The following is a 248,465-nucleotide window of genomic DNA, read 5'->3' as shown; positions in this document are numbered from 1 at the left end:
TGATAAACCGATTTAGCGAAAAACAAAACCATTATTCTTTGGTGTGGATGTACGTGACAAAACCCACAACCCAAACCCGTTTCTTGGAACTGTTTGACAATCTTGACAAGCCACAGACACCACAGGCTTTATCTGCACATTTGAGCATTGATGTTCTCACAGTCACAGTTATGAAACTCCAGCTCATTAAAGGTCACATTGACAACATTTGTATGCAATCATTTTTAAAAACTAATATAGCTACAGAGCTTGTAGAAAGGTGCAGAATAAAAGGACACCTATCTCTTTTCCTTAAAAATGTTATTATGATTGTCAATTCATTATTTTAAAATGTTTGTTGGGTCCAAAATGAATGCCTTTTTTTTAATCTCTTTTTCAGGGGGCAGATGAGAGGGCAGAGGGAATGCAAATCTAATGGCGGGCCAAATTTGACCCACAGGTCCCACTTTGGGCATCCTCTACTTAAGATGTTTAGAGGATATTTAATTAGTTCAGTTGAATTTACTTTGGTCATTGTTGTATGTATATACATACAAAAAATATATATTTACTGAAGACATGTAGGCTGAAGCTTTGGTTTATGTTACCTGTCCTTTTTACTTATCATATAAGCAGCTCATATTTTAGTAGGCCAGGCTTCACTAGAAAAACTCCAGCCTTGACCCAATTCTCCCAGTAAAAATGGTATTTTGGATGAATACTATTGCTTGAAGGGGCACTGTGTAGCATTCCCATTGTTTGAGACTTGCTGTCTTTCTTTGTTTTTGGCTGATTTTCCAAAATCCCTCAAGACTAATTGCAGGGGATTCAGATCACCTGTGTACATGGTGGGGAGACTGACTCCTGATTGAGGAGTGGAGGCAGCTTGGGGCTTTTCCCTCCCTGTTAGTCATGGTGTGACGACGCCCTTTTTGTGAAGGCTTAAAAAAAGGTGGGGAATGGCACACAGGGGGCTTTCACCCTCATTCTGCCACAACTGTGTAATTTTTGAGAGGAATTTTTAAAATTTTAATATTTACAACATTAATGAGGGAATAATACAAACTCAGACATATTTATGTTTTTCCAAAACTGAATAAACAAGCTGTTCTCAGAGGAAAATAAGGTCCCCAGAACCTTTTTGAAGCTAGAAAGGTGGCAGGGTCCGCCACATATAAACAGAGTGAAACAATGTGAAATTGTGTCGTCCTTTAAGGTCAGTTTGTTTATTCAGTCATGAAACAAAGAGTTTGTTTATTTAGTTTGTTTAGGCATAAAAAACATCTTGATGATTTAAATTTATTTCCCAAAACTATCCAGTGCACCTTTTTTAACAGGGCCCATTTAAGCAACCTATGGACTGCTAAACATAGACCACTGGCTTAGTCACAGACAGTGATGTGCTGCTCACATTAGCACACCCTCACACCCACTCATGCATGCATTGTTGAAACGTTTTATAGATACAGAGGATTTGCCAGTTTTATTTTACTGCATGTTGTTGTGTTGATCTTCCATATCCACATCTGGATACCATCAAGTTTAACGTCAAACACAGAATATACTGTATTGTCTCAGCTGTTACTGTCACTTTGGTTAGTACTTCAGGATTTCCACCAGAGAGAGCCAGAGTTCTCAACAAGTCTTTAAAAAATGCTTGACATTTTGACCATCAGAGGGTGCTGCTTCACCATCAGTGGAAATTTTAATGTGAAGTCACAAATTGAGCTGTCTGATGAATCTTCCTACCAGCATCTGCCCTCCGTGGCCCAATAAAGTCCCTCATTTTGAGCAAAACAGTAAACATGTGATCCCACTACTAATACATGGCTTGGCGCGCCTATAACCTGAAGGTTAGAGGGACAGTGATATATGAAAAGGAGCCATCCTTCTGTGGACTGTACTCTATAATTGTTATAATTCCCAAAATTAAGAGCAGGCGTGGGTTTAACATGGAAGTGTGCAGCAAAAAGATGCACAATAGCTAATGCAGTACAACATCCACAAGAAGGCAACCAGTAACCTAATGTCTGATTTTATGGTGCAATTACATGATTTGTGGGTTAACTGCTTAAAATCTGAATTTATGACGAACTGCAACAACACACTTGAGAACCTTCCTGGTTTAGGGATGAAACACTAAACCTCACAGCCCGATCAATGTGATTCTCCTGGCTGCTGCCACTGAGTCTGGTGCTGAGGCTGGAGGAGTGCAGGACATGACGGGACAAATCACTGCATCTGCATAGTTTTGTTTTCTACCTTATCAGTGGTCATTGTTTAAATGTAAATGTTAGTAAGGTTAAGAATGATTGGTTGTAGTACTTCACTCTGACTCTCTTTTGACGTCTTCTACTAATGTGAGCAGCCTCCGTGTTGGCATAGAAGGCCTGTAGAGGTTAAGTGATGAAAACTATATATGGATAAGTTCCTGTGGCTGCTCTGTAGACACAGAAATATCACAAAAGTTCAAGAACAAAGGTGCTGATTGTCATTTAGACTCCTGACTTTGGCCTACAGAAACAAAATTTCACTGTTACTCTTCCACAGTGTGTCAAAATAAACATTAAATAAGAGCTTGTTTTAGCCAGAATTTGAGTCAAAGATTGTTCCCTTACAGTCTCAGTTGGAGTGGATAAAACAACCTTAAGTTTTCCAGTATCGAGTTCTTTCTCCCACAGCAGACCTCGACAGATGAAACTGACATTTGCTCATCTTGCTAATTGTCTGCAGGTTTTAATCCACTATTTCAAACCTCCTTACAGGAAATAGAGAGCATTTGACATTGCACAAGAAAAATGTTGCTTTTAAGGAAGAACATCCACCTGTTAATCTTTTAAGTTAAAAAAAAGTGAGGAGCTGAAATAATATCACCATGCATGCAGTGACAAAACACAGAGTCTGTCTGGTTTCACTGGCATGAAGAATTACTTCACACAGCGGGGCTTGAGGGGCAGGGTGGATAGGCTTTGGCACAGTTAAACCTTTGCATGAAGCGGCACTGACTTTGGTCTTTTCCAGTCACTTACGGCCAAAGACAACCTCATGATGTTGACTGGGACGTTAGCCAACATGTAGCTGGTCTGCCTCAGCTAGCCAGACTATATAGGAGATGGTCTGTGCCCCTTCAGGCTGCCACCACCTTTTCACTGATCTTCTTCTTAGATTTTGTACATTCTCATCTTTAGCTTGCTTAAATGCATTTGGATTATATTCCTGGTTTTTGACAGTTGCAACCTTTTTATACTGCCATGTGAGCAAAAACATACCCACACATTGTTCACATTACTGTGTCTAGCTAGCATTATTCATGTAATGTCTTAGTGACACACAGAAGCAACATTGATAAATTGTTAAGTATCACAATCAGAAGCTGAAGCCACATTAAAGCAGCTACAAGGAACTTTCATTTAGTGTTGATTCTGGCAACCCCAGTGGACAAAAGTGGTACGGGCACCACAAACTCCTTTTATGAAGATCTTGATCCGGCTGGTGCATACACTCAGTGAGTGAAAGAAAGACAGAAGGAGAAAACAAAGCTGTTTATGGAATGCATAGCGATGATGTCATGCATTTGTGGCTATGTAAGATTAAATACTGTAATGTGACAATGGTGAAATGAAGTAAACTTCGCATTAGTACCATACCACCAGACTACAGATCAGCATCTTTCCTCAGGCTGTGAGAACACTCAGTTCATCCTCATCAGCACTTATTTTCTTCCACTTAGAAAAATTAGTACAGATCATACTAACAGTACAACAAAAGTTTTAAAGAATTGCAGCTACGTGTTATTCTGGCCTCTACTTAAAGGAGACCTAATATGCTTCTCCATTTTTTTTCCCTTTCCTTCAGTGTGTTAAATATTTTCTTCTGCATGTAAAAGGTGTTGAAAGCTAAAAAGGTCAAGGTCTGCACCAACAGGAGCTCCTCTCTCCTACAGAAAACACTGCTCCTGGAATGCCTCATCAGTAGTCTCGCCTTTAATTCCCTGAATTTGTGACATCACACTACGTCATGGTGTCACACAAATGCATAGTTCATGCCAGGCACCTAGTTTGGCTCATAAGAATTGATTTAGCACAGCTGCTCTGTTGTGTTTTTGTTAATGATGCTGGGTCAGGCATGTGTGAGCGGACCAATCGGAGCAGACTGGGTATACGGAAGGGGGGGGTGCCTTAAAGAGACAGGAGCTACAACAGAGCGTTTCACACAGAGGCCCTTGTTTCCAGGCTTTATACTGAGCTAAGCTAACTGTCTGTTGTCTCTAGCTTCACTATTTGCTGTGAAGACATGAGAGTGGTATTGACCTAACTCTAGGCAAGAAAGCTGGAACCACATTTTGAGCTGGAGCCATAAAACTGAAAAGAAAAATCTCCAGCTATGTAACTATTTAAAAATGTAGTCTAATGTTGTACGATCCTGGTTGTACAATAACCAGCTAAACTAAATTGATCTTGAATCCTGAAACTGTAACTATAATGTTCATGTCTGTCCTTCCCTAACTTTGAACCCAACAAGTAATTCCTATTTTCTTCCTACATCTTGCTCATAAAATATGGTATCCTGTTTATCCACCAATATTAGATTACACTTACTTTCCTTGCTTTTCTCATCCCTTCTGATTCACACAATCATCCCTGCGTCCATCTCTTCACCTTGTCCCCTGGTGTCTGGCACGACTGCAGGCATCCAGAGAATGCCTGACATGGGGTTTGGCCGGTCGGCACCACATACCTGCGGCGTGGCATGGCAGGGCTTTAGGGGAACTGTGGCGCATGTGCCACTCAGCAGCCCTGTCTAATGTCCAGTAAGTGGCTTCAGACATGAACACTAATCCACTCAGTGATGAGAAGGCATCAGTCTGATGGCTCTGCTGCAGGCTGCCAAGACTGTCCAAGCACAAACTCAGGTTCAGACAGAGCACAATGGGGACAAACTCCAGGCTTCAAAGAGAATCATTGCAACTTTAATGAAATTGTATTTCCTTTGCAGGTATTTGACTGTGATGAATCAATTTGTTCACGCTTTTCCTCTCTCTTATGAAATATTTATTTCAGAAGGAGACACAGGACAGTGAAGTCTGTCTTTGCTCTCACGAAAGAGAAGACATAAAAAGACAGAATGTGAATAACATAGCTTTAAAAGCCCCTCATCTAGTATGCAAACCTCTTTGATCCTGATATTCCTCTTTCATTCTCCCTAAAGTAGCTTCTAAGTTATTAAAAAAACAAACATTTTCACTTGATTCATGACTGCCTCATTTAGTAGAAGTCGAGAATTTTTTTCAATAACTGATTGCACATTTTCTTCTACAGCATGACATATTTGGTATCTCTGGAAAAACACAGTTGAATTTTGACAGAGAGGAAAACTTTGCATGAATTTGACCATTTGTAGAGAAGTAAGCAAACTAGAAATGAACGGACTGACCGTGTTACTGGGAGTGTGACAGCATGTGTGTTTGTATTAAGCTCTTTACTTTTCCTCTTGTTTGTCTGAAACACTAATAAAGCTCCAAGATAAGTGCACATTCTCAGCTCGAATTGAAACAATTTCCACTTGCCGAGACGAACGCGTATCTATTCATGCTGACTCCGTTTCTATTTTAATGACTTTTGTCAATTATGCCGCCTCCAAAATTCAGCTTGCCTTCTGTTTGAACCATCCCAGTCCACAGGATATAATGTTAGCAGGTAACATTTCTGCAAACCACAAATACATCCAAGGTTGACATCTGCAGCATACGTGGCTTTTGTCGCATCAAAAGCGGGTGTTTTTTTAAGCAGACCTGCAAATATTTCCAGCATTTTTGTGGCAACATCCATGATCGTGGCGAGCAAAACAGGTATTCTAAGCCAAACCATGATGTTTTCCTAACCCTAACCAAGTGCTTTTTTGGGCCTAAACCTAGGCAGAGAATAAACACAGCGTTGTGAAGAGAGAGAAATAGAAAATTCATCCGAAACAGATACAAAGTCGCAACATAAAGAAATGTTCATTTTTAATTTGTCAGTGGTTTTGCAGAAACACACTGGGCTAACATTTATTCTGCCGTTTGGGTTGTCTGAACACAATTTAAAAAATAAAATTCAAATTCTCTCACATAAAGACAAAGTTATCATCCTAAAAAATGTGCCGAATCACTCAAATGCAGTGTTAAGAGGGTTTCCACAATTTAGATCGATGTTCATGTGTGAAAATTTAGAGCTACAACAAGTTTTTCTGCAAAGGAGAACTACAAACTATCATTTTATTACCGAAACGAGAATTAAAGCTTCTGTATTCTCATGAATTTGGTCATATACATAGTGCATACCTGGTAACCATACACACACACACACACGCACACATGCTCGCAAACGCACATACACACTCATCCGTCGTCCACTCTTTAGTCCATCTATTCAGCATTATAACTTGGGCTGTTTTTGTAACAAAACAAGGCCTAATCCTAAATTCAGGGAACTGTGAATGTGCCTCAACAAATGGCAGACAAATGAGAAGGATTAGCGAGGGCCTGTGAAAGAGTGAAAGGTTTGCCATTGATCTACGGTGGTCCTGTTCTCTTTCAGGGCCACTCGGTTTGAAAACCCCACTGAGTAAGAGCATACAGGGCCACTCCAGAGCCCCCTAGGCCACCGAGAGACACACAACAGCCACAATTAGTCTCAGGAGCTGTAATGGCAATTCAATAAGCGCTTTAAAATTGTGCCTTAGTCCGTCTGCCACCCCCCAACCCCTCCCATCCCTCCCATTTTCGTCTACATACATAAGATTGGTATTATGAGTGGCGAAGGGCTCTTTTTTCTTTCCCACCCACCACAGTTCTTTTCAGTCAGTGTGAGAGAAAATGACCACACAGGGTTTCAAAGGTTCCAGAGGCTGTGGTTTGTTGTCGCTGAAGCAGCATGACTTGTGCCCCTGTAGATTTTGGCTAAGGCCCTCAAAATGGGCTTCTATTATTACTTTTTTCGGTCACTCAGCTGCAAATTAATTTCGAGGCAGTCAAAGTAACCTTCTCTATAAACACTATTTTTAATGGGTCAGGCAGAATACCTTCATACTAGTAATGTTTTCATGGGTGTGCTGCTGTGATGTCTGAAGTCTGCAGACATTTGCATCAAGTTCAGATTGTGAAGAGGCCTGTGCAGAAACTGCTGTGCAGCCCACCAGGTGCTATCTGACGGACACTTGAGCAACAACATCACTGCATGACTCACTCTCTCAGTCCTCTGCTTACACTGATGGGATCAAACAGCCCAAACACCTGTGCTCCTGACATCAACACATCATGGCAGCGGAGGAGCCGAGGATGTCTTCTGGATGGCTGTCATTTCCATTCTCCGGAGCGCTCTTTGGGACATTCCTCGTTGATTTTGCACAGTGTTTAGGTTTTTCCTTTTTGCTTCATGATCAAAGGCCAAAGCTTTTGATCAGGGCTTCCAAAGGATCCCTCTCGTTTTGCTGGCGAGCGCACTGACAGGACAGTGGTGGAGCAATGATAATTACAGTTCCCATTTGGTGTCCCTGGAACTGGCACCAACAGCCAGTCGCACCCTCAGGCCAAGAAGAAAGGAGAGATTCTTGGACGGTTAAAAGAGGAGAGCAGAGAGGTAGAGGAGAAAAGATGGAAGAGACACTGACAAAGAGGCGGGTCCATCGAGAGAACGGGCAGAAAATGGGATTACTTTGTGTCGTGCATGTTTTAGTGTGTCTGCGCCAGCTGACGGTTGGATAACGATCATATGTTCAGGGACACCTGTAAAAATGGAATGTGTTGTAGTATTTTCCTACAACCCCAACCCCCCAAAAAGTTGGGACGCTGTGTAAAAACGCACTGTGCTTACCAACAACGGTTTTAGTTCCTGAGCCCATGTAGTTATACCCTTTATTCATGACACTATCACCTGTTACCAATTCATCTGTTAGTAAGTTTTACATCGTTTTGTCCCTTAAGTATGCTAAGTACGTTGCTATCAGTAGCCGGCTAATTTAGCTTAACATGTAATGACTGAAAACACGAAAAAACTGGTAGCTTGCTAGCCGGTATAAAAAGGTTTAAATACAGTTTAGTTTTTGTATGGTATTTTGGTATCTGTAAAACAAACAACATACACTTTAAGCCAGCTGACTGAGTTGGCTAGCTAAGCTAACATGAAAAGACTGGACATACGGGGAAACTGCCTGTGAAAAAAAAAAGGAAACAAATAGCCTACAATTCAGTATGGGTGTGTTATTTTGGTATCTGTAAAACAAATGTTTAAATTAGTGAACTTAAGAGGAGTTGGTAGGCTGGTTTTGTAACCCTTGGACAGAGCCAGGGTAGCTGTTCCCTCCTGTTTCCAGTCTTTGAGCTAAGCTAAGTTATCCGGCAGCTGATGATAGCTTAATTTTCAGTGTACAGACATGAAAGTGATATCAAGCATCTCAGCCAACTCTGGGTAAAAAGTCAAATAAGCGTATCTCCAAAAATGCTAATCTTGTCCTTTAAAAGACTATATTTCACAGTTTAAATTCAACAGTGACAGGAGAACAGGTGCTTATAGTATTTACTTTTCAAAATCGAACAATCTTCCAAGGGTGCAGAGCTGAGGACAAAGACATTTGCATGGCAACAGTACTGCCAGACCCCCCATACTGATATTTGTGTGCCGCACCCAGACCTTTGGAGCTGAACTACAGTGTGACTTCACGCCATTCTGACCAGACATGTACCCCGTCACAGTAATCTCACATTATGACAGGCTGAAAGGTTGGCCTTTATTCACCCCAAACAGCCACTATTCATCCCCGACTCTCCTTTCTGTTTCACTGAAAAGACCGAGTGGCCTCCTGTGCCACTGGAGGGCTCGTCTGTGTGTAAATGACCTTGATGCTCGGTCGCATAGTTCATAACCGCAGACCTTTCATCAGACACGGGGAGGTCCTCCACATCAACGCCTCTCCTGCTGTGAGTTTTGTCATGATTATGATGAGGAGGGGGGATTATGTAGGAGAGCTCTGATGGAGATGTTACCAGCACTTAACAATCAGTGCCACGCACAAGACAAGATTAAAATACCATTTGTGCACTTGATGATTTAAATAAAAAGGCTTGCTTGCCTGAGGGATTGAGCCATGATTCAAGATTTATCCACATTTTTTTATTGAAGTTTACCAAACTCAGCATGGACCAAGGCACTCAAATGATTTTACTTTGCTGAAATGAAACTAAAGAATGTTTGTTCTGAGACTTTGGCCTTATATACAAACTACTATTAGCTTTTTTTATGATAAGTGGATCACAAATATACCTATATCCAGTAGTAATACCATACAAAATGAGCTGAATATGGACTTGAGCATGATTACTTTTTTCCCTTCTTTTTTTAACAGTATGACTACGAGCCAACACAAAAAGTCAACAATAACAATAAACACCAACTTCAAACAGTTAAAGAGTACAAAATGTTTTAAATATATTAAATGTTCTATTAGCAACAGCCTTGAGAAAATGTTAGCAAGACTTGACAGAGAGGCAGTATGCAATAACCATTTACTACTGTGTACAAAATTAATGAATTTTCTGCTAGTGACATCTGTACCTACGGCTGCTATAATGCATTAAATGACTCAAAACGTATAATATCATTCCAAGACTGAACGAAGGACCAAGAATCAGAGACTAGATGAGACACAATGTGTTTTTCTGTTTTGTTTTTTTTTTGTTTGTTTTCGTTTGTTTGTTACTGATTTCTAATCTAGTAGCTGTGGGTTGTTGAATGGGGAAAGCAGTGTGACAGAGGCATGCACAAACATACAAAGGTCATCTCAGAAAATCCAGCATGTCATCCCAGTAGTTAGCTTAGTTTCTGTTGTGTTCTTATATGTAGACATACACACAGATCAGTTCATCTATCAATGTGTGTGAGTCAGTAGAGATCTTCATCTCATCTGTACAGTTCGGGTGCAGATCAGTGTCTCTTATCCAGTAGTGTCAGTACAGTATATCCCAAGTAACAATCAAGAGGTTGTATTTTTCACAGGGCCATAGCCAGGGCTTTAGAAATACAGAGGTCCCAAGTCCAATTTCCTCCAATTTTTCTGTTCTGTTATTTTCTGTTGACTCTTCAGTTATATTAAGCTCACCACTGTACTTTACATAAATTATATTTTGGTTGAAAAATACTAATTTTTGTACTCATTTATTTATTTTTGTTGGCCCAGATTTAGCCTGACGTAAGATTCAAATTTCATTGCCTGCACCACAACCTCAGATCACAGAGGGAGTCACCACAGGCAACAGGGCTCACCAGAGATTGACTGAACACAATCTCCAAGACTGACGGACTGCCAGTTTGAAGACCAAGGATAAAGTACAGAGGTGATTTACAGCAGCTCTGACCATAGAGAGCCGAAGTCACGCCCCTTCCAACGGACCAACAAGGGACCTAATTTTGCGTTTTTTTTGCGGTTTAACACAAAACTAGATGACAAACAGCAACTTTATTGACTTGAAAATTATAATTTAAATCGACAAACATCACGTGTAGTTCGTGGCACAATTCAATTGTCTCTCTCCATTTTCCGCCAGAAGGGTCGTGACTTTGGTGGTCTATTACTATGACTCCAGACAGCAGACGACACAGCGCGCGGGGATAGGACAGGCATGAACCAGCGAAAGAGAGAGTCAACCCTCAGTAGCGTGTGTGTAGAGCTTGAATATTTTCAAATTTTACACAATGAATTGAGGGTTTATTTCAACTAAAGCACAGCTGGTTGTGGATTTCGTTTTTGTTGAGTTCGAATGTGATGTGTTTATCGATTAGTTATTAGTCGTCTTAGGAGGCAAGAAGAGAAAAACTTGAATTCAGACAGTGTCCGGTTGTATTTTTCTGTTAAGTAAGACAAATAGGTGTAAAGACATCTCCGTTTTTGATATTACGAGTCTTTTTGGTAACAAATTAGACTAAGTAACGAACTTGCCCCTTATGACGAGACAGGACGGGCTGGGGCTAGGTGGTTAGCATGCTAACTTCAGTAGCCATCTCTGCAACACAGCAGTTCCTGTTGATAATGCTATTCCTGGCCATATATTGCACATTATCTAAATTACTGGAATCAGCCTATGAATAGGGTATATGTAAGTTTTTAGAAAATGAATCTGACTCCCTCCAAAGCCCACAAAAGTTAAGCTGTTGAAGGCATGACCGCAGTGTCCCAGTAGCTATGGCCCTGATTTGTAGGTATTTCAAAGTTGCTTCTTTTCTAATAGTGATACTTCCATTTATCACAGATTAGATAAATATCATTTTGCTGTACCAGATACTTCTGTTCTATCTGACTGAGCATCTTAAATAGGCTTAAATAAACAACCCACTGAGCCACATTTTGATGTCACCAAGCTTTGTAGTCTCTCAAAGTCACCCAAACACTTTACATGCAGTTCAGACAAATGCCTGGAAATAGTATAATTCTACTGTATTGGACTGTATTACTGAACATTATTAGAAAATGGAGAAAATAACTTAAAAGTACATATTATACTAACTCTACAAATGTTATAAACCTCAACAAATGTACATTTATGTGACAGGAGGATGGAATAACAAAAATAAAGATCGCCGTCACGGCTCAACACTAGTGTGAGGAGGCGGGTGAGCCAGCCGGTTGACGGTCAGAGTTCAGACTTGGGCAGCTAGGACGGGAGCATGGGCAGGAAGTGAGTAGACGGGTGCCTCCGTCGAGCCTTGTGACCTCGCCGTGGTTTGCCCCGCCCGTTCAGGGAAACAAACATCTGCCTGCCGCCGTGCTTCCAGCGGAGGGAGGCATACGTGTTGTAGCCGTTCTCCTCAATACGCTCCTTGAACTTGCAGCTTGGATTGTACTTCACCTGTGATCAGAGGGAGGAGGGAAGAGAGGTTAAGGAGGTTGTACAGTTGAGTGTTTGGCTAACAGCTGACTGCTATTCCTGCTGTGCTATACTAGGCAAACTTCCAAGTGCACAAAGGTTAATGTCTGTTGTTGCAGTAAAAGATTTTCCAGGTGTTTGAACTTGAGTTTTACATTACAAAGTATGAAGCTGGTTTGTCTTTTTAAGGCCACAAGGGAAGTTTTAGTTAAGAATTACAACGTCGGTTCACCAACTGACCTTTTTTTTTTTTTTTTTTTTAACTTATTCCTAACCCTGGTGGTGTCTAGCCATGCAGTTAGTTTTGGAGTTTTCAGCTGTCCACCTCTGAGACTTCATTCCCGTTTACCCAACAGAGTTCAAGTCAGAGGAATTTCATTTGTGCTGCTAAAAAAAGTATTGGACAATTAAAATTAAAACCCCTGAAGCAACATTTCTTTCCGGAAACAATGTTCTGGTTACTCGCAATAATCTAGAAGGCCTCGCAGTTAAGTTTTCATTGGGTCCAATCTCTTGAAACTGATCACAAGGAGGTCTGTGAAATATCTTGAGTGACTGGGACATTGTAACTGGAAAGAGTTGTTGAGGTTTTGCAGGGTTCTACAAGTATCAGACACTTTTAAAACTAAAGCTTTTGAGACCTTTAAAAGATAAGTTTTAACCAAATTTAAGACAGATTAATGGACAAATCTTCTTATTCTTATTTAAGCATTCCAGGTGAGTACAAGGGTATAAACGGATATGAGGAATAAACGCCCAGAGTCAGATCAGTTTCTGCTCTCTGATCCAGAGCCGTTTACCAACGTGAGGAGAGCTCAGAAATTACTTTTTAACTTTCAGAATTAAAGGAGGATTTTTGTTCACTCCTGTTTATCAACCTGACTGCAGCAGAGGTGACCTCCATTGTTGGGTGTTTATGTTCTGTAATGTCGACTTTGTACTACATGAACGACATTACAGAGAGGAGAGGGGGAAAAGAGAGCAAACCGGAGTCTCTGTTGAGTGCTGGATTGAGTGAGTGTTGACCTGAATTTTAAAAACACAGACGCACACCCTCGGTGTGTGCCGTTGTTTGCTATTTTAATTAATTAATCTGGCTGTTGGGGGGCGAATAAACACTCAAAAAAGTCATGTGAATAAACACGCCACCAAACTCACTTGGCTGGTGTTGAATACCTGTTGGATTTTGATTGTAATTTCAATCAAAATCATTTTATCTGTCTTCTAATCCAGTTTTTAATTCAATTTGTCTACAGGTATGCTGATCTGTGAAGTTAATCCAACAGTCAGCCACTTTTCCATGGGTGGTTACCACTTCTTATCAGTTCGTCAAAGAGTCTTGAAAGATATTGTAGTGACAAGAGGTTCTGCTGCATTCCCTTTTTCTGATCTTTATCTTGCGCCCATAATGAGGGCCTGTCTGTGATAAAATCAGGATAGTATGAGTCTGGCGTGATTCACCTGCCTTTTTGTTATTTTGGGCAGTGTCAGATTTTAGAAAGGCCTGGGTCTTCTGGTATGTTTATGCCGTGTTTACTGCTTGTTGAAGGCACTTGTCTTATCACTGATGCTGACTGATTGCTTGTCCCTGATTTCTCCTTTTCCGAGATGTAAATACATGAGCTAGACACCACACACTTAGGTCTGATGTGTGGCTGATTTTAACAAAGAGATGTGATTACTTTTGAAAGCTTGCTGTGTGAAACAACAATTGGCAGATGGCATGCAGGACTTTTAAAAGAGCCCAGCTGGCTCTTTGTCGATGCTGGTTGGGTTTCTTTTTGACAGTGGAGCAAGCCACCTCAAGCTGCAGGTATCATCAACCACGGCACAGGTGTACAGCCATGATTGATTGTGACACTTTGACCTTTTCTGGACTTTCCAGAAGAAGATTCCAGACATTTCCCTTCACTTCAGCAGAATCTAACATGTTTGAGTAGGCACTCATTTGGGACCCCTATACATGTATACCTCCCCTACCCTCACCACCCGCCTCCCCTTCCCAGCCCTCCCATCTTGACCTCCAGGAACAATGTTGCCAGGTTGTATACGCACCGATCCAAAGAGCGTGCCTTTCTTGGACATGGCTAAGTACAGCCCGGTGCTGACAGATTTGATGGCAACAACTCCCACACTGACAGATCGGATTTCCATCAGGCCTGGAAAATAAAAGAGGGAACAAGAGTCTGGGTTAGAAACATCTAGCTTTGGGAGTTTCCCCATCAAAAGCTGCTCTATCATTAGCGATTAGGATACCAGACAGCCATATGCTCTGGGGAGAGAGAGCCCAAGACAAGAGAAAAAACACACACACATACACAGGACACACACAATGGCCTGAGAGAGCTCCTTTTGTGAGAAGACCAGTTGAGCTCAGAGCATTAAGAACAGGTTAATGTCTGGGAATTTGTTTTTATTAAAGCTTAACTGAACAACTATGTACTCCAGTCTTGGATCACACATCCTCAACTACATATGATCTGAACACACTCACAGTGTCTGAGCCTGCACAGTCCCCATTCACCCATTCAAGCCTCCTGACTCCAGATGTGGCACTACATCCTGATGATGCCCAGTGTTGTTTACTGAGGGGCATTAAACCCGTGTCTGCTGGCCACTTACGCAGCCTCTCCAACTCACTTCACCTCATGAAAAAGCTGGCAAGCTTGTGGGCTAATTGTTTCCTCTGGGCACTGATTGCAAACAAGTCCCATGTGGCTCACTCTTGATCTGGTTTTTGTCTGCATACAAAAATAAAGGCACACACCCATTGTCATGGCTACGACAGGGAGATGTTTTGGAGATGACCTGAGGGCTTACCGCAGGGTGCTGAATAGCAGTTAATTGCTTCAGATGAAGCTCTCTTTTGGATGACATTTTTCTGGCTTTCAAGGCCCACTTACACCGTCAAAAGCACCCTGATGTGGTCTGCTATCTGATCAGAGCACGAAATCTTCTTTTTACACCCCTGAAAACCAAGTCTGTGCAGGAGAAAACATTTAATGTTGTTGCTCAAAGACTAGGCACTGCTGGATATTTGTGAAAAAAAGATTGTTGCCTTTGGACACATGCTGTAAACATAGCACCAGATCAAGGTGCTGAGGGACAGGGTGACCCAAAGCTGGTAGGAAATGAAGTAGTCGTAAAAGCAGCAGTGGGCCACTGGCCACCCAACTGACCAACCCCCAGCTGCTTCGGTACAACCGCAAGTCTTGTACAGGGCAGTGAGCGAGTTCCTGAGCAGTCTCGCTGTTTAAACCCATCCAGCAATGAAAAATAAATGCTCACACCAGGGGTTTCGCAGGTGCTACTCCCCCTGCATTGCAACATTTTCTGCCTATTTATTTGTGCAAATCCAGATTTTGTTTGGAAAGAACAGTAAAGCTGAATTTGGCTAGACTTAATGTGTTTTTGGATTAAATAATGAGTTACATATTTGTTTTAGACCTGGCTTTAAAGGACAGGGTTCACATTTATTTAAGTCTGTTTTAATAAACAACAAGACTTCCAAATTTAACAACAACATACGTATGTTGTCCAAAAGTGTAATGTACTTATGTGACAACGCTAAGATTTAGTCATAGGTTTAGGCACAAAAATTACTTGGTTAGGTTTAGGGAAAGATTGTGGTTTGGATTAAAATGACTAATAAAATTATGGGAGTGCCCTCGTCATGGTAATGATAATAAACACTTATTTACAAGTTTCAGGAACAATTGAATATTGATTTGCTCACCCATTCATTCGTCACTCCATAACTCCTACAGCCGGGTTTTGTCACTTGGGCGTACATAGATTTTATTTTGGGGGACTTTTTGAAGTGAGCAATGCTGTCATTCTCCTGAGGAAGACGGTCTCTAAGTTGCCAATAGGTGCATTTAAGAGTTTCTGGTTTGGTGTAATCCTACCTCCCATCCATACTGTCCATCAAAACATGTCAAGAGATGCGGGGACAAAAACCAGAGGCTCTTTTTATATTTCCTCAGACAATATTTCCTTGTTGAACTAATGGATGGACAATAAGAAATAGAGAATTATGCTCTTAAAGACTGTACATTTAGTAGATGCCCTCTTGATTTGACTAACTCAAACTGCTGAAGCCTCATATTAGTTCAGCTCAATTTAAAGGAGACCTATTACGTTTTTTTCATTTTTCGGTTTATGTCGGTTCTTGTGCATGTGAAAGATCTTGAAAGTTAAAGATGTCAAAGTCAGCACCAACAGAAGCTCGTCTCTCCTACAGAAAACAATGCTCCTGAAACACCTCGTCAGTAGTCCACCTTTATTTCCATGACATCACACTTCATCACCATGTCACACATTTGTATAATTTATGCCTAGCGGCTAGTTTGGAACGTAAGTATTAATTTAGCACAGCTGCTCTGTTGTTGTTAGCGGTGCTGGGTCAGGTGTGTGTGAACTGACCAATCCGAGGAGACTGGGTATTCATGAGTGGGGGGGCCTTAAAGAGACAGGAGCTTAAACAGAGCGTTTCAGACAGAGGGGGAATACAGAGCTGCAGCACTGGACAGTATGAGAAAACTGGTGTGTTTTTTGGGCACTAAAGCATGTAAACCTATTCTGGTAGTAACCAGAAATTAAATTATGAACCTGAAAATGAGCATAATATGTCTCCTTTAAGACTGCAGTTTTATACTGAAAGAGGACTCTGGGAGTTGTTCCTCATCACTTACACTGTAAAAACAAAAGGATGTCTTTACAGCCTGTGTGGACAGGAGCAATAAAAATAAGAACCAAGTACTGTTTCACTGTATATTTTAAATGTTGTGCCACCTTTTTTTTCCCGTGTCTAATATTCTACAGATGACACCATCATAATACATAATCTCACTTTCTGACGCAACTAACTCTTCTCTACTAGACAGCTGCTAATGCCATCAGACTACTGTTGCTGTTTTCAAAGAGCACATCTGAAGGGCTCTTACACTTGAAAACACACATCTGTTGCCCCCATCACTCCAAACACGCAACTATCTCAAACTTTTTTCTTTTTTTTTTCGAGCTCTGAACACCACTAGTCGTGCTTACCAAGTGAGGTCATCTAGTTTAGGCACGGACACAAAGAAGTACAAAGAGTAAAACGGAGGAAAGAAAAAAGACGAGGAAGGTAAACAAACACAAACTCCTGTTGAGTGTCTTTCTTCTCTGACAGGGCCGCGTAAATGCAGCCCTCTCTCCGCCCGACACAGCTGCAGGGAAGGAGGGAATGCCCCAGTCGAGTCCATCCAGGTACCGGCCCAGCTGCACCCCCATCATTCCTGCACAGCCTCTGATCCTCCAAGGAAACATTAACACTTTGATGGCAGCCTCCTCTTTACGAGCTGTGTTTACAAACACCGGGTGTGCTATGGTGGCACCTGGAGCGTGCAAGGGACTCATAAGCAATTAGCTGAGGCCCGGCTGGTGATTGGAGCACTGCAAGGATTTATGGGGGATTAGTCCAGGCCAATGAAAACCGCTGGTGCCTGAAAGTGGTGCCAGCAGTAATAGCCATTATTTGCTGTTTTGAGTTCAAGGCACAGTAGGTGTGTTGGAAGGATGTTTGTCACATCTAGGACGTGAACAGTAAAATCTCAGGTTTTAAAAGGTAGAAATAAAAAAAATAGAAAACCTAGTAGTAGAAAACAGACTTCAATAAATCAAAGTGCAATGTTACAGTTGTTATAGCACTTCCATTTAAAACATTTTGGAGTAAAGATTTGAGGAGTCCACTGGTTAAAAGTTCATTTTAGCAGTCCCTTTTAGCGAAATGCGTGTCTACAGCACATTAAATATCGTCCTTTCCCTCTTGTCATTTCATTCATACATGCCGGTGTAGCAGCCAGCAGACACAAAAGATCCGAGGACATGAAATGGGGATTTCACGTTGTCTCGAGGAATCACTCTGGCTCTGGACGCTTGACCACACATCTATAAAGACCAGTTAGATCCATATAACTCACAGTCCCCCCTTTGAAAAGTCACTCCATTGTGTTCAAAGCCCGAGGAATCAGAGTGAGGTATTTCAGGCTATTAGAGGGTTTTTCTAACTGCTGAAATCCAAAGGTCACATTACTGGAAGGAAGGCTGTATGCTGAGTTTAGCCTCCGGACTTGTTTTAGTTTTCTAGAAGTATACAATTTTGACTTTTAAAAAAAAGGCATTTTCAAAAGGTTTGCTGAGATTTGATTGATCTTGATCTTTTTTATTATTATTTTTTGCTTTTTTTTGCTGCAAACAACTTAAATTTAAGTTGGAAAGACAGGTCACATTGCTGAATATATTAAGCATTTTGAAGTTCACTGTCCTCTCTTTAATAAACCCTGTTATTTTAACACACGGTCTGGTGTAAATAAAGACATTTTATCTACACAAGATAAAGTTGTTCTACATTTTTTGCGAATCATTTTCATTCAAGAAATGTTTCAAATCTTTTGAACAATATCCCAGTTAGAAAGACGAGAGCGAAATAATGGAGACAAATTAGCTCTTTGTTCCTGAGTTGCTTTGGAAACTGAAGGTCACTCCTGCTCCGCGTTCTGCTGAGCAAGTATCAACTGATGGCCCTATTGAGCTCATGAAAAAGGTACTTTTGGCTTCCCACTTGCAATTGGCAAGATCTCTTAACCTTTGACATGATTTGGCTGGGACTGTCAATAAGCTCAAGCTGCCATTACAAGCAAATCCTGCACTATACGTGTCTAGTCAACTGTGGACTTGCCATTTATTTCTCCTCTATGGGATTTTTAAAAGCATAGAAAAAGTCTTTTACCCAGTCTTTTTTTTTTTTTTTTTACTCTTTCTTTTCTTTCCGTCCCCCATTTTTTGGACGTTAGCCCATCGTCAGATCATTCAAGCCTTTTCTGACTTTGAAAAAAAAAAGGCAGAAAGGAAAGAGAGAGACACTCTCACGGGGTTCCCTTTTGTCAGACTCATGGTATGGGGGAGGAGGAGGGAGCGAGTACAGGCTGAAGGTGCTGGTTATAAGATGGGAGCTGCAGCGGTGGGGGCAAGCGCTTCCAATGGCTGCTGCTGCCCCCCCTCCCCTCCACCCAATAAGTCTTTGTTACTCACCTGAGAGGTGAAGAGCTAGACAAGATCTTATTAATGACCGAAGGTTTTGAATGGGGCTCTACAAAGTGTGGCAAAATGGTTCCTTTCATCACAAATTTCAAGCAGAAAAGAGTGAAAGACTGTGCAAAGACAGAGTGAGAAAAAGAGATTTTCCTGCCTCTTTCCTCCTGTCTTCTTTTTGTTCCTTTTCCCAGGTCTTTAATTTCTTGGGTTGCCCCCTTGAGCAGCCCTCCATGGCTCAGTGCTCGACCAGAGCAGAGCCTGGGAATCTTGGAGTTCCCGCTGTGCTCCTGCTCTTGATTGACATACCTTTTCAATTATTTCACAGTTTGCTTGCTTTTTAAACGAAGAGGGCCCTGTTGTTTTTTTCCTTCTGCCCTCCTTTTCAAAACACAAGCTTTTCATGTCGGGTCTGGGCTGCCGGGCCTAATGGCTGTGACCAGCACCTTTGATCTGCCATGACCCCCTTGAAGGGTCTGGTACTGGGCGAAGCAGCCGCCTGTGTGTATCAGCACAGACAAAGGCTGCATCACTCACTATTGCTTTAAACACCTTGAGAGATTACCATGAGAACAGGCGCTCCAGTGGAGGCTATCACAGGTGGTGTCATATGGAAACTTGGACATTAACCCTTGAATGTACAGTAAAACACCAACTAATGATTAGCAAGGACTTGTGGAGACCGACGCATTTGTTCGCTTGATAGAGAAGAAAATGTATAACCTGCGCTGAATTTATGTTTTCACAAGTATAGCAGGTATATTCTAAGTATAGTATAGTTAGTATATCCTAGTATATTTACACAAAAAGCATTTAAATCCTCAGACAAACAAAGAAAATGGAAGTTACTCTCACAAAATGCCTTTGTGGATGATGATGTTTGTACATTTATATGCAGTGGGCACAAGCTGACCTGTCACTCACTTGATATGCTTTCAAACACAGATTACAGCTGAATGAACCAGTCAGCGTGCAGCTTTGAGTGCTGCTTGCATTGATGCAGAATTTTCAAAAATGTTCCCCGTCACTGTCCCTCAACTGCAAACCTCCATCGCAGCTGTCCCTCGTCTTTCTTTCCTAGTCCCTATAAAGACCTCAGCCGCTTCAAACAAAGTACATCTCAGATCGTCTAACAGAGAGTTTTGAAGACCGAGTGCCAAAACCCATGAGGATTTGTGATTGGTCTCATAATGGTGTTTAACATTTAATTCCTTGCGCACAATGTCCTTGAGGTTTGACAAAGTTGATCCATTTGATTTAAAAAAATAACGCGAGCGTGTTATGTCAAGTTCACGGGCTGCACATATGGTTTTCAAGTACAGCCATTTTCCAACGAGCGCACTTTGAAAACACCAGATGTAACCCCTTTCCACTGTTGGAATTTTTTTTTTTTTTTCCAAAACAGACAATGTAACTATCTCACCCAAGATCCACAACAATTGCCCAGGTGTGTAGGGGTGTCAAAGTCGTAGGGTTTGACAATAGCAGTTAAATTGAAAAACCCCTTTAAAGGAGCTTTTGAGGGTATAAATCTTAAAAATATGCGTTTTTTGTGTACAGGAAAGGCTGGGCTTTTGCAAATCATTTGTCAATATATCACACTGCACAGCTGTCAGCATTTACCAGCATTTATATAGAGATCACAATCATATAATAAGTAAAATGAGGACAAATGGAATTAACTGTTTTTCTATTGTGCAGGTGTTTTACTACCTCCATCACTTCTTAACTGTAACACCAATACTGCCGACAAGCGGAGACTGTTCACAAGTGTCCCCACTGTTATCCCCATAACTGAAATTCATTGTGCCAGGACTACAATGACATGCAAACTAAACAGAGTTCTTGGAAAGAGATTGCGGTGGCAGTGAGATGCAGTCAGCGGGAGGCTATGATAGCAGGGATTTCCCCACTTAAACAAACTAGTTCACTTACAGCACGTGTTGCAAGACAGAGAAGTCAGATTCATAACAAATGTTTGATTTCGCGTGAATCACATCTATAAAAAAAAAAAGTTGTCATGTGCACAGGGCCCTTTAATTTAATAGTCCATAAAGCATAATCACAGCATTGATTTAGGGCAGAGGCCATTGTTCACGCCCTGACAACATGATGTTGGGCCACAAAAAAACTGTGATTATGGCCCTCAGCATGTGGTGACCGTGGGGACAAATCAGCTACAAGTGGTGTGTCAGCACAAAAATCCCTGCTTCTGTGTCAGGACCTCAGAGGGCACATGGGGGCAGAATGATCAGTGATCCGCCCTCACATGCTCTGCTTGAAAGATATACTATGTAGAACTGTTACAATGAGTTTAAAGTGGGACTCATTTGGCGAAATATCAACACAACCAGCCCAGCCTTTCTGTGGGAAACCAATGCATCCAATTACCATGCATAAAACATGTCGTAGTATAAAGAGTGACAAAGTCCAAGAAGGGTGGAGGTTGAGGTTGATGGATGGGTCAAATAAACACAGGGCTTTCACCCAGGAGACCGTTGTCAGGTCATCTGCGTTTGCTGTCTGTGTTATGAAAGCTCACTTTTTGTTACTTCCACCTGCCCGCTTGGAGTCATGCATCTGGGTCCCTCTTGCAAACCTTGACAGAAAAAGCCACACACTTCATATCGATTGGTTGCTGACAGATGAAGGAATGTCAGGTCAGGAGGCTCATATACCCGGATCCTGACAGTTATCAATAAATATTGTGGAAAATAAATAACAGTAACAGTGGGCCAGTGATGATCTCATTTCAGTGAGTGGTTCATATGAAAGCCGATCTCCAATTTGCTGTGAAATATGACTGCAGAGACGGGAAGATAATTCACAGGGACTGCAGTGTGCTGGACTGTGGAGTTCGCAGTTCGAAAATTCCTGTGTATTCCACCACCTCACAAGGAGCATATAAAATAGCTTTAAGCAGCCCTGTAATGTTGTTGTGAAGGTAAACTCAATCAGTTGAATACTCATTTAATGGTGTGAGTGGGATTTAAAAGCAAAAATTAGAGCATTCAATACGTTTTCAGACGGTATTTGAGTGGTGGTTTTGCACCTTTAGCTACATGTCTCTTTTTCAGTGATCAGTCTGATTGGTCACACACACACACACACACACACACACACACACACACACACGTTAGATTAGCTGAAACCAGAGGATGGATGCACAGCGCATATACAAAGACACACCGAACTAAGTGAAAGGCAAGAGTAAACATGGTCTCTTGATGAACCATGACTCCTGTGGATTCTCCTGGTAAAGTATACTCTACCAACCAAACTTTTGACCTCTGGATCAAATCCATCACCTGCACACAGCCCTTGATTAGCACATGGTGGGAGGTCACTATGGGTTTAGAAAGGGGTTGTCGGTAAAAACAGTGTATATCCTGATACGCAGTCTGATACAATTCGTCATGCTGACTGATAATAACTGGTTGTAACTTGGCTGGTTTAGAAAATATAGTTCTTTAAGGAAGTAAAATATTTAAATTCCTCTTTTCTTCTCCAGTGGAATAACATTGGGTACACCCCAGCCCAAAGACAAACCACAGATACTTTTACATTTCTACATGCCATAGACTACATACCATATTGACATTTCTACATACGGGGAAGATGGCGAAGTTAAGCGAGCAGGCTGCCTAGTCAGTGTCAGTAGGTCAAGCCTGTATTTCAACATTTGTAATTGTGAAACCACTGGATATTTTTAAGGAGACATTGGGGCAATTTTTAGCCATGTTTGTTGCAGCCAAAGCAGGTATTTTAAGCCTAAACATGATCTTTTTCTAACCCTAACCAAGTGGCTTTCTTTCCTAAACTTCTTTCCTGGCTTTTGTTCCTAAATGATGTTGCACAGCGTTGTTGCAACATAATATGAAAATTGAACCCAAAGACAAGGGCCACCCCTACAAATTTTTCATAGGGGTCACCAGAAGGAGTCAATCTTGGGGAGGCCACTACCCCCACCTTTATTGATTTACTGTAAATAAATAGTACCTTACGTTAAGTATGTACTCATTCCTGAGAAGCATATTATGCATATGCAACTCATCTCATCAGTGAAGCGCAGCTAATAGGTTACTCTTATTTCAGAGCAACAAACTATATCAAAACGCTTACGGCACACCAACATTGTGTCAAATACTTGGCCACACCCCAATGAGCGACTGATGCCAGAGCAGGTGCTGTACATCTGCTTTTAAAGGCAGAAGTACCTGCTTTGATGTGACTGATTGGAGTGCCACAATGATTTTCTGCTGTCTATCTTTGGAAATGGTGTCTTTTTAAAATGTACACATGTCAAGGATATTACTAAAGTCAGTTTATAAGCAGTTGCACATTTTTTATGACCTTCTCACATTGCAGGTTTTGTCTTGAATTTAAATGTACCAACACATTGTCATGACCATTATCTGTGGTTGTTGCATGTGCGACAAAAGCAAAATTCTTATACCAGAACCTAGAAAAATGATGGGCTTTTTTCAGAAGCCTTGTCCGGTTTCTGTTCAGCTTTAGGGAGGTTTTGGGTCAATTTTAAACATGTTAGTTGAGGTTGAGGTCAGCTTCTTCATGCTCTTCATTCTGAGGTTTACTCCACCGAAGGTTGGACTTAACGATTTTGGTCAAAGTTGAGGGTTTGCTCAGGATTTCCCTTTCATTAATGTAAAAACACCCTCGTTGAGTCACTGTCCATAATGTTTCATACACACGGTGATGACATGATGACATTTATTTTTGTTTGAATAAGTGTGATCAGGCTCAAAATACATATGATGCAATGCCCTTACTGGTTTAATGGACCGACCAGTTCTGGACAGCAATAATAAAAATTTACAGTCTCTTTAACAGGAGCTGTGACTGCCGCTCTGAGAGCTCCACTGTTCCAGCAGCCGAGGGGTTTATACTTTGGTGTGTGTGCTTTTTTGAGAGCGGCCCTCTGTTGCAAAGCGGAGCAGCTGTTGATCTACATGCAGCAAACTACAAACTGTACCTGTCTTTCTCGCCTTCCTCCTGTCTTCCATCTGCCAGCCTGCTTTTCACTGCCCGTCTGTCCCTCACTTCTCCCCTGTCGTACCTCTTTGGTCTCTGTCTCAGTCTGCCTGGGTCACCCCTCCTCTCCCTCCCTAAAGCGGCCTGTCTGCGCCGGGTCTCCGGACATGCATCATACCTATTAACTCTCACAGGAATGGGATAATTTATTCATGCCATACCGACAGCTATGAGATATGTCTGCTCCGAGCCGAGCCGGGCTGGACTGATCGCGCACAAAAACACACAAAGTGCCTGCAGTTCTCCGGTTTTTGTCACTTTATTCTTACTTTTGCAATAGAAACAAGATTTTTAAAGGAAAAATCTCCAAGATAGACAGTAATGAAATTAACTGAACAGCCCTCACTCTGATCTTCCGCCACATGTTATTCAAAGCCGCACATTCAGGCCAACATGCCAAGTTACTTGGCCCTGAGATCTGATTCTGTTCCTCAAATGAGCTCAGACTCTCTGGGAGTCTGAACAGTGTTTCTCTTGCCTAATTTAGCTCTGAATTCCTGGACAGTTAGGAGTCCTTCAACTCGTGTTTGTTCTGATCAAAGACAATTCAAAAAGTACATAATTAAAGTAGCAGCAAAGGAAATAAGGAACAGGACTATTCTTGTACCCCCTTTTCTCTTTTTTACACACTTGAATGTTCACAGATCTAAACATGCTGTCACTCTCTAAATCACTCTGTACACACAATGTGCAATGTCCCCTATACCTTGGTCTGCGTGTGTGTGTATTTCACTTGCTGCATGCGGTCCACCAAAAAAAAACAAGAACGATGGATAAAAAAGACAGAAAGAAAGGAGAGAAAAGACAGGCAGAGGGCTGGTCCTCCCTGCCCACATATCACTTGCTGTTCCCACATTCCATTAAAATCTCTGGGGGGACGAGAGCAAAAGATGAGACTGATAACATTATTTTTCTCCTGTCCTTTTAATCTCAGTCCATATTCAAAGGACAGTGATGTTATTAGTATTAGTATTATTACAATTTTTATCACGCCACTGGGCTTCTTGCAAGAATTGCTCATACGAACAGCTTTCTTTTTAACCGGCATGTGCAACCAATTTTGCAAAGTCCATTGCATTCACCAGTTTTATATATAGAAGTTTTATGCCTCCGTAATAACACCCGACAGTGAACAGTAACATAACCTGTCTTGCTGTCTCTTGTCCATCTCCATTTTCGTCCCCTTGACTGAAATCATTGGCTGCTTTGCTTTTGCAAGACGATTTAAGCGTCTAACTTCACGTCAAACCGTTCCCTCGTTATTCCTGCTCTCCATGCAGCTCTGCAGCACTGGGGGATATCAATCTCTATTATTCAATAAGGAAATGTCATCCATGAAGAACTACCTGAGCACAAATTTGAAAAGGAATCTGGAAACAATTTGAAGTGCACTCTCTCAAAGTTGTGTGCAGGCCGGTGTTTGGCCTGTTCCCCCCTGCGTGCCAGACTGAGCCACTGAGGGAGGTGTAAAGCAGAGACAATCTCCCTCTCTACAAGACCGAGCCTGTGAACAAGCCACATGGTGGTGATCTGCTGAAAACTGACTCCCGCACTCCCTCGGCCCCGGCCGCAAGGGGTGACATTCTCTCACACACAATTCAGAGGCTGGTCCTCTTTCAGGACTCGCACTCGGCCCTTTTACCCCCACCCTTTCATACGGTGCTGCTGGGAGAAGTACTCCAGGGATTAGCCCAGCCAGGTCTTTCAAAGGCCATTAGAGCAAATTACAGGTATCCTGTTACCAGTGCGCTGGGACAGGCCAGGTGAGGGGCGCAGAGGCCAGGCGGGAGAGCAGGGGTCAGCTTGGGACAAAAAGACAAGGCCACCCTGGGCCCCACTCTATCGGAGTGTCTCCCTGGCTCCACAAACTGGTAGGCCCGCATCTATGAATGGCTCATTTGATGGGACCTCAGAGACATTGTCTCACCACCGTAACTTTAGCCTTTTTATTTCTTAGTGCCCCCCACCCACCCCCACAACTCACTCTCCCCTCCCTGGTTTTCTTGTCTTTCGATTGATGTGGGCATGACTGTGCCCAGATAAATGATCACACCAAACAACTGTAAAACATGAGCAGAATTCGATAAAATATAACAGGACTCTCTGTCGTATCGACCGTGATATTGAGAGTATGACTTCCTCTCAGTCATGTCCTCGCTACGCTGTCAGTATGCGCCGCACAAAAAGTGCTGCCTCGGGCTACAGCTTTAATTTGAATTACATTAACCATTTCTACTTCAAACCTAAATTTAAATTGTAATGGCGACCACACAAGCATTAATGTGCATTCTGTCAATGTATCAGTGTGCTGCAGGCATCATGGGACTGATGCTGTCGATAACGTTGTGGAGATGGCCACAGGGAGTTCCGCATCCTGCTATTTTCTAGTACTACTCACACACACACACAAATATGCCAGCACACACAGTTACACACACACACACACACACATGCCTCTTGGCCACTTGTGCCGGCCACACTCACACAAACACACATGCACATGCCTCACCCAATCCCAACCGGTGGATGACAATCTAGTGGAGGAGTTGCGGAAGTGTTTCATTAGCCAATTACCGCTGCTAGATAAAGCCAGCGTTCCCACAGTCCGCGAGGCCGGGGGTCAAATGTGACCAATTACCCTCCATCCCCTCACAGGACACATTAGTCTGTCTGATTTATCCCCAGACAGACTGACCCAATACTCCAGGATCACCGTCCACATCTGGATATGTCTGTGTGTGTGTGTGTGTGTGTGTGTGTGTGTGTGTGTGTTTGTGTAGAGGCAGTTGTGCTCAGAAGTGATTCCAACTGGCACTAAATGTTAGTACAAAGAGAAGAGTTTAGTGAAAAACAATCACAAAGCTCACAGAGAATATCAGTTTGACAGGTCAAAGGTTGTAGTCGCAGAGGAATCTCTTCTACCACACACACACTCCCCATCAACCGGTGATTAGTGCACCTGAACGTCCTGTCAGCATGCGCTCCGTGGTAGTTATTCCACTGAACAGTAACTTCCTTGGACATGCTAAGCTGTGATTGTACATAATGGAACATCAATCAGTTCATTAGGGACCTCCAGGATGCGGAATCAAAGGGCCAAGACCCTCCGCTGATCAAACCCCAAATTTACAAGCAAGAAAAAGTAACACTAGAGGACGACCTGAGGGAGTGGGCGAGCGGTGGGGTGGATGGCTGGATGGATAGCAGAGGTGAACAAGGTTAACGAAGCCCACGGTGCGCTCGTCTGTGGTACTGAGGGGCCGCAATCTTACCGACCAGGAGGCCTCTTCTTTAATCAAGGAGGGCAGACGGCCTCCAAATCATGCATCACATCCGTAACAAGCGAAGAGCAGGCTATCAAAGGCTTCACAGATAGTTACGAACAGATCTGCCCGCCGAGAGCTTTGTGACTCACGGCTTCTGCAGTTTCCTGAACTTTGGTACCCTGGGAGGAGCAGGCGGGATGGTGAGATCCACATTAGACTGAGGTCATTCCCCTGTGCCACTTAATTGCAGTAAGCTGGTGTGTTGCATCTGTGGCTGGTTTGGATGGCTGTCCAGACCAGACTCAGCCACCCTGAGTGGAAACACAATCAGGAGAAAACAAAGGCCCTGTTTACAGTTTCCTAACTTCTTCTACCCTGGGCTGTCAGTACTTAACTCTTCATGTAGTTACTGAAGAACATCCCCGTCTGGTCCAAACCAGCATTCCCAGCATTTCTTGATCAGAGAAGAATAAGTTGCCTAAGCTATTAGAGCCCCTTGTAGGTGGCAAGCATGTGAGTGTGGGTAGCTGGCAATGTACTTCAAAGAAAAGAAAATACGGTGTGTTTGCACATTTTTAGCTTCGACTGCGCAGGCTGGCTGACTGACTCATGTTGTGTTCATGTCATGCAAAAGTTACAGTAATTACGATTACTACTGTAAATAGCATTCACGACAACGTCCAAGTCCAACACTGGGAAATTTGGGGATTTTTTGATCAATAATTTTTCTGAAAGCAGCAATATTTATATTGGTGCTTAATAATTCAGAGGAGCCAAAAAAAACAGACAAACATCGACGCCTCACATTTCCTACTATCGGCTGTTAAAGGTATTTGAAGGTCAGACTGATAACATTTTTACTTTGTAGAATTATTATTTCCAAAAAATGACTTGTCAGAGTTTATGGAAAGTTACAGAATAAAAGTATCCTTCAAAACATTATTACGATTGTGAATGAATAATTGAAGTTGTTGGGTCCAAAATGAGAGTCTTGTAGGAATTGTGATTGCGCAAAAGTGCCCTTTAGGATGCCCCTATGGTAGATAAAACATGATCAAGTGCCCTTCCAGCGGAAAAAATGTGTTGAAGTTAATTTTAAATATATCATGACTTTCTGCATGTTGGTGCCCCCATCATGCATGAGATGTTCTTTCATTTGTTTTGCCCCTGCCCCTCAAACATCCTGAGTCTGCCACTGCTAGAGATTAAAATTCAGCATATCTTGCCCTCAGCTGCTTCGATGTTGACCATTATTTTTAATCTATCTCTTATGAGTCCCCCAACCTTATGCTTAACTGCACCCTTAACTCTTACATGACCAACACAGTGATCATGTCTTTAGCTGCGACTGATGTGCTGATTGTCAGTTTACTCGAAACTTGTATTAATAACTGAGAAATTACGTTTTTGTTTGTTTTTTTGCATGTAGTTCTGTATTAAGCCACAGTCTAACGAACCAAGTTAGTTTGGAGAATACTGCCAACTCCAAGTGTGTGCATGTGTGGCTCAGGTGTGCATCGAGGTTCCAGTCAGTGAGCTCCTGGACACAGAATATTCTCTCTGGCCTGAGCCTGCCCCATATTTACATTATTAAAATGAGACGGGGCATACGGGGAGGTGACAGAGGGCACAAGAGTGAAATCAGGGCCCTGTCAGAGCTGTCACTTGCTCCACTGGCCAAAGGGCCCTGACCCCAATCCTATCCACTGCAGGGGAGGAGAGGGGGAAATGGAGACAGCAGCGAGATAGATGGTGATAGGTAGAAAGGGGTAGACAGATAGATAGATAGAAGAAAAAGAAACAAGAGGATGATAGTGAAAGATATGTGTATATACAGTAGGTGAGGAGAAATGGGTACGGAGGGAGAGGATTTATGTAAAAGCAGCATTATCTTTGCAAAGATGTGGTTAAAACATGGTGTTTTACATAGACATTTGCATATTATCTGAACAGTTATGAATGAATGCAGGTGTAAGCAGCAGAAAATTGCTGACCACAATGCAAACTTGTCCCAAGTCATTCATAAAAAATTTTACTTGGCAAGACAAAATTTGTTAAGCAAAGAAGAAGCTACGGTCAGGACAACGATCACAGGCGTGGTCTGATGTCCGGTGAGGACTTTACTGTCCAGCTCTAACTGTATCTCTACAATGCTTCGTGCCACCCGCTGTGTTCTAATGAGGAGCATGGCCTTCCAGACGGGAAAAACACCCATGTGCACACAAGCTTGCACATGTCAGCGTGCGTTCAGACACACACACACATGCGTGTGTCTGAATTGAGTGCGAGGTAAGGTCTGGTTCATATTAGCCATTAGGGAAAGGAAACGCACATCTTTTTCAGTTTAGGGTCCACTTCATGCTCCTGCAATAGCACAAGTATAAACACAGGCGCATGCATCCTAAATGTACACACACATTCAAAGAGCCCTGACACGATACTCACATCCTGCTTGTGTTCGTTTAGAGAAATGGCCTCAGAGATAAAAAGCAGGTATGGGTGGATGTGTGTTATGGAGTTCAGAGAAGACGCTGTATGGTCTCAACCTGTTGGTATGCACAGACCTGCACCAGAGTTGCTGTTTTTAGCCGTCCGCATTTGCATTAATTATCCTACTTTCAGGAAATGCATTTGCAACACGGATATTCAGTCCAGACAGCGACTTCTCTGTTTCAGTCTTCAAAGCACGACAGCTTCAGCGCAGAGGTTGTTCATCTAATGGAACAAAATCTGACAAATTATTTGTTTGCTTTTATAAAATTGTCATCTAAATCCAAGACAAATCAAAATATCACGTGTTAAATCTTTTTTTTTTTCTGTTCAAGTTTTAAAATTTGAGATTTGACCATGTTCCCACCCAGCTGTCAGTCCGTGTGGTCTCAAATTCTGTGTTGTGACCCACGTACATGGTGAGCTGTACCCTGTGGACAACAACTGAAATGCACTCAAGTCTCACATTGGGGGTTTTAAGATTTAAATGAAAAAAATAAAAAATGCTGTATGATGATGATTAACACTTTGAACAGTGAATGATTAGCACTTAACTATATTCTGCTTTCAAATGTATGAAATGCAATCACAGCCATATTCATGCTCTTATATTGTCCGGTAATTATTTTTTGTCCCAGTAGCAGCACAGCTTCAGGGGTGGCAGCATTTTTCGATCAGTTCACCTCTTTGTTCCAGAAATATTTCCAAAACTAACATTATGTAAAGTTTGATTTAAGACTAAGAAATGCATGGTCTCCAGCAGATAAACCCTACTGACTTTGGTGATCCCCTCACTTTTCCAGTGTTTTGTTTTGATACGCATGGTGCCCAGAGGATAAATCTACTGATTTTGCTGATTTTTTTACTTTTCATTTAGCGTGACTAGAAGCTCAAAGTTCCCACTTATTCTGTGAAATATCTCAACATCTACTAGATTGACTGGTGTGAAATTTTTGGTACAGACATTCATGGTCCCCAGAGGACACATCCAACTGACTTTGATGATCACTTCACTTGTCTTTTGGTGAAATGTCTTGAAAGCTATTTGATAAATTATCATGAAATTTTGTATAGATGTTCATTGTACCCTGGGGATAAATCTACTGACCTTACTGTGCCACAATAAGCTCAAAGTTTTCATTTATTCTGTCAAGTATCTCAACATCTACAAGACGGACTGGAGAAAAAATGACTTGCTCCCCTGAGGATAAATCTCCATGATTTTATGGTAATCCCATGACCTTTCCCCAAGCACCACCTGTTCACATTCAAAAACTTAGTTTTCTTTATAATATTAGTAGTAGTATTATATGGCTGTAGACTCTTAGTCTCTCTAACTGCTCTTCAAAACCTTTAAACACACAGAGAAACATGATGTAATAATAAAGAAATATTATATCATCACAGGCGCTCTGGTGCAAAATATCTAATGTGCTGCACAGAGCAGTTAATTATTGAATATCTGTCATTAACAGATATGAATCTCAGACTGATGCAGCAGCATGTCTCCACAAAGGTGTCATGAGTAAATAGATTTCCAGTCTATTACACATATCCAGGAGCAGTTAACTAGATTTTTATGACGTGATTGCCTGACAGCGAGTCAATATTTAGCCACACTGATTGATGGGCAGGTTCTGGTTGCTCTGTTTTATGTGTGTGAGTTGAGAGAGAGATTAAAGTCTGTTCAAAAGTCCACGGAGTTCCAGCGTGCTCTTTTGGCTCTTATAGCCTCGCAGGAAAATAAAAGGGTGGGGAGCCCCAGATTTACCTGAATGTCACCTAGGAGAAAGACTGATTTTACGGCCTCTTATTACTTCCTTTATGATCTGGACCGGATCCGACAGGGAGGGATATGTGTCTTTGGGGCAACAGGTGCATTACATTCCAGCTATTATTGCTTCCTAGTCCCGGGCTCCTTGTGATTTTACGTTAAATCTGAACACCTTTAAACTCCCGTACCATTAGCCAGTCAGCCGTAGCTGTATTTAGGGATGCCAAGTTGTTTCTTTTTTCCTCTCTACAGCAAGGGGTTCTCTTTCAGCTTCTTTATTCCTGGGCCAGTGGTTAAACGCCTTCCAAGACATGATGTCTGGCTCTGTTCGAGCAGGGAGGTGAGAGGCTTTATTGGAAGGGTCAAAACAAAACCATTAATCTGTCTTGGTCTATCTAAGGCTGAGGCAAGACCTGTCTCCCCTGACTCAATGGGCTGATTACGTCAGTGCGTGTGTGTGTGTGTGTTTGTGTGTGTGTGTGTGTGTGTGTGTGTGTGTGTGTGTGCTTGCAGGGTCTGAGACGTGAGTGGCAGCTGCTCCTTGGTGAGAATTTCCTTTGGCGAGTGATTTCAAACATGTGGTGCTGCATGAGTAAGACTAGCTGGCCGACTGTTCCCAACTGATCTAATTAATACTCATTTTACACCTTTCACAAAAAAAAGCACACACAGTAAGAACACTGCTAATGTGTTCTCATTGAGGGAAAGGGCAAAATCTTCAGCCCCGTTTTAAAACCTTACTGCTTGGCTGTGACCATGTTAATATTGCATTGCCTTGCTGTAATTAATTGTGGCTCATTACAATGCTGTATAAAACACCTAAATCATGGAGGCAGTAGTTTTTGGATGGCCACTGATAGTCTGCTCACGGGAAAAAAGAGGCAAATATAAAGATTATTTTTCCTGGCCGAAAGAATGTTGAAAGAGTCAAACCTCAATCTTGCTCTATTACACTCTTTAATCATTTTCTGGTGTTTACACTATTTTCGTCCCTCAAGTATCTAGAAGTTGATATGCCGAACCTTGTATTCATTGTCAGAAGCTTTTCAGAACATCAGTGCAAACATCTTTTATCAACGGCTTTAAGATCCAAGTAGCCGGTTACTGGCACTGTGAAGTCTTCTCCTTTGTGTTCCCTTCACACCCACAGGATGTTCAGAGCTGTGGGATGCTATAACTGAATTGGCTGCTGGAGCCAAAGTCAGACTCTATAAACCTGCTGATGAACCCAGTAAATCCCAGAGAGGAGCCGCCGCCAGACTGCTAAAGGTTGTTAGCTACTAATTGCTACATTTCTCGGGCCCATTCATGATATCAAACCCTGGTGGCAGAAACCAGGGATGCTCGGCTAATTAGGGTGACACTGACACTCTTGTCCTGCAACGTTCCCAGGACAGTGATAGTGTGTGTCTGTGTCTGCGTTTGAGAGAGAGAACTAACGTGCATCCGTGTGCCAGAGATGTTTTATTTAGCCTTCGGCCTCTTAACATCAGGAACAGCTGGCAACGGGTCGGTTTTCATTTGTCTCCCACAGGCTGAGGCCATGCACTGTCCTTATTGGGGGCGGTGGGGGGATAATAAATGCATGATTCGTGGGATTTTACCCTCCTGTTGGCATCCAAAATGTCCACGAATCCCTTCTCAGTTGAGACGACCCAGAGGAAACCTTACATAATGCCTAATGAGCAACGGGAAACGCTCCAGCACTCCTCTAGCCTTTAATTTCCACCTCAATACTGAGCAGAGCACGCCCCAGCCCTTCTCCTAGCCTCATTAACATGAGTATTCTCCCGATTCAAAACACCAAAGACTTCCTTCGGCCAGGTGCTTCCCTCTTAGCCCCTCCAACCACGGTGCGGTTGATCCAGTCACACGTCCCCACATGAGCCCTACCAGAGTTAATGGTGAGTCATGGTGAGGATGGCCAGGACAGAATGAACTTCCTAACACCTTTTAAAATGGCAGACAGCAGAGTACAGACATTTTGTAATGTCTGTCGCTTTGGCATGTGTATGCCATTGTCCCTACATTGCAGTCTAGATAACACTTGAGCTGGTGTTTTTGAGCGGGAATTTGTTCATTTAAAATAATAAAATCCTCGTGGAAACATTTAGCTCCTCTATAGCACTTTTTACACATGTATTTTTAGGGCTCTGGTTAAAATAATGTCTTCTGAAGTGTATTCTGGTTTAATATATCAGAATGGTGAGTACTTAACAAGAGCTTGAGAGTGGTTTACTGTATGACTAACTGTTCATGAGTGGTACTTAAATATACTTCCTGTGAGATTGAGATGAGATTTTAGTAAACATTCACAGCTAATATATGAGGCATTTAAAATGAAGAGTAGAAGAAGTACAACTGAACATGGTAGACAACACAGCTGACCTGACACTTCAACAAAATGCTTTTAAATTTCACATTTCAGGCTAACTGACCTTATAACGCCAGTGAGTGAGGTCAGCACGATCTGATGAGAATACTATACCTCTGAAACATGCACATGTCTCCAAGCATTCAAAAATAAATGAAGCAAAATGAAATAATAAGAAATAACTGCAGGCTCTGCAAATGTTTTCTTAGCAACTGGCTTACATGTTTCTAAAGTCTTACCTGGCAAAGGCATTTAATGGTGCAACCAAATCTAGTTTAAAATTCTCTAGTTGTTGCTGAGAACCTGTCTCATAACTCAGTGGTGGATTTATTAATAACTGGCGTAACCAAATTGTGGTATTTACATTGATAAATTATTTAAATAAAAGACCAATACATCTGTTATTTAACATAACATAACATAACATAATTTTTGGCCATGAAGGGGCAGAGAACACTAGTAGTGAGCACAATATTGGCTAATTAAAAATCAGATGTCTGACAAAACCCGACATTGGGTTGACATCAACCTCAAACATTGGATGTAAATTTTGGTTTGTTATGGACATTTGGTGTGACGGCAAAACCCAATGGCTTGACATCAATCTCCGACGTTGGATAAACGTGGAATTAGTTACTTAACACCTTGTTGTAAAACCAACAAAAAGTCACTGTCTAATGATGTTACAATTTAACGTTTGACGTTTAACAGATCCTTGGATTTGGTCACACAGCATCACAACCTAGATTCAACCAAATATGAATGTCTAACAATTTTGTCGGCTAGCTGGTTAGCATTCATTTGAGATTGTGTTTGGGGTCATTATATTAATGTTCTGTTCACTGTGTTCACTAGCTAGATGCTAACTTGTTGTCTGTCTGTTGTCTGGTGCTAAGCAGGTACAGTGAACAATGGGTTTTTTGGAGCTTTTTCACTGAAAGTGGCTACATCGTGCGACTGGAACAATGCTAACCAGAACAGCAAATTTGTCAGACGCCCAAACAATGAGCTGAAACTTGATGAAGCTCCATAAAGCCGAGGAGAGCTGCAGATTCAGCAGATAATTCTCTGTAAATTACATGTTTATAACCTGAATTTCACATCAGGAGATGGAGGGAATGGAGATGGAGTTGCAGTTTGAGATGGCACATTTACACATTTGTAAGTGTGAAACCACTAGATATCTTTTTTCGGAAACCTTGTGACAATTGTGTTTTGACAGGAAGTCGGAACATCATTTCCTAACCCTAACCGAGTGGTTTTTATGCCTAAACCTAACCAGACCATAAATGCAGCGCTGTCACAAGATAAAATGGAAAATTAAACCTAACGAAACGTAAAGTTGCAACATTAAGAAATGTAAGGTTTCAACATATCCATGGCCTGCAGAAATGTACATTGCCAACATTTACTCTGGCAATTGGGTTGTGCTGAGTTTAATATTTTCATCACGGCGATGCTGTCTAACCGGTCAAATCTTTCAGCTAGATTTAGTCATCTGTCTGCAGCACACGTCCTGTCTTTTCCCATTTTCAAATTCAAGTCAGTCTCTCCTTGGCGAGTGACACTTTCCCCTGTCTAAAACAAGTTTGAATAATTTCAACAACATATTTCAGTAGGGTGGAAGATTTTCTTCCCATGGGTCCCATCCAAGTCAAATACACTCATGAACTAGGAAAACTCTCACATCAAACAGCAAGATGTTGCACACCAAGGGAAATTTGGTAAACACAACACGCCCTGGCTGTGAGAGCCGCACGGCTGCAGAGGCAGAACGGCCGTAGTGACTTCTGCGATTATTGCGCCGCGGTGAGGTGACCTTATTTCCTAAGGGTGAACGGGCTGTCACTACCTGGAGGCTGCACAAACGTTTGATGCCTTCAGCCACACACACCCAAAATGTAACAGTCCATCCTTTAAAATGGGATGAAAAAATTAAACATAACATTAAAGAAGTACACGCAGTGCGGTATGCCAAAAAAAACACCTCTAAGAATTTCTAAGACAAAACGGAAAGAGGGGAATAAATCGAAAACTCACAATTAAAGCTGTAAAATTTTAATTAGCCCTGATGTATTGATTGAGTTTGACTTGAGTGACTGTACACGCAGAGAAGTTTCTTTCCTGTACTCTACTCTCTACTTAGTTTTATGATTTGCTGTTGCAATTGATCATGAAATGGTTGCTGGGTGTGCCCGCACAGCTGTTGTGCTGTCTAATTAGCAGGCTATGACCGATGACCTAGGACAGGATATGATGCGTACCTGCCTCTGGAGCTTTTGTAAACACTTGGGTGTGTTTTTCCCCTCGATCCTTCACTGCTTTGCCATAGGTCAAAAGAAAAACATGTCGAGGCCCTCCCATTCGGCCCCTCAAAGCACTGTACTTTGTCTCTTCTTGTGGCTATTTCAACAAGTTATTTTTAGTAAGCTCAATGATCAAGTGGTCGGTGGATCTATATTTAGAGCGTGTGCTTTCACGAGCTGTAGCCGAGTCGCTTATCTTGTCCGATTGCTATCTCTCTCGTTTAACTAACAAATGCGGTAAAGTCGCTGTCAGCTTAAAGCATGCTTTATTCTGATAACAAAGCAGATACCTGAAACTTTACTGTTTGTGTGTGTTTGAGTGTGTGTGTTTGTGTGTATTTCCGCATGTGTGCTCACAGGACAGGACATTTTTCTCAGGACGCTTTGGAGATGGAACTGATACACACTCAGCCTGTCCTGTCTGTGACTGGGTGAAAGTTTTGAATTTCATCACTCGCAATCCTTCCATCAATAACATCTGGTGAGGCGGTGACTTCTCTACAGTCTTTTTGCTTTTCATACAGCTAGCTAATTCCTCACAAACTGAAACTCAAGGGAGATAAACAAAAGTGCAGTCAGTTATCATGGCTGTTTTGTAATTTTTCTCTATCTCCCTTCCTTCAACCTTGTCCAGTCCTTCTACCTCTTCCCTCAGCTGTTCCATGCCCCTGCTCCACTGGGATTGATACAATATTTTCCAACCTCAATTAGCAGAGAGCCTGTTGACTAATTCCAACTGTTTTTGCACCTGAGAGGGAGCTGGGAGCCTGGGCTGGAAAAACTGAGTGGGGTGGAGGTGAGGGACGGGGGCCTGGGTGTAGCAGGCAGAGCTGTCGGGGCAATGTAGCTGTGTCGACAAGAGTGTAAGGGCAACACAGAGGACAGAGGAGGGGTCGGCCAGACTGCTGGGCAAAAGTTGCGTGCAGGCTCAGGACAGCCCTGAGCTCAGTTAGTGTGGGCTAAGTTGGGCAGGGAAGCGTTATATCTTGCAGAAAGCAATGGAATAATACACATAATATTAGAATTTGAGCACATATTTTATCAAGTTTGACAACAGATGGAAAAAGATGTTTCGAAATGTGTCCTCCTTCCTGTGTGAGACCCCAGTGTCTTTGTCACTGCCCTTGTCATTAAATATGTATGACTTCCTGCTTGTCCTGCCACCCTGATCTATAGCATGGCTACTGTAGCAGTATGAAGATAATGTGAGAGTCAGATGAAAGCCTCCTTGTGTGATGGCAGTAACGGTAGCCCACACAAAAACAGAGCGAGACCTCAAACCAGCCTTAAACCAGATCTGCCCCATTGTGAGGCGCAACCACAGACTGACCACAAGGTGACCACCGGTTTGGCACTGTGCTCAGTTCGGGGTGCAGGTACACACCCTCCCCTCGCTCTGTGTGAGCGCAGAAAGAATCGTTCTTTCCACCAAAGGAAATGAGAGGATGATGGCTCAAGTGTATGAGGACATTACTTTTGAGGGGGACTGCACTTTTTCATAGAGAGGTACTGCAACCGCTGAAGCATTAATGACATGGCTATGGCAAGAAAAAGCATGGATTTCACAATCCACAGGCACAGGCTCTCTGAACACTAATTCAAACTCCTTCACGTTGCCAACTTGCTACCAGTCTTCCAGCATGAACTCTGAAGTGTCAAATTCGAGCAAAGTTTGGGAGTAATATTTTATTGTGGTAGCTGACATATATTACCCCTAATATGAGAGAATAATGTCCCAACTTTGGGTCAAAATTTAACACAGTAATAACTCATTTCTACCAGTGTGGGTGGTTTTAAAAGATTCTGCCAGGTGACTAATCCCGACAGGTTAACAAATGTCATCCAGTCTGCAGCTTGGAGCTCAGTGAAACAGTGGCAACAGACAGACTGGCCTGTTAGCTGGATGCAGCAGCTGCTCCTGCCCCCAGTAGCTGTGTGGAAAAACTCTGACTCACCCACTTGTGTAAAAAGGCATTAACGACCAAAAACATAAATATTACCGTCGAAGGCATAAACGTCTCTAAGGGCTATCCAGTCAGCCAGTGACTAATGGAGAAGGAGGTCAGATCATGACCAGAGTCGGCTCATCTGACCTGGTCAAGCATCTGAAAGACACCCATTGATAGATACACTGAGGAGGCACGGCTGCTCTATGAACCACCTCTTCTCAGGTGTCCCTGAACCACTTTCCAACAGAATCTGGATCTATCTGGAACACATGCTCAATACAGCAATCACTTTACACTTTGGGGAGTGTTGTCCGGTCTGAGCAGGTGCTAAGAGGCAGAAGGAGAGCTACAATCCTAGAAGACTCTACAGAGAGATTTACAGCTGTGAGCACGATTGCCAAAATATGATGAACAGCAAATGGGTCCATAAAAAAAGTTCAAATACCAATGCAGGTTGCATGAGGCCAAAACACAGCTTTAAATCTGACTGTAACTGCAGTCTTATTACTGAAGACTAATCAAACTGTTTGTGTTTGTTGGAGGAATGTGTTTCTGTGTACACCTGCTACTTATAACTGATGCACTCTCATCACAGTTTTGACAAGTTAATCCCTGAAACCGAAGCTTTAAGCCCAGTTTGCATCACCAACTGATGCTCAACGTCTCTCCTCAAGTCAGCTTTGTTGTGCCGGCCGTCCCATGAGGAGCCTAATTCCACACTAGGGTATTCCCTTCTTACCTAGCAACGCGTCTCTCATGCTCTAAACACAACATAAATAGCTCAGCAGTGAATGAATCATAGGATATCCCTATGAACCGCTATAAAAGTGAACAGATAAGAAAGTCCAGCAACCAACACACATTTGAATCTAGGTGCACTCTGGCCGTGCCAGCTACTTACTGTCTGCATAGTTTTTCCGCCGAGTCCCGTCCACCTTGCCTGTTTTGTCAATGCAGAGGAAAAACTTGTTGGCAGAGTAAAGTCGCCGCAGTCGGACGTCGCCCTCTAGGTGATTGTAACTGCGAGTGTGCCTTTCCAACGTCCATGAACAGTTGATGCCACTCGCCAGCACCTGAAGGGGTTCATGCCCTACCCCAGGAGGACAGGCCCCTGTGGCAGTGCCAGCGGTGACCAGGAGCAGGGTGAAGCATGCCAGGCAAAGGGAGGCTGCACTGGGCAGGGGGAGAGGTCGCCCAGCGGAGGTTACGACAGTGGAGGTGCCGAGGGCAGGTTCAGGACAGAGATGAGCTACGGACGGCGTCCATCTGCACATGGTGGGTCAGACTCCCAAGGTGCACCTTGTGCAAGCTGTAGGCATGCTGATGATTGGAGGATGTCCCAGTGGAGGGATGACAAGAGGGTGGGGGTCCTGAAGTGAGAAGGGAGGGAAATGGCACTCACAGCAGATCCTCTGGATGTGACAGGCAGCCAATCTCCACTTTGGGCTGACAGCAGGCCTTCCTACTGCAACAAGCTTGTCAAAGTTTCTCCAGTTGTCATCTTCAGTCTTGCTCCCGATTGTGTTCGCCCGATCCTTTCATGAAGTGATGAAGTCTTATGAATCCACCTTTAAAAGTTCATCTTTAGTGCCGCTCCTTGTTTCTCTGTTTGTCCTCCTCCTTGGACTGAGGTCTTCTGTCCCCGTACCACAGATAAAGTCCTGGGATGGATGAGGATGCGCATGTGTGTGTGTGTGAGTGAGTGTCAGAGTGCCTTTCTGTGTGTGTATGGATATATGTGTGTTTGTGTGTGAGTGTGTGTGTCTGTCTGTGTGCACCTTGTGATGCTCTACCCTTTCCAGCTGAATAGGAACAAGGTGCCTGTCTGAGCTGCTGACCCGTGGCTGAGAGGGAGTTGAATGAGGGTTGGTTACTGACTCTGTGCAAGTGTGTGTGTCTGTGTGTGTGTGAGAGTGTGTGATACTGAGAGAGGAAAAGAGAAAGAGAGAGGGAGTGAGCAAGTGAGTGAGTATGGGAGGGAGAGAGCCGGTGTGTGTTTGCGACAGAGAGAGAGAGAGAGAGAGAGAAAGAGAGAGAGGGAGAGAGAGAGAGTGACTGAGTGTGTCTGTATGTGTCAGAGTGAGCGGCAGTCAGCGAGTGTGTGTCAGCTAGCACGGGGCAGTGAAGCAGTAAGTGAACGGCCTCATGCTCTGCTGTGTGCAGTCAGTCAGTCAGTCAGTCAGTCAGTCAGTCCTCTCTTCTGTGGAGGCACCGGCTGAGTTGTCCTGCATTTTATCCTGGGCAGGGCCAGCAGCATCTAGGGGGTTGAAAGGAGAAGGGTGGGGGGGGTGGGGCCACCGCACTCATTCATAACCATTTCAAACAAATGAGGAAGCCCGCATCAAGCACCGTCCCCTTTCTGTTCTCTCCCGGAAAAAAAAGTTTATTCTGTGAGAAACAAGTCATTTGCTTTTCACCTGAGGATTTTATTATCCTCTTCCTTCTTTTCCGTCACAGACACCTGGAAAGACTTACATCCCCTTCCTATCCCATGACCTCTGCTGTCTCCCCCTTGATGTGAACGGTGAAGCATTTTGTAACACGGTCAAATCAGCTCCATTACTGTCCAGTGAACCAGCTAGGAGACCGTTTTTTGACACCTTCACTCTCTTTTCTTCTCCCTGGCCACATGGGGCAAATTAAGGGAGCCTTTCCGATTTTTTTTTTTTTTTTACGGCTGCTGGTTTGAATCATCAAGCAGTCACAAACACAGAGCAGGTTGCGGGAGTGTCGGCAGAGTTAGTCCAGATGAAGTCTGAGGGACTTTCTGATCACCTGTGTTAATATTTCAATGAAACACCCTCTCTGATCTTTGCTGTTTAATTTGGGAGGGCAGGACGGAAATGAAGAACACCTTTTTTGTGACTTCCCACACTCTTGTCTGATTTTTACAACCTGTGTAATGAACCTGATTAGGGCAAGGCATGAAAACTCAGTCATCCCATTCCAGTACTGGCTCTTAATGTTGAGCATTAGCTAATATTCTATTTCAACAATATGAAGAAGAAGAACAAAAAAGCATTTTATACCAGACTACAATTAAGAGGAACCTTTTGACATTTTGGGAAATATGCTTTTGTGCTTTCTTACCTCCAGCTCAATGAAAAGATTGATACCACTATTGTACTTGTATAGTACTTAGTCTAGTTTAGGATTAAAGGGGCTCTATGTAACATTTTACATGTGTTAATAACTTATTTTTTTATTTTTTATTATTTGTTTAATGCTGCTGCTAAGGATTCGGGTCAGAATTTACACGACAGCTTGTAGTTATTTTATGCATGTTCTCGAGTGCCTTGCCTCAGTGTCTCAACAGAGAGAGACAGTAGCTAACGTAAGTTTAGAAATGGAGTCTTTGAGACATGATACAGGGAGCAAAAGCTCATCTGTCTCTGTACAAAGGTTATAAAAGACCAGCAGAAACTACAGACTACAGAAATTTACCAGTCCTGGCCAAGACATACTCTGCACAAAAAATAGAGCCGGGAGCGGGGGGTAATATTCTGAGAAAAATCTCAGTTGGAAATTTATGAGAAAACAGCTTGAGTTTATTAAGTGATGCATTTGAAGAAAAAAAAAGGTATTTTGTTTGTTTTTGTCAAGGAACCACATTGCAGCACTTTTTAATGTTGGATCAGAGTCACCATATTATCGTAAGCATCTCTTCAAAGAAATTGCCCGTAACCAGCAATATCATTGCATCTGTCCATTTTGTTGTAGCTCCTGATGCACATAAGCGATCACCTCATCCAAATCATTATCAATATGTTGTTTTCCTCTGAATAAGCCCAATTCTCATGCTTATAATATGGTGAGAGAATTTGAGTTTTTTTCTTGCAAATTCATGACTTTATAATTTCAGAGAATATCCGGCTGACTCCTGTCCCACTTAGTCAGCTTCCACAGCGTTTAATCATTTCTGGGAGGCGATAGAGCTTCAAGAAGCAGACAGCAAGGACTCGCCTACGTGATGGAAGGATACTTTCACGTTGTTAAGTTTTCCAAAAACTGGGAAAGCAATGCAAATTGAGGCCAAGTCATTCTGGTCTCAATGAAAACAAGAGAAGCCTTTATCTTTTCTGGCCAACAATAGTTCATGTCATCTTAAGAATACATCAGCAACAAACCTTTCTGTCCTTTTCCAAATCTTTTTAATGCTACCACAGAAATAAGGTGGATGCAGACCTGGCTGACGTTGGTGATCTGACATTAGCTAACCTATGACATTAAATTGATCGAGGTTCATCCTACCAAGCTTTGTCAGCTGTTATTGGAGCACATAGCGAATATGGGTGGGACTTGGAATGGGTCAATTCAGAGGTTTTTCCACCAGAAATTCCCGCCTTCCTTGGCTTAGTCTTTTCCTCTTTTTTTTTTTTAACCTAAAAAGTCTCTAAAACGCCTTCATATTGTACAGATTAAAAAAAAACAAGATATAAAATGTTACATAGTGAGCTTTAGGTGAGCTGGTCGGCACATTTTGTTATCTTTTGGACAGAGCTGGGTTTACTGGTTCCCCTCATTTCCAGTCTTTCTGCTAAGCTAAGCTAACTACTTGTTGTCTCAAGCTACATAAACACCGAACACAGTGGTATCTATTTAAATCTAAAGCTTTTATCTTTTGGTCACAACTCAGCACAGGCGCTGTTAAGGACAGCCGTGGACTTGATGAAAAGAGAGAGAAATAGAGAGGGAAGATGCAAAGGTTCTCAAGTGGATGTGTTCAGTTAGCGGTGACAATTACCTCCTTTTTTAAAAAGTCCCTTTTTCAATTACGAGTACCACCCCGAGGCCACGCTTGTCCGACGCTGGACGTGTGATTGAGGAAAATGTGCTCAGAGAGGGTGACAGTCACTTCACACTCTGTAGCTTGTTAACTGCCCCCAGAGACTTGCTGTCCCCCTAGCCCCTATTTAAACCTTACCATCATAAAAAAAAGCCCTGCGAGAAAGAGACCAGTCACCTCTTTCACTCAACTCCCTGCTCCAGCCCCCAACTCCCCCAAGCCATTCCTGTCTACCTGCCGCTATGTTCTGGTCCTTGGTGCCCACCAGGCTCCTCATCAAAGCTACTTTCAGCACAGATATATGTGGGCCCTTCGTAAAAATCACAGTGTTTCACCCTCAATTAAACCACGCTGTTGTCTGTTAACTTCCACTGGCTTTACCCACTTTCCGGCTTGAAAGTCAAATCTTTTCTGCAGCGGTTACTTTTTATTCACCACCTGGATGAGCTTTCCAACATTACTGGAACTGGTGGAAGTCAGAGCGAGAAACAAAGACGAGCAAGAGAGCACGGCAAATGTGTTTTTTGTTAGTGTGAAGATGTTTCCCTTCAAAAAAAACCCATGTCGATAGTTTTCAGGACATCTGAGTGTTTGCAGGCTTGGCTCAGTAAGTGAATTAGTATTCTCTCTCTGTTAGCACTGAAATAGAAAATAATATTTCCTTAAAAAGTTATATATGTCATTCGGATTATGGCTGCCTTTGCTTTATGATGGACAAAAGTGTAAAACGCTTTCCATAAAAATTATGAAATTCAAACACAAAAATTTAAATTCCATCCATCGATCATCTTTATCCACTTATTTCATGCAGGGTCGTAGGGAGCTGGAGCCAATCCAAGCTGACACTGGGCGAGAAGCGGGGTACGCCGTGGAAAAGGTCACCAGTTTACATAGGGCTGAGTCTCCATTCCAGATTGTCAAATACCAACTATCTAGCTTAATGGCTCGGGTCTGACGCCAACCCACAGCATCAGTAATTGACAGCCTGGGAATGAAACTCAACAACCAGTTATCTTTCCCCAGAATCACTTTAAAAGGTACATAGGCTCACGGTAAACATACACGCATACACATTACAATGTGCTGCTTCCTTCCCTGTCCTGATTGAGGCAGATTCAGACGATGCTTCCAGCTAATAGTCCCAACAGACTCCATACTGTACGTCAAATACAATAAATCTAAATCACGTCAGTCTGCTCACTTTGCTAAGGTTTTGGGGGACAAAAAAAAAATTACACACAGATTTGTGCACACTATTATTCCAATTACAAAACATACCATGAGTATAAGATCCATTAGACGTTTAGAAATGTTGTTATTTTATCATGACTCAAGTTTAAAGCAGTAACATCATGGAAGACCTTCTTTACAGTACAACACAGAGCCTTGCGTTATAAAAAAAAACAAAAAACGATGGATAAAATTTAAATGACATACTTATCTATTGACTACTGTACAGTATGTGGGGGGAAAAAAGAACATAACAACCACCAGGAAATTCCAGTTGTCCTTCCTTTGCTAAAATTCCCCGTAATTAAAATCATACAATCATTCTATGTGCTGCATAACCTCTCAAAAATCAGAGAGCCCCCTGAGGTCAACAGCAAAGCTCGGGCCTCATGTGAGTGTCAGATGTGGCAGCAGATTGCTTTGTGGTGTCTTGGAAGCAAATGTTTGGGCTCTGAGCTCAGTGCCAGAGCAGACACAGGAGCAATGTATTTCTTTGTTACATGTCTTAATGTGCAATCTCTCACTGTATTACATTGTGCATCTTTGTCGGTTGAATACTACAGGAATCTACACGATTTCAAGGTCGTAACACAGGATTTCATAAATGCTTGCAGCTCTAGCTAGCTCTGTGAGGCTATAATAAGACAGAGTCGTGCTCTGAGCTAAATGCTGACATGGCTTAGTTTTTAGCCTGCTAAAATTAGCTAATTAGCACTGGACACAAATTACAGCTGAGGCTGGGAATGCCATTAGTTTTGCAGGTAACCAAAGTATAAGACAAATTAGAAAATTGACATGATGATGGTGCTCAAAAGAACAGTTAAGTACATTATCACAATTCATCCTAAGGGGAACATGAGTGTCTGTACCACATCACAGCAATCCATCCAGTCGTTGTCAAGATATTTTACTCAAAAGCCCCATGACCAACAAAGTCACTAGAATTTATCGTCATGGGACCATGACTGTAAAAAAATATCATCTCAATCCATCTAACAGGCCCCAGCTGTTGAGATATTTCTGTCTGGACCAAGCGGTGACATCTGGGCAGAAAAATGAAGCCAATGAGGAAGTGCCAAAAGCTGTAGTTCCTCAAATGGCCACTTGAGGCTGGCTCCAAAAACGAGTAAATCCCCCATATTAAAATGCCCAACTACAGCCAGGTACAAAAAACTGTACGGGGGGTGAATCTTTATATAATTCACTTGTTTAAATTATGTTAATGCTTAAAGTTATGCATTGTACAGGGCGTGGCTGCTTTGAGTGACAGCTAGCTGCTAACTGTCTAGCTACCTGTTAGCAACCTGGGTTCATTTGACAGCCTCAGCTCCACCTCTTTGCCCATTTTTGTATTAGCCAGGAGTTTAGTCAAGTCAGGATATGCCAAGATGGCGCTGGCCGCAACAACCACAGAAACCTATGGCGTTATTTTATACAGTCTATTTTCTGAACTAGTGATATCAGACCGACACTGCCATCCCTACAGCCATGCTTGCTGCCATTTAGGATGTTAGTACCTGTAACTACCACAACATGCCTGATGCATGTCAACCACAGATGTATTTTGGTATTGAGTTGAGCTGAGCTGAGTCGAGCCGTGCAGTGTGGGTGTGCCCTGAGCTGAGAACACCACTCTTTGAGCCAGGCACCCAAGGAGGATGTTCTCAAGTGGAGGAACCTAATCTTTCCCAGCAGGAATCCAAGCGGCTCTGTAAGTGTATGAATAGAGATAATATCTCTATAATGAGGCCTGTTTTGTACCATCAAAGTCTTCAAAAGGGTCTGAAACCCGACCTCCCTCCTAGCACTGACAATCCCTCAGTAATAGCTCCCTATTATTAATTGTTTTGCTGGCCTGCTAAGCCCTTGTCTCCCTCTTTCTCTCTCTTGCTCTTGTAGTTGTGTTTTAGCAGCTCACCCATGACCTGCTGCTTTTAAGTGCACTGACATTCTGCCAGTTTGCAACTCAGTGGTAGGAAGGTGTTTGTTTTCCTTTTTTCACATGTAAGTGTTTCCAGATACACAGCAATCTACTTTCTCTTTATTGTAGAAGCTAAGCTGCAGGGAGTTACATCATTCACAGAGGGAAATTATCTCACACATATTATTCACGGTCAGTAAATTCTTATAATTTCAGCGATTAGGCAATTTCTCCTTTCAGCATGTCCAACACTCCCTGTGTTGTTGGGTCGGACCCAACACAGGTGTGCTTCATATCTTCGAGCTGTCTGCCGTGGTTGGCTGACGAACATCCGGACGTGGTTAAAGGAACTGACCTGACCACCCCGACTAAACCCCACTGAGGACGCGGCCCTTTGCATATCCTGCTTCGTGACCATTGTCTATTGTCAGCGGCATTATGATAAGTGGGTCGTCTATCTGATGCTGTGAAGAGTTCTGAGAGATCCAGCCTCCCAGTTCTTCTCAGGACAACAAGCGGAGATCCAACCAACTGATAGGGTTGGATGAAAAAAATGTGGCTTGTCAGGAGTGATTAAACATCTGATGTGTATCAGAAGCACACGACAGAGGACACGTCCAGAAAAGGATTGGGCTGGTGAGGATAGAAGAAGCACTTTAAAAATCTCTGCTGACTTGGCATTTCTTCACTCTCCTAATTGATGCAGTAGCTCTGTGTGAATGTTGAGGTTGACCTAACATTATTAAAGTCTGAAGTACACATCATTCTTTCAAATGATTCTTTTACGACGCACTTGTAAATAGCAGCATGACACATCTTAGGACATTTTATCTGACTCACTAATTCAATCCATCTTAAAATGCTCGTGTGGGGAAAACCAATAAGAGCCGACTGAGTCACAGCAGTCCAGTAAACCTGTGCATAAGCCTGAAGGATCATTTTGATGTCTGTCTCTCTGTAATGGACAGTAATGGACATAAAGTGTGTGATGTGATGACTAATATTTCATAATAAATGATGGTATCAGTCCTCTGGAAGTCTAGAGCTGACTGTAAAAAAAGTACTAATGTGCTGCATGTCTAAGCTAAACAAATGTTTAATAAAGTTTTCTAAATAGGACTCCTCAGATGTCACATATGTGGAGCCTCACCGTGAAGTTCTTTAAGAAACACTTTTTCTACACGGTGACAGGTCACTAATTCCATGTAAGTGGCGCAGACACACACACAAGAGACTCACACGCATGCACAAACACATGCCAAAGGCATTTACCAACACAAGCATCTCACAGAGAAGTATCTCCATCAAAAACAGCCCTCTCTCCATCTGTTAAACAAATAGGGAGCCCCTACAAAGGTGTGCAAAAGAATCCACATGATCAAAGTGTATGAGAATGGCAGCCTTGTCCTGGCCTGGCCATTATCAGGCCCCATGAATGCCTGTCTTCTCCTCTTTTGTCGGTCGAGGCATTGACAGTCACTCACCCGGCAATGACTGTCACACCAGCGCAAAGAGCCAGCCGCCGACAGGGGCCAACCACATCAAACGAGGCTGTCAAGGGGCCCTGCTCGTGAACCGTGGCAACAAACACCTCCTGATCCTCACCTACAGCTCAGCAGCAGACACCCACCGCTGTGCTCTCAGCCACTGCCTCCACTGAGAAAAGATGTACTGCCTGGACCTCATTTCCCTCGCTGCAGCCCCCCTTCTCTCTTTCTCTCCTTCCCTCTGTCAAGTAGTGCTTGTGTTAACCTCCAGCCTGCCGAGACACAAAGGGCTGCTAAAGTGTTTAAGAATGCTTTATGGATGCATGACAAGGGGAGGCTGACACTGCTGGGGGTCAGAAAGTATACAGGATGTGAATGAGATACATTCAGTTTTTACTTTCAATTTGGAGCTGAGTCACACTTGATTTACCCTGTATGAGGTTTGAACTTCTAAAGTTGACTGGAAGAAGAAGACAATAATTTTCAATGGGCTGTGACAAGTGCTTTGGTCAAGTCAGCGTGAGTGCAGGTTGCATGTGTGCACTACCAGCTTCAGATTACATTAATGGCAGTAAACCTCATATGCAGTGTTGTTCCTCAATTGATGATAAGTTTATGTTAAGAACCACAATAACTGTTTAAAAGTAGGTCCTGTACAAGTCCTGAGAGAATATTCAGGTAGAATTTTGTTGTGTTTCTGTGCTTACAAAGTAGCTTGAAACATTGTGAATTTCATTTGACATTAATTGTAATATTTCTTGCGAAGGACTTATGCAGCTTTTCCAGCTGCATATTCATGATTTATGACTGCACAAGAAACCCTAGTGCAGGGAGTCAACGTGAGTGCTGGACTATCAAGTTTCCACTTATTTTCTTGTTCGTATAACCAGTACACAAGAGTGTGATCATAACCCTTTTGAACTAAGCTATATACCAAGCCAATGATTTTAAAGTAGCATGACAAATATATTTGACATCTGAGGGATGTAAAATAACATAAATGTGACTTTAAATGTCAAAATATGATCCAAAACGTGTTGCTCGTGTAAATGTAGGACACTCGTTTTCACCTTGGTCTCCTGTTTGACCTCTCCTCCTGCTTTGATCGACTGTGATGAGACTGCCACCTGTAGGCAGGCAACATAATTCACTATTTATTTCAAACTACTGTGAGTTATATGAACATTTTAGCCACTTAACAGACAGACAGGGAAAGCAAACCTTTATTTAAAATGATAAAAATAACTTTTTAGAAATGTATTTAAAAGACATCCTCAATGTGATTGTTGAATGTATACGAACCTAACTGTAACAGATGGAAACTTTGTATGACCTGAGCCTTACTTCTGACTAGCTTGTTTAATTTTAAAATGTACATTTCAGATGCTTTTGTCCAAAGCGACATACACTGATGGTGGTGGCTGCCATGCAAGGTGCCGACAAGCACGTCAGGAGCAATTGGGGGTTCAGTATCTTGCCCAAGGACACTTTGACATGCAGACCAGGAGAATCGAACCAGCGACCTTCCGATAAAAAGACGCTGGCTCTACCCCTGAGTCACAGCAGCCTCATAATTATTTTCAGTGTGCACATCATCAGTTACATTAAAATTCAACTGTCCAATTTGTAATGTTTCAATGACCATACAAAATCATGCACCATGTAAAACAGTTAAACAGTTTTATTGTCAAGCTTAATTACTTGAAATTCATGAAAAAAATAAAATTACCATACAGAAACACAACATCTAATGTTTTATCTTAACTGATTTTTTTAAACTAAATTAGTGTTCCTTTTTTTTTTATCACTTTTATCCCTCTAAACTTGTTTTACCTCGTTTATTTGTTCTTTTTTCAGTGTAAAGCACTCTGAGCTGCATGTTTTCTGTATTAAAAATGCTATACAATAAAGATTATTATTACCATTATTGTCATTATTAATATTAATATTTTTATACACAGCATGTTTCAGTGTAGGCCTGTGTGAACATCTCAGTTTTAAACGTATTGACAGTTGAACATGTAAATCCAAAACCATGGGCCTTATAGAAAGTGCAGTGCAGGAGAGTCTACTTGGCTTTGCAAGCTCCTCAGCTGACCCTGATATGGGTTATACTGCATAATGACATACCTCAATAAGCAGTTATATAAATTATTAGCCACATCGAAAGCTTATCCCAGCTGAACTGCGTAAATATATATGACTGTCACGTGGAAAACGCTAAATATTAATAAGCACAAATATTAGCACATTTCCGCAACACGCGCTCGATTTATCTGCGATCCTCTAGCCACGCCTTGACCTGCGACGACCGCTCCTCCGCGACTAGCTTGGTCTTATTTAAGATGGCGGCCTGCTGCTGAGAAGTAACGCGGTTATTACATGTCAACATGTCACTTCTCAGAGTTTGTGCCTTTGCCAAATGTCTGACCCGTCGCAGTTTGTTGGAGAAGTGCGCTGTTCGCGTGTCTTTTGCGGACTGCGGGCAGCTGTGTGTGTCGAGAGGAAACGGCGCAGTCAGACGAATATCAGGTGAGTCGAAGGAGTCTTGTCTCACATTGGCATCACAACCTGTACAGTGACTGTATGATGGACAAACTAGCCCAGTTTCGTCCAGGACTTTTGTGTTTCGTGCCAAAGAGCTCACACGTGAAGTTAACACCGAATGAATATAATGTCGGACGAGGGTTAGCATGTACGGTTTGGTAAAAACGATGTTGGTGAGTGTAGCTCGCGGATGTTTTGTCAGTGGTCAACAGTTTGACCGCTAGCTTCAGTATTGTCTTTTTTAAGTTCAGTTTGTTTATTGAAATGACCTCACATCATATAACTGTCACTTATATTGCTAGGGACTCTGTGTGAAAACCTTCTGGGCCCCAATGATTCCCAACTTTCAACTTTCTAGTAACCACTTCATTAAGAGTACACTAAATTAACTGTGTGGTGGGTGAAGCTCAGGTAATGGAGCCGGTGTTAAACCAATTTCTGTGAACCATCAGATTATTTGACCCAAATATTAGACTACATGCCAACAGTGGGGCCCCTAACCCTTAGCCACTAACCATTAAATCCTATTCAGGTTACAGAATCTGATGGTCAGCCAAGAGGTTGGTAGTTTGATCCCCAGCTCCCTCTCGTCCTTCACCGGGCCACTGAAACCTGCATGTGGAAGAAAAAAAGAGCGTAACGTTACAAGTAATCGCTTTGGAAGAGGAGGGACATTTATACAGGATGTTATTCTACTGTAGGAGTGGGAATCACAGAGTAACTCACAATTCATACTTCTCATGGTGATGTTGTCCACGATATCGATATTATCACAACGCAGCAGTTCTGCGATCGTCAATACATCGCAAGACAATCGTCTAACAATACATTATAACATCTGTCTAACTGAAGAATGCAAAATTAGGGGTTGACTGATATGTTTTTTCAGGGCCGTCACCGATATCCATTATTAGTAATCAAGGAGACCAATTATACATAAATATATGATATACAATTGCAGAGAATAACCACTGCAATAGTGTGACTACAACTGTACTTAAGGTTCCCTGCATTGCTGTGTCGGTGTCACAGAATTTGCCATATCGATATTTTGTCCCAGCCATAGTCTGCAATGTTTATTATAACCTCTAATGGTATACAACTGCTTTTTCAGAGACACCCTTGCATCTTCAAAGAAGAAATGTTTCGTTTGTACTCCCAAAGAAAGAAGACGGAAAGAAGCGTGTACTGGAACAGTCTCAGTTGTTGGACGGTATGTTATTGAAGACGGCAGCTTGTCAAACTGCTACATTTCAGATATTTTTTCCCTATACTAAACCAAAAGTCGTGGTTTTCGTATAACTTTTATTTCTTATTAAATACTGGTATATCAGTTTTCTGATTGGTTCTCTTCTCCATATGCTGCCATTCCAAACTTCATTTGTTTACTGTTTTGTCCAAGACTCCTGATGGTGGCTGGTGCTGGAGCCTCATGTCACAGTGATTGGAGGAAAATTATACAGTATACCTGACTTTCTCAGGCGTTTGCATTTCTTTATTGGTTCCTACAGTAATAAGTATCCACGACTTTTGTGCTACCAGCCTGTGATATATGAATACTTGCTCTACCTAATCAGCTGCTGTAGCCTGTAGTTCGTTGTGTATTTCAGTGTTTTACTCTGCAAAAGCCTAACCAGTAACCCAGATGCCTTTTCTATTTCTCCCTGTCAGTGCTTGAGGCCAGGATCGTCCAACTTCAATCTGACGTTGTTGTAGATGTCCAACATGCAAAGGTGCAATTTGTTAAGGCCCACTCCTCCAGAAAGGTTCAGGTTTTCTCTGATAAGGATCCCAAAAGCGCACAAACAGTCAGTCCTAAATCAGGAAAGACTGTTGCTAAAGGAGCCTCTGAACCCAAGCCAAGCCGCTGGATGAAAAAATTAACTGAGGAGAAGAAGAAGCTGAAGAAATGGCAGAAGAATGTTAATGAGAAACCTACAGCCAAATCTAAAGGTAGCAAAGGCAGCTCATTGCTTCCTGGTACAGAATATAAAACTATATCTACCACAGCTAAAACGACTGTGAATAAAGACTTGAATAAGAAGAAAAGAGATCGCACAACATCGTCTGATGAGATTCATGCTGAAGTTTCTGCAAAGGCTACCTCTACTGCTGCAGCAGGGACAGCAAAAGGAAACCAAAAGCACTCTAAAAATCAGGTTAGCCGTGGAGAGCGAGCTGAGGTGGGGAAGCTTCAGAAAAGCCTTGATCAGACAGTAAGCCAGTGGACGTCTTTAAGTAATCCAGAGCGCCTGCAGGAGGACAATGGAGAAATTGAATATGGGGAAATCCAGCAAAACATGCGCTCTTATCTGGAGGCATGTGTGTTTGCTGGGGACATTGAGAAGGCACACCGTTTCCTACTCAGCCAGCACAGACTGAAACGTCGTAGATACCTGAACACAGACATCTACAACATCTTGATTAGGGTGTGGGCCAAGAAGGTGAGTTCAACACTTTTGATTTACAATGAGCCTATGTGGGTGGCTTTCTAGACAAAATAAGAAAATGTATTTGTGTGTCCCAGGATATATATTTAAAAAGGTTGGACTAATGAAAAAAAAAAAAAGAGAGATTGAAAACTAGCTCTTTTTTGGCTACAGCTCTTTTATGCATGGTCTTTGTTAACCAATTTGTTAACCAGTCAAAAGACAAATACAGGCTGAAAGGTCGCCCGTGACTCGTGAATGAGAGAATGTGTGAGGGTTTGTATAATAAATACTTGCACATTTATTACACAATAGACCACATCACTTAAATTAAGTTTTTGCGCAGAAATTTTGTTGAGTTTAATTGTCACTTGTTCTCTTGGTGCCAATAAACATTCTAGAGTAACCACTGGTATAAAGTGTAAGTGGAATCAAAGTTTAATGGTTCTTCCATGTCTGTCTTTCTCTTTTTATAGGGAGCATTAAATCAGATTGGCCGTGTGTTCATTATGTTAGAAGATGCTGGTCTGAAGCCAAATCTGGGATCCTACTGTTATGCCCTGGAGGGTATGGGCCGCAATCCCAACTGCACCCCAAAGACCGTCACAAGGTGTGTATGCGCTCGGGGTGGGAATCTCTAATCGCCTCACCGGGTTGATTCTCATTCAGATAGATAAGATATGATTATAAATGATCAATGCATCTTGATGGGATAAAAATTATTTTATTTCTATACATGATTGACTTCTGTCTTACTGTGTTACGACTTGCTACTTTTAAAAAATAGTGAATTTGTGATGATACAAAAAATTAAACAGATAACTTTACTTCCATTATCTCTGCTCATGTTCCGCCATCCCCAACCAAATAAATAATCAAAAAGTAGCCTAGCTTAGAATGTTTCACCATCAAATTGGTTTAGCTGTAAAGATATACAGTGTGGTCGAACAAAATAGTTTCAGGTGATCATAATGTTGAGAGCTGAGTTTCAAATTGTTTTGGACTTCTACATTTTCTGTATTTAGACAGTCTTTCTAGAGAAACACATGATCTAAGAATCTATTTCTCCCCACTCCGAGGATACGCTCACACACACCCATGAATAAGACACATGAAGGGTTAGGTTTGTGATAACATTTGACAAGTTGGCACATTTGTTCAATATCACCTCATATTTAACTAAATTTCTAACACTGTAAGGACTGTCACAGATTTAAGTTTTAAGGAGGACAGTGGCAATACAGAGGACCTACCAGCAGGGGTCATGTAATGCTCATAGTTTACACTTTTGCACATCCTTTCTGAGTTCTAGCATATACTAGTGCTTATTTATGATCATAGCTGTGATTGTCAGTATTTATGGCTGTTTTATCAAGAAATAGTGAAGCACGTGAAGTGTGTCTCATATTTTGAAAGCATCTACTGCATTTCTGTCTCGTTGTGTTTTATTATTATCAAGCAGTTTTTTTGCAATTGCATTCAGCAGTGATTTAGTTACTGCCAGAGCTGACAATTACCAGTGAAAATTGTGTAAAAAGCATCAGTATCCTGGTTACAACTTTGATACCATATAATCCTAATATTTAGACAATCTCTCTCTCTCTCTGTATCAAGTATACAGTAGTATAGGATAACAATTCAGTATAATATATTGCATGACATGTTATACAGTCTGCACACTGAGGCTCAAGATGCAACAGGTATTTCAGCTCAACAGTGTCACAGTGCATGGGACCTGGTTGTATTGTAAAATCATGATGCTTCTGCTCTGGATAGCCATGATGCTCAATCTTTGATAACCCCTAATGAGTATAGAAAAGACAGTAATGTATGCTCTCTCCCCATATTACTATTTTAACTTAAAATGTAAGAGTTGTTTATATTCTTTGCCATTGCCACATCTTGTTCATTGTTGTTTTTATCGTTGATTTAGCTGAGTGCACTGTTGGTCTGCTGCTGATTTGACCACTTTGTTAAAAGAGATTTAAGGAGGATTAAGGAGCAGCATTACCTCAAGAGTCCCTATTACGGCCTCTGTAGTAAATCTGTGACTTAAATCAACTATGGTTGTTCTGATTTTCCTTTTTTGTTTCTTGAGCTTTGAGTTTTGGATTTTATTTTCTTTTTATCTTGTTTTCTTTAATAGTTTTTGCTTGTTTTATGGTCTGTGGTTCTATTTTAATGATAATCCGGTTTACTTTTGTTGCTGCAAGAATATTCCATTGGGATGTTTACGGTTTCTCTTTCCTGTCCTGGCTGCGTCGTGATCGGTTCAGTTGTTGTTAAGGCATACTTTGAGTTCAATAGTTAGGTGTTCTCCTGTATTGAGTAGTTCCTAATCTCTTATACTTTGCACTTCAGTTGCAGTTCCTTCTCCTCATTGTTAATATTGTTTCCTTAGCAACTAAGCATCTAACAGTTGTTTCCTAATTTTTTTTTGTCAATTGCAGAGGTTTCTGTAATGATTGTTATAGCTTTCTATGAGACTTCATAAAATGGTATTTGGTTGTGGCAGCATGCTGGCAGTGTTAATGAGGTTTTTGCTTCGACTAATCAAATTGTTACAAGACAGCAAACTCTGCTGAAGAGTATTGTAGTGTATTGTATTTATTTTTGCTCAGACAACCAACAAGTTGTTGCAACTCTTTCTGCAACCTTAAAGGTCAGTAGCCCAGTTGTGTCTCTGCAGTAACTAGGTCACCCTGACAAATGACTTTTAGTGTTATTAATTGAGTTGTTGTGACACTGACTGTGTATAAGCCCCACACTTAGATTTATTACATGACATTTAGCACATCAGTATACACCTACTGGGCACAGCTCACAGCTTCAGTGGAAGACTACATGTGTCACAGCGTGTGAGCCTATTTGATGGCTGCCAATACAATCAGCTGGCCTGCTGCCCAGGCAGTGGCAGGGCTCATATTGAATTTTCTTCTTTCTTTTTTTTTCTGAGGGGCCTAACATAAGTCAGGAGTTATTTTAGCAGGAAAAACTACAGGGCGCTGTGGGTGTCTGTTTCATTCAGCCTAATGCATGTTGATATATAGACCCCTTTGACCATGCATTTCATAAGACGCAAGCCGTGACCCAGTTCAGGAGTTGTCCCCTTTGCAGTCTGCATGTTATTAATATATCATAACATGCAGACAGGACTCTCTTTCTCCAAAAGCTCTTCTGATAGCAGGTGGAAAGTATGTTTTGTTTTTTAAATCCGACTTTGGAGGACACAAGTGGTGTATCCTTTGTGGCCCTTGATATACTTAAAATCCCTTGCACGCTGGCCACGTGCTAAGTGGTGTGTTCAGACATCAACTCCAAATGAAGTCCATTAATAATTTGTGACTCTGTTGTATTTATCAGGTTTTTGTGTTTAGGCGTTATATAAGTCACTGACATGAACTGGACTGATGAAAAAAACAGCTTAAGGTATAAGTAAAGTAAATTGCACTTAGAAAGCTGGGCATGTTCAACAGCAAATAAGCTGTTGGAGATAAATGGAAGGTAAATTAATCTGTTTACTTGAGCCTAGCTGGCTTATGAACTTATCAGCCAGCCTCAACGTATCACCACACATATTGGTATTGATTAAAGCAGCTACAAAGAACTTTTATTTATGTTGATTCTGGCGTCCCCTGTGGACAAAAGTGGTGTGATCACCACCGCCTCGAGATGATGATCTGGCTAGCATGTGCTTTTTGTTTTGAAAGAAAGAAGCAATGTACTCTTGACACACCATGTCTGTTTGACATAAGAACACCTCTTTTGGAAATGGAGTGCAGGTTCAACCCACAGCCTTCAGTCTTCCAAAGGTCTGACCTTCATGGGCTACCTCCTTCAAAGAAAGTACAGTGTGTAGTTTCTAATCACACCATGCAAAATAGCCCACTTCCTCAACATGATTTTGCAGTGAAATGATGAAATCTTAATTCCCCCTCTTGTCTCTGCTGGCTTGATTAGTTGTTTGAGAGCCATCATCAGCCTCAGTCACGTCGAGTGATGTTGCACAAACCACACACACGCACACATACGTACTTTCCTCCTGTACCCTGGGGACATCGCCCTATGTGGCATGGTCCAATAGCAGGACAGGTGGCACGGCAGTAGGGAAGGCGGTAGGTGTCTGGTTGGTCCATCGATCACTGAAAGCCGATGCTTTTATGACATTGTTCTGCAGCGGTGCACTTGTGCTCAGTCTCTAGCCAAGCAGCCTGTCTTTTTCTCATACCCTCCTCACTAGCATGATTTCATCTGTCACTTAATTTGTTTGTTGTCTGCCTGTCCTTTTCTGTACTGTGTCGTCTCTCCCTTTATCATTGCCCGATAGCTGTTCACTCCTAGTATCACTCTTCCCTCTGAATTCTCCCCCTTGCAGCATCCTTGCCCTCAGTGTAGGGTGCAGTCTGTTCCCTTCTCCTCTGTCACTCTCTCTCTCTCACACACACATACACACACTTATTCCTTTAAGTTTTCCCTTTTGTAAGTGCTGTGTCCTCCAGAGCTCTTTGCTCCCTTGGGTGCAGCAGAGCAGTCACCAGGCTGATTATGCTCTATCTTTCAACCTCTCTGCTCTCTTTGTTCCTTTGGACCACACTGCCAGCACCCAGGCTAATCCTCTCTTTGTTCAAGGCTCTCTCATTTACTCAGACTAAAATTGCACATTGCATCACAAGAGACTCCGAGCCATAAGTGAAAATGCTAAAAGATTTGACCTCTTTGGTTTGCTTTAGAAATAGTTCCAAACATCCACTTTATAACTTTAAACTGGATACATTTGACAGAATATTATAATACATGTTCTTTTCTGTATTAAGTCGCTCATGTGCAGAAGTCTGCTCACTTCTGATTAGATTAAGTCGGTGAAAGTTGCTGAGCCAAAGTTTCCTCCAGGTGGTAATTAGCGCTCCAGTGTTAGTCATAATTGTCTTGAGGGAAAGGTGTGCAGGGTGAAGCAGAGCTCTCTCATCCTCTGTGGTTGATGGCAAATGGGTTTTCCTCACTGATGCCCCTCGGCTGAGTCATGTAGTTCTGAAGTTAACCTCTAGGGAGCAGTCCAACCAAACATGGTCCTCAGTCTTTGTTAGGCAGAGGCTTTAGTACCTATACTTCTCAGTGTGCCAAGTGTGCATGGCACTAACAAGGTTTTACCCCTGTAGACATGCTACATCTGTAATTACATATATAAAAATACTGCATAGTGTACACTCACTGTAGGTCATACAAATGGATACACACGTTACTTGGATCATCCAGTTATGTCAATATGCAATGGAGAAGTGTGAACTAGACAGCTTGTTATTAAGTCTTTCGTGCTTTGTTGCCAGACAGTATAATTATGTAATCTGTAGCACCCAAACTTTTTGTCTGTGCTTCATGTTAATGTTGGGCTTCCAAAAAAATTATTGCATATGCCCCAGACTAAATCAATATACAGCTTAGTAACACTTTTTATACCAAAAATTCATGATTAATTTACACAAATATTCATCAGCTTGCCCCTGAATCCCACTCATGGCGGAGGATTAAAGATACACCAGGCTGAAAATATTAATTCACAGGGCTTCTTTGGTACCATATATCAAATCGAGTTATGGAATAATCTTGTTATTACGCCTCTCATTTGTATTCCAGGGACTGATTGCACATTGGCATTATCTGCATTCTGCAGTCCACTCATGGCGACTGTGTTCTCTCTAGGAGATCTCTAGGAGATTGTGTCTAAATAAACATTTCACTGGTGTCGTCAGTGCCCATCTGGCTCTGGATCAAACTCATACTTTGAGTCTGACAGAAAAGACACAATGCAAATACTTCAATTGATATTCTGCAACTGTCAATAAGGGAAGGCGAGAGATAGACAATGATCCTACAGACAGGGGAGTTCTTTTTTTTTAAGCTGAATTAATCAGAAGCCCAGCAAGTTATATGATTATCTTGCTCCAAATCCCTCATCAACAGGCAGGTCAGAAGGTTGAACCCTGAACCTCGTGATCAGGCTCCATAGTCGGCTCCATTTTAATAACCGTAATCTCCCTCGTAAATGAAAATCTACTTCTTGTGTCATCCAGTGGGTTGGTTTTCTGGTTAGCTTCCCGAGCACTAAATCTGAACCAACACTGAGTTAACCAAACCTGTAAAGGATAGGGTTAGGACTAGGGTTAGGGTACATTACTGTAATTACTTGCAGCAGGGATAAATGTAGGTTATGTTTTCTTAATCTGTTAGTATATACCGTATATGTGTTCTAGTCTCTTGTGGACAAAATAAGAAAAGAAGATTACATTTGGGGGTACCCCAGCACAGGTTTAAGAGGATAGGGCTGCAACTAACAAATTAATTTCTTTATCGATTAATCTGCTGATTATTTTCATGATTATTAAATTAACCATTTGGTCTATAAGATGACAAAACATGTGAAAAATGCTTTTCACAGTTTCCCAGAGCCCGAAGTGATGTCTTCAAATTGCTTGTTCTGCTCAACCAATAGTCCAAAACTCAACCACGTCATTTACTATCATAAATGACAGAGAAAAGCAGCAAAACTTTACATTTCAGAAGCTGGAACAGAAATGTTGGATGTTTTTGCTTGGAAAAACAACTGAAATGATTAATCGATTATCAAAACCATTGGGAATTAATTTTCTTTCTATCAATTAATTAACTTATCGTTGCAGCTGTATTAGTGAATTATATGTTTTTATTGTTGTTATATTCCAGCTTTGTTAGCCACAGGTACAACACACCGTGGGGATAAGAGTACTTCCAATTTGGCTGCTAAACAGTATTTGTATGCTATTGTGTGGGAAACATGTAACCAGAAAAAGGCAAGCAATAAATAAATGAACAATCAAAGAAAAAACAGCTTTTCTGTCCATCACGATATCAAGCTAGAGGGTATATTTTTCAGACTTTTTAAAATATTTGGCCTTTTTGTGGCTGTCATTGATAGGATAGCTAAGGGGTTTGACAGGAGATGGGGGAGAGAGGGGGTTGACATGCAGCAAAGGGCCACAGGTCAGATTTGAACCATCACTCTTCACAACTGAGCTACTGGGGTGCCCCTTTTATGACTTTATGAAACTTTTGCTATTGTTTATTCAAACATTCACATAAATGTTGTTTTGTGAGAAGCATAAAGCATTTCCTCATACAGCCTTTGTTGTAGAATGATAAATAAATGAACCTTGCACCTTATATGTCCATGCGGATCCTCTGTAGTTGGGATAGGAGGTGAAGTCCTACAACTATACTGTACTCCTGCATTCTTGGTGTTCACTTTTGTTCCTGTGTGAAGTGAATTGCAGAGAATTTAATAATGTGTAATGTGTTAATCACTCTTAGTACATGTGTGTCTGACAGCTTAACAACCTGCTCTGTTTACTGCTGCTATAAAACTCCCTATTGATAATGCTTCAGGAAATTCGTACTCTTTGAGCTCATATGAGTCATTGAGTAAAGACTGGACAGCATGTTTCTATTCCAAATCCAATTACTCAGATTTGAAAGCCAGGGGGAGAGTTTTGAAGAACATCCCAAGGTCCCCACAATTATAACATGGCTAAAATCTGCTTACGGGCCAATGAAAAAACTGGTACATCAACTGTTTGTCTCTGTACATCCAGGTGCCTGAACCAGATGGAGGAGGATGGCCTGTCTGTGGATGATGTGTTCAGTCAGTGTTCATTCCGGGAAGATGAGAGAGACATGGTGCTGAAAGCCATGCACATTGTCGAGCCCGACTACCAGCCGAGCCTCAACACGACCACTGAGGAGTGCTCCTTACCGCTGGTTCAAGACTTCTACTTGCAGGTATTACAGGCTAGCTTTGAACTTCACCACACACTGTATGTCAAGAATGGAAAGTTTATTGTAAGTTTTTAGTTATTAGCAGTTATTAGTAATTTTATTGAAATCATATCAATAGAATGGCATCGATTCTATTGATTGAATTGCATCATCATAATGCAATAATGTCAACCACAGTTTTTGACCATTTAACTCTTCATGAAGACTTACACTTTGATTGTTGCTCAGTGATGCCCTCTACACAGGTACATAGGTATTTTTGTAAACAGGTTTTGATAAAATAAAAAAAATCTGCCCAGATGAGGTTTTGAGCGTGAATTGTTGTCGAAAAAATGAAAACTCCAAGATGCTCAACGCGGTCGGGACAAGCAACGGCATAAAACAACAATAACACAAATTGGAGCTGCCTTTCCAACATACATGACCTGCTGGCGGTCCAATCACACACACTGGCTAACAATAAGATAAAGTAGACCAATAATATGTCTCTCACATGAAGACTTACATGAATATGGTGACAGGATTGAGGTCACAAATGGTGTAGAAAAGGGTTTTATATGAAAGAGTGATAATGTATCGCTGGATAGAGTTATTCTTTGAAGACTGAGTCTTGTGTATGTTTTGAGACTCAAAGCACTAGAGAGCTGCGAAAGCTGTCAAAAGGCTCCAGCGTGACTACGAAAGATTTGATTGTCACCCCTTCACAGCCAGACAGGCACTGGCCTATTTATAGTGAGCCAACTCTGCTTTCTAATGGGTCCTCTGCTTTCCTTGCCTCTCCTCTCACCTCTCCTCCCTTCCTTTTTCCCACCTCCTGATTCTCACATGATTCATTAACAGCTTTTGGTTCAATTGCAGTACCATATTCACTTTGATCTTCATCTGAGTGACATATTGTTGGTCTATCTTATTGTTGGCCTTTGTGTGTGATGGTAACAATCAGCAGGTCATGTATTTTTATTTTAAGAGTGTATTTGAAAATATGCCACTTATTGAAATGTGAAGCAGGTCAAATGTGACTGCTCCATTACTGTTGCGTTTGATTGCATTTATAATGTTGACTGACCAATCGGTTGGTTATCTGACTGTGACTGTGGCTGTGACTTCTTTGCAGGTTGATTTAATGACAGAAAGGCTGTCCAAATAACTGGTCCACCAGATAACAGGAGCAGACTGTGTGGTCTCTAGAGGATTTTGAATCAGTGTTAGCAGCAGACACACAATCTAATTAGAATATTGTTTGTCAGTGTGAGATGGAATTTTGATTAAGTTGATGCTCGTACAAAATGCGCTTTGATCTAGTTTCAACTTGTCATCAGAGATTTTATGGTATTCTATAATCTGATTATTAATTTTGTCTGGAAACTGGCCTGTATGTGTGTCCCTTTAATCAAAACTTTTAATTTTGTTTCCTCTCAATAATGAAAGAAGTTTGTATGCTCTGCAGTCTTCTGGTCAAATCTTGTTAACCCATCTTGTGAATCCATTGTGGGCTGTATACAGTGGGGACAAGAAGGAAAAACTTTTTTTGAGGCTTGGAAATTTTAATACATTCAATTAAAATTACACAACAGTCCTTTCTTTCCAACTTTTACCTTTCTTTGTACAACCAAAGCTGCAAGTTTGTGTTTTCCAAACTACACTGCTAGCTCATTTTTCACCAGCTATCTATTGATTCACCCTGGTCTACTGATAATGAGGTGTATGCTTCTTTGCTCTTACATTGCTCTAAAGTTCTTATATTGTACAAGAGCTGTCTGCTGAGCAATTTATGCGCCACAGTACTGTAAGATTTGCTCTGGCTGCTGTCCATGCTACACTTCTCTGACGCCTGATTTACAGGCCGTCTTGTCAGCTGTGTATGAGCTACTAAATCTTCTTACTGCTGTGCAACATTCATTTATGCCTACAACCTTTCTATGATATGCACAGATAATATGCTGTGCTCTGGTCGCTATTTCTTTGAATAGTTATTTACTTTTAAACCATGAAATGTATTTCTCTTAGCAAGAAATGTGGCAATGTCTGACAAGTCTGTTGCTTAGCTGGCCACATATATGAGGGTCTGTCAGCATTGTGCGGGGTTGATTTACTAAGACCAAACACATTCACTCTGTGATTCAGTTCAGGCTATTACTGATCAATACTGTACTACTTTTAATAGAGCACTTTGTGTGCTGGATTTATTTTCCATCATGCCACAGGTTACTGCATCTAAGGGTTTTATACTCATCAGCATTTGTAAGTACAAGTAATGTAACCACCAATCATTTGACTCCAAACATCACCAACCAACTGCTAATTTCATATTCAGTTGTATCCTGAATAATGAAGTCTTTGTTGGCTTTCTAGCCGTACTGAGCCAAAGCTTGTGAGATTTAAACTCTGTTTAACACATTCTTGGCAGCAGACTGAGATGGTTTTATGACTTGGTCTTTACTCACTGGCCTGAAAAAGATTGCTTTACTTATTTCCCTGAAATGATCCTCTCAAGCAAAGACTATCCTCAGGTGTACTAGCAACCTTCAGCAATCAAATTAGAGATGTTCTGCTACCATTTTTTTCCATCCTGTTACAGATTCTGATACCTGAACTTGTCATATCGGCTGATACAGAGTACCGCACCAATACCAGTGCGTTAAAAGATACATGTATTATTTTTTAGCAGCTGTATACCACTAACCATGTATGGATGTGATAGGAATGTTGTCATTGTTGTGTGTTCTTGTTCAGGTTAAACTCTTTGTAAAACATGAACAAATACATACAATCTCTTTGACAGTCAGTCATAACTGAAAAAAAACACAAATAACAACAAATACAACTTTGCTGAGATGCTTGAAGTTACAAAAGTCGCTTGCTAATTATATATATTGGTTACTTGTTCAGTTAAAAATCTATTGGGTTGCATACAGGTGTATGGGACGCTGCTCTGAAATGGCAGGATCCCATTTCTGGGCTAATATATAACATGGTATCACATCGGTCTGGAGACCTGATGAAGCATTTCAGACTTGATTTGAGGCATTTCCGACTGATACTGATTTAGGGTTGGTCCAATTCTGATACCAAATGGTTCTGTTTTGGTGGGTAGAGGGGGTTAAAATTAAGGCCAGGTTCTGTTAATTTTTCTGTCTGGAGGAGTTAATCACATGGTATTAAAGTCCCTTAATGTAATCCAGTAGGAAGAAGTCATTATCTTTCTGTTTTCTGTTTGTCTTGGTCCCTGTTGTGTATTTGTGTTTTAGAGGGCAGACCACCATTACCCCAAATTGGACTTCAGTCAGAAGGACCTTCAGGAGCGTTTCAAACGTCAGCTCAGCATTGAAGAGGCCTGCACCATCACCATCGACTCTGTGGAGTCTACCAAGCCCATCACTAAAAACATGGCCAGAATGGTAAACAAACCCACCTGTTGCCTGTCTTTGTCTTCATCGCATTTGCAATATGCTAGGTTGCTAATACTGAAAATCTGCAAATACTTTCAAAAATGTGTTTTCATGATGGAGTAAAATGTTGTTTAGTATTCAGTCTTAAAGATTTGTATCGATCTTAAAATCCTGAAACATACCAGAGGTACAACATATGGCCTTTTTACACATCAATATATTATTGTCAGATTAATTTTGAACATTTTTTTATAGTGCTCTGTAATTTTGTCCCTCTAAGATGCAAAAAATCCTGCTGATTTCCTGCAAAATCAAACATGCTGACTCACAGTATGATATGCATAATGTAGAGGGTGCATATTATCTTGGCAGTACTGTTATTTGTTTCAAGTAATTCAACGAATATAGCATAATTTACATGGTTATGATGTATTGACATTTAAAATCTCTTTCTATCGAAGGGTACTCACTTTCCCCTATGAGGAAAGTTTCTCTGATATAAACTTTGAAATGATATGCATTTAGGCCTGACAGGTTAGAGGAAGATACATCATATTCCTGTGGTGTGCCTTCTTTCCAACTCTGGCATTTACAGTCCAGCCTAGCTCGTCTGCCTCTGCAGATGGGCTACGTGGGAAGCGAGCAGGCGAGAGTCCCTGGTGGTCAGGAAGCATTTACAGACAGGCAGGGCAGAATAATAATGTATTGTAATGTAGCCCTCTGGAGAGAACGCAGAGTCACCTCTCCATCCTCAATCCAGACGGTGTCTGCGCTTCAGTCAGACTCGGTAAAACTCTTCCAACTGAGGAGAGAACACTTATACACGTAGTCGTGCACAGAACATACTGTAAGTATAACCGCAAAACTTCCAGCGAACATGTATATACATTCACAGATTCTCATTTTCCATTATACAGTTAATCATAGAATCATAATCAATATATTAATCATAATCAATAGATTAACATATGTACCACAATGTGATAGCACAGAACAGTGTTGTTTTAAATGGCTGACAAATTTTAAATTGAAAAAGGAAGGCAATCAATACGACCGAAAGATACCCGGATCCATTTGTCGTGAAAGAGGATTTTGGTCAGTGAAGGTAATTGCGATTTTATATATATACTGACCAAAAGATAAGGTGTGTGCTTGTAAAATAATGAATAACTTTTATCACATTATCACACATAACTGTTCTTTATTGAAACTTAATTGCTTTAACAGGGTTAGATGCGACTAACACCAAATGCAAATGTTAATGGCCTCAGTAAAGGGAAATGCCAGTGTTTAGCCACACTGTTTTTTTTTTGTTTTTTTTTAATTTTGAAAAAAACTAGGCTAGCTGTTTCCCCTTGTTTTCATTCTTTCTGCTAAGCTAAGCTAACCACCCACTGGCTCTAGCTTCAGATAAGAGTGGTATCAGTCATCTCGTCTAACTCTCGGCAAGAAAGTGCACAGTATTTCCCCAAAATGTCAAACTAGTCTATTAACTTCAATCTACTGCAATATGAGTTATGATTTATCATTGATAAATTGTACATGTCCAGCTACAGACATTTATAATGAGCCAAAACAGGGAAGTTGAATAGGTTTTCCTTCCCATTTTAGTCTTAGATGAAGAAGTCTGTCGCTCAGTTGTGTTCTTCTCAGAAGGATCGTCTGTTTTTCCCCCATCACTGGAGCCAAACAAGCCTAACCATCAAATGTAATGCACGCTCATGTTGCACAAGATCTTGTGTCCACTGAGAGGTGTACCCATCTACTGCTTCACAGTTTATAATGGCTTTCTATCTGGTTCATGCAGTATGTGATACACATGGGTTTCTTCAGATTTGTTTGTTTTATTTGACACGTTCTTTAAGGGTTTCCTGCTGGCAATCACTGTCATGAGATGGATGACCTCCACTTGTGTTGTCCTTTCAGAGAAAGCTGCTGGCGGATCAGCAGGCACAGTGGCAGAAGATCCTCCTCCAGGCCCTGAGGGAGAACAAGATGATCCTGGCTAACACCAACACCAGGCACTACATGATTAACCTTCATCCCTATCTCTGTCTGCTGGAGGATAAAGAGTATGTTGAGATCATGATACAGGTAATACAAAGCACCGAACCCAGCCTACCACTCAATGAAATGCCAAAGTCTCGACTTTAACAAAGACTTATCAGTGTTTGAGTCAGAGAGATTTAATTACCAGAGGCTTCACCTTACTACAAAATTACAAAAAAGATGTGTAGTGATGTCACTATGCCACTTTTTTTCTCGACACTGCTGCTGTGCAATAAGACCCAACCAATCCTGAAACCACAAAACACAAATCAAGTGGCTGACAGAGTGACAACAGCTGCAGCAGCATCAGGCTTTATCTTTGGCAGCAAAGGAGAAGATGCTTTGATCAGATACCTTTTCTTCTAACACAGACAAACACACGGGATGTAATGTTAAATCTGAAACGACCGTTTTCACTTTGATTTCCCCTCTGACTGAAGGATTTCTTTTTCATAAAACTAAATCAGATCTGCCAAAAGATATTCTTTATGTTACAGAATTCTCCTAAATGTTCTCTCCTGTATGACCTTTTGAAACCTGTCCTACTTTTGTCCAGAGTATTGCCAACATGTCTCCCAGTGGAGAGTCTCTGAAGGTTATGGCCAGAGACCTGGGGAACAGGGTCTTCACCAGGTACTGTGTGCGGCAGAAGCACCAAAACCAGATTCTGGAAAAGTTGGGCAGCATTTACAACGCTTACACAGAGCTGCTGGCCAAAGACACCAAGGTAGAGAAATCATTATGCTTCAGATGTCTTCCCATATATGTGCTTCTTATGTGTATCATTTCTGCAAAAGACAATGTCTCTCCTGTTTTACTGCACAAGATATGCTTTTATTTATTTTGCATGCACTATGCTGCAACAAAATACGCCATGATTTGTGTGTACCTTATATATAATCAAAGAAATTTAAATTAATGTAAAACCTATAACATATTTGTATTTAGTTGTCAGTCTTGATAAAGAACTCAGATTGCTTAATGCTAGGGCTGAGCAATAACTCAATGTTATATCGCCATTGTGATATGAGACTAAATATTTTCGTTTTAATTGGGATATGTCGTTGTCTTTACCTAGTTTTAAAGTCTGCATTACAGAAAAGAGATGTAATTTTCTGAACTTACCAGGCTGTCCTACTTGTTCTGATAGTTGATTACTAATGATTATGTATCAAAAATCTCATTGTGTTAATATTTTCTGAAAGGTACCAGTTGTTATCTTTACAATGGTGTTGCAATATCGACAGTATATCGAGGTATTTGGTAAAAATTATTCTGATTTTGATTTTGTTGCATGGTCTTCACATATTTAAAGTGATTTTGATTTAAAAATATTGAGATATATAATGTGTTTTGCAATATAGCCCAAAAAAAATTGCACATTTATTGTATGACCATATCACCCAGCCCTACTTAATGCCATTATAATTAAGAAAATATAATTTAATGTACTACACTGCACAGCTGACACTGCTAGCAAGGGTGCAACCTGAAGGACATGTTGAAACATAATGCATGGCTCCCAATTGGAGTCACGACACTAATGTATGTTGTTGAATGGTTAATTTTTCAAAGAAGCTGAAGCAGTGAAGTCTTTGAGATAAATTAGTTAACTAAGATGAGAGACAAATAATTACATTTTAATAGATGCAGAAATGTGACAGGTATGGAATAAATGACAGCCTGTCCTCAATGGGATTTCTTAGCCAGTATTACTGACTCGATGTTCCACTGTTGTTTTGATGGTTCTGGTACACTGAGGGAAAACGCTCATGTCATCAAAACTATAATAAGCAAGAGCTCATTATTCTGCAGTAGCAAGTTATGCTAGAAGTTAGTTAAGGTGGTTGTTTCATGCAACTTATTTAACATGCAGCCTTTGTAGTTAAAATCACGCCTATTATCATTGTTTTTTTTGTTGTTGTTATGACCAAATCCAACTTCTTAATTACTTGTCTTGGGTTTCTCACTTTATACATTTACATTACAAACCTAAAGACCATAGATGTCACCTGAGGTCAATCTTATTTATATGGACTATTATTACAGTGCATCCTCAATGAAGAAAAATATGCTTTTAAGTATCTATCATATTTCTTGAAACATGAAAGCTTTTTTTTTTTTTTTTGATGAGATCACAAAAAAAGGGCCTGTTTGAAAAATTATTTTAGGTCTAAACATCAAAACTGAGATCTAGGGACCTCCCGCATATGTTGACATGCCTCCCAAACACTGCAGCTTACTGTGATCAGTGTTGACTTGCAGTTTTGATGTGTTTTGCAAAATATTATTATAATCATACTCCATCCTTACTAAATGAAAACAACCCACTTCTAATCTTCTCCGTCTAGGAGTTTGCTGTCCTTCCCAGAGAGTACTGGTGTCAGCTTGAGAAGGAGCAGAGTTCAGGACCCACGCTGGAGGGAGGAGAGACCCATTGGCTATACTCAGTAACCCTGGAGCTAGGCACTTACATGGTGGATTTGATGGTCAAGAGCCTCAAAATTAATGGCAACATCCTGAACCCGGTTTATGACAAGAAGCTCATCCCCATCCTTTATCACATGTACACTTTCCGCAGCACACGGCAGGTACGTCTTTTCAAGTGCTCACTTGGTCTATTCCACTGGGATATCAAAGGGGGCTGGCTACAATTAGGAGTTGTTTGGGATTATGCTAAAGTGCTCTTGCCAAATAGACAGAGCTTTGATAACCTGGTAACAGGATTCCTGAGCATTAACCCAGACCAAAAAAAGATCCTTTTAGCTGAGATTTATGTGGACAAAATGGTCAAGGATTATACGTAAAGGGGTTTCCTGGAAACTAGTATTAAGTATTAAAGTATAAAAGTATTAAAAATAAAACGCATTGATGAGCTGTTCATCAAGTGGAACCCCCTTCAGTCAAATCAAATAATTATCTCCATTTTGGCTTTTTGAGAATTACACACAATTAGTCCGAATTATAGTTTTTAAGTAGTTGTAAAGTCGACACTTTCACAAATAAGGGAAGAACCACGGTGGAGCAAAGATGAAGGAAATACCTGGAAACACTTGACCTTCACTTTCAACAAGAAGACTGTCACTCTAAAGCCTATTACCTTGTACACTTGTGCAGTCGCCTAGCCAGTGTGAAGCTCCACAGAGTGTGAATTATAAAACCATTTCTCCCTTGTGTGACTTGGCAGGGGGGGAACAGTTGAGTAAGATGAATAGGTTCCAGGCTAATCCCTTTTTTAGTGTCCCCTTAATTGGCTCGCTGATTTACTGCCACAGGACCCTGCAGGAGGGTGAGCCGACCGTGTCAGGGAAGAGATGCGGACAGGGAGAGAGAATTGTGAACTTTTTGGACTTGATGAACTTTGACAGTAGGGAACATTGTTGCACAAATTTGTCCTGGTTTGTATATATATATATATATATGTGTGTGTGCGTCTCTTACTACTATCTCTTTTCTCTTATTCCCCCCCTTTCTTTGAGCCCATCAGGGGAGCCTCCTTATGATTTTACAGCACAGCATGACAGTCTGACTCATGCAAGCAAGGCTGAAGTGTTTTATTTTTCTGTCAGCTTACTGTAGGTCTTTACGTCCAGTCCTGCGTGATGTAACCATGAATCAGAACTAGGACACAGTAACTCCCTTCACTCAGAAGCCATGACCTGCGATAAACTCTACCCCTTGTGTGCTATCCTGACTCCTGACTAGGGTTTTAATTAACTGAATAAACAATAGTTCCACCAGATCATCTGCAATGTTGAAGCTCTAGTCATGTAAGCAACATTTTAGTGATTACCCTTAATAAAATCAAATTGGAGCGGGGAGGTTTATTGAGCTACAGTCTTTTGTGGATGTCAGTTATCTAATATTTACTCATGACAAATGGACAAATGATATCACTGGCAAGTTATGTCTAGCCTGGTCATTTGAGTTTGTATGGAGGATAGTCATTGTTCTTTGTTATATTTTAAACTGCTACCAAACATATGTCCCTGTCTTTCGTTTCTGCGTAGTTGAAACATTTGCCTCAGCAAAATTTCTTTCGTCTTCTCATTTAAGAGTTCTGTTTATGACTGGATTTCTTATGTTTCACCCTTCAGATCGGCTTCATCAAGCCCCACCCCATACTGACTCAGATGCAGCAGGAGGCCATGGAGGCCAAGCTTACCTTTGACTCCTATGTGATGCCGATGCTGTGCCCTCCTGTGCCCTGGTTGTCCTTAAAGTTCGGAGCCTACCTGCTGACACCTACCAAGCTGATGCGCACAGGAGAAGGGGCCACACAACATGACACTTTGTTGGAGAAATGCCAAACTATCTATCCAGTCCTAGACTCTCTCAACCAGCTGGGCAACTGTGCCTGGAAGATCAACAAACCCTTGTTGGATTTTATTATCTCCATCTTTAATGATTGTGGTTGTGATAAGTTAGACATCCCTCCTCCTCTGTCAGAGGCCCCCAAAATGCCACACTTTAACCCCCAAGATCCCACTTTAACTTCTTCTGAGAAAGCCCACTTAAAGAGGGAGGCAGTTACTGCCAGAAGGAAATACAGCGAGATGCACAGCCTGCGTATGAGCGCTCTATATAAACTCTCCATCGCCAACCACATGCGGGATGAGATCTTCTGGTTCCCTCACAGCATGGACTTCCGAGGACGTACCTACCCCTGTCCTCCGTACTTTAATCACCTGGGAAGTGATGTCACACGGGCGATCCTTGTGTTTGCAGAGGGGAAGCCCCTGGGTCCGAAGGGCCTGGACTGGCTGAAGATCCACTTAGTCAATTTGACAGGGCTGAAGAAAAGGGAATCACTACAGGGACGCCTGGAATACGCCAACACTATCATGGAGGACATCCTCGACTCGGCTGACAACCCTCTCGATGTGAGTTTGTCTTTACTGCTCTCTCCTGTTCATTGATCGCTCAGTCCAACCCCACATTCAAAGCACTTCTTGTATGAACTACTTAGTTTTGAAGTATATGCAATTACATTTTGCACGAATACAAAGAAAGCTGCTATTTTCAATTTCTGAAGTATGCAGATTATGGCGTTACCCCTGTCTCTCTTACTGGAGGAACGGTCACTATAAATACTGACAAAATCTAAAGGGGATATGAATATCTGTCAAAACAAAAAGTGAAAATGCTTTTGAGGCAGTGTTTATGTACGCTGGATAATGTATCATGCAATTGTGTTTGTCTTTCTCAGGGTAAGAAGTGGTGGATGAATGCAGATGATCCCTGGCAGGCTCTGGCCTGCTGCATGGAGATAGCAAATGCTGTGAGATCTCCTGATCCAACACAATTCATCTCTCATTTTCCCGTTCACCAGGTACCATCAAATACTTGAAAGACTTCTTAGAATGTCAGGTTCCATCTCCTCCCAATGTGTTCTGTAATAAGACATTCAGCGGCAAAGTAAACAAGTAAAGGTAAATTTATCATTCTTCACTTGATTAAAACAGATTATCTTAAGGAATTTAGTCATTAGGCCAATGATAATCCCACTTTATAGCCTCCTAAAAATAACATGTGCCATTTAGTTATGTTTTATAGTGCTGGTACAGAGGGCACATCAAAGTTAACAGGGCGAGACCTCCCTCAGCCATCTGGGGCCATTTTATGTTATATGCCATAAACCTGTAGCCCTAATCTTACCAACCAGACTGCAGCTACAGCTATCCTCTACTGAGATCTAACATATAAGATCCGACCCTTTCTTATACAAACCAAAGCGCTAAATAAATCTAAAATCGTGTCAGTGTTGGGTGTGTAATTACGCTACTATGTAGCCCACTAACTGTGCAGCTTTATGTCAGGAATTCAGTGATTTAAATGTTTAAGCATAATCCATCATAATAAATTATAATTTGTTAGAGTAAAGCAGCGCTGTCTGCTCCTCAGGCCTGTGTTAATAACCTTTTTCTGATGTAACTTTTATTTGGCACTTGAGAAAATGTTGCTCATTATGTTACTCTAAGGAATGCACATTTTATATAATGCCTTTGAATGAGTTGTCATGGCAGATTCTATCAAGGCAACACTAAAAATGCAAAGTAACACAAGTGGCTGTAATTTTCCTGACTCCAGGCTTTAAGCATTTTTTTTAAAATCAGTGTAATCAATATGTTTAAATGTATTTAGCACCTCCTCCTCGCAGATGTTTTGAAAGGACAATAGCTGCAAGGTTTTCACTGAGTGCAGCTTAGAACTTGAATAATTGAATGAACGGATGCTACACGGACCCTTTTGGCTAAAGCTGTCGCATTTACTTCACAGTGATTTTAATTAATGAGTACCCTTTCTGATCAAATAAATAAAGGAAAGAATCTGAATAGCCAAAAGGAGTCAATTTGTGTGAGAGATTTTTAACTGCAGTTACGTAACTTCAGAAGCACACTGAAGGCCCGCTGCTCTCCTACACAACACTGATGTAACAGTAACAGTTCAAACATAAGGGTCATGTAGGCAGAGTAGAGACACATTAGGGTTATAGGCCACATTGCGACGGAAATTGAATGAAGAAGACAAATTCCCCAGTTGGCTGGAACGTCACCGACTTCACTGCAATATTTATATAGAGCTCTTTCATTTTGCCTTGTGAGCTGAATATGGGGATGTTGCTGGTACATTGCTAATTTCCTCTCTGGTGCCAAGTCCAGTCCAGATGTTGCTTTGAATGATGCAGTTAATTCAAGATGCTCATAGATGGTTTGATAGTCTAACATCTAGTGCAAAATTCACTTTGTGGCTTCGGGCTGTGGGACATAGCAATATGTTGTCATGTACTAAAGGCAAATGAACAAACCTCTTCTCTCATCTATTAAACAGATGCTCATGAGTTTCCTATTGCCCTCCCTCTCCTGTTTCTAGTTTTTCTCCTCAATTTCTTTGTTGTTCTTTCACTTACACTTTCTTCTAATCACCTGTTCCTTGTCTTGTTCACCCTAAAGGCCGAAACACACTAAAAGTGATAACTGATGTGCCTTACATGATGCATATGTAGTACTCATGTTCTTCTATAGTGACACGTAAGAGTTCAGTTGCACACAAAGACCCCCAGCATTCACAGTCACACACACACTCACAACCCAACAACAAAGGATTTGCTCCAGCTCTCACATTATGTGGCTCTGACTGTCTCCTCTTCCCCTGCCTCCTCAAAGTCACAACAGAAAATTATTACATTTGCCTCAGCATTTATGCAACTGAGACAAGCATTCAGAATAGCTCCAATTTGGTCATTACTGATTAGAGATTTCAGGGCAGTGTGTCCTGTAGCGATGGCGGAGTAGTGTGCAGCACTGAAGAGGGCTCAGCTGTGTTCTCTCAGATTTACGTTACCATTTTATTCCTGTTAGCGCTCTTCAAACTGCAGCTGCACAAACCGTTTTGGTCGCTGGGTTCTCATTTGACGCTCCACGATTGAAAAAAGGTCAGAGTAGGGGCAACAAGGCAGTTTGCCTCACCTCATCATGCTTTTGGTGCATGTTCAGCCATTTAAAACAACAGGTGTACTTCAAAACACCCGTCAGATGCCTTTAGCCTTCCTCCCTGTCCTACCCTCGCCCACCCTGTGCCGATCTATGTGATTCTTTCTCTGTTTTCTCCTTTACATCATTGCTTTAATCTTTTCTCTCTTTCTCTCCACCTCTCCTCCAGGACGGCTCCTGTAATGGTCTCCAGCACTACGCTGCTCTAGGCAGGGATGTTATTGGGGCCACATCAGTCAACCTCATGCCCTGTGAGGTGCCCCAGGACGTGTACAGCGGAGTAGCACAGCAGGTCAGAACTACTGGGGTGTTTTTGGTTCGCATTATTTTCTTCCTTTCCTTGAACTGCATGGCTAAATTGGAGTTTATTCAAGTTGCAAGTCACGTTACATTTCCTCAGCTGTTAATATTCAGATGATTCACTATATCCCACAGTGAGTGACAGACAAAGCACTGAGAATATATTTCAAGTCTCCCACTTTAGGTCTTGCATTTAAAAGTGCTTAGTTTTTTCATGCCTCGCATCAAAGTGAGAGGAAACTGCCTCACATATCCGATGACTCAAAGGACAAGTGTGAATAAAATGCTATCGAAGGCTGCAGCTTGCTGTGAACCTGCATATTTTTAAACAGAAACCATTTGAAGCTAATCAGGGTTTACTGACATTTCAATACAGGAGGATTCAGAGAGTGCTGAGGAATGAAAGTCTGACGCAGGCCGAGTTGTTCCGAGGGCAGTGACTGTAACTGCACAATATATTGTTGATTTGATACTGTAGATTATAGCAGGCTTGTCAGCTACCTGGATGAATACATTTGTTTACTTGTAAGCAGAAGCTGTACAATAACTGGTAACAATCATATTGTTGGAAACTGCGGAAACAATTAGTTAATTTCTCCACTTAGCTGATTAACAGACATTTAATTGACAACTGTTGGTTAAGTTATTGTTCATTTTCTGGGCTTAAGCTTCTAAACTATGGGCATTTTCATATTGTCTTTGTTTTATCCATTCATATTTGGCTTATTTTGCTCATTTCAGTGTATGAAAAAAAATATACAAGACACATAATACATTTTTACCCAGTGTACTTATACATATACTTTCCATGAACAAAACAGAAGCAGGAAGAAGAACATGTATATTACCTGCCCTTTTCCTGATAATAACATGAAAGGTTTTGAATACAGATGGCGAGCCCTTCTTAATTTACATTTGTTTTTTCACAAATCATGTAAAATTCAGGGATATATATACTCACAGTTAACATAAATGTCATGTTAACATAAACGTTACTCAATATTATGTAAAAATCATTTGAATATTTTAATGAATTTTCAACATTTGATGATGTCCCCTTGAGTTTAAATAGAATGTGAAAGGTATTTTTCCGCACTTCTGCCCTGACTATATGTATGTTAATTTGTTAGAGTTTTGAACAGAGGCTGTTTGAAAATTGCATGTATGCGATGTAAGTAACACATGTGTGTGTACACGCGACATGCTTTCAGGTGGAGGAGTTTCGAGCACGGGACGCAGCGAGCGGCATGAAGATTGCCGAGGTCCTGGAGGGCTTCATCAGCAGGAAGGTGGTCAAACAGACCGTGATGACTGTGGTGTACGGGGTCACACGCTACGGGGGACGCCTCCAGATAGAGAAAAGACTGAAGGAGATTGATGAGTTCCCCAAGGTACACTAGTGGTGGAGGGTGGGGGTTGTGAATGTGGGCTTCCCTCGCCCTGCATGCTGTTTTATTTTTAGTGTTGTATCAGCGTGGCCTTTTAGCACAGGATCTCCTCTATATGGGGCTTCCCTTACTGCTCAAGCTATACATTCTTCCACACACATCCAGTCAAGGTGGACTCGTAATGAAGTACAAGGTCTTTTCCACTGAGGTCTATCCTCCTTGCAAATTATTGTTCCAATGTCTCCTGCATGTACACGAAGGCCTTTATCTCACAGCTGACATAGACTGCATTAAATTCACTTTGACCTTGACAATAAGAATTGTGTTACACCACATTACTCCAAGTAAGCTGCATGGAGAGAGAAGCATTTAAAGTTTATAATAGTCAAGTTTTTAATGTATTATACTCTTGCAGTGAAATAAGATATTTCATGGTTGTATCAGGCCAGAAGAGCAACACAACAATAGATATATTTGATATCCTGTGCACGGTCATTATGAGTCTATTTTTAGTTCACAACCATTGTAGTTCGATTCGGTTGGACGTAAATGGGCACACCCATTCTGTCAAAGGACACCATGACGGGAGGAGGAAGCATTTAATCTTCTTACAGCTCTCTTGTGCTTGTTATCTGTCAAACAGCTATATAGTTCCTTATAATAGTTGGAGTTAATCTCATTGTCTGTATGGTTGGAATCGGCATGATCCTGCTGTCAGTGTATCTACAATCTCACAGCCAGAGGATTGTGCTAAATGACTTCTGCATAATGTCCCTAATTGTTTAAACAGGGAATAGGGAGGAAGTGTAATTGTGAGTGATTACAGGGGGATGGATGGGGGGGATGAGGCAGCTCCTACCAAGGAGAAGATCATATCTCTGTAATAATATGAGAAATGTAGCACTCTCATTCAGTGCTGCAGCCTTTATCACTAATATTTGCATTTGCATTGTATGATCCCTAATGATAATTAAGTGAAAAATAATCTATAGTTTGTTTTAATTGTGAAATGCAGTGGAGCAAAAAATGTGTGTGACTGTTGTATTTCCAGGAGCATGTTTGGGATGCATCTCATTACCTGGTGCGTCTGGTCTTCAGTGGCTTAAAAGAGATGTTCACAGGGACCAGAGAGATCCAGGTGGGTTCATTACACCTACATAAAGACAAATACACACACCGTTATAAACACACAGGATGGACATTCAGTTAAAATATTGTTTATGAGGATAGTTGCTCCTCTTATTTTCAACAAGAGGCCCGACTTAAACCCTACAACCACTCTTTTTAGGGGTCTTATTTTTCCTAGTAATTTTAATTTCTTAGGAAGTTTTTATATAATTTGTAACAAATAATGGGGGAAAAGGAGACAAAGGTAAATTAACTTACTTAAACTAATTCCACGTATATGCAAGTGTAACTGATGGCCCGTGTGCCAAATGTGGCCCGTTGATGATTTTTCTAAGTATGCTAATTGACCGTTTCATTAGTTATGTCTGTTGCCAAGCACAGAAATACTCTTAATTCATTAAAAAATTTTCACCTAGGGTGTTAAAGCAGACGGATTTTGGAGAGACAAACTGACAGCCTACCTTTTAAGATTAAAAATGTGAATTGTTTTCCAATAGCAATTCTTTTATCAATTTTAAAACCTAATAAAGCATTGAAAACATTGAAATAAATAGTGCATTGTATTAACACATTTCAATTCCTAGATAGTTGAATATCCTGTCTTGTTGTCCTTGCATAGCAGGTCAGCTAAACATGCTAAATAATAAAATATGTCTTCAAACAAACACACAGTTCAACATATATGAAGAATAAAGTTTTCACTGGAGTCATGACTAGTTTACCGTGGCAACGGCACCCATTCATCACATAGTCTCCATTTATAGATTTAGGACGTGCACCTGCTAGGGGATTGTGCATCATCTCCACAGGCAGAGAGTCTGGTGAGCAAATAGAAACACCACCCACTGTTGCTGTGTGTTTCCTCTGGGAATGTGTGGGGACAGCCCAGTCTGAGATGAAAAATACCCTTCCCATCATACCTTGGCGCTGACCTGATGCTCGTGTGTGTGTGTGTGTGTGTGTGTGTGTGTGTGTGTGTGTGTGTGTGTGTGTGTGTGTGTGTGTGTGTGTGTGTGTGCACCCGCTGCTATTAAATAGGTCACACCCCCTTGCATTTCGCAGCGGTGAGTTGAAGTATGATTGAGAGAGAGAGGTCGCTGAACGATCCTCGTTGCTGTCATCCCTGACCTCTCCTACATTCTCTTTACATTTTCCGTTATTCTGTCGACACCTAGTCATTCTCCTCAAACTGTGCTCCTGCTGTTCTTTTGCTCTTCTAATCGGTCTATTGATAAATCAGTCAATCCCTTTGGCGGAGTAGTTAATTTCTCACTCTAGTTTCTTTGCTTTCTAGCGGTCTTTATTTTATCGTACCTGGAAATAAGGAAGTGACGTGCTGATGAATGGCGCAGCTTTGGGCCAGTCTGCAACCTCGAGTTGCTTGGATATATTTATCTTTTCTACACCTCCTTGTGTGTTCGCGTGTGTGAGGAGGCACTTGTGGGACATCAGCAGAGCTTCTATTCTTATAAATTGTGCCAGACACAGAAACATTGCTGTTGCACTAGAAATTTTTAGAGTAAGCAACAACTCCCCACCTGTTCCTCAGCAAGTCTGCAACAATTGTTCGGCGCTCCCAGATGTAGAAGAGCAGACCTAAATGCATAAATCATCAGTTGATGCTGCGGAGAGAAAGTTCCTGTTTTAGTTTGTGTCTTGATTTTATTAAATTATCCACCCAGAAGAACATGAAAACTTCATCGCCCAACTGTCCAGAGTCACTGATTTGAACTTGATTGCTCCATTGTACACATAGACACATCTACAAACATAACAAATAAGCAGGTATGCCACTCCTGATTGATGAGGGGCTTTGAATATTTTCTGTGTATGCTCACTTTACCTCTGCGGGCATTCATGTGTTACAGGATTGGCTGACAGAGAGCGCCAGGCTCATCTCTAAGTCTGGCCACACTGTGGAGTGGGTGACACCCTTGGGTTTACCCGTCGTTCAGCCATACCACCGCACCCGCCACCAAGTGGTAAGTCTCATCCTATGGCACGTGTCGGGGGTTCTAATAATAATTGGTATTTATCTCTGTGCAGGATCAATTGTTTGGACATATTTCACTTTCTTTCAGACATTACAATGCAGCTCTTTTGCATGACTTCACACATATGGGGCTTTTCCATTGGCACTTTTGGTGGTGCAGAGTCAAACAGATGCCTCGCTGATTTGCGTTTACATTACCGGTTTGAATGCATTCAGTAGCACCCGAGATGGAGCATCTCCGAAGTGCCTGACCCACTTAAGCAAGTTTAAGCAGGTTGTGGTGCTGATGAAAACCCAACACTTCTCGATGTTGCTGCTGCATAATAAAAGCTTTCTGAAAATAAAACAACGCAGGACCTCTATGGTGAAGATTTTACAGGAAATAAAACATGTTTGTCAATGAATTAGCTGAGCTTTGTTAGCGGCTATTCTTAGATAATAGCACAGAGATGAGTATTTACAGCCACTGATTTGACCACTAGTCACAGTAATGGATCAGCCTGCGGCATTTAAACGTCATCAACTCAAGAGAAGATTATCATTAGTGAAAGGCAAACCTTCAAACAAGTAGCCCCGGTGTAATGGAGATTCAAATCTGTCCCACACTGCGCTGGCTTGCTCAAAAAAGACCCAGCCATTCTAGCACATGTGCACAGAAAAGGCCAAAAATCTCACAAGCATTTTCAAGACCTTTAATAATTTATGCTCTTTCTATAGCTACTTTTGTACAATTATATATGTACAGTATGTGTATTTGAATTCATGGCAATTGTAGCCGGGCTTACTTGTTATTTTAATGCCAAGCGACGCACCCACTCTCTGTATGTTCACCATAGTTTCATACGCCTAATGATAGACAGCTTAGCCAATTACAGGCCTGTTTCACTTCTCTGTATTTTCAGAAATTCATTGGCTGGCCTTTAGAAACTTCTCCTCTTGTATCTTCACCTGTTTGTCTCGCTCCTCTTCGCTCTTTCTCCTGCCTTTCACAGCATTCACAGCACTCCCACAACTGACCTTTTTATAGCAAACAATGCATACAGTTTTTAACTCGCATAAGTATTAGTATATACAGTAGTCATTAATCTCTCTCGACACACTGACTAATAATAGAAACCCTTGTGTCTAGCAGCTTAGTGCTGTTATATTGTAATATGGGTTTTGACCCATCATTGTCTTTTTGTTCCAATATTTCCATGAGGTGTATTCCTTCCACTATACATGATTTCACAGTGTATTTTCCTCTCATTCTGTTTCATTGGACTTTGATGGAATTTCTGATGAAGCTAATAATAAATGAGGGTGACAAGTTAGCTGTGAGTCGATTGGTTAGTTTCTAAGTCAGAGGTTCACACATGAGTCGAATGAGTATCTACACACAAATATAAGAAGACTAAGAACAGTGGGGCTTCAAATAGCTGTCAGCTTCTAACAAGCTTTAAATCTTGTTAAAATGTAGTGTTTTTATTTTCCAAGAGCAAGCTGTTGTCCTCACACAGCCAGCCCACAAACTGTGCTTCACTCATTGTGGTCTGGCAAGGCTTAAAGCTTACGTTGAGGACACTGCCAATGTGCATTGACCAAAACTGTTGTTTTTCGAGCTTTAGATTTTTAACAAGTGCTCTTCTTTGCTCAAATGTGAACAGACTGGATGCACTCGTCACCACTCTCTGGGCCGTCAGGTTTTTAAACAGTGATTCAGGATTTCTATCTGGTAAAAATGATGACTCAAGGTGTTTTTTTTTCTTCTTTTACACCAATATCTCAAAGTGAAAAGTGAGCTTGTGAGACTGGACTGGACTATACTGTAGTCTGGATTTGGATTTGGTGTCCGCAACCCGTCTTTTAATTCACTGCCCCCTCCCTCACGCTGTTCTTTCCTTTCCTTCTCCTTCACAAGAAATCAAACTCCCAAAAATAATTCTGTCTCAGTCTTCCTATATGCAAGACACCAAACCTATCTGAAAGCTTTAAGTACCAGATGCTTCGGCGGTGGAATGTCCCAGCTGGGCTTTCCAAGTCTCGATAGGTTTGGTGTAGGAGTGCAGCACTGATGGTGTATTGTGATTACTGTGAGTGGCCCAACTTTAATGGAGCTCAACAACATCACTGGAGTTGTCCGTCACTATGGCGATCCTGAGAGTAGCACGTCTTAGAGATAACATGTCTGTGTGCCAGCACATTTCCAGATAACATGTTTGTGTGTGTGTGTGTGTGGGGGGGGGGGGGTTGTGTGTGTATATGAAAAGTAAAAGCCTGAATATGTGTGCGTTTACATAAAATCAATTTTGACCTTTTATATTTTTAAGCTCATCAACTGAGTCAAAGGAGGAAACAGATGTATAGCGTATGCCAAGCAAAGGCAGACAGCTAGTTCATAGGCTGGCTCAGCATGACGCCTGCTCTTTTAGTATGACATCAAGCAGAAGGTTGGCTTAGAAGGCCAGAGACACCTCACAAGCAGGTGCAAGGAGAGCGAGGGTGACAGATGGTGGGTCCCCTGAGGGTGCATCTCTCTCTGTCGTAGTGGTAGGGTGCGTTCCCTTGATTTGATCTGCTTCGTTTAATGTCCAGCGGGGAGTAGGAAGCTGATCAGCGTGTACTTTTTTCCGAGGCCTAAGGATGAATAAATGCGTGAATGAATGATGCGATGACTTCATGGATGAATGAGGTTTTAGCTTAAATTTCACAGATAACTTTCTTCATCCCCCTGCAATAATTCTATAATCCAGTTGCATCACTGGACAACAAAAATGAAACTAACTTGCAGAAAGGTCACCTTTTCCCTGCATAGCTGGATTAAATTCAATCTCCCACTCTCCTCTCTGCCTCTTAAATCCAAGGCCACAGTGTTTCTGGGGTCGTTAGTAATTAGACTCTAGATAGAGCGGGATGATGAAGTGTTATGCATAGTAAGAAAACCAGTAAGTGGAGAGAAAGTAACTGCAATAGACTCGCATAATCAGAAAGGAGTGCGTGTGTGCATGTGTGTGCATCTTTGCATTTTTGTTTGATGGTTCTTTTTCAGTGTGCATAGAGTGATGAGCACAAATGCCGACCTGTGTAATCGAGTATTTTCCATGGCTGATGGGAGGTGAGGTAATTAGAGTAGGATGGAGTAGCTGAATGGAGCATGAACATACATCAGGGAGGCTGCTTAACAGGATTGGGAGATACTAATCGGATCAGAGGTCACTCTGGCTCAGATTCCTTGTTTATTTTTCATTCCCCCTCCCAGGCAAGGTTACAGTGAGATCTCACTCTCAGGGGATGGTGACATGAGGGAGTCGTCCGCTGCATTGGCTGGATTTGGTTGGATTTGTGAGTTTATAGCGTGACAAAAGCTTGTGATCTAGTGTCCTCTATGTGGAAAGAATGAGTTCAGTTCAGTTGGTTGCAATTGGTGATTTCTGTGAACATTGTGCATCATTAATTTTGAGTGGAGTCTAAATACATAGTACAGGAGGCGTGGTTACTTGGGGTCTACAGCAATACAAAAACAATGTGTCAACTTTAATAAATTGCCGAAAGTTTACCTTTTAAATAAAGCAAAAATAAATAATCATACTGATCACAGATGGATTATGAGACAAAGGGTTCATTTTGTGTCCCTTTTCTTCCATCTAATCCATCCATGTTACTAATGACGAATCCATATCAAATGATATGAATGAAACAAACGATATGCTGGGTCTCTCTGGCTAACTTTTCCTTTTGTATAGAAGCAGGTTCTCAGCAGACATGGAGACGTACTCAGGGCCAGTACAATCAGAACGAGCCAGCTATTCATTCTAATTCTGGGGAACTACGTATCTCTAAATGTCGGCACGATGCCCTCCGTGCCTTCTTTTGCCTCAGAACAGAAGCAAGCCATTCCCAGGAGTAGCATGGGGTTTCGTTGATCTTGCAGAATCTTCTGGCATTTTGGGGTGAATAATAAATGCAGTTTGAGTTTCAAGGACACCCCACAAAGTGGTAGAAAAGGAAAAGTTTGGAAGAGAGAAGGTCTGGAAAAGGTCAGTGGAAGTGTGGCGAGACACAGGGGGGTGTGTGACTGTGAGTCTGCAGCTGTCTCCATCTGACTTCAGGGGGAGAAGGCGAGGTGGAGGGCCAGGTGACGTGGAACAGCAAAGAAAGGAAGTATACGAAGTATAACGCAGAACTGTCTCCACTTAAATTGATGGGACGGATATTAACCAGTACGTGATCAATGGGGATTCCCCTCATGGCAGCATGGCTTATTTATGGTTACTGATGGCTGGTGTATCCACCATGACCATTTATGATGCAAGTCTCAGGTGATTTAGACCACATGAGCTTATTCCCTACAGACACGCAGCAGGGTTAGTCAAGGTCCCATTCCTGACAGCCTTGGGTTTATGAGTCAGGTGTTGTACACAAATCATGCACATATGCATTATAATGAACAGGAGTCGGGTGCACGGTAGTGACCTCATTTACAGCATGGCAGTCCATTACTCAGACCAGGGGTAAGTTCCATTTCTTTCACCCTCACACCTTTTTACATCACAGATTTCCCTTCCTTCTAACATATCCGTAAGGACGCAATAAGGGGAGGTTAAGAGGGGAGTGATGGACAGCTTCCCCCACAAGCCCTCCCAGAGCAATGATGGATGAGATAGCAGCCATGGCATAAACTAATGGGGTTTTACCACACTACGCTTCTATTTTAAAACCATTTCTCCATAACTGTGTGATTCTGTCATTCATCAAAGCGACCTTCAAGCGTATTACTGGAGTCACCACACTGAGCAGCTCGCCGGCTGTCTGCAACTACCTTTAATGTACTTTCATCCATGTGATCACCTGTCACTTTAATCCCTGTATTTATGCACATATTTGCTTTTTACAACAGGGCTGTCATATAGAAATATTAATTACAGAAGTACTGCATACATTACTGGAGCCTTATTATCAACAAAACGCCGCTGATACTATTGTCATACAGTTCAGTTTATTGCTGTGCTAGCTGAGACTCAAGGTATGAAATGTTTGGCGGTTGGTTGGTTGGTCGACCACAATCTAACTATTCTTAGTGAAACCTGCCATGAGACTTGACATGAGACCTGCTATTTTCACGATATGGGAGAGGATGAATCAGACTGATTGCTGACATTTTCTCCGGGGCCATCATGAGGTTGAGACCTTCGATTTTTGGGAAATGTCTTAACAAACTTTGAACAGATTACCATGAACTCTGGTGCAGATATCCATGGTTCAAGGAGAATGAATGCTACTGATTTTGGTTATTCCATGACTTTCCCACTAGCGCTACTAGAGGGTCAGTGTTTTCATTTGGCCTGTGATATATCAAAAATCTTTGGAAATTCCTTGTTCCCAGACAATATATTTCAATGTTTTTAATAAGCCACCACAAAGCTGAAGTTCGTGTTTTTTGAAAACTATTTTAGAGATCGCCATAGAATCTCGTGCAGACAATCACCCCTCAAGATGAATGAAAATACCCTCGGTGACCCTGTTATGTTCCATCTTGTGTCGCCATCCGGTCGCATTTTTGCTTATCCAAAACTTTGGTTTATTTAGACTCTTTGAATTGTTGAATTTGAAAACGTTTCTTTCAATAGAGCAGAGACATGGATTGAAGTGGTGTGATCAGAGAGACATCGTGGAGCTGCTCCATAGGCCCTGAATAATGAAACAAACGTTACAACAACTGACAGCACCTATGGTGATTTCACTGGGATTGGTGATATTCATTCCCGGCTCATCTTACATACAATGAAATCTCATCTGGATATAATTTCCTCAACAAGAGCACATACTCTTTTAAATAAGGTATGTTCGTGTTACCTGATGTTGTTATAAATGGAGGTCTCGATGCCTCAGTTTCAAGCTCAAGTAATTGACCAGAATCATTAATATAGCACATTGTAATTTTGCTTTAGGTTGCTTTTTTTATTTTAAAGATGTGAAAACACCTCACTGTCGGGGCCGACAAGATATTACAATACTCCATACTAAAACATGTGCGTCCAGTAGGATTTCTTTCCAGCAGTGGTGCTAGTGTCTATGAGTTTTATTCTGTGCAGCAGGAAGATGCATGTCCACTGACACGAGAAGGGCCTTGGACACATATTTATATACAGAAATCCTTCAAGCCCCACTCAGACAGCCAGTTTACTGAACTGTTTGATGACATGATATGATTGGAGCAATAACAAATGGATGAAACGTAATGGAGAACTCGTCCCTTTTTCAATATGAGTTGGCACGTTGTGGAGTTTTACATTTTTCATATAATAGAGTTTAGTGGTCCTTCAGATATCCAATCCTTTTGATATATACTGTAGAGTATGTTCCATCTCTCTGACTATCCAAGTAGCTAGATTATTGACTTTCTGTAAAGACAAAGAGGGTACCCCTTTTGACAAAGTGGAGTGACCTACTTCTCGTTGTGCGTTGTCTTGTCTCTATGTCTTTGCTGAATTTAGATAGGTAGCAGTCTTTGTTGCTGCCTTCAATGGCCAATAACCAATAAGAAACTGCTAAATCGGTGGCAATGTCTGCCGAACTGTGCTTCATAATCCTCACTCGTCCCCAGATCGGGCTGCTTAAAGTAGAAATAGCGAGTTTATTGCATTTGGGGAGATTTTATATGGCAGTGGTGCTCGGGTGGAGGCATAGGAGAAACACTGTTAAAGCACCCAGGAGTCCCACAGGAAATGTCTGGTTTCCATCTTTATAGTCGGTCATTATAGACTAGGAAAGAGCATAAAGCTGAATGAAGAATAGTTTTAAATTGTAGGAAATTGAAAGACGTGCACTTCAAAGGGCCTGTGTGTCCTCAGTGTTCATCCCACAGAGGAGCAAGATCAAATAAGAGAGCTGTCCATTAGCACCAAACATGTGGCTATTAAAGTCTCCCAAGTGTGTCAGAATGTCAGTGGTCATGCTGTGGTCCCTGGCGCTTCTCTTCAGACGGGTTGTTTGTATTATGATGATGAAGGAGAATTCAGAGACCCCAGCCAGAAATTTTTGGTCAAAACCAACAAATGATATCAGTTGAACCATCCCTTTTTCTTTCTGCCTATCCTGCCCCACACAAACACACGTCATGTTGACCCACGGGCTCAGATCTATTCACTGAGCCGCCATGCTGCCCAATATGAATTGAGTTGTTTCTTTATTTTGCCTGTTTGAGATGCAGTTTCATGTATTTGACCCAAAAACAACAAAGTGGATGCAAATTTCTCCTCATGTGAGCCCATTGATAACTAACAATGAATAATTAGAAACAAACTCAAACACGACAAACTTCTATTCATTCATATTATTGCGGTTAAATCGTTTTTTATGAACAGTAACGAAAGATAATGACAGTTAGATTTTTTCCGAGTACTGATAGATCTAAGAGAGATCTAAGTGTTTGTACTTCTCTGAATTGAAATGGCATCGAAGCTGCTTTCCATCAGTGAAAAAGGTAGATGTGTTAGGGAGAGCGACAGACACAGAGATTCTCAGATACATTAGTGTAGGCTGAATGCAAGGTAAACAGACTAATGCAAAGTGCTCACATCGACGAGGAGCTGGCTGCCTGTTGCCAGGCGTATCTCTTTCCTGATAGTAGCCTGTCGTTCTCACCTAGGCACATTTCCAGGGGTCAGGGAAAGACTGCTCTCCCACAGATGCCTTGGCACAGCTGACTGGACGGACCCTCGAGGCTCAGGAGATTAGAGTGCTAAATCTTCCCTCCTCTAGGAACCAAAGGCTTAAGTGTTGATCTGAGAGTGTGTAAAAAAAAATATGGAATAAAGAAAACTGCAGAGATCAAAAAGAAGGTATTTGCCTGATGCCCTCTGAGGGTGCATCGACTGCAGAATACCTCGCTGTGCTTGATTAATTCTTCATTTTCCCCTGATTTTTGGTAATTAGGCCTGTATTCATAATAGTCCTGCAGTAGTTACTTTCTGAAGTTGTTGTTTAAAGAAATAGAAGAGATTATAGGTAAGGTGTTCAAAGGTAAAGTGAGAACAGGTTATATTCTAAATAAATAAATAGGATAATTTTTTCATGTCTTTTGTTTTTTTTTAACACATACTAACACGTTGATGTTAATGTATTTGCAGCCTTGGGTTGAAAATACGATTTTTTTTTTTCTTACTATCGAATGCAGATACTGTATTGTCATATCAAAAAAATATCTAAGTATCTTTTTACAACCTTAGTTGCCATAACGTGTCTGACCTAGATAAGCAGCTAGACAGTAGATACATGGAAGAACGGTGATCAAGCATGTGTTTGATATTAAATACATGTACCCTTGATACTGGTCTGGTAGGTCAAAAGTCTGCGCTGACCAATTATAGGTCAGCCTAAAGAATGAAATGAAAATGGATTTAACTCTGACCACTTTCTGGAAAGGTCCATCAAGTGAAGTGACTCATGGCAGCTACAGCTTTGCTGTGTTAGATTTGTAATCTGCAAAATGTCAAGCGCCTCTGGAGTAATGAACCGGATGATACTTTTTTATTGCGTTGCATTTAAAGCCTCTTGTGGATATAACACATTTAAAGCTCATGTTCAGTTCGTTGTGCTCAAAAGATTTTATAATTTCTTGTCTGGCATTCTGCTTTTCATCCTCCTAACTTTCTTTTTTATCTTAAGGCCTCGATATATTAGAATGTTATGTTGCTTCAAAGTTAGAAGAAATGTGTTTCCACACTATATGATACATTCAATAAATCAATTAGTCCAGCAACAGAAAAAAAGTGATGAGTTAAGACTTGCACTTGGATTTTAAGCGTCAACCATTATCATTAAACATCTCACTTCTTTGTTTTGTTCTGCCTCCCCAGGTGAAGAGTTTAATACAACATATCAACCTCAAGATCAACCATGACATCAAAGAGTAAGTCTTCCCTCAGCTAACACCGCTTTCTGTCTGTTTCTCCACACTCACACTTAAACTGACCCTTAGCAGATGTAGTGTTTCTACTTTTATTCTCACATGGCATTCATTGACATTTTGTGCTGAAATGTCATATGAGTGACCTGGAAAGAAGACAGAGGATAGCTGCTGGGAGGAAATGTGTTTCCAGCAGTTCATATTTTTGTATTTCTTTATCTTCTTTTGTTATTTTCTTTTTTAAGTTTGCAGTCACAAGTTTTCAAAATGTAGCTTCATACTTGACAACTTGATTTGACTAGACTTTACTTTATGTTCAGATTTTTGCTTCAGTGAATGCAATGGAAGTAGAAAGTAGAGCTCTCTTGAGGCAATTAGCTTACATTTTCAATACCTTCAGCTGCACAAAAGCACTGTCTCCAGTGGAGATTTTCACTAATTGCCTACTCAGACTTGGACATAGCTTTGCATTTGTCATAAAGTGGGAAATGCCATCAAATGTGTTTTCAAAGTGCTTTGAAAGCATAGTTTTAGACTCCCAGTTTAAGGAAGAAGTTGAACTTTTTCTAACAGAAATTAGTTTTTAAAAGTAGCTCATACTCCTTTGTCCCGAAGCTTCATCTATGGATATATAACATATACTGCAAAAACAACTGCCAAAATACACCATTAATCAGGAGAAAGGGGGATTATGCAGCAAAAAGGATTCATGACTGTCAAAATATGATATGCCAAGATATGAGATGCAGCAAAAACACATCAGAAATAGTCAAAAAGATTCCAAAAAAGTGGATAAACTCATTTTACATAAAAAAATATAAGATGTAATATTTCTGCATCGCAATGTCAAAAAAAGATCTTTGTTAAATATTTAAAATATTTTGATTATTGTTGATATTTTGTTAATTTACATACAGAAACACTCCCCGCTAACAGCTTTGTCTGAGGTAAAAAATGAAGTGAGTTTAAAGAAGCTCACTGTGAGATTTCATCCAGAAAGGCAACAAAGTTAAATGTAGGTTAAAATGCGTGATGCTACTTTTTAATGTAGTAGTAGCACTAGCAATATGCTGTACCACAGTAAGAACAAGCATGCTGCCATGTCTGAGGATGGCTCGCAGCCAAAGATCGAGTCGGTGCTAATGGGGGGGGACGGTGTGATACGCGGGGCTAAGGAGAAATGGTACCAATTAGTGTGGTAAGGTTGGAGAGCGTGAGATTCAAAAAGCTATTGTTAGTTCAGTAACTAGAGCTATGTAATTGAGAGCTACTGTAACTAAACATATGGAAAAGCACTTTGTCATCAACATTTCTGCCTGAGTCACATCAAATAGATTTTTAGAGACAATGATGGTAGTTTAGTGGTGGTAGCAATGAAAACAACAACTTCCATGATCTAAAGCTACTTCAAGACATCATCAAACTGCATCTTTGTCTTCATTGTTTTGATTGAGAGACTTTACATACAGTGCATTTACATTTTTATGCCTCCTTTTTGCTCCTGTGGTTTTATGAGCGGTAGTCCTCTTCAATATATAATATTTGACCTTTTGGGATAAAGAAGACAGAATGATTCTCAGTCCTCTCTGAATAAGTGACAGTTTGGCATGTGTGAATCATTGCTATGGTGGGGAGGCAAAAGAAAAAAAATGTGTAGTTAGAGTTTTAAAAGATAGAACGGAGGAAGGGTGATAGAGGTGAGTAGAGGACAAAAAGACGGAATGAGAGACAGCGGCCGAAGGTCGTGGGAAGACAGAAGTGAGAGTGCTGGAGACGAAGATGACAAAGACTGACAGCCGTCCTCCTCAATCTGACATCTACAGTACAGCACAGATCCAGCAGCGTGAATACTGAAACACCAGCCAGCGCAGAGGGAGAGATGGAGGAAGTTCAAGTTGAGAGGAAAAGATGCCGCTCTGAAAGGTCATCTGGCCTGAAACTTGAAATTTGCTGTCAGAGAAAGCATCAGTGTATCAGAGGCTGACATTCTGAGCTAAACTTGACACTATTCCCAGCTGATTCTCCTTCCACACAAACACACACACACACACACACAAACGGGTGCACATACAATTGCACTTGCTGTTAATGATAAAGCTTAATCCAGTCTAAATATGTAAATGGGGTCACAGATGGAGTAGTGACAGCCTTCAAGCCCTCGCTTTTCTTGCTTCTTTCATCCGTCCCTCTCGTTCTGATTATCCAGTGGGGAAAAAAAAAACATTTAATGCTGAGCCCTATGACAACTTTAAGTATCTCCTGTGATACGAAGTGAGCCATCAGCTCTATAGGGAGAACAGTTGCAGAGCAGAGAGCTGTGGTTGCTAACCCTTAGAGTACTGACCGTGCACCTTTCCAGTCTGTCAGGCCTCTGGGATTTAAAGGTGGCATGTTTGTGCAGTGTGTGAGTGAGACAAAGGGGAAAAGGAGAAAGACAGGCTTGTTCAAAGCATGTGTGCTTGCAAATACATTTCCAGGAATCTTGTTTTTCTGCTCAGCTGAAGCCCGAGAACAGCTGAGCTAAAAAGCACAAAGATAGAAGTGTAACATTTCCAAGCCAAAAATAAAACGGACAGGAGGAAAACGAGACTGACAGACAAGGCAGCATCGTGTGTGCCTGGTGTGTAGCTTCGGGTTTGGCTCGAGCTCTCTCCGCTCTGTCTCCATTCCCATTAGAAGATCGTTCTGGTCTGTGGCAGCCCAGAGGATTTGAATGGCACAGGCTCAGGGTAATGGGAACACAGGGCAGATTGGCAGGATGCTTTTTTTACTGCCAGTTCCATCATCAGTAGCGGAAGCAGCACTGCATTTATATTACCTTGTACTATATTTGTATGCTCTCATATTGACTGTTGTTTAGAAAGCACGGAGTCACCCAGGGGTCGCATAGTAGAAAATAAATATTGATGTTGAACTCCATGCACACAAATTTACAACAACACAATATCCCTCTGTTAAAGGAATAGTTCAGCATTTAATTAATCCCTTTCTAGCGGTGAGTTACATGACAATGTTGATATCACTTTCTCACGTCGACCAGCACCTCTGAAGCTTTTTTTTGTGTGTTCTATGTCACAATTTTATATATTTGTTGACTCATCTAAAAGCTGGGCACGTGTTCAAAATGTATAAATCAGATATGATTTGAGACGGCTAGCTAACCAGGCCCATCATAAATGACTTGACTGTTGGCTCATGGGGTGATATCAGTGATAGCACAGATCAGAGATTTGGGTTTTGATCTCAGACACAACTCTTTATTTAGAATCAGGTCGTGATCCTAATTTATGAATGTCTCACTCATATGTCTCCTGCTGAGCTAACAACGTAGGCGATGGAGAGGTGGGTGGATGTCAAAGGTCTGCTACAGCAGTTGAAGTGCCGTTCCTGCTAACCTAAGGCACAGATTATTAAGTGGTGTCAAAATAATAATTCAAATAAAGTATGTGTAGAATACTGCCCACAATGGACTGCTTTAAGGTCCAGATTAAATGGCGCTTTGAGAGCATCTAGCTTCCATCTTGTGATGTATTTCTGAATGAAAAATTGATAGGCAGGGTGGGGTCATAATATTGGGAGGAATTTGATTTGAACGTTGAAATCGTGTGCTGCATGTAGTTGCAGAAGCAATCCACTATAAAATGCCTTGTGCATTATCTGGAGCTGTCACAGATACCACCCTCCGCCAGTCATTAGGGCTGTACCTTGATATTTTGAACAAGATTGGAGGCAGCAAACAACCGAAGACGCATCGACGTACCGTGTTGTTGCTCGCTAGCTAACTAAACAAACTGAGGTCTGTGCTGCTAAAAATTTAAGATTGATTGATGAGTGGATGTCACGATATTATTAGTTGAAATTGGTTGCTTCAAGCCTGCATGAACACACATCTTATTCTGTTTTACAAGAAGAAGTCATCATTGTATTTTGGCATATATTATTAAAGCAATATTATGTAACTTTTTCACCCTAAACTAACAGCTTCAAAATCATGTTGATGGCACAGTGTCTTGTAACAGGGTGAATGGTGTTTCTGTCACAGCCACTCCACCCCCCCCATCACTTGTTTCTGCATTATGTAGCCTCAGTGAGAGGGTAGGATCACAGTGTTGCGTACATGTTTACTTCAACATACAAGTTTTCAACACATGACATTGTTATGATGTCATGAGTTTTGTTTGTAGTTAGCACCTACATTACACCTGAGAAATTGTTACGGACCTGGGATTTGTATTTACGACAGAAACTGTGGGGGGCGCCAAATCCCACAAAATGCCAATTCCTACATAATGTTGCTTTCAATAGCTGCACAATATGACCGGGGATGTGATCTAAAAGGGTTAAAAAGACACTCTTTATTTTATCTCGACTTTAAACAGTGCTCATAAAACAATGTTTATCTACTCTTGCCGTTTATTTTATCCCCAAACATAGTCTAAACAACATCCTCAAGGGCACAGTGCTTTTTATGTTACTAACATGTACTGTCTTCTAAGCAGTACACAAACTCGAAACAGGAATGAAAACATAAGTTTGCCAACAGTCTCCCCGGGAGTTATCAGCACGGTTCATAATGAGGCCACTACAGACTTGTGAGACAACTTGGCTTAATAAACAACCCGTTTTACATTAGAAAGCATCAGAGTACAGGTACCGTTTACCGTGTTTACATGTCTTTGCTTGGCTTTTTGTCCCTTTCTCAGGAGGCCAGACACAGTTAAACAGAAGAATGCCTTCCCGCCAAACTTCATCCACTCTCTGGACTCCACACACATGATGCTGACGGCTCTCCACTGCTTTAGGTATCACTTCACAAACTGTTATTTGAGCATGAATGTTGATAAAACGGATACATTCCTTGTATCTCCTGTTGCATATGCAGAGTTATGTTTCTAAAGGCAGCTTGTAATATGCTTCTGATATTGTCACTCTCCATCTGCGTACCCTCTCCTTTTGGCTGCAGTTCACCTCACATAAGCATTGTATTATAAGCCTTGTAATATAAGCGCTTTTCACCAAATTAGCCTCTTGACAGATGTGATAATTTAATACTCAACTCACACAGGCTTTGAATGAAGGTCCGCTGTAGTTTTAGCAATTATTATCGCTATAATGTGCTTTTTTGTCAAAGTCTGACAGTTTTTAATGAATATGTCTACTCTTTTATTTTATTTTCTTCCTCTGATTTCATTCTGCTCATGGACTACCTTCACCCCTTTGTTCCCTTTCCTCTCCTCCCAGCGCCGGCCTGACATTTGTCTCAGTTCACGACTGTTTCTGGACCCACGCTCTCACTGTGGACACCATGAACAAGGTATCAAATCACAGTACAACCTTTTTTTTTTACTTCCACCTATCCAGATTGTTTCAGCATTCCTCGTCCTTATCATCCTTTCAGAGCTGTTTCAAACCTGTCTGATCATGTATCATCAGGGTTTGCATGTCTCCTTTCTTTGCTGATTAATTGGAGCTTAAGGTAGCACATGTGATACAATTCTTCTCGCTCTCTCTCGCCTTTACATCCAGGCATCTTTATAGCTTATTTCTGCTGAATGGAGGTAAAGAATAATTGGGTATTTTTGAGAACTGAGCTCATTTTAGTGCTTTTACAGTGGATGCTGGTGACAGAAATAATCTTTGTAGCATCAGCAGTGCTTCTTTTAGAGTAGAGGCATCGGCTTTGTGAAGCCAGTAAAACAAACATTTTCAGTTTTATACATTTACAGGCTGCTGGCTGCAGGTAGCACCATTAGATGGAGCCTGGTGTGCTGAATAAATGACTCTCTGCCACAGCCTGCTAAAACTAGCTTGTCAACAGGCCCAGACTGAGACACAGCAAAGAATAAAATGGATCACATTACCATAAAGTCCCAATTTTTCTGTAGGAGTAGCTTCAGAGCACAGTCGCAGTTTTATGTCTTCTTATATCTCAGACGAGTTAGAACCAATGAAGCAGTTCCCTGTCAGTACATCTATTTTCTTGATCTCTGAGAGTACGCCTTCCTCATTACACAGGTGATTGAACACAGCGCAGGAGGAGGGGTGTTAAATATCTTAGTCAACACCCAAGCATATAAAGAACTTCCTTACTTTAATGGCAACCGATCCTTCCTCCATTCATCATCCACTCATTTTCTGAACTGCCAAGGCTGCCTGTAAAGACGGGATTCCTGGTGACGTCGTTGTGTGATGCGTGCACATGTGGGGATAGGAAGAAAAAGTGACTGGAGAGTGACTTTGAGCTTATGACGAGATCAATATAAGGTGTTCATTTTTTAAAACTGCACAAACCACAAAGAGCAATGCCTGGAAAATGATCAATTTTCCAGAAATTCATGTTCAATTTGTGTTTTTGGGTTAATTCATATCCAAACTAACATGATAAAACACCAAAATCACACAATAACACACAAAAACTAATTGATCGGCAACGGTAGACCAGCAGCTCACCTATTCTGCAAGGTAAAATCACTGTTTTTGTCAAAGGAGTTTGGTGGCTTTGTGGAGAGCAATATAACGGCTTCATTCAGTTCCCTGTTAGAAAGGGCTGTCTGACAGCAAGATAAAGCAGTGAAAATATTCTAAATATAATGTACTGATATTGATTTTTTTTAAGGTGGACCATTTTTTTAAGTGGCTAAAATACATTTTGCTGCTGCCCTCCTGTCCTCAGCAGTATATTAGCTTAGCTTCTGTGCCAGTACTCCTGTCTGCCTCTCCAAACTGGGGGCATGATCCACTGTAGATAATGCACTGAATATGAATAAGTGCCTTGTACATCCCCACTTCAAACAATCCAAACTCACCTTTTTATGGCACCCGACTGGAGAATTAGCATTACCAGTTGCTGTTTATCTTGATGTGCCCAACTTGTAATATACACTGTGGTGGATGGATGAAAATGGTGAACCTCGCCCCGTTTTTGCTTTTGAAAGACTGAGCCTTTCATACGCAATCATGATACTATCACCTGTTACCATGTTCACCTGTGCATTTCATAACTTTACCAGTCTTTTGTAACCCCTGTCTCAACCTGTTTGAAATGCGTTGCTGCAATTAGATTCAGAATAAGCATATACATGAGGTGAAACATTAAATACATTGTCTTTTATTCTGAAAAGAATTATCATATTATCATATTCTGTTTTATTTGTGTGTTAGGCAGCATCCCCACTTTTTTGGCATCAGGGTTGTATGCATTTTATAGTAAACAGCAGGGAGTTTATACATGTTAATGTTACATTTTTATGCTAACATTACTTGAGTAAAGAGATCTTCTGTGCCCTTACCCTCTGCTTACCATTGATAGTCTGAGAGTCATTGCCGTTTTCTCACTACCTTTAGAGCTCAGGTTGTTTTGTGTTGTCCGTGTTAGAGTATAATCATGACATTCTGGCAACATGTTTTCCAACCTGAGCTGCTGAGCACACACCCTAGGAAAACTAACTATACCAAAGAGATGACTGATAACCCACTCATAAATTAATAGAGCTTATTTTCTCCGGGTGATACTGTTGTGTGTCAAAAACAATGTCAATCAGTTCCATACTCTACACTCCATTTTATAATCTACCTTTTATGTCTTCGTCCCTAGTTCTCTCCATTCTCATTTAACAAAAATAGCGTAATTCAAGCTGGGATGGAGAAGAAATGCAGCCAAGGAGATGTTTAATTTAGACTGGTGCTTGTTCTCTTGTTTCTTTTCATTCTTTTCTTTCAATCTTGTATCTGGTCAACAGGCGGGAGAGTCTGGGGAGTTTGTCCTTCAAGTGTTTTGACCTGATTAACTCTAAATACACTCCGCTCTGCCTCTTCTTCCTCCTCCTGACAGGTCTGTCGGGAACAGTTTGTCAACCTGCACAGCCAGCCGATCCTTAAGGAGCTGTCCAGCTTCCTTCTAGAGAAATACTGCAACGGGCCCCTGTGAGTTTACGCACCAGCATGAAGGGACACAATTAATTGTTCACACTAAGTCAGTTTTATGATGATAAAAATTGGTATTCGTAATTTGTAATTATTCATGTATTAGTCATATTTTTAACACTTATTTACTCCTGTGTGTAATCTGTGCCTCATTTTGTTTGAATTGTTCTTACAACAACCATCACTGCCATCAGTCTCTCTCTGTGTTTATGTAATGCTGCCTATTATATTATATATTCTGTCATCATACGCTGAACATGCAACTCCTACATGAAGGTACACATATAATATTGTGAACTTTATGCCAGAGTTTTTCCTCCACGTCCTGTGACATTAGATACAAAATGATTTCCCCACTCTCTCTTTCTCTCTCTGTATCAGTCTCACTGGCCTCGGGCTGGGTTATTCTCATCATCTGACTGTGTTTTTCTCTCTTTGGGATAATTGGACACCTTCTCTATAGCCTTTACTCCACAGCAGCCCTTGTCCTCTTTGTCTTTCTCCCTCCCTCTCTCTCACACAGAAACATTACTGTTCCCTGAGCCTCGCAAACACATTATTCATTCTTGTAGGTAGAAATGAATTGAAAAAGACATGTGGGAATATAAAAGACTTTTTGGTCTATTTTTAACCATCCATCTATACAGTTTAGGCCTGAAGTCATTATATGTGTATATATATAATGATAATTTAATGTCCTGTCTAGGTTAAAGCAAGTGGAATTAGACCCCTTACATTGTATTTAGTTTTTAAAATTTGAAGCATTCATTTCATTGTTACAGCCATGTTAGTGGTGTGGCTCGAGGAATGGCAATGTCAGTCAGTCGGTCAGTCTAGCACTTTTGTCCAGGCTGAAATATCTCAACAACTATCACATGGATTTCCATGAGGATGAATCCCACTGACTTAAATGATCCCCTGATGTTTCCTGTAGTGCCACCATGAGGATGGTAGGATTGGCCGTCTAGAGTGAAACATCTCTCCTACTATTTGGAGATTTAAAAGACTAAGAACAACTAGACCTCTGTTCAATATTGTGTTGAGTTGGACACTACCCAGAAAAATCTGTAATTTTATTCAAGGTAACAGTGCGTTTAATTTGATCGCCTGTCAGCATAACTTCCGGGGAAAACATCAGATGATAAGTCAGGAAGGAAGTCAAGGAAGACGAACGTGACTAAACATGAACAAGATGAACCTGATCCCTTAACTTTTCTTGTAGCACCATCATCAAGCTAAAAACGTCCCTATCAGTCAGAGATTTAGTGAATGAGCATATGTTAGCATGCTAATACACTGAGGTAAGACAGTGACCTTGGTAAAGACACCAACATCATCAATGTTTGCATCGTTATTTGAGCGTGTTAGACTCAAAGACCTATGGGCATAGCTGTAGGCTTTGATTGTATACTCTGTTGCGCATGATATTTTAAAATCATTTTTTAATGAGGGCATTCCCTCTCAGAATGACTATTACTGAAAAGATGAGAGTCTAATCTATCTATAAACACATGTTCTTTTTTTTTTTCAATACTAACTGTCTGCTCAACATCATGCTCATGTCTGGCAGAACAGTGTGTGGAAAAAAGATTTCCATGGACTTTTTGAGTGTACCAGTCACATCTCACACATTAACAATGTGCCACCTCTAGCACATCAGATTAGAGGCACTAATTATGTGCTAATTTAAAGGCAAATCTAAGTGCTGTATTGTAGGCAACTGGACTTGTTTCAGTTTCTTGAAGACCTGGGGCTAGGTGAGCTAGGTGGGTTTACCGGCCTTCATGTGGGTTGCTAGGGCTAGGTGAGCTAGGTGGGCACACCTAGCCCTAGCAACCGCACATGAAGGCAGGCTGGGTCAACGACCCACAAGTGGCCCTAACGACTCTGTAAGGACACTCCCACACAGAGTTTAAAAGCCTGCAACTCCCAGCCTCTTGGATGAGAGGTGAAATGTCTTCAAGAAACTGAAACAAGTCCAGTTGCCTACGATACAGCACTTAGATTTACCATGACCTGGATGATTTGAGAACCTACATCAACATAATTTAAAGGCACTGACTCGCTGGACTGGCCTTTTTGGTCTGATAAACAACAATGTCACATCCAGGTTTGTGCAGCCTTCAGCAGGTTAAATACGTCACTTGAATGAGTTCCAGAGACAGCTCAAGTTGCCTTTGACTAACACGAACATGCTCTTCTCAGAGTTACTAAAGTCTTAACACTTGTTTTATTCTCCTCCTTTGTGGCAGGGCTGAGGGCATGAACAAGAAGCACAAGGAGTACCAGAGGCTGATGCAGCTGCTGGCCAATGTGCCCCAGACAGGTTAGTTTGTATGCATCTGTCTGGCTTCCCAACATCTGGCCTCACCCAGGCTCACTTATTGTTTGAGGGGGCCAACATACAGGGAGCTGTTTTTTCTTTTTTTGTAATTGGATAGAAGAGGGCTTTCATGACCTGAAGTTCTTTTTGAGGCTAACAGGAATGATAGGAGTGTTATTACACTGGGTTCCCACACAATCCTATATTTTCTATCCTGTCCTATAATTGCTAATTGTTGTTGCCTATTGTTCATATCGTAGTCCAGCTGTCTGTGTTTCCAGACATGGTACTCTGCCTGCTGATTCCAACAGGAAAAGCCACTGAGTTTGGCTAAGATTCAATTTACAGCTTATGTCATCATGAGTGGTGGATTCATGCCTGCCTACATGGCCACTAGCAGCTCCACATTCCCCCGTTTTCCCTTTGTCGCTGCTGTGAGCGTCTGTCTATTGTTGTCCAGAGTGGAGCTACAGAGGCAGCGTCTCTCTGTCAGGTGGATGGAGGCTTTGCTGTTATGTAACTCTCACTCCATCTCCATCTGTACTCTTACTGTGTGCTTGGCACCGACAGCTGGGTTGTATAAATTGATTACTGTTAATTGTGTCCCTCCTCTGCATAATCAGCTTATGGGGCTGAGACCAGTCAGGTGTGCTCCTGAGGGGTGTGTGTCAGTGTGCGTGTGTGTGTCACTGTGTTTAATGTTCAATATGAGATTCAATGGATCTGGACTAAAATCCATTATAATCTTCACTATGACCGATCCTGAACTCATTATTAAGGTGAATCTGCTTTCACTGTGTATAATCCAGAAGGAGATCAGATGAATCAGGTGCGTCCACGACAGCAGAGACGTGGAGATAAAAGACTGGAAAGCACACTGAATTACTTGGAGCCATTAATGTACACAGACAGTACTTCAACAGCTAGAGTCGGACTTTGACGACGATACAGTAGCTGCTTAAAGGCTTTAAGTTATTCAGCTTGTTCATGTCTTTTCTCTTTTAAACTCTGAGATTATTACTTTGTTTCTGTTACTGTGTTTCCGCCAGACGTGCAAACAATGCGTTTCATAAACCACTTGAAGTGGCTCTTCACTCTGTTTCACCTAAAAAAAAAAAATGCTGCGTTATCCATTTTTGATGGAAGATGCCAGCCAGGCAGGAAGTCAAACATGGGAAAGGGCATTAGAAATTGGTCAATTTTCAGAATAAAACACTATGTGCAGGCTCCTGACTGTATATCACATCAGAACAGACCCCTTTGAAAAACCCAGAGTTTATATCAGTTCCACCCACGAGTAAATGTTTCGACAAACACCGAAACATCTACGTATTGGTAAGTTTGTATTTTAGCTTAAGCATTCATGTCAGCATCATTTTTTAGCTGCATTAAGTTTTCGCAGTTCTTAAGCATTTTAAGGCCTTTCCTCAATAATTCAAGCTGCAGCTCCGGCTGGTGTCCTGCTGCAGCTGTCAGAGAGGCAAAGAGCGCAGAGTGCAGGACAGGGCCTCATCCAGAGCTAAAATTAGGTTTCAAGTGGTGTATTAAAGTTCACAGAAAATTTGCCGGTGCCAAGTGAAACTGAAAAGTTTTATCTTTTTTATTATACTTGCTAAGTACAGCCTCACAGAGTTGCTTGTGTACTTTAGCCTTGACTGACCAAATTTTACGGTATCACCACTGAATTATCACACTGATTAATTAGTGTGAGTATTAAAGTTAAAGCAGGTAATTGGGAGGATGGAAGCTAGTTCATCAAAAACTATTTTCACATTATTTTTTATCCCAAAACAGTGTTGTTTTGTTAATGCTGTGCTGGCTGGTTTGTGCCACATTCAAAGCTGTGTTAGCGTAATTGTATGTGGAAATGTAAAGTTTTGTTTATAATTAAAGCTGCACTACAGTAGTAGTGATTTACTTTCTAGACTTTAACCTGCTCTGACACTTTGCCTCTCGCCTCTCCAGGTGATTTTGATCTCCAGCGGGTGAAAGAATCCACTTATTTCTTCAGCTGAGAGGCTCGTTAGGGCGAGCCAGCGGAGGGAGATGAGTGGAATCGACACGGTGCAGCAGGGAGGCTGCGGCCCCCTGGGTCTCGACCGGCTTTGTCTCCCTCAGACATCAGGACATTGATCAAGCCGCGCCCTGCCTGCCTCCTTGTCCACAGACTGACTGGAGCTGCTGGAGTTACTGGAGGCGTTCACACACAGTGAACCCGCCTGATTAACTGACTAGTGGGCTGATGGAAGGGGGGGGTGGGGATACTCATCCAGGCGAAAGATGAGGGAATCAGCGGCGGATGGGAATGTTAAGACTTCAATCAGTGAAAAGTACCTCTCATAATGGACATATTCAGAAAAATATATGTGTGAGTGTGCATACATGAGCCATAAAGACTGACTGTCTGCCTCTTCATCACCCAGCAACACTTGATAACGCTACTTCATAAGACTGCGCAAAAACTTTTCACCTACAGACTGTAATTGGTACTGACTGGTGGTGTGTGAGCATTTTCATGCTGTGAGGACCTCCACAGAGCGCTGACCGGCCCCTGCGCCTATCTCACCTAATCATCAATACCATGGATGGCAGGGTGCTCTGACACAATGCTCTTAAACATTTCTGAAGAAGTTTGAAGAGGAAAAGAAAGATGTGCTTTACTCAAATGGGGAATACAAGACTCTGAGAGAAAGAGACATGTGGAAGGATTAGCCAAGGGGCTCTTACTCAGCTTGAATCTTACCTTCTTCGAGTGACTAAGCACTTGACAATTGCCCTAAAATAAATGTGTTTTTTTTAAAAATGTCTAGTTATTCATTCGATGGTTCAAAGGAAAAGCTGGTATTCTTAGTGTGCTTAAACAGGATGAATGAGACAGCCTGTTATTTAGTTATATCTGCATATTTCAATTCTATTGTGTATCAAGAGATGAAGGCCGCCTTTTAGATGCACCACAAAGGCTTTGCAGGCTTCGCTAATCAACTCAGATCTTATTTTTCTGGGCCAGTGCCGCATCTAGAAGTAAAAATAGCCGAAGTGCTATCTGATCATTGCTGGAAACGTTACAGCAGTTTCAGACAAAAGGTGCCGTTGATGTTCAAAGGCAAATGTAGGCTCAGACAAACAAAGCTGGCTGAGTGACAATGTAATGAAATGGAAATAATCTTCGAGGGGGCATAAATAGTGCGCTGATTAGACTGTAGGTTTTCAGATGATTTGCATTGCAACATGCACATGGAGATGCCCCTCATATTTTCTGATGTATATGAGATGAGACCCGCGACTTTGATCTGTTATATTATTGTTTTGGGGAAAATGAGCTATCACCTAAAGACTTGATTTCACAGTGTTCTTCTTTGAACTGTTTCTCAGTCTCATTGTGCTCTCTGTGAGGGCCAACAGTGAATATTGCTAAATCACAGGAATGTTCAGACACTGTAATGTATATTTATGAAAAGTTTGAAGAGTTTGTGTTTCTTAACTTTTATTAAATTAGATTTGATAATACAAGCTGATTTTCCATCCGTGTTGACAGACATTTCAAATGAATCAGTGGTGGCTTCCAGGACATTGCAACATTAAGCCGTGTGTTATCATACTGCCACCTGAGGTGGTGGTGGATGAATAGCTCGACAATGGGCCTCAGGACCTCGTCACAGTATCTGTGCATTGAAATTGCCAACAACGAAATGCACCCATGTTTGTTGTCCGTAGCTTTTGCCTGCCCGTACCATAACCCCACCATCTCCATGGGAAACTTCACAACACTGACATCTTGACCAAGGAGAGGTGCTCACAATCACATATTTTAACAAATTTGCGCTAAAATCTGAGAGAAATCATTTGATTGCGTGATTTGCATGAGCAAAAACAAGAAGTGTGGCAATTATAATTTTAAGTGTAAATGCAAAAGCAAACTAAGCTACGTCCTCCCTCCAGCAGCCGTCCTCCCAGCATGTCTCTCCTGTCTGTTGTCTCTTTGAGGCTAGTTGTCAAGGGCAGAGCATCCTCCTGTAAAGTGCTCTCAGGATCTCACATACTTAACACATATTGCATTTCACAACTTAGCTTCTGAGACACGGCTGTACTGTGCTACACGACCTGAGCTCAACGCCACAGAGTGGCCATGATGGATTGGTGGATGCTGAGGGCATAAGTGGCTCAATCAATAGCTGTGACTCAAGCCAAAGTGACGGTGGGTTATGAATTAGCTTTTAAGTGCTGTTAAAATTGCTTAACATGTAGCGGGGTCAGTGCGGAGGGGGCAGGTCAGGGAGCATACACATTAAACGTCTATTTTTGTTGAGAAGACGTTTAAATATGGGGCGTAACTTACTGTTGACTTTGGCGGAGGGCGTAAACAGGATATTGAAGATGTCCTTACTGCAAATTGCAGTTGCCATGTAGCTTGATGGGCCTGTCTCAGTTTCTCTGGGGTGATTCCAAGGATGTCTGCCGTTAGATCAGAGAGCTGTACCGGTCCGGCCCTGCGGTAATGGAGCACAGCTAGTCGCAGGAAATAGTCAGATAGCTTCCATTACGGGCCCTCTCCAGAGATTAACACTTCTTGTTAGTGATGATTCTGTATAAGGGAAATATGTAGTGCGAAGGTGATGGAGTTCTGATATTTCTCAAGAGAAGAAAATGCAATTATTCACTACCTTTTAAAAATGTCTGAGCCCACGTACTCAGCCTTTATGCCTGACTGATGGGTCTGCCTCTGTATATGCTGATGTCTCTAAAAACACTGCAAGATTTAACAGCAGGTATCCTTGTTTCACAGAAATGTTCAAGTGAATGCCTGCTGTCTAAAAACATGCGTATTGATTAGTTCAGGACTTAAAGGGTAACTCCACCAATTTTACACATTAAAGTGTGTTTACAGGTCTTGGGGAGTACTGCTGCATGTGTTATAAAGCATGTGTGTTGTATAAGAGGACATTCTGACCATTGAAAAGCCAACTTATTAAAGTGTGTTTACAGTTCTTGCAGAGTACGACTGCATATGTGAGAAAGTAGTATAAAGCCTTTTCTGGCTCCAGAGGAAGCTGCATGTAATCTGAGAAATTGCCTCCAGTGATGTCACTCAGTGGCTCAGCTGCATTGTGGGTAATGTAGGCGCCAGGCGTTAAAAAGGAAGAAGAAAGGCGATATTCTGGGTTCTGCTGTATCGATTTTATTCATTAGTTGACTCCAACAGGAGTGAAATGCTTGATCAGTGGACTGTTTTTCAAAGCCTACATTACCCACAATGCAGCTTAACCACTGAGTGACATCACTGTTGGTAGATACCGCATTACATGCAGCTTCCTCTGGAGCCACAAAAGGCTTTATACTACTTTCTCACATATGCAATAGTACTCTACAAGAACTGCAAACACACTTTAATAAGTTGGCTTTTCATTGCTCAATGCTATGATTTGTAGGCTGTTGCGTCTCTGTAGCACCACAATGCTTATTAATAACGATATGTTGTTTTAACCTTAAAAAAATCTGGATCTTGCACTTGACCATGTTGCAATTTTGGTATTTTGATTAATTGTTCAGCCCTGTTGGCTGATATTCAGTATATATAACAAGCCTTAAATTAGCAGAAAGTCCGGCTTTTTCTGGAGCTTTCAACTGCACCTTACTGTCTTATCAACCCGACTGAAAGCTCTGGGAAAAAGCTGGTAGTTGTGGAGCATCTCTTCCTACTGTGAGATGCAGTTAAATGTTCTGAAAAAAGCTAATAAGTGGACCTTAAGATTGTTTCATCAAGGTACTATTTAAACAAAGCCGGCGTTCAGATCAACGTGTTTCTGCTTTCTGCCCACCGTCCAACACGATGTGAGACAAGTGTAGGCTTGAAGTTGCTCATAAGTGTGAATGTGAGTGTCCCTCTATCTGTGTTAGGCTTGTGATTTAGCAGGGACCTGTTGGCGGGTGCTTCCCCGTCTCACACTCAAAGCATGCTGGGATAGGCTTCAGGTCACCATGACCATGAGTAGAAAGACGCTGTTACAAACAACAAACAGCCATTGCATTAGTTGATAGAAAATGTTCCTTTGAATCCAAAACATGACCAATTTCTCTCACTAAAAGGCACATTAGTAAGGAATACGACCTGTTTTACATTACAGGGACACCACACCTGAAGTAAGAGTATCACATCCAGCACAGACACTAGTGTGGGGCTTTTAGCGAGCTCTTTATTCCAGCCAGGGGATCATCAGAAAGTGGACACGCTATCTGCCAGGCATGCCATAGCTGGAAGCCCCTCTCTGATAGCTGGACCACTCACCGCCCTGAGAGCACTTTGATTTCCGTGCCAGGCTCCTGGGCTCTCCCGGCCTATCTACTGCCCCGTGGCGTCACGAGCGGCCAGCACTCAGCAGCACTCGCAGAGGGGCACAGTGTGCAGACGGTCCTGTAGGGAGCCAGTGATGGGGCAGCACAGCCGTGAGAGGGAGACGGGCGGTGTGGCAGGTGTGTGTTCATTCATCTGACCTTTCTTCTGACTGACAGGCTGTGATTGGTTGAGTAACAGCCATCAAACACATACAGTACACACATATGTTCAAAGGGTGCCTTCTTTTAGATGTTTAAATCACATTTTATCTTGATGGTAACATGTTTTTCAGGAGTGTTATAAGTTATAGGCAGAAGGTGCTTAATCTTCTTTAAGCCTTCTTTAATCATCTGCATTTAAACCTTTGGATGGCGAACTCACACAGTAAGTGTCTGAAGTCTTTTCAATTTCCTTCTGGAGACCATCTGTCCCAGCTGACCAGGAAAAACTCTGGCTGCCTGAACAGCAATGTAGATGAAACGGCACTCCCAAAATACCTCATCAGGAATCAAAAAGTGTTGTTCTTCCTGTCCATGATAACAAGTATTCTCCTGTGTGTTTTCAAAAACCAAAATTGTCACATATTAAAAGCTTTGGCTTGGTGTGGAAGATGCGCCTTTATTTTGAAATTCCCCAAGCACACCTCTTTCCTAAACGAGAAAAAGTGCGAGCGCTAGGCAGGTACGGTAACTGTTAATGGCAAGCAGCGAAGAACAATAAGTTGAGGATATTTACTCCCCCTCTCAGACGGTAAAGTCCAGTCTGCTCTGATTGGTCAGTTCTCACAGGTTTGAGCAGGCCCCGCCCATCGTGTTTCCACATCAGCTCTGCTATTTGACACTTTCACCGTATTTATACAGCACCTAATCCTGCTTTATAATAAGAAACACATGAAAACCTCACTGTCTACAAAATGGGACCTTAAAAAAATATGAGACGTTATAATGAAAAGCATTCAAATACTCAACATATCCGTAATCCACTATTCCACACAAGAAATAAAGCAATCTTTCAGTTTGAAAGTTGTTTTTATATATCTCTTGATAACCAGGCAGATGATAAGATGTTTTTAAACCAGTAAGACTGTAAACAATCAATAACAGAGACTCAGATGCCGCTGTAACTTTGACACGGGAACAATAACATCACAACTAACAGAAAGCAGAGGCTGTCACCATCACATGCCTTTATTGCATCAAGAAGTTCTGTTTATATTAAGAGTATGCAAAACTATGAATCCTGTTTGTGCTTTACCAATATATGCAAACCCAAATTATTGACCTCAACATGAAGCAGTGGAATCATACTGTATTCAAATACAATTTATTTGTTTTCCTTTTTACATGTATTGCAGTGGGACAGAACTGACAGTGGTGCATCGTGAGGAGCTTGCATTATTTTTTACAGCCACGCACAGAAAGAATAGAGCATACGTATGCGGAGACTACAGTATATGCTAGGCACTAGGTATGCACAGTACATGTTATGGGATGTAGATCGGCTCAATAAAAGAAAAAGCAGGTCCCTGACACAGAAAAGCCTGTACCGCACTGTTAGTGTCTGATTTTACAGAGATCTCAGTGTATGTTATGCCAAGATATGGATGGGTTTTAGTGTTGGTGTTGGCTTTGTACTCAGTCACTGTATTATCGAATGCATTTACACACACTAACAGGTCTGGGATCTGAGGAAGAAAGCAAGTTAGGAGTTAAGCCAACAAAAAGCAGGGATGTAAAGGAATTAACAAATGAATAACTGTGGTTTAATAACAAATCATATTGTATCCTGTAAAATACAGAAACAACAAGTATAAAAAAAGTGCATTATGTATTTTTCAGTGTTGTTTTGGTCATTATTGGCCAAAAAAATGAGAAATAATTTGAACTCATTAGCGTGAATGTGTGACAAAAGTTCTACACAAAATCACATCATCGCCCACATGAACAGCCCTTGTAGGTAAACATTTTTAACACCTTGCTTTACTCTCACTGATAAACCCAAAGACACATCAGAATATAACCTGGAATGGACGATAGTTTTAACTCTGGAGTAGCATAGAAGGAAATAGGAAAAAGCATTTTGAGAGCACACAACTTAGCAAATACAGATGTTGCTGCTGCTGCTGTGTGCGTGCATGGCAGATGCCAGCGCTAACAAAGACTGAAGGCTGTACTGATTAAACTAAACAGCTGAGTTGTAGCATTTACATAACATTAAATATGTTTGTTAAGTTGCAAAAGAGGAAAAAGTGCGTTTACAGTTCAGACTTCTGGGCAACATGCTGATCAGACGACAGAGTCAACAGCACAGACGGGGAAAAAAAATCAAAGGGAACAGGCGTTGCAAATGGACCGGGGTGTGAGATTAGAAAAATAAATAAAACTAATAAAACAAACACAATATAAAACCATGCAGACCTCACAGCAACTGGCACAGGATTACATACAATCTGTGGGTGGTACTGTGAGCGACTGTAGAAAAAGAAGTGATACATCTTCTGTAATGCAAACAGTTTTGTTCTGCTTTAATTATATGCTCAAGTAATATCAGTTCATATCAGATGATAATATGCATTTTGTCATAGATTAAAAAGATCTTTAGTTTTCACACACTTGTCTTTTTCATTATGTCTACAGTTACAGTAAACTAGGCTAAATCAATAAATAGTCTGGTTTACATGATGAACACTATGTTTACACATAGAAAAAACAACCATGCCAATCAAGTTCAAATCAAGTTCTTCCAAAAACAGAAATTCTCAGCAAAGTTTTAGGAAATCAGTCCAAAAGGTGATATATTGCATCTCCACGAACACCTCGAGGATACAACGGAACATCATCTGCCTAAACTCACCCTTTTTCAAACAGTTATTGCTTTGTGTGATCAACATCACTTTCACACAACATGATTGAATGAGTTCAGTTCAATATTCTCTGATTTGTATGTTTAATCAGTGCGAATGATTCAGTGTGTGAAATGTTGTTCATATCTTAACATTTTGAAAACATTTGCATACAAAAAAATTACAGCCATGAAACTTTGGTTTCACTCTGTTCGTTTTTCAGTTGTTATGAAAGGGTATTTTTATTTATTTTATTTTTTTTTTGGAACCAATTTTCCCATGTTTCTCTGTTAAAGTGACTAATGGAGACAACAATTTTCAAAATTGGTCCAGTGTGGAGGAAGGCTTTTGCAGCCGACAGCTGAGAAACGAGCTGCAATGTAATATCTGTGAGCAATTGCACAGGTCAAGTCCACCAAAAGTGCCACTGACAAGCTCAGATTGTTATTTTAAGTGTCCACCAATATTACGCAAGGGTTTCCACAGAGATAGACCTTTTTGTTAAAGAACCAAAACCAGCTGCTTTATTGCTCTCACCAAAACCCCTAGACTCCATTTACAGAATCAGTAATTTTATCATTGTGAAACTCTCAAGCTCTTTTAGTGGATGTTCTTTGCAATGCGTAATTGCCCAGGAGGACACTGAAGCCAGTTTTGCAGCTGCCGGGTGCTGCCACCTCACTCAATAGTGGACCAATTTTAAAAATTGTTGTCCCCATTAGCCACTTAGACACAAAAACATGGGGAAATAGGGATCAGGATAGGGCTGCACAATATTGGAAAAAAAGGTGACATTGCGATATTATGGTTTTCTGTGATATACTGTATATAGCAATTTCCAATTTCCACCAGATAACTTGATTAGCTCAATAGACACACATGACGTCTCAGTAGGAAGAAGTCAGCATGGTCACAACCACTGAGTGGCAACACTGTTAGTATTTATTACAAGACACTGAACCATCAACATGATTTTGAAGCTGTTACTTTTAGGTAAAAAAAGTTACATAATATTGCTTTTATGTTATGTTTGAATGCTGCAAAATCATTTTCAATTCAAAGAAGTGAGTTAATTTGTCTTGCTTGACATTGCACATACTGCAATGTGACTGTTGTGCATGAGCATGTTGCTATGTCGATGCAAAAGCAACATATTGTGCAGCCCTGGTCCAGGTTGAAAAACATCAAAGTTACCCTTTAGAATTATGGAGTTACTAATATCTGCTTGTGATTTAGGTTGACTGAGTTTTTTTGCAATCCATCCAGTCTCTATCTCCTTCTTTTCTCTTTCCTTTATTCTGTCCTCTCACTACTGTGTGCTTCCCAGTGAAGTACAAAATGTCTATAAACGTATTTTGTCACTCAATGCATTCCCTGTGCCTCCAGGACACAATGTGAAGTTCAGTAAAACACTAGTCTCATAACAAGCCTCTATATCAATTATTTTTGAGCATCCAAATAGGTTCCACAGGGCATAATTTGGGCATAAAACATAAACACAACAGACCTCAAAAACACTGTATAAAAATACTTACAAACCTTCAACTTTGTCCCATTCAGAATTCTCAAGGTGGATAACAATGTGGGAACTGAAACTAAACAAAATGAAAATGCAAAAAAAAAAAAAAAGATCATAGAGGAGGAACTCATCATTGGCACTGTATGATGGAATCGAATGGAAGGAGAATAATAACAGTCCCAAACAGACCCGAGGGATTCCAATTTCCACTCTCATTACCCAGTAATGGTTCAGGCATTAGTGAGATGAGGTGGAGAGAATGTCAGGTCCGGGAGAAAAAGGTTCCCCTCTTAATGCTTTTGGACACAAATCAGCGGCATCCGATGAATTCTTATTGAGGCATTAATGACAGAGGCACACCGCAATATACATCCTGCAAAGTATCTACACTGTCCTTGGCTGTTGATGAAAACGGTAGTGTTTACAGTAGGGTCGAGCTTTGCAGGAGTTTCATTATTTGTATGAACTGACTTTGGCATAGTGACACATTGCCCAAACTGCTGCTACAAGAACTGTGATATTCAGGGTTAGAAAAGAATGGACTGATATTTTGATTATGTGAGTTTTGATGGATTTACATTTTGAGTCGTATAAAATTCTTTCTTATTAACTGGCAGTGAATTTTAATTTCTAAGATACCATGGAACACTTTCAACACATGTTACTACTCACATGACTACACTCCATAAACCAATTTTTACTTCAGAAATCTGCTGTAGAAAGACAGTGTCTCTTCACCAGGTATATTTTTATTAGATCTTGTTGATTCACTAATCTTAAAGCTGCATTAATCAATTTTTGGCCACTTGGGGGCAGACAAACAACAAAACAAGCTGAAAGACACGCAGCCCTGACATGTTATTACCCTATGAAGTTGTTATGGCAGACATGTTAGCAAACAATTGGATTACACTGAATGAGTTGTATTGAGCCATTCTATGTTTTCCTTTTTTGAGATACTTATTACATTTTAAAACAAGTCCCCGTCTACTTCAGTTGATTAAGGAGAATGCTGCAACCCTGTTTTGTTGTGAGGCTCCAGAAATGTGTTGTGTCAGAAACCTTGAAACTTCATTTTAGGGACCTTTTTTTGCTGAAAACTGTTGCCAATAACATCAAACTGAGGAGAAAGTTAAAGCCAAAATATTTTGTTAAAAGAGGCTAAAAAGCTCCATTTGAATAAATCATTCTCTCTGAGTTCATCACTACGAGCACATTACCTTACTACTTCACATTACCCTCATTTGAGGGAGTCATTTGATTCACTGTTAATATAAAAAAAATATTGATTAATGCAGCTTTAAATTAAACAGTCAGACATTTCCTGTAGAAATCGATGGCTTGGCTGGAACCAGACAATTTGTCCCGCAGCTGTAATTTCAGTATGAAGGATATTCATTGTCTGGGGAGCGCATGTTTAACTGTGGGGACTATCAGAGGCAAGGAAGACTTATAAAAGAGGCCAGCTAGATTCTGAAAATGCCATTTGTATTTATAAATATACTCATTCATCCACATATATATCAATAATTTGGGGGAAAATATGGCTTTAAATACTGGAATAAATTGTACTGAATATAATTAATAGTATCGCTTATTGAATATTATCCAATTTTGTGCAAATTTGGTCTATAAAGTTTTTTAAAAAAAACAAGAAAACACACCATTTTAAAGTTCAAACCTTTTATGAAACCACAAATATTTTGCCTTTGCATTGTCTTTTACAGCTAGCCAACTGACAAAATGTGGTAGATACAGTGATCAAACCGCATTAAAGTGCCAACTTCTGATGTCTGAAGCAGGTCCCTAATTTTCTTTTAGTCCCATCTGACTCCATTTAATGAGGTGAATGAAAGGAGAGTAAAGCAGATATGCCCATATGTTGTTGACTATGTTGTGAAATACAGTAAATAAAGGAGTTGGAGATGGGAAGATGCTACTTTACCACTACTGATCTGTGCAACTACTATGGTGTATGAGTAGAAACATCTCAATGCTGCAGATTCAAAAGTCACCATACAGACTTTATTATGTTAGAACAGTCTCCTCGCAGATTCTCCTGGCTGCCACTCACTCAACATTCATACATTCGGATAGTCAAACTGGAGTGGGTAGAGAGAAGAGGAACTGTATGAGAAAGAGCAGAAATCCCCCCGTGTTCCTGCAGTTAAGTCCCTCATTGAGTCACTCCTCCAGAAGATTTAATTAAGATCACAAGTTTGAGGATAGCCTGGATCTGACTCTGACGTGGTCTGTCTCAGGAATGCTCGCTATAGAGTCCTTCTTGGGTAGTCCCGAGTCCCCCACACCCCCTACTGCCAGCCCTGCACCAGCCCCAAAAGCCTGCATAGAACCAGGCAGGGATGCTACAGGGAAGGCACCCACAGACATCTGGTGGGGCAGTACCACCCTATGTGGTATTGCACTCCGGACGCCTGTGAGACCTGCTGGGATCTGAGGGGGTCCAATGGAGGTGGAGGAGACTCGTGTAGACTGGGGCGGACTAGGGGCACCTGGTTGCGCCAACTCATGAGGCAGTGAGGGCTGAGAGGCTGACAGTGCCCTGGCGTCTTGGCTCAGACTGCCCATTTGCAAGGAATGGGTACTCTTATGTGTGCTAGGCCGGTGTGCAGGGCTGGCTATGTGCTGCTGGGCTAGAGAAAGCTGGGAGCCTGAGATGGGACCGGCTAGGGCACTGGATCCATATTGGAATGATCGTCCTCCAACTGCCAGTGGGCTCTGGACAGGGGGGCTGGTCAAGAGAGGAGCAAAGGCACCAGAAGCAAGGAGTTGAGACTGCAATGGAGAGGCTGAGACAGGGGTGGTGACACCTTCAATTACCTGGAATCTCCTCACCATCCTGGGGGACTGCAGGTTTCCTGCTCCCACTGAGTTCCCTTGCATGGGAGCACAAAAGTTCATGGCTACGGCCTGCTGCAGAGTGGCAATTGCCGAACTATGGGGCTGGCTGGAGGAACCTGGATGAGGAAAGAGCCCACCATGCAGAGGAGGTGTCATGGACATGGCCCGCGGTCGCGGTGCGTCAACTTGCTGAACCATCTCCCGATCATATTTAACAATCTCCTGGATCATCTCATTCTCACGGTTGTTGAAAACACCAGAGTTCAGATCATGCTGAACTTTGTGCATCAGGATTGAGTTCTTCTTGCCTGCAATGAGATGGAGACAGAGAGTAGCATTGTTGCTGAAGTAGATGCTATTAGATGCAGGAATAGAAAACCAGCCTTAGTTGTACATGTAAAGTTTGCTCCCATAGCATTATCCTACCCTCTCTTATTCTTAGTCAAGTTTTACAAAGAACAGAAATAACAGCTTTATCGTTTACCTTTATCTTTCATTCTATTCCTGGCCACGGTGGATAGAGTATCCTAGAGTATCCTGTATATGGAACTATCTGATGTATTCTCCACACACAAAATCCATCACCAACAAACACACAAATACAGAGAGAAATAGAGAGCTTCTTATCTTTTGTACTAATTCCCTGTTAAATAGACATGCCAGTGTTTTTACAAGGCAGTGCTTTTGCAGAGTCACCACAGTGCTGACAATGTGAGAGAAAGCATGTCTGTTGCCAAAGGGTTTGTTTATTGTACGCCACACATGACATCTACGGATGTACTTACCTGTATGTGATTAGATCATACATTTGTCTGTGTGTGTGCACTTGTAAATGGCTTGTGCTTGGCATGCATTGGTCTTCTGGGAGAAAATAATACTTATATGGATTTAACTAAGGCTATATCAGTATGATTATAGCCATCTAACAGGCCTTACTATTGCGTAACCACCCACAAGTATGAAGAATGAGAGACAACTGATGCTCCGGCCGCATAAGCTGCTAGCTCTGCCCTCAAACAAAGGATCAGCTACGTACTATAGGAGGAAGTAGCCCCAGTGAGTGGTCAGTTAATCACAATATTCACTGGGACCAATCGCTGTTTGATCAGGGCAGCTCAGGTTCTGGATCATCCCTGCTAGCCATATCCTCTCACATGGCAAATGCAGCCTCAGTCTCAGCCTCTCTCCGCTACATTTAGTTGGCCTTACACCTGGTGCTCATATTTTTGGATGCCATTTTTGCTGTTGGAAACATAGTTACAAGCAAAGAGAAAAAAAAATGTTCCTTTTGAGAGGCATCGTGTCCCCTGGCTTCTCATCGGCGTAGATGAAATCTACACTGAATTAGCCTGTAGAACTTTCTTGACACCAACTACTTTACTGTACGAGTCAAACAACAGCGCTGGTGTCTGAAGAACAGAAGAATAGATTTTGCAGTGGGAGAACTCGACTTTTTCGCTCAATATAGGACACAGGGGAATTTATTGCTTCACACTGGTTTGCACATCCACATAAAACGTGGAAAAATTACCCCCTAACAACTCAGATGGGACCTCAACAACACAACATAACATCAAGCATTGAATGATTCACAGATATTTTGCACTTGTGACCTCTTACCAGTATGTTAATCTTTGGAGCTATTATCAGGATAGACTCCAGAATAAGGTCTGAAGTGTACTGGAGCACAGGGATTTAGGCAACAAACTAATTAAAGGATTTACACTTTGATGCTTTGTGTGTCTTCATCAAAGTCAAAAGTCTGTTGAGTCTGATGAAGTACTAGATCAGTCTCTCTCCTGGTACTATATTGCTGTACTCTGAGAACAATGGACAGGTTGTCAACTCCATGCAAAGGAGTTTAAGCGCACTGAAACTTATTCCTTCATCTAAAACTTGGGAGCCTCTTGAAGAGCACACTTCAGACAACAACAATAAGTCACAGTTTCCTTCTTAACTTTCTGATCGACTGGATGTGGGGGGTTTGTGGATTGTGCCTGAAAGCAGAAGCGCATTTGAGCAGGTCATACTTTCCAGACTGACCTCCTTGTGTTGTTCAGTAACTGGCATACTGTAACACCAACCCTTGACTGTCATATTCCTAAATTATTTCTTTTTGAGGGGGATAGAGACGCCAGTGAAAGAAATGAGTGCTTGCGTCACAGAGTTGTGAGGTTCAAACTCCATGGGGGTTGGCACTCTGAGCCTACCCAGGCTCGTACCAAGCTGATGGCAGGGCTGAAATGTTGTAATACCTAGAGCAGCCAGCCAATGATGACAATGATTTGAAAGGTCTTTGCTTGACAAACCCTGATCGGTAAAAAGGCTGGGACCAAAGACAAGATTTCACCTTCTTGCTCGCCTTCTTTGCTGCACCCAGATGATCCACCATCTGCTATACCTTGGGGACAACCATGAACTCAGGAGACTGGCATGTAGGGAAGTGTGCATGTGCAACTTGAGTAGCGCATATAGCTCTCCTGAACTGCTGTCACTGGCGCTAAGCTTTGTTCTCCGATGCAGCAGGCAGTCTAAAGAGCTAGGATGTTAGTCAGCACAACAGCCTGAGTGATACCCATGAAACAAGGAAGGCTGGTGACGAACTTCTTCCTCTCTAACACTGTCAGCTGCTTGGCCAGAAGGAGAAGGATGGGAGGAGGCAGATCAGATTTCAACCACTTGTGACCCCCTTGCATGTTGCACTGGTTCCATCTGTGGACACACTTTGGAAGACGAGGCTTGGTGATGAGGTCCTCTATCAGGAAGTTGAGGGAGAAAAAGACTTTTGAGTTCCTCCTCAAGGAGTACCGCAGGGTTTTGCTTGAAGAAAAGGCATGGGTTGTTCTGAGTACACTTCCTCCTGAAGAGGCTGGAAACTGGGTGTCTGCCTCTGTCTGGTGGCAACAGCTTAGTGGCCAATTTAGTCACTCATGGATGGCAAACAGATTCTAACAGGTGACACTCAAGGGTGACAATAACTCACTGATGGCACTTCAGGGTGAGCCGAAAGGGAACCGGGCCAGCACAACCTGATAGGGAGGTTCCAATACAGAGTTCAGTGGAGGTTAAGGAGCCTTTGAGAAGTGAGAACCTTTTTGAAATTGAAGCGTTTGGAAAGCTGAAGCTGTCTCGTTTGCAAAAGGCACACATCCGCTGCCTATTCATTACCAAGTAACACCTCCACCCCCGCTTGAATCAGTGCAATTTTTTCCGCTGGTCTTGTGTGACATTGTTTACAACTTGACGCATTAAGGGTATGTGGACAATAGACGAGGGATTAGCCCCACTCAATGTAGGAATGGCTCACAGGTCAGAGACTGTTTTCATGAAAATGTATGGATTGGTGCAGGAGCAAACCTGGTTCCATCAAAATGAAATTATGGTCTGTCAGGCTAAACTGATCTTAAATAAGCACTCCTGGTCACAAGTGCTCAGCAAAAAAATATTAAGTGGTGGGTTTTTTTCCCCTAAAGATTGCATTGCATTGCACTTGATTTTAATGCCCCCATCTTATGGAAACACATTCAACAAACACTGTTTACATTTGAAAGAAACAAAGCCCGAGTCTGTATTTACATTTCATATTCTTTACATAACTTCTGACAGCCCTCTCAGTGCTCCCGATTCTTATTCTGAGAAACACTGTCGACACAGCTAAACAAAAGAACACATTATAAGTGATACATATTCATCAAATGCACATGTAGCCCACTGGGAATATTTTGGTTAGGTCCTAAAGCAGACATGTCAGTCTCCCTCCTAATATGTGAGCTGACAGACTGAAGGCTGCTCATGTGTGCAATCTGGCTGCTATGGCAACAGCTGGCAGGTGGCGGAGCGAGGGCTTTTGTAAACACGTGAAGTGTGGTCATGTGACAGGGGTGTGACATCAGCAGAAATATGTTTCTCTAAATGCTAACAAGGGGATCCCGCCACTCTGCTAAGACAAAGTGTGTGTGTTCTGCAGTCAAACCAAAGATGTTCAGACGCAGTCACTGCTAAGCAATCATTTTAAAAAATCAGTAAATTCATCTAGAGACACGACGGAGGTACAAAACGTGACACTTTCTGCCATGATATTCAAAAGTGTCACACATGTTAAATAGCTGCTCTCCAAAATGGCAGATATCCACAGGAAGTAATCAACTGGAGTGACAGATTTACACTTGAGAAACTACATAATAAATGATTCACAGCCATGAATACATTTTCAGCCTCGACTGTTTCCCTTCATCAAACACATTGTCCCTTTGAGGATCATTCATACAGTATGTCACAGCTGTCAGATAGTGTTTTGACAGAGACATCACGTTAATGAAAAAAATACATTTTCCTTTTGCTTCATTTCATCTTGTCAGTGACTCATATGAAGACACCAAACCTGTGCCGATTATCAGTGAAGTATAATCATCTGAGGCGTAACAGGAAATGTATTTGTCCTGAGCCTTCACGGTACCTACGTCATGGTGAACGCAGTCATATGAAGAATAAGCCTGAAGAATACATCAGCTGTGTGGAAAAATTTTGGTAAGCGAGTTGTGGGTTGGAGGAGGATGGCGTGTACGTTGAAATGCGTCGAAACATGCTAACATGCATTAAATGGCATCACCCAGATGTGTCAATCACCAGAGTGAGGCAAAAATAAAAACAGTCCAACAAGTTATTCCCGCTGTTTTTAAACAGCCATTAGTTGCAAAAGACATTACCAAAGCTACTGGCATTTACATCACATTTATATTTGTTTTTTGTTTTTTTTTATCAGTCGTGCTTAAAAGTAGGACCTATGCAACAGTGTATGTATCTTCACTGTTTACTGCTTAATGCACGTCAAGCTGTGCCAGCTATCTCGGGTGGAACAAACTGTAACTGTTGAAAATGAATGAAAATAAACCTCGCCTTACACATTATGGGACTATTTTGTTCCTTTTTTGTCTGTTGTACCCAACAAGTACCCTTCTTCCCAAATGAACACAAAAAAAAACAAAAAAAAAAAACATAACAAAACAAAACAGGATCCAAATTAAATCTTTCGCATTTTGAGTAATTTTACAAAGGTTTTAACACTTTTACATACCAGTCAGCGCTTTCATATTGCAATACATTATATTCTTATTTGAAATTGTAATTATTTAAATTTATCCAGCAAATTATGTTCCATAATTGCAAAGTTTTAGGGATTTAATATAACTGTAGTTTATTTTACATTTTAATGATCTTAATTTATCTTCTGTAATCATAAAGTTTTTTCTTTTAAGATAATTCTGGTTTTGCCTTTCTTTGTTAGCATATCTCTTTGTTGTTGTTTTTGCTTTACTCTGTTTTCTATTCGATGATCCCTCAAGTAGAAATTAAAGTTGAATAAATGAATGAACATTGTGAAATAACATCAAATAAAGGCAACTGGTGTTGTTCTTGTTGAAGCAGATGGCCGTCTTACCTATCCTGTCCAATCTGTCTATGGCAACCGTCTCAAAGGCCCTCCTCATCATGGGATACTCCTCCAGCACCTCATTGAAATTGTCCACAGAGAGAGAGTACAGGCGACAGTAGGTGTCCGCTCGCACACTGGCCGTCCGTCTGCCACGGGTCAGCAGACAGATTTCTGATGGGGTGAAAAGATAGACCAGACACATATCAGGGTGTCGGACAGTGATAGTAAAAATAAGGCATTTGTTGTCAGGAAGATCATATTCTTTAGCCTCAGCTGTTTCATATGCATCAACACTAGCAGTGAGGAATTCATACCAAATTAGGTCAAGAGTTCACTCTGAAAATCATTTTAGGAAACTGAATGTGTAACTGCAAGACGTATTGGTCCAAACCTTCAGTGTATTTTATTCTGTACAACACATTTTCCTTGAGCAAATGTGTGATCAAAATGAAACTGGTTTATGCGTGAAGTTGTTGTGTGTACTCAGTATGACCCACTGACAGTAAAACTGAGTATTCCCTCCAGCACTGGCACAGCACTGACAGCTGTGTGAGGGAAGGACACTATATTTGGAGATGTGCAACTAAGCTTCATTATATTCAGTTGTTCCCCTTCCCTTCCCCTGGTATCTTCTTCTTCTACAGGCTGGGGCTGACTGTTGTCTTGACAACCATATGCCCTCCTTTTCCCCTGCCTAAAGGTCGACCTCCCCTGACTCTCTGTGGGAAAGGGAGAAAAATAACGAAAACGCGAGAAGACTCCATTAAGGGCATGCAAAGGGGCAGCATACTGGAACTGACTGGAACCCGTCTGTTCATGACTCTCCAGCAGCAAACGAGGCGCTGCACAAAGCAAACCCACACAACCCTTCACGTATCATTAAAAGCATAAGTAAGTGTGCAGTGTTCATTGGAGGAATAGTTTGACATTTTGGGAAACGAGATTCTTATCGCTTCCGATAGTTGGATGAGAAGATTGATGCGATGGAAGACTGAAACGGCCAAAATCAGAATAATGAATGAATAAATAAGTAGCTCAATGAATAAATAATATGTCATTAAATGCACCAAAATTAGTATTGAAAATAAGTGTAGGTAATGTGAGATAAATAGATATTCCTCTGAATATTTGTTGACCTTTGTATTAATTCCACTATTTATTTACTTTCCCATTTAATTTTCCATTGTATTTATTAATGTATTAATTTTTACATGAATCTACATATTTATTGCTGCAATCTTTTCCCTTTGCATTAAATTAAAGCAGAAATGAATTTTTATGTCACATTTTATACATTTATTAATGCCTTCATTTATTTCACTTTTAATAAAAAAAAATGTAATTTCAATTTTTCTGGCAGTTTCAGACCTCCATGTGATTCCACTCTCCCATCTGTCCGTTACACTTGAGGCTACCGCCAGCAGCTGGTTAGCTTAGCACAAAGACTGGAAGCAGTGAAATAGCGGCACAAAAAGTGATAAAAGTGACTTCCTGGGATCTGTGCTGGTTGTCTGGACACCTCACAGCGATGGAAAAAGTCTACAACATGTTGATTAATACACTTTGGTGTAAAAGATGTAAAATCTTACTAAGCGAGTTTTAGAGGTGTTGGTCGGCAGATTAATTTACCTTTGAACAGAGCTAGGCTAGCCATTTCCACCTTTTATCCAATCTTTATGCTAAGCTCAGCTAACTGGCTGCTGGCTCTAGGTTTAGATTTACCGTCCTGACATAAGAGCGGTATTATCATCTCATCTCATCCCAAATCTCCAACAGTTCTTTGAAGTGAGATTAGCATAATGACAGGATCTTGGCCAGAGCTACCAGACGATTTCAGTGTTTTCACTTGCATATTAACACATACACTGTCTCTATACAACAGATGCATCTGTAAGTACATTCACATACACATACATAGACTTTTAGTCAGGACACAATGACTTTTTAGTATTTAAATGTGACCATGACTATGACCACCTTTTCTGCCTGTGTGATAAAGCATTTATATATCCACGGTAGATTAGTAGACGCTAGGAATTTGGTGATTCTGAATATAAAGCACAGTCCATAGAAAGACACACTTTCGTAACTTGTTTCTAAGTTTTCCTTCTTACCGAAGTTTTGTCCAGTCCCGTCTGAGAAATTAATCTTATTTTGTAAAGTTGTGGAAAAACTCCCCTCAGAATCCATAAACTGCCCCAAACGTCTTTTCATAAATTCTCACACGGGATCTTCCTGGTTTTACAGAACACTAACCATTTGCATATTGCAAGCATCATTAGTGGGAAGCGCTGGGAGAGGATAACTAATGAAACCACCGGGGCTGCCTTAAAAAGCTGTTCAAACCACTGGGCATCCACTCGGAGCTTGTAGATAGGGCAACTGTCATCCTCAAATATTATAAAAAATATAGAGAAATACAGGATGGCTAAAATGAATTTTTGCTGTAATTTCCTTTACCCTGAGACGCACTGCGTCAGTTTCAGTTTCCTGTTCTCATTAGTAGAAAATATAATGTCCAAAATTCTCTTTTTCAGGTTTACCGCCTGATTTGTTCACATGGAAACTCATATAACGCATTCTTTTCCTAAGACTCATCCTCTAGATTCTGAAAATGCTTGCCACTTCACAGATAATCAGTGAACTACATAATCCCCTCCATCTGTTCTCAATCTAAATTATTTTAATTACAAAACCCAAAAGTGAGTTTGAGGGAACATATTGTGAAAGCATTAGCAGTCACACCAGCAGTAACACAGACACATGCAGCGTTCGACTGTACAAAACTCAGTTTCCAATATTTTCATCAAACCCAATTTAGGCTCAAAAAGTTATTTAATGAACAAATGCTGAGTAATGTTAAGTTTGTGGCTGCATTGTTTTGCCAGACAGCAAAACATGGCCAAAGGCTAAGCTGCAGACTCAGCTGCTTTTTACAGCCGTGGAAAATTGTTTACAAAGCTCTGTCTTTTCCTAAATGTCTTAATACAATAATGGAGCCGATCCAGCCGGAGTTTACTGATAAGAAATGTGTGCCACTGCCAACAGTACAGGCCACGACATGTAAAAGGCAGGAAATACAGTAGTAGATGGAGCAAAGTCGCCTGACATAACCATCTACTTCCTGCTACTTACTAATAGACAGATTTTACACACACATACTCTGCACTGCTCCGCACTGTCGTGTTTAAACCATGTTGTCCCACTGCTGGACCTGTGTGTGAAGACAGAGCTGTCGGCACAGACGACTGAACGCTCTATGCTTGACATTACAAATGGCCCCATCATCACTGTCGGGCTGTGCTAATTAGCTGTTATTAATTGCATGTGTGTGTGTGTGTGCCGTGTGTCCGTACCACTCCAGCAGCGCCCAGGGCTGCTGGCACATCAACATTACTGCCCGTGAACTCTGATCTGTTGCTGCGGCCCACCCCATGTTAAAAATGCAGCCCGAACCATCACTGCACGAGTGAGCGAGTGAGTGTGTACACGCCCGTCTGTGTGGGTTTATTGGTGGCGATAGCAGCAGGGGCACTGTGTGTTTTTAAACAGCCACAGAGGAACAACAGCCTGGCAAAGTGGGACAGAAGTGGCTGTAAGGCAAGACTGCACAAGAAGTCCGAGTGAAATGTCAGGCTGCTGTTTCCTGCTGATTCTTGTTTAAACAGTAGACACACATCTGTGATATCACTGTGGATTCTACTGGGAAGTGTAAAAGACATACGATATGCTTAAGGCAGTGATAATACCACAGTATGTGTGATTTTTACGACTCTCCAATCTGATAGGTATGTGGTTTGTTTACTGTGTGGACGTCGTGCGTCTGACGTCTCGTCGCATCAGATGCTCACACGCAGTTAGGACACGGTGTGAGGTCGACTAGGACATACCTCCAAAGTAGGAGCCGTCCAACAGCTTCATGCCCATGTTTCCTTTGGTCAGGACGCTGACCACCCCGTGCTGGATGAAGTACATCTTCTTGCCGATGGTGCCCTCTCTGACGATATAGTCTCTGGGCTGGAAGACTTCGAATCTCAGTTTGGTCAGCATGGCCGTCACAAAGTTGGGATCAGCATTGGCAAACAGTGGCATGGAGGCCACCAGCTTACGGCAGTTGAAGTTGACGATTTCCTGAACGGTTACAGGAAAGAACGTGGGATTGTGATGTTATATTGAATGTTGTAAGATTGTTGGGCATGCATGTTAAACATTGTCAGTCTGTGTTTCCATCAGAATCAAAGAACAAATACTAAAACTAGTGATTCCATGATTGATTCAAGTAAACACAAACAAGGGAAAATATAACTGTTTACTTTAAAAACCAGATAATGAAAAAAAATTCCAGATCAAACAACCATTTTTTTCTCTTGTTTAACTACCTTGAGGGACCCTGGCACAGCTCCACTGGGTACTCTCCCTATTTTTCTCTTCTTTTTCTGTTACCTGAAGCTGTCCTTGAAGCAAGAGGGCCTTGTTTACTGTAAACTGAAGTAAACAGTTTCCGCTGGCAGCAATAAAAACAACTTTTTCTAGCGTGGGAACATAGAGACTATGTGAAAATCACTCTAAACCCATCTGTTCTGTGTTAAATCTAGCCATTTCTGAGTGAAAACTGGGACAAACCGATGACTGCACTGCCTAGAAAGTGAGTATAAAATAGCTGAGCATTATAATGCATTTATTCCAGTCCACTTACTCGATTGGAGAGTTGAGGATTGTGTGTATTTGCGGGTGAACGAACACATTTGGTCGGATGCATGTGTGTTTTCATACCTCGCGCAGAGGCTCATTAAGCTCCTCCAGGATGCTCTCTTCATCAAACATCTTGCCCTGGTATCTGTGCTCGTAGTAGTCATGGATTTTCTGTCGGAAGTCGGCCGGTAGTTTGTGGAACGACATGTACTGCTCCACTTGTTTGTACTGGAGGATGGAGAGAAGCAGAAGCATCAATAAAAAACAGCAGCTCTTTTGTTAATTGTGACGAGAGGAAGTTTGAGAAGTTTGTCTGAAGTTACAGCAGCTGTGTCACGCATTTCTAACGTCTTCCCTAATTGACGTCTTCTCAATCTGTCTTATCATCGATGTGTTGCCGAGACGTACGCAGCTCTGCAAACGTGGAGATCCTGTGACACATTAATACCTTGTAGCTATGAGACAAAAAGCTGTGATGAAGCTGTTAAGGAAACATGACAGCTGTGTTGAGCCCATGAGGAGTCATCACGCTTTACTGAGTTTAAAGGAGCGGTTCTCAAACCTTTTCTGGCATGCCCCCATCAAAAGGCATGATCAGTTATTAACAATGATGGGGGAAGCAACTAATAACAAATGATCCTACATGAAATGTTGTGAACTAAAGGTCAGCACAAAAAGCATCAGCAGACTCTTGTTTGTTTGTTTTTCCACCACATAGACCGTTTTTATTCAGATTTTAGTTTTCCTCTGGTCATTTGCTCCTGCAAATCTTAAAGGGCAGCTCCACCAATTTTCCACATTAATGTGTTATTCCATGCATCCTTCTTCCTTTTATAAACATGGCGCCTGATGTCACTAAGTTGCAATTTAGCAACTGAGTGACATCACTAGACGGATTTAATCAGAAAAGGCTTCATAACACTTTTTTCCAAATGTGCAGTTGTACTCTGTCATTATCTCTCTTTCACACTCGGCGTTGAAATTGCTGGATTTTATCAGACTGTAGGAAAACACATCTGTTATTGTTCAGTATTTCAGTTTTAATGAGAAAAAATATATTAAAAATATAGATCTGTTGTCCAGAAAAGAAAGACACAGTGACAGGTACATAATTAAATCCAACCAGGGGGCATTTGTGTACTTGAGATACTATTCTGAGAAAGGAAGTTGCTTGTTATTTATGTTGGAATTGATAAATACGCAACTATGAGGCTGGGGAAAAAAATCACCCAAGTGATTCACACCATCACCACTGTTATGTTTATCTACATGAAATGCAGCCTGAATGTCCACTTCTCTCAAATCATTATGACGCTCCATAACACATTTCATGCCTGGATTCCCTGTGGAAATAGCAGCCGCTCGATCTACTGTATAGCATCTCTTGCAAGGTGCAAATGCATGGCACTGTGTCAATCTGGGAATAAATCTGGCTATTATTGCACATACACTGTACACAAATGCCTTTTGGGTTTGTTTTATTTATACCAGGAAGATGGGACATTGTATGTGGTTTCACGCATCAACAACTTCCTGTAAACAGAAAAATACACCCTTACTTATACACACAACAACAGCCTGAGGGCGGAAAAGTGGCCACAATAACAGATGCCCCTGCATTTAGTGGAGAGCTGTTCACTTCCTGTTTTATCAACAGCAGAAAGATGAAAAACAGATGTAGGAGCTGGTACACAAACATGTGAGTAGGAAAAAACATGAATGAAACAGCTTTTTGTGACAAAGACAGAAAAAGCTGTTTTAAGACTCAATCAATCGATCAATACTGTGCAAGAGGTGCAACGAATCCACGTGGCGCTGTTGTCGGGGCGCCTTGAAAATGTTACATAAGGTCTCCCAAGCGTGTGTGTTTGTGTGTGTTAAGCAATGTGAGTCACCCCACTGTGGAATAAACTGTCAATTGGATGAGTAGTAGATTTCAAACAGAGGCTCAAGGGAGGACCTCCCCTGTCCAACGCCACGGACAACGAGACGCAGCACAAACACAGAGCTCCGCTGTGATTGTTAGTTAAGTACTGCTCAGACAGCCTCGGGTAATGACACTTAGAATTCTTACAGGGCCACTTACCGGCAGTGAAAAATAAATTGATTGCACCCTGTCAAGCAAAGCCGCCGTTGTTTACAGCGTACCTGTGGTTTTGTGACGTCTGTATTAATCAGCGGTGTTATAATTCTTCTGCCTTGAACCTCTGAAGCGAGAGCTGTCACGGCTGTCAGGTTTCATTGTTTTAACCTCGGCTGAAGAATGACACGTTCGAAAAACTGAGTATGACAAAATAAGAAATCGTAACACTTTTCTAGTTGATTTAAGTTCAGTAAGTGGTTAATTGACTGTATACAAACAATCAAATGATTTTAAAATCCATTTATTCAACAACTGTTTATTGTTAGGTTGCAACTGATGTTTAAAATACCTTGTAAATGATGAACTGTGTAGTTCATCTAGAAACATTACTGTGATGTGTATGTGATGTTTCTTTACATGATGAATCTTTATAGCTGCTTAATAAATGGTAAAAAAGCATTTTGTATGGAAGCATATTGCTGCCACACAAGGGGAAAAAAATAATAAAATAAATAATAATTTATATTGTAATAATGTCTCATTTACACGATTTGATTATGTTCTACTTCATGCTTGGGTTGAGAAACTGCAAGATTTTGCGGTTACAGAGCACGATGGATGACATTGTGATTATGTGTACAGTGAGGAGGATTTTAAAATGCATCAGGCTTTTTGTTAACAGTTAAATAACTACTAACTTATGTCTAATTAATTTTACATTTAACATTTATTAATAATGGTCAGTGTTACTTAAGTATATTTACCGATGACATCTTTCCCATTATCAGTTAGCTAACCATCAGCCCCTGAAAAGTGACTGACACATGCTCATCTGACATTTATCATGTCACTGATTTGAACCTGAATGAATGAGAGGGGAAATAAAATGCAGACACCTCCATACAGTCCACAAGGGGTTAATTAATGACTTCATGAGTATATCAATAGTCCACATACATATAGACCTATACAGTATATGGTGGATTATTTGAAAAATCAATTGATAAGATAAGATTTTGAGATCAAAAGTATGTTTTGTACTAATTCAACAAATTACCTGAAGGCCTTTTCACCAGACTAATGATAAATTATATACTCTGTCATACTGTACATGTCTGTGACAAAAGAAATCCAATTCTTTAATCATCTAGAGTGCCGATACCTTCCTGCCTGTGAGTCTGGACCAGACAGTAACGATTTATAAGGACACACCACGTATGGAGGACCAGCGAGGCCACTGACAATGACCTTGCTTGTAACAGCCGATGACACATGCATGGGATAGGATGGCTCGCTGTCCAGGAAATTACATTTTGTCACACTGTAAGGTGACATATGGGTTAGAGAAGAAAATGGAGGCTTGACCTCAGTGGATTGGGTGACACGGCAAATCACAGCGTCCTTAATACGGCACATACTGGCTGTCATGGGAGGACATCATTAATTTTGTTTCTCCACCGGAGGATTTTCTCTCCATAATATAAAGCAGTGAGAGTTTTTTCCGAAAGAGAAAAACTTGGGTTTATGTAAGAATTGCAATGTAATTTGTCCTGTTTTTATACTCCAGTGTGATGTACTGTGTATACAGATAAATACTACATACACATACATTCAGTACAGCATGACCTTACACGTGATGAAAGCAGATCACTTACTTTAATGAAACGTGTAATGAGATTACACCCGTGAAAACAATTTACTGCACCCTCTTCTTTCTTATGTAAAATTTTAATCTCAGTCTCATTCAGTTTTAACTAATTGCCTCGGGACCATGGTTCATTTAGCATGAAAAGCCGTGGCAGCACTAAATGAATGATCCTTACAGGTTGTCATCGTCAGCCATCTTTTCAGATTTCCTGCGCATCCTGACAGTAAACACATCATCCAGACGACAACAATATGAATATTTTTCATATTGTTTTACCTAAGTAAAGTTTTACTTAAACTCGTCAAAGTCCTCCCCGTTTGCCGGTGTCAGTCACAACGAAGATGCAGTCGACTTTCAGAGAATCCAGATCATTCGCTCAAGCGTGGGGATAAACTGGGTTGCGACGATTAAGTGTTTCCTGCCTCAGCATTCAGCTTTTCGCCGTCTCAATTAAACTGAAGCGACATCTTTCCCTCCCTCATTCCCTCTCTTCTTTAAATGTGCTTGTCGAGTTTTATTGACTTTCTGATTTTCTCAGCTTTAGACTTAGATTAGTGACCATGTCACTCAAAGTCAGTGGGATGAGAAGTGCGACTGGAATGGCCTCATGTTCCAAAAAAACAATCTGCTCTCTTCTCGATCACAAAATTTGAAGTGAGACACGGTTGCTGTGAAGGGAAATATGTTTTGGTAAAGCATGATGCATGGTGTGTTACCATGTGGCCATGTTTGTTGCTTTATGAATAAAAATGGGGCAGATGATGGGTGTCATCTAAATTGTCAGTCAACGCTCTGACTCGCAAACATACCTAAAGATATAGAGCCTATAAACAAATCCCTGTTTCTAGTAACACATTCTCGCTTCCAACTCATCAAATACGACAGTTTTGTCAGTGGCCCTAAGCTTCGAACTGTGATGCTTCACTTACAAAAACTACTTGCACATCCTGTTACACTTTCAAAATAAAGCTTATCTAACAAACGTTAGGAAACAAAACTATCTGGTTTGGTTTAGGCAACAAAACTATCTGGTGATGTTTCGGAAAACTGCTTTTTGTCACATCACCTACGTAACCTACCTAAGTAAGTTGACTTTTTTCTGCAACATAATTTAAAAACAATTCAGTGCTGACACATTGGACGCAAAGCCCTGTCACCCGGGGGAAAGTTCTGCATATGACCCACCCAACTACCCCAACCAACCCTGACTCAGAGGGGAGCTACCAGAAATGACGCTAGAGGGGTTAACTACAGCGTCAAACCTGTAGGGCCACTGACCAGGCTGCTGTATTTGACACGCTGGGAGTGAGAACGGACTGTTTTGTAGCCAGACACACACTTCTACAATGAATATTTTCTTTACCAAGAGGCAGGTTTTCAGAAAGAGATCTATTCTCCAAATTTCACTTATCGCAACAATAAGTAGTCCTGCAAAATTGTATTAATACAGTAGTGTCGACCTTATGAAATCAAACTTTGTGGCTGGGGGTTGCAAATAAGACAGGACTTATACCCTCCTGCAGTTCTTGTATAAAATTAACAAACGCATTACATTTCTTGAATCCAATCTGTTCCTCTCAGCCCGTGGACTTAGTTAAAAGGGAGGGGGCGAGGCAGCACAGAGGTTTTTTATGGGACATAAAGCCCCTGGTTGTGGCTTGTGAGCATGATGCATGGCTGTCACTGTAAGCTGCCACAGAGGGAAGAGAGAAATTGAATTGGCCCTCCTATTAATGGGCCATGTCACTGAGCATCAGGGCTCAGGATGTGACAAGTCTGTGTGTGTGTGTGTGTGTGTGTGTGTGTGTGTCTTGAGTGTATAAAAAGTTGACTTCATCAGCGTCCTGAAGAGTGAAGAACGGAGACCCACAAAAATAAACACACAAATGTGCACACACCACTTCATTACCAATGTGTGTGTGTTGATGTTGGCACGTAGTCGCTGATAAAACATTCAGAAGAGACGAGGAAAGTGTCCATTTTTATAAAATGTGTGATGTAAGTCAGCAAGTCTTTTAACGTGTATGCTAATTTCATTCTGATTTGCAGATTAATTTCTAATATTAGAGACACTTGCTCTCTTTCTGAAGTACACTGATGATGGAAAATGGATTTCTATTCTTATATTTAAAACAAACATAAAGGAGAAAATGTAGATACAGCGGCCTGGATTTTCTTCTACAGATAAAGATATTTATTCTGTTAAGGTACACCTATACCTGTAAACCTATAATCACATAACTAAATGAACATATAGTGCAAAATTGTGCATAAAGTGAGAAATCGGGAACTTTGGACCCTGTAGGCCCTCTTATTTGCTATTTCTGGAGCTTTCAGAGTTAAATTTTATTTTTCATCAAACTCCAGCTGATGTGTTTAATCCAAGTGTCAGACACCCAGGTAGTCCAGGTCAGGTTGTCATTGTCCAGGTTATGAAGTAGCTGTTTGATGTGTCAAGGCCCAGTGGATCCGTGCTCATCACTGGAGGTCCCCGGGGGTCACATCTCCCTCCTTTCACTACTATTGGGACACGCTGCTCTATTGCTCTTGAGGGGGAGGAAGTGCTGGGGGAGGAGGAGGGGGAGTGCAGTTACATAATGGCTAATGCCCTCTGTCCATGTGCGGTGTCCGCTGGCAGATGGTGTATTGCCCAACAGTCAAGGGCAAATGAACGGACGAAGCAGGGGAGGGCTGGAGATGGGAAGAGTGGTGTGGAGAAACACGGGACGTGGGCACCAGGCACCTCAAAGTCAAGGAGGAGATGACAAAGGAAAGCTAACTGCCACCACTGGTTCATTTTTTTCTGATTGTGGAGACCGAACAGACTTAATCATTGACCATTTAGCTGTGTGGATAATTGTTAACAGTTGGGGACCACACCTCTACAGTGTTTCTCATTAACATCTCCCGCTCTTATCTTACACTTACTGTGTGTCTTTCTATATATATTGCTGTCCCTGGACTGGCTAAACAACCCTCTCACCAAACAACTTGTTTCCATTCTGATAAAACAGAAGAAAATAGCAGCATGCTTTGTCTAACTCTTGAACCAACAGTCAGCAATCCACACCTCTCTTTGGTCAGTGGCCCGTCGCCTGCAGACTGAAAAAAGATGCTTAGTGCCGGAGCTATTATGACATTTCTGTCTCAACACAGAGCGTGATGTTAACTGTTTACTCTGCGTTATGTCAATACGAGGCCGTGCTGTCGCTGGCATTTACACTATCTAAGACAAAGAATGTCTTTTGTCAAAGAGGCGAGCTCCAACCCATAACTCTGTCCCCAGTCTGTTATCTGATGGGGAGACTTATCGTGGACGGCAGCGCAGCACGGTTCACTTCACTGGTTAATGATGAACAAACAGTCATGGGGGACAGGATAGAGACAGCATGTTGGATGAGTTGCCCTAGTCCAGCCTAGCAGGGCGTCGCCACTTCAGTTCATTATTTCACTGCTGTGCATCATGGAAGAAAAGGCGGATGAGAGTGATAGCAGGAACTGATTGCTGCAGACGTCACACCGCTGACAAAGTACGACTTCACTCATCTGACACAGAACAGAGACTCCAGCATAGACTCAGCAGCTCATTTGCCCTTTCTCTCGAGTCTTCTTTTTGGAGCTGCGCTCGCTGCAAGAGCACGTCCTTTAGACTTCTGGCATTAATGTCAAAACAGCCCATCTGCAAACTAATTAAGGTTAAACTGTATAGCAACTTCTTCCAAACATACATTTCAAATTTGGTGACGACTGGATGATGTTTGTTTGAACCAGGAAGTATTTCTTTACGCCTTTGTTAAGAGGCAAAATGTCAAATGTTTCATAAATGACCGCTTAGTAGCCCTGTTCCTCGCCAAACACCAAGCACATCCCCCTTAAATGGTGATCTGGCTTTCCTACAAACTCCACTAAAATCTGCTGATAACTTTTTTTTGCTCTGTGCCTGCTAATTAACAGGCAAACACAGGCTGAACCAATAATATATCTTCAGTGCAGCGGTTAATAAGGACAGCAAAAATGAGGAACTTTGTTTAGTCAACTGTTGTTTTCAAAGGTCATTACGGGAAAGCATAAAGACAAGAATGAAATGATAAAAAGAAAATAATAAAGCATAAAATCCAACAAAGATATAAAAATTGAAAACATGATCAAAAGGAAAATAAAATTAGAGTTTAAAAAAAATGCATGGGAAAACAACGCAAGGTTAAAAGTTGGTGAGATCAAAAGCATAAAAGCAAGTCTACGAGTGTACTTTGAGGGCTGGATTTAAAAGATGGAAGAAGAACAATCACTGTTAGGCTCGGGTCCTGTCGGAGGGTCTCAGGTTAAAATCCCATGTGTCAGTAAAGTCCATGTGATAAGAAAGATTGACTCATTTCAGGGTGGGTTTCCTGACGCCTGGAACAATTCATCAATTGCAATAACAAAAAAATTGGTTGAAAGAAAGTTCAATCGTTTCACTTCACTGCAATGAAAACACATAACAAACACGCCCTGGCTCATACCATACACACTTATACCTGCACCACCAACATGTGGCACAATAACAATGGAAACAGGTCGGCACAGCGCTAAAACTAAGCCCAAACCCATACTACAAAAATACTCTTTTAAAAGCATTTAAAAATGACATTTAGAAGTTGAAAACAACATGTCCTCCCAGTCACTTTGGGTAATCGTAAAGTAGTTCATTGTGAGTACTATAAACAAACTTCTACTTACTTCCTTTGTACAGAATATACATTTTTGGGGGGTATTTTTTACTGAAATCAACCTTTAAAATAAGCTTTGTCTTTGTCTTTGATCACTAAGGTGAGTCTGGGGTCACACAAAATGGTCCTGCTGTGTGTTTGTGTGTATACAATGCACACGCTCAGTGATTATGGATGGAGTAACCCAGATCCATTGTTAATGTATCCATCGCCTGCTGCCTTCACCACGCTCATGACTCTGACACATACATACAGTAGCTTCATCACTTTTTCAACACCACCACAGTCCCTCCCAGAGGAGAGTCAGTCTGCTATAAACTCAACAACACCGTGGATGCTGGCGAATATATCATGACCTAGAAAACAAAGCGACATGATCTCATTCTCCAACATGACGCACATCTGAGCCACGGGAGCCAGAACATAAACAGAATAAAGCTACATGTTGAGGCCATATGACACAGGAAGAGAGACGTAAACCCGATCAGCCTTTGTTATAAACATTAGCCAGAGGCTTCGACTAAACAACAAAGCTTGACCAATCACTCTGATGTGTATCTGTCTGCATACATGCGTACGAGTGAGAGATAGCATGAGACATCTCCACATCATCCAGGATCTGAGGATGCTAACAAGACACAGAGCACCGCTGACACCATGGCCTTATAAAGCAGGAGCGTGCTCCCCTCTCTGGCCTGCAGACACACAAAGCTTTGATCTGCCGTCGTATGGAGATGACAGACAGGCCGAGGATGGGCGAGCCGCAGCCGTGAATAACGAACTAATGGAACAGATGCTGTTCCTATCAAAGTATGTTGGAATCAAATGTGCAAACCTTCTCCGTTCATATCTAATGTGATAAACTCATCCACATTGTTGGAGAGGACAAGCGCTGTAGATTAAATTTCCTCATGGAGTCTCCTTGTGGTGTCTTGCCATGTTTTCGACAGAGGGGCCACCTGGATACTGGTAAAATAATACAGGGGTGGTTCTCATGCCAATGAAAAACAAAATTAAAAACTATCATCAGTTTCATCTCTTGTGTCCCAGTGACTCCGGATAATCCACAGAACACACAGTCCACAGTTTTCATAGGGATTATTTTTTTCGGAGAGAAGGTAGGTCCAATAACAGCTGTTAACAGCACGGTGTGTGGATTATTCAGAGTGACCGGGACAAAAAAAAAAACTGAAAAGAGATGCTGCTGCTGGATTTATCAAAAGAAATGTTCAATATTGCGAAATGTGCTTATTCGCTCTCTTCCCAGAGAGTTAGACGAGAACATTTATACCACTCTCAGGTCTGTGAAGCCAGGAGCGGATTATTTTAGCTTTGAATAAGCTTAAAACAACTTGTCATTGATTTTGTCAGACATAACATTAGTTCATGTTAATTAGTGAGCTTCAAAGATGCTAGCAGGCGTATTTAAAAAAAAAAAGTGGACAGCTTCAGATTTTTTATTTACTTTTGATCACTACATCGTGTTGCGGGATACAAACATAAAACAGAACATCTAATTACCTCCTGCTTCATACTTGCGAGCACAAAACACTGGTATCGATCTGCATCTTACAATTAGGTCAGGGGTGCCCAAACTTTTTTCCCTTGGAGGTCCAAAACTGATACTTATCAGCATAACCAGACTTTTTATATCATAATTATCATAGATGCAATATGTAAGAATTTGACACTGTCGAATTTATGATTAGAACAAATAGGGGGCAGCATTTTATCAGACTTAGCGCTAAATGCTGCCAGCAGTAGCTACCATTAGCTGGTTAGCTCAGGTAGCAATGGAGCTAGTGGTCCGGACTGTGAGCTTGGAGCACCCGGGAAGTGTAGGAGCTTACACCGCTAGCACATGAGCTTTGGACCAGGACAGGACAGGCCAGGCCAGGGCTAGCTGGTTAGCATGCTAACTTCAGCAGATACCTCTTCAATATGTACGGAAGCCCTAAAGGGCCATGCATTCATACATTTTATTTCCTCCGTTTTCCCGTGATAACGAGTTAATTTCATTTGTTTTCTCGAGATCTCGAGTTATTATCTCGAAATAACAACTGCCGTTTTCCCGAGATAACGGGATAATTTTCTCGAGATCTCGAGATAATGGAACTTTGTTTTCCCGAGATAACGATATAATTAATTTGAGATCTCGAGATAATGACTGTGATATGATAGGCCTGAGATTATGGAGACGCCCGGGACCTCGTAGCTGGTCAGCTATGTAGTTAACGACGACATCAGGCTCACTTAGACTGCGCGCTGATATAGCTGAAGCCTTGCTAATGTCTTTTTAGATTACGCACACTAATGTGTATATTGTCTGTAATAGCAAGGCATAATGCTATTTCAGCCTGTGTCAGGCCTTGATTGAAAAGATATGTCGCGGTGATCGATATGCTCACTATCGTTTTGTTTTCTCAAGATCTCGAATTAATTATATCGTTATCTCGGGAAAACGGCAGTTGTTATTTCAAGATAATAACTCGAGATCTCGAGAAAACAAATGAAATTAACTTGTTATCACGGGAAAACGGAGGAAATAAAACGTATGAAAGCATGGCCCTTTAGGGCTTCCGTAAATATGATACTTGACATTTGTTAATAATTTTAGGACATTTTTGAATGTTTCCAGAGATGTTTTTAAAGCTTTGAACACCACAAAGTTCCACTCACCGCCCCTGTATCGCTGAAATCTCAGAGACGGATACCTCCAAATAAATAAAACCACAACTGTCTGCATGTTTTGATACTACTAGTGGTAAGTGAGCTTTATATTTCTTTGGTATTTTGGTTGAACTGACCATTAATGGCCCCAAACTACCAACATTAGCTTGAATTGCTAACTGAGAGCGGCTTTAACTCAAGCAGTAAACATCCACTTAAACAACTCAGGATGTCCAAAAAATCCTCCAGATCCTTACCTTTTCCTGGTATTGCCGTCTGGATGAGTCCAGAGACTGGATGAGTGCGGTTGCGTGGCCGATGAACATGGCATAGCAGGTGGCTCCGACGATCATACTGAGCATGGTCAGCCAGATGTCCGACATGCTCTCTGGGGCTTGTCTCCCATATCCAATGCACAGCATGTGGCTCATGGCCTTAAAGAGGGCAAAGGAGTAGAGCTCGCTCCATGAATCATTCTGTAGAGAGATGGAGAGAGGGCGATGAGACAAAAAGGAGGAAGAGACCAGTGAGAAAAATCAGTATTATTTTGCCTCCCAGAATAGCTCCTTACTTTATATTTTTACTTTCATGCTACAGTGATTTTGACCTGATGACCCGAGACGGTCGTCCTTCCCCTGAGGTAGGCTGTTAAAGGCACAGCAGTGAAAGTTATAAGAGTGTGACAGAAGTGGTGATAGAGCGTGAATTTCAGAATAAGAGGGCTTAAGAGTGGGTCATTCCCGGTGAAATATACGACTCTGTGTCCGGTGATTGTTTCAGGTTTGGTGGAGAGCCTTATCATCATCGCTGAGCACCAAGCAGAAGGAGAAGAGGGGGAAAAAAAGGGAGTTTTAATGAGGAGCCTGTACATCTGCCTGCTCCAGTCTGCCTTTGATTGGTGCTCACACACTCAGTCAGCCCTAATTCTCCCATGTTAGATTCATTAGAGAGCCCTCCACAGGCACCGCTGAACCCCACATCCTCCCCTCAAACAGCTGTGGCTCACACACTGTCCGGGGTTTACCTCTGACCAGCATGTGGGTTTTTTCCTCCAGCTTGTTCTGTCCCCCTCTGGGACAAGTGGCGTCTTCAGTCACTGATTGACCGGTTGGATTCTTATCTGATTTGTATTTTTCCAGGGGCATTTGCATGTCATTTGAGATTCAAATTTAGTTGGTTTCGGAGGAGGTGAAAGAGGACGTGCTGGCAAGAGGCTGGTGTCAGATGTGTGTAAATCAGTCTTTAGAAAGGTGGTTTTAGGAAAAGCAAAGGAAGAAGATTTTAAAGGTGTGTAGGATTTAGTAGCATCTAGCAGTGAGGTTGCAGATTGCTGTGATTTCACCAATCACAGCCCTCTGACATCATCAGTATGCTGCTCCTGTGCTTCATTAAAAAAATCCTTTATGCTTCCTTTTTAAAAGTTACTTTAAAAAAAAGTCAGTAAAAGGGATTACCTCTGAATTAACAAGTAAAGTAGGCTATTATATTTAAGTTGTCCAAGCTTAAAAGATTTAACTACGGAAGCCCTAGAGGGCCAATCATTCATACATTTTATTTCCTCCGTTTTCCCGTGATAACGAGTTAATTTCATTTGTTTTCTCGAGATCTCGAGTTATTATCTCGAAATAACAACTGCCGTTTTCCCGAGATAATGGGATAATTTTCTCGAGATCTCGAGATAACGAAACTTTGTTTTCCCGAGATAATGATATAATTAATTTGAGATCTTGAGAAAACAAAACGATAGTGTAGTATATTAAATCATTGCAGGAAACATCATTCAGTGTAGCAATGTCAGAGGAGCAGGAGCATATCGATCACCGCAACATATCTTTTCAATCAAGGCCTGACACAGGCTGAAATAGCATTATGCCTTGCTATTACAGATAATATACACATTAGTGTGCGTAATCTAAAAAGACGTTAGCAAGGCTTCAGCTATATCGGCGGCGCAATCTAAGTGAGCCTGATGTTGTCGTTAACTACATAGCTGACCAACTACGAGGTCCCGGGCATCTCCATAATCTCAGGCCTATCATATCACAGTCATTATCTCGAGATCTCAAATTAATTATATTGTTATCTCGGGAAAACAAAGTTTCGTTATCTCGAGATCTCGAGATAATTATCCCATTATCTCGGGAAAACGGCAGTTGTTATTTCGAGATAATAACTCGAGGTCTCGAGAAAACAAATGAAATTAACTCGTTATCACAGGAAAATGGAGGAAATAAAATGTATGAATGCATGGCCCTTTAGGGCTTCCGTATTTAACAACATAAAATTATTAGTCTATTTTAATTGGTAATTTGAGGTAATTGGTTTCCTTGATTTTTTGATGAAAGTCACTTTTAGTCAAATTTTAGAGTGGAGAGGTGTAGCGACAGCAGGGTTAGCGAGTTAGCTTGCTATTAGAACAGGTTTACACTCTTTAATGCTCAAAAAACGCAGGTCTGTATTCATCCTCTGTCTAAAATGCTCCGTTCTAGCTCCTGTCTCTTTAAGGCCCCCCTCCTAAATATCCAGTCTGCTCTGATTGGTCAGCTCACACATGCATGACCCAGTACTGCTAACACCAACAGAGCAGCTGTGCAGAATACATTCTTACGTGCCAAACTAGCCGGCTAGGCATGAACAGAATTAAAGGCGGGACTACTGACGAGGCGTTTCAGGAGCAGTGTTTTCTGTGGGAGAGAGGAGCTTCTGTTGGTGTGGACTTTGGCCTTTTTAACTTTCAAGATCTTTGACATGCACAAGAACCGAAATAAAACACTAAAGGAAAGGAAAAAAATGAAAAAGCATAATATCTCAATATTAATAACTGCTCATTCTTGGCTACTAAAACATGATGTTGCAACATGGCAGCCCCTGTGAGAGAACCCACACACAACCATTCCTAGTTTTTATTAATATTATATCCCATTTATGCCCTTAAATCCCCCTAAAACCTACACACTGGATCTTTAAAGCAACTTGGCCTCACACAGCAGGATAACCAGAAACCCGGCCTTGGTGTCAGACTGTGAGCTTAGCTGAACGCCCTGAAGCACGGCTCACAGTTTCGTATCTGTTTTGAGCTGACAGCTGGATCAGTAGTTTGGATTTCTTTGAGGAGATAAACTGGACCTTGTAATCTGCGATAAAAGACAGAGAAACCCACGACAACAGTTTGAAGTTTTTGGGATTATAAGCACCATCATCATCGTATCTCCAGCTTTGTTGTTATTTCTATACGATGTAGCCTTGTGACTGCAGTCCTTGTCTCACTGTCATCCACAGCCCTTAAGCCCTTTATAATCAGAAATATTTCCCTGACAGAACATTGAAACACTCCAGCCTCAGTCCCACTGCCCTGGGTGGTGAGCAGACCCAGAGCTGAATCCCTCCAGTCAGCCATCAGCATGCTGGTGGGTAACCAGCAGCAGTAGGAGGCCCTAACCCAGAGCTCAGGCACAGAAACAAACACCTTCTTACACATGGATGCATCTGTCTGTCACACACACTCACCTCAGTCATTAATATACAGTATTTCACAGGCACCAGAGAATTACATCTTGAACTTCACAGGGGTTTATTCCACATGTACTGTACAATGAGGAAACCGGATTACATAAATTGAAAAGTGGACTGCTGCTGAGAAGATACTGCACATACAATGAAAAATAGCCCTTGGCTTGTCTGTCTGTGATCTATGCAACAGCTCCTGATAATAAAAACTGGTTATCAACCACTGTCACCTGCTATTGTGGCATTTATAAGACACTACTGTAAATCCACTAGCGTCCTGCCAGTAAAGGCATAACTCGCCTATGGGTCGAAGATGCATTACTCTTAGTCTGTGTGTGTGGCCGTGTGAGTGTCGGTGAAAGCCTATCACCATGAATCAGCTCCTGGATTCCTAGAAATGACGTTGTCGACGTCAGTGCCTACGCTGCAGGTGACTCTCCTGTTTCTGCTCTGATTCTCAAACCAATTGGTGCCCCAGGCTTACAGTACGTATTGAACTAAACGAATGAATTCACACCATATGACGGATGACATATACTTTAAAGTAAAATGGGTATAGCATGTCTACTTACATGTATTAAAGGAAAAGTTTGTTTTTTTATGTTTTTAGTTAAAGGGCAATATGGAATAATTTCAGTTGAGAACATTCAAAAATTATTAATAACTAAAATGATCAATATAATGTGAATAAACAGCAGTTTTGACATTAAGATGTCTATATATTATGTTGCAGAGATATCTACTGAAGTTAGCATGCTAACCAGCTAGCCCCGCACTGGTCCAAAGCTCCTGTTCTAGCAGCGTAAACACTAACACTCCCCTAGTCCCTGTGCTCCCAGTCTGAACCGCTAACTGCATGACTGTCTTAGCTAACTTGCTAAGAGCAGCTACAGTTAGCAGCAGTTGGCAGTTTCTCTGGTGATTTGCTGCCCCTCATTTGTTCTGAGTATCAATTTGAAAGGTTCCCTGGCTACCTATTTCTTACTCTTCCCAGTCTATGCCATAGGACACGCTAAGCTTCCAGTGCTAAGCTAAGCTATCTAGCTAGCTACTGGTTAAGTTTCATACCCAACACACAGATATGAGAATGGTATCGATCTTCTGCAAGAAAAGCACATTTCTTTTCCCAAACGTTGAACTATCCCTTTACAAGTGACTGTATGAAAAACCCTTAGACACGGAGGTAACACACTCTGACAGGTCAGTATGTGTTTAAGTTTGAGATAACAGCTTATTAAAGCTGACACAGTGCACAGCTGTCTCATACTATTGGAAATTACAGCCTTCATACAATAAACTAATTCTACTGAGATACCACCCTGTGTGTGTGTGTGTGTGTGTGTGTGTGTGTGTGTGCGCGTGTGCAAATGAAATTAGCTCTTGTGTTCATTTTATCATTATATTTGCCATCGGTCTTCACTGAGCAGCGTGGATGATAGCTAATTGTACATAATGCATTTAGGGAGGAACACTAAGGGAGTATGGGACAGCTCTGATGTATGATGGCGTAAGTATAGAATGGTTAGTGTACGTGCATGCTCGCCCGTCCATCTGGGTTTACATGCTGTTTTACACTCTACACAGCTTGTATTTGAATTTGTGTGTGTGTGTGTGTGTGTGTGTGTGTGTGTGTGTGTGTGTGTGTGTGTGTGTGTGCTGCATCCCTTCGACAGGCTGCAGTGCCTCTCTGACAGTCTTAAACTGACATGGTGAGTTTGGTTTGCCTGAAAGGACTGACATTTAGATGACGCTGACATTAAGGATTTTAATATGTAAACTGCCATGACAGACCTTGTTAGCAATGTTAAGATTCATTATTTAGAACCAGCGGCTGCGTGTTTGTATTCATTATTTAAAACCAAATGAGCACGGAGGGTTGCAAGATGGTTCGGCGTCTGCTGGGAGTGCTTGACAGCATTAAGGAAGAATGCTGACATTAAAAGATAAAATGTTTATCTTGATTACTCAAGCATAAACGCAAATTGCAGTGTGTGTTGAAGTAAAAGTAATGGACTAATGAGCAGAACTTGAGGGCATCATGGTGGCTGTGTTTGCAAACATAATTACAACATCACAAGTTTGAATTTATAATTTGAATTGGAAACATCATATCTTCTGCCCTCTCTGTGATAAGCTTTCACTTAAAACTTAGGTGTGGTACTAAATCATTGTAGTATTGAAGTCCAGAGAGGACCAACCCATTTACCCAACCAACAAACAGACCAACACTGCCATCCCAAGACCCTCACCATTAGCATAGCTAAAACGTAAAGTGTATATTGCTTGATTAAAATCACTTTTTGTCTGGTTTATGGCAGTGCTGAGCTGACCCCTGTGTGTACTTAACTGACTTCATCAGATGTAAAATGGATGTTTGTAAATCATGTGGCAGGATTTTAATTGATTTGCAAGATAAATTTGACCCGGTGGATCACTTGCCGCTCAATAAGCTCTTGTTACTGGATTTGAGTTCATTAACTTTGTTTGGTATTTCTCCTCCTATGACAGATATCCAGAGGAAGAGGGTATTCCCATTAATTGGTAATGAGTGATTTTGTCTCAGACCAAATAGCTGCAAAAACTAATGACATTCACATCAGCCTCAGTAGTACTTTGTGTCGAGTAAAAAGCCAGATGGTAGCATGCTACACTAAAATGGCAAATATTATAACTGCTTAACATCAGCTTGAGAGCAAGCTTAGTATTAAGCTCAAAGCACTGCTGTCCCCAAGTACAGCCTGTCAGGAACCAAGCAAAAAAGGCAGAACAACAAAGGTGTGAAAAGAAAAATTGCCTTAATAAAGTTAAAAACTGGATAACAAATGACAACAGTAAGTAAATCCTAATGTCCTAAGACATACCAGTGGTATTTAGCCCCAAGCCAATAACAGTGCAAGGTTACATCATTCTGTCTCTCTCTTCTGCTTTATCTGTGTTATGAGCTCTGTGTGTCTGTTTGACTGAGGGTGGGGCTGAGGTACACACACACACAGAGTAGAGAGGTGCACAGTGGACAGGATGAAGCTTGTGCTTCGGCTGATTTCATGCTTCGCAGCACCTTCCTGCAGGGTTGTGTGGAGGTGTGGGCGAGTTTATTTATGCTTTAGAACATAACCATCGTGAAACAATCAGATTTTTTTTTTTATTTCTCTGATTCACTGCTTTGTTCTCGCTAATGTCGCTTCCTCCCTTCATTCATACTCTAGCTCCCTTGTCCATTGCTGCTTTCAAAAAACAAAATTTAGACTTTCCTCACAGTATCTGTAAGATAGGCTGACTACAGCATCACGTCATATTAAAATGCCGATCGTGAATTACAAAGGAAAATGTAAATCAACATAGTGACATTTTTCAGCTCGCTCTGCTCCTCTCATGTACAGTATGTAACAGAGATTTGTGAGCGGCAGACAAGTTTAGCTGTCAGTCATGCTGACCGACACCTCTTTTTACATAATCAAATAAATAATATAAAGTAAACTTAAAAAAAGAAATACCACTTGAATGTACATACACTTGATGAAACCTTCCTTAAATCCGCTAGTAACAGTTTAAAATAGTCTCTGTGTGTCTGAGCTAGCTTTGTTTAGAAAAAGTATTAAGTCCTCTATTTTTTTCAGATATTAAGTTGCTTTTAAGTCAACTATTTCAAGATATAAAGAGAACTTTTCTTTGCAAAACTGTGACTATTCTCTCTTTCAATAACAGTACATACTGCGGCAAAGCTAAATATGACGAGACAACTTTTCTTCTTGAACTTGGGTCGGTCTCACAGGGGCAACTCGCCCCACAAAGGCTGCAGCTCCAACTAGGCTGTGCAGCATCTTTTTTTTTATAGCTAGCTGACTCATGGTTTGACCTAGCAAAACACAAATTCAAATTGTTCTTCTCCAAAAAATGTATTTAAGGAATGAATGTTGAGTTACTTGGATTGATAACACTTTATTAGACATGTACTATATTAATACCGAAAGAGGCTGTTGGGTCCTAACAGTCCATTGTCACTCCCTCACATACACAGCAACACCTCCACTTGCAGATCTCAGTAACCGTCCATTATTCTTATGCACGCTGACAGGCCTGCCTGTCAGTTAGATCACTTCAGTAATTGAATGAATGGAGGATATCCTTATTAACTTTCAAAGAAGGAGGGTTTCTTGAAGTGCATTGTGTGTGTGCACATGCATGGATAATAAAGCCACACAAATCTGTACTATTGTAATTACAGCGACTCTTCCTCGACAGTAAAATGCCTCTCAGCAGCCTAAATATTAAACACAGAAGCTGAGCTCAGACCGAGGCAGAGAGGAGTTCAGAGGCAGAGAGAGGCTTTATTCTAATGCCACTGAACCAACAGCCAATCAGGTTGATGTAGATGCGACAAAACCACCTGCCACCTATGTAACAGACGAGCTCTCTCAATAACAGCAATGATGATTTGGTCTCCTGTGATCATTGTGCTGCAAGAGCCTGATTATCAAGGTTATATTAAACAACACCGTCTGCTTGTGCATGTCTTTTACAATCACAGATATTGTTTTTGAGGCAGAGCTGAATACATTACAGGAGGGACAAATGTTGGAAGGAGACTGTATTGATTATCACTTATTTGTGTATCACATACACGCATAGACAGACACGTGGAAGCGGGAAGCATAAAAGTGCGCTTCGTGAGCGAGTCAGCGAATCACGTGTTGTTTCTGTCTGGCTGTGTTTCCATAGTCTAAGTGCATGGGGTGATGCAAAGAGGAAAACGAGTAAACAAGTCCAGGTCCGGTAAATGTCCAGCGCAGGCAGACAGCCAGTCAGCCTGAAGTGAAGCACGAGGATGAGGATCATTTAACGCTGCGTCTCTCATTCAAAGCCACTCTGAAGAGGATCTCTGACCTTGTTTACCCTGAGATGAGGAAGCAGCGCAAGCACACCAGGCGGCCACACCCACATGGGTGCTCACCGGCATTGGCATCCTGCTCGGAAATTCACACACAGGCGTGAACAACACGCATGCATCAAACAGAAGGGTGAATGTAAACACAGAGAGAGAGGGAAAGTCAGGAAAAAGAGGGTCGACAGCTCAGAGAAACATGTATTTTCTTTGCGTTCATACATTTTGGTGATGATTAAAACACAAAAAAGCAGCTGTGAAATATGGAAGCTGCCTGTTCTCTGAGATTGGAAAACATGAACACAAAATGTAGCTTTGAACTGGAGTCGAGTGCCAATAAGAGGTCGGCACATTTCTATTTGCAGCTGTGAACTGAGAAAACAACTCTGTTTGAGCACTATGAGCAGGATGCAAGTTGAGCCAGTAACATCCAAACTGTAATAAAAAGTGACAGTTTTGAATTCTTGAGTTTAGAGCATTTCTAAACCAAAAGTAACCATATTTTTTTTTGACAAGAGGGTGCAGCTGGGGATGATATCCTTATTGAACCTGACTGACAACACACGGATGCAAGTTGTCCATCAGAGGGTTGCCACGCCCTAAATCATTCCCTGCTTTGTCATCCATTAACACTTAAATGAGACCATAATTTACTTATTATTTAATATTAATTAAATAATTCTGTATTAAAAAAGACTTAAAACTGGTGATTGAGACCATCAACTCATTCATAAAGACCTCCAGAGCTGCTTCATTTCTCACGCTGTGAGCCTCCTCAATTCATCCTCCACACTCCACGCTATAAAAAACAGTTGTTTTTGTTTTTGACATAAAGGGACTCAAACTCATTTTCTTTTTGCAACCCTGTAAAAAGATGAATAAATTAACCTCAATAAGATGACGTGAGAAGTAGTGGGGTTTTTTCATAAGCTTACATACAATCAGACTTCTCGTTGAAACCAGTGGCGTGTTATTAAAGGACTCTATTCAACCTAAGCGGAGAAATCAAACGCTACTGAGCAAAATAAAAGTATCTAATTAAAAAATCAGCCCTGCCTTTACTATCTGCAAGTGTTGTTCACATTAGTGCATCAATCATTAATAGACATTATTCTGAAATGGGCTGTCCTGCATATAGTACTTTTACTTTTGGTACTTGAAGTATATTTTGATGCTAGTACTTTAACTTTTAAGTACAAATTTAAATGTAGAACTTTAACTCACAAAAGAGTATTTCTACAGTGTGGTATTGTACTTCTTCTGCCACTGGCCCCCACAGACACACAAGAGACGTGAGTGCATGCATGTGAGAAAGTTGTGTGTTTGTGTGTGTGTGTTTGCATGCATGTGTGTGTGTGCGGCGAGAGGGAGAGTGAGAAAGAAAAAAGGCCAGAGATGAAACGAGACGCGAGAGATGGAACGACCGAGAAGCAACAGCGATGTCCCCTAGGGTCAATGGGTGTGAGATCCATCTGTTCCTGGAGATCTCACACAAACACACACAAACCATGTGTCATGGTACACGGTGTTTTCAGAGGAGTGTTTTTCGAGGCCTGAGTGTCACAAATCTATGTGCCAAAATTAGAAGGTTCCTTACTCGGCACATGAAACATTTCTTAGCGACAGCGGCAGCGTCAGACGGCTCAGGAAGCAGCCTGCGCCTGACAAAAGCACGAGGAAGGAATTATCCAGTCTGCTGAACTTCCTTCGACACAGCGACTATGTGATGTTCCCTCCAAGAAATAGTTTAAGCTTCCTCGAGAGCCAGTAAAAATTATTTGCAGCGTCTGATGCTGCAGCAATACATAGCACCCGGACTCATCTCTAAATCCCAGTAATTTTCTCCTATTAGCGCAGTTCGCTCTATGATTACATTCACCAGTGTTTGTTCCATTAATACACAGTATATTCATCATGTACAGTCACTGCTCAGCGTCAGTGGTCACAGCCCTCGCCTACATGAACTCACCTGCACCATCACTCAGTTCTAAGATACAAAATGTTTGAGCCAGTTGTGTAATCTAACGAACAACTGTATCATAAATATAAATAGTTTACTATTGCAACAGGCCTACCACAAGGACTACAGGCAATATGTGGATTAAATACAGTTTAAAGAAAGAAAAAAAAACTGCTCATACGCCTGACTTGTCCGTGCCTCTGGCGCTGTCAGTCACCAACTTCCAGTCTGTTATCTCCGATAAGAATGACGAGTCAGACAGGATGGAAGGGTTCAAGCCCAAATCGATAAATACCCAAACAGAGAAAAATGTTTTCCTGGTGATACTCTACATGTTTTTGTTTTTCTTCTGTATTTCACAAGTGTTCCTAATTTGGGATTCATGATTAATCTGAGATGTAAAATAGCTCGTAAGAAAGGGAGGTGTTCCTGTTTGTGACATCACACATGTGCATTATAATGTCTAGCAGCTAGTTTGGGATGTAAGACTTGATTTAGCACAGCTGCTCCGTTGTTTGTAGCGGTACTGGGTCAGGCGTGTGTGAGCTGACCAATCAGCGGAGACTGGGTATTCAGGAGGGCGGGGCTTAAATAGGCAACAAAGTGTTTCAGACATAGGGGGGAATACAGAGCTGCAGCACTGGACAGTATGAGCAAACTGATGTGATTTTTGAGCATTAAAGCATGTAAACATATTCTAGTAGCAACTCAAAATAAAATTACGAGCCTGAAATGAGCATAATAAGTGTCCTTTAATACATAGGGTAGATAAAAAGTAATTTGTTGTTAATGCTTTTTATATATTTTTGTGTGGTTGGCTAGTTTTTGCTTATTTGCTGTTTTAATTGTATGTACAGTCCTTTCACATAGGCATGCTTTGTGATATTGGGGTGTTAATAAACTTTAACCTGACTTTAATAGTGTTGTAATAAGCAGATACAGAATCAACCCTCATGTGTCAGTTCATTAGAAGCACCAGAAACTACTACGGCCCAATAAAACGGCCCTGCAATACTGTAAATCCTATCCTCATTAAGGTTTTAATGTTCAGTATTCATTGGAACAGTTTTAGAGGGGTGTTGATGCAGCTTTATGGCCATATGGAAGCTGTTTGTGGTACTGCTGAATTGTATTGATGTATGTGATACTATCACACTACTTGAGACGGGATTTAAAGAAAATTTTAGGGTTCAAGGGGTCGACGGAGCCTGGTTAACAATAATGATTATTCATTAATTGTCTGGTAAGATAATTGTTTTTCATGCAGCTTGAGTGCTTCGCCGTTTGCTCTCCAGAGGGACAGGTTTCTTTCATGCCAGGAATCATTTTTGCAGAAAACCTCTCCTAATGGTCTGCCTATCAGCAGATGGCCAGAAGCTACCTGCCAGCTCGAAGGAGGGAAGGGACGACATGTGAGAGAAGTGAAAAGGGAAAGATAAAGAAGAGAATGGCCGAAGAAGAAACCACACTGAGGAAAAACAGGCTCTTTTTTCATCTCTCGCTTTCTGTACACTGGCATGTCTCCTGGGTTTAACTAGAGAGGGTTTAATTGAGGCCGGTCCTGCGTGTGTGTGTTTGTGTGTGTGTGTGTGTGTGTGTGTGTGTGTGTGTGTGTGTGTGTGTGTGTGTGTGTGTGTGTGTTTGAAAGCAGGACTCAACCTTAAATAAATCCCATTTCCCCATCTGCCTGCAATAACACACCTTTGTGCTCCGTGGAGAATAAGCAGTGCGCTCTGCTTTTGCCGTAATTGTTCTGCCCGACACTTTTGCATACTGATGTCCATTTGATTGTGTGGCTTACGAATAACTTAAACCCCCGGCAACACACACATACGCACAAAAACGTCCACACACAAGTTTTGCTTACCACCATCTTGTTGAGGGAGACCCAGCAGTCAGACGGGAAGTCCTGCAGCATGGGAACCAGGAACTGCAGACAGCCATCCCAGTGACACAGCAGCAGCATCATACCAATCAGGTTGAATATTCGCATCACAGCACTGGCCAGGTCATAGGTCATGTGGAAGATCTGTCAGGAGGAGAAGAGATGGGGCGACAGAGAGTTAGAAAAGTGGAGAGAGAAAGGAAAGACAGAGATCGATGTGTGAGAGGAATGAAAAGTATGTTTTTACAGACTGAGTTAAAATCCAAAACTGTTGAATCTGGTTTCACAAACAGTCGGCAGCATTTATCTACATTATACTGAGGAGAGGACTGTAAACAGTTGGTGAGTTTTTCAATGTGGCCGAGGGATATAGCTGTTAACTTGCACATATTTTGACAGTACATTGATTCACTCTGTACTTTAGATTTTAATATTAATTCAAAAGAAGCATTAAGAAAATGTGATACCTGCAAGAGAAAGTCATTACGAACTTTTTTTTGCCACTTTTTTGCCTCCTTTCTGCTATGTCCTGCGACTACCGCTGAACATTCATGTGGTGACTTACGGAGGAGGGAGGGGATTGCTAGCTGCAAAATGGGCTGCAAGTTAGCTAAAACGACAACAATGCTCATAGCATCAGCAAGTAAAACAACGGTGGAATGGAAGAGCAGCAGGTTTCCCATTGATATACACTGTATGTTCTTCAAATAGGGAATATAACATGAAACATTTCTTAAAGCAGTATCATGAAACATGGCGTGATGATGTCACTCATCATCAGCAACAAAACTGATTATTTTGTGAGACGTGCTGTGTGTCATTCCTCCTCCATCTTAGTAAAGTGTCAGGCTGAGGTTCTACATAATAACCATGTGGGGAAAATGAACAAGCACAGAGTCTGTGGTCTGTACTCACTCATGATAAAAAAAACCTCATCAGTCTCTGATGAAGCTTTGATCTGCAGCCCAGGCCGGCCTCTCTCTGCTGTTTCTTACATTTACTCCCCTCAGGTGAGGGGGCTCATTTGTGTGGAGCTGGTATTGTGGTTGCAGCCTTGTAAACACCACTCACTGTGGCTCCGCTGGCTACCGGCCAGGCCTTGTTACCACTTTGTGTGTGTGTGTGTGTGTGTGTGTGTGTGTGTGTGTGTGTGTGTGTGTCTGTGTGTGTGAGAGAGTAGATTTACATGCATGTGTGCACTGGTGTGTAATCCTTGCATAGCTGGGCCAACTGGCGGCTTGGTTAAATTGTAAGCAAAGCATATTCCCCACCAGGGACAGAGAAGATTGTCCTACAAGGGAAGTAGGTCAGATGCTGTATGTATGTCTGCATTTCACATATATATATTCGTGCATATTGGAAAGCACTGCTCTGTGGGCCAAATTGATGGTTTCTTATATCTAAAAGAAAGGCTTGTTTCTCACTTGAGTATCTGGCCCACATGTGAACTGGGCCAGATACTGTGTGTGTTTGTGTGGAGATGTAAGACACATCTCCACAGCCAGGAAGGGACAGTCGGTGACTCACCCCGTGACCTCAGAGGCCTTTGTTGCCCTAAACTTGTAGCTCACTTGCATTTCAAAACCTGCTTTCCTCTAAAACTTTGGAGTGCAAATGTATGGAGGGTGGGTTCACCCCGCCTAGTGCCCCCATGTGGGAGGCCATGAAATAAACACTGCAAAAGTGCCCTCTTGGATGCCCCTATGGTAGATGAAACCCTCTGGGTGCCCTTCCAGTGGAGAAAATATGATAAAGTGCCCTCTGTAGTGCCCTTCCAGTGGAGAAAACATGATAAAGTGCCATCTGTAGTGCCCTTCCAGTGGAGAAAATACTATAAAGTACCCTCTGGGGTGCCCTTCCAGTGGAGAAAACATGATAAAGTGCCCTCTGGGATGCCCCTCAAGTGGACAAAATACTATAAAGTGCCCTCTGAGGTGCCCTTCCAGTGGAGAAAATATCATAATCCTCTCTTCACTATAAATATATCACTTCTGCGTGATGGTGCCCCTTTTTATTTTTTTTGCCCCTGCCTCTCAAACATCTTGAGTTTGCCACTGCTGTGCATGTTAGCAGTCTGAGCACTAAATAGCTCCTCCTTGTCCTACATATACAAGTACATGAAAGAACATCTACATGTATTCAGCATCCCGATATTGTTTCTACTTTGTGCATTGCATCCGTTTCCTCTTTATTCTTCAATCGTCTGCGTATTTTAAGTTCAGCTCAAGTCCAGACTAAATGCAGAAGACACTACTTTCTATACTTGTTTTGGGCTATTTCCTATAACAGTTAATGACCTTAGCTAATTTGGGGAGGGAGAAAAGGGAAACATACTGTGAGGACCTGCCCTGTGATTAGGAAGTGCTCCCATCATGATTAATGAGGCTCCAGGACTAATGTTCCCCCCGACACCAGAACAGCACCTGGCCATGTGTCACTGTCAGACCACAATCTGGGTCAAGGCACATTACTGTGACCACAACTCCTAGTCTGACAAAACACGGATAAACTACTTTCCACTCCTCTCTGCTGCACATGAGCAGACACACAGTGATCCAGATGAAAACATTTAGAGGAAACTATTGAGCCTGATTAATATTACTCCCACTGCCTCCCATTTACCATCATTGTCTAGCTCATGAGAAAAAGGCATCCTCTGGAGCCTTGACACAAGCTTTCTGCCTCAGGAAATTGTTCTGGTTAGTCCTGACAGTGCTTATCTCTGCCTCAACAGACACACCAATCTATTCAGGAATCGAGGCAAAGACATGAAATGTTAACTTGCCTCTTTTCTAAAAACTATGAGCATAGCACCAGAATCCTCTACTCGGGTTGGCCTGCAGCCGAGCGAAACGGTCACATCATCACATCACTAGGATGATCTTTGTAGGAAACCCCCGAGCTGAGCTAAGCTGAGCCGAGCCGTGCTGGGCGGAGGGGAAACGCAGCCAGCCAGGTTCGGATTGGAGCTGAGCAGAGCTGAGCTGAGCTGAACCGAGCTGATGGAGGGCAGGGCTGAGTCGAAGCAAAAGAGCGTTCAGTTGTGAGCATTTGAATCAGTAATTAGGGTTCTCGTCAAGCTCAAATTACCACTCTGTAATCAGTAGAGCAGCGGTTATTTTCAGGGCGAGGGGAACACACACGTTTGATTTATAGATGCTCGGTCAGTCCAAATAGGGATCCTCAGATTGTGCGCGTAAGCACTTGCACAAAGCAGGCCGGGGTTAATCGTGTTTATGCAACATGCATGATGGAGGATAATGCATCTACCTATGGGCGAACATTAGTTCCTGTCATGCCAGTATCCAGTTACAACAGTTTGATGCACTGATTGTTTGAAATTCCACATAAAAATCAGGAAAAAAAGGCAGCTCTTGTTCTGAGAGGAGAAAAAAGCTAATTAGCATCCCCGGTGGTTCATTCCTCGGAAAATCCCTTTTCACTTTCCCTCTGATAAGCACAAATTAATTTTTCATGAATTCTTAACTGCATCAGCTCACTTATGATGAGCTATTATTCAGCTTATTGTTATACAACACGGTGAAACCTCATTTTGTGTGTAAGGAGGTAATTATACAGAAGAGGACTGTTCTGATATACAAACAGAATTAGTTGTGCACTGACAAAAAAAAAGACACTGCACTGGAAGCCAATATTGTATTATTAATTAGGGCACAGTCAGACTAGTTTTTCCTCTTTTTTTTGAAGACAGCACAATTCAGAGTGGTGGGGAAACACTTTGTCAGTATATTCAAACAGCAGCTTACTTCTATGCTGGAATATTAGTGATACAGCTTTAATGGTTTGATCTGGAGTGAAGCCGACAAGCCTAAAATCCATAATGATAAACATACGCCTTTGTGAAGGTTTTCTAACAATCTGCACATTCCTTCACAGCTGATGGCCATCCTGTATCACTGCACTGCACTGGTACTGATATTTGTGAGTAAGTTGGCCAATTTTTTTACATAAACACATTGCAATAATAACAATATTACTGCAGATCCCTTCAGAGAATTGTGGCAAAGCAACATACCGAGTGGGACATTTAAAACACTTGTCTGAGCCCTCTGATGGAAAAACTACACGGAGACACACTGTTTTAAAATCACCTAAAAGCTGCTTGATCGTGATTTATCTGTCTCGATATGGTGTATTTTATCCATAAAGGAACAAGAGGATACAAAAAGTATCAATAGTCATTTTCAGGTATTTCAGAGACATAACAGACCAGTTTAACCTCACCTTTACTGAGGAATAGAGAGAGATGCCATGCCAGGCAAAACATATCAAAACAGGTCAATATGTGAGCGAGCTGGCTGATCAGATACATACTGTATATAGTTCAGACATGTTGGCATCAGTGTATATGATATGCAGAGATTAACTGCAGTACATGCATGTTTTTAACTGTGCATTTGGTAACACTCTATAAAGACCATTAAGTTAATAGTTATTTCACTGTTAGCAAACAACGAAATGCTTTATAAACCATTCATTAAGCAATTGTTTATTATAAAGCTGCATGGTTCACATCAGTGTAACAACTGCTTTTACATGATCTTATCCCTTTTATCAGCATGTCTTCTCATATACTCACTGTGTACTCAATTTAAATGTAACCATAGAGATTAATTCTCCAGCCTAACTCTTCCTTTCTTTAGCGGTCAGAGAAAACAACCAGACCCTTATTCCCCATCATTGAATCAGAAATGATGAATGTCAGCATACCTCCTCCCATTGGTGGATGTACCGGATGAGTCTGGACAGCCTCAGCAGCCGCAGCAGACTGAGGATCTTGGTGAAGCGGACGATGCGGAGCGCCCGGGCCGTCTTGTACACCTCCGAGTCGATCCCTTTCTCCACGATGAGGAAGATATAATCCACAGGTATGGAGGAGACAAAGTCCACCACGAACCAGGTCTTCAGGTACTTCTTCTTGATCTTGTCGGGATCGAGGATGATCTCGGTGTTGTCCTCGAACACGATGCCAGTCCTGAAGTTCAGCACCAGGTCCATGAGGAAGAAGGTGTCTGAAACCACGTTGAAGATGATCCAGGGCGTGGTGGTCTCGTCTTTAAAGAAGGTGATGCCCACGGGGATGATGATCAGGTTGCCCACCATGAACATGAGCATGGTGAAGTCCCAGTAGAACCTGACGGGGTAAAGCAGAGAGGGGAGAGACACGAAATATTCTGAAAACTGCTCTGAGATATGAGAGGAACCGACATGTTACCCAGAAAAACTGTGGATGAAGACAGAAATACTGAAGTCTAGACGCTCACACTGTTATTTGTTATGCATATCACATGCCAGCAAATATGCTGATGCCACTTGATCTGTGACAGGTGATCTTTCTCGTTTTCATTAAGCAATGCTTTCCCAGAGAACAGCGCCCCCCCTAAACACAGTGACAAATGACCGTCTTTTATGAAACGCCTGCTTTTTCACTAAGTGCACTGTATCTTCTCCTGGTGAGGTAACCTACACCACCTGTCCAAGACAAGGTCAAAGCAAAGGACAAGAAGCCCAGAGACAGACAGAGATGTTACAGGAAAGATGAGCTGGGTGCAATTGAAAGAGCCACTGACAGAGGAAGTCTCAGCAGATGACAGCTACAGTTCTGTGTTCCACATCTGAGTCGTATTTGTTAGCATTCGGACCAAAACAACCGCTACATAGGGCTCAGCGACGCCACAGAAACCACCAGGGTAGTTCAGAGTTTCAAGCACATTGATTTTAGAGCTGAGACTCTTTGTCGATTAATTAATTATTGCATGACACAAAGTTAGTTAGCAACTGTTTTGATAATCGATTAGTCAATATTCAAATGCAAAACAGCATTTCTTTAACAGAACATTTGAAGAAATCACTTCAACAAAACTGATTTTTCACCATTTTGCTGACATTTTAAATTCAAACTCAGAATTTAAATATTTAAAATGGTAATGAAGTAATTTCACAAAGTCAGAAATATTTATCTCTTCCATAACTGAACAAACAAGCTGTTCTCAGAGGAAAATAACACTGTTTGGCGCTAGAAAGGTGGCAGGGTCCGCCAAATATAAACAAAGTAAAACAGTATGAAATTGTGTCGTCCTTTAAGGTCAGTGTGTTTATTCAGCTTATTCAGTCATGAAAATAAAGAGTTTGTTTATGCAGGCCTAAATTGTATTCCCAAAAAACTACATAGTGCACCTTTAAAGACTAAACAACTAAATTAAGTGCATATTAAAAGGTGCATTATGTAGTTTTGAGCAAGACTGAATAAACTTAACAAACAAACACAATATCATACTGTTGTATTTTGTTTGTACTTGCAGTAACCTTCTAAGTAGCCAAAAAGTGCTCTGGGTCCATCTTCTCCTCAGTCGACAGCTTGTTTATTCAGTCATGGAAATAAATAAATATGTCTGAGTTTGTGTTATTACCTTTTTTAAATATTGTAAATATTACCTTTCTGAGTTTGAATTTCTTTTCCAAAACTACGTAATGCCCCTTTAATCTATGAGTCCTTCTATGAGGTTGACTTGGTTGTACAGGAATACTCTGTGGTCAGCTGAAAGTAAGTGAGAGCAGCCTGCGAAGCGAAGGGAGGAACTGATGGAAGAGCGCTGCTGAGTCATGACTTGAATCCTCTCTGCTTCAGAACATTGTTCAGTGTTTAATGCACCCTCACATAATTCCCCCATGAAAGCAGCTAAGCGGTGCTCTGTTAAATAATATTTTGAGAGCAAAATCCGAGTCAAAAGCCAGTCAAGAGGTCCAACAGTGGGTTTTATCTTCAGCCTGCTGCTGTTTTCACACTTGAGATAAATGGAGGAGCTGTCCTCGGTGCTGAAATGGATGTCTAGACGCATTTCAGCTCAATTATGTAACTTTTTGCAGCTTCAGGTTCATGTTGAGGTTAAGCTCATGAAACAAAGGCTTTCTGAGGACACTTGTTGAAAATATGTGTGTTAAAAAGCAGATATCTTTATATCTTGCCAGTGTAAGCGAGAGGTGTCCAGAGACCCAAATGCATCAGTTTAACCTGCTGGTCTGCAAGTATTCCTCTTAGGAAACAAGAAAGGAAAAGTCTTTATCTCTAATTTAAAATGGTTAATTTTACATATGATCCTGTTGAAAAGAGGGGACTATGTGTGTACTGCTGAGTATTAACTCATTTGTGTGAATTTATGTTGTTATTTTTTTTCATTTACAACCAAAGTGCCTTAAATAACTGAATATTTTATTATGTTTGGTCTGAAGTTTGATAAGGAGAAGGAGCAGCAGATGATGTGTCACTATAACATCCATGGCATGCTCTGTTAACTCAATCTGACCCATACCTGAAGTCGCTGTATGGGTGGATAATCCAATTACCCGCTGACTTTACGCGCTCCTGCTCCTTCTCCACCGCCTTCTGGCTGCCAAACATGCGCAGGGAGAACTTGTTAACTCCGGGCTGAAGCATGGAGCTGAACTGCCGCTGCATGTAAGTCTGGTTCCCCCTGGAGTCTCCATCGTCCGGCACTATCTGAGAGCCGTCCTCCGCTTTGGTGAACGTGACGGAGTTCCTTGACTGCAGACTCGGGGTCTGTCCTTTACTGGTCGGGGCGTTGGAGAAGGAAACTCTGGAGTCCTTTTTCTCCATCGCTGCCACGGTCTTGACCTCGGCCCCGGGCCCCTGTGTCAGGGACCCCGCTGAGGTGATGGAGCCGTCCATGGTTGCAGCCTTGCCGTCTTCAGCTGCTGCTGCTCCTACTCCATCTGCCAGCTTCTCCTGCTTGGAGATGAGAGAAGAGAGGCTCCCTGAACTGGTCGGGTCCCTTCTACAGTCTCCGTTTTTGTTGCATATCATACCGATGGCCCCCTCTGCTCTCACGCCTGCCTCTGACACTGTGTCCCCTCCACCTGTGTGCTGCGCCTCTGAGCCGCCGGCAGCATCCCTCTGACACAACGGAGCAGAGGCTGCGCCGCCACTGGCACTGACAGGTGCGGAGTCCTCGTCTGTCAGGAGCCACAGCTCGTTGTTGTTGGAGTTTTTGCGCGCAGCGGACGCGACTCCGCCTCCTGGCGTCAATTTCTTCATCTTGGCTCCTCCGCCGCTCCCATGGTCCTCGCGTCCGGACAGGATGCCTACCTGAGGTGGTCGAGGCTGCTGGAATTTGGGCTCCTCCTCGCCGTCCTCCGCCTCGTCCATCACAGGAAGAGACAAAGACGGGCGGACAATAGAGAGACGCGCACCTTGAACCCGGCGAGACTGGGCGGCGGCGGAGGACAGGAGGGGAGGCAGGAGAGGAGCGTGGAGTTCAGAGCGCCAGCAGCCCTGTGCGCTCCATCCACACAACACTTCAAGGATAACAGCGCACCGGTGGCGTTGCTATGGCTGCAACCTGGCTCCTGTTGTTGGCTGTGCGTGTGTGTGTGTGTGTGTGTGTGTGTGTGTGTGTGTGTGTGTGTGTGTGTGTGTGTGTGTGTGTGTGTGTGTGTGTGTGTTTGAAAGAGAGAGAGAGAGAGCTTTACCTCAGGGCTGTTACCACCTACAGGTAGATTATATTGATTAAAAAAAGTGAACAAAAGAAAAAGGGATTTGATCAAAGCAGGACACACCCAATAAGCCCACAGTGAGCTCTTTTAGATAATAGAGGAATATGAAATGCATGAATGAACTCAGCTCGCAGGACAAACAGGTGACAGATGAAGGCCACAAGAAAAAACCATTAAGTTCTCCATCGTTTGCCCTCCGCACCAGATCTCAGGTAGATTGATGACATCGACCAGTAATCTACACTTGCATGTGATCTGCAGTCACTCCAACACTAGATCCTTCTGGACTACACTGAGAGACTGTAGACACAAGCGTCTGCCTGTTGCTTTAGGTTTACAAGAAGGTCAGGGTCTCCAATTCATGGTGAAATGGCTCCACCTTGTGGAAAGACGCGCGCGTTGCACGCTGTCAAACTTCCTGAGCAGCCATAAGGTTTTTCTTTTTTTAGGACTTAATACATGCAGTGTACACAGCCTGTTCCTTTTGTTCAGTGTTGTCAAAAGTACCCAAAAGTCATAAAAATATGGTGTTAAAATATTAAAAGAGAAAGTCACTCATACCAATAGTACTTGAGAAAAAGAAATAAAGAATCTGTTGTGAAATTAACTTAGATTTTAAAAGTAATTTTCTTGCAGTTAATGTACTTCAGTAACATGATAACAAGTAAAAGTGAATTATACGTATATATTTACATGAATGTATACAGTGTACTACGGGTCTAATCTGATTGCAGTTAAGCTATGATGGCACTCAGTAGAGCGCATACCTCTGCCAAGGCCCAACAGCCCCCTTTATCCGCATCAAATCGTACTAACTCGGATACCAACCACCTAAATACATGATCCATAAATTATTATCTGAGAAATTAACAAAAAAATGCTGAATCTTCGTTGGCTGATTTTTCTTTATTTTTTATGCTTAAACAAACTAAATAAACAAACTCTCTTTGTTTTCATGACCGAATAAACAGAATATACAAACTGACCTTAAAGGACAACACAGTTTCATACTGTTTTACTTTGTTTATATGTGGCGGACCCTGCCACCTTTCTAGCTTCAAACAGTGTTCTGGGGACCTTATTTTCCTCTGAGAACAGCTTCTTTATTCAGTTATGGAAAAAATACACATTTCTGACTTTGTATTATGACCTCATTAATATTGTACATATTCAAATTCTAAGTCTGAATTTCTTCTCCAAAACTACACAGCGCCCCTTTAAAGAAAGTGAGAACAAAATCTCCTGGATCTCTACCCTTGTTTTTGTGTCACAAGGGTCGCAGCAGTGTACAGGTTTCAAGGGATACAGTAGTAAGAAACTTTACAGTTATCATACCGTGCACATTTGCTCATCTACAACAGTGAATTCTACTATATTAGTGTTTTTAAAAGTACATGTGAATACTCAAGTAAAGTACAAGTATCTCAAAATTGCACTTTACTCAAGTACAGCACTTGAGTAAATATACTTAGTTACATTCCATCACTGCTTTTGTTTCACTTGCAAACTGCACCTCAGCTCCTCAAAGATGCATTCACTTATTCCTTTACTGCAACAAGTGTACCATAGTTCATAGTCCTGTACTGCAGCCTTTATGTCAAAACTCTCTATTCTGCTGCAGCTTACCACTGGGCTTGAACCTTTTCCAATGAGGCAACTGTTGAGGGCTGTCAGAAACCAAGATAAATCTAGTTCTTAAAGATAACTAATTTTTTCAGAAAGGAAGCACACAACACAATCAGACATATCCACAGTTCTACTGATAAAACCGGGGTCACAGACGGTGCTTTCTACCAGCTCGTGTTGAATATCAGTCTTGGCCCGAAACAGGAATTTGTGCAAGGTGAAGTCATAACAAACCAGTTTGGCAGAACATTTAAAGACTTGTGTGAACTAAACTATGAACTTCCAGTTTTAAAAAGGTTTTTGTGTAGGCCTACAACTGCCCCTTAAGACTTTTTAAAGGAACAGTCCACCCAAAAATGAGTCATTATCTACTCATCCCAGTGCCAATGATAAGTCAGGTGAAGTTTTGTAGGGACCTGGAGACTTGGATTAGGTAGAACAAGCTGTAGGGAAACATTTTATGTTTTTCTTTATCGGTTTTTCTTTTTTAAGTTTTAAGAGAATCTAATTCAGCTGTTTGTCCAATGCTGTGAAGCTCCAGACATGTTATGTGGACTGCAAAACTTGACCGGACTTTCAATCAGCATGAGGGTGAGCAGATAATGACTGCATTTTAATTTTTGGATGAAGTTATCTTAAAAAGGTTACAGGCACTCTGATATCAGTAAAGCTGCAACGATAAATCAGTCAAAAGTAAATTAATCTGCAACTGTAATCGATCTTCTGTGTAGCTATTTAGGCCTCGTTGTTGACAACGCTCTTTGACCCACTTTTCAAAGGAACCCTTTCACCATTTATTCAAAACAAAAAGTTGAGGAAGTACACACACACACACACACAGACATGTAAAATCCAATATCTTTATTCAGTTTGTGCAAGTTGTACATATGATGTAGTTGGAAGGTACAACAATTTACACAAGTCTGGCTAGGTCTTTTAATTTGTGTAACTCTGAAATGGTAACATCCAATCACAACACTACTGAGGTTAAATGAAACATATGGCTTCTGAATCATCTACACAGTGAAGGGAAGAGAGACGACGGTCCAACGATCGCACACAAACGTTTTATCTCAGATCACATCGAGTGAGAAAGAAAAACATCTTTTCAAACGTTTATCCGTTTTATTAGATCGAAACATCAGTGAGTAGTTTTCAAGTTGCATTCATCAGAATCAACAGATGTTACAGCTCTTGCACTTGGTCCTCAAGAATATATATTTTTATGTGGTTGTGACATCAGCAACAAAAACATTGGTGACTAAAACTTTCAATTTAAAATATGTGAAGAGTAAAGGAACTAAAAGCATGGTTTAAAGGGAAAAAAGCTCAAACTGTAATTTCTTACGGCAACAAAAACCTAGCAGACATAATCAGAAATCATTTCTGCATTTAATCTTAAAGTGTCACATTTACATCTTGCAAAAGCTAACAAAATGCAAAAAAGACAAAAAGAGAAATGGTGCTTGTTAAGGCAAAGTATAAAACTCTGCTAATGTAGGGACAGATCAAACGTGTGAATTCAAACACTCCGGTCGTTGCTATAAAAGAATGGCAGTGATGTATCAGGATCAAAAATGTTTCAGATCCTGCAAACACAACTTGTGCTGCTTTACAGGTAACCATTCCAGATCGGAGAATATAAAAGCAAAACGATTGACGGATGCGAGGTCAGCGTAGGAAGCGTCAGCATTAACGGAAAATAATCACAAACTAGGCATTCCTCACATGAACTTTCTATGATTTTACAACGAACACACACTTTTCTAGAACGGCGTTTAAACTCATGCAATATTTGCCCCCACGGCCTCAAGCAGAAATTATTTCACACTATGTTCTCTGGCTGCACAATGTGGAGGAGAAGAAAGAAAACAAGAGGAAATCAGTCTTAAAACATTAACACCCAAGCACAAAAAGGTACTTAAAGTTGCAGGGTGCACAGTACAATGTGCAACACGACAGCTGAATCCTGGACTGCCTTCTGGATGTCCACCTAGGAGAACAAAAACAGTGAATGAGTAATGGCTTGAGTAATGGATTTATAGTCCATTTAACCTTCTGGTTCTATCAAACATGCAGACTGAGAGACCAAAGTAACATGTTTTGACTTTAAATTTAAAAAGAGGCATATTATGCTCATTTTCAGCTACATCATTTTGTTTTGGGTTACTTCTAGAATATGTTTACATGCTTTAATGCTAAAAAATCATGTCAGTTTTCTCATACGGTCCAGTGCTGCAGCACTGTACTCCTCCTCTGTCTGAAACGCTCTGTTTTAGCTCCTGTCTCTTGAAGGCCCCTCCTCCTGAATACCCAGTCTGCTTTGATTGGTCAGCTCAGACATGCCTGAGCCAGTATCGCTAACAACAACAGAGCAGCTTTGCTAAAATCAATCCTCTTGTGCCAAACTAGCCGCTAGGCATAAATTATGCAAGTGTGTGACTCTGTGATGTAGTTTGATGTCACAAAGTCACTGAATTAAAGGTGGGACTACAGACAAGGCGTTTAAGGAGCAGTGTTTTGTGTGTGAGAGAGGAGCTTCTGTTGGTGCGGACTTTGACCATTCACTTTCAAGATCTTTTACATGCACAAGAACCGATATAAAACACTGGAGGAAAGGGAAAAAAAAAAAAATCTCCATTAATGAAGAATTTCCTCCCACATGGATATTCACACGTACCTCTTTCAGCTTCTAGTTAGAATTCCTTTGCCTCACATTCTTGTCTTTGTGATTTGCATTAGAATTGCTCTTCCTGAAAAACACAACAGAGCAAACATGAGTTCTGTGGAAAAAAAATCTTTAGGAGGCAACCAAAGTACTAAAGCAGCTGACTGTACTTACAGAGGAGCAGATCCTGAGTCGTCATCTGGATAGCGGTAAATGATCAATGAAGGGAAGACAAACAAAAACAAGCGTCAGTCGATAGCAGGTTTCACGTCTGTGATTGGTGCGAGCAATACATGCCAACCCTCTCCCCCCACAGATGACGGTAGCAAATGTTAGAACATGACATCCTCTGCAACATGACTCCAATGAGGTTATGATCAAATCTAACATGAACTGAAGCATGCCCTCCTGTTGCTTTTCTGACAATGAATGACAGAACGTAGAGAATCATTTACAGAACAAATCCACACACATCCGTTGATGGTGTTGCATCTAAGACACGTTAAAAGTTATCCGTTAAATAATCTACCGTATGTCTTTATAGGAAATCTGTCATGACATATTAAAAATGCTATTTATGAACATTTTTAGCATCGCCTTAGCATCACAGAGGCTCATGCAAAACAAGCAAATGACACCAAAGGAACACTGCAGTGGCTGAAGTAAAATAGAAAACAGTAAACATCTTTAAACTGGCAGAGCTAACACACAACCTGGCATGTAGAGTGACAGTATTCACACCAGAGCAAGAGCACATATTCACAATGTAAGGCTACCTCTGTGGCCAAATGGTGAATGAGACAAATGTAAATGATCTTGAGAAGAGGGTTGCCTATCATTTATCATGCACAGAGTACAAGATGCAGAAGGCATGCACACAGAATGCTGAAACCTCGCACTTTTCAACCTATCCAATGTCATGTCAAACCATTACACTAGCTTACGTGTCTCATTTGACTCTTTCATTGGCTCAAACAGGATTTTTTAAAAGTGGGACCAATAAATGAAGTGGAAAGAAAATATTGCAGGGCCAGTGAAAGAGTGACCAAATCTTTGAGCACATTCCTCTTAGAAGTGGCGACTATGAAAGCAGATCATTCAGACTCCCATAGCTTTGTCCACGCCGTCATCCCAGCTCAACCACTTCAGTCTGACATGCAGTTTTTGTTCACTTACCAAAATGCAAAATCAGCAGCGAACAGAGAAGTAAAAATGTAAATAATAAAAAATAATAGTTTCTACCACAGATTGTTGAAAGAGAGGCTGAAGCTAACACCTGGCCTTCATTTTAAAAATGTAAATAATAGCAAAACCAAGGACAACAAGGGTTCATAATGAATGCATGCAACTACAGTCTGGACATGTCCAACCAAAGAGCACAGCTTTGCCTTAATAGTCCTCAAGTGGACACCGGGGGCACTAAATCTTCTTAACTCACAAGTAAGTACACGAGGCCTACAGTTTGACAGGTTTTGTACACACATTGTGACGGAGAACAAAGAAGTTGAGTGCAGCTTGGGTAAAAGCTCATTATGTCAATTTACTTTCTGCAGGATATTTTCACAGCCACTTTGGTAGCCAACAATTCATGATGAGAGTATTTTACTTAAACTAAAACCCATGCAAGTAATGATAATAGCAAAATGGCCAGTAACTGAAGAAAACAATTCTCAGCTCTAATTGGCTGTTCAGACCATAACCACCACCACATTAAAAAAGGATTAGAGCCATGGAGCTGTGTTTCAGGTATCATGAGAACATTAAATTCAATCTAGGAGGCCCAGTATTAGCATCAACAGCATGTTATAACACTATGAGACAAATTTTACTACATACTATTAAAGTAATTCAACGTATCTGATAAGCATGCTGGATAATATTCAACTTATACAGTTCACAAGTTGTGACGAGTTTACTAATGCTTTCAGAAAGCAGAGGCCATGGAAGTTCATTTTTCAGTGGATGGTAAGTTAGCATATTTAAATTTTAGTTGAATGGAGTTTTTCTTCGTAATGTTACAATATATATGAAGAAAATGTTGATATTCCCAACAACCTTATGTTTTTAATGCCTTTGCATTTTCTGCATTATGTTACATGCTTACTTATTTGCTAAATGTTAGCCTCCATGGCTTCTAAATGTCATTGCCTAGCAGCGGTGCTAACCACTTGAACACCAAGCATATCGTGTACATGACTTGTTGATACCACAAGCTCATGAGTTCTATTTGAAGGCAGCATTATTTGTGACTGACCTGCAGTTTTTTTTTGTTTTTATTTTGTGAACCCTACAGCACTGTGTCAACACAGTGGCCTCAGTAATATAATTAAGATAGCAGCGTTTATCCAGCAGTGCTAACCCGACCTAGGAGTTGATGTAATGTGTATTGTTGAAAGAAGAGTGGTGTACGTACCGTCGTTGATCTCATCGGGCTTTCTCCTCTTCTCGTAGATGAAGATGATGGTCACCAGGATGATGACTTCAGCCACAATGCCGAGGAAGGGCCAGAGAGCAGCCAAGCGACTGCGGACACGCAGGTGGATCTTGTCGCTGTTTGTGCCAAGCTCATTGGTTCCAGAGCAGATGTAGTCCCCAATGTCGTTTTCGATGCTCAGATCATTAACCGTCAGAATAGTCTTGTTAGGGGTGCTCTTGATCTCGTATTTGTCGGTAGTGCCGTTGATGATAGGCTGAAGGTTATGTTGAAGCAACAAGTTAGTAATGCAAATGCATTCTGTATTATTTCTTTTTATTTTACAATTGAAGTACAGGGAATACATAATTTTCAACTTGTAGACTGCAGAACTGCAGAAAAAGAAATGTCATGAATCATAATTCTGAGATGATAAAAATCAAAAGCTTGAGAGACATACCTTTTGGCTGCCATCTTCCTCTTTGAACCAGGTCCAGTCAGTGGGCAGTGGATAGCCATGACTCACACAGACCATCGTACCTTTGTCCTTCTCATTGCCATGCTCTGAGTGCTTGTAGGCAGCAACATGGGGAAGTGCTACAGCAGGAAGAGAAACACATTTTCACTTTTTGTGATTGTGAACTGATGATCTAAACTGCCCTGAGTTATTTATACTAGAGCAAGAGGTGCCTTCACATGAGAGACCAAGAACTGATTGGAATGTTTCCAAAACAACCTTCAAAAGTAATATTTTTGTTTTATTGATTCCCATGATCAGTCCCAGTTATTTCCATGTTTCCATCCCTTTGATGTTGAACTTTAAATCGGAATTCATTATCAAACCCTCAACCTTGTGATTGTTCCCTTATCTTTAACTACTGCATGTGTAGGTAACACCCAGTTGTAAGTTGTCTGATATAGAATACTTTTCTTTAATGGTGAATTGTACAAATGCACAGATACAAAACAATCAGATGAGAACAAAAGACTCAAATCCACTATAAGGAAAGATCTACTATCTAACCAGTTTTTTTAAAACCATGTTTTTATGCCAATTCGATGCTTCCTCCAATTTATCAGTAATAGCTTGCTTATTAGCGTAGCTTCAGGCACGTACTAAATGAGATATAGTCCAAGTAAATCAATAGGGCAATATCAAAAGTTTATAAATGCATAATCTTTGATGTTGTGAACAAACAGCAGCACCAAAATAAGCTGAGAGCCACAGAATCAGCTTAAATATTAGCATTAGCATTGTGATTATTTTAAATATAATACTTCCTGTTAAAAAGGTCCCATAGTATACTCATTACCAGGTACATACTTTAATTTAGGGTGTCTACTAGAATGTTTAAGGTTTAATCCAAAGTACAAACTTCACATACGGGCGACTTAATCCGTAACTATAAATATCATAAGATTTGCATAACACGTTAGTTAAAACTCAACCATGTAGACATTGACTTGAACTCTGAAATGACCAATGAAAGCAACTTTTGATCTGTGATAAATTAACTTACTTTTGACTTCAATGGTCTGCTTCACCGGTGGTTCGGTCTCGAACACACATTCATACTTTCCACCAGAACTGTGGGTAATCTTCTCTAAACTATGGGAAGAAAAACAATTAAGGATTTGAGAACTCTTTGCAACAAATCTCCTAATAAAATCACTTGCATTTTTCTCTTTACATTTTGCATATGGCTGGTGGGGATCAGTAACTGATTAGTTTTCCACTTAGCAAAGTAGAAAATTCACAATAGACCCCTGTTTATGCTCAAGAGCCAGGGGTTAAAAAAAAATTAAGCTGTTTGTCCATGCAACAAATATTTCAAATTTCCCCCGGTTATCACAATCCCACTTTTGTTTGGTTCTGCTGTCCCGTACAGTCCTGCCCGCGCTCTCGAATGGGGAATTAAGGTCAGGGCAAGTGAGCACACTGCTAGGGGCGCTTATCCATGCTGCCAAGACTACCGGCAAATCTGCACGACTGCACGGTCCATCTCTCTGCTAATCAAGAGTAGTGAATGCCTGACTGGCGCCCCTAGCTCTGCTGCTAATGGAGGCAGCCAGATACAGTGAGGGGGAGGGACGACAGACATGCAAAAGGGAAAGGGAGAGAGAACATTAGAGGATAAAGATGGCTATTGACTGTAGCACTAGAAAGGGACCAAATAAGAATCAGTACAAAGAAGGATAAAAAAAAAAGCAAGAAAAAGACATGCAAGACCAGTAGCGCACTTTTAGGCTGAGAAATGGTTCAATGTAATATCAGTGATGCTCAGTCTTTCAGCCCACAGATTTTAAAGCCTACTGGGTTTGCCATTTTCTTATACAATTTATTCACTCAGTACTGCTAATTAGTGAATTGCGCAGTTGTAGAAAACACAAACAGGACGCTTGGGGAAAAGAGGAATTCATCTGGTTTATGAGTTAATGGGAAACAGCATATAAACACTGCCAGATTCAAGACATTCAGGACATGTATATTACTTTCAGAGGATGAGGGCTTCATTCTACCGTAATAACTGCAAGTCATATCTGCCCATTTGGCACACTTCGGTGGATGTAGCGACTTACCGGAGGACAGTGAATGCATCAGCATCAACTGACTGGGATTTTTCAATGAGTTTGCCATTGTGCGTCCAGTGGGAGCCCTTGATGGGGAGACTGGTCTCTGTCAAGTTGCAGCTCAGGACAGCAGAGGTCTGGTTGGTGACCTCAGGGGGATCGGGAATGATGTTTGGGGCTTCAGATAAACAAAGATGGAAAGAAGAAATTATTTATCATCCTTTGCTAAAATGTAAACGTTCAGAAGGGGACATTTTAGCAGGTTCAGACATCCATGGATGTCTTAACACCCTTATATTTCATTACTGGCCCCAAAGTATTCTCTTGAAATGTATCACTATCATGATACATTTTGTGTCATCACTCAACAGTTGTCTTTACAGAAATAATTGGTTCGATGGTACAAAATGTCATAGGGCATACCATGTACATGGCAGCTCTGTGCACACATTCCCGGATGAGCAAAGATACAAAAGAAGGTAGGGTGGAAGAGGTCGACTATGAGGATCATAGGTCTTAATTGTTTCTCTGTTATTCTTCTTACAGTCTCAGAAGTGTAAATATGAATTGGGATATAAAATTAAATTTTTTGGTGAAGACAATTGTTGAGTTTTGTGGTCAAGCAGAAATCACCAAAGAATTACCAACAAAGTCCTTTGTATTTTCCTTCTACTTCCCAAGTTTGACAAGGAAAACAAATTAGTTTTCACAAATTAAAACCATGAAAATGTTGTAACACAAGTACATGTTCTGAACAAATGCACAGAAATTTCCAGGAAAGGTGGAAAGAGCTCTCCATAATGGGGAGATCTGTCCCACCAACAAAAGGATGGAGGGTAGAACAGGAGTTGTACTGGAAATCTAGTAGACAGTCTACAACAAGGTCATGGGGGAAAGATCTTCATACATGCAGAAGACGCAACAAGAAGGGGATGAAAAATCATTGTCAGTGAAACTGCCAATCACAATGTAATAATGAATTATTTTTGCTTCAATCGGGTGAAGAAACTGACCAATTCTTCCAAACTGATTAAAAAAATAATAATAATACTGGACCACAAGGCAGAAAGATGCCCCATGGCTGAAAATCTATTTTTAAAAACTAGTTGCCATCTTCTGTGCCTACTGTTCAGTAGGCTATTAGCCACAGGAATGGTCGGTCTACAAGCATAAACAAAAGGGGCATTGTCAGTGTTAGTATCAATTAAGGAAAAAGCTAGCAAAACAAACCTACCAAGAAGTGATACTAATCAAGTAATCTGACACCCCTTTTTTGTTTTTATAATGATCAAATATTAAAATTATCCTGGCAGACAAGATTTTTCCGGCAGGAACCATTTTGCAAGTTTCCAACCTTATGACCAGTATTATATTCAATACAATCTATCATATTTGTAATCAAGCCTTTAAACAGGGAAAAAAAGGCATCAGATTGAAGACGTGTGTCGGGTAATACAGGATCTGGGAGTGGCCCAATCACGTTTTATGACAGGGTCTGTGTTCTACTATTGGAGCTTTTGGGGAGAGGAGAGGGTGACTGTATACTGGGTGAAGCAGGATAGAGGGGGTATTGGATCGGGAAGCATGGGAGCTGAGTGTAACAGGAGCTGAATGTCCAGGACTTCACTAATGAGGAGATAACAGCCAAGCTACTTCTCCTCATGCTTCCTCGGCAACTCACTTTCAATCACAATAACGTTTGCCTGTGAGCGGATCCACTTGATTTTTGGCGTCTTCTTGAGTTCATTGCGGTCGGGGTCGTTGGAAGCACGACACTCATACGTGCCTGAGTCATCGAAGGTGAGGCTAGTGAGGTGAATGGTGCTTGTGGCATGTGTTATATATGTGGCATTGATTTGCACACGGTAATCCCGTGCCCCATCAAAGAGCTGGGTGAGGGTCTCGTTGGGCTCTTCACCCTCTATAAACCACCACTGCACCTCAGGAATGGGGTTCCCTATCACCTCACAATGCAGCTCTGCGCTGTCATTGATCAGTTTCATCTGAGACAGGGGAGACTTGATAAAGCCGGCTGAGCACCGTTTACAGTCCGCCCAGCAAGCAGAGATTTTAAGAAATTTTAAATGTGGTGAGTTTAAAGCAAGCCCGGTGATTTTATGGATGATAAAAGGCAGTGATGGAAGAAAGACAAGCAAATAGAAAAAAGAAAGAAAAAGAAACAACGTTAATAAAAACACAAATGAAATGAAAATGTGAAAGTAAGCACATAGAAAAGGCAAGACAAATTAAGACAAAAATAAGAAATGCAACATAAAGGCAATTAGGGATGACCCGAGAGAGACATGAATTCAATTTCCAATTAATTATGCTCATCAATCTAAAGACATTTTAATCCAATACAGCAACCTTGCAATAAACCCTACCTTTCTGAATGTTACCAATGTTTCATTTTTGTTCTGTTGATTCAATGTTATAGTCATTTTGGAGGCTGTATTTTTTGATGCAGCTGAACTGTATTTCATCGCATTATATTATATTTTATCCGCCCCATTTATATCAATCAGCCTAGACTACTATTAAGATTGGGTGAAGCCCTGTGATAGGCTGAATCTGTTGTCAGTGGACTTGAATGTCAATTTAATTACCAAAAGAAGTTCCTTTATATGGGTGTGTTTTCCATTGAAAGGCTTGAAAAGCTAAGAATGAGCAATTACTCAACAATAAGTGTTGGGACTGTTACAAAAAAGCTATGTCGAGACATCCCTAAAGGCAGTTCAAGCAAATAAAACAAACACAAAAAAAGAACAGTAAAAGCATTCAATAGCATTCCTATGAAATCAAAACAATGTGCAATGAGTGAAAAAGAACATGAAAAGAAAAGCAGATGAGGCTGAAATGAAAAACATTTCACATAATACAATTAAATTAATGATCCATGAGAGCCTTGGTACATGCACTAAGCATTTTTCTCTGGTGACTGTTTGTTCTGTGCCTCGTGTTCCCCAACAGTGGTTAGGGTGTTAACTAGGTTACCACGTAGCCTATTTTTTCAGAACATTCTGCTGATGGTTTAATGACGGTTATGCGCATGACTTCAACGACACGGTCAATTCCCCACTGAGTTCAGCATCTGCCACTGATGCATTCACGTGGGAATAAGACTTTGTCTCACTTGTCTCTAACTGAAGTGTTTTTCCAAACCTATTGGCAGATGATTTGAGTATCTATATAATATAAACCGTATATAGTATGTATACATATATGTTGATATTTGATATGTGTTTTGATTCCAGTATCGCAGCTCTCCAGATACATAGCAGGCAGGGAGGTGTTGTTTGGCCACTCAGTGGTGGTCACGGGGGTTATAAACTTAGGTGGGTCCAGGGAAGAATAACATTCTCACACTACAGGCCAAAGCACAGCACGCTTGTCCCCCTCCTCCTAGAAAGAAAATCCTAGTTCAACACAAAGCAGAACAAAACCAGGGCTGAGCCCAAGGTACCAATAGGGAAACAAAAAACACACACACCCTTTTTCTATATTCCCCATGAAGATGTGCTTAATTTTGTATAGGAGAAGATCAATTTTCTTAAAGTATCCAATCAAAACATTCAAAGAATATAAATTCAAGAGGAAACGTAACAGAAAGACTTGTAAACTTGTCCGCAAGAGCCTCTGTCTCTGCATGTACAGTATATCATATACCCTTTCTTGCTTGGTGGCTTCCAAAAGGTCATCTTCCTAGCGCCACCTTCCTAACATGCTGTATGAAAGTTCAAAATTAAATATAGTCCAGGCCCCAGTCCCAACAATAACTAGACGTAAACCACGTGAAGTTTGACAGTGTCCTTTACAGCCTATAGCCCTCTGTTATTTAACATGAGAACATGCGCACCAGCTGTGTATAGCGCCCTTTCAGATAACATGCCATAGTTGATATTCTATGTTTACATATGGTCAACAACAAGCTAAACGACCTGAAAAATGTTCAAAAAGAAGCCTGTCAATCTTGAATTTTAACATACAGGAAAAATTGATTAACACTTGCTTTGACATGGAGTAAGCCTGATTGAGCACAAAAAAGTAGAGGGGTGCAAATAAATCCAAACTATGGGGATGCATGCTTTATCTACATAGAAGTTAATTTCTCAGCGAACCAGCTGGTTGAAAATTAACAGCTCAAGTTCAAATGTACTCAGCCTTTTGAAAACACAAAGGGTATATCAATGATGACAACCTGAGGCCACTTTCAACACTCTCGGAACAGAGTATACAAAGTATATTGAAATGTTCACGCTGAACAGGAAATGCTAGTACAATGCAACATCCTTTCCATTAGAAGATGGATGCCGATGGCTCCAACCTGATGAAAGCAGTGCATGCATGGAAACGCACACATTGTTTAAAGAGGCCATTTCAAGTTTTTGTTTCAGCCTTGCATTAATCGGTCAAGGTCATTGTTTGGAAATCAAAAACTTCTGGTGAGGGTCAGCTACCTGTCACCTTCAGCCCACATAAATACGCTGGACGTGAACTGACCGTTCAAGTCTGTGTACGAGGAGTTCAGTAAACACATATCCAACTTTGTTCAATGTAATCATTCAGCCGTGGTTAGACCAGGACAAATGTGTCACCACTATCAGAAGGATGTCAATCCTCACAGCCAAAAAAAACCTGTCACTGTCAGTACTATTATCATAAAGTGATCATTTTAGTGAGAGCAGGCTAAGCAGCCGGAGTCTCAAAATGGTGGTCAATAACAAAATGAGTCCCAATTCAACACCACTTACCAAATTACTGCGACTAAACATCAAGTACTTAACATATGTGATTAAACTGGATTTTCCGGCTTTTTTCACACAAAATAGCCATACCTATGTGTCTGCCTCGTAACCCACTTTTCATGCGAAAGTTAAGCTTAAAGAGAAGATGAAACTCTAGGGATATCTAATTTTACTTCTGAGCTACTTCAGAGCATGAGACATCAAGAGGCATGAGGGCTCCTTATATGTACTAGACTGATAAGTATATGCGCATAAACTTGCATAAACAGTCTGGTTGCTGCTGGCACCAACTCTCTGCAAAATAGGAAAACCATGCCAGTGGTTTATAATGGGTACACTTGACTTAAGTCCATAGTTACACAACACATGATATCAGCATCAGTATTTGTCCATCTCTTTTTGCTGCCTTTGCATGATGAAATACAGAGGAGGAAATGACTCAGTTTGGGTATTTTCTGTGTACTTGCACCATTTTGAAAACTCTTTCAGTGGTTGATCTCAATAGCAAAGAGAGTATGTTAGGTAGAGTATAACAGATAGACTATTAATGTCAGAAAAATGCTAAGACATTAAAATCTTGACATGACTGAGTACGGTGACAACTGAACCATTTACTGTACTGTTTACACGTACATTTTGTGTAATGTTTGGGCTATCATTATATAATAAACACATACAACCTCACTGAGGGCTCACTGCTGCCATTAGTCCTTCTAACAAAAACTAAAACTAATCAAGTATCTCTATAAAGCATACTCCCACCTAATTGTCTGTATTTGCCATAACACTCATCAATGCAATGTTGACACATTCAACAGATAACTATGATCTCTGTGACCAGAGCAAAGAGCTACAGTGTCTATGAATCTGCTCTTTATCGAGTGATGTTAGTCAATGGTGACCAGGGTCGACAATCTGAACAGAAGCAGGAAGGCTAGTGGCAGATCATTTAATGGCCACCAATACGACTAGGCTCTCAACCCCTTTGATAGCAAACAACAGAATACGACACAAAGCCCAAAATACTGTTTCGTGACAGCTGATACACATCACGTGGACTGGGCCTACTGGCTCACTGAAGCACAGACAACTGATAAGTCATTTGATAAGAATAATCCAATAGCAAATGCTAATGGTGGGGGGGTCATTTTTAAATGTTACAATCGAGGGCTGCGGTTTCTAAAAAGGCTGTGATGAAAGACTAACGTAAGGACGAAGATTATTTTACCCCCCAGGGTGGTCTGGGGAAACGTGGCCCGGGTCAGTGAAAAGGATATTTAACCTAATGTCTATTCCCAGTGCGCGGCATCCCTTTAAAACGTTGCGGGTTCAGTGTACGTGAATGTTACAACAGACAACATTACAACAGAAAACATCCCCAGACGTTTTCCATTAACACGAGAGCTCACGTGACTCGGTACATTTGCTAACGATTGACATCAAAATTACTCTCTCTGAAACAGTGACAGACGAAGAGGACTCAAAAGAAATACATTCAACGTTGATCCAGGTTGGTGTCAAAACGCTCGCATGACCGAAAAGATCCCGCGACCGCAAATTAGCTAAATGTGTCGCTAGCAACAACACTACGCCAAACGCAGCTAAGCTAACGACAGTACGTGAACGTTACTGACTAACGCCGAATGAAGCGGTTGAAATGTTGAATTAATGACGGCTTTAAAAGGCAGTCGACGTCGAAAAAACACATCTGTCGTTAGGTTCACAAAGGCAGCGGTCTGAAAGGACATTTTTTTTAATGGTCGCAATCAGGGCAAAGTCTACATCTTCGACCAACATGGCTGACACAAAATTCTTACCTGTGGACGCATTGGCTCGCCAACAGCACAACAGAAGGGCACCGACAGCCCACAGTAACTTCATGGTTATGATTTAGCGTTTACTAAATCGTCTAATGAGCGCAGCGTTTCTCTACGACGAGCCGAGTCTCCCTCTTCCTCCTTTTCTTGTCAACTTCCAGCGAGATGTAGCAGCTGAATGTTCCGATGTAGTTGGTCGTCCTCTACTTGCACCTCACGCACACGCCCTAATCGGCACGTACGAATGACGCATTGTTTAGGGGGCGTGGTCACGTGAAATTAATTCCACTGGTGTTCAGCTAAAGCCTTATAAACGTGTTTAGTGATCATGATCTTATGTAATTTAGCAAAATGTAGATTACATTTTTAAATGTTTGATAACGACCAAAAATACGCTCGTTATCGTTGTGATTTTTTTTTTTGCCATACTTATAATGGAAATATTAAGGTGTCATGAAAATATGTAATAAAGCCATAAAATAATCATTATGTAACCGCATATCAGCACGTTTCATTTGAGAACCACATTTAGTAGCATGCATGCCAGCCATCTGAATATAGTGTCTCTAGGAAAAGCACTCAGATGTCAGTGTGGGTTGGAGCAAAACATGCCAGAAATGATGCATTCAATTACTATATTAGGCTAAACCCAGCAGTGCTGGGTGCTCACAAGAGTCTAGGATTTATCTACAGAAAACTGAGACAAAAACAGCAAATACTATCGTTTCTTGATTAGGTAATCCACTTGGAAAGATATACATTCAGCAGTAATTGTACATTACACTCAGCACACAGTTTCAAAATGACTTTGCAAAAAGGCACCTAAGGACAGATGACACAATTCAAATATTAGTTTTAAAAATGTGGTCATGCCTTGAATCTTGCTGTGGGGATGGCTGTCAAATCAAATCAAGACTTGAAGATGGAGGGGAAAACTAAAATAAAAAAACAACAACACAGGGCCAGAGGCAAAAGACAACTTCAAAGTCCATCAGCGGCCTAATATTAACCCTGTTGAAGTTAAGAGGAATTCATTTCAGATTAATACCCAGCTATTATCAACTTAACCTTATTATATCAACTTACAGAAGGATGAGTAAATGTATCATACAAAAAAAACAAAAAAACAATCTATATCAATGTTCTCACTTTGTCTCAAGATATTTTGTTTATATTAAAAAAAAAATCTAAATCCACTTTAAATTCAATACTGGATAAAGCTACCCACCACTTACATATTCACAACATTAAGAGCTAAAATGGTATCTCTAGTTATTGAATCTGTAGTAACTAAATATCTACACTGTTCCCCATATTTCAAGGTACATACTGAGGCAGAAATATGTGCCTTGTTAACCACAAAGGTAACTATAAATTATGAATGTGAATCAGCAATTTCACACAAAATTTCATATGCCTATTGTGCAGTCAGACTCATGGACATAAGTCAAGTGTATCCATTGGTGTTCTAGCTGAGCCTATGTTTTGTCCACAACAACAATCCCTTCAGATTAAAGGCCTTTACAGTAAACCCCAAGGGGAAAAGTGAGCTACAATGTGGAGGAAATACACCCATGCGGCTCAACAATAAAAGGAAGCAGAATTTATTGGCTTATTGATAAAATTTAACAGGCAAGCATCCTGTTGAAAGATTTAGGCCTAATATGACCCTGTTTACTATGAGGCTTTACTTTGAAAGTACAAAACAATCTCAAATACCGTATTATGTATTGAAATCACTTCCAGCAATGCTCTCTAATGATGTTATTGTTCCCTGGTTGAGCCTGCAAGACTTCACTGAACAGACAAATAATTCAGACAGAGGAAACACAGGCCAGCACAGCTCAGAACTTTCCTGTTTGCCAAAAATTTGTAGTTGAGTATCACCTCATTTGCTCTAGCAATGACAAAAATTTGGAAGATTTCCTGCTCGTGTTACTGCATATCATCTAGTGTCTAACCACAGCACCACACACTAAGTGCAGAAAAGAAAACAGCCTCTGCCCCAGTGGTTGTTCACATACAAATTAAACACATTTGTTTGTAGCTAAGTCCAGTTGCTCATGATTAGACCTTCAAAGAATATTATATATACACACGCTGAGAATGCTTTACATGGATTTTGAGTGGTAGCACTCATACATCTTTATTTTCATATCAGTTCATATTTTTTGGACACAATCATACTGCAAATCAATAGTTTGTCAACTGGCAACTTTAGAAAATATTTCATTTACCTTTAAGTTAAAATGCACCGTAGTGTTTCTAAGTGTTAAATGTGAAAAGCTGATCCAAATTGTAGGCTTGCAGATAAAATAATAAACCTTTTGTGTGTGATTTAGCAATAATTACCCACATCATTATCCAAACAGCACAAAATTACTGCAATTTGACACATCATTTCAAGTGCAAACAACGGTACCTGTGTGTTGTCAGGTAATCTTAAAACTTCGAGTGGATCTTGACAATAAAATCATTTTACAAACTTTTGTAATTTTGTTTTGAGAGCTAATGAATCAAATGTAATATCCTTCTAAACCATGAAGAAACTTAAGTGCACACTTAAACGGTGCACTACAGTGCACTTGAGTCATTCTATCTGTGAGATATGAATGCTACTTATAAAAAGGAATAACTGTACATTTCCCTTTGCTTCATTGGCAAAAGTGGATCATTTTAAATCATACAAGTCCAGAGATTAAAAACAAAACAAAACAGGAACTGTGTTGTTGTTGTCCCGAGTATTCTACCTTTGGATTCCTTTGTATACTCTTCCAGTATGAGGTGGTGTCAGGCGGATCGAGCCTTTTGAAGTTATACGTGAGCCTCCACATCCTCCCTGACAGAAGCTGCACTCCAAGCCTCTGCCCCTTCCTTTGTTCAGATTCCTGATGAAGGTGGGAGCAACAGGACGGGCAGTAATACCTCACGTATCACTTACCCCTGAATCAGGCTCGAGTGCTCCTGGTGAGATGCACTCAGGTCTCTGCCCCAGAGCAAGGAGAGACTGGAGGTCACCGCTCTGAAGTACAGCAGCCTAGGAGCTATAAACAGCCCCATAGAGTGATAAGGACAAATCATTCTCTATGAGTTATCAGTGGAGTTCTCATTGCTGGTCGAACTTGAGGACTGAGGGGTAGAGGAAGATGAAGAGGAGGAAGAGGAAGAAGAGGAGGAGGTAAAGTTCATCCCTGATAGTTCTGGAGGGTTTGTTGCAGTGTTCTGTCCACTTAAGCTTTTCCTGCACACTGGACAAGTGTCGTGCTGGAGGAAAAGAGAGAAAAATATGAAGTGCGACTGTCACCCTACTGTTTGAGATAGCAAATGGGGAATATTTAAGTGGGACAAGTGTTAGATAGCTAATGTCTAATACCTGTTCCAGCCAAGGGACTATGCAATCATTGTGGAACATGTGATTGCATGGAAGCTGCCTAACATGTTCTCCGACACTGTAATCTTCTTTACACACTGGGCATTCTAGTCCTGAAGCTGAAAGACAAGAAGACATGTTTAAAAAAAAACAGGCAATTATGATGAGTCAAGCAGTTTATTTAAGAGGCTTGGATGCGATGCTACTGGTCTGGCTTGCTTTAACTTTTCCTAAATGACAGTTGTACAACCAGTGCAACTAGGATATTTATAAGACCAGCAGATAAAGATTAAGCATTTCTGACGCAAAATATGAAATGGATGCCAGTTCAAATATCTGAACTTTTCAGAGAGGCACTGGTGTTGTCACTTAAGCTATTCTTTAGGCAACTAAATCTATATTAGATGGGGTGGGACTTGTCACCTGTCACCTTGGTAACCAAGAAAATGGCAAATAAGAGTTGTTCTGGCTGCGTCTGCCTATCCTGAGCTTTATCAGAAACAGGTTAGCCCATTTGTGGAAGCAGATAGACCAGACACTGAATGTTGCTGGTGAGTGTTGTGCTTATATCACCCTATGAGTTGTAAAGTTGTTGTTCATTGCATAGTGAACCCTCTGTTAATATAGCGTTAAGTTAGCTACCTAGCTAATTTAATTCAAAACCCACGTGCAGTGTTTTTTTCCTCTCACCACACAAGCGCTTCATCTCTGAAGCCAGAAAACCCAGAAAAAAACGCTATATGGGCCTTATCTGTTTAAACTGGCATTTTTTTTTATTCAACAGAATCTTGCCAAGATTCTGGTAAGGTGATTTAAGTGAAACACTGAGAAGTCAGCCTTGCTAGAAAAATAGTACTTGCATTAAAATTACACTGCAATTTAATAACAGCCTGCAACCATATGTTGTAAAGAAAATGATACCACCATCCAAATGTGCAAATACTAACGTCTAAAATTTTCAAAAAAGGAAACCAGCCATAAAACATCCAATTACACCAACAGTGATCATTATTTCTTTTACTTACCGACATGCTCATCTGTAACTTGTACTGTAGGAAGACTTTTTATCTTATCCCTATCTGCAGGCGGAGGGCCTGTGTTCTCAAACTGGTTTAATAACTAGAAACAAGACAAAAAGATTTTTAAAAAAAAGAAATTAGATTAATTACATGTTTTATGCATATCGCTACTTATTTCATGACACATCTTAAATGTTTAATGGAAAATATAAAATCTGTATGAATAAGAACAGTAATCAGTTTAAAAACATTTAAATGATTTCTTAAAATCTTTTCTTTCTTACCTGAGTTATAATTGCATCTAGTCCATTAGCTCCCCAGGCATAATCCATAGGATTTGAATGTAGAACACCCCTTTAAAAAAAAAACAGTAAAACAGTTAGGAGACATTTTTGTAGAAAATTTGCTTAAATAAAGATTAAATAGTAGTTAACTATAGCTCTGTTTCAGACTTACCACGGTCCAACACCAATATTTGGCATTGCAGTAGGTGCAATTATTCCATTCACTAGTTGTTGAATAATTCTACAAAAGAGAACAAACAGCTATTATACAGATGTATTGAGGTGGAAACTGAATTAGTTTCCAGCAGAGATGTCCCGATACCATTTTTTTCCTGTAACCCTGTATGGATGTGATATGACTGCTATCATTGTTGTATGGCCTGGCTCAGGTAAAACCTTGCAGAGAATGATTGCCATACAACATTCACGTATTATCTATCATAACCAAAAAAGAACAAATCAAGACTGAATGTGTCGCCATTCTACTGGTGGGGTTATCCAGGGTAAAATATTGCCATATAGCCAACATGTTGCTTACTCCATCTGACTCACATGAAATCAACTACTTCTTCACCGCTCTAAAAACAGTAGTTGCCAGGGGCAGCACAGCGCAACTTCCTGTGTTGGCTTTTAGAGCAGCGAAGAAGAATTGATTTCTGTTGTGTAGCGTTAAGCCGAGCTAACAAAGCTAACTGGGAAGTAGCAGGGTCCCGTTTCTGAATTACTTGGTATCGGATCAGTGCATAGACTCGTACGCACGTACTAGCCAATATCGATACCTGCATTTTCTGCATTATCCGCGGCATTTCCAATACTCTAGTTTCCAGGTGTTAAAATGTGCCGCTATTAACTTGATTCCCACAGGCCAGGCTAAACACTGTGCTCCTTACCCCTCTAAAGTAGGAACTCCCTCATGCCTCCCTGCTTGTCGTCTTGAACCATGACGACTTCTTGGTTGCCTGGCACCATATCGTTGCCGTGATGCGTTTTCCCTTTCCCTCCTGTTTTCAGCATCCCTGTTGTCCTCTGTTCCCAGCCCGGCCCCGAAGTCAAAGCGGTCGTCGAAGACACCGAGAGCAAACTGACCATAGCCAGAGGGGAATGTGAACAAGTGCTGGTCTGGATTCTGGTAGGATAAACACACACAGGAAAAACTTAATAATAACAATAATCTTGATAGTAGAAAACAGCCAGGCTTAGGGATTCCTCTACATACCCGCAGCCATTTATATCAATACAGGATACCTGAAGCACTGAGACATTAGTTGACAGTCAGATCAAATTACAACCCAATAAAAATGTAGGCTGACATACAGAAGTTTCAGTATTTTTCAGTAAAAAGTCTTCTCAGAACACTGACATAACTACATATTAAGACTGTTTCTCATCTTTGGGAAAAATTAAAACAGCCCAATCATTCCATTGAATATCACTAATAAAGAGCAAGACTGTGGTCGGCCTCAAAAGCAGAAGTGGAAACTCCTACATGACTTCAGTCATGTCCACCAGTACATTAGCAAAAAACGTCAAAGGAAACTAGTTTAGGAATTTCTGACAATGTTATGCAACAGTGTTGTAGGACAGAGAGAGGTTGTGTAGAAAAGGTTAGACACCTCAAATGGTTGCACGTTTGGAGGCCCACTGGAGATGGTAGACATGGAGCCATTGTCAGCACTAAACAGGGGACAAACAGTTGACAAAGTTATGTCTCGACTATGCGTCATAGTTTCCATCATTCTTAACAGTTATGATATCAAGTTTTTCTGTGTGCAATTTCTTCCTCTTATCCTAGCCCGTCCACTGTTTCAAATGTGAAACGTAGCTGTTGTTGTCCAAACTTTAATTGTAGCACCTTGTAATGCAGTGAGAATAGTTGGAAAAAAAGAGGATAAAGGACAGTAATACAAAGCTGCCCAAGAAAAACATAAAAATCCATGCAATCATTGTCAAGCAGTGCCAAAAATTAATTAATTCTCCCTTTTTAAAAAGGGCCACTCCAAATAAAAAACATAACACATACAATCTAAATTGATTATTTGAGAAATACATTGAAAGTTAATGTTTAAAGTCTTCACCTGGAAATCTAATTACAATCATTCATGTGATAAATGATTGTTTAGAGAAGACAGGATCATGCTGATTAAATTTGTTGCAGAAAAAACAATTATAGGTGTTGCTGTCAGGCTTCATCCTTAATGTCAGCTACTGTTTGTTGGTTAGTAACATAACTGTTGGGAATGATGGCCAAACATATAAAGATAAGACCAAGATTAAAAAAAAACAAAAGAAAATGATGCCTTGATTAGAACAGCAATATTAAATATACACACCTTCTCTCCTCCAGCAGTTCCTCAATAAACCCTGAATCACATCTTGGACATGTGTACTCCTGTAAACAAACAAAAAGTAGTAAAAAACCAACACAGCTCATAATATCCAGCTCAACCTGTTTTGCAGACAGTCACTGATATTCAAATTAATCATTTGCATGAACTTTACAGCTACGACCCAGACGTGTGTCAGCGTGTGAAAAGTGTAAACTGCACATCCAATATGTCAAACACTCTACTGACAGCTGGACAATGAGATAAGGAAGACAGATGATGATAATGCTTTTCTTGTGACTAAACCTGGATTCAACCCCAGCAAAGACAAGCAGCTGAAACTGTCCTGACCAGCTGTGTCACTATCTGGTATGTAAACTGGCGTCTTCAAGCCACTTCAGCCAATACTGCAGAAAGTTGAGAGGATCACCCAGATCTTCCTGTCAAGGACAAGCCTCCAGGTAGCGGATACCATGAGTAACAGCTTTATCCTCCAGGCTGTCACACTGCAGAACACCTCACAGCAACCCCACTTCAAACACACTCCTTAATTATTATAAACACATACACCTTGAGACCTTATATAATATTTACAACCTATATGTGGATGTACAAACACTTTTGTCCTTGTGTTTTTTTTTTTAATGTATACTTACTACTATAGTTTATACACCCTGATCCTGAGAGAAACAACATGTATTTTCTATGGCTGAAATTGCAAAATAAAAAGGTCCTATTTAAACTAATACACAAGCTATTCTACACGATCAAACAACAGTTACACATCAGTGTAAGGTGTTAATGTGACCACAGGTCATTACCAGCAACCCACAGAAACCTATGGCTGATCTGTTACATTGTGAGGGGCACATTTACAGCTCTATGACAGATCATTCTAGCCTGGGACAGACATGCCACTTGTGTGCCTTACTGAATGGCAAAACAAGAAAAGGACGCAGGGGCATTGTTGTCGCTGAATCATTCACAGAAATGACTGACAATATAGTAATGCGCATGGTCTTGAGGAAGACGAGTGTGAGCAACGCTTGATTGAGAAAAGAAACACCTGGAGGCGCTCATTAGACGCGATCACATTGTTACAGATAGCACGCACCGTTATTCCTAGTCAATATAGCTAACGTTTATGCTAATATGCCTCGTAAAAAACACAGTTATAAAAAAATAATCCCGGCAAACGTTGCTACACATTTCGTAAGAAAAGCAGCACTATTCTATAAGCAGCTCTTGTGCGATGCGCTACTTAGATAACAAACTAACTAACACAGGAGAGCGTTAGCAAGATAAACGCGACCCCCCTTAGCAAGCCAGCTAATACTGTTAGCATGCTAACTGCTGGCCCCGCCGCTACAACCGTTTCTACTAAAGTAACAACAACAGTACTGTGTTTCTCATTTGCCCAAACGTCTCCGTATTTACTTTCCGTCTATGGTACTCACGGGAAGCCGAGGACTAATCTCTGCCGAGCATCTGTGACAGAAGAACCGGCTGGGCCATGGAGGAGCTTCCGCCATCTTTAGTCACTAAACAGGTAGAGAGGGGGAAGGACTACGGAGCAACGGAAAGGTCAATTTTAACTTGCTGGAATATACGACGTCCATGTGATTCACATAACTGCACTGCATTATACATATTACATAGATATTAAACTGTATTATACGAATAAAGGTGACGTCCACCTTGCCTATAAGAAGATGTGTCCTTAAGAAGTGGAACATTACTGCATTAAATGATACATAGCTATCATAGAATTAAATAGTGAGATTAATGTGACATTTTAAAATGGCTAAATTAATTAATTGGGTAAACATGAGGGATTAAAAACAGCTTATTTTACAGCAAAGGCTTGTGTTATTAACTTATCTGCATTTGAAAGCCAGTAACAAGTATGTGTCTTTTAAAATATAGCCACATGGTGGTGCTTTTGTGTATCAAGTGCTGAAGAGTGTTCTATATTTCACAGTGTGGCCAGGGACTGAGGACTCAATACACTCTTGTTAAGTTTCCTCTGGGACTGATGAGACCTTGAGTCAGGTTGAATGTTGGGAAAACCAGGTTATACACACATGTCAATGTAAAAGCCTCAGAGACGTAAGGAACCGAAGACTGATTAATGTAATACCCCCGACAAATCTGTATCATGTATCGCCACGCTGTGTCTCCAGTGAACTCAGCGTCTTATTCCTGCAGGTTCAGGGCCCCCTGCTCTCCCTGTTCACATTAAAACCTGAGATGTGTTTTTGCAATCTGGCACTGCACTGGATTTATTTTGACACATGTACTTTTCCATTGGATTCCTGTCAACCACCTCTTGAGCCCAAGAGGCATATTTTAAGTGTTCAAAAGTTGCGCAGCATCTGTTTTTGAGCAAACACTCATCTCATCTAAGGTGGATTTGTATGCTGTCCTTGATTATTTGATAGTAGTTGCTGGAACCATTTTGTCAATTGTCAAATCTGAGACACAAAACTATAAATAAGTAGCCTCTCACATGGGAAAGACATCGTCTCCTTTCATGTGAACAAGATATTGTCAGCTATCTGGCGTCTCTGAGATAGCAGTGAAGGTCTCAGGAATCATTTAGTTATGTAAGAATTGGAGGGGGAAATGATTGATTTTATTTTGTTTTCAGGTCTGTTTACATTTTGGGAATTGTAAATTAAAATTCCCTCAATATTTTTTTCATAATATCCATAATGGGATTGCCATGAGTGCAGACTGACAGCGATAAACATGTCACAAGTCAAGTCTGGAGTATCTCTTTTGTGCTTGGCACCACATGTTGAGAGTAAGTAGGAGTTCCCATGCGACTGCCCATCAGCCAATCACATTTCTCAAGCCGTCTGGCCTGATTTTTATTTACAAATGTTCCGTTTTTATACTCTTGAGGAGAGTAGCCCTGGATGGAACCCGCTCCTGCAGTGTTCTGAATGAAATGTAGCCACATATCCATATCAGCCATAACACACTGTTTCTCAGTTTCAGTATTATGCAGAGATAAGAAGTTAGGCCATGTTCTTTTGACAGTAGAACAACTGCAATACTTCAGTACCACAATGGCTTAATTTCCCAACATGACACGCAGAACATACATATGATGACTTAAAGTAAGATTGGTTTAAGTTTGGTCTTATTATGACACTTTATTCACACTGTAGTGAATCTACTTTATACAGCTGCTGTACTTGTACTACATTTACAGTACTGGTACTGTGCAGACAATTTCCACCTGTTTACCTGGTTACTTATACCTGTACCCATCACAGTATTTACAGTCTATTTATTTTAGTACCTGTTTATCAGCTGTCTATTTGCTCTATCCATCATTTACAGTGTTGTAAGAAATACCCAAAAGTCATACTTGATTAAAAGTAAAGATATCTTGTTAAAATATTACTCTGGAAAAAGTAAAAGTCACCCATACGAATTGTACTTTGGTAAAAGTCTTAGAGTATCAAGTAAAAGTAAATAATACAGTATATTTACATGTATGTAGATACTGTGTACCATGGGTTGACCGATTACCAGCCTTGACAATTGTCAAATCCAATATTAAGCATTTTTCCGATTATCAGAATGTGTTTTTTTGTTTTGTTATTCGATGAATAAATTAATTCAAATGCTGTATTTAATCTGACAAGTAACTAGTAACTATCAAATAAATGTAGTGAGTAAAAAGTACAACATATGCCTCCAAATTGTAGTAGAGTGAAGGTATAAAGTGACAGAAAATGGAAATACTCAAGTATGGTACCTCAAAGTTGAACTTAAGTACAGTGCTTGAGTAAAATGACTTGCTTACATTCCATAATTGTATTCACATCTGTCTAGAATCTGTTCTCATACAAACTGCGTCACTGCACAACCTGTTTACTTTACAGTTTATACATTACCTTATTACTCACCAAGCTATTATATTTTATTATATTCCTGTATTTTAGCGGCTAAACTCTTTAATGTCTTCGATTGAAATTTGGTAATGTAACACTTTCTTTATACATGTTTTTTTATATATACAGTATATATAAAAGCAAGGTTGGAGCAAGCCTGAGAATATTATTCGCTGTAATTATTTACATGAGAGTAAAAGAACCTGAACTTGACCTAACGTCCTCTCTCTACAGGCCGGCCCTGTGTCTGATCGGGCCATGTGGGAGCAGGAAAGACACAGCTGTCCCATGGGCTGAGATTAGAGAGGGTCTGATAGCACTGAGGTTTGCTATGTCTGCCTGGCTGAGGTAAGCTATTGTCTCTCTCTGCCCAGTGCGTCACCGCCATCCCAAGCGAATGCTCATTGTAGCAATGCAATCTGGGGAGTGAGTGACTTTGGGTCAGAGACAGGTCATGTGCGCAGCAGAAAACAACTCTGCCAGACAGACGGACCTTCCACATCACGTAGTTCTAGGTCGCTACTAATCTGGATTTGGACTACTAGAGAATGTATGAATGTACAAATGAAGCACGCTTCTTTTCAGGAGGTATATAAGATGTTTTCTTGCTGTGACATGACTGAAAACACTGAACACATGCGGTAAACCACTGCAAGGGGTGGAAGTAACTAATTGTTTTTCTTCCTGCCGCTGTAATTAAGTAAGACTACAGATGTATGTACGTGTACATGCATGTACAGTGACTTACACAATAGAACGATTGTTGTTTTCACGACCTACTTTCTACGGTTTCATTTCTATCACACTCTTAGAGGCAATAAAGCGTTGCAGCCAAGGCAGCAGACAGATATGCTGCAAGGGACACTGCTGCTTTTGTCACTCCATAGAGTTTTTCCAGACACTCCAGCCGGGATTGCCCCACACAGTCCCTCTGGGCCCCCGAATCAGGCTCACACACACACACATAAACAGACACATAGACACACACACACACACACACACACACACACACACACACACACACACACACACACACACACACACCCACACACTCAGCAATAACAGCCGCCTGCTGGAACTTCCTGGGCCTCTTAGTCATGCGTCACTTGTTTTCAGTCCCACCCATCGAAGACTCTTTCTCTCTCCAGACACAATCTGTTTGAGGCCATGTGTCACAAGAGCTGTGCATCAGACACACACACACACACACACACACACACCCACACACTGTAAGATTCCTGGACAAACAGCAAGAAGGGACAAAGCTGTTTTTAAAAAAATAAACCTAACATGTCCTCTACATGTATATACACATATTAGTATCACAGCAGGTATCCCTTCTGTCCTGTACAGTGTTTTTCCGCTCTGCTTGTGTTCCAGAACAAAATCCCCCCGGTACTGCATTGGTACATGACTGTTTGGGATTACATCACTGGGCAGCTAACAAAATATAGATGTTGCTAGAGTAACAGATGTGTACAATTAGCTATTTAGACTCAACCGCCTTTGTTGTTGTGGAGTGTTTGTGGTCCCTCACCGCAGATGTTTCAGCAGAGTTTGACTTTATCTGCTTTCTTGACCCGTTGCTTCACGAGATTGTAGTAATCAGTCTTAATCATGCGCAGAACACTCTGTTTGAAATACCATTGTTTTCAGTCAGTTAATGTCTGCTTGTATTTACTTGTGGCAAGGTGACTTGTAGTGTAAAGCAGTTTTTAATGCTAGCAGCATGGTGGGGATGACAATATTGGTTTGTCAGTTGGTGGGTTGGTCCGCCACTTTGGTCCAGACTGAAATATCTCAACAACCACTACATGGCTTCATTTTCCACAGATATTCATGGTGCCTAAGGGATGACTCCAACTAACTTTGGCAATCCTGTAACTGTTCATCTAGAGCTACTACGAGGTTGAAGGTTTTAGTTTTTTGGATGGATTGACGTGGATTTTGGTACAGACATTCATGTCGTTTTGGTCTTAAAGATATGTAACATTTCTGCATTAAAAGGTCTAAAAAGGACAAAACCTTTGTTATATAGTTTGGGGAGTTGTGTATTTTGTATCCTAAATGCTTCCAACAATGTTCAAACCCAGAGAAGTCAGTAACTTTCATTTGGTCGCCTGTCTCTATAACTTCAGAGGGTGAAGAAGGAAGTCGGTCAATGGGACTAACATGAAACCTTTAAAACACCACCTCTTTCATGAACATTCCTGCTTGAGTCACGTCGATAGAGTTTCATCAGCAATAGACCATATTCACATCCATATTCACACACCATTTTCCTCTAATGTCACACTCAAGTTGGGAAGCTCAAATGTACATACTTCTTTGCTCTAGGGTGCAAGTCATAAAAATGTCGGCAATCTGACAGATTGTTATCATTTCACTGCTTTCTGATTGATTAGCAACTGTAAAGACAACGGATAGTTTCCTCCGAAGGGAAATCGGATCTCAGAGGTAAAGCCACAGGTTTGACAACTGATTAGCTTCCGTTAGACAACAGCTACCATTTGCATTCAACTACATTCTTTCCTTTTTGGGAAAGGTGTAAATTAATTCAGAGATATCAATGTACAACTTGGAGACATTCGTCTAAACCTGGTAGTGAAATAGGATGTAATCAAACGGTAATGTTTGATAGGAAGTTGTTGAATGCTAACATCAGCTAACAAGTTATCAAATATGTTGTTTTAACCTTGAAATGTGGCAGATTTTTACCATCCATCATCTTTCCAGTTGCTGATCAACTGAAAAGCAGTGAAATAATAACTATTTGTGGTCATTTTACAACTATCTACGTTTATACGACTTGCAACCTGAAACACAAACAAATTTTGAATATTCCAATACTTTGGTTTATGACCAAACACTAGCTAATGACAGACTCACGGAGTAGCATGGCTGTAGGCTGACACTGGTTATATGAATGTCATTTTTAATACATCAGAATGGCCTTGGACACTTAAGCACAAGGCACAAAAGAGAACATGTCTGTTGTACTCAGCCCATCCTCCAGAGCAATACCAACCACAATCCTCCACAGGAGACAAAATTTTCATTTCAACAAGTAATTCCCCCGGCAGGCGGTTCAGTGTGAAATGAGGACAAAAGAAACGACAATTACGAAGGTTGTGCGTGAGAAGAGGACTGTGTCGAATAATCCCTTACAGGAGTATATGGAGTCTTATTTTTGCCATGCATTCTATGTATGTATGTTTGAATGTGCGTCTGTGTGTATTGAGAGTGTTTTGCGTGCATTCAGTATATACATCATGTGTGAGGTTGCTCACATAGTTGCATGTCACATCAGCCTCCACACCAAGCAACACTGGGGCTGATAACACAATGCATGGGTGAAGTCGCTCCTCTAATCTAAAACTGACCATCAATCTGTTTACAAGATGTGCAGTTCTGTCATCTGGGGGAATAGATACCATATGAGCCTCCTGTGTTCATTTGTGGTACACTGTCCTACTTCAACAAGCAGAGGCCAGCTTAACAGATGCTTTATTTACATGTATCCTAGTGGACATTGTAGGAGTTTAACTAAAAGAAGCTGTTGATAATGAGCGGGCCAAATCGAATGAAATCCAAACCACTTTCCCACTCTCGTCTTTGTGGCATACCGTTACGCATGACAGCAAATTAAATGTTCAACCAACTTTCCATGCTAACCGACCAACTTTCCATTATAAACAAGCAGGTATCTGTGCCAAGGCTTATAAAAAAAAAGGTATTTTCGTCTTGTTTCTGTGTAAGAGCCACCTGCAAAGCTGATGTGAAATTATGGTCACGGCCTGGTAATCTTCCAAGCCTCAAATTACGAAATTGAACTCAATTTGAGACAAGTTTGGAAGCTAAGTGCAGCCCAATTATCACACTTCATTGACTTTTTTTACAGTTATGTGGCTTGATATTTCAACATGAACTCAAACCAGAGTTAATTCAATGACCCTGTCAGTGCCAAGACACTGTCTCAGGCACAAGTGTTCCCAGGCAGTACCTAACTGTTTATTAAATACCTTTATCTCAGATAACAATTCATATATTGTAGTTACATTTAACATATTTTTCAAAGGCTTGCACTATATTTTCATGTATCCACACAGTACATTGTCCTCCTGTAAGACTTCGTACATATGGGCCAGACCACACACGGAGCCAGAAGAGAAGCCGTCCCAGAGGTCATGACGAGGAAGTGAAACAATTCAGCAAGAATAATTGGGGACAATTAGCATTTGCACAACTTCCTAACTCTGCTGATTTGTTGTTGGTGATCTAATGCTGACAAGCACTGCTCATTTGCAGTAAACCTGGATTTTCAATTGTTGCTTAAAGTGCTGATAGTAGCCTTGGCCTCGACGTTTCTCCGAGCCAATGAATCACAAGCCTGGCAGACCTTTCTGTCCTGGGGCTCCGAAAGTATGAATCTATGATTCATGTTGCTCTCATTTTATCATGTCTAAAAACTGTTAAATAAGTCTTCATCTGTGATGACAGTTTAGCTGACAGGCCATAGAATATGCCCCGGTAAAATATAGATGAGCTCAGATTTCCGGGAAATCCATAAAACACAATCTGCCGCAGTATAAACTGTAAGACTGTAACGTGGGCTGTTGTGTCAGTACAATCATCAACTGTCAGAAGGTAAATTTCAGGCACATGTGGAAAATTAAAAGACTTGCCTTGAAACAAAGCAAGTGTGGGAAATATAATGTGATGGAGTGATGGATCTGATATCTATTAGTTTCAGATGTGGGACCGAGATGTTTACAATCCAGTGGCGCGATCCAGAGAGTGGGTGGTCTCCGAAACACTCCGCAGCGCCTTGTCTCATCACAACATAATTTCAGATCTAAATGTTGGCTGTTAACTTACTGGAAGTAGTAAGGCAACTTGGCGGAAATGAGACCATGTGGACATCGTTGAGAAGCACGCTCGACATGTCAGAGGAGGATGATTACGCATCCCTGAAATGTCAGTGTGGGCGTCACATTATAACCCCATGTGTTTGGAGGGATATAAACAACCCTGCCAGAGGTTGTGATGTAATATGTGTGACTGATGCCGTGCTCATAACAGGTGAGCTCCAGCGGGAGAGGAGCACCCGCAGTCGCACCCACGCTCTCACAAAGCTGTGTCTCAGTGGTAGTGAGGCTGACCCTCGCTGGCCACACATGGACCATAACATGTAGAAAAAAGATTGAAATATGGAGTAAAGTGGGCAGAGGATTCCTGAGGTCTCATGTTGAGTGTAATTAGAATAGCTGTGAAATGGCTCATAGGTTTACTCTGCGGTTATGTCATTACCACCACTGGTGTGACACTGGCGCATCATATCCAACATCAGTCAGAGGGCTGTAATGATATACAGAATGTTCCTGGAGAAGGTATCACACAGTCATAATGACAACAGCAACTGGGATTTTTTTATTTTTTCGCCTTGTAACCATCAGGATGGTTTGTCCAGACACATGTATCAAAAGTGCTGTCTCAACTTTATTTTTCAGTTGTGTATTTTACTGTGAGACCACAGCCATTTCAACATATGCACCGCAGAGTGAGGTGAACGCTTCATTTCATTGGGTGTTCACTGGAAATTCCTGTGGGGCTGCCACTTTTTAAACTATGGCGAGAAACACTGGTTTGGTGAGTTTATTGTGTGGGTCGCTGAAGAATTTATAGATGACTCATAAAGGTATGGGAATAACTGGCTTTAACGTTATATTTTCAATGTAATGAGGTTTAGATCTGGCAGTTTAGGTTTAGATGGAATATCTAGAATATGTTTCTATGTATTAATTGAAGAAATAAACAATTAAACTGTGAGTTGATAGAAAGTCTTCCTGGGCAAGTCCAGTTTGCCACACTGAGGTCATGTCTGCGCACCTGATGACTAAATCTGCACAGTAATGCTTGTGTGGCTCACTACTGAGACAACATTTAAAGGGTCAGTTCACCCTAAAATCAAAAATACATATTTTCCCTCTTACATGTAGTGCTTTATAGCCATCTGGATGTTTTTGGTGTGGGTTGCTGAGTTTTAGAGATATCAGCCTCAAGATGCCTCCCTTCTCTCAAATATAATGCAACTAGATGGCTCTCAGCTTGTGGTGCTCAAAGCACCACAAAAATACATTCAAATAACTAAACAGCAATGTCTATTTTCAGAAATCATGACATGGGTACTCAAGATAATCCTCAGGCCTCTGACTACTCATGGACAATATGCTAACTAACTAAGCTAACTAAGGCCGGGCTCACACTACAGGATCTTCCCAGATGTTCTTGTCTCTAATCTCAAACCTGCTCACACTACAAGACTTGAAAAAAATGGCGCATCACATACTGTAGGATAGTATTAGGATTATCGAGCAAGAGGGAACTAAGCAGCAGCTCACGTGATCTCAAATGGAAAAAAACTTGCTGCAGTGACGGGGTCGGGGAGACGCAGCCATCAAGGGCTAGGGGTTATTTACCGTTGCTTGCCATCACCATCCGCTGCTCCGCGATATCTCTCTCAGTGGCTCTTGTGAAAGTACTGACGTAATGACAATCACGGTCATCCAGATTGTGAATCCTAGATGCCGAACACATTTTACATTTATCAGGACGGCCCTGATGAGTCTGGAGACGTTCGTCAGGTTTATGATTGGATCTGTACACCCCTCACATTACCAGATAATCTTCGGGACCGACCAAGATCTTCACCCAGATTTCTCCTCCAATTGTTGGGAAATCGGGGATATATCAGCCTGATATTCCTGTTGTCTAAACCCGGCTTAGGCTAGCTGACATTACAGCTCAGCTGAGGAGGACGCCGTGAATGTCTATATCACAAGCCGTGAGTAGATTCCTTCTGCGCAATGATATGATAGAAATCTAGATGGATGGATGGATGGATGGATGGATGGATGCATTGCAGGTAAGAGGAAAAATATGTATTTTTGGTTTTGGGGAGAGCTGTCCCTTAAAGATACATTTCTGAAAAAGACCATTTGTTGTGCATTTTATGTGTGGGCACAGCAACAACCTCGTGTGGCATTGTTATTTGCCCCGTTCAAACTAACAAAACATCTAATTCCATTCCCAGTGTAATAAAAGGGTACTTGGACAGGAATATAAACATCTCCCTAAAGTCGAACCAGATGCTGCTGCATGGTGGAGCCCAGGATTCAGAGGAGGGAAAGGGAGAAAGACAGAAAAACAAGGGAGGTACTTCACACAGGAAAGTGAGTCAGTACCCCGGCCTCGGCACTTCGAAACATTCATTCCTCGGTTCCTTCACCCCCCGTCCCCCTGACCCCTCCCACCTAATCCAGAGCAGGGGGATATCCCTGAGGAGAAAAGCCACCCAGCCTGGATTTGATTCTCTGTCGCCTCTCACGAGGCCTCAAGATGCCTGTCCGAGAGGCGACTCAGCCACTGCACGCACAGGAGTGCAGGTCTGCACGCACCACCCTTAACCCCCAGTGTGAGAGGAAAGCTGTCCAGTTCCCCTTAGGGTGCAAGTATGATCTCATCTGGCTGAAGCTGGCTATGATTAAGACTGTGACACAGTTTAGAAGAATCCAAATATTATAAAATATGTCAGACAGTTTCATGATTGTACTGTGTGTATTGAAATTGAATAGATTGCAGACAAAATGAGGTTAGTTGAGATGTAGTAGGTAAAAAAAAAGGTGGAACACGTATGATTGTTAAAGAAAGAAGACACCTTGTGGCAAATAATAAACTTTATGTTGTTTTGAAATGGCAGTACAAAAATACAAAAATATGTCGATGCATTCATCATTCAAATTTCACAGTAGGTACACAGGTAGGTACACATGAGACTGTTATTTACAGAAGAGTCGTTGAAAAGTTCCATAATACACTAAAAAGATATTGAAAGTAATTCATAAATCTGCTTTGAGTTTTAAGATTCAGCGGATCACTTGACCACTTGAAACTGGTGATGATATCTGCCAGGTTTGCCAATCATCTCTGATGGCAGTGGCCTAAATTTGGGTCCATTCTGAGACAAATTCAATTTCCAGTTCAATTGGACGATGCTATTAACATTTGTCTGTTCAGAAGTTCTTTAAAAAAAATACCCAATCAAATCAAAGCAGCAGCAGAACAGCAACGGAAAAGACGAGCATGACCTACAAAAATGCACCGAGAAAACAAAGCCAAGCACTCAACAGAGGAGGTATTGTTAAGGTTTTGGGGTTGTACCAACAGTTTTCTGAGACTCCAAACTGCTAATTTTAGTGATCACCGGGTGGCCGTTAGTTTGGATCAGGATCCAGAGTAAACATGTGCGGGGGCAGACAGACTATACAGGTTTGTTTGGGCTGAACCTCTTCCTCACCTCCAGATATAAGCTAAAGTACGTACAGAACAACTGTAGTTATCCTGTTGTTGTTGTCTGTGGTGAGTTGAAACCACATTGGTAAGCTCTGAAGTGGTATAAATCTTCTAAACAAATTAGTGTTGCCTTCCATCAACTCGTGAGGGAAAACTGTTTGTTTGTGGGGAATGGAGACCGTTAAAAAGGTTGTAAAACACCAATGCCAGTGACCGCTATTGTATATACACAACAAACAAAACACAATAAATATATATTTTTTTGCATCAGCTTTCCCAAGGATATATGGATTTGTTGCTAGGATAAAAACATAAATAGAGTTTGATACCTTCTCCAATAAATAGCAGTGGTATTCTATTTACAATATGCACACATCCTCCAAAGAGTCAAAGAGATATTTCTACCTCGAGACACATGTGATCCCCTGCCTCTGTTTTAGATTAACACAAAGGTTTTTGTAGCACTTTTTGAGGCAGTTACACTAATGAATGTCTTCCAACAGAGGTCTTCCATATAACATGTATCGTCATTCTGAGTTTAAAAAAGGGGGGGTGAAAAAAAAGAGGTCATCATGGGAAGCTAGTGGTGTGACACTTGGAAATTCTTCTTGAAAAAAGGGCTGTGTCAGGACTTGTCCGTCTAGACTGCGTTTTCCTCGCTACCATCTGAGTTGTTAGCTTTCCGTGGGGGATCTGCACAAAAACAAAGAGTCGTAAGCTGTAAGATAAGTAAGTCAGGTCAAAAGAGAACTAGACAGTTGTGTTTTCTGGCCTTACTGTTGCAGTGGCCGTAGTGGCGGACTCCTATGGAGCGGCCGAGGAAGCAGGTGGCCCGGCGCAGGTGGCAGGCGCTGGGGTACGTGATGTTGTCGTTGCCACAGATCGCCTGCTCAGACAGCATGGCTATTTGGCAAGGAGTTGTGCGGCACATGACACAGTGAGCGCTGTTGGTCTGGTCGGTCACACAGGTGTGGGTGCCTGGACACACCACATTGGAGCACGACTCTGCGCAGGGAAGAAGAAAGAGTTAATATTGTCCAAAATAAAAAGTGTGATATTTTTGCTTTTGTGCATAAGCAAGATTAATCTTGCTTACTTTTGCAGTCTCCTTGGTACATGACCTCCAGGTCCGGGTGTCCCATGCAGCGGGCCATCAGCAGAGAGCACTCATCCTTGTATGACTTCCCGTCGCTGCCGCACACAGCGTGCTTCCGGGAAATGTGAGAGCAGTCTGGAGAGCACACACACTGGGGCCTTCCCATCTTCATTTTGCAAACCTTTCCAGGACTGCATTTGACTCCCTCGCAAGTCTCTACAAAAGCACAGCAAGTGGTTTCATATGTGCGTGAGTGTCAGTGTAATGTTACTGTATTAACAAGTCTGCAGACATCAGGTGACCCACAGGCATTTTCATACAAAACAAGCTCCAGATCTGGGGTTTTCCCAGACCATAACACAATTTTCACCTTGCACAATATTTACAATAATCACATCTCTTTATTGACCATTACACACAGGGGTGTCTCGCCTGATGGAATGTGACGCTGGCGTGTTTTCATAACAGATCTATGTGTACGGCTGCACACAGACTGGGCTAAGCTCCTGCAGAGGGACGGAGGGGCTCCGAGGTAGATGGAGTTCAAATAGCTGTCAGAGACGTTTACAGGCTGAGAAATGAGGAAGCCCCGGGCTCCTCTGACACCCCATAATGTCAAAGCGCAGGAGGAACTGTAATCCTACACAGCGCAGAGTCAACATTAGACAATGCACACAGGTCTCTTCCCAGGACCTTTCTGAGTCTTTAGAGATGATGTCTGATCAGCTCTGAGTCCTGAAGATCCTGTAAACAATGAGAAACTTATTTCTTATTTCCTGTCCCTGCCAGTACTTCAATATCCTGTTTGATTCCAGAGCTGTAATTTTTTTTTTCTTTTGGTTGATTTCCATCTTTCACTCCGTGTCTTGCTGTGTATACATTTTCTCTCCATCGCCTCTGTGTCTCCCAATAAGGGAATGTCTGAAAACAACAAACATCTCACGATGGCGTAGGTGTCTCGAGCCACCTTTAAACTTTGACGACGTTCTTGCTTTCCTCCCACAGAATTCCAAATGATTAAGATAGTTTTGCTACATTATGAGTCCCAGACATCTGGGCATGTGGCAGGCATTTATTCCATCCTGCAGGAATGCATTTTCTTATTTTGTTCATGAAAGCAAACAGGGCTCCTTTTTTAACAAGCTTTAGAGAAAAAGTGAAGACATAACAAGGAGAGAGGGTGTATTCTACAACTTTCATTCATTTTCATGTGAAGCAGCTGTTTACCTTCATGTGGGAGGCATTTTTTATCAAGCTGTAGGCTACCTTTAACCGTGGTCTCTCTGCTTCTTTCGGGCTTATCTAAACAGATCTCCATATCTCTGTTTTTACTCTGAGTCATTCAGCGAGGCCAGAAAAACCCGGGGCCGAGGCTGAAGAGATGCCAGTAGCTAGATTTTTACTGGAACTTAACAACCTGGAGAATTTCTCACTTTTTTGGCCCGTTATCACGTAGTGTAAGTGCTGCTTATGAAAACAGAATTTATCTGCGAGTGAACCTGAATGAACCTTGCAGCGATTCCAGCAGGGGAAGCTTCTCAGGACAGCTGGGTGGAGTTATGTGGAACGCCTTCTCTTCCATCCACGTCTGCATTTTGTTAGAAAGCTGCGCCGGGAACTCATTGTGCAAATATCTCGATTCGCAAATGACGTGGTTTCAATTAACTTTCACTAACTCTCCCACTGAGAGTTATATTGTCTAACGGAACAGCCAATTTTGTCCCAGCGATATTAAAAACCCAAGTTAACTCTTCTGCAAATCATATCCAAGCAGTGCTTAAAACTCCCAGTACTTACCAATGACAGTAGCAGTTCAGTCAACATATATTTACAATGTTTATTCACAATATGACTGTTAAGCCTGTGAGTAATATCATGCCCCGCCGTGATAAACAAAACAAATACATGAGTAACTAATTCCGTCTCCTCGGCAGATTCAACCGCTTTGTTTTTAATGGTTTGTTTGTTTACCTTTGCATGGTTTACAGGAGACGATTCCCAGGAAGCCCAGCAGGCTGACTTCATTCATGGGCAGGCTGGTGTTGGACCACGCTGTGTCCAGGCGGCCCCCGGCACAGCACTCGTCTCTGGTCACCCCTCTCATCAGCACCATGTCGCACCTTTGGTCCTGACTCTGCTGCAGCCAGCACATCCCAGCTGGAGACAATGACAAATTACAATATATATAAATATTACACTAGTTACACAAGTTCCTCAAACACATGTAAACTAAAAGGTAAAAAAAAAGGACTTCTTCTAGTCAAGATCCACTAATAAATGGCTATTTGTGAGACTATAGTGCTGTGATTTTCCATTACAAAATGCTATTAAATAGCACTTGTCTGCTCGGATGTTTTCACCTGTGTTAACTGTATTTATAGATATATATTCTTAATAAGCATATAAAAACTTTTGAAAACACATATTTGTTTAAAACAGAGGGTTCCAATATGTTTCCAAAAAGACTGAGGTAAAGATACATAAATATGAATTCTGGAAAAATAAAAGTACCTCATCATTAATTCACTGAGTTCTTTTAAAAACATGCTACATCGTGGTCTTAGAAACAGAAACAAAAAAAATCTCCACTCACCGCTGGTAGGATTCCTCCCGATCTGAAACAAAGTGAGAATCACTCCAAAAACATAGAAGAAGAAGCTCATTGTTGTTCTCTAGTTGGTACAAAAAGTGTTTTCTGAAAGCTTGTCTGAGCAAATATCAGCAAGAAGCAGTGATGTTCCAAGCCGATCGGATCACTCTGACTCCACTCTGGAAGTAGCTCTCCCTTACGTGAATGAATGTGTTGTGGATAAGTGATGTCGTTCCCCCTCTGTATAAATATTTAGCCCAGATGGAATTATGCTGCTGGGATGGGCGATCCTCTCAGCCAGTAATAAGCCAGGGCAGGACACAGTTTGACTCTGACTCAATTTCCAGAGTCGGGAAATGATCCATGCCCTCCAGCGCCAGACGCTGGGCACTTATATGACCTCACAAAACATTTTCACACCATATTAGACTAATTAAAGGCTAATTGAGTCCTGGAAAAGATTTAGGATGAGCTTTAGATTAGGCTTTTCATTATTAAACTTTAAATTACGTTTTTTTAAATGCAGCCTATTGCACAGACTAATTAAATTAGCTTGTTCTGGTATTTGGGAAAATACTTTATTGCATAATATGTGAATGATGTGACCTTATGAGAAGTAGTTTAAGCCAATACTTTTTTTTTATTTGTCTGAACATTATGTTCTGTATTGTCTCATCTCTCTCTTTGATGTGGTATAGCTCAGACATATCTGTTCCCCTCACAAAGTCTATACTATTTGATTATGCTAGTTGTCTGTCTATAAGCTGCTCCATGTGGTTTTGGAGGAGAAAAGTGGCCTATAGAAATGACTAATCTGACCAATCTTATCTCTTTTGATCCTAAAACTGTGCTTCTCTGTAGTGTAAATGCAGAGCAAAGAAAGGACCGCTGCAGCAAAGCGGTTACAGTAACGTCTGAGGTTATTCTAAGCCCGTTTTGTGTTAGATAAGATTAAATCAAGTTGCTAAAAATATGCGCAGCCCTCGAATTAAAGAAGTCATTCGCCTCTCCAACTCTGTCGTACCTCATTTTGTTGACTGTCTGTCAACGAATGCCGCTATTTCACTCTAGAGCTGCGGTTAGAATAACACCGAGAGACGAGGGGAAGAGTGGGAGTGAAGGTGGTCTGCCCTTGAGCAGCGTATCAAGTTCAATAAACACAACTATGTTGGAGCTTATCAAGCACATTCATGTCTGCAGCCCCTTTGACCAAACACAGACAGCCACAGCAAGCGAGACTGAAAACACTGAAAAACTGTGGATAGATATACAGTATGTGTCTAGCAGATGGACTGGCATGTTTGCTGAAAAAGATCAGCAGAGTTGACAAGAGTGCTGATGTGCACTATCATCATGTCTGATCAGAACATCTGCACTGCTCCTCTCTCTGCACTCGTTCACCTCCGACACTGAGAGGTACGCCTGCGTTTCTAACGCCAAAGTAATGTGAGTCTGCCCATCTGTCTGTCGCTGTTATTTTACGTTCCCTCTTGATCGTTGGGGGGGGAAATGAAGGTAGCATATGCTGTCGTATCTGAGTCTTTGTGAATGATGTTCTCTTCTTCAGCGGAGATCCCCAGGGCACCGAAGGAATGCTGCCTGACCTGGGAGGGAAGGAAGGAGAGTGGTGAGCGATGGCTGTGGGTGGCCTGCCTCTTCGATGGGTCTCTGCAGATCCACTCAGCTCCTCATATGGTTTGGATCACCACTGTCGAGCCGTACAAATGGATACAGCATGGTGGGGACTTGAGAGCACCCACTAATGTATGATCTTTATTAGGGGTGCAGCTTACTGTGTCTCATCTTTGAGAAATATTGGTCTCTTTCAAGTGGCTAAGGCTCTGTGGGGTAGTATGAAATTCAAGCAGCCCATGGTGGACTGTGTCTAATGTGAAATAGAGCGAGTGCGTCTCGTCTCAGGGCAGGTGTGGAGCTCCAGACTGTTCTACTGGATATTCGCCCGTTAATAAAGCTGAAAAAAAGCAAAGCACCACTGCCATCTCGTGGAGGAAATTGGCAGTTGGGTTTGTTTTTCCCCTCATCGTAACCATTTAATTCAGTTAATGTAGTTTGTTTGTGTATCCTACTGCATATCACATTCTAGTATGAGAAACACGACAGATTTCAAACAATAAAATATAAATAAAAAATAAATAAATAAAAATGTATGTATAATTTACTACAATGTAAAAGGCAGCATGAAACTAAATGGAAATATTTCATCAACAGTTTATTAAAACAAGTTAAGTGATTAGCTAACTTAGCTTAGCATATTAGCTAGTTAAGTAACATTAGCTAGTTAAGCTAGATTACTACAATGACGAGCTAGCCAGTTACCCCGGTAAAGAAAGACCAAAAACTAAATTGCTTTTGTTACCCACAATTTTATATTAACCTACCTCTGTTCAATATGTTGCTTTGTGTTCAGCCAGATCAACTATGCCGTTAGCTAATATCAGCTAGCTGCGTTAGCTCTGTAGTTGTGGCCGAACTACAAGGAAGTTTTAACCGGTTATGAAACAGTCTCAATTTAATACCAACGCCTCCTCTGTTTCAAACGTTTAGCTACACTATTTACACAAGATCTATGAAAGATACAATCTTTTTTTAAATGGTAAACATGTCAGATTTTACAAATTGCAGTAAACGGTAACAAATACAGTCAAATTCTTTGTAGCCTATGGAGAAAGTCCCCAGACTCCCTTACAAAAACTCTCAATTTTGTGAGTTGTTAAGTTAGGAGACACTTTACAAACTTTGTAAAACGCTGTCTATGAGAAATTCTTAATCATTTGGACCTTCTTGTAAATTCGGCAAACGCTACACATTAAGTTTTATCTCCTTTCGTCCAGGTGACGTACGTTTATTTACATGTAGAGCAGGGAAGAATCTGAGACACATGTCAGTGCCAGGTGCCTCACAGCCTGGGGAGATGCTGCCCTTCTTTATGCGAGATTATATCACCTGAGTACATCATAAGCTGTCACTCCTACTCACACACACCTAACCATATGTTGCATAATACCAAACGATGATGCTGCATTATGCATTTGCTGGGAGTCCATGCTGTATAGTTGCAGTTGCAATCACGCAAGCTGACCACATGGGGGCGCCCCTCGCCTGTCTCTCAATCTGTTATCCACTCTACAGTCAGTGTGTGCTCACCTCTGCAGCCTCCTTTACACCACATGTCCTCACTTTATATAAAATGTCATTAAGGCATTTATTTAAGACATCTGAGCAGTCTTAGATTTAATTCCTACTTGTTGTGTCTTAGGTCTATTAGCCATCTTCAGGATACTTAAGTGATGCCTGTTGCAGTGCCATCCCTGAAGAGTGACAGCTGACATTTCAGTGAGTAGCCTCAGCACTTACAACATGACCGTTACACCGAGAGGATGAGTCAAGTTTTCTCCCTTTGGTTGAGTCACACCAACAACTTAGTTCACTTCACGGTGACTAATTGGGCATAACCTTCTCCTGTCGTCAGCTTGCATCTTTGTTTTTTTTCTCGATTTCCTGTGTGACGCCTAGGCATTCCCGTCTAGTGACACTGTTCTGCAGCTTTTACGTAAACCACCCCCTTCATTTTCAAAGGTGAAATAACTTGCACTCTAGTCCAATAGAGGATATGAAGTCTAAGTCTTTGTGCAGAGCTTGACAGAAAACACTTATTTATTGCCATTACAGCCGTCAAATCGGTTGAGAAGACAGAAATACTCCCAACCCATTACAGTCCACCCACAGCCCTATCTTAAGTCATAGTGTCGGTGTGCACGTCACACGGCTAAACAGGGCTCAGCAGTGGTAATTGCTCTGTCTGCCCCAGACTGGCTGAAAGCAGGTGCATCATCTATCCACTCAATTTACTCCTAATGTGTGTTACTGATTGAACCGGCAATGAGGGCAGGAAAAGTGACAAGGCCGGATAGAATCACCCCCTCTGTCCCTCTGCACACAACTTTCCTCCTCCTCCTCCTCCTCCTCACCCTCTTCTTCCCTACTTCCTTCCTGTGTTTAGAGTCGCCCATGTGAAGTCCCTCCAGCGGTTCATTAATGGGGAAGGTTAATGTCAGCACACGCGCTGCTCATACAAACAGCACTCCCTCCCTCCTCCCCCGGCCTTCCCCCCCTCTCTGGCCCCACGTCACCTTTTCCACTCTCCGTCCCCCTCTCATCAGGACACCGGCGCGGTCGTGACTAAGGGTCTCCCTTGGTGGCAGAGTGGATGTCGTTTAGCTCTGTCCATGCACTGCTCCGGATCTCTGCTCTCCCTCGGTGGGCTGGAATAACCCCCGGTGTTCATCTTCTCAATACACGCCTCATGCTCCTGCATCCACGACGGCTTGTAAAAGATCTCAAGTGTTTTTTTATTCAACTTGCATAACAGACTTTCATGACCCTGGCAAATCTCAGATCTGAGATTTGCAGGTTTAAAATGTACTCCAAGTCAGCCTCTTGTAATTGCGTAGTAATGCAGATATCACTATTTAGTTAGTGTATTAATATCCATTTATCTAACATTTTGGACAACAAACACAATCATGTCATTTTAGTTGATGAAAGTATCCAATTTGCCGTTTTATGGCTGACGACTGGAACCGAGATTGCCTCAGTCAATGGTTCTAGTGTGCTCATTGCAATATGTTAACTGGCAATTTCCTTAACTGTGTTATGTGGTGATGGACGATTGAGTGCAGAGGATGCTGGAAAAAGTGAGAAAAACGTTTCCTGGGTATCAGTAATTGCCACTGCGTTTCCATTGTACAAGCAAACAACACAAGTGCTCAGTTCAAAGTGCCATGCCAGGTCTCTTTTTGTTTGTAGTTATTTCTGCAAGTTGCTGAATTGATTTTAGTTCTTGCACGCTGAGGGCAAAGTTGTTTGTTGTTTTTTTTTGAAGATATTTGCAGCTTACTCCTTCATGGTATTCTGCTCTTTTAAATCCAATTTGTCAGTCTGCCTGGTGCAAGAGCCGTTATCTTGTCTAAATGAATGATTCCAGGTAAAATGTAATTAGATATATAATAATCTCCAATAAACAACTAAACCTTTGCTCTGTTTGTTAATTTGGTTTGTCAGCAGGATGACAAAAAAAAACAAATTGCTGAATGGATTTCCACGAAACTTGGACAGAGGATGGGCCTCAGCCCAGAATAGACCACATTCACTTTGGGTGCGGCTCCAGATAAAGTGACAGACTTTTTCTCACTTTCTTTAACATTGTGTATTAAGGCATTTTTCGACATATATCTTAATTTCTCAGGGAATAATGCGTGGATTTTGACAGCAAAAATCAGCCGTATGTAGGTGGCTGTGTCTGTGAGTGAGTACAAAAGGGGACTGTTGGGCCTTGGCAGAGGTATGTGCTCTACTGAGTGCCATTCTAGTTATGCATTTTGTTGAGTTGCGTACTTACATTTTCCCAAATGTCTCCAAAAATGTTGAAACCAAGAGAAATCCACAACGGTTTGGTTAGCAATATATGGGCAGCACTGTGGCCTTACAGCAAGAAGGTCCTGGGTTCAAATCCCGCTGGGGCAGAACTTTTCTGTGTGGAGTTCTGTGTGATGATCTCCCCGTTCTTGCGTGGGTTTCCATTAAACTTTAATGCATTAACTCATCTGTGAACATTTTTGCCACGTCGCGTCAGATAGATTTTCATCGCAGTGTTGGTTGTTTGACGATGAAGGCAACAACTCCCATAATCCCATGCTGCTTCATGACGTCATCAAACTCCGTCTTTTGTTTTTTATTGTATTGATTGAGTGGCAGTAATTGCATACTGTGTCTTTAAAAATGAACAAAAACGAGTTTTGTCTGATGTGATGTTTAACATTCATTGGATTAATCTTAATTCACCTTCAGTTAATCAAATAAAAGACTCAAAAGGAACATGAAGCATTTTCATTTCACCTCATTCATTGTAAAGTTAGTTTTGTACTAACAATGGTGGACTCCAGCTGTGTCGTGATGACAGCTCCACCACCGTACTGGCGAACATACCCTGCCTGATTACAGCTGATTTGGCTGCAACCACCTGCAGTCTTTACACTTCACACTGAAACTTATGCTGCCATGGGAACTCACTTGTACGAACAGTGTTTGTCAGTTCTCATTTAAAGCTGCCACGCTCCGCACAGCTAATTGGTATTCAACTTGATATGACTCACTTACTGTAGGCAGGCAGCCTTTACTTACTGTAGTTGCTCCCTGAAATGCCGGGGCGGCAGTGGCAGACGCTGCGAAATGACGTAGTGTGGCGAGGGAAAACGTCTCAAAAGTCATAATGATATTTGACCGAGCTCAGGAAAGTGGGTTGGAAAAGAAGAACAGTGATGACAGGCAGACTCTCTGAAAGACATTTCATAAGATACTGCTCAACAACAACACACACTTTTTGTGTGAATCACCACTACGACAGTCTGAAGACTTTTTGAGCTTCATCAGAGGAGTTAATGTGATTTTTTCCCACTATTTGCAAAAGTAAGAGTAAAAAGTAACTTTTTAATGAAATGCAGAGATTCTGCCATCTTATGAAGTGTTTCACATTTATTTTTAATGGAGACCTATTATGCTTTTTCAGTTTTTCCTTTCCTTCAGGGTTTTATATCGGTTCTTGTGCATGTAAAAGGTGATGAAAGTTATAAAAGCCCAAAGTCCACACCAACGGGAGCTCATCTCTCCCACAGAAAACACTGCTCCTGAAAGTACCACAGCTTTTTCACCATGTTTAACATTTGATAATTTATGCCTATATTCGCGGTAGACTCGAAGCTGAAAACACAACAGAACCGACTGGAGACACGGTGAGTGGTGCTGGCTCAGACGTGTGTGAGCTGACCAACCAGAGCAGACTGTGTATTCTGGAGGGGGGGCCTTAAAGACACAGGAGCTTAAACTCAGACAGAGGGAGAACACAGAGCATTAAAGCATGTAAACCTAAGCTAATAGTGACCCAAAACAAAATTAACATAATATTTCTCCTTTCACAGGTAAATCATATAGTATGTCAAATACAAGCAGCTCTTTGAGACTATTGTGAAAGGAGAGTACAGCATTCCTGAGGACTGTAGCTCAGACCTGCTGTAAGATAGAGTTTGATCGTCCTAAAATCCTCTTTTTTTTAAATCAACACTGGGTGATCAATCATCTCAGGAGCTGGTCAGAAACAATGCAACATAAATAGCCTCTGTGTAGGATGTCACACTCTTGGGATGTACGTGAGAAAGAGAAATCCATTTTCAGGACGTATCGCGGGTGTATTTTAATTCCAGCTGTGAATGTAGTCTGGCGATGTCAGCTGTAGGTGCTATCCGGATATGAGTCACAGGTGTAAAGCAGTTGTCTGCCAGTCTGTCTCTTGTGACGACGTCATTCGCACTTCTGTTGCATGATGTTACCACCAGAGGGTTACATGCCACAACATTTTTGTGCCATACATTTTCAAGGAGTACACAGCAGGAATGATAGAAGACATAATGGCTGGGTCGTTTACGAAAAACAAATACAACAGATGAACGTCATCCTTTACAAATGCAGCTGTTGAATACTATTGAAATCCACCGGGCCTGATCGAAAATGTTGTGTTATTACGGTTATTTGACCAAATCCTGAGAAGAGCACAGAACGTGTTTGTTGTTTGTCCTTAAATAACACCAGAACAGTGTCCCTTTTCCATTTCTTCCGGATGCTTGAATATGACCCTGCTGATACGCATCACACAGTGTAAGCAAGTAATCATTCTCCTGTTTTGCCTCTGAAGCAGCAATTTAACTCGGATTCATACAGGCCTGAGAGGAAGTGCTCCAGAAAAATGAAGTGCAGATTACATTTTAGATGAAACGCAGCAACATCAGTGCTAGTTTCTGTCTGAAAACAAGCTCTTGTCCTGTCATTTGCATTAAGCCTCCTGGTTTTTTTTGTTTTGGTTCCTTTTTTTTTGGTAGCCTGCATTGTGTTGAAGTGCAGCGTATTTGTTTCCAGCCTTTCATCATTATCTTGTGTGTTGTTTGCCTTGCCTGTTATGTTGTGATGGATTCGTTGGCAGCGCGGAGTGAACGGCTGTCAGACCTGTCCTCGTCAAAACCTCATGCAGGGAGACTGTGCAGCATCCCATGGCTCAAACATAAGAAACATGACACTCGTCTATTAGGTGATCTACCTTAATTGGGATTTTGCATGCTTGTAAAACGCTGATAAAGAGCTGCTCACTAATTAACGGGGATAAACAGATTTCAGTGTAGTTTACGCATGCATCATTTTATTAAAAGTTTCATCACCTGTCCAAATAAACAACAGGTGAGCTTCAGCGTCTATATGCACTGAAGTCCCAGCCCGTCTCTCTCTCTCTCTCTGCGAGCTAGCCCTTTAAAGACTCTTGACTGCACAAGAGCTGATGCTCATGCTGGCAGCAGTTACCATGGCAACAAATGACTGAAGTGTATTTGTTGCCGCGGTTATGTTGAAAGCTGTCAGAAACAGATAAATATAACAAAACAGAGGAGGGAAAGTTTTGATAGCGTCTCTCAGAATTGAGCGCCATGTGACAGCTCTGTGGACCATGTGACTTTGATTCACCGCATCCGGGGGTAAAAAGATGAATCAGTCGGAGATGAAAACAGTGTCAAGTAAGCGCACACTGACACGACTATTGGTTACTGTCACCGCCAACATGATATTACATTTCAGCTTTTGATATTTGCTGCTGTTTTTTTTTTTTTCGGTGGCACATTAATGTTTGACAAGCTGATTAATGGGCCTCCTTTGCCAAACCCTGTCTGTGGTCATTAACAGCAATGTATTATTCCAGAGAGTTAAATCAATCTCTCTGCCATATATGGTAACTACTTCCTTACAGTGCCAGGCTGCTGGATAAATATTTAAACATGCGAAAGGGCAGATGGGTCTTTTGAATTAATTACCCCTCTCAGTGTAAATATGAACATTTGGAGCGACTTACGATCAGTCGAGGCACCATGCTGGAGTCTCTGCAGTATTAATGCACCTCACCTCTCAAAGTGAAACACGTTCAATGGGCTGCTCATGCGAGCCTCACCATGTTGCAGTTGCTATAAGAAAGAATGAATGAATTTTAATTGATGCTCGACAACATTCTTGGCATCAGGCCTGCACAGGAATGGAGAGGCGAAGTCATGAATGAATCACACGTATGATGTTTGTCAGTTTAAAAGATAATTTTGCAAGTCAGGAAAGTCACAGTTTGTTGTGAAGATAGTAAAGTTCCATTTAGCTCAATATACGTCACAAACGCCAACATGGACGTCACCTCGGCACAGAGAAAAGATTAATAAAGGTGAAAATCACAACAAGTCTGACCATTTTGACAACTGGAGTTATGCGAAAAGGAGAGTTAGTAGGTTTTGTGAGCGAGTTCGACCAAGTTGGACCATCTCTACAAGGTTTCGGTCATAGAAAGCCGAAGCCACGCCCTTTCCGGTTTGTACCCATGGGACCTTGTTTCGGAAGAACGTTGTGAGGCAGTGTATGGAGAGACTATTCATTTTCCCGATGTTGTTGATATGATGTTGGTCATATGTGATGTTTATATGTTTCACATGGCACATTTTAACTGCTAACATCCCCTAGTAGATGAGAGAATACAGGGACAGAGGAGTTGGTTAGTTGAATATGTCGGTCTAGTCTGCCTGACCCATTGAGACTCCTTTCTCTGAATCTTTGGTCCGACCATGACTCTGAAATATCAGTGGCCTAACTGTGCGGTGTATTGATTAATCCCTGGTGCTGTCCGTGGTGCTGAATTAGCAGACAGATTTGTAATTGCACCTTTTTCTCCCAGTTTAGTCTTAGATCTATAATATTCTCTAACCTATATACTATATATACTCAATTCTTTACTATAGCCTGACTGTATACTCTATAGAGCAATATCACTTTCATGATCAAAGTGCCAAGTAGCAATGTGTAGTGGCTGAAAAGCGAGACGATCATAGAGACGCACTGCTGCCTCTGGTAGTCCTGTAATATTCCTAGCCACCTTATTCTTAGCAACATTGTCACTGTGAGCATGTTAGCATGCTGCTGTTAGTATTTAGTTCAAAGTTTAGTATTTAGTTTAGTTTAGTTATAAAATCTCCCATTCAGTAATTATTTAAAAACTGTATCGGCCTCAAAAATCCACAATCACTCGTGCTGCAAGTAGTATTTGTTAGATTAGAACAAATAAATAGATGTAAAGTGTCTGTGCTCAATCAGAAAGAGACATGGTGCTGACAATACAAATGGAAGCTCCTGGAGAAAAGAAATTGCAGCATGCAGCCCCATTAAACTTACATTTTAGTACATGTAATAGTTTAATTAGTAAATTTAAGATGAACAGTTTATGTCTCCTGACATACTCTGAAGCTCCCTTTCTTCTCCAGAATCAATGTTGTTGAAGTACATAATCATGAAATCCATTTGTCACTTCCTTTGTGTTCTGGGAAATGGAGTCCAAAAATAGACCGACATTCACACGACAACTCCACAACTCTAATTGTTGGCAATATGCAATTTAGAGATGTGAAAAGGAGCAGAGAATGTGGAGAGGCTTTGTTAGACGGCACACTTTCTGATGTGGTTGTTTCACAATATTTTAAAAATAAAGACTCTCTAAACCTCAAAGTCCTGAGTACAGCAGCTCCCAAAAAAATCACTCTGCTAAAAACATTTCCTGTTCATTGTTGAACTTGTTGAAAGTCACAGGTAATTGCCCCTTTTAATGCTTTTTTATGTAACTGCAGTGGTGGAGGTGGTGGAGTAAGATGAGCTGTTTAACGTCAGAGAGCGGGAGTGGGTAGAAGAGCTCTCGGTCGCAGGAAAAAACGAAGAAAAACTCATTTCTGGAAATAATGGATATTGGCGATTAGAGGAGGGAAAGAAAAGCGAGGCGGTCACAAATCAAATAAACATGGACCGTACATGTGACAACAGCACAAAGAAAGCAATAGTTCTCTGTGTGTACGTCTCTACCTACAGTACATGTAACCTCCCACGCATCACACACTCTTCACTACACTCACACCTTCCACACTTGTGCCCACACATACACACATGCTTCATGCAATCGGGTTATAAAAACGCTTACCACACACACACACACACACACACACAGTCACTCACAGCTACCTACCTCATGCCCCTGTGGCTCAGCTGGCATCACTCATGCTCTGTGAGCTGTTACAAAACAAAAGGTCTTCATCCCTCCATCTCCAAACATTACTCACTGCTCTCGCAGAGAGGAAGCTGTGTGCACATGCAGTGGGCTGCTTTATTCAACATTTCTGGCAATAGGAAGGACATGTGGGCCATTTTTTTCTCCTAGACAATACGTAATCTGGACAGGAGAGAGCCACCTACAGAGGACACATGGAGTATGGTAGTGACAATGAATACAACCATTGCGAAACCATCTATTATAAACTCTCCTTGCTCCCTTCTGTGAGTCCTCGTTCTTTTTTCTATTGCCAGTAGTCACGTTGAAAGCCAAGTTGTTGTTGTTTTTTATCATGTATTATTTTTATTAGATAGTGGGTTTTGTCACAGGTAGCTGAGGAGGATTTTCTTGTGGGCGACACGCTATGATCAACTGTTCATCAGCTCATATTTAGGTGTCCCCTCCATCGTTTAAAAATATTTTTTGTCACGCAGGGGATGGAGGTCCGTAAAGGTACACTTCCACCGTTGTGCTGAATTTAATATGTATTATGATATTCATGAATGACAAACTTAATTTTCATGCTAGTCAGGAGGGTGAATCAGTCAATGGGTTTCCACCAGGTCCCAATTAAGACGAGAGGAGCTCCATTACTTCGTGTGTGTGTGTGTGTGTGTGTGTGTGTGTGTGTCACGAGTGGACTGACTGAAATGTGTGAAAGACACACACTCCATAATGAGATGACACCAGTCACGACCCCCGTTAGCCTTCACACCGCACACACTCGTACGCGTCTTTGTCCCACCTTTGTCAGTATGTCCTTTGTTGATCTGTGGGCTGGTTTCGTATCTGCTAACAAGCAGTCAGAGGGTTGACTCCGTCCCTGCTGCTCAGCTGCTACTAACAAAGGCGGGAAAATCAAAGCGTAAAACATATCAAAACTTTATAATAAGTCGGTTATCGGACTCAGATGTTATTCTTCTTGTTCTGTGCTTTCCTCTGGACGATTGCTGTGTTGTGACAAAGAGGAGGAGGACGAGGAGGCCCTTCTCTGGGGAGAATGATGTCATTTTTTTACCCCCAGCTAAACTTGTGCTATATAAGGCAGAGCCCCGGGGAGTAATAAGAGCATACTGGCAAAGGAGGTGCTTAGAGATTTCACATTGACAAAACAGATTTCAGTTTGTGACTGAAAGTGAACACCACTTGTATATTATGAGCAAAAGCAGTTATTACATTCAGAAAAAAACATTATTTCAAGACTAAAACAGAACTAAAGTGGTGCTGGAACATTATTGTTTATTATTATGCTTTTTTGCCAATGTCAAACTAAAGGGTGTTTACACTATGAAATCACATGCCGCTTGAGAGAGTGGTGTTTGCTGGTGGGAAGCCAGTGAGGGATCGGTTTTTGTTGCAAATCATGTCAGCTTTGCATATTTTGGTGGGAGCTGGGGTGTGATCTCTTGAATCACACAGTGACTAAAGTGCTTGATTTGTCAGTATGAGTACTTAATTGCACTTACAAAGGCACAAATGATTCAGAAATTTGGTCTGTGAACAAAAATACTGTGCTGCACCAGTGACAAAGTGGTGTAGTAAAAGCGAAGGCCAATAAATCCTGATTATGGACACCTCGAGGGAATTATCCTGCTTATACCAATGCTCACTCGCCAAAGAAAAAAAGACCTTTTTAGAGTTAGACTAATACCTGGAATGATCATTACAATATAAGATTCTTATACTGTCTCCAGTAAATAGGACAAACCAGATATAACTCAGATAAACGCATATGCTGCAGGAAGTAGCCTGGACCATCCCTCTGAACACAGGCGATCATCTCACATCCATTCAACTCACTACTTCAGGCTGCAGCCGACAGTACAGTACACATTGTTCTGCCGCTCAGCTATTAGCCAGAAGGTTATGCTAGCAAGATTAAAAGTCAACAACAAATGACTCACCATGTGTACTGTGCTGTCGGCTGCGGCCTGAAGTAGTGAGTTGAATGGTGAACAGGATGTGAGATGATCGCCTGTGTTCACCGGGATGGTCCAGGCTACTTCCTGCAGCTTATGCGTTTCAGGTGCCTTCCTTTGGCGTCCAGAGGATGATACACAGGTTAATATTAATTAATTAATTATTCATGTTACTGGAAACTTATTCCCCATATATGTTGATTTGTATTCTTCATGTTCTTGCATGTTCACCCGACCTGACTGAAAGACACTGTGCAGGATAACAATGAATTTGAATCAACTAATTAGAAACATACCTAATTAATTCTTCCTCTACTTTCTATATAATTAGGACCAAATGACATACTTATTTCCTGGAAATTTACGCAGAAATTATTCGAAAATTACAGACCAATTAAAAAAGTCGCCGGCATGCATTACATAGCATTTTAACTAGTTTGAGAAAACTTACATTTCAAGCACTCTGTTAAATATAGAGCTTTGTTTTCTTCCAGTCTGACCTGCCTCAACAATAATAGTGTGTGAAGCTGTTCAGGATGATACTGTAGTTGTGTCAGCAGCTATGGCCCGAAGAGGGATTTGTAGGCAGACTAACAGAAGGTGCTAGCAGCGCTCAATATGTCATCGTCTCTTGTTTGGCTAATTGCAGCATGGTGCCGGTGTCAGCCCTCTAAACAAGCCAACACACCACACACACACATTCACAAGTAGACATCCAGATATACGCACATATTGCATAATCAAAATGCATGCTCTTACATTAATGCGGTTGGGCCTAAGATACAGATTTTATTTCATCTGTGGTGAAAAAAAAACATTTATATTGATGGAAAAAGTTATTTTTGTGTAAGATTCAACATAAAAATGCAACGTTTGTGTGTTCCGGTTTAGATTCAGTCGATCTTCAGTACGTCCCTCTCTTCTGTAACGGCTTTGTCATTCTTATGAAACAACTTTTTTTCGTCTTCCCACTCTTCTTGCGGTGACTTCTCGGTGAGTCAAACAAGGTGACAAAGGCTAGAGTGTAACAGCCTCTTCGGAGCCGTTTATAATCAAGCCTCCTCAATCACACGCTCGGTCAGCGTGTCGCTGTGGCAGGCAGTCGGAAGTTAAAGACAATTATCTTTTTATTCCCAGTTAATACGCGTTCCTCCGACTGCACTACTTTTCTTTAAAGTCGGACGTGTCTTTGGGGTCACAGGGGAAATTATGTCTATTTATTTATCAGCCTTTCTTGTTTTATTGTGTTAGTCGCTGAATTGGAACATTTATTTTTCCATAGTGGTGCTTCATGAGCTGCCTGGAACTGTCCACACAGGACCCAATTAAATTAAACATGAGGACCATCGTTCTTCTCTCCCCTTACTTCTGTGTTTTGTGTTTCTCCCACCTCCAGAACAGGAGGACATGGGGAGGGGAATGGTCTGATTCATCTTCTATTGCCAATTAACTGTAGGTTAAGTATGTCTGACCGGAGTCTTGTGTATGTGTGGTGGGAAATTAGATTACTTCCTCTTCCAATTTGAAGTGAGGACACATTATTTTAACACAATCTAGGGACTGTACACAAGTTATTATGAGGGAGGGGAGGTCAGGAAATGGAAAGTTTTTTTTCTCTTTTTGCTGACGGAAGGACAGTGTGATATTTTATGAGAGCAGAGAAAGGTCTCTATTTTTTTATTTTAACACACCTCATTTAAATTTCATCCGTCACTTGCAGGATTAATGAAAGAAAAGGAATCAGATAGTTGTAGGTGATGGTTCTTATGTGCACAATGGCTCATAAAGGTGTGCTTTGCCTTGCAGAGGATGACGACCCCGTCTCTATTGTATTTTTCCTGTCACATTTCCCTATTCATCTTTCTCTGAATCATAACAAGTTGAATGTTTCAGATAAAGTTGACCTATATATGTCATAATTCAGGTTCAGCCTTTTGTTAGGTGTGCCGTGCTTTTGAAGATTGTTAATTTTTTGCTGTAGTGGCCATTGTGAAAATGATTAGCTCATAGAAATATGTAGGGTTACATTAGATAAGACCATTATAAATTCTTTATATAGTCCCTCTTTTTTTAGTTATTAATGGTGGAGCAAGTTGTACCAACCCAGTACTATATTAGTTGAGATATTAAGGGGAGGATGTTGCACATAAGACATTATAAAGGAGACACCCCGCGTAAAGCATTTTAAAAGTCAGTTAATTCTGCCAGATGACAGTTGTTCTTACTTACACTTATCCCGCCCCTTCCCCTCAAAAGTCGAATGGGAAACATTATGAGCCAATCATGTTGTTGAACACTTTAAATAGGCATGAAAGAGGAAGATATAAAACGACTGCGTGGGATTACCTAGAAAAGTGATGTCATTCAAGAATCAGATGATGAATTTACAATCGTCTTGTCTTGATGGATTCGCAGTCTTGATGGCCCTGCGACCATCGAAAGTGAAGTTATGGCTCTCTCCCCATTCATTTACATAGGGATAATTAGCCTGTTGCCAAGATGGCTGCTGAGATGCAAGACTTTGCCTATAAGGACTTTGGCTGCACTTAATAAAACTTAAATTTTGTCGTGCAACTTCACAAACAGATTTCTAACGTTGGTCATTGAAATCCTTGAAGGTTGGCAAATTTGCGAAAACAAAGAGGGCCTTTAAAGTTTTAGAAAATCAACACGAATGGACATGGGTTATTGGAAGCATTTGAATGTATTAATTATGGGCAAGAGACTGAAACTGCTGTTTCTGAGCTTCTGAAAAGGCTGCTTTTTTCTCCTAATTTAAAAAATGTGTGTGCCATCTTGGGTTCTCGAACTTGAGAGAATCCAGCCTGGAAAGTCCCTGAAAAGTCCTTGCACGAATGGATGTTTAAGAAGGTGTGTCAACCCTGATATAAGACTGAATTTAAGTACAATCCCTTAACTCAACAATTCTGCTGTCTGTGGTGGCAGAATTTAGTCTTCTGTTCAATATGATCATCATCCCTACATCCCCATCATACCCTTTTAGTAAGAGTGTGAGTTTCTGTCAGCACAAACAAAACATCCTCAGTTGTGTTTACTGGCAGTCCGGTAATAAATCATCTGTATTTCTATAATTATTACATTACATTTGGGTGAAAATGGATCGTAGGAATGTTTTCTAGTTGTTACATATTACAGGATGCACACACAAATAACCGGAACAATCAAAACTTTTGGCTCATAATGAATCCTAAAGGGGTTTTAGTTTTGTGGTGGGAGGCCAGACTTTATCCCACATGGCTTTTGCTTACCAAGGGCATCCGAGCTTCACACCCACGCACATCAGTCCACTACAGTGGAGAAGAAACAGCTGCTGGCTTTCATACTGCAGTGCTGAGACACACACACACACACAGGGAGAGAGAGAGAGAGAGAGAGAGAGAGAGAGGTGTGGTTGTAGCTGAGCATTTAGTGTTTTGTTTTTAACACCTTTTGCTTTTTGGATGTGGAGGCTTTTACGCCCGCCGTCCGTGTGTGTGTCTGCACGCTGCCCTCCACGCTTCCACCCCTTTCCCCCTTGGTGATTTTTCCGGAAAAAAAGCTGGTACATTTTCTCCCCCGTTAGCCGGCAGCAGCCACCGGCATGTTGAAATCACACATCAGAGGAGAGCGTGTCTTTAGGTTGCCATAGCAACAGGGTGAGTCATTCTGCTGCAGTCAGTTTAGTCACACTCACACTGACTGTATGTTTCCCTCTCTTCCCTTTTTTTTTTCTCTCTCTCTCTCTCTCCATCTCACTGTCTCTCTACCCTCCACACACACATACACACACACAGATCTGTCTCTCAGTTATCCCCAATTATCTCAAAATACAATTGTGTGTGTGGTGTGTGTGTGTGTGTGTGTGTGTGCGTGTGTGTGTTTGTGATAGAGCATGCAGGCTAATAATAAGGGTGAGCAGAATGAATGTCGCCGCACTCGCTCTGATTACTTATTTATGGATCAGGCTAATCAGTAAACCCACAGCTGAGAAGCACACTGTGAAGGAGGCGGGTGGTGTCGAGAAGAGATGAGGAGGTGAGCGAGGCTAAAAGAGTAAAAGGGGGAACCTAACACACTTGCTCTCTTCCAAGAACACTTGTTAGCTCTGATTAAATGAGCAGAATTCGCAGAAAACAGTCTTTTTTCTTCTTTTTTAAATCTGATTGCAGTCATGGGAAGTTACTTCCTGTTTTGTTACGAGAAGACATTGCAAGTTTACAGATGCGTTCCCCAACATTAGCAATACGCCCCTGCTTTAGAAATGAATCATCCAACACCTCATTGTCACTTAATTGTCACACAGCTCCAAGGAAGAGATGCTATGTTGGCGTGAAAAAGAGCTTTTATAGATTGAGGTTGTCCACGGATGCCGTCTGCTCCTCTGCTTTGCAGCTGTTGTTTATCAGGCCTGCTTTTATGACAACTTGTTTACTCTCCATATCTTTGTTGAGCTAAAAAAAGTGATGAGGTGCTTCTGATAGTACCTTGTGGCAATTTTCCATTTCATGTGACAGATGATGGATTGAAACCTGAGGCTGTTTTTATCTAAGTTAGCATTTCCGTTTTCACGTGATTGGCTGTTTGAAACAAAACTCTTACCACGAAATGAGCAATAATGCTTATTTTGATAACATGGCACAGTTTCGATCTGACGGTAATCCAAATACTGTACTTCATCTATACTTTCCATCCGTGTATGACACTTCTTTGATCTGAGGCGAAAAGACGCCTCTAGAAACTGTTTTGAAATTATTATTTTTTTAAATACTTGGCAGGAGAGACAGTTGCAAAATCAAACCTTTTCAGCTGTTGCATGAGGATGTTTTGTGCATTTTGTTGTGCAGCCCTGTTTTGTAGAATGATAAATAAATGAATGTCCATGATCTCAAATATCCCCCTCTCTTTTAGCTCTGTTTTTGGTCTCTACCAGCTCCTGAGGGTAATATCTGGCTCTTTAGCTACCCACCTCTGTCTGCTGTGCTGGTCAGGTTGCACAAAGTGGGATTTTAGCCCTTCTTTTGGGATAAAAACTGCCTGTTGAGGCCACAAGCGATGCCAGGAGAGTAGCGAGAGGAAGCCAAAACAGTAGAGTGACAGATGAGATGATATAAAGCTCCGAGGAGCTTCAGATTCAGGTGTAATTCCCCCCTTGTTTTTCTCTTTTCTAGGAGGCCGGTGTTACCTGACAGCAAGCAGAATTTGTATTGGCTTCTAAATTAAGTTGTCTCTCTTTCTGCTCGTCCCTTATTGGTCAGTTTCTTCAACGACTTTACTTCTCCCACTCTGTTCCTCAGGCCCTGTGTGGCCTGGCCGAATATCAATCAAGTCCCTGTGGCAGTGTCGACATCAGTGTTGATTTTTTTGTACTGTATGTCTCAAGATGTAGTGAGTCACCTCCGTCCTTAATTCACCTCGCTGCTGACCCACGTCTCCCCCCATGCAGGTTGACTTAAGGAGGTCTGGCATGTCACTGGGGTTGTCTGACTGCAAGGCGGACACTTGGGGGTCTGTGTGCGACAGGTTAACAAGAGCGAGATCTCTCTATCTGTGTCTATCAGACAAAGAAGATTCCACCTTCGGTCTCCTTCACAGTACCGGCGAGGAAACCACCAGCAACACATTCATGCTTCTTTACACTCACTAACCTCATAAATATTGTCATCGACAGTTTAATAATACATTATTAGTAGTAGTTTAATATATTAAACGCAGAGATGGAAAATAAATCCTTGACTTTTTCTAAAAGCCAGCGAGTATCTTTCACCAAGCTTTAATGAAACGCACGACTTCAGTTAAAGGGGTTTTCACAGGCTGCTTGATAAATAAATGATAACTCTCCAGTGTGTGGATTCATGTCTGCATATGCGTGTGGGTGTGTTTTTTTGTCCTTCAACCCATCGCGAAGTGTAACAAATAGCCCAAAAGCTTCGCTCTGCATGCAATAAGCGGTGGAGAGTTGTTGCTTCGTCCCCAGAGAGGTGGGAGGAGGGTGGGGGCGCGCGCACAATGAAGAGCCGGATGACGCAGCTGAGAATGGGGAGAGGGAAGGAGGAATGGATGGAGCAGAATCCTGAACGAGGATGAGGAGGATGAGGAGGAGGTGGAGAGAGGGAGCGTGGGCCGGCTGCGTGGGAAGGAGATGCTGCATAATCAGTTTTCTAGGGTTTTCTCCTGCTCTCTTTCTCTTTACTTTCTCCTCTTTATGTTTTTTTTTTTCCTGAGTGGTACTGTCCTGTTAATCCCTGCCGGTTCGATCTATGCCTTTCTCCTCTCATCTTCATGTTTTTCCTTCTATCACTATCTCATTCTTTTACTTTCTTTGCCTTATTTTCTCTGTAATAGTCCCCACGTCCTCAATTTGTTTGTAAAAGAGTGAAAAATCATCTCACCGTCTCCCTCCGTCCCTGTTCATATCTGCAGGCGCAGACACTACATGTCCAATAGAAGAGACTGGTATCATTATTATCTTTCAGCTGCCTTTTGCTTCTGTTTTGTGCATCATTAGTAGACGAACATGCAAGATGAAATTGCCATACTTTTTATTTCTCTCTGCAATTCACAAATCAAACACTCTAGTAGTAGAACCCCTTTTTTTTAGCTTTATAGCCGTCTAACACACAGCTAAGGTCTGCTCAGTCAACATTATTTCGCACTTATCAGCTTTTGGCATCACATTTGTTTAGCCTCATATAATAAGTGAGAAGCCGCCTAATCGTGAGCAAAGAGGAACCCGGGTGAGTCATCGGCATCTCTCGCACATTCGAACGCCGCCTGGAGCTGCTCAGTTAAAAGGAAATCTGGTGAGAGAGAGAGAGAGGCGAGGGAGGAGGGGAATGCGTGGGTGGAGGGGGAACAGAGGAGCAGGTGGTGGTGGTGGGGAAGGGGAGCGACGAGGAGGGACGCAAGGAGGGAGGGAGGGAGTGGGGTTTTCCCTTTCAGAAACATCCTTGAATACAGTAGCCTTATGTTGGAGGCAGAGCGGGAGGGGGGAGGCGGAGGGGACTGCAGAGGCAAATGTGTGTTCATTCATGTGTGTGAGGTGGATGTTAAATGTGCAACGTGTGGGTGGGGATGTGAAGCAATGACACAAAAACAGGGAACACCATCACCATCACTATTTGTGGTTCCAGACGGTGTGAGTAACAGTTTAGTTGTGAATGGGCCAGCCCGGGTGAGTTACTGTGTTTACTTACAGGAGTGAGGTAACAATCTGTGTGACACCACGACAGCTCATGTGTCTTACCACATCTGGATGTTGTTTTTTGATCACATCATTCCCCGAAGTGGGCTCTGTCTATATCCTGACGTCACATCCGGGCAACTGTTTCACAAGCATCTGTTAAATTAAGCATTTTTATAATATTCATCAGCACAATTGCATTTTTCCAACCTTTAGCTGTAATCTCTGCCGTCTGAAGCACCTACACCCTTGATCTTCTCTGTACAGCTGCTATTACGGACATGCCTGAACTTGCCGCAGCCCCTTGACTCGCCTGTGGACTTGCAGCATCTGTCAAGCAGTGACATTTAACCTGCGGTGGTCTGGAGGTTGTGGGGAATTGCAGTCAATCTATGTTTTCTTTTAAATTTCTTTAAAATTATTTTAACACATGGAGGGTGCCATTTGATATATTGTTGAATAAGGCAATGTTCCAAGGCTGGATTGGCACCACAGAAACCAACCAGTCCTCTTACACTGGAATACAACCTGGACCCAGGTTTTCTTTACGTCACTTAGTTTGTGTTACTTCATTAAAACACAATGTTATAAAGAAAACGTGCTATGTCCGTGCAATATTAACTAGATTTTGACACAGGGGCCCTCTATAAGACAGGGTCAAAAGATTGCTCGGTAATGTGGAATGTTGATATTGTACATTCATGGGTCTGATCCTTAGAACAGATTTTCGGTTAATCAAACGACTACAAAACAACTGAAACACAGCGAACCTGTGGCTATTGGGGCGCTTGGAGGTCTGTACACTTTGCCTGGTTGGTAACCCAGCCTCGGTAAGAGCATCTGCAAAATGTAAATGTCACCATTATGTTTATGTAACTGCTGCATGGAGGTTTTCTTTCACCTCTTTATTGTTATTTTTGACACTTGGCTACGTGAGCAGCCTGAAATGAAGCTTCCCTGGATTTTCCACACTGCACAGACGATGACGTAACCTCACATACCGAAGGAACCCCCCTCTGCAAACTCCGAACTGGCTGACTGTTGAGGTGCCACTCTCAGCGATTGGCTGACGGACAACAGAGAGTGATGGCAGTAAAGTAAGGCACAGGATGATGCAAACGGGCGAAAGAACACAGAGGAGAGGCAGAATGAAACCAGAGCCGTCACCCTCTTTCAGTAAAAAGCTCAATGTCAGACCCCCCCCGCCCCCAACCCTCACTGAATGAATGGAGCTGGTTTAGTCTGCACTGTTCACCCTGCAGTCCATCAGTATGAAGTGCAATGTGATGTGTATTAAATCAGTGGGCTGACAGTTATTTCACAGAGAACGTTGCTGTTATGAAAATTGTATTTTTGCAAGTGAATAAATGACAGGAAATAAAGTGGCTGGAGGCAGTGAAACACAGACTTCAACTTCGGTCCACTGAATGTGTTTATACGAGCATTCTTCTTCACATCAGTCTGCGCTGCATGCATGCCTGCTGTGTATTCGTGACTTTCTTCTCTGCATCAGGAGCGGCAGTCTGTGAGCTCATCCACCAACACTCTGCAGCTCGCTTCACCTTGACTTTGATGCATCGTTTTGCTGGGCGGGTTGGCGGTATCCCAGACTTTGATAAGGCGATCCGGGTCTTCCGCTGTGACAAGCCCTGTTCCTGTACAGGAAGAGTCAGACTTTGCATTCATCTGGATCAATCCTAGTCCGTCCACTTTGCGTCCATCTCGGCTCGATGGAGAGAGCGTTTTTAGATTGATCCGAAAGGAGTCTTCACAAACCCACACATACACAGCTGTGCCTCCAGTGGTTCTTGCATTAGTCATTGCACATTTTGCCACGGCTTGGTGATTAAAATGCTGAACTGAATTTCCCTCTTTGGGGCAACGCAGAAAACTTTTTCATCACGGATTTTGAGCCGACTGGCAACATGGCTCTGGGGATGGCAATGTCAGTTTGCCAGATGATGCCAGATTGAAATATCTCGACAACTGTTAGAAAGATTGCCATCAAATTTTGAACACACATTCATGACCAAATGCCTGCAAAACTAATGACATTTCCATCAAACTCAGTTGCACTTCTTATTAAGCGCTTAATAGCAAACGTTAGCATGCTACCCCTGGTGTGTTATTAGGAGAAGAGGTCAGTGTATTTACTGGGAAACTATAACTGGCTGTCTGAGGAAAAACACAACCCATTAACACAAACAACCACTGAACATACACTAACCCTAACCCACCAATATCTCAACAACCAATGGATGGACTGCCATCCCCTGACTTCAGTGAAATATCTCAACGACTGTGAGGTGGACCAGCACCATGTTAACAACAAATGATCTGCTTTCTAAGGAAAGGTACTTCAGTTCTTCCTTTCTTATCTCCTTAGCATAGGACCAGTCGCATTCTCTTTGCAGTGTGGTTGTTATGAATTTTCCTTGACCTCATGATGTTTTTCATTAAAGTTAAAGAAAAGGGTTCAGGGAAAGACATAGATTTGGGCTTATTTAGATGAGCTGACAGTTGTGCTCAATTTATGATAATGATAAATATTAAAACAAGAATCTATCAGGGTAAAGCAGTGTCATCATGCAGCTGTATTTCTTTTAACTCTCATCCAAACTTTGGCCCTGCTGTTGAAGGTGTAGGCCACTGGGATAGATTTAAGGTGTGAAGAAGGCGGCAGACATTTGAGATGTTCCCTTTGTAGATCACAGGCTGGATTTGTCTTTTCTCTCCAATTAATTTGGAGGAGGTGATAAGGAGAGAGCAAGAAATCAATATGAGCCTTAGCAACAGAGAAAAATGAAATGAGATTCATGAGAGGGAACCTTATCTGTGATCTGTTCCCACGCCTTGATTAATAAACCATTCCCTGGAAAGAAGGCGAGTTAGAACCGTTTTTGCTTCATTCATTTATTCACAGATTGGAAAACAACCCTAAAATAACACTTTTTTTTTTTTTAATGGTTTGGTCCCTCAAGGCTCAACAGATTTGGATCAACGAAAGCAAAGTTGTTAAGAAAGCTCGTCTTTTTTTTTCTTTGAGAAATTAAGCAGTTTACTAACAAGCAAGGAATACATAAATACTTCTACTTTCAAAGAGATAAATCTCACAAAATTTCATCAGTTACAGCATCCTAGCATGACTCTGAAAAGTAGATTCCATAAAGTACAAAATCTCTAGTCATACCAATGTTTCGACTTCTGCTGAATGAGCATCAGCTATGATCATTTTGTAGCGTAAGTCTGAGAAAACATGAAGGTTTATACTAAAATGTTAACTCTCATGCAGGTCTACACACAGCTATGCATCAATGCATTTGACAGGCTACTGGTTAGTAAACAAACACACAGTGTCCCCAGTAATACAGTATCTGTCTAAACCTAGCAAAGGTAATCGATTTAGTCTATAGCTCCTGTGACATTGTGCTTGTATACACAGCAAAGTTTCATCTTTGTACAAATGGACGGATTAGAAATTAACCCATATGGCCATTTTTCTTTAAATTTGCTGTACTGGTGACTCAGCTCCATGACATTTTCAGCTTTTGATCTGCGCACCAGTCTTCCCCTTTCTTCAGAATTACTAGCATCCTCGGCGCATCAGTTCCACATAACTAGGAGGGGGATTTTATTTCCTTTTCTGCCAGAGCACATTGTGTTTATTCATCGTGACATAATGGTTCAATGTGTGAAAGAGAGGAGAGAGCAAAAAAAAATAAAAAAAATAAATAAAAAAACCTCCTTCATCTCTACTCCTTTTTTGAGCTCACTTCCTTTCATCTCAGTCACTGCTCGCCTAATGAGGAACGCAGCTCCTGCCTCAGAATCCACTTAGCCTCCAAAGAAGACTGCTGTCACGCAAGATGTAATCTGGGCAGGCTGTAAAGGAGCAGCATCATCACACCCAAACAAAGAGATGGGGATAATGGTTTTTTTCTCCTGATTTTCTATACAGTCGCTTCAATTAACCGCATGGTAACAGCCTCAGAGAACGAGCAAAGGGAGACAGGGGGATTAAAGGCGGGAATCCTTCTCTTGTTATGATTAATATTCAACACGCTCTTCCGCAGTGGCTCCCCTCTCTGCACGTGGGAGAGACGGAAAGCCCAACAGCCCCTCTGAGGATAGGATTTTATGAGAGAAACTGGGTTACAATCAACCTGCTGCTACCGCTCAGGATGTCAAAGCAGATGTCTGTGAGCAACAGAAAGGATTTTCAACATAATTCTGGCCGTTACTTTCATTTGAACGGTACCAAATGAGAGCGAAAAATAAAGTGGATTTAGCAACAAATACCATCTTTGTACCTTCTGGTTTTATATGCTGGGGGAAGTGAAGTTCTCATCTCCCCCGAGGGAGACATCTACTGCGCTGTCAACTTTCTCAGGAGATGAAGAGGAAGAGGAGGGGAAAGCAAGAATGTCTGATGTAGACAAATAAAGCCTGTTCTGTGAGCCCTATGCTCAGGAAAGCATGCCTTTTAATGTCTGTGAGGGCAGCCATCTTGTCTAATAGCTTTCGTCTAATAAACCTTTGCACAAGACAGAGTCTGACAGAGGTCACGTCAGTGATGCCCAGATAACTTATAGGGTTATAAATTCTGTCCGATCTGTGACTGACACAGTACCAGAGTGATAGTGGCTGTCTGGGTTGCTCGTTTTGTCTCCTGATGCAGAACCTGTCCTCTTTAAACCAGCCACACTGTCAGTTTTCATTGTCATTTAAGCAAAGCGGATGTACGAAAATACGAGAGAAGAAAAACAAATAATAAATAAATAAAAAACACAGTCGTCAGAAGCATTTTCAGTCAAAACAGAAAGAATCGCGACCAGTAGGACACTCAGTGAGGAGAATCAAAAGAACATTTATAGAAGTAACTTCGCTAACTGTCCATTTAAACCAGTGGTTCAAAACCTTTTTGGCTCGTGTCCCCTTCAAAACAAAGCAATGTCTACTTGTCAGTGATTTGACAGCCGTTTGTAGGTGAGATTAAGAATAGGGACGTCTTCCTTGTACACAGCTAGCTACCTCGCTACATCCATGACAAATGGTGAAATGGCTTGAATGAGGTTGATGTAGCTGTGCAGGTTGTTGTAATACGACTTTTGACATAATTCAGCAATCGATGTGAAAACCGTTGAACACTCCTCACAATCAATATAACTGCCATGTTTATAGAAAATGAAAGTACCGATGTTAATACATTTAAGGTAACGCTTTGTAATAAGCATCATTAATAAATGGCACATTTATAGTTAACTAAACTTGATTAATAATTATTTGAGTGTTAGTGAATAATGAAATGCTTTATAAACCATTTATTAGGCAATTGTAAAGTTTATAAAAAATAAGTTGCACTTTTACGCTAAATAATTGCTTAATAAATGGCTTATAAAGCATTTCATGTTTGTTAAAATTGAAATAACTATTGACTTAAGTTTAATTAAAGGGGTTCTATGTAATAATTTACATGATTGTAATGCGACGTGAAAAATGAGACCTTTCCCATCTCTCTCGGTTGTCTATACAGCCTGTGGACGATTTGTTTAAGTTGTTTAATGCTGCTGGACTGAAGATTTCTTTGTGAAGGAGTCTTGCTGGATTTTCGGCGACGAGGGTTAGGGTGAATTTTAGCTGCTGAATAGTAGTAGTGGCTACTTATTTTCCACTAATGCATGAGTCCAGATCTGTAGCTTTCTACATGTCTAATAGCACCTGGTTTCACAGTGGATCAACAAGTACAGAGGCCATACCGGCCCTCAGCTTCATGTATTTATACTGGAGAGCAGAGACAGGAGTGACAGCAGTAGAGACGGAAACAGACATGAGGAAACAATTCTTAACCAAATGATTTTTGATATGTTAGCTCTGTTATTATTATGAGTTGAATCTGAACTGAACAGCTTTGTAATGAAAACGGGCATGAAGAGAAACTAAGCTGCATGTCTAGAGATCAACTGTATCCAGGATGATCTGGGAGGATGTGTTCAATTATGGATTAATATAAAGCATATTTTTCATTGTGTGTTAATGGGTCTGGATCACACCATTCAAGATGTATACAGAGAGACATTTAAATCGAACAGAAAGGAATATGTGTATCAGCAGGTGTGAGGTTGACGAGGAGGACGACTGGAGCCCTGCTACACTGGGCTGTGGTCTGGAGAGGCGTGTGTGGCTGTCACCGTCACACACTCGGTGGCCGTGTCCTTGGTCCTGCGCAGGCCTGTGTACAGCCTCTCGTCCAGGTTAGCAGTCAGTTTGTCCGTGAGCTCGGCTGTGATGGTCTGCGGGCCGTAGCCTGAGGAGTCGGGCAGCTGTGAGGGTGAGCGCTCGTCCAGGGGCTCAGGAGGGAGTCCGGATTGTTTGCTGTCCTCCTGAGGGTCATGGTGCTCACTGCCATCTTTTTCTGAGATGGAGGGATGAAGAGGTGGTGGAGAAGAGGAGGTGTGCTCTCTGGCAGTGACACCCTGCTCCCTGTCCTTGCCCCCATTCTCAGTGGTTGCCTTTGGAGTGTCTGGAGTGCTGCCAGTCCCGTCACTGGACTCCTCATCGGGAGCACTGACGATGCGGGGAAGCGTGCTGTGGTAGCTTGTGTCCAGTGGGTAGTTTACACTTTCACCCCTGCGTAAAGGGGTCCGCTGTCTGTCAAATGAGGACTGGAAATGTCTGACACCAGGGTCGCTCCACTGCTTGTGGCGCTGCCACTGCTTGCGGAGGTGGATTCGGGACCGGTGCTTCTTTAGCGGTGACTCCTGCTGGTCAAACTGAGGGTCGTGGCGGAGAAACTCGTGGAAGAGGGCGTCCGTTTTCTCATCTATGCTGTAGTCTCGCCGGTGCAGCATTGGTGGTTGAGGCGGAGGCTGTGCAGCCTCTCGAGGTGTGAGCATCTGACCGTACGGGAACCAACTCAGTGAACCAGCACCTGCTTTAATGGAAACTCCTCCGCTGGCACCCAACAACAAGTCGTCCTCCGGCTCCTCCTCAAAGAGATGAGACTCAAAGCTCTCACCGATAGTGCCAGTTCGTCCTGCATTGGTGAAGTGGTGCCTTTTTTCATGAGCCGTTCTGTCAGGGCTGCCACTGATGCTTCCAAACAGTCGCAGCTCTTCTGGACCACGAGATGGAGCCTCTATCGATGCGTAGCCGCTGTCCATCTGCAGCAATTTACGAGTCCCTGTTTCTCCGTCGTTGCCCCCTCGCTCTGATTCTGTGCTTTCCTGTTTTCTCTTTCTTACCTCCTTCGCCCCCGACCTCTCATCCATATACATGAAAATGTCCTTGTCATCCTCTCCACCCTCTGCCTCATCCCCTAAATCCTGGGATGGGTAGCTGGGCAGCCCTCCTCTTTCTGTTTCTGTGCGTCCGCCCAGCGAACACACGCTGTCAGCATCACTGCAGACAGAGTTCCTGTCGTTGTTGCTGCTCTGGTCAGAGGCCGCGTACTGTTCAAGTGAAGCACGTAGGGTCCAGATGTCTTTGTAAAGTGACTGGGGGTCCTGGGAATCTTGGGGGTCCAATGGGTCTGCACCTTCCCTTCGAGCCAGGGAGGGTGCTTCGTCTTGGGGATCAGGGGAAAGACCAATCACCCCTGGTCCTCCATGGCTGCAGCGGGGCTCCACCATCACCTCTACCTCTACCCTGTAGTGTGCACACAGGTGTGGAGAGATGAGATAAAATGAAAGAAATAAGGAGTGAAGGAAGGGAAGAAAGACACAGACAGGCAAAACAAGTGTCAGTGTCAGAGCATCTGCCTAAAGAACACATTCATCTGAGACATGGCTGTGTTCACAGTGCACACAATGATTTGTATGACTTGCAATGGCTGCTGTTGCATGTCCTTTAACTGAACTTAGTTGAGTACTGATGCCAGAAATCCCCTGCTTTTCTCTTGGGACAGCAAATTTCAAGAATCCATAGTGTATGAAACACAACTTATCAGGAGCAATAAACTGTTAAGGAGCACGGGGCTCATCACATTTCTTAACTCACGGCAGCGTCCAGGAAATTCCTTTCATTTTGAACAACAAACATCTGCAAACACACACAGGAAATGCTGTTTAATCTAATATTCAGTGAGGGAAAATTAATGATTATGTAAGATTGGTTATTTTTGTTGCATAACGTAATATTGGGCCAAATCTGCGTTGCTATAACTGCAAACTTAAAATAACAGAATCTATGTGATCCTTGCACTTTTGTGGACATCATGACATTATTAGTAGACCATGTCAGCGATGGAATGGTTTCCTATGTTAGATATAAGCCCTGCGTCCCAATTCTCCACTCCACTCCTCTGGGATTCCCCTACATCTGGCTACAAATCAGGAAATTGATTGTGAAAGAACTCTTGTTTGCCGGGATCTCATTACATAGAAATCAGGCTGTGGTTTGATAATATTAACAGTTACACAGCGTGGTGTGTTGTTACCCCATTAAATGTCCTAGCAAAACAATTAGTCTGAAAAAAAAGAGAGGACATTTTAAAAACATAATCTTTTTAGATTTTGCTGTTTCACACAGATTCAGCACACTTTAAGGCAAAGTGGTGAAGAATTGGGACTTAGAGCTGTATCCAGTTGTACATCGTCACCGTACGTTTTCTAGCTACAGTAAAGAAATGAGTGTAAGGCAGCAAAGCAGTGGACAGGATGAATGGCAAGGGAATTAAAGATACCTGCCGAGGGAGGGGGGTGGTGTGGAGGGAGGTGAAAGGAGGCGTGAGGTGGGCTGGCTGGGACGGTAGGTGATGTCCTGGGTGCGGGCAATGTACTGGATGAGGTCTATGTGGTGCGCATCGTTGTCGTCCTGGTCCATGCTCTCGCTGGCGGCTCGCTGGCGCTGGAACTGTCTCCTCTTCGGAGAGCCTGAGGAGAGGGCAGTGAGTTGTACAAGTTGTGTAACAGCCGGCAGGAGTGAAGTGACATGTAATTCAGGAGAAAAGCTTTCCATCAACTGTTGAGGTCTCTGAGGGGATTTTGTGCTCTTTCTCTGGTCCCTTGGTGTGATAGAAGCCAGAGTCTAGGGCCTCTAGGGAGCGTATGTATGAAGGGGATAGGCGGGGAGGATTTACTCAGGGGCTCAAATTGATTTGGAACGACCAAACTTTACGTCACTGAGCCATCTGTCTTGTATGCGTGTGTCTGTGTGTATATCCGACTCTTAGCAGGCAAATGGCATCTCACAGTTGGTTGCTGGAGCCCCCTGCTTTACTGTTGTCTGTTCACCAGGAGAGGATTTGCCAAAAATACTTAACACATGAGTAAATAGAGAAATTATTCCGAAGAAAGAAACTGCCAACAGTCAAACTTTAGAGAGAATTGTTACACTTTCTGCGGCATTGGCACAGATTGCTTCTAAAAATAATATAATATACTTTTCACCATCAATGATCCGTTACCTACCTCTGGTGTCCAGACTCGAGGCTCTCTGGCTGCTGTCCAGCTTCCATTTCTTGATCTTGAAGTAGGGGCTGGCCCCCTCCAGACTAGCGTGGCGCCGCAGTTTTGTGAAGAACTGCAGCACGGGCCCCTGGCTCCCTGCACCAATGCCAGCAGGAGGGGCAGCCCTCCCCACCACGGCCCCTTCTCCAACACTGACACTGCTGCCTCTGCCCCGGGGCCCTGCTGCCATCATCTCGATCTGGGCGAAAAAAAAGAGAAACGTGGTCAGAAAGACAACCTGCCAAGACTGGTGGTGTGTGTGTAATCCCTCCTGACAGTGATGTTCCACATGGGCTTCCTTGTTTACCCATCAGACATCACTCTTGTTGGTCCTCCCTCAGGCTGCATGACCCTCTGATGTCTGCATGGATGACTCACTGGTTGAATAAGATGCTCGGTGTACTGAGAGACTATCTTAGGAAAATTATTATCTCTACAAACAATTAACTTCAACTCTAACAGGTCATTCGTATGCACACTCAGTGCTACAGGGTAAATTTATAGTTAATTAAACTTGAGTAAATAGTTTTACTGTTAACAAACAATGAAATGCTTTATAAATGACTTATTAAGCAGTTGTTTGTTGTAAAGTTGCAACAGACGTTTATAATACTTTACAATTGCTTTATAAATGGTTGATAAATTATTTAAATGATTGTTAGCAGTCAAACTTAAATAAGTTTCATTTACTATGAGTTTACCATTTATCAATAATAGTCATTATAGTGTTTTTTAATGTCTGGCTTTTCAGCAAGAAAATCACTTTCTTTTATTGAGTTTTTTTCGTCGTAATTCTGGCAATAAGTTATCAAATGATGTGAAGTATCGTATAATTTACAGTAGTTGCAGGTAACTTACAGAGCTTGGCTCTTTGGTGCTGAGAGCAGTAGTTTTCTCACTGAAGCTGGTGTCCACCACCGAGTTGAGAGCGTCTCCAGGGAGGGCACAGCTGGGGTTGACACTCAGGCTGGTCAGTGCTGTTTGTGGTAGGGGGCACAGCATTGGCTGGAGGGAAGCGCACAGACGAAGATCACAATTTTATCCCTTTTGAATCAATTGTTTAATACTCAGGTTTTCACCCCTGGTTCTTGAAAGGACTTTTGATTAATACAGTTATTCAGAATTGTACAACTACAGTCTTTTATTAGCAACTACAGTTGATGGAGACATGTTATACTCATTTTCAGATTCATAATTTTATTTTGAGTTACTACTAGGCGAGACCACTGACGAGGCGTTTCAGGAGTAGTGTTTTCTGTGGGAGAGAAGAGCTTTTGTTGGTGCAGACTTTGGGCTTTTTAACTTTCAAGATCTTTTAACATGCACAAGAACCTAAATGAAACACTGAAGGAAAGGAACAACAACAACAACAACGCAAAATAGGTCTCCTTTAAGTGAAGTAGCTCCAAAGTTTTCATGTTTAGGTAACACCTATGAATAATAATCCGGTCGAGATTCCCTCTCCAGCAGTGATTGAACAGCCTTACCTAAATGTGAAATCAATGTGCACAGCCTGTTGAAATGAGCAGCCAGAGAGTTCCTTGATTTCTGTGTTTAGGTACATTAGCTTGATACATTTTCTTGCCCTGACCCGAGTGATTGATGCTCTAATAGGCCTCGGTCACGACTAACGACACGTCAGGAGTAACAGCAGGGTAAAGCCTGTCACCTGGAAGATGGAAAGTGCTGACTTAGCGATAGGGTGCGTCGTCATGGTAATGCTGTTCTCAGCCGAGTCGCACTCGTGGATGGTGACGATCTTGAGTGCTGGGGGAGTAATGTGGAGGTGTGTGAGGCGGGCGTTCTTCAGGTGGTGGAAGTCGCCCTCGGTCAGAGTGTACCTGGGGTGAACAACGTCCAGTTAAATATGAAATCTTTCGAAAGATAAGACTTAAGTTGCTTGATAACTTATAAATAATGACGCTTATCCTTGCACAAGAGACAAGCAGCCAAGGGAAATATCTGACTTCAAGCCCATCAGAGCTACTCTGGAGTCTGCATTTAGCCCCGCAGAATAATTCCTTTTGAAGAATTTGCATATCAGGCTCAAGGCTTTAAGAGAAAAGTAGGGCAGGGAAATAATAAGAGAGAATGAGTGCTCTTCTTGTCGACAGCATACATAATGCATTCTGAAATAATTCCTAACCCTAAACTAACACAGAAGTGGCATGAGCACAATAAAATATGTATATCCTTTGATCTTAGAGAGCAGGAAAGCTGAAGTTAATAGACATTAATGCGAGTTGATCGCTGAATAAAAAGCATGGACATGAGCAAATGTAGGCTTGTGTGTGTGTGTGTTGGCTGTCTGACCTGCGGCCCTTCTCCTGGGCCTTCTTGCCATGATCGAAGAGTGCAGCCTCATTGAAGGAGACACGACGGCCGGTGGTGCCCGTGGAGAGGAAGCGCTCAGTCTCTTGGTCGTGAGAGCTGGCCATAGACAGGCACTCTGACTCATCCACCCGGATGGTGATTTCTACCAGAGATACAAAAGGGAAGAGACAGAGGAGGCAGACAGAGAGATAGAAAGAAAGATATAGAAAGAGCGAGAGGAGTTTCATTGTAATTTGTTTCAAGTAAATGTGATCTGAATTTTTAACCAGCTACCAGGCACGACTCTATGGATTGCAGTGTGGACTGGTTGGTCAGTTTTGGTCCAGACTAAGATAGGTCATCAACATTCATGTTACCCAGAAGATGAGGCCAACTGACTGCGATGATTTCTGACTTATCATCAAGCATCAGCAGCATATTCAGTAAAATATCTCTAAACATCTAAATGATGAATTGTTTAAAAATGTTAACATGTCCAATACTTCAGTGGCAACACATTATAGTAAGCGTATAAATCATATCCTTAAGTAGAAACTCAACACATAACATAATGTTTTTTAGCACCTACATTACGTCTGACAAACTGTTATGACCTGGGAATTGTATTTACGACAGTGGTGTTGCACTCACGCTGATTTCTACATAATGTTGCTTTAAAAGATCATCAGTTAAGAATTAACTCACGGTTGCTTCATTCATTAACTGATGTGCATCAAGTAAGCTGGATTTCAGTGACATAAAAATGTATTTATGTTCATGATGTAAATATTTTCAACCAGTTTCATGAATGAAAAAGCTTCATATATCTATAAGAAAAGTGGCTGAGCATTTGAAAAACGAGTAATCCGACTACCTCAAAAGTGCCAATTAAAGTAAACTAATAATTTGAAGTTGTTAAAGTTTTTCAGCTCTTACTACTTAAATTTAAGTCTACTTTATTTGGTTATTTCGAGGTAATTGGTTCACTCGCCAAGTAGGATCGCCTTGTCAGATTTTACAGTGAAATTTTTCCTGCCGTCAGCCACGAAATCTCCTGTGAAAATGAACACAATGGCCCCACTTCTATCTGCTTCCATGTCTCCATTATAGACTTAATTAATGGTTGGTTGCTACTCTGAGGAAAACAAAAACAATCCAGCTCTCTTTGTGACAGCTGCGCCAACAATAATACCACTGTTTCCACTGTAAGAGCAGCATGTCAGCGTAGTCTCTTGTTTTCACACCTTTTGTATCTGCACGTTGCTGCGCTGATAGGGGATGTTTCATATATTAGGCACCAACAATGAACCATCGGGTCCCTATTTCACGTCTGGCCAAGGACCTCCATGCATACCATGCCCCATCTCTTTCCACTCATCTCTCATTATCTTGTGACTGTCAACTATGTAATGAAGGTATAAAATGCTCCAGAAGTCATTTCTAAAAAAGACAGTCTGAAGTTAGCCCATGTCTGCTATGCTGTATATTTACGCTGACTGTATAACTGAAGTGAAGCATCTGATGTTCTGACGCCTTTGAGGAGGATAAGTATAGCAACATGGCAAACTTCTGACTGGAAAACTAAACAAAAAGCCTTATAAAAGCAGTTTGGTGCCAAAGTGATGCTGCCTCTTAATAAATCCTTTTCATTGGAGACAGAGTGCATCCACTGGTCCAAAAATGACCAAATGTGTTCCAGGAATGGCACAGTTACTTAAACTAATTGGGTTGAGATCACAATATTTTAATGGAACAGACATTACACGTTTGTGCTGACGCGATAAAAATATCCCCCGCTTCCATCAATCCAATCCCTCCATCGCCCTGCCAGCCTGTCTCCATTACTCCTCCCTCTCTCACTTACTTGCCTCTCTATTAGTTCCTCCCTACATTTCTTCTTCTTCATTTTCGTCTTTGTACAGTTTCTCTTACCATGGGTGGGCTGAGACTCTTCCACGTAGGTGGTGTTGGTTTTCTCAGGGTCATCGCTGGCCCTGTGGCACACAGAAACATGTAGATCAATGCTGTGACATGATTACTCCTGAAGTCTGTCTTTCGTCGGTCAAACCCTACTGATGTGGGCAGAGTACAAGGCTTTCACTACGAAACCATACTGAGCTGCTGTCTTACCAGCTTTAAGACAACTATAAGCACAAGACCATAGGACTGAATGTTCACTGTGTTGTTTGGCTAAATGGCTGCCTGGCTGTATAATCAATGAGGGCCTAAATCATTGCCAGTAACTTGATAACCTTTGGGGCCAGGGGACCTCTTGAACTGATAAAGCATGGTGCTTTATTGGATTGTACATTTCCTCTCATCTTTGAGGGCACAGAGAATACACACAATAAAGGTCATCTTGTTGATTCTTCTGGTATATTTTGTGTTTAAACCTTTCAACATCTTTAAATGGGGCTGATCCTCCAAACAAGCCTCTTGAATCCCACGCCCAGAATCTACTTCGTGAGGCAGATAAAAGACAGTGAAAGCTTTTCCCCATCATTTCTCACCATCTGATCTCTTTGTGCAGAGCTATGAGTAGCATGTGTGTGCTTGTGTGCGCGTGTGTGAGTGTGAAGCGACTTGAGGGATTTCTCCGTCCACCCCGATCTGTGCTTCTTCTTGTCTTTCATTTCCTCTGTGGCTCCCGCTTCCCCATACTGTGTGTGTTGCGTGCGTATTCTCAGTGTGCACACAGGGCTGGGTTGAGACGCAAGATTAATCACAGCCGATGGCTGCTATGAAATCTCATTACACTCATCATTTGTACCAGTCGGCCCAATTCTCCTCTGCTCTCCCCCGGCAAACCTCTCCTTTTCACGGCTCAGCCTCTGCGCTCTCATATGTTTATCTGCATCTAGCTGGTGCGCTCTCATATATTTAAGGGTACTTGATGATGCGTGCTGCTGTAGAGAGGGACAAAGCATCTCTGGGGTAGCCATGTTAATACTGATTAAACGCAGATGAATCACGTCTGTTAATGTAATCACTCTCGCTGGGTGGAGCAAACTTGACGATTCCACAGGAAGTAGTTAGCTTCATTTGCAATTGCGACGAGTGTTATCTACTATGCAAGTACACACGTTCAAGCACCAGCCAGTCTCTGAATAGCGGTAACATGTGAGCTCAGGGAGGGTAGTCTCCGTCTGTCAACAGACCGTGTGTACTCGTGAGCGTGCACGCGTGTGCTTTCATGCAACACAAGTGTGCACCTGGATGTGCAACTTTGAGAAGCAAAGAGTCTTCAGTGTCTGTTGAACCTGCGTAGGAGTGGTGTTGATTTAAATTTGAGGGAATTTTCAAGGCTGAAAAGTTTGGTGTTATTGTGTTGGACTGCAGCACAGGAGGGTTTGAGGGATTAAATTAAAGGGATAACAGGCAACAATATAATGTATTATAATGAAAACCAACAGCGGCACATTCTCTGGCCTCAATATCATCATTTCATTTCATTCCTCTTGTTATTAAATTGTGCAGCTGCTGCTTTTATGTCCTTACTGTTGGTTCCTCACAGTGTCCTGTAGTTTAATTTTAAAGATAGAATCACTGTTATAAATAGCGCTAACAACAGTCACCTTCAGGTAGACAGTTGGTTGTTAATTTGCTTTGAGGAGACTCAGCAAACATGTTTATATCTGTTGCTGTTTCAGCTGTAACTGTGACCTTGAAAGTCACACTGTTAAACACGGTGGTCCAACCTATCTGACATTTCTGCTGTGCTTATTTTATGTACTGTGTTGCTTTGCTAACGTTCTTTATGTCACCGCCGGCTGGACTAACAGCTTGTTTTGGGTAAACACAAGCTGTCATCTTCTTTAGTCTGAGGCCCAACAGGTAAATTAGGTGTCTCACCTAACGTTAGCGGAAGTGTTGTTATTAATGAGATATGAAAGCATCGAGCGTGCATTTTACATGAATGAGATGCATAGACTCTGATATAACATCATGAAAAAGGAGAAGTGAAGTGCTGAAGTGCAGAAATGGTACATGAAATGAATAATTTCTGCATTGTACCTGACACAGAATTTCCCTCCACGACAGCAGCGACGGAAGACGATGAGGAAGACGGAGACGGAGACCAACGTTCCTACCAGGAAGATGGACAGGATCACCAAGAGGAGCACATAACCATCTTGCTGCTCCTTAGATAGATAGATAGATAGATAGACTGTTAGTTTGTAATTGTACCTCAATACAAGTCAGATTTCTGAGTAGGCAGTGAGGGGAAGTAAAGTAGATATAACAGCAAGAGAGGTAGGTGTCTTCCTGGACCGCATTTGAACATTAAGAGTGCTACTTTAAAAATGAAAAAGCAAAGAGCTTCCCACGTAAACACTGGTGTACTGAAAGTGTTCACTGATGGTTAAAGGATAAGTTCACCCAAAAATGAAAATGAAAATTCTGTCATAATCTACTCATCCTCATGCTGATGGAAAGTCGGGGTAAGTTTTGTAGTCCACAAAATATTTCTGGAAATTCACAGCAAAACGGCGTCGCAGAACTTTTTTTAAAACACACAAAAAAAAACATAAAATGTATAGCTGTAATTTCCAGTTGTTTTTTTAACATTTTAAAACAAGTCCACCAATTACTTCAGTTGTTTAGGAGAATGCTGCAACGCTGTTTTGCTGTGAAGCTCCAGAAATGTTTTGTGAATGACAAAACTTCACTCGGCATTCCACCAGCACGAGGGTGAGTAGACAATTTTCATTTTTGGGTGAACTTCTGCTTTAGTGCCACACTTCTCCTTGCTGAAAGACAGAGGCAGAAACATGTCTACTCTCAACTCAGAGTCAAAGTTTACTTTCTCTTCTTTTAAAAGCCTTACATTTGAACTCTGACACAATACTTTAGTCTTGCCACTTAGTCAATTAATGAAAATGGACCATTGTATTTCGATTGTGTTTGTTTACATTTTTGTAATAAGATACTAGGACAAACCACCTGTAAGCCATTCATGTGATCAGACAAATCCCATCCTGACACATCAGCTGCAGCCTGGATTTGACTACCTTACTGTGTAGCTGCTTTACTTTCCCAGTAACACCATGCAGCTTAAATAATTGATTTCGCCCCACTGGTAGGTAGGCCTGCATAAAGTGAATCTATAAATGCAACAGTACAATTAATCAATAAATGCCAGGACTATTAACCTGTCTACATTGTACCTTAGCTATGGGAAAGCTCTCACAGGCAGGACTACAGCTGAGATAATGAACCACACAAGGAGCACTGGTATAGACTGCATAGTAGCTTTTGTCCTTTAGACAACAATACTACATTTTCTAAAGATAAACAGTGTTCAACAGAGGAGGACAAGACATCTTGAATTCTCTGCCTCTTTGTCAATCGAAAAACTGTATTCAATCCACCACATAAGCTTGCACAAAAGGTGGAAAGCTATTACTGAGAAGCATTATGCATTCGTCAAAAGTAATTCCTTAAAGGTCGCTGAGTTTTGGTGATACCTGCCTGATGAGCAATTCCATGTAGGATCTTTTTTATTTATACTGAACTACACCTGCCAATCGCATCACCTCGCTGAAGGAAGCATGCATCTACTCATGGATGAGAAGCTATCTATCTAAGCGATTTAGCCAGCTACCGTTACAGCTCACCCGAGAAAGACACTATCAATGTTTAAATCAAACACAGACCGGAGCATGAGCCGCTCTTCCATGCGTAGATACAAGTTTCCTTCTGCGCTGTGATACGGTTGAAAGGTGTAGTTCAGTAGGAAGATAATAATTCCTACATGAAACTGCTCACAACAAGGTCTGTGGATTATCACGATTAACAGGGTCATGATTTTGGGAAATAGACATTGCTGTTGAAGGCAGTTATCCCTATGTCTGATATTTCCAAAACTATTTATGCCATAGAAATCCATTAATGTATTGCAGACTTATCCATGGAAGTTAGCATGGTAACCAGCTAGCCCCTCGTAATACCACTCCCAGCTCCCAGTCTGGCCGGCCGGCTGCACAGCTAACTAAGCTAACTGAGTTAAGTGGGCTCTGTGGAACTTGTGTTGTGCTGAAAGCTGGTTGTTAGTTTATGTTAGTGGACTCGATTTACTGCTACTGTTGCTCCAGCAGCATTAAACAACTTAAACAAATCATCCACTGGCTTGTATAGGCAACTGAGAGACGGGAAAGGCTGTAAATTTGCTAAAAATTGTTAGAGCTAACCCCTTTAAATAGCTAACAACAGCTATCTGCTAACGCTTATCCTTTTTAGGGTCGCAGGGGGCAGGGCCAGCTGACATTGGGCGACGGCGGGGCACACCCTGGATAAGCCAGTTCATCACAAACAACCATTCATGCTCACAATCACACCTACAGACAATTTAGAGTAACCGATGAACCTAACATTTGCATGTCTTTGGGTTGTGGGAGGAAGCCAGAGTACCTGGAGAGAACCCATGCAGGCACGGGGAGAACAAGCACACTTCGCACAGAAAGGCCCTGCCAAGTCTTGAACCCAGGTCCTTCTTGCTGTGGTGCGACAGCGCTAACCACTGCACCACCTGCTAGCGCTAGCAGCAGTTAACTATTATCATGATATGCTGCTCCCTAGGAGTGACCTTTGGCAGGTGGCCAATTACATATCACACCGTTAAAACAATTAGCAGATCAGGTAGCTGTTAGCTAGAATCACATTTTACTGTGAAAAACCAAACTTCAATTATAAGGATATAAATCAGTGGATGAGTAAATAAAGAAAATGTTCAAACCACTTCAGAAAATGAAGATATAATACATGAATAATTATATATATGTGCGGTCCTTTTTTATCCATCTTTGTAATTATTTTGTATCTCATTTAACACTATCCCCTTATATTCCTTTATTATTAATTTGCCAATGTTATAGATTTATTTCAGAGTTTTTTTACATAAAAAAATAAGTTGAACCTTGCTTATTTATCCAATTTCAATAGCAAAAATGTGCTTTCCCAAGTAAGTTTCTTTGTGCCCATGTAGGCTACAGGGCAGAGATTGAAATGGTTTGAATAAAATGATAAAAGCCAACATGAGTGGGAGAATAGAGAACAACAGCGGGCCAAGCAAGGTCATGTAAAGATAGCAGGCTGTCGATACATGGCAAACAATGAACTTACAGGTGGAGTGTTAAGCCGTACTTCACCCGGGGGTAGAGCAAGTGCAAAGCAAGTGTTAATGAGCGCTACGATCTGACGTCACATTGTAATTTCTCTGCGAGGGGAAATTAAAGCTCAGATTAGATCAGAGATTTAATTATTTCAGGTCCAGGTCAGGATGTTCTCTATTAGCCAGTCAATCGGCCAGAAGAGAATATGAGGGTTCTGGTGGACACACGCACGCACACAGGAAGTTGGAGAATAAGCCAGTGGCGAAAGACAGACTTACTGTGGAGTTTTCTGGTGGGATGGTCCAGACGGTAGACTCATTGCTCATGGTCCAGGCCAACTAGAGAGTCCCCCTGAGAGATAACACATGCACACACACAAACACACAGAGGAAATTGCTGTTACTATAGCTGTTCATCAAAACACAAAGTCATCCACCAAAGATACAGCACTTTATCTGCATTATTAAATAAAAAAAAAACTTCTCTGAACTCATAGAACGAAGGGTGATACTCCTTTCCTTTATTGATGTCTAATAACATAGCAAAAATCATTTATATCGCACTGTACAATGTGATAAAAGATGCCCACTGCAGCAGAAAAAATCTTGTTGAATCTCTAACAGCCATAAAAGACTGCGAGATGAAGCAGAAACCAAAAGTATGTGTGCTTGTACGCCTGCGTCCAATCCCACAGAGGATGCAAATGCTGGCATCTCGGCCGTAAATCATCACCCATAATTCCATATCAGCCTGAAGACTCTCTATCTACCTCCCACGCACGCACGCACACACACACACACACACACACACACACACACACACACACACACACACACACACAGAAGAGAGAGAAACAGCAGCTCTCACAAAACACTGGCTCCAGCAGCAGAGTTCCACTAGCGCTGCTGCTATGCGTTTGCTCTTACAGATCATAGCCATTAATACTGCTACTGCTGCACCAAACGCCCACACACACACACACACACACACACACACACACACACACACACACACACACACACACCTGGATGGATCTACTCACCCAGCAGGGTAGAAGCAACATACCAGCAGCAGTCAGCACTCCTTGCTCGCCTGCCAGTCACTGCAGCACTCAACTTCAACACCACAACCTGTAAGCTACAGCCCCGAGCTCTTTGCTGCCAGCCTAGTCTAAAACTCCCTACATCTACCGTCCAAGCATGAAAACTGTTACGGGAAACACACATCAAGCTGTGACCAGAATGCTTTCCTTTGCAGTGCTGTACCACATCCTGCTTTCTACCAGCCCAAGTGTCTTACCCTGATGGAGGGCAGTGCGCAGCAGCAGCAGCTCTGGATGTGTGTGTGTGCCCGTGTGTTTGTGTGTGTCAGGCTGTGGCTCGGCTCCGGAGTCTCCTCCTCAGCTCCCTTGCTGCATCCTCAGCCCACCTAGCCGACTGAGCCTGAGCAGCGGTGTTTCCCCCTCAGGGCTGGCCCACTGTCCGAGGAGCGACAGGACGGCAGTGCTGCATGACTGAGAGTACACAGACGGCAGAAGGATCGGTTAGTTTTACATTTGAGAAGCATTAAAGGGGCACTATGTAGTTTTGGGGAAGAAATTTTAACCAGAGGAGACTGTTTTTTATGCCAGTTTATTCAGTTATGGAAACAAATAAATATTTCTGAGTTTGTGTTATTACCTCATTAAAACTGTAAACATTAAAATTCTTAGTTTGAATTTCTTCTCCAAAACTACATAGTGCCCCTTTAAACAAAGGCACTTATAGTCTGTTTTCAGTAAGGATGATCACAGAAAGATACTGTGTTTCTTAATGACACCAAACAGGAGAACATGTTATTTGACAGAATCATTACGAAAGCTGAAACTGCCTGCAGAAAAAATAACAAAATAATAAATAATACAGAAATAACAAGTAGAATACCATAATTATATTAAAAAAAAACTAATCTATGAAAATCAATAAAGGTGGTACTTTATTGAGGATTGCTCACTTCTATGGTGTTGCAAACCCTGACGATCTCTCTATCGATTAGTTGATGAGCAGATGGTAAGACATGGGGGTCCCGGCAATGGCATATCCCGTCATGCTTAACAAAATCTAGCTGCATTACTGCGATTATACACTGTATTGTTTTCGCCTGGAGGAGCCATAATTACCACATTAACCTCCCCAGAACAACACAGAATTGGATTTTTTTTTTTAAATGTGAGATCTGTTCAAAATGAGACACTGTTGCACCAAAAAGAAAGCATTTCGGTAATGCAATATTATTTTCACGAGCCTCGATCGTCTCTGGCTCTGGCAGCTGTTTTTCTTAACGGAGCTTCAGCTGATCAAATCAGTTGGAAGGAGACAAAAAAAATCGCATCACATGATGAAATGCAGCTGCTAGAGAAGTTAAAAGAAAAGAGGGGGGAGAATGAAACCCAGCTGCATTCCGAGCAGGTTAATAAAAAAAAAAATACCATCTTGATATTTCACAGGAGCCCGTGATTTCCATCAGTCTGCTGACACCGACCGATAAAAAAAAAAAAGGTAGCTCACGATTTTGAACTGGCTGCACAAACAAGACGAGCGCGACAAGCGGGCACGCAGCGGCGGGTAGCACTCACCTACTCAACCAGCCCGGGTCCAGGCAGGGGCGGCGGTGGAGGGGCAGTGAAGAAGCCAATACAACGAGACTCTTCTGTGAACACTTTAATGTGGATTTTAAAGCTAAAAGTATTTATGAATGAAACCCCACTGTTGAAGACACGCCCACCACCCAGTCAGAGGCGCACCACGTGACGCAAGGAGTGAGGTAAAGAAGATGAGTGACTGAAGGGGTTTCTCAAAAGCTCGCTCCTCACAGACGAGCCTGAATCATTATAGATCCATGGCCTGAATGTGTCAGCAAATGTCAACCAAACGCCCATTTTCTTTTGTATATGTTTGCAACTGTATGGATTCAATTTCGTTTATCTGTCTGTTTCACATAAGGGGGGAAATTGTGAAGTATTTCGGGCTGATGAGCATGCTAATAAGTGTACTAGTGTGTGAGGGTGAGGGTCTTTGAACGCCACACAGGTGATTAAACTAGGTAAGAGCTACAAAACCTTGTCCCGCACTGAACTACCGGGCTGGGGGTCTGTTACAGCCTACCTAGCATGCGACACCACGGCGCCATCTTCTGGTAGTGTGTCCTCAGTAGCTGCATATACGAAAAACAATAAAATATTGTGAATAAATGTGTACCCAAATGCTACACTCGTCACTAAATGTTGTTAGCTATACATGTTAACCCTCCAAGAATGAAAACTTAAAGGTATTTCCGGCTCAATAGCTAAAACACACACCTTCTGGCTGTCTCCAGCCACGTTTCTTTGACTACAAAGTTATAATACTTACTTATGTTGAAAACAAGATGATAAACGACCGCATAAACTCACAATTAATCCACAATAATCACTATAACCGTTTGAATGTCTGCAGCGCCGCTCTGTTTTCAAATGCCTACACTACCCAGCATCCTTAGCACCACCGTAAAGCCTTCTGGGTAGGGTACCAACGTCCTTGTCCTACCAAGCGCCGCACATCGACAGCCTTCACGCAAGGGCTTGAGGATCTCTGTCATTCACTTGTACTTGAGTAAAATCTGATTTTCAGACATGTTGGCAGCCAGATTTCTCCGTCGTGCTCTCCCCGCGCTGAGGCAAACTCGCTCCTACGCCGAAGCCGTCACCGGCGCCCCGCAGATGTCCTTCACTTTCGCCTCCCCGACACAGGTAGCTAGCTAACGTTACTGGCGAGGCTTCTCGGGCCCCAGCTAGCAACATGGCTAACTTCGTTTCTCGTTGAAACGTAGAGTCACAGGTTGCAGAGAAGCTTATGTCTTCGGGTCATTTAGCAGTTTTGTACTAATGCATGGTTTCGCTAGAGTTGCTACACATAGTATTGTAGTTTCTGCACGCATGCAGGTCAGATAGCTGCAGCGGTACGGCTTGTACTGTTAGCTTAGCTAGCTAACTGTGGCCAACCCGGCTGTCATTCACTGCCTTTGACCAGCAGTGTGGCAAAGGATAATGTTACTTTGCGAAGCGGCACCACTTAAATATTGCTCTTTTCCACTACAGTGACATTAGAGTACATTTCGTGTGCATATTTCTTCAACTGTGTGTGTGTTAGCTTAAGTTTAAATCCGTTAGCTCAGCAGGAGTGTGTTAAATGCAGAGCTCTCTAACCTTGAGGTTAATCTCGTCCTACAAACGTCTTTAACTAAATTCAGTCCACTATTTCTCAATATATGAGTCCAGTTTGACACAGTGCTGCATGTCCACCTCACACTCTGTTGTAAAAACTTATGCATTTGATCCAGGAGTTAAAATAGTCCAAGTTAACAACACAAGTGCATGCATCATGTTGCACAATGAGTTAACACATAAGTGGCAGATCATATTAAATTAGCTATTGATTGCACGTTTTTTATTACAAATGCTACAGTTTTGCAGCTACATCTTCGATCAGTTACCATTTGTTGGTGTTTGACTGGTCATTAGTCATTGAATGCATCTCTCCATCCTCTGTCTCCACTCTCCAGGTGTTTTTCAAAGAGGCCAGTGTGAAACAGGTCGATGTGCCCACACTTACTGGTGCGTTCGGCATCCTTCCTGCCCATGTACCCACCCTGCAGGTGCTCAGGCCCGGTGTCGTCACAGTCTTCAGTGACGACGGTTCCGCTGCCAAATACTTTGGTAAGATTTTGCATTACAGATAGGAACATGAATGACCTTTCGTTAGATCTAAATTTATTCTTTAATGCCACCGAAGTGGCGTGTCCATATATAGGCAAATAGCAGTCAATAATGCTTTGCCACATTTTATAAAAAGTAAGACTATGTCAGATCACTGTCTATTAAATTTACAATAGTTGATATTTGTATAATTACACCCACCTTAGTTTGATTTCTTTGTTTTGTTTCCAGCATTCCTTTCAGCTCAAAGTATTCAGATATTAATATCTGCTCTGATTAGTCCTCAAAGATATTAGTGATGCCAGTCTAGGGAAGGTGGTGTACATCTTCTGCTTCAGTTTCCTCTCCCATTTTAAGGGGATATGATGTGTGCACTATTCTGTCGACATGCTAAGGAAAGTTATTCACTGCTAGTAAGTAGCTCTGCCATCCACCTGGATTTGACAGTGTGGCTGTCAGATTCATGGAGATTGTAATTATGTAAAGCTAGCAACAAGTAAATGTATTTTCGTTAAAAAAAGTTCCTATTAGCTTAGAATGTAGCCAGATGACATGTTTAAGCTGTTCACTTAGATGAAAGAAACACTCAATGAGAAAATACATTGTGAAACGGAAGCTACCCTGGAAATAGGGCAGGACTTCCTGGATCTATACTGCTCATTGCATTGGATATAAAGCAGAGTAAAGATGAGTGAATGTTGGCATGTTGACTTACAGTGTCATGTGTGTTTTTTTGGTTTTTTTTTACACAGTGAGCAGTGGGTCGGTTACAGTCAACGCTGATTCTTCAGTGCAGCTGCTGGCTGAAGAGGCTGTTCCTCTGGACCAGCTGGACGTTGCTGTGAGTATTATGTCAACTCTGCTCCACTCACATACAAACTACAGCTGCATCTGCACTGATGTTCAACACTATGGTCATATGTACCATGGGAGAATAGGAATTTGTCAACTGAGTTTTACAATACAGATTATAACAGTGTAGCTGATACGCTTTTGACATTTCTGTATGTCAAAAACCTTTGTGGGCAGTGTTGCAAATTTATGAGCTGATATTGGATTTGCAATAATGTTGATTTGTCCCTCTCAATAGCCTATATCATTGTTAACATTTCATTGTATGCAGTAAAATAATATGCATTGAAAACAGTTGTGCTAATTATAGATGCATAACAATGTGTTTTTGACTATTTAAAGATTGCGTCCCCCCTTCATATACCTCAGAGTGGTTTGGTCCACTTCCTACCAATGCAGCATAGGTGTAGGTAAGAGTGTCTGTGGAGCAGTCTCTGGTGGCTGATCTCTAGTAAGCAGCTTCTTTGCAAAAGTTAAATTTAAACAAAACATGTCAGAAATTTTTATTTACTTCTGCCACTCACTTGAACAAAACACATTTACAGTTATAACCAGACTGCGCTTTGATCGATCCAAATATTGGTACAAAGCAAACGTGTCTTTTAAGATGCTAGTACAACCCTGAGGGTATTTACCTTACAATTATTCAGTATAGTTTTTTTAATGGGCATCAGCATTTCTTGTATATACATTTAATGCAACAGTAAATTTGACGGCATCTTTGGTGTCCCCTTTAGGAACTGCTCTTGAGAGACATGACACTTGACACTACACTACATTTCTTCATTAAAAAAAATGACATCTAATGAAAAAGTTTGCCTGAAAATATCTTGATTAAGGGTTTACATTGTAGGGTTGGAAAAAAGCATGACTTAGTCTAATATCCATCAAATGACACTCAGTATGGCCTTTTGCCTGGTTTTAACACGAGAGGAAGTAGTTTGGGTTATCACAAAGACTTCATCAAAACAGAACAGGTACATTTTAGTTACATGGTACAACATGTACCAAACCTTCACAATGAATAATCACTTGTATGTGGTTAAATGTTCAGTTTGAAATTAATACAGAAAAATGGAAAAGAGGACAATAGCTTGAACATTGGTAAACTATTTCTTTCATTACAGGGTTAATTGATTGGAGTGTGTTATATTGTACAGGTGATCTTATAATTGCCTCCAACAACCCTTTATTTACTTGAAATACTTGAACTATTAAGATATTGATCTCCTAATTATAAGCTGTGTAATGTATCAGATGATCTAACACTACATATATTTAATGAGGTACCTGTAAGTGCCAGGGATCAATATTTGTGGTGTTTAATGAGTATGAACTGTGGAGGACTGAGAATGAGTGAACTGGAGGACTGAGACTCAGAACATCACAACACAAACAAGTCTGTAATTATACTATCAAAGTTTTCTGAACTGTGTTCACTATTTGAGCAAATACAATCAGTACAAAATGTAATTTTTAATCCTTTTTTTGAAGCCAAATTGAACACTTTAATTTGCTTTGCTCCATTACATTTAAATTACAGAGCCTTTGATAAGTGATGTCAAGAAGGTTTTTAAAAAAAATTATTTTTAATTGCTCTTACAGTCTTTACAAAACCTGTAGAGAAGAAACAATTACCTTGAGGTGTCCCTGAGTGTTTCAACTGTTGTGCAGTTACTTCTTAACTTTCATTTCCATGTTGAAGTGGGCAAGCAAAAAGATCATTTTCTCTTTTGTGTGGAATATTCCCCCCTTGTGCCAGTATCTTCCTGTTAAAGTATGTGTAAAGTACATTTGTGTCACAAATTATATAGAGGATTTTTGAAACATTGGCTCACATGTTCATATCGTCACACTCATGGTCAGATTGTCGTTTCTAAAATGAGACTTCTGCTTTGCCGCATTTGAAACGTGTCAAGTTATTGCACCTGTACTATTCCGTGTTGACAAATTATGTCTTCACAATGTCGGTCTAGTGTGGGTTAGTCAATCGTTATGGATCCTTTTTTATGCTTTAATGAGAGTTGTGTGATGGGTGTCCACATCCAGGCTGTTGAGGTTTGCATAATTACTGATTGTCCCCCCAGCAGGGACATGATCTTTGACAGCAGAGACTGTTCTTTGAACTGGAGCGAGGTGTTTTTTCCCCCTCTCTCTGATTTTGATCCTCCCAGCTGATGATTATCTGATCAGTGTAGCAGTTGGACTTGAACGTTGAGTCCTCGTTTAAATGTCAGTCTTGTTAATGCTAGGCTACGTCATTACACGCTCGCCACGGAGGTGTCCGTCTGTGACCTTGGGCTGTGCCAGTGTCACTGTCAAGTTGACTTCATAGCGGTAAATGAGTTATTTTTTCCTCGTTGTCCTCCACTCTGCCTGGAAAATGCACATGTGCCCACGCTGTTAATAAGGAGGGAAAGGTCAGTCACTGTTGAGTTATAGCAGATGTGTCAAATCCCTACTGGGAGACCTTTAACTTCCAGCTATGTTTGGCATTTCTCGTTTCTAATCACTACTGTGACAAATGGAGCTTTCAGAGCAAAGAGGCAGTGGGGATTTTCTCTGCTAGTCTTACTCCTCACTTTTGACTCGTCGTTTCTCAGTCTTGCTTTTCAGACTTTGACTTCACAGTTGGCGTCTAAAGGATTTGAGGATGAGTAGAGCTCTGCAGGCTATGTACCTGCCTTGATTATGATTTTTCTGAATTGCAGGATAATCAGTCTGGTCAAGTCTCCTTTTTCTAAGATGATGAGGATGTGCTTGATCTCTCAAAAAAACAAAATCTGAATTGTGGGCTTTATCATCATGTTCTGTTTCTCATTGTGACGTTTTCTATTTTTCTATCTATTTTTAGGCTGCCAAGGCCAACCTGGAGAAGGCCCAGTCTGACTTGGCCGGTACATCTGACGAGGCAGCGAGGGCAGAGGTTCAGATCAGCATAGAGGCCAACGAGGCCATCCTCAAGGCTCTGTCGTAGATCTGTGGTACGACAAATCAGCTCCTAAACCATGATTATTATCATTATTAATTGGTTTAATCCTGCACAGCAGTGATGCAGGACTATTTACAGTTAACATAATTGGAAATGGAAACATTAACAAGACATCGTGTTCTGAGTTTGTGTTTTTTTTTCCCTCCCTCTAGGTAATCTTTTCTGTTTCTTTGATGGAAATTAATAGTCCATCTGCTTTTCCAGCTCAGTCACGTCAGTGTCCAGAAGATTCCATGTTTGCTTTGTACAGTGGATGAAATTACGAAATAAATTTATTTGGAATTACCTGGTAGTGGAGTCTGTGGTGTTTTCTTTAAATCTGGCCCTCTCCTGCTACCTGGTGAAGATTATGTGCAATATTTTTGATTTGCAAAGACAACTGAGACTCCGTAGATTTAAAAAAAAAAAAAAAATCCTGTTGTTGGAAACAGAACAGCTAATCAGTATAGCAGCCAAACACTCTTCATGAAGTATTTTTCCTAATAAGCAGACGTGCCATTATGTGTGGAAAAAGCAAAAACTGTTTTTGTTTGATATGCAGTTAGTGTTTCTGCCACTGGGTGGCAGCAGATACCAGCTTTACCTTGATAATCAGATTTTTTTTCTGCTTCTGTCAAACCACAATTTCAGGGAAGGTACAGTCATTGTGTTTGTCATAAAACCACTACTGGATGTGATGTGTCCTTTCGATAAAGGATCCTCTTTTTAAAAACAAAATATTGCTTCTGTGCATCAGCTCCTGTATCTGCTGAAAGCTTAGTCACTTTTACTGTTGCAAGCCCACTTGTGGGTTGGAGTGATTTGCAACTCGCAGTCATTGCTGCCTTTATTTAAGTGTTGGCAGAGCTTGTTTGTTATGAGTGATGACCTCAGGCTTCTGTGACAAAGCCAGGAAAAGTCCTTCACTGGCGATCCTGTGGAAAACCGGGCCTTTCTCTTGTTTCATAACCACAGGTTTCAGCTCAGACTCGCTCCAGGAGGCGCTGACCTCATTCACGTGCTGACTTGTAGCTGTAAGAGCTGAAAAACCACAACCGGTTTATTTTGAATGTCAAAACTCTCGAGGGCCTTTTAACAAGTGTAAGAACACTGGAAGTACCAGTGTTTACACAGATATGCTCTCATGACTGCTCATGTCCGTGATGAATCTGCTGCTTGTATGTTTTTGTCTCCACGCCAGTGACAGCCATGACCGGAGGAATAATGTCCTCAGATTGTCCGTCTGTCCAATACTTGTGAATGCCATATCTCAGTAACGCCTTCAAATTTGGTACAAATGTCCACTTGGACTCGAGGTTGAACTGATTAGTTTGGTGGACAAAAGTCAAGGTCGATTTACCCTCACACAAGATGTTTTTGGCCGCAACTCAAGAGTTCAGACACTGATATAGTGTGTAGTTTTCTTGTTGATTCCACTTGTCAGGCCCAGTTTTATGCTTGTGTTGTGTATCATTCTTAGTTGGCAAACCTCTTCTGGGAATGGCTGAAAAAGTCCAGCTGTCATGTCAGCACTTTGCCAGTATGAGAGCATTGCACGTGCCTAAATGTGCTCAATTGGTTATTTTTGTCAGATTATTTGCAGCCAGCTAAATTAGGTAGTAGGCTAAGCTAACATTTGCTTAATGTTGTTTAGAGCTGTGCCTACGTGATTGACCAAATGGGTTTACATGTTTGTTACCAGATAAAAATGTCTCACACAACACAATGCAGACTGAAATAGAGTTACTATGGTTGCAACTATTATTGCAAAATTTGTCTAATGGTGTAAAATGATGAAGTGGTAATATTTTATATCCAGCCTATCCATGTCGTGTGACTTCTGATAGAGAAATGAAAGAAGACACTGCAGAGAGTAGGTTAACCACTGATTGATTTATTTCTTTATCGGCACTTTGTATGTCCCTCGCTTTCGTTTGGGAGGAGTTCCTGTCTGCGGTCGGATGTGCCCTGTTTGGTCACAATACTATAAGCCCTGGGAAAGATGATGGTCATCTACATGGTCTTCTGGAGGCATTACTTCATCAGAAGTCATGCGAGGTAGATACGTTGTGGTTTTAGTGTGTTTCTTCATGCATCTCCCATAGACTCCAATACAGCAGGCATCGCAGCCTGGCACCATAGCAATATCACCCAGAATCAGAAGGGGAAATTGTGACTGTATTTCACATGTGGTCGGATACTGAACTGATGAAAGTAATGTTTGGGTGCCCGCCCACACGTAAACACATAAAAGGAGTTTACTCTGTTTTCTTCCTCTCAGGGAACTTAGACACTAATAGACACACAGCAGTAGTCCACCGTAAGCTCATTGGTTCTGCTGATTTTTGAGCCTGGGGTGATTGTTGCTGCAGCATGTGATGAAGATCTCTTTCAGTTGTCTGTAAAAATAGTCTCCAAGTGAAGACAGCACTGGAAATGATTCACTGGGATCATACATGTCCATTTCATCAAATATATACTTAATGTAATTTTTTCCAATTAACTGACTTTAATTCCCTCAAAGTCTTCATATACGTATCATCTGCATCAAAGGCTGACTTCAAAACAGGAGGATTTTCTCCAGTCAGGACAAATAACACTGTCAAACGTGTTGAAATATATCACTCCACCGATTAAGCACGTGCTGTGTAGACTTGCAGACTGTGACTCAGGTCCGTGTCCATTAATAAAAAAAAAGAAAAACTGGTTCTCAACACCTCGCACACATCCTGCTCTCTGTTCTCCTTTCCAATCTGTCCGTCTCTTTCATCAAAACCTTCTTGTCCCAGCTGCACACACACACACGCTCATAAACAAAACACACTCATGCGCACTCATCCGTCAGCCTCGGGGCTCTGCGACTAACACTTCAGACAGACGAGATGAAACGGTCGTGTCAAAAAACCACCACTTCTTTTATCCAGATTTATGATACGGGATGTTGAAATCAAGCACTTGCTCCTTCTTTTTTTTTTTCTTTTTTTCGCTCCACGCTTTTAACGCCGCTCTCGTCAAAAGGCAAGGCACAAACTGACCATGTGCTTTCCATGTGCACCCTCTGTTCTCTCAATTTGTGCGCACTCATGAAACTAAAACAGAAGCAGGACGTTCCAACTTTTCTGGAAAAGGAAGACGCTGTGATTGAGGAACCAGTCTTTCAGCGCTGAAGCATGTCCAGATTTAGTTTTGAGTGCACTTAAACTGCCGTTCTTAGTCACATGGAGTGAGTCAGACTGGAAATCACTGAGTTTATATTTTCAGTGTTTTGCTTTGTCCATCAAAAGCTGTCGTGCTGCCTCAGCCGCACAGCCTAATGAAGTCTCATAAACGACCTGTCTGACCCGGGAGCTGAAGTGCTGTGCGTTGATAAAGAAGCGGTGAAGTGCTGTACATTGATAAAGGACGATGAGTATCCACTGAGAGCCCTCGCTGAAGAGCCACTCGTTGGTGTTTCTGAGCTGATGAGGCGTATGATAATAAGTCACTGTCTATCTCCCATGGATGGCCATGTACTGTAATTAAAAGATTACGCCGTCTGCACCCTGGAGGGAATAACATGATGCATGCTATGACAATCCATGGTGTCATCTCTGAGTGCTACTCTTAACACAGCACGGCTCCCAGCTGTGCGAGAGCTCAGGGGGGCCTGCATTTACTGAGTCGACCGTAGCAGGAGTAAAGAAGGCCGGCCCGTGTGAATCATCACATTGAGGATGTTCTGAAATGGTAGTGAAGCCGGTTATTCTCTCAGATTTCACTTCTGAGAGAGCCACGCCCATGAATCTCTTTGATGTGGCCAACAAATAATAATTTGAAGCTTAAGAAGCTAGCTGCGTGCCGTAAAAGGGTGGAAACAGTTCATCTATCAACACCAAATGAATCATCAACAGTTATGATGTTTGATTATTAGATATTATAAAGAAGAATAATATGTGTGGTGGCTTTATCTAATGCAACGTAGACAGTTACAAGCCAATTTTCAGTCAAAACGAGAGAACATGCTCCTCTTCACTGTCAGTGAATCAGTGGGGTTTAGATTGTACGTCATACAAACCAAGGCTGCAGATATCAATTCATGTCAATTAATCTCTCAACTGGTTTAAAGATTACTAACTTGTTTTGCCATGGCTGAGTCTGAAACATGAAGATATTTATGGGGAAAGCAGAGAAAAGCAGCATACTCAAACTGAGAAGCTTCAACAAGCTAATGTTTAGCAACATGGCACACAAAAATGAGTTGGGAACGAACTGAATGAATCATTAATGACTAGCTCGTGAATAACTGTGACTGAAGGACTATATGAGATAATGATGAGTTACTAGACAACCAGACGTCTCCTTCATCATTACTGGAGCAGCTAAGTATTAGTAAGGTATAATCCTGAGGTATATGCCGGACTAAGTATAATATAACTTAAGAGCGAATCATTATCTGATGACTCGTTAATATAGTATCTCCCTGTCTGTTCTCTAGTGACTCATCACAACTACTACTTCATACCTGCGAATCAAAACAACAAATACTTTCTTCATTAGTGGTTCCTGACTTCCTAAGAACGGCCCTAATAGTAACGACTCATTCATTGCTTATTACCTAATCAGTAGTTACTCTTTCTGTGCCCCCCTTAAGTAAAGTGAAACATCATTCTGGAGAGCGGTCCATCATTATCTCACGATTACCGTACTATCAGTTACCCTTTTTAATAAACATAAAGGGGAGTTATTCATAAACTACTTATTAACAGTTCATTCATTAATAGATTGTCTTATTTGTTCCTTAGCAACTACTCACATTTTTGCGTGCAATATTGTGTCACTACCACTCTTCGTCTTGTTCGATGATAAATCAACAAAATTGAAGTGTCGACGCCTTTTTTGACATTAGACTAAATAATAAATGGGCAGAGATCGGTTAAGCGCTGAACAATCTGAAGATGCCATTGGAAATTTGTTGGGCTTTTTGCACTATTATTAGATTTAAAAGGATTCATTTATAATGAAAACGGCAGCTCAAAAGTAGCATATGACAAAAAAAAAGCAGACCAAATAAAGAAGAAGAAAGAAGAAGTAATGGAAATAGATTTGACCTTCATTAAAGTTAGGCTTGTGTCCAGGCATCTGTCGCAGTAACGGTAAAGCGCTAATAGTCGAGAAGTGGGCAATAAAATGAATCATAAAGCTGATGGAAAGAATCAAGGCACAAGATTTTCTTTATGTTCTGGCAGTGGCTCCAACATGACACACACTGGCTGTGAGACAGCGTGATATTTTCCTGTGTGCAGTATGAGCGTCCTGCCTTCAGAGCGTCTTGGTACAGGCTTAGTCACCAGCTGTATGGATCTGGATACGGAGTCACTTTAACCTCATGAGATTTAAAACACAGACGAGAGTCTCTCAGCGGATACTCTAACCACAATCCTCTTCATCTCTTTTATATCAATGCTCTCATTAGCCTCATGAAATCATGGGACTCACTTCACTCGCACCCCAATTGACGTTTCACTCCTCGTGTCAATGATAATTCATGCAGCTGACAGCATCGGCAGACCTGTTAACTTATCAGGCATGATTATGAAAAAATAGCACGGTGTAATAGGTGAATAATGAGGGAGTAACGCATTAAACGGGGGAGTGACAGATGACACATTATGAGAGAATGATCCAATTTTTAAACAGGTGCTGTTACACGGCGAAAGACGCCAAGACCCACATACCTTGGATGTAAGATATGATGTCACGCATCGCATTACTCACTTACAGGAAGTCGTGTCATGTTTTGATCTGTTTGTCTAGTTTGTCCTGTTTCCTTCTCGTCTGTGCTGTACTTGCCTCGTCTTGTCACGTCAAATCATATTTTAATTGCGATTTTTGATCATCTCAAGAGAAAATATTTTCCTGTGGCAGGATACTGAGAGTGCCTGATGTGTAAAGGCAAATTAGAGACCTGAAGAGCAACTGCGAGGAAATTAAAGGTCCGGAAAATTTGAACGCAGAGAGCAATGAGTCAGCTGCGACTGCGGATGGCAATTTTCCACACACCAAAGTGTGGTAAAATTACACATATCATCCAGCGTGCATAATCATCCGCCTTGCAACTTTAATTTACTGTGGATGTCACGAGGTGCAGATGCATAGGCGCATTTTGGGGCCTGCTTTCCACCCTTTTGCCACCTGTGAGATATGGTCAAGCACCATTAAGTGTGCATCAAGGGGCCGATTTGAGGCTCTGCAGCGGTAAAAGAGAAAGAGAAGCATCCAGAGAGAGCGGAGCTGATTGAAGCGCTGACCTTTTGGTGGGACTGTGTAAAGAGGGGGCCTGCAGACTCTCAGTCAGCTGTCAGATACTGCATCCAGCCTGGTAGTAGGAGTAGGGCCCTGACACCAGCCTCCCACCACTCTGCCCTGTTTGTGTCATCCATCCTTCCATTCTTACAGCCTTCCATTCCACACAAACACCCACCCACCCGCCAAACACACACAGCCAGGCTCCGCCGCAAACACTCACCCAGACACAAACATCCACACAAACACAAATATATTGCAGCTTGTGCCAGCTAGGTAACATTTCTACAAATAGCAGTGTGGGCATTTGGGAGAAAATCGCAAAGCCGCAAACACAGCCTGCTGTAGGGGTGAGATAATCAGCTTTGTGGTAACAGCAAATGGCCCCTGAGTGGCAAGGCAGGTAATCATTGCTCAGAGTGTTTTTGTGGGAGATGGAGAGACTGCTTTTCCGTACCTCATGTGTGTGGCTATGCATATTCACACTGAAATGAGCATCCGATTCAAAGACACGCAGGTAAAAAAAGTACCATTATACTCACCTGGAAGCTTAATTACCATCTATATACATAAGGATCGGTGTGGTAACAGCACATCTACCACCTACGCTGTCCCTACACCAAAATAACAATGAAAACAACTCAAAATAAATGTGCATTTATGCAGCCGTGAAACATGAAGCTGCCCTTGTTCGCAACGTACCGTCTTGGCCACACCTGTGCGACACTAAAGAAGCACAAAAAGGTCTCTGTTACGTTCAAAGCTGCTCTTCCACTTCCTAGATTTACAGAAGTGGTGAAAAAAAAGGCAGCAGATTTGCTTTAATCGTGCTTGGAGTTAGTCCATATCCTCGGTCTGTTTCCAGTTTGCAGTGCTTTGATGATCTTCACTCAATTACACATTACCGAAGAAAAACATCCACTCTTCCTCTTTATTGTAAATTCAAGGCTCTAATTAGCAGATTCGAGAGGTTTCACGCACATTTTACAACAATTTGTGCATAACTGAAAACTACAGGAAGCAATAGCTGTCAGCAAGAGGCAATGCAAGCAGAATTAAATCTGCCCTTGAAGAAAGATTGAATAAAGAAGATGAACGAAGGTTGTGTGTGTGTGAAAGAAAACATGAAGATGATATGAGGCTGGGGAAGATGTGTAAAATATCCGACTTTTCCTGCTGACAATGGGGATTGTTGCAGTTTAACATTCCAGCAAGAGGCGTCACATGCTGGAGGGTTCAGACGAGTGCATCAATAGGGTGGGACCCAACCTGCACACACACTTCAACGTGAGTAAACGTGCATGCCTGTGTTAGGATGCAAGCAATGTTTGAGAGATAAAAATGGGGCAGATGGAAAGGGTAGATTTGTAGTCAAAGGTAAGACTAGGTCAAGATACATACGCGTAAGCGTGCTGTTCAAGGAAGTGTGATGGGAGCAGGTTGGCCTTTTATGCCCCTGCTGACAGCATGTACAGATCTATGTTTAGTCGTAAGGCTCACTTCAGTCTAGCTCTACATTTCCCATATGTGTCTCAGGAGGAGATTCCTCCCTAAATGACCAACAAAACAAAAAATAAAAATAAAGTTGCACGCTTTAAATCTGTTGTGCATGAAAAGTCAAGAACTTTAAATAGTTCACTGGATCACCAGTTAGAATAGTTAGCTTAAAATAGGCTAATGGGTAAACAGTTAAAGTTAGCTAAGTAGTGGCTAAATGGTAAAATAGCTTAAAGTGGGCCAGTGGAAAAACAGTTAAAATAGCCTAGTTAGCTTAAAGTAGCCTGATGGATACACAGATGAAATATTCAGTTAAAAGTAATGGATAGACGGTTGAAATAATTAGCTTAAAGGTGCAATGTGTAAGGGTTTTAGTTTAAAACATTCAACTTTCATTCAAATTATCAACAGAGTTTGAAGAAATAACAGTTTTGACATTATTTCAAAGACATCTATGTCTATGTATAGTGGTGCAGAGGTACTCTTAGGAGTGGAAGCAAATAGGTAGCTAAAAGTGATGGATAAAAAGTTAGAATAGTTATCTTTAAGTAGGCTAGGCTATGTTTTATCTTAAAGTGGATTAGCCTAATGGATAAACATTTAAAATTAATGGATAGGAGTTGAAATAATTAGATTTACACATGTAATAAGTAAGAATTTCAGTTTAAAACATTCATAAATGACCTCAAATTAACCAAAATTATCAATAAAGTGTGAAGATATAATGGTTTTGACATAACATCAAAGACGTCTATGTATTTTGCAGATATCTACTGATATCTGCCCATTCTTTCTGGTAATACCACTTTGTGCTTCAAGAGGCAATAGTCCAATAACCCCTGCAGGGTTATTGGACTCCGATAATAACCCTGCCAGCTGTTAGCATAATAAATGAACAAAATAAGCCCACAAAATGTATAGTTTCAGCCCCAGACATGTAAACCTCCCTCTCCCAGCGATCCAAAGCACCTGTGCTCACAACTTGACACCATGCAACACTCCCATGTTAGTCTGACCAGCTACGCGGCTAACTGAGCTAACTAGCTAACGGCAGCTACAGTCATCGATGTATAAAGAGGATGCATTTAGCGGGGATAAGCTGCCTCCTATTTGATGGAGTATGAAATCAACAGGTGGTCAATTCTCACATATTGCGCCTTTAACGTAATGGATAAATGGTTGAAATAGCTAAAAGTAGCTTAGCAGTTAAAACAGTTAGCTTAAAAAAAAGAAATAACAAGCTTAGATTAATGAAAAGATGGTTAAAATAATCAAGTTTCAAATGGTTGAAACAATTGAAATAATCATCTTAAAGTAAATAAATGTAAAAGGTGTGTTATCTTAAAGGAACGG

General features: G+C 41.5%; 8 protein-coding genes and 1 long non-coding RNA gene across 9 annotated transcripts; 3 read left to right on the top strand and 6 right to left on the bottom strand.

The window, feature by feature from the left end:
* Positions 1-11,659: 11,659 nt before the first annotated feature.
* fgf22 (fibroblast growth factor 22) lies at positions 11,660-39,431 on the bottom strand. The gene is made up of 3 exons (XM_073477034.1): positions 39,059-39,431; positions 13,928-14,031; positions 11,660-11,854 (listed from the first exon to the last, which is right to left on the bottom strand). Exons 1-3 carry the CDS (start codon positions 39,429-39,431, stop codon positions 11,660-11,662), a joined length of 672 nt encoding a protein of 223 aa, XP_073333135.1.
* A 10,530-nt stretch (positions 39,432-49,961) lies between these two features.
* On the top strand, positions 49,962-100,714 carry polrmt (polymerase (RNA) mitochondrial (DNA directed)). Its single transcript, XM_073477115.1, has 21 exons — positions 49,962-50,113; positions 51,243-51,341; positions 51,800-52,572; positions 53,034-53,167; positions 60,180-60,366; positions 63,612-63,761; positions 65,679-65,846; positions 66,358-66,528; positions 68,153-68,392; positions 69,899-70,684; positions 71,011-71,133; positions 73,464-73,586; positions 74,806-74,985; positions 76,034-76,120; positions 77,979-78,092; positions 86,941-86,993; positions 91,694-91,792; positions 92,232-92,304; positions 94,822-94,913; positions 97,166-97,239; positions 99,202-100,714. Exons 1-21 carry the CDS (start codon positions 49,972-49,974, stop codon positions 99,249-99,251), a joined length of 3,918 nt encoding a protein of 1,305 aa, XP_073333216.1. The 5' UTR covers positions 49,962-49,971; the 3' UTR covers positions 99,252-100,714.
* Positions 100,715-110,075: 9,361 nt separating this feature from the next.
* hcn2b (hyperpolarization activated cyclic nucleotide-gated potassium channel 2b) lies at positions 110,076-152,346 on the bottom strand. The gene is made up of 8 exons (XM_073476752.1): positions 151,589-152,346; positions 148,989-149,412; positions 144,240-144,401; positions 132,281-132,499; positions 120,995-121,141; positions 120,112-120,352; positions 116,228-116,392; positions 110,076-111,098 (listed from the first exon to the last, which is right to left on the bottom strand). Exons 1-8 carry the CDS (start codon positions 152,329-152,331, stop codon positions 110,140-110,142), a joined length of 3,060 nt encoding a protein of 1,019 aa, XP_073332853.1. The 5' UTR covers positions 152,332-152,346; the 3' UTR covers positions 110,076-110,139.
* A 2,915-nt stretch (positions 152,347-155,261) lies between these two features.
* Positions 155,262-168,858, bottom strand: bsg (basigin). Its single transcript, XM_073477079.1, has 8 exons — positions 168,630-168,858; positions 162,077-162,245; positions 161,017-161,105; positions 159,957-160,093; positions 159,497-159,773; positions 157,258-157,282; positions 157,096-157,168; positions 155,262-156,408 (listed from the first exon to the last, which is right to left on the bottom strand). The coding sequence occupies exons 1-7, from the start codon at positions 168,691-168,693 to the stop codon at positions 157,108-157,110; spliced, it is 822 nt and encodes a 273-aa protein (XP_073333180.1). The 5' UTR covers positions 168,694-168,858; the 3' UTR covers positions 155,262-156,408; positions 157,096-157,107.
* A 1,359-nt stretch (positions 168,859-170,217) lies between these two features.
* On the bottom strand, positions 170,218-177,173 carry LOC141004988 (E3 ubiquitin-protein ligase RNF126-like). The gene is made up of 9 exons (XM_073476719.1): positions 177,084-177,173; positions 175,633-175,691; positions 174,916-174,976; positions 174,193-174,428; positions 173,475-173,543; positions 173,303-173,372; positions 173,025-173,118; positions 172,003-172,118; positions 170,218-171,893 (listed from the first exon to the last, which is right to left on the bottom strand). The coding sequence occupies exons 1-9, from the start codon at positions 177,156-177,158 to the stop codon at positions 171,714-171,716; spliced, it is 960 nt and encodes a 319-aa protein (XP_073332820.1). The 5' UTR covers positions 177,159-177,173; the 3' UTR covers positions 170,218-171,713.
* On the top strand, positions 174,238-191,147 carry LOC141004989 (uncharacterized). The gene is made up of 3 exons (XR_012179839.1): positions 174,238-174,431; positions 179,769-179,882; positions 190,971-191,147. It is a non-coding gene; the product is annotated as an uncharacterized lncRNA (long non-coding RNA).
* Positions 187,253-191,727, bottom strand: fstl3 (follistatin-like 3 (secreted glycoprotein)). Its single transcript, XM_073476718.1, has 5 exons — positions 191,576-191,727; positions 190,954-191,139; positions 188,983-189,198; positions 188,664-188,891; positions 187,253-188,579 (listed from the first exon to the last, which is right to left on the bottom strand). Exons 1-5 carry the CDS (start codon positions 191,643-191,645, stop codon positions 188,527-188,529), a joined length of 753 nt encoding a protein of 250 aa, XP_073332819.1. The 5' UTR covers positions 191,646-191,727; the 3' UTR covers positions 187,253-188,526.
* Positions 191,728-214,817: 23,090 nt separating this feature from the next.
* On the bottom strand, positions 214,818-233,576 carry cbarpb (CACN subunit beta associated regulatory protein b). The gene is made up of 11 exons (XM_073475864.1): positions 233,393-233,576; positions 232,078-232,291; positions 231,057-231,129; positions 227,681-227,808; positions 225,599-225,660; positions 223,667-223,829; positions 223,023-223,194; positions 222,212-222,358; positions 221,315-221,552; positions 220,588-220,777; positions 214,818-219,551 (listed from the first exon to the last, which is right to left on the bottom strand). The coding sequence occupies exons 3-11, from the start codon at positions 231,102-231,104 to the stop codon at positions 218,054-218,056; spliced, it is 2,646 nt and encodes an 881-aa protein (XP_073331965.1). The 5' UTR covers positions 231,105-231,129; positions 232,078-232,291; positions 233,393-233,576; the 3' UTR covers positions 214,818-218,053.
* A 763-nt stretch (positions 233,577-234,339) lies between these two features.
* On the top strand, positions 234,340-239,639 carry atp5f1d (ATP synthase F1 subunit delta). The gene is made up of 5 exons (XM_073476300.1): positions 234,340-234,544; positions 235,357-235,510; positions 236,263-236,351; positions 239,217-239,346; positions 239,507-239,639. Exons 1-4 carry the CDS (start codon positions 234,428-234,430, stop codon positions 239,337-239,339), a joined length of 483 nt encoding a protein of 160 aa, XP_073332401.1. The 5' UTR covers positions 234,340-234,427; the 3' UTR covers positions 239,340-239,346; positions 239,507-239,639.
* Positions 239,640-248,465: the final 8,826 nt, after the last annotated feature.

The sequence above is a fragment of the Pagrus major genome, chromosome 11 (assembly GCF_040436345.1).
Source record: "Pagrus major chromosome 11, Pma_NU_1.0".
Taxonomy (NCBI): domain Eukaryota; kingdom Metazoa; phylum Chordata; class Actinopteri; order Spariformes; family Sparidae; genus Pagrus; species Pagrus major.
The sequence above is the reverse complement of the archived record's forward strand: the minus strand, read 5'-3'. Positions and strand labels throughout refer to the sequence as shown.

Bases quoted from the DNA above. Each gene is read 5' to 3' on its own strand.
- fgf22 (XM_073477034.1), bottom strand. From the start codon at position 39,431: ATGTGCAGATGGACGCCGTCCGTAGCTCATCTCTGTCCTGAACCTGCC. The intron at 14,032-39,058 runs GTAAGTAGCTGG...TTTATTTTCCAG, and splicing joins GCGGAAAAACTATGCAGACA to GCCTGATGGAAATCCGATCT. The intron at 11,855-13,927 runs GTGCGTATACAA...CTCTGATCACAG, and splicing joins AAGGCACGCTCTTTGGATCG to GTGAAGTACAATCCAAGCTG.
- polrmt (XM_073477115.1), top strand. From the start codon at position 49,972: ATGTCACTTCTCAGAGTTTGTGCCTTTGCCAAATGTCTGACCCGTCGC. The intron at 51,342-51,799 runs GTATGTTATTGA...TCTCCCTGTCAG, and splicing joins ACAGTCTCAGTTGTTGGACG to TGCTTGAGGCCAGGATCGTC. The intron at 70,685-71,010 runs GTGAGTTTGTCT...TGTCTTTCTCAG, and splicing joins CGGCTGACAACCCTCTCGAT to GGTAAGAAGTGGTGGATGAA.
- hcn2b (XM_073476752.1), bottom strand. From the start codon at position 152,331: ATGAAGAAATTGACGCCAGGAGGCGGAGTCGCGTCCGCTGCGCGCAAA. The intron at 149,413-151,588 runs GTATGGGTCAGA...TTACCCCGTCAG, and splicing joins CACCCATACAGCGACTTCAG to GTTCTACTGGGACTTCACCA. The intron at 144,402-148,988 runs GTATGCTGACAT...TCCTCCTGACAG, and splicing joins ACATCCACCAATGGGAGGAG to ATCTTCCACATGACCTATGA.
- bsg (XM_073477079.1), bottom strand. From the start codon at position 168,693: ATGAAGTTACTGTGGGCTGTCGGTGCCCTTCTGTTGTGCTGTTGGCGA. The intron at 161,106-162,076 runs GTAAGTCGCTAC...TTCTTCCCATAG, and splicing joins GATGCATTCACTGTCCTCCG to TTTAGAGAAGATTACCCACA. The intron at 157,169-157,257 runs GTAAGTACAGTC...TGTGTTTTTCAG, and splicing joins GACTCAGGATCTGCTCCTCT to GAAGAGCAATTCTAATGCAA.
- LOC141004988 (XM_073476719.1), bottom strand. From the start codon at position 177,158: ATGGCGGAAGCTCCTCCATGGCCCAGCCGGTTCTTCTGTCACAGATGC. The intron at 175,692-177,083 runs GTGAGTACCATA...GTTTGTTTACAG, and splicing joins AGATTAGTCCTCGGCTTCCC to GAGTACACATGTCCAAGATG. The intron at 171,894-172,002 runs GTATTAGACATT...CTTTTCCTCCAG, and splicing joins TAGTCCCTTGGCTGGAACAG to CACGACACTTGTCCAGTGTG.
- fstl3 (XM_073476718.1), bottom strand. From the start codon at position 191,645: ATGAGCTTCTTCTTCTATGTTTTTGGAGTGATTCTCACTTTGTTTCAG. The intron at 189,199-190,953 runs GTAAACAAACAA...GTGCTTTTGTAG, and splicing joins CTCCTGTAAACCATGCAAAG to AGACTTGCGAGGGAGTCAAA. The intron at 188,580-188,663 runs GTAAGGCCAGAA...GTTTTTGTGCAG, and splicing joins CCACTACGGCCACTGCAACA to ATCCCCCACGGAAAGCTAAC.
- cbarpb (XM_073475864.1), bottom strand. From the start codon at position 231,104: ATGAGCAATGAGTCTACCGTCTGGACCATCCCACCAGAAAACTCCACA. The intron at 223,830-225,598 runs GTAAGAGAAACT...TATCTCTGGTAG, and splicing joins AGAGTCTCAGCCCACCCATG to AAATCACCATCCGGGTGGAT. The intron at 222,359-223,022 runs GTGACAGGCTTT...GCTTCCCTCCAG, and splicing joins CAGCACTTTCCATCTTCCAG to CCAATGCTGTGCCCCCTACC.
- atp5f1d (XM_073476300.1), top strand. From the start codon at position 234,428: ATGTTGGCAGCCAGATTTCTCCGTCGTGCTCTCCCCGCGCTGAGGCAA. The intron at 234,545-235,356 runs GTAGCTAGCTAA...TCCACTCTCCAG, and splicing joins CTTTCGCCTCCCCGACACAG to GTGTTTTTCAAAGAGGCCAG. The intron at 236,352-239,216 runs GTGAGTATTATG...ATCTATTTTTAG, and splicing joins TGGACCAGCTGGACGTTGCT to GCTGCCAAGGCCAACCTGGA.